The sequence below is a fragment of the Euleptes europaea genome, chromosome 9, assembly GCF_029931775.1.
Source record: "Euleptes europaea isolate rEulEur1 chromosome 9, rEulEur1.hap1, whole genome shotgun sequence".
Classification (NCBI taxonomy): domain Eukaryota; kingdom Metazoa; phylum Chordata; class Lepidosauria; order Squamata; family Sphaerodactylidae; genus Euleptes; species Euleptes europaea.
This window is the reverse complement of record NC_079320.1, coordinates 33,429,940-33,718,297: the sequence shown is the minus strand read 5'-3', so window position 1 is coordinate 33,718,297 and position 288,358 is coordinate 33,429,940. Positions and strand designations below refer to the sequence as shown.

Here is a 288,358-nt window from a genome sequence, read left to right as displayed (position 1 = left end):
ATTGTCAGTTGTAACTTTAAATTTTGCTCCATACAAATAGTCATGGAATTTTTCTGATATGGCCCATTTAAGAGCAAGAAACTCTAATTTATGGACTGGGTAATTTCTTTCACTTGCACTTAATCCACGGCTGGCATATGCAATCACCCTGAGTTCTCCTTCTTGTTCTTGGTATAAGGCTGCTCCTAATCCATTCAAGCTGGCATCTGTATGTAATATATATGAGAGTTTCCAGTTAGCAAAACCCAAGACAGGTGCAGATGTCAACAAATTTTTTATGGCATCAAAAGCTTCTTGACACTTTCCGCTCCACTCTTCTTCTAATTTCTGAGAATGCTTACCAGAACCACTTCTGTTTCCTTTTCTACTTGGTGTCCTGCCTGCCAGAAGTGAAGTCAAGGGCTTAGTGATAGTTGAATACTTCTTTACAAATCTCCTATAATATCCCGCAAACCCCAGGAAGGTTCTCAGTTCTTTTACAGTCTTTGGCCTTGGCCAGTCCTTTAAAGCAGACAATTTATCTGGATCAGGTTGTATACCTTCCTGTGAGATGACATGTCCCAAGTATTTCACTGATGTTTGGAAGAATTTACATTTGGAAACTGATAACTTTAATCCATGTTCTGTCAGCCGTTGTAGAACCTTCATCAACCTGGCTTCATGTTCTTCTAGGGTTGCAGAAAATATTATTAGATCATCCAGGAATGCAATTACTTCAGTGAGGTTGATGTCTTTCATGACACGTTCCATCATCCTTTGAAATGTTGCCGGAGCATTTGTTAGCCCTTGTGGCATCATACGGAACTGCCAATTTCCCATTGGTGTAGTAAATGCTGTTTTGGGTTTATCTTCTTTCTCCATTTCAATCTGGTAATATCCACTCTTCAAATCCAAGACAGTGAACCACTTTGATCCAGAAAGCAAAGCAAAAGTTTCTTCAATCCTTGGCAATGGATAGGCATCCTTTCTTGTTATGCTATTAAGACGTCTGTAATCCACCACCATCCTCAATGCACCAGTCTTTTTCCTAACTAAAACTACAGGAGAAGCATAAGGACTATCTGATTCTTCTATAATACCACTTGCCAGCAATTCATAAAGGTGATTTCTTAAGTCTTCAAAATCTGCTGGTGAGACAGGTCTTGTCCTCTCTTTGAAGGGCATATTATCTGAAAGATGAATAGCATGCTTCACTCCTTTAACATGGCCCACATCTAAGTCGTGACTGGAAAAAGCTGCTCCAGCTTCTTGAAGAATCATTTTCTCAAGGTACTGTTTGTAGTCCGGATTTATATGTGACTCTCCAAAATCCAATGACAAAGGAGTGGTATTGGCTTCATTCAAAACAGGCATAGGCTTCACCCAATCTACAATTTCTCCTTTTGCAACAACACATTTGGGGGGTACTGTAATCTCACGAGAACTTACATTCTGCAGCTGTACTGTTATCCTATTGCAAGACACAGAAGCTGTGGTAGCAAATTGAGTCTTTAGCACCAACCCTCCTGGAAAGCATTTATTTTCTGCATCTTCTAGTAGCATTTCAATTTGTCCCTCTCCTGAGATTTTCCTTACATTTCCAGTAATTTCCTTTACTTCACCTGGGGGTATTGTTACTGACTGGTTTGCTGCAGTTCTTATTATTCTTTTTGGGGTCTCCTTCTGCAAAAGATTTTTCATTTTGCACACTGCATATACTTTTGCCCATACCCTATCAATCCTGAGCTTCTTCAGAAAATGTGGTCCAGCCATTTGTTCACAGTCATTTTTAAATTTCCACAATATATTGGTACCCACAATAACTGGCACTTCTGCAGGAGGATTTTGATCAGGGCACACTAAAGCAAATACCACCTGACCCTTTTCAGTGCCACAATTTTGTTTGGGAAAATGAACAGAAACAACAACATATCCCAAATAAGGAACCTCTTGACCACCTGCTCCTATAATCTGAAGTGCTTCTTTAATTGGATGCAATTCCATATGTGACAACTGTTCTTCATAAAACCTTGCAGTTATGCAGGTCACTTGGGAACCTGTGTCTAGTAAACACTTACACGGTACTCCATCTATAAACATCTGAGTATGGCATGGCTCTCCCACTAATTCATTTGATGGTTTGTTCATCTTCTTATCTTTATATGTGGCTCCGTGGAGCTTAGCATCAACGTTACAATTCTCAGCAATTTTTAAAGATTTTGAAACACGACTCTGCCTAGAAATTAATTTCTCTTGCACTAAATCAGCATTGCGTACTTCTCTGCACTCAGTCCTAGAGTGACCTTCCATTCCACAGTTATAACAGAAAAACCAAGGTTTACTAAACCCAGACTTATCTTGTATTGGACTTTTAAAGACCTTTTGTTTTGCTCCATCCATCTGCTTCTGAATAACAGGCCGGTTCACCAGTTTGGAAACAGCCCCTTCAAGATGTTCTAGTCTGCTTTCCATTTTCCTTGGCTCTATGGCTATAGTACTGGTAGGGCTTCCTGAGTCCATAATATGACATGAACTGCTAGATTTATAAAGTGGTCTCCCTAACTGCTTACATCTCCTTTGCTTCTTCATTTCCTTTTCTTCTTCATATAATCTCACCTGGTATAGTAGTTGTGAATAAGATATTTTAGAAATGTTGGTAATATCCAAATAATCCCTAAGATGGAGTTGCATAATCAGGTACTCATCCCAGCATCCACGAATGAATTGATTTATTAGCTGCATTTCCTGATTTTCTAGCACATTGGCCTTCTTTTCAAGAACCTTCCTCCAGCAACTATTTAATCTTTTCAAATACTCTGAGGGTTTTTCTTCAGAATTTTGAAAGGTTTCCAGAAATTGGGCATAGAGTTCATCACTACTTGTAACTGAGATATATATAGTTTCCAGCTGTGCCAGGCATTCTTCAGCCGTGGAATTCCACCCTGCATTTAAGGCTTCATTCAAGGCTGGAGGAGACAAACTTTCAATTATTTTCCTCTTTTTCCCTTTTGGAGATATCTCTGGATCATCAAGTAGCTGTTGTACCTGCAGCCTCCAAGTATCAAAATCTACTTCACCAGGGAGTCTTAACGAAAGACCAGAAAAGCATTTAAGTTTAAAGGGTGTGTGATAATAAGCAGAAGTACCCTCATTAGTCTTTACTACATGCTCCACTACTACTTGATGAACCCCTTCAGGGATAGTGAAGATGGGTGTAGATTGTGCTTGATGAGCTGGAGTGGTAAATGAATTCTCCCTTGAAAACTGAGTAGGTAAAGTACTAGCTATTGGTTCAGTGGCCAGATTCCCTTCAGGTGATACAGTGTCATTAAAAGGTATTTTTCCTAAGCTGATAGGAAACACGTTCCATTTGCCATTTAATTTAAACTGTTTACATTCAGACCTTATCATTTTAGCTGCACACTTTTTACTGTATTCACACAATGCAATACCTAGTCTTGCACCCTGAATTCTTTTAAATTTGCTTACAGCACCATATTCATTCAAAGCATCCATTAACTCTCCATCAGTAACTTCAGGGTGAATCTCACTCAGCCTAACTGAGTATTCTGGATCAAACAGATCCATTGCCATCACAGAAATATATTTATACAAAATTTTAAAGCAACTTCACTAATTTTATACTTGCAATATCAATATGCCACAAGATGGCGCTGTCCCTGTTCGGGCGCCATTTTTTCCCCCTTTTGTGTAACCCTGTTGACACAAATCCCTACTAGAGGATAAGGGAGGGGTTCTGAATTCAATAAACTGACAGCACTACTTGTGGACAACTGTGAAGTTGCTTACAATAAAATAAAACATTTAATACAACAGCACAACATATAACTTCAAGTAACCAAACAATTACAAACACAAACACAATACACAAAATCTTCAGTGCCTTTCAGGAAGGACACGCTGTACATGGGTAAATAACATCAAGTGCAATAACAAGGAAGGAAAAGTCCACAACTTAAAGTTTAACTGCAGGGTTGTTGCTTCACGAATGCTGCTGCAGATGTTGAAGGCCTTCTTCTCTCTTCCCAGTCTGTAAAGGGAAATGATTAGTCCCCTCAGTTTAACTCTGGCTTCCCTATTCCTAGCCAGCCCAACCGACTCAGGGGTGTCAGTGTCTAAACTATCCCTTAAAATCATTTTATTAACATCACTCTTTCAGGGAATATTCTAGTGTGCCCCTTTCTTTCTAACAGGACCCACACATACCTGTAAAGGGAAATGATTAGTCCCCTCAGTTTAACTCTGGCTTCCCTATTCCTAGCCAGCCCAACCGACTGAGGGGTGTGGCAGTTGCAGTCAGTAACCTACCTAACTGCCCATGCTCAGTGAGCCCCCCCTGGGTCCTAAAGCCCATAATATTGGCAGGGTTACATACGCTCGCTCTCTCGCTTTCTCTCTCAATAGAAAAAAAGGTATACATTTCATCTCAGCCAGTTTTATAATGGTTTTTTTTTGTGTGTGTGTTATCAAAACTGGCAGATGTTAAACAGAACATTTTTCAGAATAATGGCTGTGGATGAAAGAAGGAGCATTTAGTCTCCCAGTAGTCCAGCCACCTGTGCAAACACCAACTCCAACTTCAGTCTCAGTTGCTGGATTATGAGTAGCAAATTATTTGAGGCATGGTGGAGAACTTACCGAAGAAAATGTTATCCAGACCTATGTGGATTTATTTTCTAAATGGGGCCTTCACAATGTTTGCCCAGCAAAGTCTCCCTTGCATTGTTTACATTTGTGGGAGCTGTTCGGCTATAACTTTGGTTTGTTTGCCACCACACTTACAAAGTCCCGCTTCTTTTACCATTCAAAATAAACTATGTTTTGCATTCTCTTGCCTCATAAGGGACCGAGGAATATCTTATCAGGAAATGTTACCGTTTCCTAAGTGGGACTGATAATGTGGGTTTTCAGCCATGCAATTTCCTTTTTTAAAAGATGCATATTTTGATATTTAGGAATGAATACATACTCAGACACCAGATCTAAAGGAAACTGTAGGCAAACAAGTTGTTACAATTTAGTAGGGCAGGAACATAATCACTGCTTGGAGCAAAGAAACCATACCTCCTCATTTCCTAAATGATTCTTGAGAGTAATGAGGAAGCTCTTGGCTACTGACCTTTATAAAAAAAAAATTAAACTCAAAGCAAACCACAGTGGAATAGCTTCCTAGAAGAAATATGTGGTGTGAGAGGAGTCGGCCATGGAGCTGATCAGACTTGACTGGATAGGAGGGCAAGGTTAACTGGTTGATCTAGAAAGCATATGTCCCTTATATGAAATAAAAGACAGGTCAACCAATATATTACTATGACTTGTTGGTTGTGGGGCATGGACCATACTTGATCAAGTTGAAAGTTAGTCCTGAACTGTTAGTGACATTCAGCTAAAGAACAACAAAGCAGAGAAGGCTATGATACTTGAATCTTACTACGAAACACCTTATTTAATGTACAGGAAAATGTAATAAACCTGTGAATTTTTAATGAAAAAGGATTAAAAGAAGATGCATGTCGGAAGAAGCATGTGTTTTTTCATGCATGTGCATGTTTGTGCATGTCTTTGTTTCTTTCTGTGTTCTATGACAGAAATAAAACGATACCCATGCCCCTGTTTCAACATTATGCGGTGCACTGGAAAGTGTATGAATCTATTCTATGTCCCTTTTCTGTGCACTGCATCAAACATATGCATTAAATACAATATTTATGAGTTCTTTTAAGCAAAAAAGCAAAAAACTGAACTGGCAATTTTGGAGAGGAAACCCAACCTGGAATGATGTGGTTGCCTAGCAACAGTCACTGAGGAAATCCATCTGTTAAAGCTACAGGCACTCCTTTTATCATTGTAGGGGTTTTTTTTTTAATCCCCCAATGTATTATTTTTAATTTCAGATTTTTTCTGCAAATCTGAGGCATTTCTCAGGTTTGTAGAAAGGTCTGACTTTCCTATTCGCAGCTCCAGCCACCAAGATCCTCAGATTTGGCCGACTATGCTATTAGAATATAAGATGTGTCGATCCAGCCCTACTGTTATATATTTGTCTCCACTTTATGTATATCTTTGTTTTCTTTTTAAACTTTATTTAATTGCTGGATTTAAAGGGTTTTTTCTGTTTTTTTTTCTTGAAAGAAATAACAACAACAACAGCTTTCTATACTACAGGGTGCACCTCAGCCAACCTCAAAGAGTGATTTTTCAGATATCTTTTCAGCCCAGGTAAACCCAAATGCACATCCCTACTTGAGCTAGTCCTAATAGTTTTAGGCATCAGGTCAAAACATGCCAGTGTGGTTTAGTGGTATAGTGGTTAAGAACAGTGGTTTGGAGCAGTGGAGTCTGATCTGGAGAACTGGGTTTGCTTCCCCACTCCTCTACATGAGCTTGTTGTAATTGTGATTTTTTTTCTTACAGTTATTTAATTTGTTTTTAATAATTATCTTGCCTTGTATTAGATTGTGTTATATTTTTATGGTTATGAGTTGGCTTGTGAGCCTGTGTAGATAAAAACTTTATGAATAAGTAAACCAAATAATCTGAAATGATCAAGATGGCATTTGCCTGTCCCCTCCTTGTGTCTGTCTGTGCATATCAGATGTCACACTTGAGACCTACTAGCATATAGTCCAATGCTTTTACCTGTAATTTGTACACGCCAGTTTTGTAGCGTACAGAATGCATTGCTCAGGCCTATGTACTGAGTTCTGTGTGCACAGGCCTCACTGGCAAACATGACATCTAGTGGGAGATTTTTAGGGCAGAGCCTGAGGAGGCGGGGTTTGGGGAAGGGAGGGACTTCAATGCCTTAGAGTTCAATTGCCAAAGCGGACATTTTCTCCAGGTGAACTGATCTCTATTGATTGGAGATCAGTTGTAATAGCAGGAGATCTCTAGCTACTACCTAGAGGTTGGCAACCCTAATGACATCCAATTTACAAATCGTAATAGGCTTGGATTCACTAGAGTAAGTAAAAGTGTGATTTCAATCCCTTCACCATGCATAGTCTTCAAAGGTTGGGAAACACTACATTTATTTGGAAAGACAGAGAAGTAGATAGAAGAAGGCATAAAATACCAGTCTGGACATTGCATTGATGCTTGGCATTTGTTCTGCAGTTGCCAATCATTTAAACTATATACCCTTTTCAGTCTGCTTTGCTCTGATTTCCCCAAAACTAGTCTTAACTGCCAAAACTGCTTGCTGCCAGATCCCACTTAATTCTCCAACAGAATATGTGTGTTAGAATATGCCTAGCATTCACTAGCTGAGTCCAGTCAGGCTTAGACTCTGTCATAAGAATGTCAAAGAATATGCAAACACTATCTTACAAAATGCATGTACACAGTATTTAATTTCATTTAAAAAGAGTCCGTCTCCAATTGACTCATATGCCTCCTCATAAAACATGAATGTTTATGTGGCTCCATATCAAACATTGCTATCAAGTTTGTTTGGTCCCTTTGTAATTTGTAAACCACGTCTTTGCTCTGTTTCCCTTTGCTTCTTGGTACTTAAGTGCCTTTTTATGTGTGGATATACACTATAAACCAAACAAAGTCTGGCAAATTTTTAATTCCATTTTCAAAACTGTATATGTTGAGCTTCGGAGGCTGCCAATGACATGAATGTCTTGTCACATAATACAGCTCTGAGAAGGCTTTCATCTTGTCTTCTCGCTGCCTTTGCAATTATGAACTAAGCATGACGGGTTTATGGCCAAGAAAGAAAGAAAACTTCCTGTCCTTATTCCTTCCAGCCAAAAGGTTGCTAGTCTCTTCTTAGAGCTATATCCTTCAAAGAAAAGGGGTCCTACCACTTGGCTCGCAACCTCATTATTCAGTCCAGTGAATATTGTGGGTGACAAACTTGCCTTTGCAAAAGAGTTAAGCACAAGGCATAAGTGATAGGGCCAATATGATGTCAATCAATCATCTTTGTGTGGGAAAGGATGGGAGAGTACACCTATCGAAGGCAATCTATCCCATTTATTCATGGCACCATTCTGTTGAGGAACTTGGAGGAAGAAGTAGGTATCGGGATGCATGCTAAACTGGTTCAAATCATTCCTCACAGATCCAATTCAAAGGGTTGCTATTGGAAACCAGTTTTCATCAGAGTGGAACCTATCCTACGGAGTTCTATGGGGTGCATTTAATTTCTAAGCAAGGATTTGAATTCAGGTCTCCCCAGTCAAACTGCAGCATTACCCACATTGGATGACGTTTCCTAGGTGTGCCTTCTGTCCCTTTGCTATTTTACAACTATTTTACAAGCAAAATCATCCAAGACTGTAGAATGTCTGCATTCTCTCAATGGCTATCACCTTGCACACTACCTTCCTATTGCCTCCTTCGAATTCTACTAGCTTCCCATGAAGCTCTGACATGTTATTTTGCTACCCTGGCTATTTTATTGCATATAAGTAATATTTATTTATGACAATATTCATTCTAATAATATTACTCATATTCCCAGATGTGGCAATGTCCTGAGACAGCTTCTTCCTCCTGACTTTACTGAATAGCAGTACACAAGCAGAAGAACAGCCAGCATTAAGCCTGGTAATAAAGATTAGTTACCTATAATGTTATTTTCTCCCATGAGAGGAAAAAAAAGGATGGAGAATGATAAAAGGAGCAATATTCTGGCAGCTAAACACAATTGTACTGTAATATTCAGAGAGGGAATTTTTAATTCATTGAAATATTTCATTGTCTCTTCTGTTAAAAATGGCTCCCTATCTATTGCCATAAGGGATCTGCTATAGTGACATTTTAAAAGGACTTTGTTATCAGTGACTATGATGTTTTATTTATTTCCAAAAGTATTTGATGAAAGGTGTTTTTTATTTTTTCCCTTGTGTTTTTACTTTGTTAATGGACGTATAATGTGTTGTGCCCTTATTACTTGTAGTTGCATTGTTAAGTCCAAGGAGATAAGGTGGGATGTAAATGTTTTAAATAAATAACTCTCCTGTTAAAGGATCTTGGATTAGGCTAGAGAGAGTTATCCCCTGGAGAAATTGGCTGCTTTGAAGTGTGGAGTGTCTGGCATTATACCCTATTGACCTCCCTCCTCTCCTCTCCTCTCCTCTCCTCTCCTCTCCTCTCCTCTCCTCTCCTCTCCTCTCCTCTCCCCTTCCCAAAGCCCACCCAGAAATTCCCCAGCCTGGAGTTTGCAATCCTAGTAAATACCTTTATGTGATTGAGGACATGGAGAAGCACAGTTAGACTAATGACCAGCTTCATATGATCATATAAAACTTTGTAAGAAACACTTCCTTCACTGTTCTTGAAGGCTGTTCACAATGTGATCCCTGACGTACGTATTTATCCAACAGTAATCCTATCTACCACCAATAGCTCTTCTATACTGATTGTTTGCCAATGTTCTGGGGTGAAATTCCATCCTGGGTTGCACTTTTTTGGCAGAATGAATAGGGGAAGTGGCACTACAACTTTTTTTCCCTTTTGGTACATTAATGCAACCATATTAGTGCGAGCAAGTGGGGGACCCACGAAGCTCATAAAGTGGGATCCCATCCTTTTTGCTCCCCATGCTCCCTCACTGGGGCACACACTCTCTGAGCTGCCCATTCACTGGACAGCCAGTCTGCCTGCAGCACCACTGACAATGGTTGCTTGGCATACATGGTGGGGGTGGTGGCATGGAGGGGGACCAGCTGCAATGCCTGCAATGCTACCACCTCTACCTGTTTGGCTCACATGGCATGGGGCAGCAGTGACTCCTGCTCACTTGCCCACTCTCTCTCTCTGTCCCTTCCACCCTTTGATGGCATGATGTCACTTCTAGCCTGGCTGTGTCAGGCTGTACTGAAGGAGGTTCACTGCTCTTTGTTGTCTGTGTAAGCACAGACCAAAAACTTTTGTTTAGGAGAATATAAGGCTCCCTCCTTTTTAAATTTTCACATTTTTGACAAACCTGGAAGGTTCCCCAAGTTCATCTGCCAGCACAAAGCCCCATACTCTAGATTTGAGGATCTGCAGCTGGAGTCATATACAAAATCAGATATGACATTTACAAAGTAAGGCACTTACCCTTTACAGTTTTCTTTCTGTAAACAATAAAAAACACTTGCAGCATAAAACAACCCAGAAAAATGAGTTGATCTGAGATTTTTATTTGCTCCAGGCTATGTAGTAGATATTGGATACTAGGCTAAATACTACCCCATGAACTTGCCCAGAAAATTCAGACCCAGGGAAGCATCACTCTGGAGAGATTTGGTCCTCCCTCATTTTAAAGAAAGATGCCCTGAGAGTATTGCACAAAAGTTCTGTGAGTTATTCATTATGGAATGGGGATGGGGGGGATAAACAACAAAAAAACATGCTTCATATGCAGGTGTCTATCAAAGGTATTTGAAACAAGAGCTGAGACTGCAAAACAAATTAACTTTGGCCATCCAAACCATATTTTTGTTGTTGTTCTGGGACATACTGGGCTTGGAATACTGTATGCCTAAATGCACCCTGCCAGGACATATCTGGGCTTCCCCTAGCCCCTTATAATGGGATCAGGGGATTACATGAAAGTCCTATAATTCCACATGGTGCACAGCTAACTCTCAGTGACAATGACATTGAACCAAAAAGCCCTTTCAGGCAAAACTAGACAAAGCAAAATGAAATAGACAGTTGCTTTAAACACATTTAGGGGAAGTCAGGGTCAAGAATACATCACTATACTGGTGGGAGTTTCTGTGATACAAAGAAAGTTTGAGTGTGACCTCTATTTTCTGATAACGACACCTATAAAGGAATGTTTTTCAGACTCTGAAACTACAGCTCTCTCAAATCACGTTACCCTATAATTTGTTCATGTACCTAAGCAGTTTACAACAGTTTGAAGTTAATTGAAACTGAGGAAAGCAATTATTAGTAGAATAAGGACTCTTCATCTTCATTCTGAGATAAGTTATCAGATAAACAATAGTAGACTTGCTACTTTGGGTGTGCAGAGTGAGTAAAACCCAGACTGATTTAGGAATAATCCAGACACTGAGTAATAGTGCAATGCTGTAACAACCAGATATTTTTCCTCCACTCATGTAGATGGATGTTATTGATTCAGGAAGCATTAGTAGGAATTGAGGTAAAGCTATCAGGGAAACAATGCTACACTTACAACAGAGATCCATTGCCATTAATCCAGATTAAGTTTTGTATGCTTCACCTTTCTCCAGTTTGTAAAATCAGGAAAATAACTTTGTTTGCCATTGCAGAATAGTGAGAGGACTCAAAGCCTGTTTCTCCCCCACTAGGGTGCGTTCAGACATTATGTGCAATTGTGGTTTGTAAAACAGGGTTGATCAATCCCCAGTTTGCAGCATCCAAATTCTGAGTCTCTAACAAACTGGGATTTCAAACGGGGGTCTCTAGCTAGTTTGTTCATCACAATTGATAATATGTTTGTACTAAATGTGGTTTGTTGTGACTTCTGAATTCACAAACCTCAATTTGTTGAATAACAACAGATTTCAGAGGATGTAAACCTTTTCTAGGAGCAGTGGTATATGAAGATATGTCTTCATGTACACATGAAAGAGCCATAACCCATCCCCTCGATTGTGATATCTGAATGCTGCCATTATGACATTCCTTAATATCTAATGGAACATTGGCAATGTCACGTGAGAATCAAAGACGTTTGGGGCCTTGCCTGAATCAGGTGATGCTGATCACCTGATCAGGTAAGAGGTTGACTAGAAAAAAAGCAAAGTTACTAGGATTTCTTAAAAAAACCAACAAATAATTTCAGTTTAGCCCTGAGAGACACAATGAAATTCATTAATGAAATCTTTGTCAGTTACCTTTTCTTGTTCTTTTTTGAGTTTACCTTGTTTAAGTATACCACTTAGAGAAGTAGTAAGATCTCCTCTGTCCAGTATTTTATGTAGATGAACAGAGACAATCATTTACCAAATTTCAACTTACTACAGAATGTATATAAGCATTTGGTAAACTTAAAACTAGGAGCCCCGTGGCGCAGAGTGGTAAGCTGCAGTACTTCAGTCCAAGCTCTGCTCACGACCTGAGTTCGATCCCAATAGAAGTTGGTTTCAGGTAGCTGGCTCAAGGTTGACTCAGCCTTCCATCGTTCCGAGGTCGGTAAAATGAGTACCCAGCTTGCTGAGGGTAAAGGGAAGATGACTGGGGAAGGCACTGGCAAACCACCCCATAAACAAAGTCTGCGTAGTAAACGTCAGGATGTGACGTTACCCCATGGGTCAGGAATGACCTGGTACTTGCACAGGGAACTACCTTTACCTTTAAACTTAAAACAGATTGACCTGTTCTGTTCTGGCAAGTACTGAAGAAAAAACATGCTTCAATACCTCATCAGAAACAGAGGGAAGTACTAAATCCCCTTTTACCATTTTGGTAGGACAATGAAGAGTTTACTAAATGGTTAGATGTACACCATGGTAAGCTACTGCTGAATTAACAGATGTGTATTCACCCTTTCTGGTTCCATTATTACAGTGTGGTTTGTGTTCATTTCTTCAGTAGCATTTGGTTTAATGCAAATTGCTTGCAGATGAGGGAACGGATTATTACAACATAAATCTGGAGACCAACCTACACAACTCTGGAAGCTGGTTCTTTCTCTATATATGTCTCAGTTTGTGCAAACATGTTTGAATTAAAAGCAGTTTTCCATGCAAACTGATGTCAGCACTAAACATGACAGAGGAAATTGGAGTGTATATATTAATCTTTCTTATTCACACATAAAGTAAAGGGTATCACTTTTTCAGTAAATGGGGTGTGCACGTTTGGGGAACTATCAGCCATATGCCTTTTCTACCAATGTGTTCTGTTGTTTTAAAGGCCTTTTCTCCCAGTATGGGTAGCTTCAGATATTAGAACTAGGTTGGGAGGCAAATACTTCAAAAACCAGAGTGCAGTAAGGTAAGGACTGGAGGGGGCCAGGCTGTAGTTCCCCTCACCCATGTGTTTCATTTTAGAAAACAGTAGATTTCCCTCCTGCCCTTCATTTGAATGGGTGACTGGTGAATAAATAAACACGGATCTTCTCTGTCTAGCTTGACCCTAAGAAGTGACATGTAGAACAGTCATTGCCCTGACCTGGATAGCTGAGGCCAGCCTGATCTTGTCAGATCCCAGAAGGTAAGCAGGGCTGACTCTGGCTAGTATTTGTATGGGAGACCTCCTAGGAATACCAGGGACATGACGTGGAGGCAAGCAATGGCAACCCACCTCCCAATATCTCTTGCCTTGAAAACCCAATGGGGTCACCATAAGTTAGCTGTGATTTGACGGCAAAAAGAAAAAGAAAGAAAAGAGTGGTCATTGGGTGATCTGTTTGCCATGGGCAGCGTTTGCCAGTGGCAATTTCTTTTAGAAAGCAGCTACCACAAGCAAAATTATGGTTTGATTATGTTTTTGCACATGGTTGTGAAATGTGTAAGACATAAGAATTAAGAACTGAGAGAAGCTATAAACACTAGGTAGGGCACTGGATAAATAACAAATTGAACTCTGAGGTTAGCCCACCAACTGACTTTGAGGTGCCATGGCCATATTTTTGTGTTCTTTCTGAGATTACAACTAATATGAAAAGTAAGGGAAACTGCCACTAATGATGTTCACAGACCTTCAGCTGCAGTTTGACAGTGCTAGGTATTCCATTTTAGAAGAACTGGGAGATTTGTTCTCAGAAAGTAGAACAGACCATTCTTTATGTGGCTAAAAGGCATACGGTGCATGCATTTTTCATTTTTACAATAATTGCTGCCGATTCAATTACATGGGCACTACCATATATTTACAGAGAAAATACATGGATATTATTGTTCCTTAAATCACAGTGCAGATTATATTGCACAATAATTATCCTTTGACTCTCAATATGGGGTTCCCAAGTTTGAGAGAACAAAAGTACTGTAAAGGACAGGTTTTCAAGGGAAGAACTGGTTGGGTAAACTGAGAGGAAAAGGAACAAAAGAACTTTTTTTTCACCCCTATTAACAGGATAGTTGCTTTCTAAGGCTTTTTGCTCTTAACATCAAACTCTTATAACCATTTAAAAATGAAAATTAGGCCATTAGGAAAGAATCATGGCCTTGAATCATATAGCAATCTGTGATCTACAACGCCAGATCACCAGAACCCCTTTCAGTGGTTATGTTTTGAAGCGTCTACCTCATTTGTTGGGAGAGGGCACAATGCTGTGATCATTCCAGCATTCACAGTTGCCATTTTGTGTGCATATTTAGAAGCCTATAGAAAACCTGGGGTTCCAATCACACATGTATTGAAGCTGAAAATGTGTATGTTGCCCTAGTCATACAAAATGGTGATTACATATAATGAGAATTGCTCGATTTAAGTCCAGTAGCACCTAAGAGCCTAACAAGATTTTTGGGTATGAGCCTTTACCTGGTAGACAACATGGGCATGCTCTGGTACTGCATGGGACCTCCCCTCATGTGTTTCTGTAGCTAGCTTTCTGTGACTGCCACCCTGTGGTTGGTTGGTTCTCCTATGTCCATCACCAACACACTGTTGTGCCCTTGGGATAGGGCTGTCAATTCAGTTCATCCCGAACCTAAAAACCGCTGAATTTCCCCCCGATTCGGCGGTTTCCAGTTCGGGAAGAACCGAATTCAAAATAGGTGGGAAACTGGGGGAACCGAATTCCCCGACTTCGGGGTGTTCGGGAAATAAATTCGGCAAATTTGGAGTTGGGCTCCCCCCCTCACGCGCCTTCACAGGGCTTTGCTGAAGCCGGGCAGGGGGCCCTTTAAACAGATCTGAGCCTCCCATCCGGTAGGCGCAAATCTGTTTCCCCCCCCGGCTTCAGGGGGCTTCCCTAAAGGCGGGCGGGAGGCCCTTTAAACAGATCTGAGCTTCCCTGAAGCTGGGCGGGAGGCCCTTTAAACAGATTTGAGCCTCCCGGCCGGGAGGCATACAGCACAGAGGGCCTTGACAACCCACCACCCGCCTTCCCGGGACTCCGCCTTCCTGGGATTCCCGGGAAGAGGGGCGGGGGGTCTTTAAACCCCTCTGCCCCCCCACGCCTTCAGGGGGCTTCCCTGAAGGCGCAGATCTGTTTAAAGAGCCCCCCGCATGCCTTCAGGGAAGGCCCGTGAAGGCCCGCGGGGGGGCTGAATTTCCCCCCGAACTCCGGGTCTCGCCCGAATTTCGGGGATCCAAAGTGGGGGAGTTGGACTTCGGCACGGCACAAATTTAAAAGGGCCGAATTTTTCCGAACTTTCCTGAATTTTTTTTTCCAACAGCCCTACCTTGGGACATGATGGAGAAGTTGCTGGGGACACCAGTGCTGTTGTAGCCCACACAGCCCCACTGCAGGGGCATTTTCCTGGTCCTCAGCTTGTGCAATATCCCTTTATGGAATAGTCCAGTGTCATTGATGCTGTGTTGGCAGACAGCCACCACTGCCACAGCTGCTCTCAGAATTGGGCTGTTCGTTGTGTTTGTCAGCTTTTGGATTTCATTTGAAAAACCTGGTAGTGGAGATTCTTAAATTGGATTAACTTGATAAGGTGAAGTCAACTTTGTTCTGTTGGTGAGGTCTGTCAGTGTGCCAATTCTCTCTGTGTGTCTTTCAACTGCCACCATGTTGCAAGATGTTAAGTTCCATGGTCACTGAGCTGGCCGCCATAGCCCTGTGCTGTGCAACTTAGTATTTGGCTGCCCATGCATGGCCTGGGGTTTATAGTGGCCGCTGGTGGCCAGCATTGGCCACAGAGGGGATTGTCTAGGCACCAATGGGTGCATACCATGCTCCTGTTTCTTCCTTCCAGCTTATTATTGCTACTGGACTTTCAAAAGCACAAATTTCAATCTTCTAAGAAAAAATTGGAATAATATCTCCTGCAAAAATGCAACGCCAAGCCACTGCCCCCCATTACCACAAATAGACACACACACTGTTCACTTATTTGACTGTGTATACAGTGATCATGTGAGGAGTGAAGTGGGATTGCATTTCTTGGCCATGACTATCACACATTTAGCAAACGTTCTATGCACGGATGTTTATGTGCAAAGAAGTGTTCATCCATAGGTTTTTCCATTTCCATCCTATCAAGAACACTGCAAAAAGCATTGCTCTCAATTATACTCATCCTATCCACATCCAGTTTGTTCATATATTCAGCTGAATGCACACATATTGGGGGTTGGGCCAACCAGATGAAATCCCATTCCCCCATGCAGATGAGACTGCTGCAGTCTGAAATGGTTCAGTACAGTTTGCTTTTCGGAAAGCTTAGGTACAGAGGTTCCTTCTTCACTGTCATTTTCTTTGAACTTGGCTCCATAGAAATATTGTGTTATTATTATTATATATGTCAGCCAGAAATTCCTGGCTTCCCAGAGGTCATTTTTCTCCTGGATATTTCATGTGTTTTTACCTTCCCCAGCAACTTTGAAATTCATTGCTGAATAATATTATATTTCCTACCTGCTTCCTACTTTAGGTTAAGTGACTGATACCTTGTGAACAGAGTAACAGTAAACATCAGGCTGGTTGGTGTTTTTTTCTTGTTGGTAGTTATTACATGGATTTTTGTTGCCATGAAATCTTTGTACCTCTGATCATGTCACACATAATAAATTGAATACCACACAATTACGCATGCAGAATTCTAACCTTGCTCTTCTGACAAGTCCAGTCTTTCAAACCTTTCCCCTTAAACTTAAAAACAAATGTAGGTTTATTTTTTAGTGTTTATTTTTACTACCCAGCACAGAGATGTTATATATACTAATACTAATAAAATGAATCCTTATCTAACAGTTTTTCACACAGTCCAACCCATACAAATACACAAAGGTTCAGCTTGTTTCCAGTTATCCAGAATGTTACACTAGTAGGGCTGTGTATATCGAAAAATAAGCCATGTTCATTGCAAAATTAGCAGCCTTTCTAGTTGTATATACACACACAGAAAACAGTGGGACTATTTCCAGAATAAATAGTTAAAATGTCAACTATTTTTCAGTTCACAACCTCGTTAGACAAAGTAAGCAATTGTATCAACTGAAAATTAAGAGTGCCAGTTTTATGCATTGTTTCTTATGTATGATCTACTCATGTTGAGTTCTCATATCATAAAAAGAATTTCATAGGCCATAACTTTGTTGAGAGAAAGGGGCATGCATACATCAGTCTAGTCCAATGTGCAGGAGCTGGCTGTAGCCTTTCCTATTGGGATTCACAAGGGAAAATGGCTTTGACAACCCAGCCAGATTAACTCCTAGTATCACACAGCTCTGATGAACAGTAATAAGATCACTTTGCTGGAGGCAAGTATTTGGTGAATTTCCCATTTGAGCAGCCTAGGGAAATTAACCAATTATACCCCACCAATGCACATTATTTAATAAAGACATTATAGCTAATCCCAATGTTAAGAAAATTGTTAATCCTTAGTATTCTTTATTACTACCATCTGGTTTCAATGAGAGTCATAGGAGAAGGAGTCGGTAACGCTTCAGTAGATGATTAAAGTGACAGGGGTACTTGGATATTAGTTTTTATTTCTGTGAAGTTCTCAGCATCCTTAAGTAACTCCTGCGCTATGTAGTTGCTTCTGGGAGCATTGTGACAAATGTTGCTGCTTAGCTGATGCTTATTCCTTGTGTGCATGCTACTTGGATATGTGCAGTTTACAAAGATGAAATAACAGAGTACAGAGTTGCATGTGTGTGTTGTACAAGTGTTTGTTTTCTAAAAGTCCTCTTACTCACTGCCTGACCACTGAAGCTTCTGCATCTACTTGGCCACTACCTGCCTTTCTTAGGATGCCAAACACTTCCTTGTGCCAGGTCTGCTGGTGAGAATTTGAATGGCTCAGAAAATTGGATCCTTTCCTCCTATCTGCCTGTTTAGCATGAAGGATGCCCTGAGTAAGGGTTAAGATGTCTGAGAATATGATTTCAGTCCAATGGGAAAGGGACATTGGCCATAAACGTGTTTTCCTTTTGTTGCATATAAATCTCATTTTCCAACGGACTTGGCTTTGGGAGATGTTTTTGTTTTCAATTATTCATTATTTGCCCTCCTCCTGTGTTTTAGTATCTTCAGTGTCACTGACTGCTGTGGTTTAATTTAATTGTTCATTTGGGTATTACATATTTTTATTTTGTTTTGAAATGGTTGTTAGTCTCTTTGGAAATTTTAAACATTGAACAATAGAGCATAAATACATTAATACTGGATTCTTTCATAACTTTGTGATTATCAGCATGGAAAGGCTGTAAAATTGTTATTGACATGGAGAAAATAATAATGTAAAGGAGCTTCTGGCTCAGTTCAGACATCATGTAAAACCATGGTTTAATTAAACTATCATTAATGTGATTGTATAAAATCAGACAACTCCACTAACTGTGGTTAGTTAGGCTCCATCAGACCAGGATGTGAAATTGGTTTATTAACCACAGTTAGTCTTAGCTGTGGTTTCACATGGTATCTGGATTATTTTATTCATTTTATATTCAAAATATATATCCCACCTTTCTACCTTCATTAGGGCCACCTATGCAACTAAGATTAAGAAACATAAATAATAAAAACTCATCCTAAAAACCATTGAAACCAAACAAAAACACATTATTAAAACAATTAAAGCCAAAGCCAAAATGCACATACAAAACATTAAAACAACAATTAAAATATAGGGCAGTAAGAAGGGGGTCACTGAGGGAATGCCAGACAAAACAAAAAGTCTTCACCTGCTGGCGAAGATGGCAACAGAAAGGGACATAGGGCTGTCAATTCGGTTTGTCGTGAACCGAAAAACCGCTGAATTTCCCCCAATTCGTCAGTTTCCGGATCAGGACGAACCAAATTCCAAAAAGGGCGGGAAACGGGGGAGCCGAATTCCCTGACTTTGGGGTGTTCAGCAAATAAATTCGGGGTTCGGCGCAGCAGCATAACCGTCAGGCTCCCCCCCCCACGCGCCTTCACGGGGCTTCCCTGAAGGCGTGCATGAGGGGGAAACAGATCTGCGCCTAACAGCTGTTAGGCACAGATCTGTTTAAAGGGCCCCCCGCATGCCTTCAGGGAAGCCCCGTGAAGGCACACGGGGGGGGGAGTTTTCCCCCGAACTCCGGATCTCACATCGAATTTTGTGGATCCGAAGCACGGGAGTTCGGACTTCGGCACGGCCCGAATTTAAAAGGGCCGAAGTTGGCTGAAGCCGAACTGTACTGAATTTTTTTTCAACAGCCCTAAGGGGACAGGTGAGTCTCTCTAGGAGAGAATTCTCAAATTTTGTTGCCCTAACCCTCCCTGGATCGCTACCTGCTTTACCTCAGAGGGCTTCCGGGGCACCTGAAGCCAGACCTTGGAAAATGACTGTAGAGGTCAGGTATGTTAATAGGAGAGTAGGGATTAATCAAACATCCTGGCTTAATCTTGGTTCTGATTCATTCTCTGGCGGTATCATCCCAGAGAACAGAGAGAAGGGGAAAAAAACAGAGGCAAACCAGAATTTGAATTATTACCTGTGAGCTGAATCATTTTTTCACAAACTAGCCATGGTTAAATAAAATGGTTTTATTTTATGTCTGAACCAAAGTATGGATGACTGTAAATTAGCCGGCTCCGGTTTGGAAAATATCTGGAGATTTTGGGGGTGGAGCCTGAAAAGGGTGTGGTTTGGGGAGTGGAAGGACTTCAATGGGGTATAAAGCCATTATACCTTCTAAAGGTATACCTTTGGAGTCTATCTTCCAAAGCAGCCATTTTCTCCCGGGGAACTAAACTCAGTTTCAATCCCAGGAGATCTCCAGCCACCACCTGGAAGCTGGCAACCCTAGATGACAGTCATCAAAGGTAATGGAACAGCCTTTCTCCCCGTACATAGACAATATCTAATGTATCATTTGAAATGCTGAGGATGAACTCATGTGTTTCTTCAATGGTCCATACGTTCTAGGAAAATACCAGCAATGCAACAGAAAATAGTATCCAAGGCAATTAAGACTTTTGCCTATAATTTCCAAGTATATAAAAACATTTAATTTTTATTTGCATTTGTATGTTCTTTTTACAGTTTGCAGTATTATGAATGACCTTTTGCAATTAACATTTCCTCCAACTTAATACCTTGTTAAATCAGATTTTCTTTCAACTTTAACCCAGTCAGCCATTAGGTATCAGGAAATGCCCTCCTTTTTAGCTATTAATCCCCTTACACGCTGGCATAGGGTAATTTTAAACACTGCATGAATACGCCAGTTGCCTTTTTGCTTCTTTTTGTTTCTTTTGCATAATTTCATTACAGGGCTATACCAAGCATTTCCATTATATAATCCAATTTCTTTCTAGGGTTAGCCATATGAAAGAAAAACACGGTCTTTTCAAAATTCAGTAAGAGGATTTCTACTTTTTTGACAGAGTGTAACGGAGAGAGCTGCAATGCTACATCTCCCTTTTTATATAAGGTGACTGGATCTGCCTTTGTCCCCTTTTCAATCAGTCCTAGTGTAGAGGAGGAGAGCTGAAGTGAGAAGTCACCAGTAGTGAGAAGGAGGAAATGAGTACTCCCAATCTTCTTATCCCAAGCAGAAAGAGACCATGATCTATGGAAGGAGATGGCAAGAATAGGTGGTGCCAGACCTTGCCATAAGAGGGCAGTGGTGCAGTGGGCAGAAGTACAGTGAACAACTTGGAGACTGGAGAATGTGAACTGTTTGGAGAAAGGGATAGGATGAAAACGTGAATGCAGCCCCAATCTGCATATATCAGATTGACACCGGCAGCAATTTTACATTTGGAAAGCTTGATTGTCCCTCAGTGGACATCAAGTATAACATTGCTCTGTTATAGAACTTCTGTACTACTGAAGTTAGGTTAGCACATTTGCTTAATGCAGCTTTAGCATTTTATGGTACTCTGTGTTGGGGAATAAATAGTTGTTTCACAAAGAAAATTAACTTAAGCTTATCAAATCCAACTCTAAAAACGTATTGCTGATACATTTCCAGGTGAAATCAATGACAAAACTCAAAATTTCCTTAAATAGGTCAGGAATTGTTCTTTGTGTGCTACAAAAACAACCCTGGAATGCAGATGTCTCTTAGGTTAGGGAACATATTAACCTAGACCCTAATAATGGGGGAGAATGTTGATACTGGAATTCACTTTTTAAGAAGAACCCAGGTCAACTATCACTTCTGACCATGATAGGAACATTCTGATGGCCATTACCAAACATGGTTTCAACCAAACCAGTACTATGCATTCTTTCAATATTTCAATCTTCTTATGCCAAACCATCTGTTTTATATTTTGCATTTGATTTTTTTAAAACCTATTGGTATATAGAACAGAAAAAAATCTAAATGAATGAATGGGAAGGAGGAGGCTCTCCAACACCAGCAAAATAGGCTCCGGAGTATGTACAGGACCAAGGGTATGTTCTAATGTTCTCCTGCAAGTTGACTTTTGTAAGCAGTCCCTTGGAAATTACAGCCACAAACCACTAAAAGGTTCTCCCACGCAACGCTCTTGTGGAACTCCCATTTCAATTAAGGTTTGTACAGAAGAGGCTCCTGCACATTGTTCCACTATCAGAAATAAGTTTAAACTTGGAATTTTAGAGTATATCTAAAATATTTCACATTTGAAATTGGGTCACTTGGGAACTAATCAGGAATGCATTATAGTTTCTTGAAGGAAATGATAATGGAAAAAAAAACATTCTCAAGTATGCAATCACAGCTTCCCAAAGTTGACTGTCAAGAGCATGAATGAACTTCTGCACTGAAATTATGCAGGTTCTTCTTCAGAGTTCAGCACTTCCTTGGTTGAGGGTAGAGGAGAATTTCTGTTTCAAATAAGTATCCTAAAGGGAAATGTCAGCGTTTCTAAACAGAAAAGTGCCAGAATTGAAGCCTGAATGAATTCAATACTATCAGGTCTATAAGTCCTGCCCCCATGATACCAAGTGTGAGAGAGACTGTAAGTGGTAAGCAATTTAGTCTTTGTACAATTTCATAGTAGTGTCCCCATTTTGGAGGCAACCGAAATTCTCCATTGCAGAGCAAACACAGGGAAGTGCGCATTGGCTTGTGAATTTCCCCTCATTTTTTGGCCTGCTGAATGGGTGCATCTTTTTATATTAAATACAGAGCATACAGGAGAAACAGCTAAGCCCCAAACCACCACCGGAACTACACCTGCGCCTTACCTCACTGAACTCCAGTGGTTTCAGTACTCTTCTCTCAACTCAGCTCTAATAATAGAAGTCAGCCAGGCTGGGTATAAAATGCTGAGAACATCAAGATGCAGGACAGGGAGGCAGATAGCAAATGTCCACATAGCAAATGTCCCTGGACACAGAGTCCCTAAAATTCTGTCACAATATCACAGACGTAAACTCATGAAACAATTTCCCCCTCATCAACTTTGGTATGTAATGGGTGAAAGTCCATTGCATTAATTAGAATCTGTTCGTTGAATTCAGTGGGTTTTGGCTCAACCCCAGTATAAATTATATCATCAGACAAATATTCTTGGGTCCCTTGTCATGGAAATAAATGAGCAATAACCAGTGGGCTGTAAATTAAATCCCAATGTCAGAAAAGTGTGATATAACACTGGCATAACATGTTATCCTCATACTTTTGAAATAACACTGGTAATAAACATTGTTTCAGCCAAGTGCTAATAAAGCCTTTAAATCACATTTTAAATCACATTGAATATGTAGAAGAAAAAGTTATTTGCAAGGTATATTTAAGTGTGTGTGTGTGTGTGTTTTATTATCCTATAACTGCTATCATAGCTTGGACCACTGTTGCAAGAGTCAGGAGAAATAAAATCCAAATATATATCTCAATCTCACTGATTTTAGAAATATGAAAATTACCAGTGTGAGTGTCAAGACTACTTTTTACCAGACCTACCAGGAAAATCCTTTCCTTTCCTCATTAGAAGCTTCATGGTTCATAAATCTTAAGTAGCATAATTCTAAATCTATTGTTTAGGGGATATAAGGACTGAGATAAATTTTGCCACTGCCAATGTAACTGTAGGATCACTGTCACTTAATAAACAGGGTATTAACTCAGACACAGAGATAGGGCTGTTGAATTAAAAAAAAAGGTATAGCTCAGATTCAGCCGAATTCAGCCCGTTTAGATTCGGGATATGCCGAAGTCCGAACTCCCCCACTTCGGATCCGTTCAATTCGGCGGGAATTCAAAGTTCGGAAAACAATTCGGCCGAATAAAGCCATTAAAAACACAATCGCGCCTTTCCGCGGCTCTGGGGGGGGCATTTTGGGGGTTAGAGGTCCCAAACTTTCGGCAGAGCTTCAAAGGACGTTTATTGAAAGACTCCCCAAGTTTTGTAAAGATTGGGTCAGGGGGGGCTGAGATATGGGCCCTGAAAGGGGTCCCCCCCACCCTTAATGTGCATCTCTCAGCAGAGCTTGCCGCCCACGCACAAAGCTCCCAGCCCCGACAACAGCTGAGAAATTTGCAAAGCAACTGCAAAACAACACAACCTTGTTAAACAACACCTTTGCAACACACAACTGAAACCTCCCCCCTCAAACCAGGGAGCGAGAGACTCGAGGGGGAACACACACCCCAGGCAGAACCGACGAAAGCCCCCTTTGGCTTCCCCCCCACCCACAGAAACTGCTCCCTCCCCACACACACACAGACTCTGCTTTCCCCCCCCCACACACACACATACACAGGAGAAAAATGATAGATTAAAGCCCCCAAAGGGGTCTTACTGTGGCTGTCTTCTGTTCCATCAAGAGGGACTGAAGAGGACTTGTAATCCAAGATGATTCCAATTAGGCACGGGAGGTTTTGCTCTGGAGAAGATGCACAGGATCGGCTGATCCATTCATCCCAATAGGGGAAAGGGGAAAGCCCATATCTTGGGACCCCCTGACCCAATGTTCACAAAACTTGGGGGGTATCTTAAGAACACTGGTCTGAAACTCCGCTCAAAGTTTGGGATCTGCATCCCCAAAAATGCGCCCCCTGCAGCCATGGAAAGAGAAAAGGGGGGAGGCGATATTTCTGCCCCCACTGAACCCATCTTTACAAAACTTGGGTAGTATCTTAAGAATAATTGTCTGAAGCTATGCTAAAAGTTTGGGGGCTATATCCTCAAAAAAGCACCCCCTGCAGCCACATAAATGGAAAAGGGGGGAGGGAAAAGGGGGAGAGCCCATATCTCGAGACCCCCTGACCCAATGTTTACAAAACTTGGGGGGTATCTTAAGAACACTGATCTGAAACTCCGCTCAAAGTTTGGGGTCTGTACCTTCAAAAATGCACCCCCTGCAGCCATGGAAAGAAAAAGGGGGGAGTCCATATCTCGGGACCCCCTGACCCAATGTTTACAAAACTTGGGGGGTATCTTAAGAAGCTTCATCTGAAGCTCCAGTGAAAGTTTTGTGTCTGTACCCCAAAAAATACGCCCCCTGCAGCCACAGAAAGGAGCGAATGTGCACAAGCACCCCCACACACACACACGAGCATTTCGCTCTCTCTCTCTCTCTCCCTGGCCGGGCCGCACATCAGCTGATTCCTCCAGTACTCAATCCTGACTGATTGGCCAGAAGAAGACCCAGCTTGGCCACCGATTGGCTGGGGGAGGAGAATGCTGCTTACTGACGGTTATGCTGCTTACTGACGGCCCCGAATTTGCCGAATTTATTCACGAACTCCCGAACTCGCTGAATTCGGCCCCCCCAGTTGCCCGCCAGTTTTGAGTTCGGTTCCTCCCGAACTAAAAACCACCGAATCAGGGGAAATTCGGCTGATTTTCAGTTCGGGCCGAACCGAATCAACAGCCCTACACAGAGATACTAGTCCAACCTGTTAGAAGAGGAATAATATAAGTTGATTTTAGATCCTCATAAAAATGACATTCTAGGAGCACATGTGCTAGAGAATCAATAGAACCAGAAGAACATGGGCAGGTCTTTTCCGAATATGGTAGGTTCATGTATATACCTTGCATAACCATAGAAGGGTTAGCATTTAGTCTAACCAGAAAAAAAGCTCTTAAGAAATGAAAAGTTGTCAAAGAAATAAGCATAAGCAGGCAAACTACGTGGGGGAGGAAGTCCAAAGAACTGAGACGAGCAAATGCAAGGAACACAAAATGACATGCTAACATAATCAACCGTTTTAAAAGGCTTTTTATTTCAGAAAAAGCCTCTGATTTCCCAAGATTTATCATATCCTATGATATGCCTATCAATGACAATTTCTCATCAATATTTTTTTCCATGAGGATCTATATGAATCAGGTTAAAAAAAACAACCTAGATATACCTCAGTGCTAAAAAAACCCAGCCTAAATTGTAGCTTAAAGGCAAACATGCCCTAGCTTCAACAGACATTTGGCCAAACTCAGAACAAAGGACACCAGCTAGGCACCAACTGGTACCTCCATAAAAACTGGAGCAGAAGATGATGTATAGATTCATTAACAGCAGTTATCCAAATAGCAGCACCAAAAAGAATATTTTCTGTGGAAGTTATTCATCTAAGCAGCAAGTGAAGAAAATAAGTCTGTGTGAGAGTTACTGGCCTGAGTGGCAAGTTAGGAAGTTAAGCTGTTGGCCTAAGGGGCAAGTGAGAAAGTAAGTCAGTGTGGCTAGGTCTGTCTAAGGAACCATTATACTCTTGTACCTGTTTGGGGAGGGGAGGGACTTCAATGCCATAGAGTTTAATTGGCAAAGCAGCCATTTTCTCCAGGAGAACTGATCTCTATCGGCTGGAGATCAGGTGTAAAATCAACCCTACCTATAAATAAATTCTATTCATGTTTAAGAAAAACAATTGTTTATTTCAGAACCATCCCCATGTGCTGACTGTTCTGTCAATCTACCATATATAGCTAAGCCATCCTGTTCTTTGGGTCTAAGAATTCTAAGGAGAGAGCCTTTGGTGGCAGAGAAAATAAGGAAGGCAAGGAGGCAACATAACACACATAATCTCAGAACACTACAGAGAGCTGCCTTTACAGAGGTTACACATAGAGGAGTCATGGAGAAAGAGCAAAAATGCTCAGATATGTGTTGAACTAGAAACACCAATATATTGTCTCTAAGCAAAAGGAAACGTCCCATAGCTGTTGCCTATGATAGTTGCAGGGTTTGCTAAAATCTCAAGCTCATTAGGGCTGTCAGAGATTCATTTCATCTTTGAACATGCTAAATAAAGGGGAAGATTTCAGTTTAGAAAGCAAAAAAAGATCCTGATGGAAACATCAGTTTTTAAATTAGGCATTAGCTACTTTGCAGCAAACACTGTAGAAATAAGCTAAAGAAAGGTCAAAAAGATTACTCAGTTCAATTCAATTACTTAAATGGATTGTCTTTTGCAGCCAACTTTTACCTCTAAATTACAGGTGGGAAGATTTATCCTGCAAGGATAACATTAGTAACCTCATTTTCCCTCATTCCTTGACATCTAATGTGAATTAATGGTCTTGAGTTAAACAACTAAGTGAGAACCTCCGAGTTTAGGATTCAAACAAGCCCTATCACATAATTAAGACAGAACTTGGATAAAGAATTAAAGACTCAGATTACAGCTGCTATTGAACAGTAACAACCAGCCAGGCCTGGGTAGAATTAGTTGCAGGAAGATGGTGCAATTGACCTTTTTACTTGCTCACTGAAAGCAATAGAAACATTTAACTTTGTATTTTGACCACCTGGACAATGGGCTATCAGAGTACCCCAGGCTTGAATGAACTCAGAGATATGCCATCCCAAGAAATAAGCTTGTTTCTGGGCTCTCCAACACAGTAAGAGCAAAGTTAGCCATAGTCATGGGTTTATGCTTCCTGCTTTCCATCCCTGATAAGATCTAATGGGCTCTCTAGCACTGAAGTGAATGACTGGACGCCTTGTGGCCTTGTGCTGGTACTACCTGCAGGTGAGGTGATATGGAGTCTTTTGGGCTTTACTTGACTATATTCTTGTGTTAAATAAATAAATCTGTTTGATTTGTGAACCTAACCAGTTGAGTGCATAGTTGGTATGAATCCTGAAAAGAACCTGGGGCACTGGGATCTATGTAGCGGAAGGGAACACTAGTGTAACGTGACACTCTGAGAACATTATGCTGGTTTTTGCAATTAAGGATTTACAAAGCTTGACATTGTTTTGAATATATATGCTTTGTATTACATATGTATTCCCTGCATCAGTGTTAATCAATATAAATAACACTTCTTTTTAATCCATATTTATGGTTATGTGACCTTGGCCCCATCACATACTCTCAGTGTAACCTATCTCATAGGGTTGTTGCAACGGTGGAGAATGATGTAAACCACTTTGAGTCCCCATTGGGAAGAAAGGAGAAATAAATACTATTTAATTATAATATTTAGCATTTATATATAACTTTTTGTTATAAGTACTTCATATATATTGCCACCATATGGGAGCAATCCGGAGTAGGTCTACTTGAAAGTAAGTCCCATTTAATTCAATAGGGCTTATTCTCTGGAATCTGTCTTTAGGATTGCAGCATTATCAGCATTATTCTTATAACAGCCCAATAGGTAGGCCAGTATTATTATTGTTGTTGTTGTTATTTATTTAGATGGGAGGACTGAATCTGATCATGTACTGCAGTAGTTCTCAACTAGTGGTATGTGTACCGCCAGCGGAACTCAGAAGTGGTCTAGGTGGGTCAAAGGGTTTTCATTATTAAGAATGTTCTCTCCCTCAGTCCCCAAGACCACCTGCAAGTATGACGTGCCATCTCCAGCTGATGTGTCTTGCCATAGATGATCCATCTGTGATCTTTTGGCATGCTAGTGGTAATAACAGAATGCCTGGCTGTAAATATGTAAATATCCTAATTGGAAAAAGTGGGCTTTTTGTTTCAATCATGGTGGAACCCAGGGCGTTTTATAGAGTGACTGGATATGAAATGCTGAGAACCAGTGATGAGGTGAGTTTACAGCTGAAAGGATTTCCTCCCAAACAAAAATTCACAACATGCCCTTTTCAGACCACCATAAGTTCATTGTGCTACACAATCGATAAAAGCAGTTGCTCTGTCATTCTTCAGTTATTTCTTCTTTGTCTTCTTTGCTTTAAATGCTGCCATTACCATCTTCTGGGTTGGTGACATGACTTATTTATTTAGCTATTTATACCCTGCTTTTCTCCCCAATGGCAACCCAATACAGCTTACAATACAATTCTCCCTTCCTCCATTTTATCCTTGCAGCGACCACCCTGTGAGGTAAGTTAGGTAATAACAGCTCAAGGTCACCCAGAGAGCTTCCTTGGCAGAGTAGGGATTCAAAATTGATCAAGTCAGACCTGAACATGGCTGGCATGAGTATTTGCCATTACATGATGTAAAGGGATTTTTTAATCCCCTCCCCTTTCTTGGCAGTTCAGAGGTTCCATATCCCATGAGTCATTGCTAACTTTCTAAGGGAAGTTGTAGAAGTTATCTATGAAGCCAATATTTTGCAGGAGAACTAGAGATACATAGACAATTTGGAATTGGAACACAATGGCCAGCAGATACTACAAGAATAATCCCCTGTAAGCATAATGCAAACATTCAAAATTCCATGGGCTAAAAAGATCCCATCAAATCATCACAGGTGGATTCCTGAGAGGACAAGCCAACAACTCAACATGTCAAATGCAAATGATAACTTTTACATGTTAGTCCACAGACAAGTTCCAAAACAAAAATCACATAATACCATTTTTTGGAAACAACCCTAAGTCATAAAACAATGTGAAAGCTTCCATTCTTTTTGGAACTCATCATGAGCCTAAATGTTCCAAACAACAGCAGCAACAAAAAGATGAGGGGAATAAATAAGTTTTTCCAAGGCATGGTGGCAAACTCCAGAGTCTGGAGTTGTAGCATTCAGGATAGTAAACAGGATGCACTACACAATAAATCGGATTGGTTTCCATGGAGCAGGGTACCAACCCTGATTTTTAAATTATCCCAGGTCTCTTGGGAAAGGAGAGAAAAACACTGCATCTCTCCAGCACCCTCTCTTTCCTTCTAAAAAAAATGTGATAGTTTTAGCAAAGCTGGATATTAATTTATATTGTTCTAGGTAAAGAATTGATGAAAGTTAAATTGGGTACTTCTTATCTAGTTTATCTTGTCCTACTTTATACATGGGGCATCTGTTCAACAATTTGTTGCTAATTTCGTTTCTAAGCTGTAGCTCTTCTGTTTTAAAAGACTTAGTTTAATGAATATGTGATAGAGTCCATACAGTCAGTGGCAAAGGAGTAGACAACAATGACTGCCTCTATCTGTTTTTTGTTTTTTGTTTTTTGTTTGTTTTTTGCCATTATCCCTTTTACTGGATGTGCAACATCACTCACAGTTGCACATAGGAATATTCCATTTCCATTTCCATTTATTTACTAGCTCCTTTGACCAAAGGTCTTGAGCTTAACCATAACAATAATACATAATACAACAACACATAATCAATTTACAACACCCAACGTATACTTAAGGTTAAAACACAGTAGAAAACAATTACTAAACATAGCATCACCAATACCATAATAATATATTTCCCCTGAACCAGTCTCATTGAAATCACAAAATCTGTTTCAACATTCAACTCGCAGTTTACATGCTTGTTTTGTTTTGACGTTTGAGCGACATCACCTCCGCCAAAAATCTTGCAACAGAACTAGTGATATCAGGATGAATATCTCCCATTATGTGGGATATCACCCAGGACTCCAAGGGAAGTTTGTATTTAGACAATATTGGGGTGATCCAACGCAACCGAGGAGCTGACCAGTGCTGACAAAACAATAAGAGATGGTGTAAAGTCCCAATATCTCCAGATTTACATTCACAAACTCAATCTGAGTATGGAGTTTTCGCAAAACGACCTGACATCTCTGCAGTTGGGTAAGCATTTAATCTGGCAAGCATAAAGGCACGTCTATGGCTTGGGATTGTCAGCAAGCTCACATAAGAGGGCACGAACTCAGGAGGGGGAATCCCCAGTGCAAGGGTAGAACATACGCGCCTAGCGCAGAATGTAGTGCTAACACACTCAAGATTTCTCACCCTTGACCTTACTAATTTAAATGCTTCAGAAAAGTTTGTTGTTAAGAACTAATGGTGGAAGGTCAAGCAGTACCAGTTTACTATCTATATGTCTTCCCCACGTCCCTCTGTAGTTATCTTCCTTTAATCTATGTAACAGGCCCCCTTGGATGTTAGGAGTTGAGTAGAGAACCTTCAGCCTTAATTTGAAGGCAGCAATCCAGGCCCTAGATTCAAAAGAACACTGTGCAAGTTCCATTCTAAGTGCCGTTCCCGCCACACACTTTGGAGAGCCTGTCAAACGCCGCAGAAAATGTATAAGTATATTGTCAACAGACTCCGTGATTTCATTAATCCAAATGGGAGCTCCAAATAGAAACTGAGGGATTATTTTGGCATTGAAAGCTGTAATAGCCATAGGAACATATTGGCCTCCCCTGGAATAAAAGAATCTTAACAAAGCGTTCGAATAGGAATATTCTTAAAAATATGTTGCATGCTATGTTTTTTTCCCCTTTATAGTTTTATGTGCCATAGAAGCCAGATCACATTCTGGCAAAAGGAAAATTCCAGTTTTTCATAGAAATAATCATCAACTGAATTCTGAAGAATTAATCTTCTGTGAAAACATGTCAGTTACCTACTGCCAGCTCATCACTTCCAAGTACACCTTGTGTCTTCTTTTCTGATTTCTAAAAGAAAAAAAAAACACTTATAACTCAAAGGTAATTCCTTCTATATCATTTTATGTTGACACTGCAGTTTTGCCAGAAACTATTCTCCTTTAAACCCTACAGAATATGTGCCTGTTTCCAATATGGCCTGTGGCTTTAGGGAAAACACTCTTCAGTTACACAGGCCTAGTTGTGCTGGCAGAAATTCAGAGCAGCTGCAAAAATTACTAACATAAACTAGGACATCACTTAGTGAGCTCTTGTCTCAAATTTAGGGATAAATAGAAGAATCTAGGAAGCACATAATTCAGAAGGTCTTTTCAAATGATATTTTCAACCGTTAAACTAACATAATCCCTCCTTTTAAACTGACGAGAGAAATTCTTCACCTTTAGACTGGACTGTGTGGAAGATTTATCCTGCCTAGCTGGCATGCTGAGGCTGTGAGATGTCACACAGCTCTCTCCCCCCTCCTGCTTATAATTCAATCTGTATTGTCACACCTCAAATCAGCTTACTATCAGTTGCCAGGAGTGGTACACGTGGAGTGTGTTTCACATGATGGACCAATCAGATGTGTGACATATCCTCAGTCCCCTGAACTCAGAATCTCAGCACAGCAAATTTGACTCCAGAAGTGACCCTCAATTATTTATATCCTGCCTCTCAGTGTGAATTTTCCAGAAATTGTTCTCCTTTGATAATAAAAATTCCACCAGAATCGGCCCTGAAAGCCAAAGTCATGGAGTTTGGAAGAAGGAAATGGTCTCACCCCTTTCATTGCCCTGGATTCTGCTGCCTGAAGAACATAAGAAAGTTCATGCTGAATCAGACCAAGGTCCATCAAGTCCAGCAGTCTGCTCACACAGTAGCCATCCAGGTGCCTCTAGAAAGCTCACAAACAACTGCAGCAGCATTATCCTGCCTGTGTTCCAAAGCACCTAATATAATAGGCATGCTTCTCTGATCCTGGAGAGCATAGATATGCATCAGGACTAGTATCCATTTTTAATAGTAGCCATGGATAGCCCTCTCTATGAAAATGTCCACTCTCCTCTTAAAGCCTTCCAAGTTGGCAGCCATCACCATATCCTGGGGCTGGGAGTTTCATAATTTAAGTTCCAAATTGCATTGCTTTATGGCAAGGGAGGCACGGGATTTAATTGCCATTCGGGTTGCCAACCTCCAGCTGGGGGCTGGAGATCTTCCAGAATGACAACTGATCTTCACACTACAGAGGCCAGCTCCCCTGGAGTTAAAAGCTGCTTGGTAGGGTGGACTCTATGGCCATAAACCCTGGTGAGATCCCTCCCCAAACCTTACCTTACCCAGTACTGACCAAGATAATCCAGCGTACTGTTGTTGCCAGGAAATATAGTACCTCAGTTGTGTAGGAACTTATACGTATCTATTGCTGTTGTTAAGCGCATAGCATTATGAAGCATCGCAGAATATTTCACTACAATTAGCAAATATGTTGTTAGGATGAGAATTTTGTTTAATGATTACCAACTTTAAAAAACCCTCTTTTTAAACACATGGATGCCTGTTGAAAACAAGAGTTGTTGTTGTTGTTTTTAATGGGCTGTATTCTTAAAATTGCTTAGTTTGAAAACAATACAACTTGGAAAGAATCATAACTATAATTTATTTTCCTGCCGACTGGATGGAATTACATGGTAATGTTTTCGTTCCAGACAGATGGCTCACATGTCCGACTGGTGTTAACTAACAGGTATTTAGTAACTTTTTGGTGATCCAAACAAACTGAAAGTCTGCCTTGCTGTCATAATGTTGGCCTAGAGGTGGTGGCAAAAAGATGGAAATGAAAGTAAATGGTAATGAAAGACAGCACAGAGGTTGCTAACATGCTTTGAAACGTATTTGAAAAGTGGATGAAGAGTATCTACTGAATAATTTCCCTGTGGGGAGAGTGAGGCTTCTGTCTTCTTGGTCCTGTGGCAGTTGCATTCTTAGCATGATCTCAAGTGAGGTTATCAATGTTTGACCTGTAAGTCATTAAATGTACCCCCCCCTAAAAAAAAACCCAGCTTGTGTATAACTCATCTGGTTTGGGAACTCATATGCCAACTGAAACCCAGTGTTGTGTGGTGGTTAGAATGATGGACTCGGGTCTTGGAGGCTCAGGTTCGGATGTCCACTCTGCCATGGAGGTTTGCTAGGTGACCTTGGGTCAGTCACACACTCTCATCCTAACTTACCTCACAAGGTTATTGTGAGGATAAAATTGAGAAGAGGAGAATGATGTCAACCACCTTGTGTCCCCACTTGGGAGAAAGGCGGGATATGAAGGAACAGATACATAAATAAACCAGAGCTTGGATGGAGGGTTCAGGAGCAACAGAATGCTGCACATGTGATTCCTTCTTGTGTGTGTTCTTTGTGCATGTCTCAACTTTTGGAGCTGAAGGCTCCAAACTAAGCAATTTGGAGCTGAAGGCTCCAAAAGAGGTCAAGGCTGATGACTAGGCCCTCTTTGTACAGCTGTGGATCTGAGAGACTCCCCACCCTGGCACGGTCAACTATGCCCACTCCCCAGTGAGCCGGCAGAGAGGGTGAGACAATGGCCATCAGCCAAGGCCCATGCATGCTCCTGTCACACTCTTCCCAAGTGTACTTGTTGCAATGGTGTGATGTTCTGTACTCACATTTGGGTGGTACCAATGTATCTTTATAATGTTGTTTGTCTTTACCTACCAGCCTATTGACTTTTATCCCACAGACTTTTATAATTCAATTCAATTTTAGGCAGAGCAGGAAGGATTTTGTAAACCTCGTATTGTGTATAGATGTACAGTGTTTGAAGTGGACATCCTAAAGAGTACTTGTGGGGGGCATCTCATACATACCATTTTAGGATTTTTAGGATTATATTATATTAATTTTAATCTGATGTTAATCTGATGTATGTATTTATATATTTATTGGATTTTAATCATATATGTTATATGCTGTTAGCCACCAAATCAAATAAAAATAAAATAAATTTTACCCTTCCCAATAAAATAAATTTTACCCTTCCCAACAATTTCCTCTTTTTCTTTTCTGAAAGCTCCTACAGCCTCTCTTCTTTTCCTTCTTTCTTCTCTGTCTATGCTTGCCAACCTCCAGGTGGGTCCTGGGATCTCCTGGGATCACAATGGGTCTCCCAACTAAAAAGTAGCTTAAAAAGTAGCTAAAAAGGCAAATGCAGTCTTGGGCTGCATCAACAGAAGTATAGTGTCCAGATTACGCAAAGTGATGGTATTGCTTTACTCCGCTCTGGTTAGACCTCAACTAGAGTACTGTGTTCAGTTTTGGGCACCACAATTTTAAAAAGATGTAGACAAGCTGGAACATGTCCAGAGGAGGGCAACAAAGATGGTGAGGGGTCTGGAGACCAATTCCTATGAGGAAAGGTTGAAGGAGCTGGGTATGTTTAGCCTGAAGAGGAGAAGACTGAGAAAGGATATGATAACCATGTTCAAGTACTTGAGGGGCTGTCATATTGAGGATGGTGCCGAGTTGTTTTCTGTTGCCCAAGAAGGTCAGACCAGAACCAACGGGTTGAAATTAAATCAAAAGAGTTTCCGTCTAGACATTAGGAAGAATTTTCTAACAGTTAGAGCGGTTCCTCAGTGGAATAGGCTTCCTCAGGAGGTGGTGAGCTCTCCTTCCCTGGAGGTTTTTAAGAAGAGGTTAGATGACCATCTGTCAGCAATGCTGATTCTGTGACCTTGGGCAGATGATGAGAGGGAGGGCATCTTGGCCATCCTCTGGTCACTAGGTGGGGGGGGAGGTAGTTGTGAATTTCCTGCATTGTGCAGGGGGTTGGACTTTATGGCCCTGGTGGTCCTTTCCAACACTGTGATTCTATGATTCTAACTAAAGAGATCAGTTCCCCCTTAGGGTTGCCAGCTTCAGGTCAGCAAATTCTTAGAGATTTAAGGGTGGAGCCTTGAGAGGGTGAGGTTTGAGGAGGGAAGTGACCTCAGTGGGGTATAATGCCATAGAGTCCACCTTTCAAAGCAGCTATTTTCTCCAAAGGAACTGATTTCTGTCATCTGGAGAGCAGTCGTAATTCTGGGTGATATCCAGCCCCCACATGAAGGTTGACAACCCTAATTCTCCTGCAGGAAATGGCTTCTTTGGAGGGTGGAGTCTATGGCATTATACCCCACCATCCCCTGGCTCCACCCCGTCCCCCAAATATCTTGGAATTTCCCAACCTGCAGTTGGCAACCCTATCTCTTTCCCACCCAGCTACCAACCTGGCTTCATCTGTCTTCAGCATTCCCTCTCCTGCCGCCAGCCTCTACCTAGGAAAACTGTGGCCCAGTTGTGTGGTGCTGGCCACTGCGCCAGGCCAGCTTGCAAGGTAGGAAATCCTCAAAGGCTTTTCCCTGTATCCACTTTCCCACACAATTTCCTCTTTCCCTCCCCCACATCCTCTCCCCTGTGCCTGTGTCATTCTCTCCTCAGCTATTCACCAACTTACCATTTATCTTCCTCCCATCTTCAGCTATATTAATGATTTATTTACTTCATTTATACCCCACCTTTCTCCACAGTGGGGACCAAAGCAGCTGATACATCTTCCTTTCATGGCAATTTGTAGTCATCCAGTTTGAGTCTAGGACAACTCACAAATATTATAGTACATATATATGCTTGGTTACAAGTTACATGTTCACAGTAGATTTCACCACAATCCTGAAGGTTCCAGAGCTGCAAAACCAGAGATCATTCCACATGCACACTAGACTTCACATAACCTATGCAGAGGGAAAATGAGATATAGCCAAGTTTTCACTGAACCAAAGGTCTAATAAAAAAGTCAAAATATATCCTTCTGTTTGTGCTGGTTTCTCTGGCCTAAGAGAACTCTTAGATAAAAAAGCTAAAATATTGAACCAGAAATGCTCAAGTAAGTTCTGTGTTCCCGACCAAGCACGAAATTACATGTTGTAAATTAAAATGCTATAGCTGGGCTTTCCCCTCAATCTATTTGTTCGTCTTTTCTGTTTTCATGATGTCCGGGAAAGTCTGCTTATGGATGACATGAGCTTTTGAGAGTACAGGAAAGGAGAGGAACCACTAAAACAAACAGACCGCCCCCCCCTCCCCAGCAAACTATAAATGTCTAAAGGGGGGGGGGACAGAGAGAGAGAGAGAGAGAATTTTCAGACCTCACACAGGCAACTTTCAACAATAGGGGGAAAAACCCTCAGGAATTCAGACCCAAAAGTAATGTAGAATAATGACTGTTGGCTCAACTACCACAGACTGACCTTGAATGTATGCTATGCAAGCAGTCATTACATCAGCCACTGCAACTGAGAACAGACAATAAAAACTGTCTATTTCTTTACAGCAGATTCCATCTTTACAGTTTTTCCCTCTTGCTTAACTAGCCATTATTTTCCTGTTTTATATAGATTATAATGTCACTAGATTCTAATGCTGGCTTTTCCTGTCTCTGTTATGTGTTAGTTCTCTGGATTTGTTAGTTAACTCCGTTAATTGTTTCTCTATGAAATTCTTCCCTTATGAATATATATCTAATTCCAAGTATCTTCGTCATGACATTATGCAGAATTGATGTAAGTTCTCAAAATTGGTGGAAGTCCACTACAGTTGCTTCACAAAAAAACAAAAACAAAACTTGATCAGCGGCACTTGAAGTTAAAATACACACTCAATTATAATTAATTTACTGGGACTCTTTTCACTGAACTTTGGCCAGTACTAATTTTTTTGGTCCAGTATGATCTCTGAAAAATGACACAGAAGAATATGGATTTTAAGAATCATGGAAAATACCTGCACAAAACAGACAATTTGTTTCCTGTTCAAGATTTTAAACATCCATGGAATCATTTTCCTTTGGGGGGGGGGCTGTCCTGTTTACTTTACCTCTAAGAAACCATCTTTGCCTTTTTTTTCCTGAGGTAGAAAACTTTGTTTTCCTTTTCAGAATGTTTTCAAGTTTACGAGAATTATTTTAAATTTGCCACAGTAGGCAGAACAAGATATACTTCCAAATATTGAAACTATTAAATCTTTTCCTTTATCTCTTTCTCATGAATATTACATGTCCTAACTAATTGGGCTGTGGAGCATAGTTCTTAACTCAGCATTTTCACAGCTAAAAAAGCCCCTCTAGATTTTTGTTAAAATGCTTGTGGCATTCTAGTAGGTTGCATGTATACTGGGGGGAAAAATAATCTAGAGACTGTAGCAGTTTTACTGATGTACTGCATCTTGGATATAAGTAGATCCAACCTATCTGTACCCTGATGGATGCTGATGGCTGGGTTGCCATGGAATGTAAATAAGTACTCAAATTGCTCAAGTAAATATATTAAAAAGTAGTTAGCAAGGTTAATAGCTATTGTGTCAATATTTTTCAGTTGACAGAAAATATTCCTCTCTGGTGTTATACCCCCCCCCCAAATCTCCAGGAATTTCCCCACACCAGAGTTGGCAATCCTAGAGAGAGTGGAATCTAGGAATTCTAAGAACAGAATGTGATACTCAAGGGAGCTGGCTGGAGGTAGATAGTGGCAAATGTAGCCTGCAATAAGGAAAACAAAGCCCCTGGACTGGGGGATAATACAAGACCTTGTTTGGGCCTAGGTGAAAGTAATATGTCCAGTCACAAGACATGGCTGTGACAATGGATGTTTTGGGGAGGGAACATTAAGGGTGATAATTACTATATTTAGTAGGGAGCATGACGAGCACTGTGGAGATTTTCCAACTTGTACAGGACTGAGCAAAAGAGAAGCTGTAATGAATTAACTGGGTTTCTAAAGTTTGAAACTGTTTAACTGCAGTGCAAGGTTAACAGGAGGCTTTGGAATTTTAAAGGAAATAGCAAGATAGTGTCTTCCCCTTAAATCTAATAATCAATTTTAGACTGCTAATATATATTGTACGCCCTGACCTGGATGGCCCAGGCTAGCCTGATCTCTTCACATCTCAGAAGCTAAGCAGGGTCAGCCCTGGTTAGTATTTGGATGGGAGACCACCAAGGAATACCAGGGTTGCTGTGCAGAGGAAGGCACTGGCAAACCACCTCTATTAGTCTCTTGCCATGAAAACCCCATAAGGGGTCGCTATGAGTCGGCTGCGAGTTGAAGGCACTTTACACACACACAATATCTATTGTTTTTGCAAGGGAAGAGAGTGGGTTTCTTAATAAGGTCCACTTCTCCATGAAATCTCAGCTGTGATATACTTTCCTTGCTGCCTTTGATTTTCTGTACACTTGAAACCACATTCAACGTGGTGTGTAGTCCCAAGAATTATTTTCCTAAGGACCATTCAGCCAAGGTGAATCATGTTGGTTTCGTTGGAAGGATAGATTTAACATTCCTATTGAAATCAACAAAATGCAAAGGTCTTGATTTGTCTGGATCATGTCCCTTTAAAATATATAAGCATATATAAGCATGTCATGAGATGATTCGCTCAGCCGAATGCTGATCTTGTAATAACATTTACCAGCTGGAAGCTTATAGTCAGTATTCTGACATCCCATACCCTGAGACAGACATTTTGGGAAATACATGGGTGATGAAAAATTTACTTTGCAGTTGAACACAAGGGATTGATTTGAGCTAGGGAACACCAGAGCTAATTGAAATGCTAGAACCAACCCCTTGGGACGTGTGAAGTAATGCCTGCAAGCATGTGTCGTGTGCTTTCTCCTTACCACAGAATAACCACAGCCAGCTCTAAAACATCTGGGCTTGGAGGAAGGCAGCCAGAAGCCATTATGTACAGGCAGTGATGGAGCCTTGGAAGCATGATCACTTGAACACTTCATCATGCAGAGATTATGATAGTACTTGAGCAGCACATCATAGCTAAATGTAGTTGCGTACATTGGAGTGACAGAAGTCTTGGCTGTTGGAAGAGAAGTCGAAGGAGAAGCAACCAAAGGCATAGCCAGAAGGATTAAAAGAAACAGAACAGAACATGGCTGAATGGGGATGGGAGAAGGTAGTTTAGAACCATGTGGGCTGTTAACACCATATGTGGACAAATTAATTCCCGCTTCAAAAATGCATTGCTGTCTGCATTTGTGTGAAAGAAGAAAAAGAAATAATAAAATGGTTGAGAAGCCCCTGGCATTTACTTGTGTTTCCAATGGAAACCTTGCTCAGCAAAGATTAAATAATGTGCTAGAAAAGATGGATGCCAAAGGGTGATGTCAAGTAGATGTCAATCCGCAGGGGCATCAGTCTCATGGCATTCACTGGAGTAATTTGAGGCTCCGTTAACCAATCATTATCTAGAGAAAGGCCATACAGACAAGGATCTTTTATTTTTTGCCTTATGGCAATACAAACCTCGCCCTTACAACCAAGAAGATGTTGCCAAATTACTACGCAGACATGAAATGAGATTTATCCATCTTTTTAAATCCATGACACCATTAGGTCTGAACAACGAATTTGAATTGTCTTGCTATCTTTAAATGAAGGCATCCAACCACGCCCACAGGTGTAGGCTATCTGGGAATAGGGATTTATTCTGTGCGGGTTTTGCACTCGGTACCAGCCAAGGCAAAGCCTGAGGAACTGTGAGAGACTGCTGGTCCAATGCTGGTAAGCTGAAACTCATGATCTTGTTCTTTTTGAACATTTGGGATGGTTTTTTATAGGCATGTTATAGCTCACTGTATGATGTTGTTTTCCAGAGGCCTTTGTGCCCTATAAATAAGCTTTTCGTTATCTATAAGGATTAAGGATTAAAAGTATCAAGGCAATATTAATCAACTGAAGAAGCAATTTCATATTTTGAAACCATCACCTATCCGGAGGTGCCGTTTTGGATTGGACCTGTTTTGGATTGGAAAGTCTCTGGACTTGGCAGTGAGGAAAGTCTTTGGACCTGGACCACAATTATATACTGGATTACAGTTTTGTATTTTTGTTGGAACCTTATGCCACTCACCTGATTGGCTTTGGACTTCTATGAACATCAGAAAAGAGTTTTGTTGGTGAAGTAACCGATTTGTGTTAATTTTATTACATGATTCATGTTTGTGTTGTGAAGGTAAATCATTCATTGTAAAGGTAAATCATTCTTTAGTACATATCCTTGAGCTGGTGCTGTTATTCTTCTAATCTCCAGGTACTAGCTGGAGATCTCCTGCTATTTCAACTGATCTCCAGCTGATAGAGATCAGTTTATCTGGAGAAAATGGCCACTTTGGCCATTGGACTCTATGGCATTGAAGTCCCTCCCCTCTCCAAACCCCACCCTCCTCAGGCTCAACCCCCAAAAAATCTCCAGGTATTTCCCAAACCACAGCCGGCAACCCTTAGGCAGATCATGAGAGGGAGGGCATCTTGGCCATCTTCTGGGCATGGAGTAGGGGTCACTGGGGGTGTGTGGGGGAATGTAGTTGTGAATTTCCTGCAGTGTGCAGGGAGTTGGACTAGATGACCCTGGTGGTCCCAACTCTATGATTCTATTCTAGGGTTGGTTCACTATGAAGGAGCACCCTTGGTGCTGAGCGGCATCTTTTGAACCTGATAGTAGCCTTACAGCACATTGGGTGAGAGGGAGGAAGCTGGTCACCTCTCTGCATGCAGGGATGTGCAGGTGGTGATATGCAAGGCTTGAGGTAAATGTCGGCTGAGTTTGGAGCCAGGGTGGATCTGTTCAGAAGGCAGTTCATGTGGAGCACAGCCTGCCCTCAAAATCATCATCTTATTGAAATAAGCAGATATGTAGATTAGCCGTTTACATATGATGAATCCAGTTAAATAAATAAACCAGTTGAACCCATGCCTGGTGTCTTGTCCTTTCAGGGGTGCTGCTGGGGCAAATGGTTATACCCTATCGCAGTTTCAGAACTTAATGTTCACATCCCAGCAAAATCTAACCAACCAACCAACCTGTAAATTAATGATGCTTTCCAAATATCCTAGCCGTAAATGAAGGGCTGGCTTAAAGTAGGTGACCTTGTGTTGGTTATACTGTAAAATAGTTATAAATGAATTATTGTGCAAAGCCCCAAGCTGAAGTTTTTATGTAAATACCCTGATCTTAATTTATAGTGTTCTTATTTGTGTAACATTCTAGCTATTGGCATTTGTCCTATGAATATATGGGTTTGGAAATTGTGCACTAAGGTTATAAAACATTCTTGTCCCAATTCACAGCTGTAAGAAACAGAGAAGAAAGAATCACTTCTTTTCAAAAGATTTGCCTGGTAAACTGTTTTAAGTTGAAGGACAGCATAAACGACATACATTTGACTGAAGCATAATCCCAGCAACTGGCAGGTTTAAAGTCAACAAAAGGATTTATTTTTTACACACTGAACAATTGACCTTTGGCAATCATTGTCTTGGAATCTGATGCTGGGAAACATTAAAAGTTTTTTTTTTTTTAAAGACCAGCAAAGTCAGGAGAATATTCACTTTATTTCTGTTTGTGTTAATGGATTCAGTAAGACTTACTTGTAAGTGTGCTTAGATTTGCCAAAGTGATGCCAGATCTTAACGGTGTTCATCTAAGTGTAAGTCCTCCTAAATTCAATAGTACTTAATGTTGATGGGCGTAGGATTGCAGCATTACAACCCATTCATGAGGTGGGGGGCTGAAAGGGGTCTGGAGGTGATGTGACCCTGCTGCCAGTGAAAGTGGCCTCTTATCACAGAATAAGATGTACTTGTGCTGGTGGCAAGGGCAGTTCCATTGGCACCTGGGTGCCGTGGAGCTTCACACCACTCCTCCAACATCGCAATCTCTCCAGAACCTAAATCCCAGAAGAGAAATGTGGACCTGGTGTGTGTGTGTGTGGGGGGGGTCCCGGGGCATTCTTGGGGGCAGAGCTGATGGTAGTCAGCTTCCAAAGCCCCTCCAGCCTAGGAACGCCCCCTCCACCAACAGTATTGCTGCGCCATTTTCTTTTTCAAGCTTTTAAAAAGTCTTTTTGAAGCCTTGCGGCAGCCTGGTAATTTCCAAGCTGGGAGTGATTATTAGGGAACAGAACAATACATTATTTCCCAGTCCCTTCTGAAATTAATATTATAAACATCCACAACCTTATTAAAGTAAAGTAATAGTTAGTGGCACCAAAGGAAGATAAGCAGTAAATTGCAGTAAGTCTTCTACACATAGAAGGTTTCTTGATCCTGATCAGATGAATGTCAAAGAAATCGACACAAGAAGATGATCAAGAGTCGCAATAAAAGATGGACAGGGCCAAATATAACAGAGTCACCAAGGAAGAGCACAGGTGGTGGAAGGAGGAGGAGGAGGTTTTTATATGCTGACTTTCTCTACCACTTAATGGAGAATCAAACCAGCTTACAATCACCTTCCCTTCCCCTCCCTACAACAGACACCCTGTAAGGTAGGTGGGGCTGAGAGAGCTCTTAATAGAACTGTAACTCGCCCAAGGTCACGCAGCTGGCTTCATGTGTAGGAGTGGGGAAACAAATCCAGTTCACCAGATTAGCATCCACCGCTCATGTGGAGGAGTGGGGAATCAAACCCGGTTCTTCAGATCAGACTCCACCGCTCCAAACCACCGTTCTTAACCACTATACCATGCTGGCTCTCAACATAAGAGAGAGAAGAATGCTCATTGGAAAATGATCAGGGAAGAAAATCAAAGAGGAAAAAAGGACTTTGGAAACAAGAACACAAGAAACACAAAAATAACAACACAAACAGCATGAACACTGGAATGTTGCCAGACACTAAATGGTGATGCTTGGAAGCCCTTTCGCAAATCAGAAATCACTTCTGAATCATATTTTTTCCATAGGAAAAGCAGCTATCTAGAAAGAAACCAGGCTCAAAGTTGCAGGTTCTTTGAAGGAAAATGTAACACCATGGGGACATAGTACTTTAATCTTTTAAAATAAATTCATGAGAACAAAAAGATTTGTTGATATTTGTCATTATTTTTCTGCAATGTCGCCTTTGTTCTAACTGCTATCTCAGGTTCTCATTTTACTTTTGTCCTATTGGATGATTTCTGTAGTTGGGGTGAACCTCTCTGCTTCTTGCTGCTATGTAATTAAAGTCTGCTGGGGTACTTTCCTGCCCAGAATAGCAGAAGGGTGCATTTCCCTTCCCTTCATATGTACTAAAAAGTCACAATAGATTATGTTGACTGAAAGAAGGGCTATAAAAGAATTTCTGGGGCATTTTTGTTGGTTCAATCCAGGTCTTTTGCATTGAACAATGAGCAGGATAGAGAATAGCCATACTTTGAGAACATTAGCCAGACTCTTTCCTCTATGATCTTCATCAACTTTCTTGTCTTTCTGTCTTCTGCTCTTTCTTATAATACTTCCTTACCTTTTGTATAGGGTTGCCAACCTCCAGGTACTAGCTGGAGAGCTCCTGCTATTACAACTGATCTCCAGCTGATAGAGATCAGTTCACCTGGAGAAAATAGCCACTTTGGCAATTGGACTCTAGGCATTGAAGTCCCTCCCCTCCCTAAACCTCACCCTCCTCAGGCTCTGCCCTCTGTGAAGAGGGACCTGGCAACCCTACTTTTGTAGGACACCAAATGCAATTTTCAGATATATTTCTACTGGTTTCAACTGGGGCATTCCTGGGGGAGGAGCTGCCGTTAGGCAGCTGCCTCTCCTCTTTCACCCTGAGAACACTCCCACGCACTGCAGTGGTGCTGTACCACCTTTTTGGGTGTCGCAGCCACATTGGAGGCAATGGGGGATTTTCCCTTTTTTGTGTTTTTTTTTTTTAAACTTCTATTTTTGCCTCCACGGTGGCCGGGAAGCCTTTGAGGCTGCCACGGATCTGCCCCCCTTTCAGGATTGGGCTGCCCGGCAGTGAGCTATTGAACATATATTAGAGCAATTTCAGATACATTTTGGCTAGGATTTAGAAAACTGTTAATATTGCCTTGGTTTATGAATGAATTTGCAGCCACATTTTGCCTCAATAGAAAACTCTCATTTGTTCTTTTCTTGGCCTAAAATGTACATATTTACCTGTACACTAAGCTTATAAAGATTATCCATCTCTTGCACTTGTCAAACTCTTATTTTCTCTGTGGGAACATCTGCGAAAGTGTGACATCTACTTCAGTTTTCCAACGCTATTGAGGTAATCCTTCTCTGGATCAATGCGGGTTTTTTATATCTAGTTTTCCGCCAATTTCTTTAAATGTTTTCAGCCAACTGTCACAAGGCATGAGTCCTCCTTTCTATAGCTTCGTAGCCTTTATTATTACTATCTATGAATGTGTATGCATGCCCATCTCTAGTCACATCCTGAGACTCCTGTCATGAAATGGTGTCTTTGGTGCAAATTGCATGTATTTCAGTTAGACTCGAACCAGTATATTGTTTTCAGGAATCTCAGTTTTGTTGAAAAACTGTAACGTTAACGTCTCTTCCTGAAACACTGACTTCAGCACTTTCCCACTCTTGCTATTCCCATCAGCTGTGATTGGAAATGCTGTGCCTTTGGATGCAACACATTTAATCTTGAGATGCCAAAACTCCTTTTCCAGTTGAAGCCCACTTTTGGACGATTTGGGAATAGGTGTGACACTCAGTACAGCTATGAAATCCTGGGAAAGAAACAGAAACAAAGTGCTTCTCTTGGTCAACTTATTAATCTCCCTCTCCCCCTCATAAACTGGCAAATTAGAAAAGAGAACTGAGATATTACACTATGTCAGCCATGATGTACAGTTGGGGGATGTTTAATTGCTCCACAGAGCAGACTCAAGGCTGGAACTTAGACAATTTCTGACAAATCTTTCTGCTCTTCTCACATCTCTTATGACTTCATGCAGTACTCATTTGCAGAAAACTGTTTTTAGTAGTTGAATCTCACCTTAACGTTTTCTGATGAAAACACGAAGCAATCGCCGCCTAATGAGGTAGTACATACAGCTTTATTTAACATCTGCTATCAAACCTTGTTCATCCAGCCTTAGGTCATCAAAGATAATGGACTGTCTTTGATGGTGGGTTACCTTAATTGGCTATGCCAGAAGCTATTTCTCAGTTCTACTTGCATTGCAGAATGTTCTCTTCTTATATGTATCTCATCTTTGCAGTACTGCCGTCTCTTCTTTTCCCAGTTGCAAAGGAATTAGTGTACATGATAACTAGATATCAGGAGGCATATCAGACGACCTAGCTCTTCAAGGTTCAGAAGGAGCTTGAAAGGTTTACAAACTTGACGCCATCGTTTATAGCAATTGAGAGTTCCAGTTTCCCAGGGTTTCACCAATAAAAACTGAAATATTTGGTGCAAGGAAATGTGCAACTCTTTTTTAAAATATATTTTTATTGCATTTTTTGGGATACAGAAAAGAAAATGGGAAAGGAGAGATAAAAGAGAAATAAACAATACATCTTGGTCCTTGTCCAAGGCAGCCCCCACCCCGTCTTGCCCTCAATAATACATTGACCCTTATTTTACTAATAATATTGGCAAAACTTGTATTTACCACTCTTTTACATTTTAATTCATGTTTGTCTCTTGTTAACTGTACTTTGTCTTCAAATGTGCATCTCTTAAGTCATCAGAATATTGAAGTTCCCATCTACACATTACAAAGCCCTTGCATTTCTTGAGAGGAGTTGGTCTCATACATGCCATGGGAGTTTTGGGCTTCCCATGGCACACACACAGAGGCAGCTGTAGCTTCCTCCCTGCTATTTTCGTGTCCTCAATTTGCTCCATGGCTCTGTTGTATAAATCACATGACTTACAACGGCTACATGTAAGTTTCACAATGAAGCCAATGGAAGGAAGAACACTGTTGCAAAGAGCTTTGGGGACCCAGTGGAGAGCAAATGAGGTATAATATCCAAATAAAATAAATATAGGTACTAATGCTGAAACTGTCAGGAATCCTTCATGAGCCCTACTGAAATTAGTTTCTGGGTTCTACTAAGATCTTGATGGAGTTGGACCATTGGATCTACATAACAAAAGAACTGCATGTACCAAAGTGCATATCTATGATGAAAATTCCTATGGATTCGTTTCAGGATTACATTCAGAATTTAGTTGACTGTAATCCAAACTGTCAAACATGAAAAGGAATCCAAATGGTGAGATACTGATTTGCACATTTTCCATCTATTATACGTATATTATATTACAGTTCTTGTGGTATGTGGGTCGGTGATATATATTCAGTCCGTAAGATCCAGATATATAGTCCTTGTTGTTTGTAGTGAAGTATGCCATGGCCTGCCTCATTTCACCCCAAATAAATGCAATGGGGATGTGAAAGCTATGAGAATTTTTTTTAAAAAAAATATTTGGGCTGTGCATTTAGGAGGATTTTAAAAAATGTACTTAAAGCAAGGCGGTTGATTTTTTTTCCTATTAAAAAAACCTCTATAACTTTCTTTGACATTGCCAAATAATACTCTTTGGACATTGTTCCAGTCTATAAATGTTAAAGGTTTTACTTTACAGTAATGTTAAGTTTCAAACACCAAATTCTAAATGGAAGAAAAACTTTTGAGGCTTTATCCATTCTGTAAATCCCAAGGAGCTGGTATCAGTACAAAGCACTGTTTTCATTTGTTACCAACCCCCTATTAGTTCTCTTATTAACTCTCAAAATCTCTCACAGGGCCTTTTAATTTTTTTTTCATATTTTCTGCCCCCCCCCCCAAAAAAAGAAGAGGTGGTTTTTGTACCCCACTTTTCTGTACCTTTAAGGAGTCTCAAAGAGGCTTACAATCACCTTCCCTTCCCCTCCCCACAACAGACACCTTGTGAGGTAGGTGAGGCTGAGAGAGTTCAGAGAGAACTGTTACTAGCCCAAGATCACCCAGCGGGCTTCATGTGGAAATTATCTCTATCATCTGGAAATCAACTGAAATTTCAGGAGATCTCCAGGCCCCACCTGAAGGTTGCAATCCTAATGCTGATCTAGGCAGGCGATATGGCAAGTTTCATTTTCTGAGATTGATCAGGTTTCTTCTGTCCTTGCTTTGACTGTGGCAGCAATGAAGGAGTAAACTTTATTGAAGGAGTAAACTTTATTGAAACTTTGATACTATGGCATTGTCAAAGGCTCCAGAGTCAAGATAGAGCATGGAAGGAGAGGAGCAAGATTCCTGCTGCAGAAGAAGCAGTCAGTCAGCTTTCTACGCCTCACAAACAAGAGCCTGCTGTCTGAAGGCCTACTTTTGAGCAAGGCAAGAGAATCTGGAATAGTGGTAATGAAAGAATAGGAACCAGCTCTTCAGCACTGGAAAAATGTCATCTCACTCAGTCCTTGTCACTGGAGATGTTAGGGATTGAACCAGTGGCTTTACACATGCCAAGCAAATTTTCTTCCATTGAGCCATGGAACACAGCTGGGGAAGCTGGGATGCATTCCATTCTTGTGTGGAATTTGACCAGGTCTCTGGTAACAGCACAGGCAGCCCTTAGGTATTAGCAGCCTGAACCTCTTGACACAAGGAAGGAAGATGCCCCCTCTCTTCCTCACTTGAAAAGAAGGAAAGGCAAGCCAGAGGAGCTGCAAAACGTCTTGAAGACCTCCTCACCCTGTCCTAGAACTAAAATGAGGATTACCAGAGTGTGAAAGAAAAGGGAAAAGAAGAAGAAGCACTTGTTCAGACCAAGAACAGCTTTAAGCCTAAAATGTCTTTTAAAGGAGAAGTGTTTCGTTACATGGAGGCAAACTTATTTAAAATGTACCCTGTTGGGGTTTCAAATGTACCCTGTAGGGGGAGAAGGCTGGACCCCTGGACCATGCAGCTGCCCTATTTGGATGTCCACGAGTTCTTTGCTCTTTTCTTTTCCTTCTCAAAACGAAATACAATCCGGCCACGAACGTTTTGCATGCAGAGGCTGGGAGGGAAAATTATAGGAAACTTTCAGGCGCTCAATTGTTTTCTATTTTTTTTTCAAACTTTCCTGCAAGAATGCATGTGTCTGGAACCCTTAGACCTGATCAGATTTGAGTCAAAATAGTATTTTAGCTGAAACAATTGCCAGAACTATACAAAGTGTATTTGGAGGCCAAGATTGCCAGCAATGAGTCCACAAGTCACTTTGACCTGACATTCCAAATCACTGGAGAATTATGCATGAGGGTGAGCGATTTGAGGGTGGAATATGTACTTAATCTGGGAAAAGCTTGGCTTTCTACTCAGGGCTCAGCTCCAGATAGGCCCATTGGCCAGTCTGCTTATCAACCACTGGCACATACCAGTGCATAGCTGTTGAAGCTTTAATGCATAATGTGTTTTCAAATCATAACTTCGCACTTTGATTTTCAGTGAAAAGAAATTGGAGAGTGGAGAAGTAGTGTTTGCCGCCTTTATGGAATAGTAGTCTAAATCTCATACATCTGGCCTTTTAACTGTTAAAAAACATAGAAAAGCTGGCCATAGGTACATTAGCCAAGCATCTGACTGCCAGTTGCTACATTCTTGTGTTTGTTTTATATGTGACTTGTTACTGCTGAAGGTACCCAAAATGTGATTAGATTAACATGGGTGGTTTCAAATAAACATAGCAAAATTAGCCTACACTTTATCCTTCTCTTATATTCTCCAAGCGATTAAAGTCCTTTCCTTACTCAGGCCAAAGTGTTTTTTTGTTTTTTTTTAAGTATCTGCTCTATGTGAAGAATTATTGAATAAACCTCAACCTTCACCAGCACTGAATACAGTAAAGAGCACCGACGGGACTGCAATATTAGAACAGTCGTGTGTTTCACTGAGACCCTGAATCCAGATGAAAACCTCTCTTTATGTGAAGTTTAGATATTTAGTTAAACCAGTGCATATGTACTTTACATTACCTATTACATATGGCAGAAAATATTTGTCTGATTTTAATTAGAGTAGCATTTCTCAAACATCACTGGGAAACCAGGATTAGGTCAGTCTCAGAAAGAGAGAGAGACAGATATTTTACATAACTCTGAAATGTGGTTCTGTTGTGAAAAACGGATGAACAGATTCTTCCATCGTAATTAAGATTTGTGCCATCTGAAGAAAATGGAACTTACTTCTGAGTAGACCTGCTTAGATTGCTCTCTATCTCTAGCAGTTTATCGCAAGGATATTTGATAGGAGTATCTAGACTAAGGCCAGAAAGCTCACTTCTTTGGATGCAATGAATGGATTTTCATGGTACAGTCTATAAAACGACTCCATAGTGAGGATCCCTATGTTGCATTTGATGAAGTTTGCTCTGATCTGTAAACATTTAGGATGTCAGAACAGTTTAGCTTGTTTTGGTTGCACCAGATTAAATGGTTAGCCCTCTGCAATCTTTATCATCAACAGCTTTGTTTTATAAACATAATAGACATCATAAAAGTTTGTCACAAACTGTCAGTATATTTTAGTTGCTATTAATTACTTTTAAAACCCCTTTGACATTAGACTTAGAAGGGAATAATTCTGCTTACAATAGCACTGTTAACTCCACAAGTTTAGGATATGATAAGAATTATGGAAGTTCAGGTATAATCTTAACAGCTGAAAAGAACTGGAAAGAAGCAAGATGAGGAAGCATGTAGGTCATACACTGACTGTAAGATGCGGGGAAAGAAGCAATGGGCAAAGAAAGAGTAAAGGTCATTAAAGGAATAGTTAAAATATGTGGTACCTGTCCATCTTGAAAGCATGGTAAAATATTTGTGGGTGTGAAAAAGAATTTGGTATGAAGTAGAGCAATCACACAAGTGAGTTACTGCATATGCCCAATTCACACCACCTAACCTTAATCAAAAGTTGGATGCATTGTCTGTGAATTTGCTGTGAAACCAAGTATCATAGGGTATCAATACAAATGTTTTATATGGGCATACTGTTTAATATCAGCCAAGACTAAGAGAAAGTAGAATTTAGGTGATAGGTCTAGATACCCTGGTTATCATCAAGTCACAGCTTCAGATTTTAAAACGCTTAGGGGGGAAAAACTTGGTCAAAGCATTTTGAGGGAACTAATGGCAGCCAGATGTTCCTTAATTAAAAAAAAGCAATGAATTCAGAAATCTAGTTTGCCAATTTTTACAGCACAGTTTGGCTGTCATTTATGCCAGAATACATTGTCCAATCATAAAGGATGTCATTTATGGTGAGCTATGATGCCAGAAACTAGATGTCATATCTAATAAGGCAGACAACTATTGTGCATCCAAGATAAAAAGTTAGATTCTGTCAAACAGATCTGCGTAGGCAAGGATTTTTCTTTTCATATTTCCCTCATCCTATGACAGTTTGAATGTTTTTTTTAAAATGAATGATATAGAAAAACCCACTGATTCCATTGAGCAGAGAACCAAATGCCTAATTCACAAACGGCTGTCATATTTTTGTATGTGTGTGTAAAGTGCCATCAAGTTGCAGCTGACTTATGGCAACCCCAGCAAGGGGCTTTCAAGGCAAGTGAGAAGCGGAGGTGGTTTGCCATTGCCTTCCTCTGCAAAGTCTCCCTTGGTAGTCTCCCTTCCAAGAACTGGCCCTGCTTAGTTTCCAAAACCTGACAGAATCAGGCTATACCATGCCGCCTTCCCTCCCCATCATATTTTTAACTACTAATAAAACATTGTCTTAATTATGCTTAATCCATTATCAAATGTGAGGTGACTGATTATTCTTACCTTTGAACCTTTGAACTTTTCCCATAAAGAATCACTAGAAAATAGAATTTCATTTGGGATACAATTGATATTCTTCTTGTCCACAGTTCTTCCTGGATTTTGGAGTTCCACATTACCTGGTCTTAGTTCGGAAGTGAAATTAATGCATTAGGAATTCTTCATTGTTTTATTTCTTATTAATCTGTGGATGTGCAGCCTGCTATCCTCAGATGTATTAACTGATAACACACTGCAGAATGCATTAGCAATCTTGATTTGATAGTAAATACAGTTGTACCAATAGTATTTTTGGTATTTTTAGTATTTTTGGTAAAATATTACATGATATGCAGGGCTGTAGAACATTCCATAAAAAGAGCATTACTGCGATTATAGATATAATCAGAACAGGGGGTCTTTTTGTTGATGTTAAATGTGTGTATTGGTAGAGGGGGGGAATACATATGAATATAAGGATTCAGCTACTGCAAATACTTCATGTAATCCAATATCAGCATTCATTTTATAGATACTTCAAGTTAAATCAATATTATGGAGGACTGGTATGTAGCTTATGGAGGATTTCTGGAAGAAGAGTGGAAAAGGGTGGTGAGGAAATGTCTTCATCACTAATTTCAATATGGAAGATTTTTAAAAAAATAAAATAAGTCAGACACACGTTAATGTTTTCAATTATTATACGCGCTGTTAGAATAGCAACTAAATGCCCCCCCAAAAAAACTTGGGAACCTTCTTCAATTAGATCACTACATAATAGGAACCTTTGAGTGGCTAACATCACTTTCCCGTTTTTTTTACCCCCATTATGTCCTTTCTCTTTTGCTCCCTTTTAAAAAGATCAAAGACCTTCCTGCTGAATAGATGCTAATGGTCCATGCGCTCCAAGCTCCTGGAATCTTCTCACAGGAGTTCCCCCCCCTCCCACATTTGCTAAAGAATCTAATAGAAAGTGTATCTGACACTATTAGCAGGAATTATTCCTGCCTCCCTTGCTAAACAGGCCCTCTTTACCATGTGTGAAGTAGCCGCTAAAGTATGAGTTGTATAAACTTTCATCTCCTTGAATAGAACAGGGACATTGAAGTCCAGAGCTGTAGGAGGGTTAATGAATCTCTTCCTCATACATATGTACTATCCCTCACATTGTTCACAGCAAATATATATATATTCACAAGCCTGTCAATCTTTGCCATATATTTACGGCAAAGATTGACAAGCTTGGGAAAACCCAGTCCCCTTTATTTATTTACAAAAATTCTATGCTTGCCTCTTCACAGAAAGGGCTCCAGAGAATAGATTAATTGGATTGAATTCTGTAATATTGATCACACTGTCTCATTTCATTCTGAGCACAATTGTTTAAAATTTAATAGGCACAGTGGTCTTGTAGAGTTCATTGCAACTGCCTTTCTACTTATAGTGAAATAGGTTTGTCTCCTATTCCCATAGGCATGACAATGGAGAGTTGCTCCAGCCAGCATAGGCATGGGAGTGTAGAGATGGCTATTAGTTTGGATTGTTTGAAAAGGTCATTATACAAACTCATAGAACTGTAAATAGGTTCTCCATGGTCAGAGGCAATATAGCACTAGATTCCCATTGTTGGGAGACCAAATTCAGCAGGAGGATTCAGCCTCTGTTTCCCTGCTTCTGAGCCTTCCAGTTGGCCACTGTAAGAAACAGGATGCTGGACTGACCCAGCAAGGTTCTTCTTGTGTGGCATGATAGGTTGAATTTCTATACTTGGTAGCTTGCAGTTGGCTTAGGACCATCTTTCTTTGGTATTCACCAGTTGCAATGCCATTCTAAAAAGCTAATGTTAAATATTAGTCCTGTAGTTCTTTACATTGGTGTAAAGTAGCTTCATAGTTACTGGAGGATCTTACATGCTACAGGAATTACTCCCCCCCCCTTTCCTCAACTCATTAAGCATTAGGGCAAGACCCTTCTGTACCTATGAGTGTGTTTACTGGGTTTTCACTTCTATCAGACAAGCCAAACAGTTTGCACATACAGTAGTCTCACTTATTCATTCATTTCATTCAAGAGTTAGAAGAAGAAACAGAAGAGTTGGTTTTTATACCCTGATTTTCTCTACCGAAAGGAGTCTCAAACCAGTTTACAATCTCCTTCCCTTCCTCTCCCAACAAAAGACATCCTGTGAGGTAGGTGGGGCTGAGAGAGTTCTGAGAGAACTGTGAGTAGCCCAAGGTCACCTAGCAGACTGCATGTGGAGAAGTAGGGAAACCAACCCAGTTCAGCAGATTAGAATCTGCCGCTCATGTGGAGGAACAGGGAATCAAACCCGGTTCTCCAGATTAGAGTCCATCACTCATAACCACTACACCACCATATTCAATAACATTTTCTGTTGCTTCAGCAGCTCAGCCAGTGACTATGGAGGGACTGGACATGGCAGCAGTTCAGCAGTGCCTGGGAAGACAAGATCATAGTGATAATAAGTTTTTACTGCAGTATGTAGATCAAACCTTAACAAATGGAAAAGTAAGGTAAGAGTTACCCGGTCTATTACTTTCTATACAGGTATAGAATTATGAGGTGCCCATCTTGTATCTAGGATAAATCCTTTGGGAATCAGAAGTACTAATTAATCTGACAGCCCTATTTTTTTCCACAGGTAGGTATAATATACAGAAGATTTATCTGTATTAGGCCATATTCTAGAAATTGCTAATATTCAAAGCAGCTGAATTATGCACACAAAGTGGCCTCACACAATGATGCTTTTGTTTTCCACAATAACTCATTTCAACACTGCAAGCTGCCTTTGGATTGGTGGGGTAGGCTTTATTGCTTGCTAAAGAACACTCCGCCTCTCCCCCTTTCTATACGGAGGTGGCTTTGCAGAGAAAGCAAATCTCAAAATCTTATGTTGTGTGCACTGTCTCCTAGTTGCATATGTACTTTCTGTCTCTGGATTGTGATGAATGAGTACAATAGCCTGAAAGGAAATCTCATACCTTGGTGGAAAGTTTTCCAAAGCAATACCCCTTAGGTTTCCATAAGAACAGAAGAAAATAGGTGCAATCTGAAGGCCAGAAAATGATGTTGATGAAAAGCACTACTGAAAAATCCATGCTACTAAAACTTGGCAGAGGAAAAACAAAAACTCCAATACATTCCATGTTAATAACTCGTAACCAACACGAGTCTTAGAAATAAGCCTATACATGGTCAAGAGGCATAAGCCTATACATGGTCCATAGAAGGTATATTGTAACGCTGGATAAATAATAGCAGCCATGCAGGTTTTCATTACTATCATAAACAATTGATCAGCAAGCTGTACTGAAGAGACCCTGTTTTTGTGCCCTAGGAGCTCCTCCTCCAAAACCCAGATTAGATCAGCTAATGGATTTTCCTTAACTTTCTGAAACAGACATTTTATATCTAGGCTTCTGGCTGATGTGTGCTAAGGCTCTAGAGTTTCATATGATACTGGCCACAGGACAGTGGTAATGTTATTTTGCTCATGAGGTACAGATCTGCAGGATAAAATAATGCCAGCCTTTTTAAGTACTACTTAGCAGCTTTAGAGTCCTATTCAGTTTTGTAGAATCAGACATGACAGCCAATCCACAAAATCTCAAACTGAGCTCATTTTTCAATCTATGTAGGTTTTATTTTCAGGTTTTTTTTCCGTGCTGACTGTGCAAGCAATGGCGTACCATTAATGTGAATGAGCCACCTTGACCACACATTGTTATCCTGTTATGAACTTGGTACAATAATTCCCGCAGCTCATCATGGGCATGCAGTAATTTGTGTTTGTCACATCCAGTCCCTGAAATCAGCTCATCATTTGAACATTCAATAATAGAGGACCCATAAATACAGTAAGCGGCGATATCATGAATTTAAAAGAAGCCCATTTATGGTCATGGAATGAGCTCATATTCATTCACATGTTGAACTTTTGTTCAAAGAGAAGTTGGCTTCATAGACATTTCAGTGGGATATCACAGGGCTAAATCCTGACCATTATGGGGGTATCGTGGGGAGCATGGCAGAGCCCACACTGCGCAAGGCATGTTGAAATTATTTATTTTCTCCAGTTTGAGTAATTGATCACAGCTTTTCCCCTCACAACATGGCTGAATTGATTCCTGTCACATTCATTTATTCTTGAATGTCCAAACAAAATTGTGCTGAAAACATGTAAATAGCACCTGACCTTGGCTATAGCACTGCTTATCTACCTATAATAGTAGTAGAGGTAGGACAGCTTTGAGCTTTTCTGAATCATTTCAAAAGTTAAAAAAAAGGCACATAGTAGATGGCTTACAAGATCGACAATCCAATTTTGAGTCTGGGAGATTTTAAAACTCAAATGTTGGCATGTTGATTTATCCTTGTAAAACAGATTGAATCTTTATAGAAAGGCTCTAAACTCAGTGTTAAAGCAAAAGAAAATATATATGCTGTAGCTGTTAGCCAGGAAAACAGCAGGGAACATTCTACATATTTATTTTGGGTGCGGTGGAACACAGGCAGGATGGTGCTGCTGCACTTGTCTTGTTAGTGGCTTCCTAGAGGCACCTGGTTGACCATTGTGTGAACAGACTGCTGGACTTTGGTCTGATCCAGCAGGGCCTTTCTTATGTTCTTATGTACCAAGATCTTGTTTTTAGACTTCATAACAATACATTAGCTGTCAAACCTTATACCAAACCCACTGATTCTGGTTCCAATCTTCATTTTTCCTCGTTCCATCCCCTACATCTGCGCTCCAATTTACCCTTCAGCCAGTTCCTGCACATTAAAAGGAACTCTTCTAGAGAACAGGATTTCGTTGCGGCTGCAGAGGCATTAACATCAAGGTTTCACAGAAGAGGCTACCCTCCTACAGTCGTTCAACGGTCTTTTGACAAGACCTTTCAAAAATCTCGTAGGCAACTTCTTGAAAAAGACTCTTCTGTCTCTCCCACTGGAACTCATCACTCTAGGGTGGTAGCCTCCTTCCAATTTTCACATTTAACTTATGATATAAAAAAGATCCTGTTGCGTCATTGGCATTTACTCCACAACATCCCTGATTGTAATCTGCTGCCATTATTGGGTATGAGGAAGACTGCCTCTATACGTGACATGCTTATTAAAACTGACGTGCTTCAAACCAAGGAAACACCTTCGATTACGGGTCATCATAAATGTGGGCATTGCTCCATGTGCCCCTACAGTTTACCTATTAAAGAAGTTCATTCCACTGCTTCTAAATTTTCTTACACCTTACGGCAGTTCAGTAATTGCGGCACACCCATGACCGTGTACGCGGTCCTCTGCCCGTGCCGTTTCATGTACGTTGGCTGCTCCTCTCGCCCCATCAGACTTAGGATCGGTGAGCATAGGGCGCGGATCAGGGCACGGAATCTTGAAGCCCCGCTCGTACAACATTATATCCAAGCACACCATTCTGACACGGATTTATTATTTTTTGTTTTCTGGCAGTTCAAATCCAAACCTTATTGTACACAGGATGCTAAGAAAATATTACTTCAACAAGAATCCCGCTTAATTTATGCTTTCCAAACCCTTATTCCTAAGGGTCTGAATAACGAGTTCGACCTGTCATGTTTCGTGTGAATGGTTACTTCATGACGTTGTTGGCTTCCTTGCTTCACTTCCTTCTATGTCATGTCTCTTTAAATGTTTCTCTACGTCAAGTCGTTTTTTAGATTTAAGCCCCACCCCACGCTTACCTTCACCGCAAATTCTAAGACAATGTGCTATTAGATTATTGTTCTTGGGTAAGCTCTACTTTCAAACCTATGCTTATGTATATATTGTGTATATATGAACTTTATTATTTAATCCTTCACTTCACAGCTGGCGGTCCTCGGGACAACTGGCTCACACCAAATCTTGGATTAAAAGCTATAGTTGCCTTATAACCTTTGGAGCTGAAGAAAGCCTTTGAAACGTGCACCAACGACTAGCCACACGTTCTCCTTTGTTTCTTTCCTTTGGATTTAATTTGTTACTACGGACTCTTAGAACTTGAGACCTGGACTTTGAAAACAGGAACTTCCCGTTCATTTTTGACTGTAACTGTGAACATTTGGAGCATTCTGCCCCGTTTGCGTTTTTGCTTCTTTGGTTCATGTTTATATCGAATGTTTATATTGAATGTCTGTGCTGAGCATGTTTCTTTTCTGTACTGTCTTTGCATGAGGTAATGCTGTTCAGCATAATATATGATTTCTGTTAAATTTCCAGTGTGGTTTTGTATTTGAGCCCTCGTGCCGCCATCAACCAACAGGTACTAGCTGGAGATCTTCTGCTATTACAACTGATCTCCAGCTGATAGAGATCAGTTCACCTGGAGAAAATGGACACTTTGGCAATTGGACTCTATGGCATTGAAGTCCCTCCCTTCCCCAAACCAAGCCCTCCTCAGGCTCCACCCCAAAAACCTCCCACCAGTGGCGAAGAGGGACCTGGCGACCCTATCTACAAGTTTCCTATACTGTTACAGTACATATATATGGGAATGAGATTAATGAGATCTCCATTTTATCCATCCTACTCAAAACCAGTAAAACTGTATCCTGAAAAAAGATCCAATTGCTACAATATTTCCATAGCCTCCTACTAACACAATTGACTCTGTAGTACAGACATGATTGAAGTCCTATACATATCAATTGGATTACTTTAGTTCACTTAGTCATAAATAGGTTCTGCATCTATTGCATCTTAAAATCCAGAGCTCTTGGGTATCAGGGCAATTCACATCTCCCACATAAATAGGGATTATCACATGGTTCATAAAATGTAGTTGTGAAGGGGGATGGGTCACAAATGTCTAATCCCTAGGAGGGAGATGAGAGGCTGACTCCCAGCTAATCAAAAGGATCAGCTGAGAGTCAACTTTTGAATCCAATATTTGCACTGTCTCAATCTTGCAGGGGCACATTAAGTTTTTCTTGAGTCAGAAGCTGACTCTCAGCTCATCAACCTTATTAGCTGAGAGTTGGTTTCCATTCTCCCTCCCCCAAAACTTTGATGTTTCCATGGAAGATGACTCTCCATCTCCGCTGATCCCCATGACCAGAAGAGCAACTTCTGCTTCTCCTCACCTAAATTTTCCCTGCAACCATACAGGATTGGCAGTCATGCTGTCATGAATGGGGTGAGAACAGCCAAACAGCCCATTGATATGTGGGCTGCCTGATCATGAATAATGAGTAGGGCATGGGTTGAATGGAAGCGTAATCAAGCTCACAACAGTTACTGCTGCAGTAAAGATGACTGCAGTAAAATGTGCTAAAATCAGTACATTTGAGAGATCTGATGATATAGTTTCTTCACTCTTTCTTGTACATGGATAGCAATCTGGAAAGAGATGATAAAATCCTACTAGGTTAAAAATGCTTTTCTTCAGTTATGTGTGTTTTGAGAGGGAAAGTGTTGATATCATTTTGAAAACTAAAAAGAGGGGAGTCTGGAAGAGGAGATAAAAAGTCATGAAACAAGCATTCAGCCACATGTAGTTTAACAGTTTGATTTACTGACACTTCACTTTGGAATCTGTGTGTGTATGCCTGCATGTGTGCATGTGGGTGGGTCAGTTCTTTCTCTTTCCCCCTGAGTTTGCCATATTAGCTTGCAAGCCTGGCAATTCTGAGAATGTTCTCCCTTTAATAAAATAAATTTGCTCAGTGAGCAATTTGCATCTTGCCCATGTCTAGTCATGAGATCATTATAATAAAGAAACGAAGTCTCCAGCAATCTAGGTCACTCAGAGGTATTTTTTTCCCTGTGACATGAATAAAAGAATGGAACAGCATCTTTTATTGCTGATTGCAGCTGTGGAAACATGGAGCCGGTTATTCTTTCACACTCTCAAGAGCTCAATAGCATCGCAAAGATGCACAAGTCTGATCTTTGAATTATTTGGTGGTCATGAAACCAATGCAGATTAATTGCCTTAAAGCCGTACCTTTTTAGCAGTAAACTTGATCAGGGAATCACGTTTGGAAACCCAACCAAGCTATTAAAACAATGGGAGACGTTGGCCCAAAGTTCCACTAAACTTTAAAAATAAACCATTGCTTTCAGTGGATCTTACAGAACCAGCCTGAGCAGCTCTGCTCAGAATTGTACTCAAGTCTATTCAATGGGGCTTAATCCCAGGAAAGTGTTTTTAGGATTGCCCTGCAAAAGCAGAAATGATGTGGGCTAAATGCACAGGGCATGGGTTTTTTCATGGCTTAGTACAAACTTTCAACAGTCCCCTCTACACATAAACACAAACCCCATGCCATACATACAATCTCATGAAGAAATGTCTATTTTATTGCTGAAATAAACACCATAGAACGAACCCTCATAGATTTCTGTCCCCTGGTAAAGTGTATCCCTGACCACATTAGAGCCTGAATATTCAACTGGATTCCATGATGGTTCAATTTCCCCTCATAAACAGCCATGGGCTAAATTAATGGAGTAAGTAACACTGAGGGAGGGTTTGTTTAACCTCCCACCCTTTCCTGCATCATTTTCCCATTCAAAGGCCCCTTTGCAAATTAAATTGCACTTTGCAAACAGAGAAAAAATTACTGGTACTTGTATGTTTTCCCTAACAGAGAAGATAGCAATTCCAAAGGCAAATCTAGACCCAAAAAATGGCATACCGAAAAGTGACAGGCATGCACTTCTTTCCACAGCACCACTTCCATGATCAAAGTCATAGCATCTACCTGTGGCTCCTTTTCAGTGAAAATTAACATGTTGGGAGATTTCCTGTCATGAATTTTCCACATCCCATCAGTTTTCACCCTGTTAAGTGCATTGGAGCCAAACCTGTGCAAATTTGCTTTTTCAGTTTGATGTAAAGCAGGGAACAAAATGGCACCAATGCAGAAAGAACTCTTATTTTTAAGTCTAGGTTCTAGAAGTACAAATAAAATGACATAGTACAATCATACAAGTATCCCAGAAAGTTAAAAAAATGAGTTAAATCTCCTGAGCACCAGAAAAGGGATCTTAATGTTTTAAATTAAGCCCAACTTTGGTTGGGAAAGAGTGGGGTAAAAATCAATCAATCAATGTTTTATTTAAAACATAAATAAATTGTATGGGGGTGGCTGTGGAAGAAGACTTGGTGATGAAAATAGTGTGTTTTCAGAAAAGGACAACTGGGTCTGCCATCATCCAGCTGGGGCCTGGAGATCTCATGGAATTACAACTGGTGTCCATATGACAGAGATCAGTTCCCCTGGAAAAAATTGCTGCTTTAGTGGGTGGACTCTATGGAATTATACTCCGCTGAGGTCTATTTCCTAACCCACCCTCCTCTGGCTCCATCCCCAAATCTCCAGGAATTTCCCGACCTGGAATTGGGAACCCTAAGGACAATGTATACCCTCTTGAGTGTTTTATATGATGTGCATGGTGTATTATGTTGTTGTTGCAAGAGTTGCAATACAGTACATCACACAAGAACTAGAAGCAAAACAAGATGGAAACATGACAACAAGGACTCTAAAAGGATGTGCAAGTAGTCCTTCACAGATGCTTTGAATCTATAAAGTAAAAAAATAAATCTTTGGCAGTTTCTGGTTCCCTGCTCCTTTCTGCAGAAAAACATGATGCCAGTGGAGACACCGAAAGAAATACCTGCTTGAACAGCTCGATAACATTTCTCACTTTGAGAAAATACCTGTATCATGACATGCAGTAGTATCTGAATTGCACATGGTTGCCTTTTGTACTACTGTCGAGCAGGTGAAGGTGCTGACGGTTTAAAGTAAATGTCCCCAGATGCCTTCTGAGAGCAAAGGAATTCAATTAGAAACATTGATAATGCCACAGCAAAATGGTTAACCGAATGGTGGGAAAATTCCACTGGGGAAAAAAGGAGAGAGAACATATAGAACATGCTGTACTATACAAATTAAACACTTAGATAAATGCACGTCCAATTATGTCATGGTTGGAAATAGAAAGATCTTGGCCTCTGTTGCTCTTGCCTGACTTTCTTTTCTTTGCAGTATTGCATGTCACATGAAAAACAACAAATTGCCTACTTTGTATCCTATTACAGCCATCCATGGAAATCATTAAATAAAAACAGAAGCAGTCAAAATCATGAGGCAAAGGGGACATCAATGGTGCTGGGAGTGCGGGGAGAGAAACTTGTCAGATTCACTTAATCAGGGCCTTGGCAATTGTTGGGAAGAGTTCATGTCACTGTAATCTTTGACGGGCATACGGAGGGGGTCTCTTTCTCATCCATGGGTCTCTTTCTCATCCACAGCAATCAGGGCCAGAAGAAACATTAAAAAGACACTGAGGGCAAATGATAAAAGAGGAAGCAGGTAGAGCAGTTTTATGGTGTGTGTTTTTTGTTGTTGTTGTTGTTTTAACGCATGATCCATCCCAAGCCAAACACACTGTAAGGTCTTTGGCTTTGTAGTGAACATCTGGTGATCAGAAGGCAAATGCATCCCAATGGTCCCACCACTCCACATTCCATTGTTGCAGTTTATTTAAGCAGCCTCAGATACCTTCACCCTGCACCTCCAATAAGAGTTTCTTATCTTAATTGCTGCTGCAGCAGTATCCATTGTGAACATGGCAAGAGATAAGGACTTGTGTAAAGGTCTACAAAACAGCATACGTTCCCCTGACCTTTTAAGGAAGGCTTACAGTTTCAAGGAGGGCACCACTAGCCCCATAGAAAGCCATCTTTCTATTAGTATTTACTTGCAGAATCTACTCCAGACCCAAGAGTGTGGTCTAGTGGTTAGATGGTTGGACTGGAGACTGTCTTGGAATAAGACCCTGTTTCCTGTTTGGGTCAAGACACTGAAATACTGGACAATTCTACCAACTATTTTGTCAGATTGCACAGAGAAGCCATTGAAATTCATAAACATCAGCACAACTTTAACAGAAGAGAGTTTAAGAATGAATAAGGCTTGGCATCCTGTCCTGAAAACCTCCAGATTAACAAAGATTACAGTCCACAATAGCCATGCGGATTAGCCTTGGATTCCACATGTTAACAGATCACTTCAGGATACAATGGTTCCACATTAACATACCACACCCTCATTAGCACATTATCTTGATACTTACAGGACAATGATTTGCACATTACCTTTAATACTTTGCAGGACAATGACTCAGCTCAAACCCAACCCCCTTCTGACTATATATTACTCTTCCTACACACTTGACACTGAGAGTCACTGTCCTTCAGTGTTACTCCTCTGAAGATGCCTGCCACAGCTGCGGGCTAAACGTCAGGAAAGAAAATACCAAGACCACGGTTACACAGCCCGGATAACCTACAAGAACCAATGAACTCTGACCGTGAAAGCCTTCGCCAAAATTAGAGCATCTTTGCAGATTACATAAAGCAGGACCAGCCCAAGGCAATATTGATACAGGCATAGCTTGCACATCTCTTCATGTGGCTTTCTTCAGGGACTATCAGCCTGATGCACAAGTACTTGTGACACTTTCCAGAACTTCGGCAGCCATTCCAATGTATTTTAAGTAAACTTGTTGGGAAGGGAAAAGCTCAGAGTCACTGTTGTACCTCCAGAACCATACAAATGAAAGGCTTCTAATGGGAGGGGGGGAGAGATCTGGGATGCTCATGACAGAACGACTGGAATAAAACCCAGCTGAGAATGTGCTGAAGCTGTGAAGCTGCAGCTTGATGTCAATACATTTTTTTCTGCTGCTATGAAAAAGTTGTTTAGTCTGGTTCAGTTTGTGATTTGAGCTCTTCTAAATCACCCTGTGATAAAACTAGATGCGCAAAACTCAAATGTGATGTTTCATCAAGCAATTACCAGTGTAGCATTAAACTGTTGCCCCCCACCCCCAGTTGTTGCTAGCTGTGTCTTATTCTGTTTGCAGCAATAAACTGAACGGTATTTGTTCAACATTTAAAAATAGTTGTGATTAATTTAGGATCAGAATAATTTTAATTTCAACACAACCTGGGTGCCATATATTCAGGTCTGGGATCATAGGATATTCATGGTCTCTTTAAATCTGCAGTCTGTTTCCTTCTTTGTGAACATTTGAACACTATGCACCACAACTTGTTAAACTGAAGTGAAACCCCCAAGTATACATGAGCTGAATTAAAAAGTTGTTTCAGCAGATGAAATCCCCCAAGTAAAGTTCTTATCGTTCCTTCCTTTCCCAATACTAAAAAGCCAGCCAATAGCCAATTCTAACTATGGACAGCTACCAGTGAAAGACTTTCTGAAGAAGGAAAACTTCCCAAGTCATCACAAAGTCTTCAGGAATCTTGTTAAACAAGAAGGGGACCTATGAGGACTTCTAGCAGGTGAAATCACACACCCCTTCAGTTCCCAATCAGTTCCCAGGACACATTAGAAACCACTGAACGCATGGTTTCCCAATCTCTGCTCTTGCTCTTTCCCTTCTCCACCTGTCATGATGTGTTAATTTCCTCCTGCTGTCCTTTGCCTCCTCTCATTCCATCTCTGATCTTCACCCCACTCGCTGTGTTCTTAACCCATGGTTTCTTTCTCTAATTTATCTTTTCTTCCTTGCCCTTTCATCTTCCCGCAGATACTGGAGTGTCTGGTTGTCTGCCCAGTTGCCTGTCTCTGCTTTCTTCTTGGCCCACCCAACACAAGGCTTTTGTCTTCTTAACATGGTGACCATCCCCACCACATTTTTACATGGTATATTGGGTTGCTACTGTAATCTAACTTGTAGCTGTCCCTTTTGTCTCTTTATATTCCCATTAATTTTTTAAAGCCTTTTGTATTTTTATGATTTTTTTCTTGGAGAAAGCTGCTGGGCAGGCCACGCATGGAGCCACCCATAGCTACTATAGAAGGGCCTCCCTAGGCATAGAATTCCACAGGGAGGACCACAGACCCCCCTCCCCCCCAACATAGGTCTCCTGCACACTGATGTCATCCAGCTCCTTTGCGTGTCAGAGGCCTGGAATCATGAATACAGAGTCATGCCAGATTTCTGTGCATACCTAGACCAGATTGTAGAATAATTCTGGATATGAAAGTCCCCAAATAACTTATGGTGCCCCTTTGAGCATTACAGATAATACAGCCAGCCTGCAGAGAGTGCAATCTAAATTCCTCAGAAAAATCTTTCAGGCTCCAAATAACATCTCAAATGCAACACTGAGGATAGAGTCTGGGATGACCACGGTCCAGGCCAGTCTCTGGATTATCACCTTCATATTCTAGCTAAAGTTGTTAAACCCCCCCAAAAAGGGGGATAACCCTGATATTAACAGACTCTTGTGTAGCACCCTGGCAGTTAGCGCTTAATAAAAAATTGGGCCACTATGAGCTCTCTCGTCAGCTCCTCTTATCAATGACTCATGATTCGGCCAAATAACTTATTAAGACTAGAGTTTTTGAGGTAGAGAGGCAGCACGATCTGAATAAGATTCAGAATCCCCTCTTTAGAAAGGACCTGCTTACTAGGAACACCACTATGCCTTAGCTGTCAGATATTACAAACCATGAATATCGTAGGGCTTTTATGCTCTTCCCGATAAGTTTCTCAAAGGGATATATAATAAAGGTCAATGGATGCACGGAAATGTATATGAAACCAGGACACATTAGAAACCACTGAACACGTCCTATTTGAGTGCACGTTGTATGATCATATACGATCAGGCCCTCTGATTCCCTTGTTAGTGGATTGTCCCAGACCTCTCACAAAACATCGTCTAGAGCTCCTTTTGTCAGACACAATACCAAATTTATCTGTTAGTATGGCTAGATTTGCCTGGCTGGCAACTAAAATAAGACAAAATGCACTTAAGGCTCTGGAATAACCAATCTATAATTAGAATCTCTACTGTTTTATGTATGCTTTGGAGGATTTTATCCCTTTATTCCAGTTTTTAATCTCCACTACATCTTTACCTTTTGTATTATCAGTTCATAACTATTTATGTATATATTTAATTACAATTTTTTGGGATATTTGATGGTCTATGACTACAAATAAAGTCTGATTCTGCTACAAAACTCACTTTGTCTTTCTTTCGTGCCCCTGAATTCAGTTGTTAAAGAACACACACACCCCCAATTAGAACTTGTAGGTAACTTGATATGTATGCTTTTACATGATTATTCTTTTATCATGAGAGTAGTGTGCTTGTGTGCTTAATGCACCTATTTGGTTAGTAAATCTAATCAGTTGTGTGTGTGGTTGGTCTTGCTCTCGTGAGAATGCTGAAAAAGCCTGGAGCACTGTGACCTACTCTTCATAGTCTAGAAGGTGAAATAGAGCACATTCATTCTGCTGCCCCCTGAAACTTTTTAGAGTGGAATTTAGTTGTTCTGTTCATCTCTAAATTGCTTTCATGTGGTTTGGAGGTAAAATATATGATGCCGGACCACTTCTGTCATTACTTGGTAAATGTTTAAAAATATGGAAATAAGAAAGCATAGGGAAAAACATTCAGAGCAGTTGTAAAGAGGAGAGTTTTCTACATTTCCACATCATTAGGTGCTAATGTCAAATGAATTGGTCAGACCAATTTTCCTTCAACTTCAATTAATCCCACACATACTTAAATTATGATTTTAAACTTTCATACCCTGCACCATTTTTGTTACATTGCTTCTAAACATTATTGCCCATATTATTATCAGTAAATATGTACCCATTCTCATATTATGATTAGGTTTTTTAGAAAACAAATCTGAGCTTTTGAAAGTATATCACGTGTGCAGTTTTGTACTTTCAATCTCTCTTTAGTGAGAGAGGCTTGAACTCAGGGAAAATAAGTTATGCAAATAGAGTCTGATGGAAATGTGATTGGTCATCTTAGTCCTTCTCCTTCCGTCTTCATCTGGTGATCAAACGCATATGATCTCAAAGCCATCAGTAATGGCTGGAATATATATTTTGATTAAGCACAGATTACATGGAAAAAAAGGAGCTTAGATTAATGTATCACAAATACAAAGACCAAAAACCACTTTAAAGGAATGTTGTCAATTCATTGTAAACCCACACTGTATATAATTTCGCTACAGCAACATAAATTGATTAAAAAAAAATTTCATTGGCATACTGAAAATGTCAAGATGCCTGGGGTTAATTTCAAAAGATTTTGTTCACTGATGCTTTCAACATTAGTTAAAAAAACCCACTATTTGACTTAGGTACAATCAGTATTAAAAGGATAATATTCAGACTGAAACAGACAGCTTTTAAACAGATGTTTAATTACATGAGTCCCAGTCAAATAGATCAGTGGTAGATGTCCTGTTGTTTCAGATGTATTTACTTAGATACAAACATATACTGTTCTGGCTCAGTATCTTCTGCGGAGCACTTTGTCATCAGACGTCAACTTGACAACAATATAATTTTAGCCAGAAGGCTGAATGCTAGTACAAAAAGCTGAAATGATCAAGACTGGCTACACATAAATCATAGCTAGAGTTCTTCCATGTACCTCTGCCTGTGTTGTTTGCATCCATTTTGGAAAGACTGAATATAAAAACCAGTAGACCATTAAAATGATGTAGTCTGCCATTATAATCTATAACTTTTCTGCTCACAATTACATAAATCATAGCACACATATAAATTATTTAAAATATAGTCCTTTTGTCAGATTTAGGATGCGGTCCTAAAGTCAGTCACTCAAAATAGCTTGGGTAAAATCACCACAAGACTGAGAGCCAGGCCCACAATAAAGTCCTTGTACTGAGAGTCTCATGCTTCCCAGGCACGTGGAGCCCCTATTCGAAGAAGAAGAGTTGGTTTTTATATGCCAACTTTCTCTACCTTTTAAGGAGAATCAAACCATCTTACAATCACCTTCCCTTTCTCTCCCCACAACAGACACCTTGTGAGGTAGGTGGGGCTGAGAGAGCTCAAAGAGAACTGTGACTAGCTTAAGGTCACCCAGCTGGCTTCATGTGTAGGAATGGGGAAACCAACCCAGTTCACCAGATTAGAGTCCGCCACTCATGTGGAAAAGTGGGGGAATCAAACCTGGTTCTCCAGATTAGAGTCCACCACTCTAAAGCACTACACCATGCTGCCTCTCTAGCTGGGACTGTAGCACACATGAAGAAGGGGGTTAACCTTCTTGTCCCACCATTTTCCTGGCTAGAGACAACCCTAATGAACCATACTTTGCATCACTGGGAAACTCACTTGTCATCATATTAAACTGCTGGCACTGAATAATTTTTACATGGGTTCTATGACAGTTTTCACAGAAGTTATTTTTAGTTAAGAACCAACCAGTGACTCTAACCTGCTTTATTTGCTCAGCTACAATTCTGAAGTGGATTTGGAGACTGGGATATATCTTAGTTGAGCTTCTGTGACAAATATACGCACTATACAATCTGAGGCATCATTGATATTATGTTTTGCTGGCTATAGCTGCAAACCTAAGAATGTTTTGCTGAGAGTAAGCCCAACTGAATAAAATCAGACTCACTTCTGCGTAGACCTATTTGATTGCTCTCTGCATCTTACTTGTGTGTCCCTGTTTAATAGTATTTTTATCACTAAGAACATATCTTCCGAATAAAAACAAACTGTCAAGGGAGACAGTATGTGTACCTTTCCTCTAAGCCCAGAAACTATGTTACTGGGTATAGTACCCGAAGAATTGAAGAAAAATTACAGAAAACTGTTCAGTTATATGATAACAGCAGCTAGAGGGGTTCTGGCCTCAATGTGGAAGCAAGAAGAAATCCCTGAGATAGAAAGGTGGAGAGAGAAAATGGCTGAATACACAGTGATGTCAAAGTTGGCATTTGGTAAACAGGAGACCTGAGGAGGAGTTCCAGAAAAAATGGAAACCATATTATGGCAATGTTATTAGTATTATGGTTACGGGGCATTAGATAATTTGAATGTTGATATCAGTAGTTTATAGAGAAAGCAATAATAATGAAGGGTAGATAATATAGATGGCTCATTAAAGCAGAAGTCAGTAAACAGTAACTTGATTAATTTTAAACTTAGTGTAAATAGTGTTAGCATAATAATCAAAGAAATTTAGGCAGCAATGTTAAGACCAAGTTAACAATGTTAGTTTTTGACTTGAAGCATCAAATCTATTTAATGTATTTTTTCAATAATGGTATGGTTTGGCTTGGCCGTGGTTAAGGCTTCGAATATTTGGTTTCCCTTGGAAGGCATTGTACGTATGGGTTTGTATGTATTTTATTCTTTCTTTAATAAAAAATTATGGGGGGGAAATGGCAACAATATGTGATAAAGCAGCCACAACATAAGGTTTACAGTGATGCACACTAGACATTTTAAATAAATATTTTAATTCTATTATTGGCATTTACACATAGAAAGCATACAGTATGTTACAGTTTTATCAAAATTTAAAAATATGAATGTTACATAAGTAACAAATGTAAAAAAAGAGAGTATTTTTCTTACTTTCCCTGAAAGTAAGAAAACTATTCAGTATAGGAAAGTATTGATACCAAAACATAGTTTAGCTAAAAAAAAAATTTTTTTAAAAATTAAGAATTGCTTTGTTTTTACACAGTACAATAGGATTTCAGAGCTGCATGGAAATGGGTTTTCTTCATAAACCAAATTTAAAATGAGGGGATTCAGAACTGTTGGCTACTGGAAATGAATCTAAGAGTGCCCCCCCCCCCCCGCAATCTCAGGGCAACTTGTGATACATTTTGCACTCTCACACAGATACAAAAAAATAAGGGCACCTGTATCATGTGATCAGAGCAAGCAAGTACTATCTGCCACTTTCCCCTTTAAAATGCTTATGAATGGAAGCCAGCTTGCATGTATTTTAAAGTGGGGAAAAGGAAAATTTGTCTGCATCTCTGCTATGGAGTGTTTCATACACAAGTGTCCGTACCTCAGTACAAAACATATTTTTAGAAGCATCCTTCCAGCAGCAATGATTTTTGTTTCTAAATAAATAATTATTTTTCAAATGCCTCCACCATAGAAAATTTTGTGCTGCAGCAAAAAGGTTACTCTGGGGTCTCATAGGCAAGGCAGTGCTAAAGATTAATGGTGATAATAATTATTATAATGCTATATGGCTTTTTAGCAGTTTTTAAAGGCAAGAAGTCCTTCCAATGGCCTCCTGTGAGGTAGCTTTGTACTTTTTTTAACACCTTCCTCCCAAGGAGATGAAATACAACAGAAACACATAAACAGAAAGATTTGCCTAGGCCATTCAGAGGCAGTGACCAAACAAAGATGATTTTTAGTTTACCTTGCACTTGCCCATGCTACTTATTTCACAGATTTTACTCTTTGTTTATTTTGATAATATCCACTTGTTTCCATGCTAGCTAGAAATACTGCCAGTTTCGGAAGGGGGAGGGGGTTAAGAATCCAACATTAAGAAGATCACACGCAACCTTGTCAAAAATAATAAAATCTTAAAGTGCTGATGAGCTTGAGCTCATTCTAGCACCCCTTGCATTGAGAAAGATAGCAGAACGATCACTCAAATGTATCATTCTTTAAAGTGTCCAGATCTGAACAACTGCAGAAATCGGATATAGGAAGAATGTTTTCCAAGAGGCCTTGAAAGCACAGCTCCTTCACTCAGCCTCTGTTTCTTTAAATGTCTCCCAAGAAAAAAATACTGCATATTCTTCTATTTCAGAACCACTTAATAAAACTGGATACAAACACACTCTGCACAATAAACAATTTTGTGTCCATTTTTAGAACAAATCACTATTAATTTAAAATTTCACAATCCAAACATGGTTACAGAAAATTCTTTCCAAATGCTGCATGCCAAATAATTTGTTTGGAAATAATAACACATGCAGGAGAAACAAATCCAACTGATCCCAATAAAATTAACAAAAAAATATTTGTCCATTTCAGCAGCATAATGGTGATTATTTTTTAATGCATCCTTCTAACCACTGACCCTGGGTTAAAAAAAGTGTGCCCTTTTCTTATCTACAACGATAGAATGGCTTGAGTGTTATGTGCTTTTTCAAAATGTCAGTGTGAATGCCTATACATACTGTTCCGCTTCCCCTTCTTTTGGTTGTGTTGTACCACTTTTGCTCTCTTCATTTACATTTACTCCTGTCTTTTCTGGAAGAGATGCTAAATCTTTAAAAACATCCACGTAATGCCCAAATCCTGGGCCCCAGTTCAAAAGATGGTCCCAGTTGAAGTTGCCTCCTTGTTGCCCGAGTTTTAAAGGTGATGTATTGTCATTAGTACTAGGTGCAGATGCTTGTGCACCTACAGGCCCGCCACCCTCTCCTCTGCGGCCAGGGTATCTCCTAGGCTTGAGCCTAGCACCAAAATTGTCTTCATCATCTGCATCTGATTCATTAACTTGCGATAATTTAGGCATCCTAGAAGTATACACCATAGGTTTGTCCCTATCATACTCCATCTCAGAACATGTAAAAGAATCATGGGAATCACTGTCAGATGATGATTCTGGAGCTGGAATACCATCAGCTGGATTCCTTGTTCTTGAAAGTGGCCTTCTGCAGTCCTCCTCAGAAGAAGACCTTCCATGGTCAGCACTGCAGATACTTGGATTTCTAGGACGTGGTGTGTTCAGCCTCTCCACCTCTTCAATGGAAAGTCCAACAGGAGGCCCACTCTCCAGAGGAAGCTGTCCTATGGGTTGCTTTAGGCGACTTCCTGGCCTGGAACTATGAGTTGCCATCATTTGAGGACTCTTGCTTCTTCTCCCTAGTCTAGTAGGATAGTTAAAAATGCCTGTTTGGCAGACATCATTGTGCATTTCCAAAGGGCTCCCTTCACGCATTGAAAGATGCATTTCCCTTGCTGGACTGTTTCTGTAGAAAGTTGATGATTTGGAAAATGGAGCTGGACTGTGACGAGAAAGATGGTTGGGTGTAGGGCATGCAGAATGGCTTAGGGAAGTTGTCCTTAGGCCTTGACTGTATGAAGGCTGATATGTCAAACTGCTTGCTCCCAGGGGCATAGGAGACTGCCTTGCAAATCCTAATGGACTGTGCCTCTGAATTGAGAATTTGGGAGTGTGGCTCCGGAATTGCTTATAGTGTTGAATAATGTCAGCATCTGAAGGAGCTATGCTGCTTGCATTGTCAATGTCATAGTGTTCTATCTCTGGTTCAGGGGAAGCCAGAGGGGCACTGGGTATTGTCTCTGTATTATGTGGTATGTCTGTTTCATCAAAGATGAGATAAGGGTTTTCTCTTTCAATTATATCAGGCTTAGGGTTTCCTTCAGGCTGTTTCCTGATTGTCATATCATCACCATAAGGAGGTATATTATCAGGGTCATCAAAGGCATCATTCTCACTGCCCTTCTTTTTCTTTGTTTTCTTCTCCTCTTTTGGCACTTTTGCTTTCTTTCCCTTGCACTGATTGCACAAGATCAGGCTAAGTACAAGCAAGGCCAGCACAGTAGCACAGCTCCCAACAATGGCAGGAACAGCCCATAGTGGTAAGGACAGCTCAGCTGGGTAAGGCTGCAGGACACATATATGGGCTCCATTCATTCCTCCCTTGCATACCTGTCCCTGGGCACAAAGAATACCAAGACAGGCCACTGCTGTATCACATGTTCTTCCAGTGTAAAATTCAGGGCAGCTGCATGTGAATCCAACTCTATCTTCAGGTTCACAGCTGCCGCCATTCTGACAAGGGTTGGAGGCACAGGCTCCTGGAGGCACACATTTATATGTATACCACTGGTTAATGCACATTAATTCCCCCCAACAGGGGTTGCTGGCACAGATGTTTGGTCCTCGGCAGCCAATCTTCACAGATGGATCTGTTCTGGAGATGGTAGCCAGGCTATGCTTGCCTGTGAAAGGAAGACTTTCTTCACCATACTTCAGGTAGGCAATGCAGCCATCAAAACCTAGGAAAAGAGAACAATAGTGACTTGCAGATTGTATGTATAAACAAAGATATTCTGATTTTTTCTTGGGATGGTTGGGGAATGAATCAATAACAACACTAGAAAAGCAAAAATAAATACTTGCCTAATGTGGGGCCTTTGAAGAAATTGGGTTACCTGTTACCTGTCATTACTGTCTATAACTGAATTTTATTTTCAGTGTCCTTAAACCAGTTATTTCTCCAGCTGTGAAAAAGTGTTATGATTGTATAATTTATGATACGCTAACTTTTGAAACAAAGATTGGATAAAATGTTATGGAGCAATCCATCTTAAATCTATACCAATCTAATTAATATTTTTTTGGTATCAAACATTTATTTAAAAACTATTTTTCCTATGTCAAAGAACATATTACCATGTTCTATTATTTCTCCCCTATTAATTATTTGGCCTTTAATTTCAATATGTATTGGATCACTAACCTAGAGGGCACAAATTTAGAAATCAAAATAAACACACTAAATTTCTGCACTACAGCCTTTCGGAACTGCATGTACATTTTAAAACCTCTGAAAAACAAAAGCCCCCTATAAATGGTTGAACCTACAAATGGTTGAAAGCATGTTTGCCTAAATATTTATATCTAAGATAAAATGGATATTAAAGCATGATCCAACCACAGTTAGATACTTTACAAAAAACTACATTCAATGGGAAAGATAAGCATGTGCTTAATAGCCAGATCCTGTGTATGTCAACGTGGAATTAAAGTGGGACCCTTGGTCATGACAACATTTTAGAGAAGAATATGGCCATTTTTAACAAGGTCAGACCCATGGACACCATAAAGTCTAGTCTCTTACTCTCTAGTCAACATGCATAAGATTGCTACCTTAATCTCTCCCAACTAAACTACAAAACACTGTCCTTGCTTTTATTTTTAATTGCTATATTACAAGTATATGACCCTGGTGGTCCCTTCCAATTCTATGATTCTATGATTCTAAGTCCCACTGATGTCAATTTAATTTCTAAGTAGGTATGTTTAGGATTATAAAATTAGTCTCAGTTTTGAAAACTTTCATTACATTTTATAACAAATGAAAGAGTTTGAAAACACTTTTCCTGCTCTGTCATTTGCCTTCAGCAGCTAGGATATAAAAAACGATGTAAAGAAAAACCCTTCAGGGTAAAAGGGGCACTTGCAAACAGGCACATTTCTGTCAACTAATGACCAGATTATATTTGAACTTCTGAAATTCAAGTGGAGATTTTTCTGACAGTCGCCTGAGTACATGAAGACACATAGTGACCCACCAACCAAGTGCTGAAATTTATTATTTTCATGACTTTTTTCCTTTGTCAATGTCAAGGTAGAATTGAAAAGAAAGGATGCCAAGATCACTGTTCACTATACTAAAAACTAAGAAATTGTGTTATCTGTTCACTTTACACAGTACCATAAGGTCTTAAACAAAGGAGATGATTGTACACTTTGGTCAGTCCATGAAATGAAAACTGCATACTCATGAAGCTTCAGTTTGCCATGGAGCCATGTTGGGAAGGACAAGCATAATCATTCAACCTCCACAGTATTTCACTATTCACATGGGCCCTCAGGGCACATTCCCTTCCCTAGATTTAACAGCCATTAGCTATTCATCTGCCATTTCACACTTTTAAAAAATTCTTTTCAATCTATGAATAAATGAAGACACAGTATAATCTCATGTTCTGGAGTTACTGTCGATAGCTCCATGGGCCAATATTGTTATCTAAAGAGGTCATTTCTCTGGTATCTTTTATTACAGAGTGCAGCCTTTGGATTGTGCGCTTTGGTCCATTATTTCCACAACTTTGGCATAGTTATCAATGCTTATTATGTTTTCTCTCCTTGTTTTTCACATACTGTTGAACATCTGAGTTCACAGAGAGTTTTATATCTCCCATTTGTAAATCTTTGGCATGTCTTATGTGCTGTAACTCAATATTAAGAAAATACTATATAAAAATGGCACACATATTCCTACTGCAGGGCAGACTCCAGTAATTTGTCAACTTCTACATCATTCATTATTTTTTTAAAAAATGTTCCCTGCTCCCCTCCCATAAGCAGTCTGTTCTTGCAACAAGTACAAATCTGGTGTGCTAACCTGGTCTACAAGCATTGATTGGGCCAGTATAGTGAATGCCTTCTGTGTGATTTCATTCACACCACATCTCATACCAACCGAGGTGATGCGGATTTCTTTGTTTTCATTGGAAACAGTAAAAAAAATGTGAAGTGTGAACTTACTACAGGCAAGGTTATTCTATCTGGTGATAATCCTTTAAGTTAGACAGATTCTTAGTATTAAAAGCTCTCTCTAAAATATCACTCCTTTCTACTTTGTTGTTGTTGTTGTTGTTGTTGTGTGTGTGTGTGTGTGTGTGTGTGTGTATATATATATATATATATAATTATATATATAATTATAAATATAAAAATCCTAGGTAAGAATACTAATGCCTAAACTGCTGATTTAATGCACAAATGGGACTAATCCTTTTAACAGTTCTTTATATACATGGTTCTGACCAAGCTGGTCTGAACAAGCTGCTTTAACTGTAGTAGCACACCAGTACCTTTCATCCTGATGGTAAAGTGGTAACTTTCCTGAGTAAACAGAAGAATGTTTACTAATTTACCATCTGCAGTGTCAAAAGAATTTATTACGGCAACCGAGAACATTTCAGCTTCCTAAGACATTCTACTGGTGATTTGAATGTCACTATTATTCAACAAAAGTACATTAAAGGGAGACCTCAGTATTACAAGCCAAATTGTATCAGGAAAGATAGAATCTCTTAGATTCTGTTGCCTTTTGATCACAGTACTTGCATTGTTTTGTCCATGGCCATGCATATGTATCTGCCAACTGAGAGCTTACTCTGTGAACAACACAGTATATTTTATAATGTATCCATTTCAACCACTAATTTAGACACTATTCCACTCACATCTACTCAGAAGTAAGTACTATGTTATGCCTTGGGGCTAACTCCCAGGAAAGTGTTGTTCAGACTATATATAGTCTTAGTCCCTCTACTTCCCAATAGTTATGTGTTGTTAATTGAGTGGTTCTTATCAGTGCAATCCTGTGTAGCATTATACCTTTCTAAATCAGGGGATTTGCACTGTCAGAAATTAAACACGTCCATGTATTCTGTATTGTACTCAATCACACATTCTTGTGTTATTTTGGTTGGTCTTCATAAAACTTCATACATGACTTTGGTTTGTTGACTTTACTATGAGCCTTCACAACTACCTATGTTGTCTGAATACTCATCTGTTTTATTTGTTACTGCCAGTGTGAATGACATACCTAGATCACTGCTTCTGAGGGCCTGGTTAGGTGGAATCCCACCGAGAGAAACTGTAACAACATTCAATCCTCCAAAATCTTGTGTGACATGTAGGATGTCTCGACTGTGGATCTGGTCAACTGCTACTACTGTGGAAGTCCCATTCTTTTCAATGAAGAAAGAATGCCAGTGACTGTCAGAAACGTAAACTTCAGGGATGCTTCTCTCTACCTTCCCACCAACTCCAGCATCAGAAATATAATGCATTTTGCCACCTTTTATCTGCAAAGAAGTTAAAAAGAAAGATAAAGAAAAAATAAATATTATAATGAAGTGGGTATTTTGTGCGCTTTGATTGCATAATACCGATTATAAACAGGGGGCCCACATGGAGTCATTTGAGGAGGGGGCATCCCCTTTCCCTTGATGGGCCCTTGGGCCCCTATTGTGATAAGCAGTGGCTTGGGCTAGAAAGTACTTATGGTGTACTCCACACCTCCACAGGCAATGAGGCGTAGGGCTTGGATACACTTTTACATTCCAATTCTCCCCCCCCCCAACACCACTGGCAGCCAGCTGACTGGGGACATGGGCCTGAAACACAAAACATGTCCATAATGCTTTTGCTACAAGCCCAGACCCCCGCCATTCTTGTGAAACAGTAATGCTTCCCTATGGTGATACGGTGGTATGCACAGTGTGACAATGGAGCACCTACACTCCAGTTTTCCCACCCTTTTTGTTGCCTCAGTCCTTTGCGGCTGCCACCCCCTCTACCCTCCGCATTAGCAGAGAGCTTTTTTGGATGTTTTAAAAAATAATAATCAACTGCTATATTGCTATAGCAGAATAACAGTCATACAGTCTATTGCTGTGCTCTGCTGATTCTACTGCATACTCATCTTTCATTTAAAAAATAAGCCTCCAATGTATTTGCTTTATTTATACACCACCTTTATCCCCAATGAGGACCCTAAACAGCTTTCATAGTTCTTCACATCTTCATCTATCCTCACAGCAATCCATGAGACAGGTTAGGCTGAAAGGGAGTGACTGCCCCCAAGGTCACCCAGCAAGCTTCCATGGTAGAAGGAGGACTCGAACCTGGGTCTCCCAGATCCTAGCCCAACACTTTAACCACTAGACCATGCTGGTTCTAGCCCTTCAATGAAAAGCCTGCAAATTTACTTGAAAGAAATAAACCGGGGAGTTCAGAGTATCTGACCATTGATCATATTAATATTATTTCACCATTGCAATTGTGCAATTGCTGATTATTTTTTTAAAAGGCTTGAAAAATCCTTCTGGTGGCACAGGGGAGAAATGGCAGGAGGCTTGAGGTGCTAATGTGGGTAGGACCTTCAAAAATACACACCTTCCCATCCACACAGCGAGGAAAGGTGCTTTGACTAAAATATTTCTGAAAAGATCTACTAAATCAGGTTTGGGAAAGTTGGCAATGAAGGAATGATGTTGGATGGATGCTCCCAAAAACCTGCTCCAGTGCAGATGCCAAATTGGAGCTGTCATTCAGGCATTTTATATGTGTTGTTCCTGTCAGATGCCTTTGGGATAAGCAGGGGTCTGAATTTCAGACCTCTTCTGTTTCTCCCTCCAGATAATTCTTAACTGTTTTGAACACCTCTGCACACTGTCAGAAAAATAGGCTCATGTTGAGAGGCATTCTCAGCCCAGAACTGTGGACCTCTTTTCCTTTCGAGATCTGCCAAGGCATAAGTCTGAACATCCCTTGGGATCACTGCACCTCTTTTTGCGGTCTGTTTTTTGATAAGCAGAACTAAATTTGTCGAGTTTCTTTTTAGCATGAGTTATATTACTATCTGCTTCAAAGCTTTGGGTATGTATAAAATAAAACCACATTTGAAAATAGAACATCACAAACGTTTGTGGACAGCTTGTCTGTGCAGCGATAGGATTGTCTAACAGCAACGCTGATGTCATCTGCAGAAAGGGATGTGGGGCAAGTGTGTCATATAGTTCCATTTTATAGAGCTTATTAAAGAGGCAAAGCTACACAGGCAGGCTATTTATTATACCTTAATATCTAAAGCTATAACCTCATGTGCACTTTCTTGGGAGTAAGTCCTACTGAAATCAGTAGGACTTCAGTAGGAATTCCAAGTAAATCTAGATCGGACTGTGCTGCAACCGTTTCTACAAATAATGCGGTCAGGACTCCTAGGCTGCAGCCACGCAGAGCAAAAACCATGCTGCTAATTGCTTAGCTGGAAGGCTCAGGGACTCTTGCATTGCAATGTTATAGCATTCTGAGTAGGAATGCATCTTGCGCAGCTATGAAATAGTGGGAGAGGAGTTCCCACTGTGGTTCAGGGGTAGAGCATCTGCTTGGCATGCAGAAGGTCCCAGGTTCAATCCCCGGCATCTCCAGTTAAAGGGACTAGGCAGATAGGTGATGTGAAAGACCTCTGCATGAGACCCTGGAGAGCCGCTGCCAGTCTGAATAGGCAATACTGACTTGGATGGACCAAGGGTCTGATTCAGTATAAGGCAACTTCACGTGTTTATGTGCCCATGCCTTGGATAGTTTTCACCTAATAAAAATGCATTAATATAACCAAATGTTACTAATGTTTTTAAAAATATATATAGAAGTAATTAAAAATTATGCAGTAAAGTCTCAGAATAGGCTAGTTAGAACTTTTGTTTCTGGGGAGGGGGGAACCCCTCAAAACCATGGACCTCTGAGAGAATGGGAAGCCAGATAAAACTGATAAATCACTGCTGGCTGAAGCATAGAACTGTGGTATTACGCTGGAGATTCATATAAGCTGGGGGGAAATGGAAACAATTAAAGTAGTCCAGAAAACTTGGATCTTTTACCTATCCAATAAAGGAGTTTGCCAGCATTACTGTTCTACTCATTTAGTGTTATGACTAAGTGGACTGAGTCATACAGAAAGACTGAGCCCAACTGGTTTGTCTTGTAAAAGGTACAGATGTTGGCTACACACTTTAAAATCCATTTGCACTATGTCATACTGATTCTTCAGACGAAGACGCATATATTCCATGTAGAACTCAGCTGTAACTGTGGTTGATACTCTATTGATAACAAGGAAACTAAGCTGGCTTAAATCAAGGACTTTGGCTCAGTCGGTTTGAGGACTGAATTTGTGTGATGATGCCTTTAAACAGAGCTTTAAATTTCACGGTGGTGGCCACGTTTTATAGGAGGTCTGAACAAGAAAAAGATTTCACTCTAACGTGCAATGTTTCATTAAGAACATATGCAACAAACAGCCTTCCGGCTGCCATTCAAATAGTCAGAACTTGGAGTCTAGACAAAGCTGATTAGAAACAAAATAATTCAGCCCTCTGATACTTGGAGCTGTGCCTAGCACTAGTCAGCACTCTGGTATTTATAAATAAAAGACTGGGGTGAATACAGAAAGGGCAAAGACCATTTCATAGCAAACAGCCCAATCAAATCAACTCAAGTCTTACCTTCACGGTAGTATAATTGCTGTTTTCCTGTATATGAATTAAAATGCCATTTTCACTTCTTGTCCTGAATTTGACTTCTATACTATTCATACTTTGGGGCTCCAAAATGGCATCTCCAATATTAAGTTTCATCATATATTCCCATTTTCTATTTTGGCGCATGTAGTAGTCAAGACGACCTTTGCCTTCTAATGACAAGGCTGTGTCAGCGGTAAGATCTAGAGCGAAGAAGAAAGCGTTCATGCTAAAAGTTGTTCATTTTTTGAATGAAATTTGGCAGGGAGGATCCATTTGGTTAGGGGTATAATCTCTAAAGAATCTCATCCAAATTTGTTGAGCGCCAAACAAACAGACAAAAAAAGTACAGGCATATAAGAATGGGTTTCTTGTTACACAAATGGAAATGAATGGGGAAAATAATCAAAACAAGCATACTGATTATAATAAAATATAGCGAATAGCATTATATTAATAAAAATGCACCAAATCTGAATAAAACTTCTGTGCATACTTGAATTCTTACGAGTGGAAACAGAAATTTATAGAAGCCATAAATAATGGTCAAATACGAAGAAGACAGAAAAGAAACACTCTATTTACATTTCTCACAGTTTTTCCCAGCTAGTCCTTCCTTGCAGTGGCATTGCTGCCAAGACCAGTAATCTATACATGTTCCACCATGTTGGCACGGGTTAACAGCACAAGCTCCTTCCAGCCTGGGACACCTCAACAAAGAAAGAAAATAGCAAGAGGTTTACAGAAGCATATCTATTTATTTTGTAGGATATTTAAATCATTGTGATATCCTTTGAGATTAATTCATTACACATGTGAAGCTATGTGCACATATAACATGGCTTTTGGGATAATATGCTGTTCCCTTTGACAAACTCTGAAAGGGGAAGACGTTTTCTCCCCCTGTTGAAGAAGGCAATAAGGCTGAGCAGTAACACAAGGTCTGAGAGGTAGGCTGGGTATCTAGGCTCTTGTGCGGTCTTGAATCAGAGTATAAGGCATGCCACATTCACTTCCTGGGAGCTGTGGGCAGTGGTGAACCATTCTGTGGGGGACTGTGAGAATTTTTATGCAAACTTCCTGACTGGCTACAGAAACCTGTAATTTCTGTGTGGTCCCCAGGACTTTGTTTTTGTCTATTTCTGACCACAGCATCATGATACTTCATCCTGTCCTCAGCAGAGCTGACATCTTTTCTCTTAAGTACAAATATTTGTTTGGATGATGAGGAGAGACTGTACTATATACACGATTCTGTTTCTTCGGTTCCTTTCACTCTTCATTCTTATTGTGTCAAATAGGAATTTAATTCTACAGTATTTTTGTGAGTTTCCTTTATGTTCTCTTTGGAAACAGGAAGGAGGGCAGAATGTTTTAACAAAATAAATAATCCAGTCATTATGAAAGAGACAGGAGATTTAAATTTACATATTGTATGCCAAAGAACACCAGTTAATTTTCCTCTTCGATACCTCTGCTCATTCTTGCTCCCTTCCCACTTTGGTTATAAGAAATTGTGGTACTGTCCTGCCAAGTTCTTCAAAAAACAAATTCTACTGAAATGAAGAAACACTGGTGTGATCCTACACTGGGTGATCCTTCTTTTTAAAAAAGCACCCCCACATCCAAAGTATTTTTTATTTAAAACAGAAGTACTCTTATTTGTTAAACCATTAAAGAATAAGTACACCATGCTCCTTAGCTATCAGAATATTTGAACCACTAGGCTTCAGTAAATTTAGTAAATTAGCACATTTTGAAAAAAAGAAAACCTCACTTTTGGGTAAAGATGTGAATGCTTATATTGTGAAATCTTATGTTTTATTTTTACAGATAGAACAAATGAAATTGAATTTTATGACTTTGCACTAAATGCTTTACACTAAATTTTATGACCTTACACTTGTGAACCTCTTTTCCCCCTCTATTGCTAAAAGAGTGAAACAAATTCCAGAAACATTTTTGCATAACTATATTGCATACATTCTGAATACATAAAATAGCAAGTAACCAGAGAGGAATAACTTGCACTATACATTAAATTAAGAGCAGAATTATTTTTTTAAAAAATGTTATTGTCTGCTAAGCAAATCTGAAAGGAAGCCTGAAACCACTTTTCACTCTGAAACTGTCCAAGACATTAAAGTAGGAATCCTGGTAGACAAGAGACCCACAAATTACAGACACTTCTATTTTTCACTGGTGATGTTCCAATGGTTGGCTGTCTATGAAAACATAATTGATGTTGATCTCTGTGCTGCAGAGCTTTTGGAAACCTTATGCTAGAAGCTGAGACTGCGAAAGGAGGAGGTATGAGATAATCATTCTGGACATTCTCTTATTCCAACTCTAGGTTCAAACAGCAGGATGGAAGAAACAACAGGTTCACCTAATCAATCATTTTGAAATGACATTCACAGGGGGAAACCAGGTATAAGGGAAGAGCACTGATACTTGAGAGGAACAGCGAGATAACAGACCTTGGGTCTGTAAAAAGGGCATTAAATGTACCGAATCAGATCAGGTGGAATAGGATTTGAAATTGCAAAAGGAATGCTGCTTATACTAGAAACTAGTATCACTGGAAGCAGTAGTATATATATTTCAGTGCAGTTTTTCTATTAGTTTTACATATGTGAAATCCTATTGACTTCACTGTGGTGAATGACAAGTTACAGAATTGCACTGTTAAACTCCAATGCAATATAGCCAAGTACAACAATGTGTATGAAACCACAGACAATACCAGAACGTACATTTCCATATGTGCATTGTAATACAGATGGTAATGTGTGCTGCCATTCACACTGTCTACTGCAAGCAAATTACTCTTCTCCATGACGATCTGTGTTTTAGATATGATCATGCAATTAGTGGTAGAGTTACAAATCCAGCAAGAAAATTAGCATGCTGATGCTCTTCATGCAGAGCTCACTTGCTGGAACAGAGAATTTATGTATAACATAGATGGTTTTACAGAAACCATCATGACTATTTAAATGTTCTCGTTCCCATTTTATTCTGATGGTTTGTTTGTTTCTTTGCTTGTTTATCAAAATTTGGATCTCACCTTTCCGCCCTTACAAGGGCTACCAAGCCGGCTAACAATTTAAAACATACATGATAAAATTACATTTTAAAACCAACCCCCCCCCCAAAAAACACACATAATTAAAGCAATTAAAAAAACAAAATTAAAATCCATACAAAATATTTTAAAAGCAATCAAAACCTTGGTTAGGAAAGAAGGAGTGTTCAGGGAAAGCCAAACAAAAAAGCCATCACCCACTGGTGGAAGATGGCAACAGAAGAGGACAGATGAACCTCCCTGGGGAGAGAGTTCCAGAGCTTTGGTGCCATGACTGAGAAGGCCCTCTCCTGGGTCTGCCACAATCTCAGATTTGTATAAATAGTATAAATGACATACTGATCTAAGATGCCTTCAGCTGCCAAAGCTTGGCTGGGTTCTAAGGGACGTCCATTGACTGCAAACTCCATTATGCAACCGACAAAATCATGACTTTCCACCTGTCCCTTCCTTTGAAGTATTGGCTCTATGGATCTGACACCTCCAATGGTGACTCTGTTTGGTTGTACATCTAATGTCCTGGGGAGGGGAATACAAAAAAAAATAGAACACTGACTTACAACAGCCAAAGCACGCACACACTATCTAGTTATAATTATAATAATTAAACATTAGCAATCACATCAGTGGCTAGAAAACTACTTAAGGAAAACTAATTTGTTGAGGATGTCATATGTAGATGTTACTCAGACAAATTATTTCGAAAGTTGAAGTTAGTTTTGAAAGAGAAGCGTGGGAAAACTCCATTCTTTTTTTAAATGCATTTGGCTACAGTTTTCACTTAATTAAAACCATTAGAGAACAATTGTTTATAATAACTGCATGTAATACAATAGCTTCTTCTAAAATGAAGTGAACACCAGTAAATACCTTACTTTGTTACAACTAGGGCTCAGTTTGATTGTACTGAGAGCTCCATATATAGTATGGCTTCGAAATCAAGCCCTGGAAGCGATTTACTCAGAAATTAACATGACGTGGGTTGTAACCTGAACATTTAAATATGACAACAGGGATCAGCCAGAGTCCATAGGGGTCAATTATTTCATTCACCAAGGAAGTACTATGTGTACATATGCTGGGAATGCTTCAGTAAATAGATCAGTTTATTACTAGCAATGGGCAAACTTCCCCTGGTTCAAATCATAAAACACCCAGCAACTTATTAGCAACATTGGAGAACTCCTGGGGGGGGGGGGAGCCTTATTTTTCTACAAGATGTGAAACTACTGATAACCCCTGCCATGTCCTCCCCATAATCCCTACATCCCTTCATCCTATCAGTTTTCAAACCCACTTTCCACCGGCCCCCTGAATCACCTTACATCAGCTGTTTCTCTGGTGGCAACATCACTTCCTCCCTTCCCCCACTCAGGGGCCTCAATAGCAGTGGCCATCATGAGGAGGAGAAAGGAAAAATGAGAAGGCAGTGTCTGTATGCCTCTGCCTGACATCCTGAGCAATGCCAACTGCAACACTCCTAGGAAGCCTGACAAAGGTAGCTTTCCCCCACCTGCCCCATGGGTGTCTTATGGCCAGAATACCACACTGGTGAAGTTGCCAGCGACTGAGATCTCCTTTCTACCATTCCTCCATCTATGCTGTAGACTGCTGGATTACATATGTATTCTAAGAGTATATTCTGTTCTTCAGGATGTTTTCATAACCCTGTTCAACCACTGGCTCCTGCTAATGGTGGCAGGAAAACACATATTGTAATGGCATCTGGACCTGGTGTTGAACTAGACAGTATGGAGGTGGTGGAAGAAATAAACACAGTTCTGCTATTCTTGGTGTCTTGAAGTTTATCTCTCTACATCTTATAATTACAATGCAAATAAGAGCAATGGTGAAAGTTTTATCATACCTTCATTAAAGTTTGGTAGGAGACAGTAAGAAGAGACAAAGTTTGATTTGTAGGCCACATTTGGCCTCCAGGCTTCCAGTAGGTTAACCCTGATACTGATTATTATTCATAATTTATAAAACTTCTGTCTTTGAAAATATATATTTTCCTTTGTTCTTAGATCAAAGTGTGCATCTGAAAGCTAGTGGGCTATATATAAATTTCAGCTGTTTTTGGATTAAAATATTTTTAAAATTAAATCTAATTGTGGTTGATTAAAATATGACAGCTTCCTATGTTCAGCACTGGCAGTTACAGGAACAAAACTGGTTTATGTTGCAAAGAGTATACAAAAGGATTATAGCATTAATAAAGAATGATGACAGATGGGTGACAAAAATGAGAATCACACATACTGGATGGGGGATACACTTCTAGGCAGCAGTGTATGTAAACAAAATCTTGAGGTATGGGTGGACTGTAAGCTAAATATGGGCAGTCAGTGTGACACAGTAGCAAAACTGGCTAATGTGGTCTTGGGGTTATCAACAAATAGAAAGAAGTCATAGTCCCATTCTATATCATATTGGTCAGGCCGCACCTGGAATATTGTGTGCAGTTCTGGACACTTCATTTCAAAAAGGATGTGGACAGAACTGAGTGGGTGCAGAGGAGAGCAATGAGGATGATTAGAGGTCTGGAGACCAAGCCATTTGAAAAAAGGCTGAGGAACATGGGAAAGTTCAGTCTGGAAAAGAGGAGGTTGGGGGGGCATGAGTGCTCTCTTTAGGCTGTCTCTTAGAGCTGTTGACAGTATGGATCATGAAAAGCTATGGCTGGTTTAAAAATAAATGGGTGTGCCACAACATCTGATTGTTTTCATGTGCAACCTGTACTCTGGACAAGACTATGGATAAACAGATTGGTTTACAATTGGCAAAGGTGCCAGACAAGGATGTATTTTATCTCCAATCTGTATGCAGAACATATTATAAGGAAATATTTAGATGAAGTCAGAGTGAAAATTGGTGGAAAGAACATTAACTATTTGAGATATGCAGACAACACCACATTACTGGCAGAAAATGCTAAAGACTTGAAATGACTACTGATGAAGCTTAAAGCAGAAAGTGCCAAAGCAGGATTACAGCTGAACATCAAGAAGAAAAAAGTACTGACTATGGCAGAATAACACAACTTTAAGGTTGATGATGAAGAAATTGAAGTGTTCAAGATTTTCTATTCCTTGGATCCATTATCAACCAAAAGGAAGACTGCAACCGAGAAATCAGAAGGATATTGAGACTGGGAAAGGCTAGAAGGAGCTAGAAAAGATTCTTAAGTGAATGTATATGTAACGGGTGACCAAGCTCAAGATAATTTATGCCAAAGTATTCCCCATTAATATGTATGGGTGTGAAAGTTGGACAATGAAGAAAGCTGACAGGAAGAAAGTCAATTCATTTGAAATGTTGTGTTTGAGGAGACTTTTACAGATACTATGAACTGCCAAAATGTCAAATAAGTGCATTCTCGAGCAAATGAAACCCGAACTCTTCCTAGAAGCCAAAATGAGTAAACTGAGGCTATTGTACTTTGGTCACATTAGAGCAGTCAAGACTCACTGGAAAAGACAACAAAGCTAGGAAAAGTTTAAGGCAGCAGGAAAAGAGGAAGACCCAACATGAGATGGATAGACTCAATAAAGGAAGCTATGGCCCTCAGTTTGCAAGACCTGAGCAAGGCTGTTAACGATAGGATGTTTTGGAGGTCATAAATGGAACCAACTTGACAGCACATAACATACACACAGTTCTTTATGTAAAGTCATAGTGGTGCAATGTAAATAGTGCTCCCCAGTGAATGCTAGAACTTTACCACCTTGAAGATGCTATGGGGGAAATGGAAGTTAACATAAAGAGGAATATTGCACAATTTCATGTCTTCAGTTTTATAAAAAGAAGAATAAGAGCAGGGTGGCCAACTAAAAACCAGCAGGTGATCATTTCACATACAACGTGTAAATATTAATATTTATAAGCAAGATTGGAAGCAGATGTGCAGATATAGAGCACAGAAGACAAGGCAAGTCTGTCCTCAGCACCCAAATATTACCCCAAAAAAATCCTACTATTTTAGCCTGTTTTTCAAATAGTTATGCTTGCCAAACTGACACTTCCTGGGTTCAGAAATACAAGCTTGGGAAACTCATAATGCACACCTTCAATTCAAGGGAGATATTACAACTCCCAAATTTTTCTCTGCCTGAGATTGTATATCTGTGACAGATTACTCTCCTGCCCATCAACTACCACGTTTACCATGGTGGCTGCTGCTATTACACACCAAGTTGGAAATGAAGGCCCCTATCTCCATCTCTACTATGCCAGACCTCTAAAGACTACATTTCCCAGGCGTACCAAGGCACAGTATTGCAGAAGTGACCGACACAGCATGAGTTACATCATCCAATAGAAGGTCATTAATGCACTTAACACAAAGACAATGAACAAAATAAAACATGATTTACCAATCACTAGAGACTGCCACATTGCTAATAGTGCAGTAGCCTGGTTCCAGTTCCTCTGAGCAGGAGTCCACAGTCAATGAGGCTGCCTGCAAAAATTACATCAAGAGTGGATTACCCCTTTAGGCATTTATCATAAAGCCCCAAATAGGTATTGGTTTAATTTATTACTAAATGTAGAAAGTGGGAGGGTTGAAACTAACATTTGTGGATTAATTTTCCATTTTTTAAATACATTAAGAAAGAAAACCCATATGTAAACTCTTACCATCTTCTTTCAATTCTGGCAGTAACTTTCGTATTGTTGTAGTCATTATAAGTACCCTTTTGTCTCCAATCCCCCCTTACCCCCTCAAAAGGCATTTGGAAGACAGGAAAAACAAGTTTATATTTGTAACATTAATATCTTTTTCAATATTACAGATAGGTGATGTAAAAGACATTCTCAGATGTAAAAAAAGGCTGCCCAGAGAAGTGTGAGGGGCATTAACACTTAGGCCGTCACTAATTATATGGAGAATATAGATGTAATATACCAGCAAGACTCATAGCATATTCACAGTACTCTGAATCCTACAACTGAACTGACAGTAGAAGATACCGTGCTATCAATATTGTTCCGGCCCACTCTCTGCCCACCACCTTCTCCTTCTCCTCCAGCTGGGTAAGTTAACTAAGTACCCTGCACTATGTGCCTGACACAGCAAGTTTCCAAATAGACATGGTGGAGATGATCCATCTTGATCCATCCATAAAATACAAATTGTAGAAGACAAGTCTTTTCTCCTTTAAAATGGTAAACAGCAGAACAGGAAAGCAGGTTTCAAATACTAAAACCTAATGGAGATTGAAGGGTTAAAGCCCCTCTCCCTTCCTGGCATGGTCCCAAGGCAAGTTGAGACTGCAATTTGCATTTTATTGAGGGACAGATGCATTAATGGAATGTTAAAATGTCAGGCCATGTTTATGTTAGCCAAATACAAGATACAAAAACATGGAAGAATCTGAGTTTGTCACTACTAAGTAAAAAGTGCTCTAATGTCACTACTATGTCAAATGTGCTCTAATGTATATATTATTCAAGTTTTTTGTTAAATAGGGACATTCCATGTCTAAGCACAGAATAGGCATGCTATATAAAAATAGACTTTCTATCAGCCAATTCCTTACAAGTAATTTATATCAATTTATATTGCCATGCATTCTTGAAAACAGACAAAGAATAACATGCAAGAAAAGTTTTGAAACTGTATTTTACTCTGATCCGATTTCAGGGCATTCAGTTACTAATGATATTCAAATGGTCGTACTTCTTACTTCAGCAGTTACTTTGCTACTGTTACTTCTTCAGTTATGAGAATTTCTACCTTGTCATTTTGCTATATCTCAAATTTGACAAGTTAATGATTTTACCATTTTCCTACATCCCTGTAGGAAATGAAGGATTTTAAATCCGGTAGAGCTACTATATACACTTTTGACACTAGGATATTTTATTTCTACGGTAGGGATGTTTTAGATAAAGATGGTTGTTCATTTCACATCTTATATCTGTAAACAACTCACACAGAGATAAGACAAAAAAAATCAAACATATAAACTATTGTAGTTGCATGATATATGTTGAGGAGAAAGGTGGGCTTATAAATATTTTAAACAAATAAATAAATGTTTCCTTCTCGGTTGTAGTTTACACTAAAGTGTTTTGTATTTGAGTTTGTACTGAGATTGTATTGGGAGTATATAAACACCTTGGGGTTGAACTATACAATATTAGAGATATATGGATGGTGCTGAAAATGGCAGTCTCATATTTCTTCCTCTTTTCTCCCCATTTCCCTATTATGTGTTGTTTAAAAAAATGTGTATCATAATACTATCATACTCCCACTTTACTTCCCTGGCTGAAGAACAGATAAAGCAGGGAAGCGTGGAGTGTTTGAGGAGGGCACCCCTGCCCCCATCATTAAAAAAGTAAAGGTCCCCTGTGCAAGCACCGGGTCATTCCTGACCCATGGAGTGACGTCACATCCCGACGTTTCCTAGGTAGACTTTGTTTACAGGGTGGTTTGCCAGTGCCTTCCCCAGACATCTTCCCTTTACCCCCAGCAAGCTGGGTACTCATTTGACCGACCTCGCAAGGATGGAAGGCTGAGTCAACCTTGAGCCGGCTACCTGAAACCCCCATCATTAGTCATCTCTATACCAGTCTTTACTTGCCAAAACAACTCCAACTGAAGAGTCAGCATGATACAGGGTGCTTTCACTCAAGTGGAATCCACTTTCAACGCACTTTAGCAAATCCAGTTGCAAAGTGAGTTGAAAGTGGACTGAAAGTGCATTATTCATTGCATGTGAAAGCATGGGCAGTGATCAGAGTTATGAACTAGGATCTTGGAGACCCACATTGAAATCCTCCCCTCTGCCATGGAAGTTTGTTTGGAGGCCTTGGGCTAGTCACCCATAGCATAACATAAATCATGGGGTTGTGGTGAAGATAAAATTATAGAGAGGAGAAAAATGTAAGGTGCTTTTGACCCCTCATGGGGAGAGAGGTGGGGTATAAATGAAACAAACAAATAAATAAATGACATCACATCTGATGTTCTCAATGGAAAAAGAGAAAGGAGAAGAAATCCTGCGGCTGCTGTTTTCTGTGGCAGTCAGGTGTGTCTCATGATAAGGACTTCGTGTCAAAGAAAATGATTTGCTATATTTTAAAATAGAATATATTAATGTAGCATTTGCAATAGCTACACCATAAACACGGAAGTTATTGCCTAACTATCTGAACTCATGAAGATATAATGGAGGTGAGAGACTGCCAGTGTATTCCAATGCAAAGTTATTCCAGTCTACTCAAATCAGTGGGCTTAGAGTGGAGAAGTATTGCATAAGATTGCAATGTGTAAGAGTTACTATATTTCACCTACAGTGAAACACCCACCCTGTTATTGACAAGTACTACCAGTACGTAAGGAAACTGTATACCTGGGCACAGTACCATTCACAGCTAAATATGCAGTTCTAAAAAAAATCAGCTTTCACGGGAAAAAATATTTTATCTTTAGAGAACTGTATTTCTCATTGTGCAAGAATCTGTCTGTTCCTCAGTCAACTCATTTGGGAAATGTCATAATTTTTTAAAATATAAATCATTGTGGGGAGTGGGAGATGCAATAAAAACAAAACAAAGATTGCTTTAATGTGCACAATGCTTTGTGTGAATAGTCTAAGTGAGGAGGGGAGAAGAATAGAAACTTGTGCAGCAGAAAATTATCTGCTAAAAAAAATGTACATAGCAATAATATAGTCTTCCGTTCCAAAGCCTGTATTCTTGCATTATCCCAAGCATCAAATCAGACTTTTAATTAGCCTTTGCTAATTATTCCTACCATAGTCTTTACCAATTAATTAGACCAGGACAGTCATTTACCTTCCTTTTAAAATAATATTCATTTAAGACATTTTCATGCTTCAGGATAATATTTGATGTAACTAGTACAATTCTGCTTTTATCACATGCATTTTGTATTAATTTGAAAAAAAAACGGAACTGGAATTGAATTAGCTTTATTTAATTAATTTCAAGTTGAAGAACGCTTACCATTCCAGCCCTCCGGGCAATAACAGTGTGAAACTGCCCATCAGACACTTTCTTTGTTGTGGTAAGTTTGTATGTGCCACTGCCAAGGTTGTACGAGAATCTTAGCCTTTCTTCTGTTATTTCCAGGGCTAGGAATTCTGCTCGATCTCCAGTCTGGTTGTCATAGTTATACAACATTAGAGCATTACTTTGGATAGTTGCAAACTTTATGTAAATATAATTGTTGTTTGGATCCATACTGGGAAATTCCATATAAGATAGTTCTTCAAATCCATAGCTATTTACTTCACAATGCTTTCCAAAAACACCTATATAAATAAAAAGCATACCAATTATCTGTCAGTGCTTAATCACATTTGAAATGTATTCCATTTGTTGAAGAGGCTGTCAAAAGTAAAGATACTGGGCGTGGTCCAGTGAAGTTAAAACCCACTTATTCTAATAAGGGTGTTTGTCTTCCAATGGGATATAAAATATTTATAATAAAAAAATTAAAGTTTGTTTCATTATGACAGTTCTCGAGAGAACAAAATTGAAATATGCACCAGGAGCATTTTTTAACTCATTTGCTATGCATTCTAAAGCAAAATGTTGCTCTGCTTAGCAACATTTTAATTGGATTTAAATATTAATACGACATTTTCATTCATACTGTGCCAAATGCTAAGTTATTTGGGTATCTCAGAGTTAGGAACTGGATTTGCTAACTGGATTTGCTATCTTAAGAAATACATAATCACATTTAGATAAATGATATTATACAGTTTTGAACCCTGATCTACATGCACATTTTTCTACTCTGCATTCCCCATTTCAGAGGACTTTTCACATATTCATGTTCAGTGAAAGTATGGAAGATGGGGATAGGATGGCACCTGCTGCCCCCACCTCTGATCTCAGATAAAGATCTAAATGTACAGCTGAAGCCCAAGCCCCCTGACTTCACAAATACACCTTCTGCACATACAATTTAAATATGGGTAGTTCTTAACTGTAGGAGCCCCGCGGTGCAGAATGGTAAGCTGCAGTACTGCAGTCAAAACTCAATCCCGACAGCAGTCAGTTTCAGTTAGCCAGCTCAAGGTTGACTCAGCCTTCCATCCTTTCAAGTCGGTAAAATGAGCACCCAGCTTGCTGGGGGTAAAGCGTAGATGACTGGGGAAGGCAATGGCATACCATCCCATAAACACCGTCTGCCTAGTAAATGTTGTGATGTGACATCACTCCATGGGTCCGTAATGACCCAGTGCTTGCACAGGGGACTACCTTTACCATTATCTTTAGTTCTTAACTGATCATATCTAGGGTTGCCAGGTCCCTCCTGGACAGTAGTGAAGGCTGGGGGATAGGGTTGCCAGCTCTAAGTTTGGAAACTCCTAGAGATTTGGGGGTGGGGCTTGTGGAGAACAGGGACCTCAGTGGGGTACATCCAAAGCAGCCATTTTCTCCAGGGAAACTCATCTTTGTAGTCTAGAGATGAACTGTAAAGACAGCGGATCCCCAGGTCCCAACTGGAGGCTGACATCCCTAATCATACCATCAAATGAACCCATAAAGATCATGAGTAGAGGCAGCGGGTACAATTCTGGAGCTTGCTCTACACGTTCCGTTAATGTATGAAAGGGTTCATTTCCTTTCAAAAATAATAATTTACAGAATACCAATCAATGCATTCTCTCATTCTCCTATTGTATTAATCTGCATATGCTGCTTTTGTTTCCCGTATTTTAAGGGTTTTTGTTACTTCAGAATTAAGACAAAACTCTTTTGCTTTCAACATTTGCTTGCTATGTCAAATAATATGGAACAAAAATGGGAGCCAAAAATGAAACCACTGGCAGTTATTCCTTTGATTTAGCAGTTCACCGTCTATTATTCTTTAGATCTCAAGTCAACATATAAGGTATTTCACAGAGTGCTTGTGGTATTTTTTTTTTTTTACTATGAACTGGCTTGAAACCTATGGACCCTATACATTGCCTGTATTCATATTTTGGTTCAAATAGGAATTCCTTTATAAATAATATTTTTAAAAATCTTTTAAAACACCTGTTAACATTTTAAGTGTTTAAGATACAGAACAGACTCCCTAATTTCTGAATTGGAAAGCAGAATGTAGCCAAGAATGAAAAATACATAGGGAGAAGAAAGACTTGGACCAGAAGTTAGTCTGTGGGAGAGTGGGATTTGGGGTAAACAAAAGAAAAAAGAGGGAGGGGGGTCTGGGTTAGGAAGAAAGGGGAAAGTGGTATGGGGATATGGAAACTGAGATAACTGAGATTTGGGATCAGGAGGAGAAGAATGGGATCTGAAAATAGGATAGAGAAAAGAGGGACGGGTTTAGAAGCAAGGAGGAAAGACAGCATTTACATTTACAATCTGATGACTGGTTTAGACGTGTAATGGAATTCAGTGATAAGGAGGTGACAGAGTGGCAAGGTGGTAGAATGAATAGTACCACTTCAGGGGAAGGATTGGATCTTTCACAGGTACCCTACATCAATAATGTAAAATGGGAAACTAGCACAGGATATGAAGGGCTAATGTGCTATTTTTTTTTAATTTGTAGGAAGCTTTTCAACATGAAAACATTGGAAATGTGACTCTCCTCACCTGCTGTCTGAAGTAGTACAGCCCATGCTGCCACTTCAGAATTCTGCCCCTCTTTCTGTTTGTACAGCAGAGGCCTGAGGAGAAGTGGGATCTACCATTAGAAGAGTGTTGCCAACCGCCAGGTGGGGCCTGTAGACCTTCCAGAATTACAACTCATCTCCGGACTACAGAGGTCAGTTTCCCTGCAGGGAATGGCTGCTTCGGAGGATGGACTCTATGACATCGCATCACTTGCTAAACTCTCTTCCCAAACTTCAACTCCTCAAACTCTGTCCCCACAAATCTCCAGGAATTTCCCAACCTGTATTTGTCAACCCTATATTAAGAAGGTGGAAGATTGGGATTAGAGGATGGATTTGAGGCTGGGATAAGACTAGCAATGACGGGTTACACCCCCCCCCAAGAGGTCTCAGTTCCTTCACTGACTAAGCTGTCTCTACACTGAACCTTCGTTAAAGCTAATAAAGTTATTAAACTGACTGAACAGGAAGGCACCTTTTGGAAGCAAGAATCCCTGCAATGGGGAAGTTAAGTTTAGCGCTCTTTGTTCCTCCATTTGTTCAGGAGGTTGAGTCAACTAAAGATACAAGAGATATAAAGATGCTGTTTTTATGTCTCTGTATGTATTTTCTCTCTGGTTTTAATTGTTTTAATGTTTTTTTATGGTTTTAATGGTTTTAAGATGTGATTCTATTATGTATGTTTTTAATTTGTTAGCTGCCTTTGTGCCCTGTGATGGCAGAAAGGCAGGGTATAAATTTTGTAAAATAAATAAATAACATAATTTCCCACTTACCAAATGGACAATGGCAGTAATATCCTTCCACTCCATTTTGACAGGTTCCGCCATTGAAACAAGGGTTGCATTCACAGTAATTGACAGTGGAGTCACACATTTTCCCTGTGACAGAATCAAGTGTTGCAAGATTAGAGATTTGTAGTAAAATGCATTTGGACAATTCACCTTACCAATAAACTGGGACTTTTTTTATTTTTTTTATTTATTTTTTTAGGAAATAATAATCCAAATCAGGGCACAGAAGGAATTTGGTAATTTATTTCAAAGTGAACGGAATAGAGTTTATTTTGTCAATCTGAGTTGGTTTCCTGGGGTAGTCTTTTTTAATGGAGAGAAAAGAAATATCACTACAGAGTAGCAGTATCCTGTAATACATCCATGGTACCTTACAGATGTGTCATAACATGCTGAAAGTGAGGTGCAAGACCAGGCAATTTAAGCAGAGCAGGCCTCAGAAGCTGGAATATATGGGTCTTAGTTTTCCAGAAGGACCTTTCAATGACTTGAGACTGCTGCTGCTTCTTTTCATGGCTACACCTACTGGAGAAGTGATGGCAACCATGAAAGCAAGGAATTGGAGGAGAAGCCACTACCTGCTTGCTTGTTCACTGGCTGGGTGAGGAGCAAATGGCACCAAAGACAGGCCCTACTGAAAGGCAGCTCACGAGTCAATAGTCACCACTAAAACCTGGAGTCAGCCCTAAATTCAGCCACCAAGACTAATGTTACATTACATTACTCTTGTAAGGAAAATGTATAAGAATTGGACTTTGTTCAGGGCATGGCTGTCAACTTCTTGTTAATATGAATGATGTAAACAGTCTTAATTTAACTTTCCTCAAACTTTCCTATTTATTCATTACAGAACTACTTGAATATGAAGTTGTTTATCACTGCAAGGAATTCTCAGCATGGTGCAAATTGCACCATTTTATTGCCTTTGTAGAGATTCCTCCACAGAATTTAATTAAAATTTCAAGCCTGAAGAGGGGTTGATTTTTTAAAATACATTCCTCGGGCTATTTTTTCCTCAAAAAAAAAAAACCATTTCACAGCTCTCTAATTAATTGCATATGTTTCAAATAATAATGTTTTCATGAGTGAAAACAATGAATTGCTTGGGTAAATCATTCCCCTGAAGTTAAACAAATTACCAAATGACTAGCTTTGTAAACTTTCAAGGGCTGAGAGTGGCTCATCTCCAAGTTTCAATTTCAAGGATTTTGATCTCTTTGCCCATTCCAAACACACTGGTCAAGGACTAATTCTGATGTGACGGGGGAGATAACACTTGTACCGTAAGTGCATACTCAAAAGTATCAAAATTCATTAGGACGAAAATTATGAAGATGCTTTCAACATCTATATGCACCCCCTCGCCCAGTTGGTTTGGAGTTTCAGGCTTGGGTGCCATCAGTATGCTGATGACACCCAGCTACATCTGTTGATGGGCGGCCAGGTGTCTGGAGGCCATGGTGAAATGGTTAAGACAGAATGACCTGAAATTGAACCCACTGAAGACGGAGGTCCTGTGGCTGGGTCGGGGAGTCATTGCTCTTTTTGTGATCAGAGAGTGATGGAAGTTTGGAGTTTTAATATTTAACCAGTTTTCTTTGGGATGCAACATTATATAAACCCAGTATTAAAGCTTGTAAAAATGCCTTCCACAGAATTATATGGTTTGGGGGCAAGCATAGGATGTTGTAAACTTTGATATTTGACAGTTTTTTCCTCTCTCACTTTCCTTCATGATACCATATAATATAATAAGTGCATTTCAAACAGATGCAGGATGGAAAGAAATAGAGTAGAGATGGAAAGGAATACTACTAATAGCCTTCCATTATTATTATTATTATTATTATTATTATTATTATTATTATTATTATTAGTGGTCCAGTGTCGTGTAGTGGTTAAGAGTGTTGGACTAATATCTGGGAGACCTGGGTTCGAATCCCCACTTGTGCCATGGAAGCTTGCTGGGTGACCTTGGCCCAGTCACACACTCTCAGCCTAACCTGCCTCACAGGGTTGTTGTGAAGAGAAAATGGAGGAGAGGAGAATGATGTAAGCTGCCTTGGGCCCCCATTTGGGAGAAAGGTGGGGTACAAAGGAAGCAAAAATAATTTAAAAAGTTTGCTGGTGACAATATTGAAAATTATTTGCTACATCAAATTTTCATATGTGATATTGCAGTTCAAAACTACAGGGGAAAGAAGCATTTTAAAGGATCACCTTTTTGATACTCTTTCCCATCAGCTTCTTTTAAAAACATTTGAAAACATTTAACAAAAATATCATTCATTCCTTATACCTAAGGACCCAAAATGGAAAAAACAAAAATTCACAGAAAGAGCAGGTGATATGCTACTGTATATCACAAGTTACATTCCATCTTGCAGCTGATACTTTCCAAAACTAAGCATGATAATCATTAGTAGACATAATTATAACAGATTGCTTCAACCTTGATGTTACACTGAGGTAATCTTTCATTACAGCTGTGCTCATTGGAACCAACTTAATTTGCCTCTATAGAGAGATGAGGTGCGATGCAGCTGGCTAAACATAATAAATCAGTGAAAATCTCTCTACCTTCCCTGTCTTGAACTCAGCCGTTCTAGTGCTCTATAACTTAGAAATTTGAATCCTCAGGGAAGAGAAAGCTTAAATTAGGAGGTATCTGTCATTATAGACAAGAAGCACAGTCTCCTGACTCAACTACACAACCACACAGACATAGACACACACAACCAACAGGATGGTAATTAACTGGCAAATGCATTCTGGGAGATCCATGCACACTGGTCTGAGTGTTTTGGAGGGTGTGATGGAAAAAGATGCCCTAAATAAAAGCATTCACATTTCTGTTGTAGTTATTTTTGGTCAAATACGGCATTGCATTATTTTGGGAGGGAAGAAAACACAACCTTTCTCACAAACTGGTCACCCTCAAAATAATGTATAGGAAAACACTACAAACTCCCTTTGTGTCTCAGTTTTCAAGCAGACTGGGAAAATCAATGTGTTAAGATGTGGGGAAATGTCACATGTGCCAGGCATCAGATAGGCCATTCAAACCAGCAGATCACTGGAGTTTCATTAACCCCAATTGTAAACAACAAGGGGTGATGTAACTCCATTTTGCTGTTGCTACAATGAATGTTCTGCTGGCCTGTCCCAGTGAGCATATGCTTATTTAACCTCCAGTGCTAATGACTTAAAGAGTTACTCACAATTGTGCCATGGAATTATTCTGCTATGCTGCTGGCCAAATAATTTGATGCGCTGATTCATTGTGAAATATAATCTCAGATCATTAAATTAATTAGAACAGCCATTCGGATACAAATAATTACTTGTGACCTGAGGCTCAGCAGGCTCTACTGATGGTGTACATAGAAAAATCCGATCAGTGGCTTTTATGCCAAGAAAGCTTTCTCAGAAAACATATGTTGTTTGCCACAGATGTTCTTGAAAAGCAAGCATGACGTTGACAGCTCTTGGTTTTTTTTTCTATACAAAGCAGCATCTTTTGTATTTAACTGATCAATTTAATAGACTCAAAATATTGATGCTTATACAATGTTCTCTGTGGCAGGAGGATGGAACGGAGGTGTGCATGCTTAAATGCTGGCTTGTTTCTGACAAGTGCAAAATCAAGGTTTTGTGAAATTCTCATGCTTCATTCTCATGCTTAATATCCAGGTTCAATTTAAATGTGATGCTGGTGAAGCAACAGCATTTTCCAGGGGTTGGTGGGGGGTGGGTGGCTTTGCACTACTAGCACAGCACCTTTTTCAAAAGAGGTCTCTATGCAGCACAAGTAACTGCTTTGCCCAGGTAGCAGACAAGTTTAAATGAGATGTGCGAGCACAAAGCCCCACTGGTACTTGCTTCTTTGCCCCGACATCATATTTAAATCTGGCCTTACAAAGAGAAGGTGTGTTGGTACACTTCTGTTTATACTGCATCATGGCTTGGATCCAGACTAGATGTCCTCTCTCCTCCAGGAACAGGATATTAGGGGGCATTTTGGGCAGCCACAGGAGGGGCAGAAGCAGAAAAAACTCTGCTCTACATACACAAGTCCTTGCACCTATAGAAACATTAGCCTGGACACAACTCCATGTCAGATTGCATGTGGGGCTCACATGACTGAATGCTCTTCTATGATGAAAAATCATGGTGCATTGCAACTATGTATCAGAAAGAAAGACACGACCGTTTTCTAGGAGTTGGAATAATTTGTTTGTTTTTTGTAGAAAAGTATCCATCATATGAGCTTTGCCTACGGTCGGAATTGGCACACCAGGACACTCATCTGCCATCTTATTTGCTTTTTCTGAGCGCTGGACTTTATATAGACTTGCCACGAAAACATTTATTTTTCTGGAGGTGAGACTGATAAGAAAATAATGTTGCTAGCATTTAACTTTGATTTACTTAATCATGGTATTATGCACTGTGAATGAAGAGACTATGAATGGAGGCTTACTACGTGGCCACCAGTGTACATCAGTCTAAACTTGCTTTACAGGAGTGATGTGAATATCAAATAGGAGAGGAATGCATATGCTACTCTAAACCCCTTGGGGAAAGCATAGGATACAAATCTAGTAAGTAAAGATTATTTCTAGGCTGTCTTTTCAACCAGAATTTATATTCTCAACAACAATCCAACAACAACACATCCTTAAGATACTGTTAGTTAACTTCTCTTGTATCTATAATAACTGCACACAGGAAAACAGTTTTTGTACATTCTTACCTGTATAGCCAGTTTTACAAACACAGTTGAAGTTTCCTGGGAAGTTCTGGCAGAGAGCACCATTTTTACAGGGACTTGACAGGCACTCATTAATATCTCTTTCACAAGCCATTCCTGTGAAACCAATGGAACAACTGCAAGAGAATCCTCCCACCAGGTTCTGGCAAGTCCCACCGTTGTGGCAAGGGGATGGAAGACATTCATCTATGTCTACTTCACACAATGTTCCGTCATATCCTGCCATACACCTGCATGTAAAAGGCTGGAGTGGCTCGTTTGACACAATGATAACTGGCACACTCTCATAGCTGATAAACTTAGGGCTGACACTTAATTTTCTCAAACAGCTACCACCATTCCGACAAGGATTTTCTAAACATGAATCATGGTCCACAGATTCTATTCGAACTCCACTTTGGCGGAAGAGGATTTCTTTGATGCTTTCAAAGAAAGTAGTCACACCACCAGGATTCACATACTGATAGTTGTTCCGCTTCACAGCCACCATCAAGAACGTCCGGTTATTCCTCCCATAAACCCCAAAGAGTTGCACAGTTGTTCCTAATCCTGTTAACTGGGAATTAGCAATTCTCAGAAAATGGAGGTAATGATTGGTCAGAAATTCTTTCAGAGATTGTACATTAAGACGAAGAAGGATGCTGTTATCAATAGTGGCATTATTGAATCCTGAAAAGAAAACTCGAACGCTGCTAGTAACTGAGCTGTGCAGTCCATCGTTGCTTAGGACTGTCAGATCAAATGTCCCATCAGTGGACCTTGCCACAGAACAAAGATCACAGGTGCCTGCTGGAACATTGAAGAGGGTTGTCACTCCTGAAGTAAGAGAGCACTGGAAGCTGTCTAAAACATCTGGATCCTGAGGTTTTACATTGCCCAATATTCCACCAGGGAACAGGCTGCCATAATAACTGACAAATATTTCTACTGATCTAGGCTGTGATGGGTTATCATTTTGGTCTATTACTTTTATACGCACAGTTCCCGTGGAAGACATCTGAGGAGTGCCTGAGTCTCTGGTAACCACTGACAAATAGAAGTCACTGATCTGTTCTCTGTCAATTTCTCTTGTTGTAGTCAAAACTCCAGCAGTGCTGAGACTAAAATAACTGGTTGCTGTGCCAGTGCTAAGTAAGTAATAAGAAAAGGGGCCTTGGTTCAGAGGAAGATCAGGATCTGATGATTGAAGTGTCATCACAAGTGTTCCTGCACGGTTGTTTTCCATGATTTTTCCTTCCATGGTGGAAAGAGTGGGTCCATTATCATTGATATCTTCTAAAGTTACCAACAGAGAGGCACTTCCAGTAGCTGAAGGTGCTCCTGAGTCAATTGCTAATACAGTTAAATTGTACACTGGTATGTTTTCTCGATCCAATTCTGCAGTCACTGTAACTTGTCCTGTCTGGGGGTTAATGGAAAAGGCACCATTGTAGTTCCCATTGCCAATAAAATAGGAGAATCGATTCCAGCTAGGGAGAGAGTCAGAGTCAAAGGCACTTACAAATGTGACGTGGGTCCCAGGAGGAACACCTTCACTAATCTGTACATTATACATTTTCAAACTGAAAACAGGGGGATCATTGGCATCTAGTATAGTGATATTCACAACTACTTCATCTATATCTGCACCACGAATGCTTCCAGCATTTTTTGCAAGTACCTTCAGAGAGATTCTTTCTTCCTTTTCCCTGTCAAGCAGCCCTGTGACATAAATCTGCCCGCTACTGTCGTCAATCTGGAAACCCTTTTTTCTGCTGTTGCCAAAGATAAGGTAGTGAACTTCTCCATCAGTTCCCATATCACGGTCGCTTGCAAACACTTCTCCTACAGTGGTGCCATTAGAAGCTGCTTCAGAAACCTCAAAATAATAAAGCTTTGACACAAATCGTGGCACATACTCATTTGTTCCTTCTAAATGGATGTTGACGCTAGCAAAGCTGCATCTCTCTTCATCTGGAACATTAAAGGCTTTTATAGTGAGGTGATAGCTTTGTTTGGTTTCATAATCCAAAAAACCTTGTGTAGTGATAGTTCCAGTATTGGGATCAATAACAAACAGGTCACTGTCCGAAGACTGAACTGCATAGGCAATCACAGCATTAGGTCCAGAGTCAATATCAGTTGCGTTGAGACGGATAACAGTTGTGCCACTAGGAGCGTTTTCTAAAACACTTGGAAAGTAATCTTCTGGGCTGAAAGTTGGAGAATTGTCATTCACATCAATAACATTGACTGTGATGCTGCAGTATCCAGTTCTAGCAACCCATCCTCCATCTACAGCACTAACAGTCATCTCGTGCTTTTGGCATAACTCATAATCAAGGGGCTTGGCAAGCCTTAATGCACCGGTAGTTGTGTTAATTGCAAAGTTTCCAAGCTTGTTTCCAGAAGAAATGTTGTATTTGATTAGACCATTCATAGCGGCATCTTTGTCCCTTGCTGATACAGTCCTGAGAATAGCCCCGACAGCATGACTCTCAGGAACTGTTATGGTTGAATGGTTTGGGGAGAACTCTGGTGTATGATAATTTTCCTCGGTTACTATTATCTGCACAGTTGTCTCTGATGAGAGAGGAGGGTTCCCTTTATCTTTTGCTTTAACTTTTATTAGAAAGTTTTGATTCATATAATTCATTAGTGAAGATGCTACTGAAATCCAGCCTGTGTTACTGTCCAGATTAAATTTCTCTGTTAGGCTGTCATTTGAAATGATGTATTCCACTTCTGAATTCAGACCAAAATCTTTAGCATCAACAGCAGTAACTTTAATCAGCTTTGTACCAACAGCTACATTTTTAGTGACAGGTGTAAAATATTGGCTAGATGTGAACTGTGGTGCATTGTCATTACTGTCCACTATGTTGATTGTAACTGTTGTTTCACTCAGCAAAGGAGGGCTGCCTCGATCTGAGGAGGTAACTATGAAACTGTGTCTGTTAAGATTGGAGCCACTGGAGTTCTGGAACTTTAAAGATTGCTTGTTAAAAATCTCCCCTGTAGAAGCATTAATTCGGAAAAACTCTGACTGGGATTTTATGAAATAGAAGACCTGTCCATTGGAGCCTTCATCTGGATCTGTTGCAGATATCTGGGTAATCTTTGACCCAACTTCGTTAAATTCAGGACAATCCAAGTAATATGATGGCTTTGTAAATCGCGGGGAATTGTCATTGACGTCTGTCACAAATATGGTTACATCTGTGCTTACTGTCCAACCGGAGTCATGTGCTGAAACTCTGATTCTGTAGCGATCTGTATCTTCACGATTCAGAAGCCTGCTGATTGTTATATCTCCTGTATTGGGATTTATGACAAATGGTATATTTGTATCCCTTATTGAATATCTGCTGATAGCATTCATGCCAATGTCTTCATCTGAAGTTGTGACTCGTGTAACAGTGTAACCCAAAGGTGCATTTTCAGGCACTAGAGCACTGAATATCTGAGAAAATTTAGGTGCATTATCATTTTCATCTAAAACATTAATAACTACTTGGACAGTTGAACTCTGAACAGAGGTACCTCTGTCTGTTGCCTTTATAGTTAGCGTATATTGGGCCACATGCTCTCTGTCTAAAGGTCTGACACTTCTTATTTCACCATTAGCATGATGGATACTGAAACTGTTCTCCTTATTGCCACTGATTATTTCATAATTTAACTGTCCATTCGCACCACTGTCCTTGTCCACAGCAGTGACAGTAATTATTTTACTTGGTGAAAGGTTCTCCAGTACTTCAACAATTAATGGGTCTTGTTCAAAAACTGGTGCATTATCATTTATGTCTATCACCATAATTTCTAGCTTTACATAGGAAGAAAATGGGGGAAAGCCCGTATCCCTTGCCTCAATCCACACAACATACTTTTGTATTGTTTCATAATCCAAAGGTTGGTTGATGGAAAACTGCCCTGTTAGTTGGTCAATTTGAAAGGTGTTGCCAAAATTACCACTGGCAATGTAGTACGACAAAGAACCACCTCTGGATGACAGTCCAGAAACAGAAGTGACTAAGGTGCCAACTGCTTGATTTTCAGGAAACATGAAAGTGTGCTGTTCGGCTTGAACCCGAGGAAAATCTTCTCTTTTCACAAATCTTACAGTCACAGTTGTAGAATCTGTCTTTGGGTGTAAGCCTCCATCTTTCACATTAACAGAGAAGGTCACTTCAGAAGTCCCAGAGAGTCTGTCAGCAGCCATAATCGCCCCTCGCTTTGGATCAATGTGAAATTTTTCAGAATTCTTTCCCGAAAGAGAATAATGAAGCTCAGAGTTAGGTCCGGCATCGGCATCTGTAACTGTGACTGCAAATACAAATGTACCTACAAAAGAAGATGAAAAGAAAATAATTAATTATCCGAAATGAATGTTTGTGTCTACACTGATAATTAGGCCCACAAGCAGATTTAATATTCATGCTCTGGGATATGTTTCCTTCTTTTCATAGTAATAACATTAATTAGAGAGGACAGAGTTTTAGGAGCTGGAAGCACTCAACAGTATCAAAGTATGCAACATTTATCCTGAACATCAGGTGGTGACAATCTCACAAGAGTTCACAAAGTTGTTATCTCTATGGAAAAATATATAAGATGCTTTTGAGCGTATTTAGTCAATGTAAGTTGTATCATCTTCAATAACACCTTACATTCAAGCAAATGAGTTTAGGATTTTGTTGTTAGAGTAGCAATGAAGATGTTGACATATGCATTTATGCTATCCTGCTTTTCTTCCCAATGAGAACGCAAAACAACTCAGGCCATAGTTTTCCTCTCTGCCATTTTTTCACTTCAACCCTGTGAGGTAGGTTAGGCTGAGAGAGTGCGCCTGTCCCTAAATCACCCAGCGAGCTTCCATGGTAGAGTGTGGATTCAAACCCAGGCCTCCCAGTTTCCTAGTTCGTCACTGTATCCACTAAACCACTCTGCCTCCATCTCTATTATAAATTCTACTGATCAATATTTATTATTACAGTACAAAACTGGATTGTCAAGACTGTAGGTTTATCTACTTTTTTATTCTTACACATGACACATATACATGTAGGTGTCCATTTAAATAGCATGATTTCCATTTGCAAATTAAACATGTATGGATGCAGTAGACTGGAAATATACCCAAAACTGTAGTTTTACAGCTTGATACTATCCCTATTTACTCAGAGGTAAGCATCATTGGATTCAATATGCTTACTCACAAGTAAACACAGGATTGGTTTCTAATTATGAAATCCCAAGCAGTTGTACACCCTTGAAATCAATGAGCTTAGACTAGTATAACTCTGTTTAGGACTGCACTGTTTATCTAAATGAGATCTGTACTGAAACAGAAAGCTGAGTTTTATGAACTTTGTTGCCCCTCCCTTTTGTATGACTGTTTGCAAGGAGAAAAACGATACTGTTCAATTGTCAAGGAAACTAGACTAATGCAACTAGATTCAAGTCCATAGTACCTTAGAGAACAAGAAGATTTTTAGGGTATAAGCTTCCAAGAATCAAAGCTCTCTTTGTCAGATAGGCTAAGGTATTCTGTCATGCTGTGGAGGGCTGCCAAGCAATGAAGCCACAAGTGCAGCTTGGCAAGAATAAGTCGCTTGATCCAATTGGATGCATATCTGTACAACGATGGAGAGAGGGATGCACACCCAGATTTATTCCAGATATGTAACAGATTTATTATGCTTTCTGACTCAATATGTGATGCTTACTTAGCTGTATTGGGCACTGTCTTGCAATGCTTCATTGGTGACTTCATTGCCAGTTTCTCTCCTCCATTCAGAATGAGGTCAATGCAAGGGCAGAAATAATTTGATTGGTTATGTGATCCATTAGCTATGATCAGGTATCCAGAGATACAACTATTGTTGAAAAATTGGTATCAAATCAGTTGTAAGGAAAGGTAATGAACACAGCCGTACACACTCATAACAAGGAATGCTGCTGTCAAGCGTCTTTAGAAAATATCTCGAGCCCTCTAAAATCATTTTGTACTAAAAATGATACAACCACATAGAGATGTTACTTCATCAAATCAATTTAAAGGATGTGCTATATTAAATAAATCAAAGGGCCCATTGTGACTTATGAGAGAGTTTAACAGATATAAAAAACCCAAAAACAAATACATAAATTAAAACTATATTAACTAGTAATTAAAATGGAACAACAATAAAATATTAATGTCCCTTCATCAATCCTTGTTTTGATCTTTGCTTGTGCAAAGCCCAAGTAAATAAGTCTGACGCTATCTTTAAAAGACTTGGACTGTGGCAAGTCTCTAAGGAAAGGCTGATCCACAGACGTGCAGCAACCACAAAAGTCTACTATTCACAAGAATTATAAGACCATGATATATAGAAAGTATAGCCAAGAAAGTTTTTTAGTTATTTCAGTGTATTCCAAATGTTTTACTGAATAATCCTTATGATCAGAATGATGTACAGAAGCCAAGGCTTAGAAATTGGGTTGGTCCACAACTAGGGAGGCATTTTCTTATGGCAGTGCTAGGTCCCTTGGCCACAAGAAGCTGGTCTGTTAGTCTGCTGTCTCATTGTAATATTATCTTCTTCTTAAAATCTCAGTGATCATTGCAGTTACATGGCTTATTATCTTGGGTTGTCATTATACCGTTGAAACTGCCAGGATACCATTATGATGAATTGTTGAGCTTACCTGAACTTGTAGGTGACGGAATATGAGTGACATAAGGGTGATGTTGAAATTTGGGAGGGTTATCATTGATGTCAGCAAGAGTGACAAGAACACTTGTGGAGCTGGAAAGAGACCTCGGGGAGCCACCATCTTTGGCCATGATGATCAAAGTGTAATTCTCCTTAGTTTCTCGGTCCAGCAAAGCACTTGTGATTATTTGACCAGTTGAAGGGTTGATTGTGAACTGAGCATTTCCACCACTAAGGCTGTAGCTGTACAAAAATAAGAAAAGATATAATATTTATCTCAGTGTGAAATATATTGGTTTACGGTTTACTATTGGACAAATTTTACATCCTAAAAATAAGGAACGGTTGTAGTCCATCCATACACTGTTACCAAGGAAATATAAATATGAATAAACAAATAAATGAAGCTGCCACCCTGATACCACTCATTTCTGTTCATAACTAAGGGTATGACTTCAGCCTAAATGAATATACTGAGATATATTGGTTTAAAACCAGTGGTGATTTCTGATACTATTTAGTTCATTTTCTCCCTCCAGTCATCTGTATATCTAATTCCCACATGTGCCCTGTGAGTGCAGATACTTAAATCAGCACACAAGGGGCACACTTCCCCCAACAGATTTTTCTGCAGACTTGGGGGACCCCCGGAGTCTGCAGAAAAATCTAAAAAATTTTTTTAATGGGGGAGTTAAATCCCCCAATCTAAATACAGCATTGTCTGAGCATGTGCAGACAACACACTTATCCCCTAGAGCCCGGTGGTGGTTGCGGTGGCAGAGGAGCCTGGGATCCATGGTGGCTGGCATCGGGATCCATGCTGGGCTCGGCTATCAAGGCCAGGCACCGCATGGATCCACGGTGAAGCCTGGGAGAGAGCAGTGGAGCCCATCTGGGGCAAAGCCCTTCTGCGGAGGCAGCAGAACCCATCCGAGGCAGGGGAGCCTGGGAGCCCCTATAAGTCTTTCCCACCTCTCTCAACCCCATCTACCTCACAGGGTGTGTGTTGTAGGGAGGGGAAGGGAAGGTGATTGTAAGACGGTTTGATTCTTCCTTAAGTGGTAGAGAAAGTCAGCATATAAAAGCCAACTTGTCTTTGTCGGCATATAAAAACCAACTCTTCTTCTCCTCTTTCTCCTCCTCCTTCTTCTCCTTCTCCTCCTCCTCCTCCCTGGGCTAGTGGTTCAGCCCTCTGATGACTCTTGCCCTAAACAATAAGGAAGCTGCTTGCCCTCACAGTACCTACTTCATTTCCCAGCAGCAGTGTCCTGTGCTGGGTCTTCAGGTGGCTGAGCATGCTACCATTGGAGAGGTGGCTCAAATCCTGTCCACGCTTGAGCAGCATGTTACAGTGCATGCACTCAGCCATCCCAGCATCTGTTGCACACTGGCAAAAATGCTTCCAGATTATTGACTTCTTGGGAGCTCCAGTTTTTGACTGCATGCTCCTAACAGGGATTTCTGCTAACTTATCATCACTACTAGCTCCAGCAACTGGTAAAGAAAGTACAGCTGGAGGGGCATGGGTGATTTCAGCGTCACATGCTTCTGAAACAGTGCCCACCTGAGTCCCCTCAGTCCCCTCTTCCCCCACATCATATGTGCACTTGCAGGAGAGTTCCCCCCAACCACAATGCTGCTTTGCATAGGAGGGATATGCGGGGAATGGGGGCTGGGGATAAACCCTTCCTTGATTGCATCTGATATGATGGAGCTGCATGGTATGGAAGGCAATGTCTGGTTCTCTTCATAAATCTCTCGCCCAACCACAAAAGCAGCAGCACTGCTGCTGCCCAAGCTGACAGTGTCAGTCTGAGTGTGGATGCCATTGTTGTCCTTCCCTGGCATTTCAGCTCTTTGGGAGAAAAGTGCCTTCTTCACTATCTTTTTTGGCCCCTTGCCCCGGCTGTCATGGCTGGATGGCACAAAATGTGTCACTGGAACATGTCTGAAGTTCACTCATATCTCTCTTACCTTGAACCAGAGGCATCTCTTCCACCTCACTGGCAGACACACTCTCTCTACTGCTGCCTGCTGCTCTTTGATAGTGCCAGTGCTGAACAAGGCAGCTGGGTGACAGATTTTGGGTGGGAGGTCATAGTAGCAGTTGGCTGTCTTTTCCTTCTCCCACTCCTCTCAGTAGAAGCTGCTGCAGTGGGGGCAGGAAGCATTCCTGCAACCTTCCCAAAGAGCCTACTTCTCCTACCACACCCATGTTTCATACTGCCTGCAGACTATCCAAAGAAGAACAGTATCTGATTCTGCTACAGCAGAACACAGCCCTTCCCAATGAAAATCACACACAGAGACAATAAATCTATTAACTAAACCTAATTTTAAACTGCCTCTATGTATAACAAAATCTTATTCTCCTGCCTGATATACCCCAAAGGGGCTTAAACCTAATATAAAATTTCCCTGTTTATAATGTATTAATATATGAATCTACTCATCTAAATCTTATTCCTAACTATATTAAGTAAATAAGATACAACGAGATGTAGAGAATGTAATGTAAGTTGAGGTGTTCAGAAAAGGACACAGAGAAAACTGCTGTAGGCTTGTACAAGACAGAACATATCCCAATGGCAAGGGCTCAGGATATTTATAAGCAGCTATACCCACTTTTCAATTGGAAATAACCAATGCAAAAATACCTTCTGGTGTTTGTGCCTGCTTCTAGATTTCATTGGTGCAGAACAGGCTTTGCTCTCACCCCCTCCCCCTCCCTTGGGAAATCCATGGCCACACCAATCAGGGGCCACTGAGTTCTCTGCCCACACAACCCTTGCAGCCAGTGTCTGAGGAATTTTAAGGTTCAAGCAATGCTTGAGAAATAGGTTTCACTTTCTACCACTGAACCATGGCCCTCTCCCCCATAATGTTCGGCTACTGTATTTCTGTTGTCACCAATGTTATACTTGCAGAAAATACAAGACAGGTTACATCATCCTCATTTGTCCTTTGTACATATTTGTTATTCATGAAGGACACATAGGGGTAAAAACAGGTCCTAGAGTATGGCATTAATAGTACCACAAGCAAAGATCATACCTGATAATAGCATTCACTGATGCATCAGCATCTGAAGAATTTACAAGTAAAACATCTGTCCCTGTGGGCGCATCCTCTGCAATGGTTTTGGAATACATATTAAAGGCAAATTTAGGGACATTATCGTTGACATCATCTACTTTGACAGCAATAGTCCCGGTGCCAGTAAGGGCAGGACTTCCTAGGGAAAAGAAGAGATTTAAAATGCTAGAGGCTACACACATGACAATACTATTACTGGATATGCCACTCTTCATTTATTATCTCACACTTGAACATGCCACAGTTCACAGAGCTGGAAAGCCAAATCCCTGCCATGAACAATATTACCTTTGTTTGTAAAGACAGTCATCTGAACTCAAAGTATCACAAACTGTCACAAGACAATTTTGACCCTCATATCAGCAAGTAAAGTGATTGACCTAAATTTCCTGTTTACAAAAGAAATTTAACAAAAAGCAAAAACCTTCACTGTAAGAACAGCTAAGCTGATCGCTACAATAGGTCTACTGTAAGTAAGGGTAGAACTAAACATTACATGCAAACACATATAAAAAATCTGCACAGCAGCTTTTCACTCAACGTATTTTAAGTTGCCACACAGTGAGAAGGACAAGATAATGATTAAGAGGAGACAGGATAGAGGAATATATAATTTTCCATGGTTTGGAGAGAGTGGATAGGAAGAAGCTTCCTCTCCCATAATATTAGAACCTGGAGTCACCCACTGATGCTAAAGGGTGGGAGATTCAGGATAGGCAAAATAAAATATTTCCTCACGTAGCACATAGTTAAATTGTGGAACTTGTTGCCACAGGATGTGGGGGGATGGTTGCCAACTTGAAGCCTTTAAAGGGGGAGTAGATTAATTCATGGAGGACAGGGTTATCAATGGCTACTAGTCAATGGCTGTCTACTCCCTGCAGTACCGGAGGTTGGACAATCTCATTCATTGGCTTATATATCCACACTAAAATAACCAAACTGCCAACAGAAAAAGATTTCTTGATGCAGCATATATCTTGATGCAGCATAATCATCCTAAACAACTTAGGGATCCAGCTTGCTCTACTCATACCTGATTCAGAGTACCATAGAATAAACACAAAGATATTCAGTGACTTTTAGGGCTGTTGATTCGGTTCGTCCCGAACCGAAAAACAGCCGAATTTCCCCTGATTCTGCGGTTTTTAGTTCGGATGGAACCGAACTCAAAAAACGCGGGAAAATGGGGAGCCGAATTCAGCGGGTTCGGGGTGTTCGGTGAATAAATTCAGAAAATTCAGGGTTCAACGCAGCAGCATAAGTTAGTAAGCAGCATTCTCCCCCGGCCAATCGGTGGCGAAGCTGGGTCTTCTTCTGGCCAATCAGTCATGATTGAGTGCATGAGCCCAGCTGCTGCGCGGCCCGGCTGGGGAGAGAAAGAGAGAGTATCTGTTTGTGTGAGAGAGAAATACCCGTGGGGAGGTGCTTGTGCACATTCGTTCCTTTCCGTGGCTGCAGGGGGTGCATTTTGGGGGTACAGTTCCAAACTTTCAGCGTAGCTTCAGAGGAGCCTTCTTGCAAGAATCCCCAAGTTTTGTAAAGATTGGATCAGCGGGGGCTGAGATATGGGCCCCGAAAGGGGTCCCCCCTTAATGTGCATTTTTATTCCATTTACAGCACACATTCGCTCCTTTCCGTGGCTGCAGGGGGCGCATTTTTGGGGGTACAGCCCCCAAACTTTCAGCGTAGCTTCAGAAAAGCCTTCTTGAAAGAATCCCCAAGTTTTGTAAAAATTGGATCAGCGGGGGCTGAGATATGGCCCCCCTTTTCCCCATTGGGATGAACGGGATCAGCCGATCCTGTGCGCATCTCGAAAGCGGCAAATCCAAGGCAAAACCTCCCGTGCTTAAATGGAACCATATTGGATTACCCAGTCCTCCAAGTAGGGCTGTCAATTCGGTTCGGTCCGAACTGAAAATCAACCGGGCTGCCCTTTAAACTGACCTGCGCCTCCCGGTCGGGAGGCGCAGATCAGTTTAAAGGACAGCCCGCCCCCCTTCAGGGGAGCCCGCTGAAGGGGGGCGGGCTGTCCTTTAAACTGATCTGCGCCTCCCGGCTGGGAGGCGCAAATCAGTTTAAAGGGCAGCCCGCGCCTCTCCAGCGGAGCCCGCTGAAAGGTGCGGGCTGCCCTTTAAACTGACCTGCGCCTCCCAGCTGGGAGGCTCAGATCAGTTTAAAGGGCCCCCGCGCGCCTTCAGGGAATCCCTCTGAAGGCGCGTGGGGGCCGAATTTTCCCCCGAACTCCAGATCCCCCCGAATTACCGGGGATCCGAAGCGGGGGAGTTCGGACTTCGGCACGTACCGAACCCACAAGGGTCAAATTCGGCCGAATCCGAACTGTACCGAATTTTTTTTTTTTTGACAGCCCTACCTCCAAGTCCCTCCTGATGGAACAGAAGACATCCACAGTAAGACCCCTTTTGGGGCTTTAATCTATAATTTTTCTCCTCTGTGTGTGTGTGTGTGTGTGTGTGGGGAAGCAGAGTCTGTGTGTGTGTTGGGAGGGAGCAGTTTCTGTGGGTGGGGGGGGAAGCCAAAGGGGGCTTTTTCCCGTTCTGTCTGGGGTGTGTGTGCCCCCTCAAGTCTCTCTCTCCCTGGTTTGAGGTGGGGGCTTCAGTTGTGTGTCCTCAGGTTTTCCCTCATTCACAAGATCGGTTAGGTCTATTTTGGTGCTTGCTCAAAAATTGTTTTCAAATTGTGACTTAAAGAATGCATTTGCCTGGTCCCGAGTCCGATGCAAAAGGGGAAATCCCACCCCCTCCTGCTCCTTATGCTTAGGTAGCATGCCTCTGTCCCTTTCCATGGTTTGTAAACTCCCAGGCGTCAGGTGTTGCTTTGCATGGTTGCAAACGTGTTGCTTTGCATGGTTGTGTTGCTTTGCATGGTTTGCAAACTTCTTCTGTACCTTTCCATGGTTTGCAAACTCCCAGGCGTCAGGTGTTGCTTTGCATGGTTGCAAACGTGTTGCTTTGCATGGTTGTGTTGCTTTGCATGGTTTGCAAACTTCTTCTGTACCTTTCCATGGTTTGCAAACTCCCAGGCGTCAGGTGTTGCTTTGCATGGTTGCAAACGTGATGGTTTGCATGGTTGTGTTGCTTTACATGGTTTGCAAACTTCTTCGCACCTGCCCCGCCCTTGCTCCCCGCAGCTCAGCTGTTTGTTGGGGCTGGGAGCTTTGAGTGGGCGGCAAGCTCTGCTAATTGCAAATGCACATTAAGGAGGGGGGACCCCTTTCGGGGCCCATATCTCAGCCCCTGCTGATCCAATCTTTACAAAACTTGGGGGTCCTTTGAAGGGTCCTTTGAAGCAAGAAGGGTCCTTTGAAGCTACGCTGAAAGTTTGGGACCTCTACCCCAAAAAATGCCCCCCTGGAGCCACGGAAAGGTGCGGTTGTGATTTTAATGGCTTTATTCGGCCGAATTTTCCCCCAAACTCCGGACCTCATGCCGAATTGCACGGACCCGAAGTGGGGGAGTTCAGACTTCGGCATTTCCCGAATAAAAACAGGCTGAATTTTGCCGAATCTGAATTTTACCAAATTTATTTTCAACAGCCCTAGTGACTTTAATAAAAGCTCGTAAACAGGCTTTCACACAAGGATAAATATGGGTGGTGCATAGGTTCAGCAGCATTATCAATTTCCCTCTATGCCTCTGGCTACTGTACACAGAAAGTACCTGTTTATACAGACTGCTGGTGATCTGGAGTAAAAAGCTGAAAATGAATATTTGTGAATGCTACAACTATATCTTCATCTTCAGGATGGATCCAGCAAGCATTTTCACTTAATCTCATCCAATTCTCCTTGCTACATCTCCCACCCCATGATAACCTTTTTTGGTGGTCAAAAGGGACCCAACTTTTCACCTTTTCACCAGCAGTTGGATCTAGCCCTACGTCTGGGTGAATTCCTTAACAGACAGAAATGGATGGCAAGAATGTGTTTTTAATTTCTGCTGAATTTATTACTGAATCAATGGGATGAAGTAACAGTATTTGAAATTATGAAAGTATTACTTCTTTCAGAACAAGAGGTAAAAACAGGTAGCAGCAGAGAAAGGTTAAAATGAAACGTGAGCAAATTAGTGGCAGACTATAAACTTTGCAGAGATTTGCTACAAGGAAAGCAAATAAACAGATGAAAAATGTAAAATGAATAATTAAAATGTATTACTTAAACTGCCAATGAACTCTAATTTATGCCCCCCCCTGTAAATTAAATATGTCATTATCCTGGCACACCGTAGCAATTTAAAATGGGTGGAATTTTTGCTCAATTGAAATCTGTTGCTTTGCAACAGAGCTGTAGTCAAACAGCAACTGAATGGAGCCTCAGAGTGGCAGTTATGTGCTATTACAAAGGTTGAACTTTTCCTTGGAATAATCAAGGCTTTTCAGGTAACAGGCGAATCTTTCAAACTGTACTACAAGTCAGATGAAGTCAGATTTGAATTTCTGTGATTACAAATTTGTTAAAAGAATATCAGTGATTTCTTTAAAACTCTTCAGCCTAATTGCAATGCATACAACAGCAAAGTACACCATGGTTTAACATCACAGCAACCCCACACACAATCTGTTTTCCTCTAAAATACAAATTAAAATCGCCACCCTATACCCAGATACTGGGTATACAAATCCCAATGAGATCAGTAGGAAACAGAATGAAGCACTAATGTATAAGTAAATTCCCATAATCCTAAAATACAGTATAGAATGAAATAAACACATGCTAGTCAGTGTCGCACAGTTTCAGTCAGTGTATGGGCACTTTTAAAACTTGTGTTTTATATGTAGAGTTCATGCAAACTGTAAAAATGGCAGCACCTTAAAACATTTTTCACTGAAATCCTGAGTTCAGGCTGCTAATGAATAAAAACACTGATGAGAAAAATTCTTATTTTATTACAGATTATTTGGATCCCAATCCTGCTTCATAAACACACTTCAGTGCTGGTCCCCCCCCCTCCATGTGCACAGAAATCAGCCCACAGCATGGATCCAATGTTATGAGGCTGTGCCCGTCACTGTGACATGTCTTTGCTAAAGGCTAAGGGCCACATGGTGGTTTGATTGCACAACACACAATTCAGGTATTTGCAGTAACACAAACCCTACTAAACCAAGGGAACAATCCTAAACCGATCAATTCAGAAGTCCAATTTTATTCAATGGGGCAGACTCCTAGGAAAGTGTTTTTAGTATTGCGACCTAAAATATCTTATAGTTCACTGTCAAGCATGATAAGCTCAAGGAATGGGAATGACTTCTACCAACCTAATAACATTTTGGTCAGAAAACTATCCAGGCCTTAAACTTTGAAACCAAATAGTATCTGGTTAATCCAAATCCTTGGAAAGTTGGAAGGGTTCTGCAATTCAGAATGAAATTCTTGCTAGGAACAGGGCATATGCCACATCATCTCTTTCTGCAGCAAAGCTGTCATTCGAATGTATGAAGTGATAACTACCTATAAATTGTTGTTGATATGACCCATATTGTACAGTGCCTGGCTACAGCCATATGATTTTTATTTTTGATGTTATATCTCTTTCAAAATCTGAAGTCAAATTAATATAAGCTTTGAAGTGAAACTAAAAATATGTCTCAGTGCATTTAGAGGGTCAAGCACAGACTATAATTCACTTCATAGGCATAGGAATGAGAAACCTACAGGGACTGTGTCAGTTTCATGCAGATTTTTGATTTGCCATGCCCTTAAATACTTCTGTGATCTGTGGATCTTTACGTGATGTATGGTATTCTCTTATAGGTCTTCAAGAACATTGTTTCTACACAGCAAGCAAAAAAAATAGGAAAGAAAACGGTTTATATCTTTTAAAAATCACTTACTCTTTGGAAACGTATTGTTGTCACAAGAAAATGCCAGGAAATCTGGTTCACTGAGGATCATTAAGGCAGTCTTACCTCTTAATGACTTCAGCATAACCCACAGTAAGCTGCCTTTAGTTTGTTATTTAATTATATTTTTTAAACACTCTGCTCGACTCTTGGAGATTAACCTACAGGATAAGCATTCTTTGCCATATGGCCATGTTTTACGGGCCTTATCCTAGCAGTTAAGCTTTCCAGATTTGTAGTCTTGGAGCTGAAGAAGTAACTAGCAGTATTTCAGTTCGTAAGTTGTAGAATGCTGTTTAATCAGTGGTCTCAATGGGAAATTTTAGCCAGTATTTGTGATTACAGTTAATGTACCTCAATGACAATGTTCCATAAGGTCATAATCATACTACTGCATCAAGCAATATTGCACAATGTTGAATTTAATTTGTTTAGCAATTTGATAATCTGAACTATTTTACTGCAGCAATAAAGGTAATACAATAAAATTAAAGCGGACAATATGGGCAATAATATGTCCAAAATAAACTAGCTGTGTAAATTAATAAAGGTAATAACAAGAAGAACATCTATACCACATTTCTGCCTGAATATGCCATTTGAGCATCTTAATACATTCATAAAAGCAACACTAAGCGTGCACTCCTGTGCACACTTATATTACTTCTGTGTAAACTTGCATAGGATTTGCATATAAATCAGTATTAAATGAACAGCAACAAACCAATTAAAACTAGAACCAAAAAAACCCAGCAGCAAAGTAAGAACGAAATCCCAGACTGTAGCACCAAATATACGGTACATGTACACCCAGAATAAACGCAAAGAAGAGAAAATTACACATCAAAAGCTCAGACAAAAAGAGACAGTATGACCAGAACTTAAAAGGATGAAAAAATTCCTATAAATGGACCTCAAGCACATACCCTAACTATGGTAGCTCTCTATGATGGATGTTCTTTTGTTTTATTTAATTTTCTACACCAACCACCTCTATTACTCCAGAAACACATGAACTGTCTCTTGTTGTTTTCTTGTCCCACACTTGAGATCATGAGGAATCCACCAAAACTTTATTTATATAAGTCAGAATATGGCACAAGAGAGGCTTAATGAAATAAAGCTCAAAACTGTTTTTTCCTTCTTTTGGGGAACTGGTAAAGTCAGGTTTTCAGGGAGGTTTCAGAAAATAAACAGGTAACACAACAACAGGAATGAGGAAACTTAGGATATTTATAAACATTAGATATTTTGTATTCAGGATGTAGCTGATGTATTTTACAGACAGGTGTTGATATTTTTGAGACAGAGAACACTTGGCAGTCACTGCTTAGTTAAATAGACATAACCTTCTTGAAACAATATTTCTAAAGTTGGTAGAGACAGGAACAAAACACACAATACTGCAGTTTTCTTCCTTAAAACTGATTAGGGATCACCCCATTTTCTTTGGAGCTATTTCCCTTAGGGAAATCTCTTCCCTCACACAGGATCTTTCTTGATCCTCCACGACTGTGTTGCTCTCACTCCGGCTGCCAGCCTCTAATTGCTTACTTCTGTCAGTTTTCTAACTATCACTCTCAATATTCAGCTGTCCATCACACTCTCCAATGGCATTCCTTTGATAATTATCTCAATTCATGGGCAGGTTTGCATGAGAGAAGGCAGTCCTTCAGATTTCCTGGTTACAGACTGTTTCCCAGAGTGGAAATGCACAATAGTCAAAGATACAGTTTGTTAGTTACATACAGCCAGACTCTAGACCAGAAGAGAGATCCTAGGCTCTGACAGATTTAACCTAAATACAAAACGTGATCAGTAATGGTGTTCTGCCACTTGAGTTAGAGCATTTCAGAAAGGAAGAACTGGATGAGTATGGGTGATGTTGCCAGATAACACCCTCCATTTTCTGAGGCCTCTCCCACAATGAAGTGTTCTGACTCCTTTCATCTGATCTTATTAGTCAGCGTTATTTAATTGCAATGGAGGAAACTACATTATTTCTACTTGATTACTGTCAGGCAGCATAGGGCAAAGCTATAGCAAGAAACAAGGACCCCCTCACACACAAAACAAGATTGCAGGATTTTCAGCATAAGTTAGAAAAGGTTATCTTTAGTATGTAAGGGATATGAAAGGAATATAAGTACTCTTTTTTGCTCTACTCACAGAAGTTACAAAAGTAATGGATATTGTTTAATAGTGATACTATTAGAATAGGCAGAAGATATAGAATCCTGCAGTGGTGCAGGATAAACGATATGCAGACATTTGAGTTTACACAGAACTCTTTAAAAGGCAGTAAGTAGCTTGAAGACCACAGCTTGGAATGCAACGAAGAAAAAATAGAATAGTTTTTTGAAATATGTAATTTGCCAAACCACTTACGGCAACATAGCTGAAGTATGACAAAAGAAGCATAACAAATCAAGATTCTGAAACTGCTGGCTTTTAGTTTATTTAAGCCTATAAAGCCATGCCAGTAAAGCAGACTGGCTACAGATGTAATTCTTCTCCAGAGAATGAAAAATCTAAGCACATTTTTAAAATGCAAAACTGCAGGTAGAAATATCAAACAGTAAGTAAATACATGATACAGATTCTACTTCAGAAGTATTTATCTAATCTGGCTAGGAGTTTCATTAAAATCAGTCAAACAACTAAAAAACTTTGAGGTTAGGAGCACAGCTTTTGGCTGTAGCAATGCTTCAGGTAACAGGTCATTCTGCTCCGCACATGGAGCAGTGTGGGGAGAAAACATAATCTACTCAGTCAGTAGGCCTAAGCAGCTAGTAAGGATCCAGATGTGATTCTCTATAGTCAGGCAATTAATAAAACAAAGGACAGAAGCCAATATTTTTGCAGGAAAATGTTCAAAAGACAAAGATAAAAGCTGCTGCTTTAGCTGACAGCACACTGCCATTTGCTCATCTCTGAGCTTCAACATGTGGATTTTTTTTTAAAAAAAGGAAAATCACTGCTTTGTTTTTCCCTTTAAAAAATGGAGTGCTAGCCAAATAATTTATGCTTTAGGAGACTCATAATATCATTTTCAAATGATCAAAATGACACTTTTCTGGACTGAGTACAAGTCTGGGGCTTGGGATACCAATCTAGATACTATCATATAATTTTGAAGTTAATAATTTTGCTTGTCATCATTTTCCTCATTTATTAACCACATCTCTTCTTTGTGGTCTGTAGTAAAAGAAGTACTCTCTACTTCAGGAACAAAAAAGAGAGAGATGTTGTTCTTAATCATATTCACGCTGATTTTGAACTATCAGAATGGCTTGGGCTGAGGTTCCAATCCCATGTTTTTCATTGCATGTTTGCATTGTAATGCATGATAGGTAGGGTTGCCAAATTCCAGGTATTACAACTGATCTCCAGTTGACAGAGATCAGTTTCCCTGGAGAAAATGGATGCATTGGCAATTGGACTCTATGGCATTGAAGTCCCTCCCTTCCTCAAACCCCACCCTCCTCAGGCTCTGCCCCAAAAACCTCCACTGGTGGTGAAGAGGGACCCGGCAACCCTAGTGATAGGGTCTCTGGTTTTAATCACCACCTCAGCCACTTGCAGCATTGTGGGGAGGGGGGACAAGCCATGTCAACTTGTGGCCATGTCAACCTGTTGCAAAGCAGTACTTACAAACTTCTGTCCTGAACAGATTCTGCTCTGATTTAGCTTCTCCTACAATACTATGAAGCACACCAAATTTAGAATGGTGTATGAAAAGAGCAATACGAGCTGAATCTTGCATATTTTGGTGGTGACTCATAACCATCTCAGAACAACACTGATGTGGCTAAAAGTCACAGCCTTTTCCCAACAGATGCAAAAGCTGAGTCCCCAATGGGAATTGAACATTAAGATAAAGAGCTTTTTAAAGAAAAGAATGCTGATACATGAAAAGAGGATGGTGAAGTGTTACCTACAGAACGGGTAGAGCGGCCATTTTGCTCCCTTCCACTCCTTACTGTAGTGGCCCATGCTACATGGTTTTTTTAAAAAGATGGGTCCCCCAACTTCAAGCCTTGTCATCTTAGGACTGACAAGAGGTCACTGGCAGAAGGGAAAAGTGGGGGAAATCTGCCTTACCCTAGTAATGGTGGTTTCTTCAAGAACCACCACCCACAACCACACCTGCCTGAGGTGTCCATCATTACTCATAATTACTATTTCATAATGCTCATAATTACTGTTTATTTATTTACTTTATACCCCACCTTCCTCTCCAATGTGGACACAAAGTGGCTTATATTATTCTCCTCTTTTCCATTTTATCCTCACAGCAGCCCTGTGAGGCAGGTTAGGCTGAGAGTGTGTGACTGGCCCAAGGTTACCCAGTAAGCTTTCAAGGCACAGTGGCGAACTGAATCTGGATCTCCTAGGTCCTAGTCTGACACTCTAACAGTATACCACACAAAGTATGATCAAATGGTGACTATGTTTGGAAGGCTCATGAAAAGGAAATCTCAGTCAAGGTCAACAGTAAGTTCTAGCCAGTGAACATCATACATGCAAGACTACTGTATACCATTTACTATATTTGCCTCTTATTTGCCACTACACCACATATTATTGAAATCCTAGTTAAGGAGTATTAACAACTTTTAAATGGAGTCAATATGAGATGTTTAGCTCCATTTCCTATATTGATTATGAGCAACATAATGCATTACAGCTGCAGTAAAGGGGACAAAATGTTCAAGCAATTAAAATATTACCCTTTACATGGAGTTCTATTTGTATATAATTTCATGTCAAGTTAAAAATTTAGACCATATCTAAGTAAATGCAATGTGTGAAATTACAGTTGCTTTGTCAACAATAATCAAAAGCAATCCCCCCACTGGCAATAAAAGCCAAACCAACATCCCCAAAGTAATACCTGTTGTTTTATTTATGATCAGCGAGCATATGGATGAATAATTTTTTGACAGGCTGCTTTTTTCAAGATTTTGACATGCACAACTTTGTATTGGATAAACTCTTCCACAATGCCCTAATTGGAAACACTGAAAACAGACAGAATGCCTTGTAGGCATTAAATAAATATATTTAAACAAGGTAGAGGTACTATGTACTATAAAGAATGATCAGGATCATACTTAGGAAGCAGTCCTCAGCTGGTTACTTAAAGGTAATATCTAGAGGTGTGCATCCAGCTAAAGCTGAACTGGGGGGAAAAAACCCAAAATACCATTTTGGTATTTTTCAGGGTTTTTTTTAATCAGTAAAAAATGGCAGCAATTAAAAGGAGCCAAAAAGCGGATCATGAATAATGCCACATTTATTCAGCATTATTTGGGTCCACTTTGGCCCTGGCACCATTATTCTCCCCCCCGCCCTCATTTACCTACTGTCTGAGTCCTCGCTGCCAACACCGCTTCCAAAGTCCATGTGGACTTTGGAGGTGGCAGCAGACTGAATGCTGGACTCGAGCCCAGCATTCAGTTCCCTGCTGCCTCCAAAGTTGACTTCGGAGGCGGCAGCCAGCGACAACCTGCAGGCGCAGAACTGCCACATATAGCTCTATGTGTGTGTAAAGTGCCTTCAAGTCGCAGCCGACTTATGGCATGTTCAGAATATTTTGGGGGTTTATTAAACCCAAGATTTTTCGAGTTTTTTTTAAAAAAGCTGATCTCAGTATTCCGCTCTTTCAAACATTTCTGGGTTTATTAAACCCAAACCCCAAAACTACCAAAAAACGGTGCACAGCCCTAGTAATATCTATGTTTCCAACTTGAACACTAGTTGGAGACTGTGGCCAAACGATTGCAAATACTGATGCTAGCATTGCTTTATTTTTATTTTATTTTTAATGTTTATTTTAGATTGAGACTGCAGGTGGCCTCATTGGTCTAAAACAAAATCCAAAAACAAAATCCACATAATACCTTCAGTTAGGACAGTCAAAATGACTCAAGAACAGTGTGCAAGCTTGCAAGTCCTCCACTAAGCTTTGTCAGGCTAGATTAAAAAAAAAAAGATTTCTTGGTTGGGGGGGAAGGCCATGATTTTAAGGCTTTGTCTTGTAAACATCCTGTGTGGAATACAGTTCTTTACACAGTTTTATTGCCACAACATATGAGAAGTGGGTCTGTTATCTATGCTAGAAAGCTTAACACTGGCTATATTTTCTTGCCCACTGGAAAGCAGCCACTATTTATTGTCTCTATGGTTGTTCTACAAAATGAATAGTTAGAATGCATATGGTTATAAGGAATTGCTATAATGTCTCGACTGCTGTTTCTCTGCTACTGCTGATTATTCCTCACTTTTCCTTTCATCTCAGTGTGAGTGGCAATATGCCTTAATTGTTATTCCCTGTAGCGCACAACAGAAATCCATAACTTTCATAACTCAGACTCTGATGCTGTTGCCAGTCTCCCTAATAGTATTCTCTAACAACACTGTTCAAAGAATTTCTCCTTAAAAAGCCGAGAAATGCAAATTATTATGGTTGTCAGTGCAACACACAACAATTTTCAAACTGTTAAGATGACTGCAGACTACCAAGAAAGACTGGGGTTGCTATGAAGAGAAAGGAAGAAAATAAAGTAGGCAGAAAATAAGGCCACACTGGTAGGTAGGAGGGCGGGGGGAAAGTACAAGGTACAAGGTAGAGCAGTTTCTTAGACCTTTTAGATCCCACTGTGTTTTGATATAAGTTTCTAATAAAAAGTTAAACTAGATATAATTATATTAATATCATGCTAATTAAAATGAGTGTACAGAATAATACTGAAGAAATATTTTTTTAAAAAAATTAAGATTACTTTACAATTATTTTTAAAAAATACTTTAAGACACACTCTGAGTATGGTATAGAAAACCTAACAATATTATCTAGCGTGATAAAAAAACAACTGGAAGTTTATAACCTGAAATCTTTTTGTATAAACTGAAAAAGGTAAAAGAACTGGGAGAAAACATTAAAACAGGGTCCATAACAGAAAGGGAGACAATGTGGCATATCTCACACAGAAACTTCTCTGGCTCCCACCATGGACAAATGGATAGGTTGGGTAGAGCTTAGTATATTTTATAACCAGGTATGATGCAAGAAACTAGGGTTGCCAGGTCCCCCCTCCCGATCGGCGGGAGGTTTTAGGAGGCGGTGCTGAAGTGGCCGCGCATGTGCGTGCACACACAACAACAGCACTTCCAGTTTTACTTCCGGAAGTGCCGCATTGCACAGCTGATTTAATACCCAAACTCCCAAATTTTGGGGGGTTGAGTGCAAAAGCAGCTGCGGCAATGCGGCGCTTCCAGAAGTAAAACTGGAAGTGCCGTTATCGTGTGCGCGTGCACGCACACAGCCACACGCATGCACACAGCCGCAGCCCCAGAGAGTGGGTGGAGAAACGATGGTCAGTGTCTGTACCAGCTGAAACACTACTAAGTGCTGATGACAGGGATAACAAGTCAAAATAGAGAGGAAATGGAAAATGCTTGCAAAATGGAGACATATATAAGGCTCTGGTTAACGACAAACTTTTAAAACCGGGAGTAAAAACTTAGATATTTCCTTGTCTGACACAGTCTTCAGTGGAAGTAGGATTGCACCTCAAGAGTACATGGATATACATGATTCACCTTCGGAACACAAAGGAATATATGCCATGAACTTTTACACAAAACAATATGTCTCCAGGAAACTGAACTAGGGCTCTTCAACCTGGATAAAACGCTGGTTTTGTTTACCTGAATCTGTTGCTGTGATCAACATGACATACTGTTCTTTTTTTTCTCGGTCCAGACTCTGAACAATGCGGAGCTCCCCAGTGGCTGAGAGTGTAAAGACGCCATCTTCATTTCCACTCACAAGGAGATAGGTCAACTTGCTATTCAGACCTTGGTCATCATCTCTTGCTACAACCTAAAGAAGGAATGCAATATAACATAGAAGTAAACAGTGTGAGTTTCTGTTGTTGTTGTTGTTGTTCTCACGGTCCTTAGACCAAGCATAAAATGTTTGCAGTATGTGCCTTTCTGTCTAGTTTCCACATAGTTGTTTCTTAAGTAAGCAGGCAGAAGCAACCTGACAGAACCTAACCACCCCCCCCAAAAAAAACCCAATAAAAACAAAATCCAAACAACAAATGAATGCAATACACAGCTAACTCACTCTTCAAAAAGGTCAGTTAGATTTGTTTTCAGTAAGCTGCTGATGTCAGTGCGATACTGAATGCAGCTTCCGTAATTTGGCAAACAGACATGCATCCACATAAAACAATTCAATGACACTTCATTAAATTAGCAACTGTCAGCAAAAAGATGAAAAATAAAGGGGGGGAAATGAGAGGATTTACAAAAATCAAGATTAAAATGTCTGTCTAGTGTACACACAATGAACTGGCAAGGGCTAAAAGGTGTTAGAGAGTGACACATCTCAAGCCATTATATGTGTCATTTAATTGTACAGAAGTTTCAGGTATTTAGTTAAAGTTAACAGAACTTTGTATTTATTACTTTAAATGCACCAACCTGAAGAATGGCCTTCGGCAACATTTCCAAGTTTTCTGGGACATTTACAGAATAGGGAGAAAGCTCAAATGTAGGAACATAATCATTAACATCCTTCAGAATAATACTGACTGTAGTGGTATCAATCCGTGGGCTGCTTCCACGATCAGCTGACTGGACAGTTAATGAATAGGAAGACTTTTTTTCACGGTCCAAAGGTTTAGCTACTGTTATTACCCCAGTGACAGAGTCAATCCGAAACTCATTATTATTATTTCCACTGATGATGGCATAGCGAACTTGTCCATTGGAACCCTCATCCCCATCTTCCGCAAATACCTGTACCACATCTGTCCCTGTTAGAGTATTTTCCACAATCTCAATGTTGTATAATTTTTGAGCAAAGACGGGGTTATTATCATTAATGTCAAGGACTATCACAATTACATCAGTAGATGAAGAAAGAGATGGCTGTCCTTTGTCTGTAGCAATTACGGTCAAGGTATAATTAGAAACGGTTTCTCTGTCAAGTTCTCCAGTGAGTCTTACTTCTCCATCAATAGTACCAATGGTGAATTTGTTTTCCAAATGATTTAGGAGATTGTACTCAATGTAGCTATTTGGACCACTGTCTGGGTCAGTTGCTTGGGCTTTGAATACAATGGTGTCAATAGGTGTATTCTCCGGGATATAGGTTAGCTTAGGAGAAATAAAGCTTGGAGGGTTATCATTCACATCAAGAAGAATAATAGATACTTGGGCTGTGCTTGTGTATCTGGAGGCTGGAAGAGCAGCCATATCATGAACTTGAACAACAAGGCTGTAGAAAGACTGGCTTTCACGGTCCAGGGGCTTCTTGATGCTTAAAACTCCACTGCTGTCAATATTAAATTGGCCCAGGCTATCTCCAGAAGTAATACTGTACGACAATTGTGAATTAGAACCTGAAAAACAAATGCCAAAAAAGAGAGATTTAATCAGTCTAATCCTAATGATTCACTGAAAAAGACAGTCATGCTAGGAAAAGTTGAGGGCAGCAGGAAAAGAGGAAGTCCCAGCAGGAGATGCATTGACTCAATAAGGGAAGCCACAGCCTTCAATTTGCAAGATCTGAGCAGGGCTGTCAAAGATAAGACATTTTGGAGGACTTTCATTCATGGGGTCGCCATGAGTCAGAAGCAACTTGACGGCACTTAACACACACACACAATCCTAATGAACATGCCAGGTTATCTGAACGTTATCTGAATGTTAAACAAATGGAGAGAAACGTGTTAAGAAAAATTCTCCGTGTTTCCAGGTTGCACAAACAAAAAAAGTTTTATTTTAAAAAAGTATTTTTTAAAATAAAAATATATAACGTATTTTACTGATTTTTCAGATCATAATATACCTTTATACAAAAGAAAGAAAGGTTGAAGGACGTATAAAAATGAGGGAAGCAGAGTACTAAAGCTGTTAGGTTGTAAGCTCCCCTCCCCCCCCCAAAAAAACACTTCATGAGATACTAAGCATATCCCACCAGCTCTATCACATTGGGGATTCACTCTATTTCATTCCTGGGATTTTGTGCCATCAGTGTTCCATCAAATTTTATGCAACTTTGAGGATCAGAACTCAAGGAATAAGGAAAGAACTTCATCGGCCCAGTGTCCACAGATCACTTGGGGGAGAGGAGCACCAAAAACACAGACTTCCATCAGAATGCACACTGGAATTCTCATAAACAGGGTTCATTCCAATGAGCACTCAGGCCATGGTGGTGAACCATGATTTGAACACAAAATGCACCATAATGAGATTTCATAATTGCAGCACAGACTAAAATTAGAAAAGAAACAATCAATTCTGTAGATTCTAACAAAAGTTTAAATTGTCTAACTCCACATAATGCTGCAGTAAAGTAGCACCCTCAACAAACACGTTTCAAGAAAAATACGTACAGAGTATTTAAAACCCAGAGATGCATTGTATTTGTGTTATCCATTGTAAAGGCAAGCCAACGTTTATTCTTTCTCATACCAATAGATTAATGGCTGAGACCTTAGACTCTGCACACTAAATAAGTAATGTGGAAATTTTATCTACCTAACTGACATAAAAGATGAGGTTTGCTTTACTGGATTTCTATTTTCTATCATGCCCTTCCCAAACATTCTCTTTTTCATTTTGTGTAAGATGATGCTAGCTATTAATACAATTAAACATTTTGTTCTTTGTGCCGGTGTGCCTCAGTAACATTCTGTAATATGCAGTGGATTAATGACTGCTATTTATCGTTCTAAAATGAGAGGCTATATAATTTTAGTGTCGATATGACCAAAGATGAAAAATGATTCTACATATATTCCTGCCACACACATGCATTAGTGTATAGTTTCTGTGCTGTAAATGTATTCACTTCACATTTAATATGGTTAAGTTTTCAGAAAAAAATGCCAGGATATGTTACAGAAGTGAAGCCACATACAAGTACTGGCTAGTATCCTGACATATTAATCAACAAAGTTTGAAGCCTTCATCCAGCCTAACAGTGCTTTCCTGAGCCTCTGGTCATTAAAGGACCTGAGGGTCGGCGGGCAAACATGCTCGTGCACGTGCATACGGCGCGTGGCACTTCCGGTTTAAAACCGGAAGTTCTTCCACACAAGGGGCCTTTACCTCTTCGTTTGAGTGGTAAAGGGTCGCTTTACCACTCAAACTAAGAGGTAAAGGCCCCTTGCGAGGCGGCACTTCCAGTTCTAAACATGAAGTGCTTCACGTGTGCCAACGCACGCGCGCACACACAATTACAGAGAAAAGCCTCCCGCTGAAGGAGGCACCTGGCAAGCCTATCATGCAGGCAGGAAGGCCGCTGATGCTTTGCATGCTCATTTATTGGCCCTGGAGACTACAGCAATGGGACAAGGGGCTTTGTGACAAACAGGAGAGAACAGGACATCTCTGCCATAGTTGACAACTGGGAGATTATGCGTTCAGTGATGGTTATGAGTGTAACCATCTTTGTGATGAAGAGAATGAATCCAAATATAAGCCATTTTTCATACAGGCAAATTTATAACTGCAATGTATGGTCCTTTTGAAACACGTTACACTGTTTAGACATGCTTAGAAGTGCACATTACTGACGAAGACCATGATAGCAGATATCACCCTCTCAGACAGCTTTTCGCCCCATAGAGAACATATTAAAAGTTTTATTTGTGCACAGAAATGTGGAAATTATATGGATTTTAATGGGAATGCGAATTGATGCCAGACAGACCACCCTCAGAGGTGGGATAGCCAACAGATGGCTGCCTGACAAATGGAGTTGGTGTACAGCAGGGTTGGGGAATGTCAGGCCCGGGGGCCGTATAAGGCCCGCGAAATAATTTGGTCTGGCCCTTCATGAGTCCTGGCAGATTTCTAGCTCAGAAGGATCTAAGACTGGTGATCTGCCCCCTCCCGTGGACAGGAATAGCCTGTATTCAAGGCGGATGTGAGTTTGTTTTGCTGAGAAAAGGAATCCTTTTCCCCCATGCAGAAGAGTCGTTAGCTATGGAGCTGCTAGGACCACCCAAGAAACTGTGTTAACCATTTCCCTCCCGGGCCGTGGAGAAAGGTATTTCCTCTGTACTACAAGAGGGCTGGGGGCGGAAGTGGCGACAATGGAGGGGTTAAAGGGGGCAGGGCCAGAATGCGCGGCCCGCAAATGATGTTATAAATATCCAAATGGCCCTTGGCAGAAAAAAGGTTCCCCACCCCTGGTGTACAGGGTCACATTGAAGGAGATAGTCCTTCAAATAGGGATGATAATGAGAAATTCCTGCATACACAAGTCTCTTTAAGGCAGCCTTTGTATTTAAAGTGAGATGGGGGGAAGCGCTGAAAATGGTAATAGTTGCACTATTATCTGTTACTATGAATAGCAAATGAGAAAAGAGAAAATGTTGTTTTCCTTTAGTTATTGTGAAATCAAGTTTCATAGCTGGCTGATATTATTTTTCCTGCAACCATTTCCCTATATTAGGGCAATTGTTCCAGGTCCAAATCTTTGCTTAAAATTTGCATATTAAAAATCATGTGAGGAATGCGAGCTTTTTAATGACACCATGGTTTTAAACTTTAAAGCAGACACAAACTCTATTGGATATGATTTGCTTGTTTGTTCAGGGGTTGAAAGCTATAGTTAATTCTCTCTGATGGCCAAACATAATGCCAGTTTGTATATAAAGAATCCCAAACTGACGTTAATACCATTGTTTTCAGGAGGCATGTTTAACAGGAACATGACAATAGATACGAAGTTTCTGAACTCTCATTCTATCTTCATCATTGTTAATACTAAAATAACAGGAAATCAACCCAAATACAAGCAATCTGTTACTTCTAGATTTAGTCCTGGAACTTGAACAATTGTATTCTATCCTAAAGACATGTCTGAAAATGCAGTGAGATTATTTTACTTGCTTTTGATCAGTAAGTGGGAAAACATATAGGCGTTATGGCAGACAAAATAAGTTACAATAAAGTTCTAGTGAAATCGATGAAAAAAATTAGTCCTGAATAAGCTGTCTCAATTTCAATGAGATGGATCCTCAGATTCATTCATTGACAGACTTCCTTCATCACAGGAAACCTACTTTTGGGGAAAAAAAATATCTGACTTAGGTGAATGGAATCTTTGGATCCAGCCCAAAGGGAAGGGCCCATAGCTCTGTCATAGTGCTTCTGCTTCCCATGCAGAAGGTCCAAGGTTCAATCCCCAGCATTTCCAGATGCTGCAAAAGTAGTAGATGCAGTGGGTGATGTGAAAGACTGCTACAGATACTGCCAATTAGAACAGACAGTACTGGCCTTAGTATAATGCAGATTCATGCGTGTTTATGTGATTTCCATATAAATAGGACTAAAATGCATATTATGCATATGTACTTGGAAGTAAAATCTATTAAACACAATTGAGCATTTCAAAGTGTACATATATAGGAAAGTGCTGTAACATACTTCAGGTTTTGATAGGTGCCTTGTACTATATTAACATATCAAAGTTCTAACATAGAATAATATCAGATACGTTGTCTACTGAAACTTGACTTTTCTAATAAGCCATTGTAATCTATACATCTAAAAGCAACATATGGCCCCCATCTGTGGATACCTAAATCAACAGATCAGGACCACACTAACGTAAAACATATTTTTCTGCAAGCTTGGTTTGCAGAAAAATCTGTAAAGTTAAAAAAATACTGTGGGGGTTTAAATCCCCCCCAAATTAAAAACGTTATCTGTGCACATATAGTGTCCAAATCATGTGAAGTGATGGTATCGCTTTACTCTGCTCTGGTTAGACCCCACCTAGAGTATTGTGTTCAGTTTTGGTCACCACAATTTAAGAAAGATGTAGATAAGCTGGAACGTGTCCAGAGGAGGGCAACAAAGATGGTGAGGGATCTGGAGACCAAGTCCTATGAGGAAAGGTTGAAGGAGCTGGGTGTGTTTAGCCTGAAGAGGAGAAGACTGAGAGGGGATATGATAACCATCTTCAAGTACTTGAAGAGCTGTCATATAGAGGATGGTGCCAAGTTGTTTTCTGTTGCCCCAGAGGGTTGGACCAGAACCAACAGGTTGAAATTAAATCAGAAGAGTTTCCATCTAGACATTAGGAAGAACTTTCTAACAGTTAGAGTGGTTCCTCAGTGAAACAGGCTTCCTCGGGAGGTGGTAAGTGCTCCTTCCCTGGAGGTTTTTAAGAAGAGGATAGATGGCCATCTGTCAGCAATGCTGATTCTATGACCTTAGGCAGTTCATGAGAGGGAGGGCATCTTGGCCATCTTCTGGGCATGGAGTAGGGGTCACTGGGGGTGTGTGGGGGGAGGTAGCTGTGAAATTCCTGCATTGTGCAGGGGGTTGGACTAGATGACCCTGGTGGTCCCTTCCAACTCTATGATTCTATGTGCAGGCAACACATTTACCAGTTGAACTTATGGCAGCCATCACCACAGTGATCCAGTCCAGGCCAGTCTGCCATGGCTGAGGATGCTGGGAACTGCTCTGGGCCTGGCGGCTGTGGCAGTGGATGCCAGGAATGGATCTGGGACCAGCTGCCATGGTGGAGCACTCTGGGAGCCACTCCAGGCCCAGCTGCTGCAGCGGAGCACTCTGGGGGGGCTCCAAGTCCAGATGTGGCAGCAGAGGACGCCAGGAGCGGCACTGGGTTCAGAGCAGCTCTCAGGCACTGTTGCTGTCACTGGCAGGCTTAAGGTGGGTGGTGGAGCCTGGAGCTGTGATGGGGGGTAGAGATGGGATTATCCCCCTCCATGAGTCTCGCGGGCCTCCCACTTGTATTATGGTACCAACAGATGTGAGCAAAAATGTAAGTTCACAAATCTACTACCATATAAACATATACTATACAAATATAGTATAGAAATAAAATGCACTGAGTCATTTGCAGTGCAATCTGATGCAGAGTTACTACAATATATGTACATTAATTTTAATGGGCTCAGAATAATTCTGCATAGGATTGTGATATTGGAGTGGAAAGTGATCAATCTAGTTTTTAAAAATGCATGAGAATAGGATCACACACTCCTGAATATTTCTTACAACTATATTCTGTATTCTTAAGGCCGATATTTATTATGAAACGTATTATGTATTTTATGCATATTTGATAATAATTACTATTTGCTTCCCCAAATATGGAAATTTGCCATGCTAATGCTATTTTCTCATGCCATGCTAATAAAGGTATAAATACACAAATATAGTCCACCATTCACATATTAAAAGATAAGTGCATACCATCGTCTGTATCAGTAACGTTGAAAATAAGGATGGTAGAACCTGGAGGCAGGTTTTCCATCAGAGATGTGCTGTATGAAGCCATGTTGAATACTGGTGGATTATCATTTACATCTAGTATGTTGAAATAAACCCTGTCAGATGTGAATTGTCCACCTCCATCTTCTGCCCGAACTGTAAGTATGTAATACTGCTGCACTTCATAGTCCAACATACAAGTCAGGTTGAAAACTCCAGTGACTGGATTCAGGAAAAATGTTCCATCTCCATCGTCTTCACTCACAGTGTAAGTGATTTCTCCATTCACACCTGAATCTTCATCAGTTGCTAAGATGGCTGCCACTAAAGAACCTAGAGTGTAATTAAGAAAATCATTCAGAAAGCAATATAAATTTTCTCATGGAACAGTTCCAGGATCAAACGAGTCACTTCCTTTATTGTACAATGCAGGTATTTACAATACCTACTTGTATAAAACTACTTATAATTCAGCCTTACATTTCATAGAAATACACATAAATAAATTGAAGCCCCATTAATTTGAATGGGAGACATCATAATCTCCCCCAAAATAGAAATAAGACTTAAATGTAGTCAATTTCCATAGACAATTAGTGCCCTGGACTGTTTCTTAACCATGTTCATGAATGTGTACTGTTATCCATTTATGAGGAGACTTAATGAAATAGTGAAGGAGCCCCGTGGCGCAGAGTGGTAAGCCGAGGTATTGCAGTCCAAGCTCTGCTCACGACCTGAATTCGATCCCAACGGAAGTTGGTTTCAGGTAGCCAGCTCAAGGTTGACTCAACCTTCCATCCTTCTGAGGTCGGTAAAATGAGTACCCAGCTTGCTGGGGGTAAAGGGAAGATGACTGGAGAAGGCACTGGCAAACCACCCCATAAACAAAGTCTGCCTAGAAAACGTCGGGATGTGATGTCACCCCATGGGTCAGGAATGACCCGGTGGTTGCACAGGGGACCTTTACCTTTACCTTAATGAAATAGTGAAGCTAAATTTCAATTGAGTACTGATTTACACACACACACACACACACACACACACATCACTTAATTTAGCACTTATAATGGGGTCCCCAACCTTTTTGAGCCAGCGTGCACCTTTGGAATTCGGACAGTGTGGTGGGTCCAGCCACAAAGCTGCTGCACAGATGGCTGCCAAAGGAGGCTGCTCCAGCTTACCTTCCTCGAGTTGTAATGGCACCCATCCATCACCCATCCTCGAGTTGTAATGGCAGCTGCTGCCAAAGCAACATTTTTACAAATCTGCACAGTCAATCAGATCTTCAATGGCCAATCAGAAGCCTTGTTGGGTAAAAGCCCCACCTAGCCCCGCCCACTCGGCAGATGCCAGGATAAGTGTTGGCAGGCACCATGTTGCCCACAGGTACCATGTTGGGAACCCCGACTTATCCTGCTCCCTGTCCCACTCCCCAAAGGAAAGCAGTGAATCAAGAAGAAAAAGAATAGTAATCAGTATATTTGCATCCTTTCTTAGAGCTTTTCCACAGGGATTATTTTAGTTGGTTGTGGCCCCATACTGCTTCAGTTTATCCCCTGATTTCTGCATGCATTTTTGTGTCTTTAGTTTTCACTTCATTTTGTTTTTTTTGTTTTTTTTTCCCCAGGGCTTTTTCTGTTTCTTTTGAGACCACGTTTACCCTGATCTTCTTCTGAAAGCTGATGTTGAACTGCCTTTTCCTCATGCATAATATTTCTGTTGGTGTTCTTGGTCCCACCCACTCCCAACCACCTCCAACCCATTTTTTGATGATTGGACTGTGGTGGTCAAACCACTTCCTCCCCTACCCCCAAAAGATGAGTGGTTTCTTTTTCTTTTTTTAATATCAATACATTACTAGAGTATTGTAACCATACTCTTAGGCCATTTGTGCATGGGAGGTTTCGCCATGGAGTTGCTGCTCTATAAAGGCACATTTTCCCCATCTGAATTCTCAAAATTAAAAAAATAAGTCCCATGCAGAGTTTTGAGAATTTGGATGGGGGAAATGTGCATTTAGATAGCAGCAAATCCAAGGCAAAACCACCCATGCATAAATGACCTTAGTAGATTCTCTGAATTCCCAGCTTCCATTAAAAATCTAAGAGAACACTCCTAAGCAGGTCTACTCTGAATCCTATTCAAGTCTATGGGGCTTACTCCCAGGAAAGTGTTCTTAGGATGGCACTGTTAATGTATGCAAGCCAAAAAACCTGACATGGTATAAGACCACAAGCCCATCCAGATCATTTTATCCTATGGTCTACCACATGGCAGCAGGGTTTTGTGATAAAATCCATTTAGCAGGATGATATTGATGGCTAGCTTATTCTACAGGAACAGATCTCATTTCAGGATTGCTTGGTCATCTGCGTAGGCTTCAAGCAGAACATCACTGAAGCAGTTGAACACAGGCTTCAAGTATTCAGCCTGTCATTGTGTAAGATGAAGTGGTCCAAACCTTTGGAAAACTAAAACTCTTCTAGCATATTCATATTCAAAAGTATAGAAAAGAGGAAAGCCCAGGGGAGGGAAACAAAATATAAACTGAATCCCAAATTTCCACTCTGCTTCAGTTTCACTGAAATTGAACGTCTTCACCTCTTAAATCTCATATGAATTTCAGTGAAAGACCTTTGAGGCACTTGCAGGTTTCCAAACAGCCCCCTACCTCATTGTCTCATAGATCTTAAACTCCATAATTCTAAATGTGTGTATTTTTTTTAAGAGGAGGACATGACCTCCCTTCATAACTGCTACAGACAACTATAAAATACTTCTGAAAGGCAGGAAGAACTTTTAGGAACTCATTATCTATCAACTCCACTTGCTGATTTCAAATTTCTTTTTATACTTGAAACAAAAGATTATGTATCAGAGACATTCCCAGCTGTTTTCACTCACTCTGTTTTTATGCCAATCAAAGAAAGGTTTTGACAGCTTTGCTTCCCTCTTTTCCACTTGCACAAAAAGCTTGGAAAAGAGAGTTTTGGACTAGCTATCCCAGATGTCCCATTGAAGAGTTGGACAACAATTCGCAGGGCAGGTTCCAGGTTGTAGAGAGGGTTGGCAAAAAGTTGCCCCGCAAGCCCCTTCCCAATCACAGCCCTGAAACAGATACAGAGGGCCTACAAGCAGCAAATGGTGGCTGGCTGCTTCTCTTAGTTAGCTTTGCTGTTCACTCACCAGCTTGGGGGAATGAGCAGTTACAACCACAGCCGCTACTTGCTCACCTGCCTCTCTCTTGTTTAGGGTTGCCAACCTCCAGGTACTGGCTGGAGATATCCTACTATTACAGCTGATCTCCAGGTGATAGGAATCAGTTCACCTGGAGAAAATGGCCACTTTGGCAATTGGACTCTATGGCAGTGATGGCGAACCTTTTAGAGACCGAGTGCCCAAACTGCAACCCAAAACCCACTTATTTATCGCAAAGTGCCAACACAGCTAGAAGTCCACATGGGGCTAGGGGTTGCCAGGTCCCTCTTTGCCACCTGCGGGAGGTTTTTGGGGCGGAGCCTGAGGATGGTGGGGTTTGGGGAGGGACTTCAATGCCATAGAGTCCAATTGCCAAAGCAGCCATTTTCTCCAGGGGAACTGAAATAGCAGATCTCCTGCTACTACCTGGATGTTTTCAATTATGTATTCGGCAACCCTGCATGGGAGGCCGAGCGGGGAAAGGAAAGCAGCTGGAGCATATCCCCCACCCCTTCAGTTTGGTTCTTTTTCCAACAGTTATCTTCATACGAATTTAAAAAGACTGTTATGCAGGGGGGCTGATGGTGGGGACAGCCCTCTGCACTTTCGGTTGCATGAACGAGCAGAGTGGAAACCCGAGCTAAGCGAAGGGCTTGGCTCCAGCACAAACACCAGGCGGGCCCCCGTTCGGCCCTCACCACCAACCTCCTGCACTGCAGTCACCAACCAGCCCGCCGCAGACGGCCGCCCAGGCAAGCCACTCTCGGTTCAGCCCCGTCCTGGCTCTGCCTCTTCCAGTCCTCGGCAGAAGGCTCGTCACTGTCTTCACTTCCGGAGTGCGCAGCCGGCGACTGCGGAGAAGGCACTGGGAAGGAGCCCGGTGCTTCCAGGAGGAGAAGCTGGTCCCCAGCCTCCTCAGCTGGGGGAACGAACTCAGGCAAACTCTGTGCTGGGGTGAGGGCTCGCGTGCCCACAGAGAGGGCTCTGAGTGCCAACTCTGGCACGTGTGCCATAGGTTCGCCACCACTGCTCTATGGTGTTAAAGTCCCTCCTCTCCCCAAACTCCCCCCTCCTCAGGCTCTTTCCTCAAAATCTCCAGCTATTTCCCAACCCAGAGCTGGCAACCCTACTCTTGTTGGTAGCAGTTCCTATTGCTTTCAACAGGCATCAGTGCTCAGGCAGAGAGGTGGATACAGGCATGCAGCATTCCCTACTGCCTGCCTTCTCAAGGGAGATGCCATTTCTTCAAGCTGAGGGGAGGGAACAGGGGCGGGTCCACTTCCACCACCCACAGAAAAGGCAGGCTGTTATTGCTACTGGTACGCAGTCGAAGGTACATAGTGTAGGGTCTCTCAACACCTTTAAGCCTTGGCCAGTAACGGCTCTCCTTGATGCCAACCTGGTAATCTCTGGTAATCTTCTGAAAACGGTTGCTGCTACCACTTCTTACTCCCACTAGTTTAATACACAAATTAGGGTACTGCTAATTAATTTATTATTTTTAATATGCCAGTTTGTAAGTAAGTGCCACTGACATTAATTTGTCTTGCTTCTGAGTAAACCTGGTTACGATCAGGCTGTTAAACCAATTGAAGGATCATTACTTGAATGATCATTTACTTAAATTGGATAAAATCCAAAATTTTAAAAGTGTTCAGATTAATAAAAAATGCATTGAAAATATCATAAATTGTCACAATGGTTAAAGGTCCATCAGATTAGGCATTTAAAGTAAAACAAAGTATTGATTCCTGTTTACCTGGAGTAGTATCCTCTGGTATGTCAAAAGAATACCAAGGTTTGGAGAAAGTGGGTATATGATCATTAACATCACTAATGGTAATGTTGATTCTCATATCTGAAGACTGTAAGCCATCATCAGCACGAACCAGCAGAGAATATTTGGAACGACGTTCCCTGTCCAAACGCTTGGTGGCTATCAACTCTCCTGATTCGGGATCGATATGGAAGCTGTCGTCTGCCCCACTGATGATAGTATAAGTGACTAGTGCATTTGCACCCTGAACAAGTAAAGGATAAAATGATATCAACATGTCATTCTGCCTATTCCCAAAGGCTGGTTACATGTCTAAATCAAACCTTAAATTATAAATAAAAAAGCAAGCATTTGTAAATGATCATTTTTAACATATTAAAAGAGACCAAAGTAAGTTATAGAATGTAAAGAGCTAAGATTGTTATATTTCACTCAAGCCCCAGTACTGATTGCTAAGAAGTACTTCTATAAAAGCATTGATTTATGGTGTTTTAGTTACTGCTGAATTTAACTGATAAGTACTAATGAAAGATCCATTAGTTCTGGTCTGTTATTATTTCACAACTCCAGTGTGAATAGAGCAGTTAGAGTGCAGCATTAGGACCAGGGATTCAAATCTCCACTCTGCCATGAAACTCACTGAAACTACTGAAATCTTTTATTGTAACTTACATCATAGGGTTGTTGTGAGGATTTGGGGGGGATGTCAGGAGGTGGAGGCAATGTAGTGTAGGTAGAATAATCTTTCAAACCAAAAACAGTTCATGGGCAGTCCATTAAAATACATGGAGCCCAGCAACAGGGAACTGAGAAGACAGGAATCTAAACCTCAATTTAGCAAGAAGAACAATATGCTAGGATGTTACTTAAAAAACCAAGAGTAATCCTAACTCACCCCGCCCATAAATTTCTAATGTGTTTTGGTTCATCCAACCATTTCTCAAGGATAATTAAAAGCTGCAAAGCACACAGTAAAATTACATAAGCATTCATGTCAACTAAAAATTTATGCATGTCAGAGATTTATAGCTACCCTCTAAAGCACATCCTCCTCTTGGGTCTGCAAGGGTTCCTGGCAGAGAGTGTAAATAAATATTACAACTGCTTTGGGCAAGGGAATGCAAGGAAGGAAGACTGCTCCTGAATCTCCCTATTGCCATTCTATTACTTAGGGCCCTCTTACACCATTTTTTTTTGCCAAATTTCATAGCCTTCCCCTTGCAGTATAAAAAGAAGCACATTCTTGGGCAAAACTCCTCTTTTCCTCAGTGAGAGTAGAAATCTAAACCTAACAATATTATTCCAACATTTGTGTAAAGGCGCTCCTACCTCATCAGCATCCATGGCTGTCAGCTGCATTATTTTAGATCCATCTCCTACATTTTCTTCTACAGTCAAATCAAGCATATCTGTAGGAAACACTGGTGGGTTGTCATTCACATCTTGAAGAGTTATTTCCACCTATGGGCAGAAGGGAAACAATGCCATGACACATTGATTAAACAAGAGTGCTACAAATGACCTAGCTTTACATTAAGATAGGTAAACGGTGCATAAACTCATGTTCAAGAACTTTCCCAAACAAGAACTACAAGCACGAATAAATTCCTGGGGCTGTTGAAAAATCTTCATTGTTGCAAAAAACCCCAAGAAAAGTATCTAACCTAAATAATTTGACTTGTTGATAGTAACTGATTTTAAATGGACTTCAGCTAGTTTACATTGGACATGGTCCACTGATTGACTGTCATTGTAATCCCCCAAAATTGGCCCCTGGAGGATAACTGCCAAGACCTGGGGCACACACTCATTCAACCATTAAATGCTGCCTGACAGAAAGATGAGGTGGTGTAAAATTCTTCCTGAAATGTTTACATATTGACATGTTTTTCAAAAAAGAATTAATTTTTAGCACAAAAATGGGTTCCAATTATCATTTTGGAGAAAAGAGTTTGTGATTTGTAAAAATCAATATTATATTATTGCAATGTCCCTTTCTACCTGGACTACTCACATCTAAACTCAAACACATTTTATTTTTCTTAAATTCTGTTTGTATATTTAACCATCATTTGTAATCTGAAATACTTTCCAGAGTTGTTTACTCATGTTTCTGTGTAAGCAAGATTGTTTAGATCTCACAAGCATAGGTTAGCTAAGGTTTCAATTGTTAGGTGGACATACACTAATAATGGCCTAATAAAAAAGGAAAGACAACAGCTGGTTTATATCCACTCTGAAAGCAAGGGATTCCCATAGGGCACAAAGTAACAAGTTGACACCAAAACATGAAGACCACCAAGGAGATAATGGTACAGTCTCCTTTCAACAAACACAGAAAAGACAGACTGTTTAGTAAAACTAAAGAAAAGAAACAGAACTTAAAAATCAAGGAAGATAAGTAGGTTGACAGGCAGAAACTCAGTGGTACTCCAGCATTTTCTCAACAGTCTTTACCAGCTGATTTTTCTAACTCTGGTTTTAAAAGCTTACAGTCTTTCATTTATTCTCTGCTCTTTATGACCACAGTCATAAGAGAGTAATAATGATAATTACAATAAACACACTTTATAACAACTAGGGCATCAGGTTGCCCAGATCTAACTAACTATTAGATTTGATTTCATGGGGGGGGGGGGGACTTGTCAGCTGCCAGTAAAGCATTATGATCGCTTCCAGCCAAAGGGGTCTGTAGCTTACAATGGACTGGAAAGCTACCCAGATCCTTTAGAAAGAGAGAAAGGAACATGGAGGAGGGGCTGTGAGTTTGTAGAGCATCTGCTTGCCAAGCAGAAGGTCCCAGGTTCAATCCCCGGCATCTCCAGTTAAAAGGACAAGGCGAGTGAGTGATGTGAAAGACCTCTACCTGAGACCCTGGAGAGCCGCTGCTGGTCTGAGTAGACAATACTGACTTTGATGGACCTTATACTGATTCAGTATAAGGCAGCTTCATGTGTTCCTGGTTCTATGCCTATGAAAGTTTGGACAGTCCAATAGACAATGGAACAAGTTATCAAGGCTTCCTGTGTCACAGCAAATGAAATCCTCCCAAAGCAGCCAAAAAAGTTCTGCCATTGGGATTGAATCAAGGTGAGCCATCATAAAGGCTCACTGGTATTTGGGAACCATCAAGATAGGCTGGGCTGGAGTTTGGATGTAGTATAAAAAACCATACCAATATTGTTAAGAGATAAGAACAATGCAGACTAGGGTTTCTAACCTCCAGGTGGAGCCTGGAGATCAGCTGGAATTAGAGCTGATACCCATATGAGAGAGATCAGTTCCTCTGGAGAAAAAGGCTGCTTTATGATGTTATACCTCCCTGAAGTCTCTCCCTTCAAACCCCACCCTTCCCGAATGTCACCCCTAAATCTCCAGGAATTGTCCAACCTTGAGTTTGCAACCCTCATGCAGATCAATATTGGTTTTAATTTATCAGCAACGCAAAGATCTGCATATCATTTTCATGCTTTGAAATGAAAATAATATCCTAATGGAGAGAGAGATCAAGGGAAAGAGAACAGTTCATACACTGCCCAATCCCAAAACATGAGTGTTCTCAAGGTAGTGGAGGGATAGTTTTGGGGTGCAAATGAACTTAAAACATCAGGCTAAAACTGGGTTCATTTATGAGCCAAATGCGTACTCCTTTTATCCAATTACAGGAACAAGGTTTTCACATCATCTGACTTATTCTGAGTGAGATGCAAACAAGATATTAGATGAAGTTATGTTACTGGTTTAGAACCTGGTTCATTTACTAGACAGGACTCTGAATTCCCACCACAATTTTCAGTTTGATCCAATCTGTAGTCTTACCTATAACATTAGCTTTATACACTCCAGGAGTGCAGGGGATGCTGGGGGTAACAATTGGAAGTGCCTTGCATACCAATTCTGCCACCTACCCAGGTACTTGTGTACATATTAAGACCGTTTATAAGATGGTCTAGGTGCATGGAAGTGGATATACAACTGTACTCCACTATATATGGACTTTAAAAAAAAGGTAAAGGTCCCCTGTGCAAGCACCGGGTCATCCCTGACCCATGGGGTGACGTCACATCCCGACGTTTCATAGGCAGACTAGGTTTACAGGGTGGTTTGCCAGTGCCTTCCCCAGTCATCTACCCTTTACCCCCAGCAAGCTGGGTACTCATTTTACCAACCTTGGAAGGATGGAAGGCTGAGTCAACCTTGAGCCGGCTACCTGAAACCAATGTCCGTTGGGATCGAACTCAGGTCGTGAGCAGAGCTTGGACTGCAGTACTGCAGCCTACCACTCTGCGCCAAGGGGCTTAACTTTCAGTTATATATGAGCAAGAATCACTTACAGACAGATCTGTCAGAAAGAAAGTACCATTGCTCAGTGGTTTGCATGCTTTGCATGCAGAAGGTACCAGGGTCAATCCCCAGCATTTCCAGCTAGCAGAACATTTCACTACTGGAGGCCCTGAAGGATTGCTGCCAGTCAGCGTAGACAATGCTGAGCTAGATTGATCAATAGTCTGACTCAGTAGAAGGCAATTTTGCATGTCCATATATGCTAGCAGCTCAGTCACAGCTCTCCCTGTTGTTTTTTAATGACACTAGTTCACCTCCATCCCACTCACTCACCCAGACACAAAACATAGCTTTTCATAAGCTAGCTCAGCCAAGGAACTTTAAAGATATCGGCATGCTGTTGAACTAATCAGCTTTGGAAGTAGCACTGAAAGGCCCATTATTTGGAAGCAAATTAATCAAAGAACTGAACATGAATTAATTACATTAGATATAAATAATGACCTCCTTGAGTCTGGCTTTCATATGTCAAATTTACACCTGGGGATTTTAATATACAACCATAAACCTGCGAATGTAAGAATTAGCATAGACATTGCTGATACAGCAATAAATACAATGTCCCAAGCTAAGCTTCTAGAATTAAATCATTTTGGGATTTCGTTTTTTAGGAAATTACATTGCCTGAGAGGTTCATTAATAAAAAAAATAAGCACTGCAAAATTGTGACTATTAATTTCAACTAACAACAACAAACTAAAGAACATTAGAAAAAAATGCCAAGTTATGTGATATGTTATTGCTGACAATCAAGTCTGGACTCTTAAGTGAACACAGCTACAGAGAGCTCTACCAGACCTATTAAATTTCACCAGATCCAGTTTCAAGGTACAGCAGCTGCAAAGCTTTGCAGTTTACTTATTAATACCATATAGATCAGGAACGGCTACGGTTTCATCCACAAGTTGATGTTTTGCCTCCAAAGCCAGATTTCACTCCGTACTATTGTCCTTTGTAGCTATATATGTAAGCAACTGCATTTTTTAAAGTATCACCTGGTTAACTTTGCACTTCCAAGCTTTCTTGTTTTAAGGTAGCTATAGCCTCCACGAAGTGCTACGTTATGAGGCTGAATGGCAACATTCATGAGGCACACAGAGCGTATTAACTGAAAGAAAGACTGACACTGAATGATTGGAAAGTAAGAAAAGGGGAAAAAATAGATGATCACAGAATTATCCTGAACATTTACAGCCCATTCCTGAGGTTGGGGGCCAAATGGGCTTAGAAGGCACTGTGACCCCTATGCCAGCATCTGTGCCACTTGTGCTATCTAAACTGACACGGACACTGGTGTTGGGGCACTTACGCCGTGGACTGCGCAGCCCTCGGATGTCAGCTGAGCTTCCCGCTAGTGTCCAGCCAGCGCAAGTTCTCGCACTGTCGTCCGGGGAGGAGTTCAGAGGGGCACAGCTGCCGTTAGGCAGCTTCCTAACCCCTTTCAGAACGGAAATGCCCTGAAGCAATGGCGGTTTTGCACCACCTTTTTGTTGGCGTATCATCGCTGTTTTCAATGGTGCTTTCCCCCTCTTTTCCAAGTTTTTATTTTAAAAAAGCCCTTCCCCGCCCCCACTGCAGAGGCAAAATCTCTTTGGAGGCGCTGCGGCGCCTCCAGGGCCACACCATCCCCGGCCTCTGCAGCTCTCAGGAATGGGCTGTGAGTATCCTTCATAATATAGAGCAGTAATACATAAAATTGAAGTCCCATTAAATCTAGTGATCCTGGCAAGTTGGTTTGAAAAGAAAAACAACAACCAACTAAAGACAGAAAAGGCTGCCTTTCTGGCATGTTTGCTACATAAGTTTTAACATAAATTATTTACCATTAAGGCACAGTATGTATAGCTAATAAATGTTTAGGAACTTCTAACTGGCTCTTCTTTAAGGCAACACAAATAAGGGAAATTTATAATACGGACAAGAAGCCTACACTGCAAATTACAAAGAGTCTGGCGCCTGATAAATATGATGTTACTGAAATGTTTTGAAATTGTATAATAATTCACATTTCCACCTGAAAACATACATCTTCATTAACATTTTTCACAAGGATCAACAATTAAAACAATTACAGGTTTCCCCCTTCTTTTTTTAATTTGAAGAAGCAGAATTAGATTTATGCTCCTGTTTATAGCAGTTTTTAAATGCAATCAGCCGGGAGCCAGGCAAATCATCTGTTTATATACATACATATTAGAGGGGAAACCATAAATTCAGCAGGTTTTTGTTTTGCTTCCCTGAGTTTCTCATTTAGGGATCTTACAAGACTCCTTCCTCACATTCTAAGGAATACAGAATTCCACATTTGCACTGGAGAATGTATTGTTTCAGTCTGGTCTCTGTGAGAATTAAAGGCCAGTTATATGGAAATGTGTATATGTGTGTGTGTGGGGGGGGAATCCCACAGATAGCCCAACTGCATGTGTTACCTCAGATGTAAACTTCTGAAACTTCATGCTTGGATTCCTGTAATGTGCTAGCTGATGGGAATATAACGTACATATCTTAAAATGGTTATGTTAGCTGTCAGTTTGTTTTCACATCCAACTCAAGGTGCTAGTTGTGTTAAAGCCCTTCACAGTCTAGGGTTGCCAGGTCCCTCTTAACTACTGGCGGGAGGTTTTGGGGGCGGAGCCTGAGGAGGGCAGGGTTTGGGGAGAGGAGGGACTTCAATGCCTTAGAGCCCAATTGCCAAAGCCATTTTCTCCAGGTGATCTCTATTGGCTGGAGATTCGTTATAATAGCAGGAGATCTCCAGCTAGTACCTGGAGGCTGGCAACCCTATCACAGCCTCACATATCTAAAGGGCCTCCAATGTGTCTCCAATATGCCAGCTTTGGTCCTCAGGCTTCCACTTATTAGCTGTTCCCATACATAAGGTAACCAGCCTAGAATCAGACAGAGCCCATGCCTTTTCCATTGTAACTCTCACTTTGTGGAACAGCCTTGACACAAAGTATTCCCGGCCTTTTGGTTAAGATCAAGCGTTATGTTTTAAAATAAATGGGCTGCAATCCATGGAAGATTTCTCCAAGCACCACAGTCCTTGCACAAGTAGAAACACTAAAACTACTCCTCTCTGTCTGTTAGTCAAAACAGGGAAGATATCTTCTGCATATGAAGTAGAAACTATACTTTTCTTTTCTTTTCACCTAAAACTTTTCAACTGTCCAATGAATGCAAGGAAACAGAGCAGCCAGAAAAATGCTGAGTCAGCTCCCACGAGGCAAGAACAGTTTGCATTGGCAAGACAAAAACACATTCAACAATCCCTTTCCTCATACCACTGAACATGTGTTTCATCAGTGCGCCACAGATGGAATATGATCTAAGAAGAAAGGGACCGCCATGTCTTATTACGTAGCTGACATGTATTTGCACCCTACTACTATTTTGTTTAAAAATAATACATGGAAAATCCTAGTTGGATCAAGGGCAACTGGTTTTTGGTTTTCTTTCCCCCCTCTTTTATGCTGTTGTGGCCCCTTTTTCATCTATATGCTTCTTTTCAAAGAGCTAAGGGCAGCTTCACCATCTGTCCATTTTACTTTCATTTGCTGCAGTGATATTATCCAGAAGTATTGTGAAATATCTCATATCAATGCAGTATATCTTGCCTTGACATAAAAGATAAAAAAACAATACTTGCTTATGAGATTATGTTTACACTTTTATTCAATAAGGTAACCAAATGAAATTTTCTTTTCCTCTTAAGGAGGTCAAGCCCAGGTTGACCAGCATAAATAAGTATATCTATACAGATAGAAAGGAAAGGCACATTACACTCTTTTCCATTTATACTGGTGTCTGCAAGTGCATGGGCTGATGCTTTTGTATTTTGGGTGCAAAGAAGTAATGTTTACAATCTGATACATACTAATACAATGAACAGCAGTTCATATGTCTCATAAGGAATTCCTACAAAATGTAAATTAAAATCAGAGGACAATCAACCTAATCAAACATTTCTGTATTACTGGTTACACTCAGGAAATGAAATCTAAGAACATAAGAAAAGCTATGCTGGATCAGACCAAGGCCCATCAAGTCCAGCAGTCACACAGTGGCCTATCAGGTGCCTCTAGGAAGTCCACAAACTAGACAACTGCAGCAGCACCATCCTGCCTATGTTCCATCGCACCCAATATAATAGGAATGCTCTGCTGATCCTGGAGAGAATAGGTATGCATCATGAGTAGTATCCATTTTTGCTAGTAGCTATGAATAGCCCTATCCTGCATGAACATGTCCACTCCCCTCTTAAAGCCTTCCAAGTTGGCAGCCATCACCACATCCTGGGGCAGGGAGTTCCACTATTTAACTATGAGTTGTCTGAAGAAATACTTCCTTTTATCTGTTTTGAATCTTCACTCTCCAACTTCAGCAGATGACCCCATGTTATAGTATTATGAGAGAGGGAGAAAAGTTTCTCCCTGTCCACTCTCTCGATACCATGCATAATTTTATAGACCTCTATCATGTCTCCCCTTAACTGCCTTCTTTCCAATCTCTCATGGCTACTAGTTAAAATGGATACTAGTCATGATGCATACCTATTCTCTCCATGGTCAGAGGAGCATGCCGAATATATTAGGTGCTGTGAAACACAGGCAGGATGGTGCTGCTGCAGTTGTCTTGTTTGTGGGCTTCCTAGAGGTACCTGGTTGGGCACTGTGTGAACAGACTGCTGGACTTGATGGGCCTTGGTCTGATCCAGCATGGCTTTTCTTATGTTCTCATCAATTCATGCGGCTTTCATCCATATAGTCTGGGGGGTGGCATTTAACAATACTAACACAGGGTACAAATGCCGATACTTTGACTTGCAAAAATCTGTTTTGTTAGAATAGCAAATAGAGAAGTAGCAGGTAAGTTCCCACATCTGATACCTACACAAACAGGTACAAAGAGTTGGGAGGCATTCTAACTGTTATGCTGCTACAATGTACAGTAGCATAAATGCAGCCACAATGTCACTACTGAAAAAGACAGGCCAATTCCTGTTTACTGTGTTATTAAATTAACATTATAATTAAAAATATTGTCAAAGGCTTTCACGGTCAGAGTTCATTGGTTCTTGTGGGTTATCCGGGCTGTGTAACCGTGGTCTTGGTATTTTCTTTCCTGACGTTTTGCCAGCAGCTGTGGCAGGCATCTTCAGAGGAGTAACACTGAAGGACAGTGTCTCTCAGTGTCAAGTGTGTAGGAAGAGTAATATATAGTCAGAAAGGGGTTGGGTTGAGCTGAATCATTGTCCTGCAAAAAGTATCAAAGGTAATATGCTAATCATTGTCCTGTAAGTATCAAGATAATGTGCTAATGATACTTTTTGCAGGACAATGATTCAGCTCAACCCAACCCCTTTCTGACTATATATTACTCTTCCTACACACTTGACACTGAGAGACACTGTCCTTCAGTGTTACTCCTCTGAAGATGCCTGCCACAGCTGCTGGCAAAACGTCAGGAAAGAAAATACCAAGACCACGGTTACACAGCCCGGATAACCCACAAGAACCAATAACATTATAATTATTTTGTAAATTCAAACTGAGAAAGGAAAGAACTAGGATAAGAAAAAATGCCAGTACTAGGCTTTCTTGAAGGAAAACACACACACACACACACAATTTTTTTTCCAGGCTACAATGATTCTAACTCAATTTTTCTAACTCAAGCAGACAATTTAATCGATCCGCTAAGTTACATCTCCCATGAACCAGACAAACTTAGTTAAATTCCTACATGCAATAAATCAAATCACTGGCTATTCCCTTGTCATTGTAGGAGCGATCCTGTATATTTGTGCTTTGAAATCATATGTTTGAAATGCTCATAATAACGATCATATCCACTTTTTAAAAAGCAATGTGGCACTTTCCTTCACGGAGAAAGTTATACAGCCTAGGATTTGGAGTAAATGTTTCACTGCATCCACAAGACTTCATCATGCATCATAGCCAAAATTTACTCTGTGACTCACCGTTCAGAAATACATTCATTCAGTGCTATGGCACAGGAAACCAAATTATTAGTGAATGAAGGTATCTATGTGCCTGATTAATGTTATCCCTTTCAAATTGTATCGAAACAATTGAGTAAACATTATCATATATACACAGTCACCCAGATGCCCTTATTTGTACCCCTGAATCTTAACACACTAGCCGTACATTAACAGATACACAGTCTAATGAAATTAACCCCAATTCCAGGGATTGGCCCAAACTCCTTGGTTCCAGTGTACATTTCCTGCCTTGGAATTTAAAACAAAGATACACTTTGTGTTTCCCAGCCTTGCTTCCCTGATTGAAACAAACTCATTTATAAGTCTAAATATTCTGCCAAACTAGTTTTCCCAAAGATTTATTGTGGTGTTTGGGTTAAGCCTCTCTAGGGCATGTGGGAGGGAACGGTGAAACATAAATCTATTCAGACAGCCTCTCAGTTTCAGACAGAGTATGGCTCCTCAATGGGGCAGGCATTGCTTTTATTTCTCATATTAAGATGATTATTTCTATTAATCACTAAGTATCACCTATCAACCATTGCCATGTGTTCTCCATACAAGAGTATTCCTTATCAAAGGTGGGGAGGGGAAGAAAAAGGATAAATGACAAACTGGGCAATCAGCCAAAAATGCCCAGATCACCCCCACAGTGTGGACTAGAATGGGATAGCTCTACTCTTGACACCAAAAAGCTTTTGAAAGCCCACTGAGTGTGCAGTGAAATAATAAAGCAGTTGAGCTTTTGTTAGTAGACCACGTTGCTTGAAAAGCTGAGACTGAATGTGCTGCCCTCCCCACGAGAATCAAAGAAAATTACACTGCCCTTTTTAGCTTTCTGGAAATTAATACAGTTTCAGTAATTGTTTAAGTCATTCACTGACCTCTTAGGCAAAGTGCTGCCTCTCCTGTAACTGACGGCCTGATTGTCGAAATGCTTTTTGGCCATCAAGAACACTAGCGAAGTCAAAAGAGCTCTTGCAGTCAACAGTGTTTTGAGGAATGAAAGTAAAAGCAGTTCAAATGTGTGTGAACACTGGAAAGCATTGGAAAGTTATGGTGTAAGGGTTTCAAAGCATACATCTGCATATGCAGAATGGTATTATCAACCCTAGCAGTAACCCCATTAGAGTCAATAAAAGAAACATTTTAAATTGTTATTAGAATAAAATATTGAACACAAAATTGTGTATAATGATGTTATATGTACAGGTCGGTTTCTTCCTAGATGAGTACAGAATGGAGCAGGGGAGGTGGCTTCTCATGCATATTTTACGTTTTGCACCTGAATAACCTGGATCTCAAAACTCAGTCTTACAGACAGTGTGTCATTCCTTTTAGTAAAGTCTGGTGATTTTCTTTTAAGCCTACATTAAGCTTACCGCAGCTAGCATTACCTTTAGTCATTAAAATCTGCTTTAGCCATCTGCCAAACTGATACAAATGCTTAGCAAGCACGTTTACCTAGGATACTTTAAGAGTAAAATACTGGAATCTTACACATTTGGGAATCATATAGTTTACAATTTTATGTTTAACTTAATGAGATGTATCACTGTTTAATAACATGGATTTCAGAGGTATGTGTGTTACCATTCTTGCAGGGAAAATGAGCCTGCAGTTCCAGAGTACAAATGTCACCAACAGTAAATTAATAAATGAGCAATTAGGTATACAGGTGTAATATCATACTACTTGTACGTTAACAGTGTCTGGTAGACTTGAGGCCATAAATGAATTACTCTCATCAGGCTATATGGGGATTGAATTCAGTGGGAAAACTCTTTTCCCATTTCTGTACTGGAGATGTATGACTATATCATCCATAATTTCTTTTTCTTAATGTATGCTATCATTGTAAATGGTTTTGGTCCACCCATTTTCATTGCTCATACAAAAGATTTGTTTGGGAGGGTTGTATTGATTTTACTGTATCTGGTACAATACATATAAGATACACATAACTGTTATGTATAATGCACAAATAATGTACAACGGAAATTTATTTACATGCACATTTAAAAGGAAAAATAGGGAAACAGAAAATGTCATTACAATAATGCTAATGGGTTCAATTTGTTTAAAAGGTATCTAAACAGAGATACTGGAACCAAACCAGCAAATTTGGGTAATTTGATAGAATCCCTAAAGTATATCAACTGGATCACTTTATAAGTCATGCAGTATACAGAGAAGCAGATGTAAAAGAAGATGCACATGTATCTTCCAAGAGTTCTAATACAGGTAAGTCAGGAGCCCTGGTAGAAGCCAGATACCACATCAAGATTTAAAATGACTAAAGGTAGGTCTGAGTGCCCAAACTACATATTTGCAGAGTTATTTTGGTATTTTCTTCCCAACTAAAATAGTTTCATAGGGTAGCCACGTTGGCCTTCAGTAGGAGAGCTAGATTCAAGTCCAGCAGCACCTTACGAGACCAACAAAGGAATCTGAATCTTTAATTCTCGAAAGCTTATACCCCAAGACTCTTGTAGGTCTTTGAGGTGCTACTAGACTCCAATCTAGCTCTACAACTAAAATACTGTATGTAAAATACTAAAATGGCAACAATTATCTGATTTAAACCTCTGGTGGATTAAATAGTGAATATAACAACAACAACAACAACAACAACAACAAGCTTTTGTTTATACCCTGCCCTCCCCTGGCCAGGTCAGGCTCAGGGCAGCTACCAACCCAATCAAACATAAATAGCACTTTCTTAAAATATATAAAACCATCTAGCACATAATAACCCGTAGCACACTGTAATTCCATTAGTCCAACTTCGGCACCCAGTTTCCCAATTAGGGAGCTATGATGGTATGCCCATATTACAAATCTCCTACATGTTAATATATGTACAGTCTGAGCCCCATAGAATCAAACAGATAATGATCCAGAGCTACTTTAACTGTTATCCTCTTATGTGTACACTCAAATCTGAGCTTTGGCCTATCTCCATTTGTTGTCTTATGGTTCAGACAACATCAGCTTCTCCAAGAGCAGAGCAATTGATTTTGTTTTCCATTGTATACACATATGTTACAGTTATGTTGTAGGGTAGCCAATTTCCTGGTGGGACCCAGAGATATCCCACAATTACAACCAATCTCCAGACTAGAGAGACCAGGTCTTATGGAGAAAATGGCTGCTCTGGAGGGTAGACTCTATGGCACTATAGCTGCTGAGGTCCCACAATCAAACCCCGCCCTCCTCAGACTCCATTCTCAAATCTCCAGGAATTTCCCAACCTGGAGCTGGCAGCTCTAGATGTCACACATATAACTTGTTAGATTTTGTTAGATTTTTGTTAGATTTTTTTCATGATCAGAAGCTCAAGGTGAACAATAAGAAAATAAAATTCAGGAAAAGATCAGTGGCTGGGCAGGACCCTTCAGGTTCTAAAAAGAAACATGGCAAGGATTTTGGTTCAGGGACTCAAGTAATTAACAGCTTCTTCTAAGGAGGAGGGAAGGGACAAAGGAAATGCTCCTTTAACACCATTACTTGCTCAGAGAAACTTCCCTTAGGAGAACCAGTAGGAGAATGGGGGGAGGGGAGAGGGCAAGGACATAGGGGGGTAGTGGGTAATGATGTGATGTCACTTCTAGGAAAAATTGGAAATGTCATACCTCTCTAGGAATTGGCTGATTGGATTCCTAGAGAGGACTGACATTACTTCCAGGGAACCCGGAAGTTCTCTCTAGGAATCTCCAAAAACTCTGTGGTTTTACCATATGTTACAGTTATGTTGTAGGTTTTACCATACAGTTTTGACCCATTCCTAGAGAGGTGTGACATCATTTCCTGGTTTTCCCAGAAGTGATGTCATGCCATCGGCTGACAGCCACTTTTTAATTTTATTTTTCTTGCTGCTGCTCAGAGTGGTGGTGGGAAACATCATCTGGGAGCAAGGGATCTCCCGCCTCCAGTGGGTGGCTACCAACCCTAACTTTCCTGCACCTCAGCCTGTACAACATGCTAACAAGATAATTCCCTCCAGTATTTAATTAATGATAACAGAGACGTTATAATACCCCTTTTCCTCATATTAAGGATTACTGCCCAAGTTCTCCCCATTACATACTGCTGAAGGCTCCAATCAACTTGCATTCATTTACTCTTCAACAGCCTGCTGTACCCATTTTAAAAACCAAGAGAATGTTTGTCCTCATGTTAGATAACTAGACAAACATTGTTGTCTCATGTTAGATAACTAGAAAACCATCATTAAGCATTCAACCCACACTCAGCAGCTACAATGTATGAAATGGCAGGCTGTGCATTGTGTTACACTTAAGTGTTCATATGCATGCATTTACAGGCACGTGACCAAATGCATCCATCCCTACTCAACCCATACTCAGAGATTTAACTTCCACAGACCCTAAGGAACAAGACGAATCCCAAATAATTATTTCCAGGTACTCACATTAACACCGTTTTTAATAAAGTAACCAAAACGTTGTCAAATAGCCAAAAACAGGAGCAGAAGTTTATTGAGGAAGGTACTGGAATAAAGATAATATCCTTAACATACAGAAAGTACAGGCAAGATGTCTGTAATTCTGCAACATGTAAAATGGATAAAAGGCAAAGAGGTATGTGGCTGCAGTTCACTAAATTCTCTACAGTAAAGCAGTTAAAATTATTAAAAAGATATGCTTAGCATTTGAGAGAATTTATTGAACTTTCTTTATATTCCCATCAAAATATCCAATCTTCAGCATTACTTAATCACTCTGGAGACCATGGTATAACAGTAAAACTGCTTAGTACTCTTTTTTGCATACCATTCAGTTCCAGAGCAAACTTATTATGTAAAAAATGACATCCTAGCAGTGAAATAGAATAGCCACTAATGATTTTTGCAGATAGCATTGTAGAGCAGTAACAAATTTCATCAGTGTCAACCTATGAAAGAAAGCAAAGATTGTAATGAAAATAGAATGATGAGAAATTAATTGTCTGAGCTACATGATGTATTCGGTTTCCACTACTGTTTAGCATTCTATTTGTTTGTGAGCCATATCAGAATGGTGCTTACACTCAACCACACAAGTAGATGTCAAGTTTGAATACCAACTCAATTCCTACACTATATTTCAAAAGGGAGAGGAAAATGCATAACACATCACAATGTGACATTATCTCCCTTGAAGACTGATACAACAGAATGGAAATCCATGTGCATGCTCAAGACGGCATTCCCCCATACCCATCCAACCCATGGTTGCCCATGCCATTTTACAGAAGAATTTGGCCATTTAAAAATGCTGCATGGATCCAACTGGGCCCACAGCACAGCTGGGCCAGCTGGTCTTTTCTTTTCCCCCTCCCCTCACCCCTCAAGTACTGAAACTGTCATGGGAGAACTGTTTTAGCATGTAAAAAGGCATGCAGGGGAAACAAGGTCACCTGGTCCTGCTCTGCTACAGGCCTCACAGCATTTTTAAATGGCCAAATTCATCTCTAAAATGGCATCACCAGTTATGGGTCAGACCCATGGCTGCTGTAATGTCTAGTTTGGCTCTCATCCCACACACAGAAGCATTGGATCCAACCCACTGGAATGAAATCTGGTGTACACGTTCAGGATGTCATTCCTTGTTTCAGGTATGGACCCCAGAACAACATCGGCACCCATTTTCCAGAGGGCTAGGGAGTAGGGATGCCAGCCTCCAGGTGGAACCTGGGGATCATCCGGAATTACAGCTCATCTCCAGACTACAGAGATCAGTTCCCCTGGACAAAATTTATGCTTTGGAGGATGTACTCTATTACATTGTTCCTCACTGAAGTCCCTGCCCTCCCTAGACCCCATTCTCAGATCTCCAGGAGTTTCCCAACCTGGATCTGAAAACCCTACCCCCCATCCCCTACCAGTAGCCGAGGAGGGCCTGGCAACCCTAGGCTAGGGGCAAGCAATGTCTACTAGTACAGGTAGAGTACAAAAATTATAATTTGTCTGTTCATTATTCAGCAGAGGGGAGGGTGTTGATGATATAGGTCTACCTGCTGACACAGTACCACCTGAATTCCTCTGTTTGGTGACAACAACAAACAATACTTATTGGGTAGCCTATCCATAAATAAAGTAGTAGCCTTTTTTTTTTGTCCAGAGAATGAATAAATTTATGGTAAGATCAAGAGGGGGAAAAAGGGAGAAATGTGTTATTCAGTAATTACCTCAAATAATGTCAATCTGATAACATCACTAAAGCCTATGTAAGATATTTTGAAATATTTTACTAAAAAAGAAAACAAAATTGCATTTTCTCCATTTTTATGAAGGAAATTAAGTTTTACAGAGTCAGGAAATGAATTCCCTCAAGAAATCAATTAGAGTTTGAATAAAAGCTACGTTATAGCTAATCATAGCTAAACGAAACCATTCAGTTGAATATAACAGCCTCTCGTTGCCTAAACAAGATCTATTATTTGGCTATATATAAAACGACTGATTAGTAAAGACTGGCCTGAATACACAATCCTGATTATTAGAAAATGGTACCTTTTTTAACTACACCATGAAACTTATTGTTTACTCTTAAGTGAATTTTCTTACTAGAAATACACATACACCATTCTTCATAGAGATTTAGCTCTTTAAATCTTATTATAAGATTGGCATTGACTAATCTCAACACCCTTACTACATAGATTCACAGTAGGGTTTCCTTGCCTCGTTAGTGGAACCAGACAAGCCGAAAGAATAAAAAGTGTGAATGAAGCCATTTCTATCTTCAAAAGACTTTAAGGGTAAAAACAGCAGAACACCTGCTGATTTTTTTTTGTCCTGAAGCATGCTTCACTAAAGCCTAAACTCATAACTCATAACACTTTCTGACCCGTAACATTCACAGTGGCAATTAAGAACCTTGTGAATTCCTCGCAAATTCAAAAATAACATCTTTGGAACCACATCCTAGGTGCCTCCGGAAGCAGAATGCACTGACTATGAATTCAAGAATAAAGAATGACAAGCAAAAATGTGACCAGAAGGGAGAAAGCTCACAAAACAAACAAACAAAACCCTAATGCATATTTATTCCTATTCTTCTCTTTTATGATGGGTTATGTAGGATTATATAACAAAAATATGGGGGAAATCCTTCTAATTTATATTGACTTCATTTAGAAGTATCTAAGTCACTGGTTGAAAACAAATCCTAGAAAGAACTTCAACACCCCAAGAACTGTGTAGTCACAGATATTGTGTTGGAACCAGACTAAATTTTACTATGGCAGAATGGCACTTTCCTGCCTGTTTCCTCCTGCTAGAGCCCATTGATCTTCATGAAATGCTGCTCCTGGAAGATAGTGGATCCGGAGAGGGGTCTGTAGTGTGAAGGGGGATTTAGTGGTAATTCCCAATTTTATTTGGATCCAAGGCAAGACCCACTGCCTGGAGGTCAACATACAAACTGTCTGAGATCTGTGATCAGATCTCCTGATGAAGTTTTTTAGTCATAAAAAGTGAATGCAAGAGAGCCTGATTCAGCCTTTCCCGCTGAATGTTATTTCAGCCTCCCATCAGCCTGCTCTTTGCACTTATACACTTATACTGGGTAATCTCCCTTCAGACCTCCAATGTAACTCATACTTACATACATAGTGAGAGAGAGATGGGGACAGAGAAATAGTATACAAGAGTATACTCATATTTTGAGAGTATTATTTGTGACTACATTTTATACACCATAAGTAACTACAGCAATCTCCCTTGTTCACTGGGGAGCTATGGCAATTAACCAGAAGGGATAACGGCTAGAGTGTCGCTGGCAGAAAATTCAGAACAAGATTGACAGGACATAGCATAGAGCCCACATTAGACCTGAAGGGGGAATGGAACCATACACTGAGTAAGAAAGCCTGGATACTTACTGCTCCTTTGATCCCTGGGGATGCCAACCTCCAGGTGGTGGATGGAGATCTCCTGCTATTACAACTGATCTTCAGCTGATAGAGATCAGTTCCCCTGGAGAAAATGGCCGCTTTGGCAATTGGACTCTATGGCATTGAAGTCCCTCCCCTCTCCAAACCCTGCCCTCCTCGGGCTCCACCGCAAAAATCTCCCAGGTATATACCGACCTGGAGCTGGCAACCCCGTTGATCCTCCAGTGGCTGTGGTTGCTACTACAGCCATGGAAATTTCGTTCATTTTATTGAGGGCAGCCAGTAACAAGTCCTGCCTTATGGTGGCCCCACCCACTTTCTGAAAAGCTCAGCAGACACCAGGGGAAGAAGTGATACCCACGAGTGCGATGCTTGGTAACCTTGCTCCAGAGGAAGGTAATGCACCGATATAGATGTTCCTGAAAAATTAAAAAAAATGACGAGAGGTGGAGAGATAATGCTACCCCACGCTCTCCCTTAACGACACGTCTGAATGGATACAATGGTTCCGGTTTTTTAACTACAGGCTATACCTGGAAACAACCAAAATCAGCCTTGCAAAGTAGTGTGTTCAGCATTTTAGTGGTTCAACAACAACTTAGGGACACGGACTGAATATTGCATCTCCAGATACGATCAGCAGATGCAAGAAAAGAAAAAAGTTTACATGTTATCAGTGTGGAGGCACTGTACGTTACACCACTGTAAATTCTGAGTGAATCAAATTGTGTCAGTGACCTGCTGTTCACGTTACACAAATTACCTTGCCAGTTCACTTTTGTTGAGCAAGACCTCTGCAGAAAAAAAAGAGCTAATCTAAACATGCTAGTACAAAAATGCAAACTACTCAGATCTGTCAAATTTAATGAGGATGGCAAGAAGGAAACAATGCAGTGCTCCTTTCTAGACTGCCAGAAACTACACAGTTTGAGTCATGTTAATAAGTACTGTAGAAAACCCATGTCATTCCCTCACTTGTAGTATTTTTTATTTTATTTTATAGTCTATGCTTTTTAATGCAAGAGGGAATACTCTATTAAACAATGGAATTTGCTGCTATGTTAATGGTCTTAGTATGCATTATTCTGGACATGGTAACATTCTAAACATGCCCACAGCCTTCCACAGAAAGTGTAATCAAAATCTTAATAAGGTTTTTTTAAAAAAATATATAGGACAAAACATTAATAAAGGGAAGGTATTGATTGATTTCAAATATTTGCATCCTGCTTTTTAAACCATGTGTGCTCACAAATCGGCTTACAACCAACTTAAAACAGAACACACACAAAAATCCAAAACAAAACTAATAATAGACATAAACCCCAGAAAGCTATAAAAGGTCAAAACAAAAGTCTAACTCAACCCTAACCAATATAAAGGGGGGAAACTACAAAATATAAATGCAGCCCACAGCAAACAATATTGAGCAGCTGATACCAAATGTGTTGTGAAATAACAGTTTTAGTTTGCCAATCAAAAACAAAAATGGGCAGAAACAGAAAATCATGCTAGAAAGAAAAATTCAAACCATCAGTGCAACCTCTGAAAAGACCCTATTTTGCATCATCATCTTCACTACCTCTGATGAAAGTGGAGCCTCTGCAGATGAACATAGTGAGAATGGGTAAGTTTAGGTGGAAAAAAGTGCTTGTTGAGGTAGGGCTGCCAAGTCCCTGATGGGTAAATGCAAACAAGTACCTATGCTGTAATAGAACATTTCCCACCACCTCTCTGACTAGTGGTGAGAGGTAAATAAACAAAAAATGGCTGTTACTCTGTTGTTGTGACATCACTTCCAGGAAAACTTAGAAGTGATGTCAGTCCTCTCTAGGAACTTCTGGAAACGCTATGGTTTTACCATAGAGTTTTTGGTGCTTCCTAGAGAGCGCTGATGTTACTGTTTGTGCCCCCATCTCCTGCTGGTTGAACAGATGAATCTCTCTGGGAGGGAATTCCACTGTTTGGGTGCCAAGAACAAAAAGGCCCTTTCTTAGGTTGCTACCCGCCTTACCTCATATGATGGGAATGCCCCGAAGACTACCATAGCAGTTGGGTAAATTCATATGGAAGTCGGTGATTAAAGTAGGCTGTTTTATTGACCACCCATCCCCCTGAACCTAAGGAGTAAAGTGGTGTGATTGTCCTGCTAGTCTGGAGTGGATTTACAATGACCAATTGCTTGCATTTGTATCTACTATTTCATTAAAGGAGTATGATTGTATGCATATTATAAATAGTGTAATATAGTAGTCTTCTGCCAATTCACTGCTTTCTTTGTTCAGATTGTCAGTTTTGAACATTTTCCAGACACAGCCATGCGCAATACAAATTATGCTGTGTTTCAGTATTATTTCCATGGAACAATGCAAGTAATCAAGGAAGAGACTTTAGAATTACAGCTGAAACAAAACAGTCACAATTCTTCAGGGTACAAAAGTTGAATTCAGGAACTCAGGTATATACCCAAGTGACCAAATTCAGTTCAAAAGACAATTATATGAATTTTAATTATTCAAAGTGTTATTATGTAAATTCATGTTGTAGTGCTGAGTTGATATGTCACAGAAAATATCACATTAATATTCTGATTAATCTGGGAAAAGGTAACTGTATTCAAACTGCACTACTTAGAATAATTGTTTAAAAGGCAGGGCACTAACTTGTATAATAAATAAGGCTTTCTTCACTTTTTGTATGCACGGAAGATGCAAATGCATCAGTGGACACAAATGTGTTCCTGGGGTTTCCTGAAGCACTCACATAACACTGCTTACATGTGTTGAGGACTTGACTCCTGACACACGTACTTTCTGCTCCTACATCCACCTTTTCGTAGCTCTGAGCACACAAAACCCGCATTCAACATAACTTGAATGCATTGGTGTATGTGCAACCCTGAACCACATACACCAATGCATATCAGCCTTAGCCTAACACTGTGAGACCCTCTAGGCCAGTGGTTCTCAATCTGGGGGTCGGGACCCCCAAGTGGGTCGCGAAGTGTTTTCTGGGGGGTCGCTGCCATTGTCCTGGGACAGCCCCCATCCCAGGCTGTCCAGGACTAACCCAGACGCCCTGTAACCCTGATCCGTCCACGAGGGCAGGGAAAACCCCAAGCAGAGAGGCGAGGAACTGGCCGGCCGACAGCCGGAAGGAGCCGGGCTGCAGAGATGCGGAAGCGTGCCGCCGCACACCAGCTGTAGCCCCGCCGCCCAGCTGAGAGGCGGGCGGGCCAGCCCTGAGCGCGGTCGCACCTGCGCCAGGAGGATGACGTGGCAGGATGTGTGGGAGGCTGAGGAAGCTTCCCTGGCTCGGCCAGTTCAGGTCTCGGAGGAGAAGAGGGCGGTCCCCCTTGAGGCCGCTACAGCCACGTTTTTACTTTTAGCCGCACTCAGGTGGGGCGGGAGCTTCAGCCTGGAATCCAAGTGCGCATGTCTGTAGTGTGGCTTCGCTTTTCTGCCCCGACTCATCAGTTCCGCTCTGCCCTGAGTCATCAGTTCTGCTCTGGCAAGGCCAAGGGGGAGAGAGTCGAGGTGCATGCACAGTTCAGGATTTCCCCCTCGAGTACGCAGGTTCGGTGAGGCGCAGATGGAGCGGTGACTGGCGGAGGGGAGAAAAAGGCACGAAAAGTCTGAGCGGGATAAGCGGCCCTCGGCTCTTTCCTGGCCCTTTGCTCTCGTGAGGTGATTAAACGGAGCTCCGCTTTGAGGGATAACTGCAGTTCTGTGCACAAGCAGTGTCCCAGTCACGAGAGGGGGTTTCCTCGCGAGAGCCCCGGCCTGCTTGGAAGAGTTGTTGGGGAGAGAGGGGAGGACAAGGAACGCAGTGCATGCTCAGAGGCACTCTTTCCTCCGTGCCAGGAAAGGTTGCCTCACCACACAGTCACAGCCGCTGCGCAACAGGTGGTAGTACCGTTTGCTTGTTTGTTTTAAACTTTTAAATTTGAAGTAATTATATATATGGATACCCTGGACTGCCCAAAAAAAAGTGTTTTCTTTATCCTCTTGAAAATGTCATTTATGCAAATTTATGCAAATGTGACGAGGGTCGCAGGTTACTTGGCAATTGTAAAAGGGGGTCGCGACTCGAAAAAGGTTGAGAACCACTGCTCTAGGCCCTCTTGCATCATCCTTAGTCCTGTAAACCTAATCTCATGCAAACATGCAGGTTGCACATGGTAAGATCACATAGAAGTTCTAGCTGGGTTTTAATTAAAAAGAAGAAGAAGAAGTTCTAGCTGGAGCAAGCTTGTAGCAGCAGGAGAAATCATGCTGGGAAGCATATTCAAACAGTCTGCAAAGTTCCTATCATATCCCCTGTTTTTACCAGGCCTTCCCTTGCCTACCTTTCCACTTTCCGTAGATCCTCTTTTCGCTATGCTGAAAAGTAATGCATAAAGACATGGAGATATTTACTAATATCATATTTGGAGGTGTGCCCAAATTTGCTTTAGTGAACTACTCCATGCCTGTGTCACATACACTAATTAATAAATACCTTATATAAGCCACTTGAGATAAAATTTTAATTGATTCAATGCTCTAGACAATTTGGTATGTGGTTAATATATCAGTTAAGCATACCAAGAAGTTTGAAAACACTGTCCAATCTGTTATGGTATTGTAAGTATATCTCCAGTTAGTCAGTATTAGGAATACTTTTTAGAAATTCCTGGCACAATCTACTGGAATGAGAATGAGGAAATAAAACATTGAGAACACTGAAAAGCATATGATTTCTATTACACTCTGTGGTTAAACTGTTTTGACCCTTTCTGTGTTATTCTTGCAACACAGATTTCATGGTATTCACTGAAGCCAGTCCAATCCCTGAAGGACTTTTTTATGCGCACCTTCCAAATTACATACTCTTAGCAGGGAACCCTCAGTTTCCCAATAAATTCCTTAAAAGTAAGTTCTATATAATTGCATTATGCTGGAGAGTGTTGAAAAACTGTTAGTACTCTGACCTAGCCAATATATATGTATTTCTGCGAGGACATATATGTTAGGTATTGCTCATTTTGGGAAGTTCAAAATTTGAACTACAGTACCATCACCCATATTTGTACCTTGAAGAACAGGGAAGGATCTGATACCAGCAGATTTGCTTCTCATTCTCTTTCACAAAGGGTCAAATCTCAAGTAGACACAGCTTAGCTAACAATTTTGTCCACAGTAGACAATAAATCTTGGTCAAGATTTGTTCAAAGCTTTGTTCTTTCCAGCAGCTATTGGTAGAGCTACAGCATATTGAGTGGGGCTGTGCCCTCAGCCATTTCATGTGACACATATTTGTTGGCTGGATGGTGTGCATCTGAGAGTGCTCAAAGAACTTTCTAGAAAGCTTGCAGAGCCTTTGACCATCATCTTCAAGACCTCTTGGAGGATAGGAAATATGCCGCCAGACTGGAGGAGGGCAAATGTTATCCCAATCTTCAAAAAAGGGAGGAAGGATGACCCAGGAAACTGACTAGTCAGACTGGCCTCTGTCCCAGAGAAGACGCTGGAATTGATTTTAAAGGGAATTGGGAGAGCATCTGAAGGACAATTTGGTGATCTGGGGAATCAGTGCAGATTTCTCCCAACAAGTCCTGCCAGATGAAACATCATTTCCTTCTTTGATCAAATTACGGGCTTACTGGATCATGAGAAAGCCATGGGCGTAGTTTACCTGTATTTCAATAAAGCTTTTGACAGGGTTCCCCATGACGTTCTGATGGGTAAAATGGAGCACTGCAGACTAGACTCCAGGATAGTTAGGTGGATAGGGAACTGTTTGGAGAACTGCACCCAATGAGTAGCTGCCAATGGCATTTCATCTGATTAGAGGGTCCAGTGGGGTGCCACAGGGTTCGGTTCTGGGCCCAGTAGTTTTGAAAATGATCTGGTGAGGGGGTGGAGGGACAACTCATTAAATTTGCAGATGACACCAAATTGGGAGTAGTAGTGAACACCCCAGAAGATAGAGACAGAATTCAAGTAGATCTGAACGCACTGGAAAAGTGGGCAGATATGAACAAGCTATACATTCAATCTCATATTTTATCGTTTGGGAACTACTTTCTTTCTGGACTGGTAACATTATAGATGGATGAAGCAGCATAAGGCCAATATACATGGCTGTATACTGTCACAGCATTATAACTTTCTACATTTGATAACTGATCCTCTATTACATGCATCCAAGGTGGTGAGGGATTTACTTTTGTAATGTTACTCAAAGGTCAGCACATCTTTTGAAACAGAATCTGTATTTACACCACTAAAAATTCTCAGTGTTCTAATCCAATTGCAAGACTTCTGACATACTACCTTAAATACTACACAACAAAAATGGTGGTTTAACTCAGTGATACTCAGTTGCTTGGGAGCCACATGGGGCTCCTTGACACACCACCTATGGCTCTTCTAAGCATTGTTCTGGGACCCACCCCATGTTCCACTAAGTGAGTAAGGCCATTGCCTGGTAGGGTTTGTTCCTTGAAACAGTCACCTCTAGAGGAACTGGAGGATGGGTAAGATGACAACTTTCCTGAGCTGAGAGACTTGTGCCAGGAATGAAAGGGAAGAGCCCTCCACTCCAACAGTATCACCCCACTCTTCTTTGCAGCCTCTGAACTCTTATCCTAACCAAAACTTGGCTGCTGGAAGGAGAGCAAGCTGGCTACAGAGAAAACACACACACACAACCAACATCCTTGGCTGCCACACAGAGAAACCGCAGTGGAATGGTGAAGGTTTTACTCCCCTATCTCCGCAATCAGCTTGCTCTCTGGGCAGCTTAGCAATCTCACCCAACCTGATACACTTCGTACTGAGTAGAGAGCAAGAAAGCAGAGTGGGACTTACTCCCCTTACTCCCTGCAGAAGGACTGGCTAAGGTTAACCACTGGTAGGAAAAGACATCCCAACACGAACAGAGACTCTCTGGGAAATAAAAATGTGATAGCTATACATTTAATATCTATAGTAATATCTTATTTTATCGTATGTGTGCATGTTGCTGAAGAGGGCACACAGCCGTCGTTGTAGCTCTTTTGATTGTTATGTTAATGTAGCTGTCCGTGAGTAGCACTGGTTTAACTAAATGGCTATATAACTTGTCATCTGCAGAAAATGAAGCATCCGCCCTTGGTCTGAGACAATCTTTTTGTACAGATATGCAGAAGAAGACATTAAGATTCCAAACCCTTTCTTAACACACCATATAATATTGAAAGTAGAGTTCTCCAACAGAGTACCTCATAAAAACCCAAGCAGTTATCTAAGATTGTATGACAACATACATATCCATTCACATGGGGAGGGGGGAGCAGGTGGAGATCCACATAAGCAGTTCAGATTAGAATCATCCAACATCATAACATGTATTTGTGAAGATACAGAATCTCTGTGTCTGAAGATACAGGATCTCTGAAGATACAGGACCTGTTTTGGAAAGCAGCAGAATCCTTTGGAAATGTGCACACACAGAGCAGCTGTTCAACACACACAAGGATCCTACCAGATGTCCAAAGCAAGTGCAGGATCAATAAGGCCAAGGATAGTCATGTATAAACAGTTTATAGCACACGCCTTCCTTTATCCCCTTTTCACACAGTCAATGTCACCTTGAGTACCATATCACTAATAAATGTCAAAGTCTTCTTGCAAAAACATCTGTATTGGATTTGTTCTTCCTGCTGTTGAGCATACCACCACCACAATCACAACCAGACGGATTTGGCTGGACACACTGCCCTTTTATTACTTTATTATGCTTCACTGCCAATCCTTATGACAATATAATATGCAAAGTCATGGACTCATTTTTTATTAAAAAAAATAGTACTGAGCTCCGTTCAGGAAGATTCCATCTGCTTGTAGATATTGTAGTAATTTCCTGGAATTGTTTTTACTCTAATTTCCTTTTATATTCAATATAATAACCCGAAATGTGAGCCTGCAACAACATTACACTTAAAACAAATATACCAACAGTTTAAAAAAAGAATACGTACAAGTTATTTCCTTGTATGGGCAAGCACATTCTGCAATATTAATGTCTAGTGTTCTGTAATTGTGATTAATTTTGAAAGTGTAAAATTTAGACTGCTTCATTTAAATCCACATGAAAGAGAGCATTTAAAAATTGCTCTTCAACAAATTAAAATTGTTATGTTGCAGAAAGGAATAAAAAAGTTTAAATGATTTTTTTACAGATTCTTGGAATGATTTCAGTTTGAATTTCTAAAGGTTTTGGAGACCCAGCTAGCTAAACAAAAAAATGGGAAAACAGGAAGCAAAACACGAAGAAAACAATTTATCTACTTCTACTGCATATAAATTGTAAGTGGCTTTCATAAAATTACAGTACTGCCTTCAGTACAAACTCATGATAATCCTGTCTCTGGAGGACATCAGTCATCATAGTGACAGATTAAATAAGAGTGCATTGGATATAAGAAGCCAGGCCCTTAGACAAAGCTTCTTATCAAGAGAGACAAAAGCTCAATGGAGATTCTTTAAAAACCTAAAACAACAGAATCACTATAGATTTGGTTTATACTGGGATAATTTCCACAGCAGAAGAAAAACAAACAAAGAATACGAGACAATTTATGCTGAGCCCCATTCTGCGCTGGAACAGTAATAATATAACTGCACTGTGAAAAGGATTCAAACAAAATTAAATGCATTTTTTTTTCTTTTGCAACTTTTGTTTTCTTTAATCACAAATGAGGTTTATATCCTAATGGTAAGATTTGTTTACCATAAGTACTTGGGCTGGAGCATCTATATATCTAATTCCCAACTGTGCCCCCTATCTGTGGATACTTAAATTTGCAGATAAAGGGCACAATTACCCTCAAACAGATGTTTCTTCAAACTTGGGGTACTCCCCAAGTTTGCAGAAAAAATCTAAAAAATAAAAATAAACATATTCCCTCAAAATAATCTTTTGCGGCTGGTTCCGTCCTCCACTGGCCCAGCTAGGCGTAGAAGCGCCTCCATCCCCCGCCAGCCCAGCCAGGCACAGAGAGTCTGACTTGGACCCCCGCTGGCCTGGCTGGGCATAGAGTGGCTGTCTCCAACCCCCACTGGCCCAGCGGGACCCAAAGCGGCTGCCTCTGACCCTTGCCGGCCCATGCAGGGTGTGCAGGGTGTGCAGCCGCTGCACTGCTATGGCGGTGGAGACCAGAAGCTGCTCTAGGCCTATCCATGGCGGTGGCAGAGGCCATAAGCTACTGGCAAGCTTCTGAGTAGCAGCGCCCGGGAGTTGCTCTGGGCCCCTCCGCGGCAGGGGCAGAGCCCTGTGCAGCTGGGCTGGAAGGTTAGGGGAGAGGGGGAGATGGGATACCCCCAAGTTTCACAGGCCCCCCACTTGTCTTAACTAATGTGCATGCAAAATATCACTGAACATGGTAACATAGCATTGAAAGTACCATCCATACTATGGACCTGAAGGCAGAGATGCTAATAGAAATATTTGGGAACAAACAGAGCATGTATATAACAGCTCATATTAAAAAAAAAATCAACATATGAATCCTGTAAACAGGTAAATCTAATTTACCTTACTATTTATTCCCTAGAAGACTTTATATTATCAGAATTTTATCACATCATACATTAATGTCATAAAACTGAATTTAAACAATTTTTATTACTTTACTGTAGCCAGCCCTTCTATGCTTGTATCTGCAATATGTTTATTTTATTTTATTTTCCAACTGAGAATTATTTTCCATTCACCTGAAGCTGTTTCATTTAGGGATATTCGAACATGCCTTTTTTGGTTTCTTTTTGTTTCCATTATGATGCTGTTGTGAGCCTTTTCATTTTGCCAGATTTCATACCTGATGTTTCCAATTGTTTATTTCATGCAATATTTATGGCATTTTAATGTCATTTTTATACTAGTTATATGCAATTTACACAAAAAGAAGATCGTAGATTGACCATGAGACAATGGAACATGACACAAAAGTAATAATGCCTTACATATTTAACATGCACAAGGGAAAAGTTAAACTGAAACAAGGATTTCTGAATCAGAAACAGCAGAGATGAGAAATTCAAAATCATTCCTAATTTAATTGTAAATTACAGTAGGTAAAAGCTGCCTTCTACACATAGCTAGTACAAGAGCCCTGGGTAATATGCCCTTTGAATAAACTATTTAGTAGCTATACATACTGATGCAAATACGTGTATAAAAAGCATCATTCTGCATACTTACTTTTAGACTAGTTCTTCAGTGAGAATGTTTGATAGGACTCCTTAAGGCCTTTTATGCATGGCTGTTTCCCTTGTGGTCATCCCTCCATCGACTTTGGGTCATTGTTTTGATTATATATGCCTTGATTATACGATTATACATTATTATATTCAGACTGTCAGAGGTCGCCTTGCTCTCCCCTTGCATTTCTCCACATTTTGCCCGCATTTTCAAATTTGCAATTAAACAGATCTCTGAAAACACAGGCGAAACCCAGGGAAACGCAGGGGGAGAGCGAGGTGACCTCTGACAGTCGGAAACGGCATGCACAATCAAAAGACCCGAAGTTGTCAGAGGAGTGATGGCGAGGGAAGCAGCCATGCATAAAAGGCCTAAAATGCACAAAACTGGTCTTTCTTAATCCTTTCTTTTATTCCCTGCTCTTATGACAACAGTCTTGAGTACAAACAGTTCCACAGCTCTAAAAATAGTTGTCCCAGACACACACACCCCATGACGACATGAGACAGCAGCATTGGGTCCAACTAGTTTATTTAATTAACTACGCAGATCTACATCATATCGTTAAATATGCTAAGATATTTAAATGTGTGGGCTGTGCCAAGCAGCCTGCCTTTGTTGGGCAGACCCACCCTGACTCCAACTTCAGCCTGCATCTTCCACTGGCCTTATCATCGCCTGAATGCAATGTGTCAAGAGGTGCCATGTCCCAGCCCCTTCTCCTGATGTGCCACATGGCCACCACCAGGTTCAGAAGGATGTTGCTCAGCACCCTGCTGCACAGACAGTGACTGCTGCACAGACATGCGCTCCATCAGTGCGGATGCCTCAGGTACGTGCCTGTCATCCCTACCTATCATGATCAGCCTGCCCTATCACTGCCAAAACTTGTTATGGCCTAAACAGTACAAAGACCAGGCCTAATTAATCACCTCTACCCTCACATCATGAAGCAGGTGGGGGGGGGGAGACTCCCTCATAGGGTTGCCAACCTCCAGGTAATACCTGGAGATCTCCTGCTATTACAATTAATCTCCAGCTGATAGAGATCAGTTCACCTGCAGAAAATGGCTGATTTGACAATTGGACTCTATGATATTGAAGTCCTTCCCCTCCCCAAACCCCGCCCTCCTCAGGCTCCGCCCCAAAAACCTCCCACCAGTGGTGAAGAGGGACCTGGCAACCCTACTCCCTCAACAGCCAATCAAAGGAAACCCCGAAAATTGCTGCTTGGCCCCCAAAGGCAACCAGGTAGTCTTGTGATGCTAAAGGGAGGGTCAGCAGCAAGAAGAAAAGCCTGCACAAAAGAGACACCGCAACAATATGAATGGCAAATTCCTGCTTTGAATGTGGCCATCCAGTTAAACCTTTCTTGTCTCTAACAGGGACCAAGAAAATGCCAGAAATTTCACTTTTCACATATGATTACTTATTAGGTTTTCTTTTCCGTGAAGCTAACTTTTTATATGTGGTAGTCAACATTTAAGCATTTTGACAAACTAAGGAAGCTCTTGGGGAACAGTGTAGTTTAGGCATTCTACCATCTATAAACAATTCAGAGCCTGCTACCTAGCCCATCTTTCATCTTCATCATATCAAAAGTAGCCAGGTTCTCATAGCTGAAAATTGAACCCAAACAGCTTTTTCCACTTTTTGCAAGGCAAAGCACTAGCACTAGAATGCTGGTCTAAGAGTATGTTTGTCCTCCCGGACACCATAACAGCCCATTCCTGAGCTGAGGCATATGGGGACGGCAGGGAAGAGGCACAGTGGCGCCTCTTCCTAAGCCGCTCCTTGTACCCAGTTAAACCAAAAAAAGCAGTTTCGTGGATTTTTTTTTTTTAACCGGGGCCTTTCACCCCATAGAGAATAGAGAGGCTGCACCTGCTAAAAAGCAGGTGCAGCACTGCTATTCCCGGCGCTGGTGGAAGTGGCCGAAAGGGGATAGGGAGCCACCTAACCGGGGGCTCCTCCCTCCGGCCCACCCCTGGAACACCCCCCTGCGCCGGCGTGGCCTCTCCACACCGTTGCTGGCGCCACAGAGAGGTCGCGCTGGTGGAGGGGGGGGCGCAGTCCCGCGGTGCTCAGCCACCGCTGGGGCTGGCCTCGCCGCTGGCGTGAATGCGTGTAAACACATGATTACACGCATTTACGTCGGCGGCGACGTCACGCCGCCTCCTAAAAACTTTCGGCCCCGTTCTTAGGAATGGGCTGCAAGTGTGTTAATGCTATACTAACAAATAAGTTCTATACATAGGTCTAAACTTGCCGCAATTTCTCCCAATGTATTTTGATTTTCTAACAATCCCACGATACAGATGATTATTTATGTTGGCTAGACTAAATGCCATTCCATCTAAGGAGTTAATGGGTCGTTTAAATAAGGTACCATACTGTGAGAGAGCATGTCAGTGTGGTTCTGGCCAAATAGACACTCTTCAGCATTCCTTGTTTAGCTGCGACCTGCTCAACGAAGCTAGAGACAGATGGAGAAAACCTTTTATCTGGGAATCTGCTTGTGAATTGGATAATTTGAGGGTTCTTTTAGCAGGGATGGATTTTAATATTACATTGGCAGTTGCCAAGTTTTTATCTCAGTCATTCAAGATAAAAACTACTAATTTCCTTATTATTTATCTAGATATCTGTGTCTGTCTGTCTGTCTGTCTATCTATCTATCTAGTTCCTTTTTAATTTTGATTTTAGTGCAACATTGTTCAGGGCCGAATTGGCCATATGAACAGTATCATTAAAGTAACAAATAAGTGGGAAATGATACATGCTCACAGTTGTGTGAGAATCCTGCCGTATCTAGCACTGCATAATGATTCTTGCATTAACAGAACAAAAACCACTTACTTGGAGCTGTATTCTGCTGACATTCAGTAAAATTCTAAGGGGAAATTAACATCAACAAAAACAGACTGATACTGCTTAGAGAGCAGTATTACGTAGGGTTGCCAACTCTAGGCTGGAAAGTTCCTGGAGATTTCGGGAGTGGAGCCTGGGGAGGGCAGGGTTTGTGGAGGGCAGGGACCTCAGTGGGATATAATGCCATAGAGTCCATCCTCCAAAGCAGCCATTTTCTTCAGGGGGACTGATCTCTATAGGCTGGAGCTCAACTGTAATTCCAGGTGATCTTAGGGTTGCCAGGTCCCTCTTCACTACTGGCAAGAGGTTTTTTGGGTGGAGCCTGAGGAGGACGGGGTTTGGGGAGGGACTTCAATACCATAGAGTCTGATTGCCAAAGTGGCCATTTTTTCCAGGTGAACTGATTTCTATTGCCTGGAGATCTCTAATAGCAGGAGATCCCCAGCTAGTACCTGGAGGTTGGCCATCCTAGGTGATCTCCAGGCCTCATCTGGAGGTTGGCAAATGTAAGAAGTGAAAGTAAGTTAACAGAGTATTGAGGTGGCAGAACAGACTCTACCATTTTGAGGAATGTCATTTTGTATTCTGCCATATGGGGGGGGGGGCTCCTGTACACTTACACTGAAACAGGACTGGTTTCGAATTTCTTCCTGGTGTGTTGGTCTTCTATTCTCTGGGGAAGTTTATTTTTTAATATAAGAGAACATTTAAAAATTGGTATTTCCCACTTACAGTCTGTAATTTGTCTATTCTCAGCTTCAGCATTCTACTATTTGATTCTGCTGCAGATGTAAACCCTGTGATGGAGGAGAAAGAGGCATGAGTAGCTGGAGGTGAGGAGAAAAGTAAAGAGGTAGATGTACTTAAACAGTAATCAATCGCTAGGTTCAGTTTCTTATACACGAGTGAGTGACCTACCATAAGTAGTCAAGTCTTGTTTGAACTGAACTTAAATCTTGTGCAGTTTCATATTTATTCTATGGAAAGAATGTAATACAATCAGCCATTAATTTTATATTGATTTACTTAACTGAATTCAGCTTTACCCAGATCTCAAATGTTTCTCTTCTCATGATTACATAGTTTTAAGGAATCACAGCGGCATATTCAGAAGGTACTATTATTTATTTATTCATCCACCTGTGGCCCTTGTAAGTGATATGCATACCTTCCCTCAGGTTACTGCTGTGCTACATTACTATTTAGTTGTCTTCATTGTGTAAGATTTTTGTCTTCAGAGGTTACCACAAAAGCTTTTACAAGACTGGGCCCATTGTTCTGCAGAACTGTTTGCTGACCTAGCGCTTATGGGGAGCACCTGAAGTACACTACCCAACCAGCCACCCTGTCCACTGGAGCGTGGCATGCAACTTCCTTCCCCCTGTTCCCCCACTGATGATACTGGCATAATATTAACACAGAGGACTTAGTTGGATGAAAAAGGCCACAACTTTTATTGGTTATAGCATCAGGCATTGGCATGGCATAGGGGCGTGATCCTTTCCATTGGCCAACCCATTTTTCAGCTGATATGCTCCTACCCCAGTCCACCTGCTGGGGTCCATGAGATGGAAACATGAGGAACCACTCAGACGGGAGCCAGCTGTGTGGTCCCCTGCTTTTTGGAGGGAGGCCAACCTGACAGCCCCCAAGCTGGGCATGTCCCCAACTGCCCCCGAACTGGGCGAGTCCCTGACAGCCCCCGATCTGGGCATGTCCCATCCAGGCCTCCCCCAAAATCCCTTATTGGGATCCTCATAAATGGGGGAAAGGGGCACGTAGGCCAGCTTTCCCCCCAAACAGGATCCGGCCCCATGCTAGACTGCCACAAGAGATGGCCGGGGGACCAGTCAGGGCCCAGCCGACTCCAGCCAAAGCCTAACGCTGTAACTATACCTTCAGGCCATGACATATGTCATGGAGCTACACATCCATCCCCCATGATGACAAATGAACGCCGCCTGGGCAAAACAGCGCTTGCAAATGGCCAAAAATGCCCAGGTTGCAAATCACTAGGCCACTGAGGGCCAGTGCCACCTTGCCCTGGGGCCAATGTTGCTCTTGCCTGGCCCTGTCCACTCCTCTCAGGCGGGCCATACAGCAACATGACTGCCTCTCCGGAAGGCCAGACCCCAAAACAGCTGTGCGCCCAGGACCTTCGCACAAAGGGCTGAAGATCTGCACCGCTGCCTCACGTGAATCCTTGCCTTTCCACAAGGCCAAGTCATTTTGCCCAGTGACATTGGGCAACCCCTGACTGCTGATGTGGCACTACCCCCCAGGCCACCTGCTGGAAGGGGCCATGTTAGCCCAACCCCCCCAGGCTGCCCGCTGGGGGGCGCGTGGAGTGGCAAAACCCTGGATCCATGAGACAATGCACAGTTTCCCCGCCACCTTGTGTTGAACATCAACCAGTAGCCCCTAAGCAGGCATGCCCCGAATGGTTCCTCTCTTCAGACCCAGGGGGGAAGGCACATGTTCCGCCTTCCCCCAAATGGATCCATTGAGGTGCCCAACTGTTGGCTAAGCTGTTTGACCCTCTGGTGACCCCTGCTCTATGCCCAGAGGAAGGCAATAAACCTCCCAGACCCCTGGCCAATCTGGCCTGGAAGAAAATCCTTTCCTGACCCCAAAGAGTCGATCGGCACTACCCTGGGCATGTAAGTCAGGGCCACAATACAATCCATCTGGCACCCAGAGCCCACCCAAGCCAGAAAACGGGGGGGGGGAATGTGCATCCACTCCTGCCAAAGCATGCTTCCGTACCTGCAGGTCCAGGCCCATCTCTGAACCCAGCAGAAATTGGGAATGCAGAACTGAGCTCAGAGGAGCAGACGTTTGGGGAGGGGGAGGGAAGGGAGGGATTTCAATGCCATAGAGTTCAATTGCCAAAGTGGCCATTTTCTCCAGGTGAACTGATCTCTAACAGCTGGAGATCAGTGGTAACAGCAGGAGATCTCCAGCTAGTACCTGGAGGTTGGCAATCCTACATTATACTCTGCTGAAGGTCCCTCCCCTCGCCCCCAAAATCTCCAGCTATTTCCCAACCCAGAGCTGGCAGCCCTACCTTAGGAGCATACTTAATAGGAAATAATGTGTGGTGTTTTGCTTTAAAAATTGAGAACAAAGAAGCACTCAGTGTAACTGTTATTGATTCATATATAAGGCATTCGACACTATTATTTTAAAACCAAAATAGGTTGTTCCTGCTTGTGTTTTTAAAAGAGCTGCAGAATTCTGATACATAGCAATATAACTGCTTTTCAATAATGCTCACTTTATACAATAAGTGTTCAGCAATGACAAGATGCAGTTTGCTTTAGGTATCTGAGGTAAATTCCTAACGCTTTCATTTTCACTTAGGACAAACACATCTGTGTCTCATTTGGGCCTTTGCTGTCAAGGAACATCAACTAACCCTTGGCCACAGCCATTCTAATCCTATGGTCAACCAACGGCATGCCCTGAGCTTAAAACATCCCACCTTACAACTAGGTCTCTGGGTCACTGTACTTTTAACATTATCCTTCCTATTTGTTCACAGTCACTGGTCACAAATACAACTCAAATGCCCGGCTGGGAGTAAGAGGAGGCGCAGAGAACTCGGGTCGGCTGTTCTAATTTAGGACGGCTGCACAAGAATAAGAGACAGAAGGATCCCACTTAAACGGGGTTTGTTGTTACTGACACTGCCATACAGAATGAAGGTGCCAACTTGGATTGGCCAGCCCTGCTGCCAAAGCTATTTCTAGCCAATCAGTCTAGTTTCCCAAGAGTTTAAATAGCCTTGGTGGCCCCTGTTAGCAACTGCTGAAATGAACTCTCTCCTTCCTGAAGCAATGTTGTACTAGCTGGTCAATATTCAGGGTCAAGAAGGAACATTTTCAGTCTCTCTCAAATTGGCCATGAGATTTTTCCTTCCCCCCCCCCTCCTTCACACTGCTCTTGTTGGCAAGGTATTTATTGAAACTGGCCTGATCTCGTCTTAGCTAGACCCAGTATGATGTAGTGGTAAAGAACGGCAGACTCTAATCTGGAGAACTGGGTTTGTTTCCCTGCTCCTCCACGTGAAGCCTGCTGGGTGGCCTTGGGCCAGTCACACTTCTCTCAGAACTCTCTCAGCCCACACAGAAACAGGCAATGGCAAACCACCTCCAAACATCTCTTGCCTTGAAAACACTATGGGGTTGCCAGCGAAGGCTGAAGGCTAGGAATCCTGCAACCTAATTCGATGATTGATTTATGGATTACTTTGCCTCACTTAACTGATGGATGGTGACAGAATCCTGCGTCTTCTGCAGATCACCATATGTTTTGGATTTCTGTCCACCTTGGTTATTGAAATCAATCAAAGAGAACTTTAGGGAGCCTTTGTTACTCATTATTAATGGCTGTTTGCACCACAGGATCTTCCCTTGCTCTTTGACATAGGCAGTATTTATCTGATGCTGAAAAACCATTACTTGAGAAGAGTGATGAGGTAAATAATTGCCTAATGTCTAATTAGCCTTTTGGGGGGGGGGGCTCAGTGATTGAGAAATGGTGACCAAACAACTCTAGGTTTCTCTGTCCTGATCCTTTTCAATCTGGCTTTAGGCCTAGCTACAGGAGAGGAACTGCACTAGTAACTCTGGCGGACAATCTCCAATTGACTGTTGATAATGGCTGTGCATCATTACTGCTGCTATTGTATTTGTTAGCAGCCCCTGAGAATTTGCTGGGTCAGAGGCAAAAATCAGTATTAAAAGATTGTGTTGAGGTGGTTTAGATCTTTTCTCATCTATCATATACAGAACATTGTTGGTGTTGGAAATTCAGCTGCTATTCCCCTGCTGGGGGGCAGCGAATGCCCGTCCCCAGTGGGTGCTTCCCCACTGCTGTTCAGCTGGCCAAAAGGGAGAAAATGATGGGAAATAGAGGGGGACACTGGCAAAATCTCGACATACCCAGAAGTGACATCAACACATCACTGGGGGATGCCAGGGATACTCTGGAATTTGGACAAAATTCTACAGTTTCAATGCCAGAGCATCCCCATAACCAGATCACCATAAAAAATGATTGTGTGAATGCTTGGCTTTTTGATAAATTTTCCTCATATGCCACTGCTCATATTAGCATTTTCTTCTGTGACGATTTCACTTCAAAATGTATGAACCTTTCCTGTTTCCTATAATAACTAATAACTCGGGCAAAGAATTCTTTATTTTGTCACCCTGAAAGCAACTACAAAACTCATATTTAAAATACTTTTTAAAATTCTAACTAAAGCATTGGTAACGTTGATACCACTCATGAGAAGGAGCCCATTACAAAAACTTAAAACTGTGACATCATTTGTCATTTCTGTAAGCTCAGTGTTTGAAAGAGTTTTATACACTGAAACAAAGTTAGTGCTTTTCATCCACTGGTGAGATGACAAAATGTCTGATTACAGACACTAGAGTTCCTTGTTTTGTATCTGGCACCATGTTTCAGAATGGCTTACAACTGGTTGAACCCTACAGTCATTAAGCAATAACAAAGAACTTTCTCTTATTCCTTTCTCAAGCTGGCAAAAAATTCCAGCTATTCAGGGCTAACTCATAATGATGGTTGGAGAGATGCTGGCAGTAATAGTAGTATCTGCTGACCCAACGTGACTTGCAAAAAAATGTGGGTTGATATCAGTTATTCCATACCCTTAAATCTAAAGTTAAAACTGGGTTTCGTTCAGTTGTGGAAACCAATAATATTTTTTCTTTATATCCCATCCTTCTTAGATGAGGAAAAAATCATTTTTCAATTCTGTACTGAGATTATATCTGATATAATTTTGCACAGTCCAACTTTTACCTGCTTCCCCTGCTTCTTGAACCCTTTTGTTGCTTTTCTAACCTATGCCACAGAAAATCTGTTTTAACTAATGCACTGCAACCAGCCAGCATATTCACCCAATCATGGCCAATTCCCTTCCTTATTGCAGCATGTGTCCCATATGGTTTTGTCCATACAGGTTCCATTCTTCCCAGCATAGCCTTGTTGGTGGTCAAAGATAACCCCTTCCTCACTTTTTCCTTAGTGGAAAAGCTAGTTGGATCCAAGCCAACAGTGAAATCCAGAAGCTCCCCTTTAATGGCTTTCTGAAGCAAATAGAGAAAGTTGCTGAAAACTAGAAAAAGATGCTGAAGATCACAAGCAGAAAATCAACTCAGAATACAAACCTATGAATGGGGTATTCACAAAGGAAACAAGACTGGAAAACTTGAGTCTGCCCACTAAGAGTTCTGTTTGGTTGTTGTTCTGGCAGGATTTTTATTTCCAAATTTTGCATTGATTTTTGAATTAGTTTAGTTTGGCTGCTTGTTTCTCTATTTCAATATGATTTTAGCAGAAGATCCACGAGAGGCCTTCAACCACTTTTTTTTCGGCTGTAGGGAGGAGTTTAATAAGTTTCTTAGTACAGGCATTGGTAGCTCTGGCTATGAGAGCTGTAGTGGTATTTGCTTGGATGGCCAAGGCCGAGGCCTCATGAACCTTAGTGGAGAGGAAATCCATTTTTCTGTCTAACATATCTTTGATAAATCCTACCCCGTCTTCCGCAAAGAAATCAGAAGATTGTAAGGCTGTAACTGGTGTGTCCACCACGGGACACTCAAGCATGCCCATGGCATCAGGAGCCATCTCATACAGTCTCTTGGCATTACTGGAGAACTGTTTTGTTGTGAAGTGGCTTATCCCATTCAGCTCTTATTAGATTCTTGAAGTGTTCTGGTAAGGGAACTTTAATAACATGGGAATCCCCCTGAGGGAAGTAGTCTTTAGATCCCTTGCATTTAGCTTTAGGCTTAGGCTCCTCATTAGCTTCTGGCTCACTTAACAAGTCCAAGGCAAATAGTGCCTTGGCCAGGAGAGATTGAAAATCACCAGTTTTAAACAGCCTGAGCTGTTGTTCCTGTATTACAGGGAGTTCTTTGTCTGACACAAATTCTCCCTCCTCCACTTCCTTGGCCATTGACCCTCTGCTGACTGAAGAGCAGTCATCACCCATAGCCAATTCATTACTGTCAGGGACAGATTTCATGGCCGCCTTGGTGAGCCATTGCCTGTTAGAGATGGTCTGGCTGCAACAGGGATCCTCCTGTAGGGAATCCGAGCAAGCCGAGGACAGGGGTGATGAGGCTGAACTATGTGCATTCCCATGCACGAAAGGCATGCCATGCCCCGGATTCTGTGCTGATAACACCAATGCCTGAAGCTTTTGGAAGTGTGGCTCAAAGGTGTTCTCAATTAAGGAATGCACCTTTTCTTGAGTTAAGGTACTAGAACCTGAGGACAGGGCTACTTTACCCTTGGAGGTCTTGATCAGCTGTTTGGCGGCCTTTCGGCTAGAGGAACCGGCAGGGACCTTAACGGTCGAGGCGGCACTCTGTTTGGAATGGCGCTTGCAGCTTGACTTCTTCCCGCTCTTTTGCCCCCCGTTCGCGCTTGATTTCTCCGCCGCTTGTTTTGCGATCGCGGCAGAGGAAGGGGAAGTTTTCTCGACCTCCTTCACTGAAAGTCCACCGGAGCGGCTAATAGGAGGGGCCGGCTTGGACTTGCTAAACGCGGCGTCGTGGTCTGTGTCCGAGAGGAGTTCGACTTCCTCCAACATTGCAGCCGCGGCGGCCATTTTCTAAGCCGCGTCTTTTCCTCCACCCGAAAGTCTGCTATGCAGCAGCAAATTCAGGCAACACTTAACGCACAAACGGGAAACAATAAGGAGGAAGGGAGGGAAGAGAAGGAGAAAAAACAAAGGGAAGAAATTCCTCAAACTACCTAACCTTCCTAGCTCTAAGTCCCAGCTATGGCTGGATCGTGCGCTCCCCACAAGGCAGGAGAAAAAACTGGAAGTACGGGCGCTTCTCGCCCAGGATACAGGAAGTTCGTTTTTTAGTCCTGCCTCTCCAAGCAGTGGGCGATAAGCACCCAAAGCTCAAGATGACCTTCCTTCAGAGTGGGAACAGGCATAATCTTTAATTCTGTGTCACTATCCTCACAGACATGCTGACATACTTCTCATGGAGTGAACACTTATAAAGGATGGAGTAAATGCTCAGACTAAGAACTAACAAGTGATGCTTGCGCATGGATTTTAGAATAAGCTGCTATCTACATTCTTACAGTAAATCCCCAGCTAATGAAGTTAAATGGCCATAGCTGCACATCTTTGCACAAACGTTCCTTCCAAATGAAATAAATTATTTATAATCCAATAAATTAATTATTGAAAATGGTTACATCTTTAATAATTTATATTTTATTTTAATAAAAATATATGAAATTTCATTGGGAATATTTACCCTGTTGTTATTTTTCTGATGTTAGTCAATATATAACTTATATTTTAAGAATCATTGAATGAGGAGTGGAGAGATGCAAAGTTTGTAAGGGAATACAAAGCTTCTCACCTTAAGGTCAACATTTCAAAACCTGCTCAGGTCATTACTCACATAAAACTGTTATAATCTGACAACAGAAGACACATGATCCAGACAACTGGTGGTCTCACCCATGCTGTTTATAAAAACATGAGTTCAACTGAATAAAGACTATATATAACTAAACCACCAGCAAATCTTCCTTCAATGCCTGAAGCAAATATCAAAAGAGAGAGAGAAATGTAATCTGTTAAGAGAAAATCAGAAATAGTACAGATACTCTGCCTACAGCACCAAAAGCAACAGTAATATATTGGCTTTGAGATAACCAGAGCAATGGACAAAGAGTAATGATTGTCGACCAATGACCTTTCATCCCAAATCTTTCCCTTACTTTGGCATGGGGAGGGGGAGTTGCTGCTGCTGCTGCTGTTTTTTAACTATTTCAAAGCTTACATAAGGGCATGAAAACATATTCAGGATTTTTTACTATGAGGGAGAAGGAGCTTCATTATTATTTGATATGTAATTTAGCACATACAATAAAAGTATAATTTTATTTACCCAGCTAACATTAACACGCCATGAAGTTCTCCCCACCGGCATGTTGAGCAGAAAGGGGACAGGAAGCTGCCTACTGGCAACTCCGGCCCTGGCACACCTGAGGACCCAGAGACCCGCCTTCCGCCGGCGTCCCTGGGTGGTGCTGCCTCGGTAGTGCCAGGAGACCAGCGTCTGGGCCTCCCTGCCAGCGTTGGGGCTACTCTGTGCGGCGTAAGTAGCCCGGCCGCTGGTGCAGGGGGGCCCAACACCGGCGCTGCACCTTTTTGGCCTCCTAAGGACTTTCATCCTTGTAGGTCAGGAATGGGTTGCCCATTTCATATTAAGTGCCTTTATGACTGCAGCAAAAAGCTCAATTTAATAAAATCATGAACCACAACAAAAATCTAAGATTGGTCTCAGGTAGGGTTGCCAGCTGCAGGTTGGGAAACACTTGGAGGTTTTGGGGATGGAGCCTGAGGAAGGCAGAGTTTGGGGAGGGTCTTCAGTGGAGTATAATGCCATAGAGTCCACCTTCCAAAGTGGCCATTTTCTCCAAGTGAACTGATCTCGATCGCCTGGAGATTAGTTGTAATCCTAGCAGATCTCCAGCCACTACTTGGAGGTTGGCAACCATAGTTTTTGGTGACATCTTCCTTACTGTTGTTTAGGGCCATTTCTGTGTTGAGCAATTTCTGGATATCAGGGGATGTGGCGCCTGGGCAGGGGAGAGTTTGGGGAGAGGATGGACCTCAGTGAAGTATAATGCCATAGAGTACCCACCAAAGCAGCCATTTTCTCCAGACAACTGATCTCTGTTGCCTGGAGATCAGCTGTAATTCCAGGAGATCGCTAGACTCCATATGAAAGTTGACAACCCTACTGTGGTTGGTTGTACAATTTCACACTGAACAAAAAGTGCAGTAAGTAATTAATGTCCCAAAATAGGGGGTGCACCATTGTACAGGGCTTTATTTAGTAATTTATGCATAATTTCCAGATATCTATGTTTCCAAGACTAATCTTCCATGTGATCTGAACTAATGGAGGACAGCTCTATCACTATTTGGCTAGTGTTTTCAATCATCATCTGAAGAACATTCTTCACCAGAAAGCATCTTAGAGTGCAATGCAACCCCAACTGAACTTGACATCAGCCATTCTTGACACATAGTTCCTCTCATGTGCAACTCATTAAGTCTATTATGAAGAAACAGGATGAGAATGATCATCATCTTACTGGATTCATTTAAAGCCAGCATGAAGGGAAAGCTATATCAAAAAGGTTTGAAATTTAACAGCTACATACTGTGAACATAAATACCTTGCTAAAGTAAAAATTAATTAAACTATATTAAAGGTTTTGCTACTTCCTATAAATCTTTCCAGATCTTATTTCCATTGGAATTTGTACTATTAATAAAAAGACTGAAGTATGAAAAATATAAGTACAATGGCAAAGCCCCACAGGAACAAAATACCTTTTTAAACCATGTTTCAAGCATCTCCCTTAAGCACAAAACCCACAATATGAAATAATTTAGATGCTACTGAACAATTTTTAAGGGACGATTGCAAAATCCAAGACAAATGTTTTGTTTTCCTTAAGACTAGATTCAGACAACTAGGGATTGAATGTATTTTTACAGCATTAGCCAGAACATCTCAGCCATGTTACGACAACTAGGGATTCCTCTTTTCTTCCATCTCCATCACTCAATGACTTCTTTCGTCACAGTATGGGAAGATCCCTGTATAACCAGGTTATCTGAAATAAGTACAACATCTGATCAAATTCATGTTGTAACATACCACACCCTCATTAGCACATTATCTTGATACTTACAGGACAATGATTAGCACATTACTTTTGCAGGACAATACTCAGATCAAACCCAACCCCTTTCTGACTATATATTACTCTTCCTATACCCTTGACACTGAGAGACACTGTCCTTCAGTGTTACTACTCTGAAGATGCCTGCCACAATTGCTGGCGAAACGTCAGGAAAGAAAATTCCAAGACCACGGTTACACAGCCCGGATAACCTACAAGAACCAAATTCATGTTGCTTTGGTAGACCACTGAGTCCCAGATACCCTGACAAACTACAGTTCCTAGGGGGTTTGCCATGGGAATTTTCTTTTGGAAAAGAAGTTTCCAGAAACAGCCCTCTTGCATGTAAGCACGAGGTGAGTGCTTATCACTACTAGAGAAAAATGGGGAGAAAGGAAGTGCTCAGATTATTTTAAAAAAAATTAAAGGCTTAGATTGTTAAAAAACACGTTATTTCTGAATTTGAAGGATTATATTACAAATCAGCCCAATTCCAAAAGCTAGCAGGTCTACTCAGAATCCTATCCAGCTCTGTTCAATGTGACTTATTCCCAGGAAAGTGTACTTTAAATTGCACTGTCACTGTTGGATTATTTCCTTAACCTAAAGACTACCTGCTTACAGAAAATTATCAGGTCAAGGACTAATTTTCTAATCTAGCCTTGTCCTCGACATGCTGGTGGTTCACGTTCTATGTGAAAGGGTTTTTTTGTTGTTTTTGTTTTAATGGAAGGAGCTTTCATTCATTTGATCCTACCCAGTTTACATCTTTTGAAGTGGTAAAGTCCTACGAAGGATGGACTGTGTGGTTTTCCTGTGAGTGTTGTTTGGTACTAATTACATCAATTACTCATATTAATATTATGAAGTGGTGACTGAAAATCCAACATTCTCCTAAACCTAGCTGTTCCTAGAAGTATTTTTTTAAATCAGAACACATTACCGGTAATATCAGTGAAACCTAAACACTATTGATATCAAGGGCTTTTAAGAACAAGGTTGGTCCACTCGTCAACTCTTGCATGACTTTAATTAGTACATTCACACAAGAAACAAAAGAAAGATGCAATTTACCTTCATCTTGAGGCAATGGCTTTGTACAGTCTAAGAAACAGAGACGAGTGGGATTATGCCTGGCTTCCTTTTTTTGTTTTTTGTTTTTTTACCAAAAATACCTCAAAATGATGGTGTTGAAAAAATACACGTTGCTTCCAGTGTAGCAATATTAGGTGCTCAATCTTAAAAGGGCTATAAAGAGCCATTAAAACATTCAACATCTTTTGCAATAATTGCCAGATAAAAGAGATGGCGGTCGAACGAAATAATGACATGCACCACTTTGCTGGAAACAAATTATTAGGTTGCACAAAATGAGGCCACCCTAGCTGTCCATGTGAGGAATAAGGCAGCTGCCACTTGGCCCTTTGAAATGATTCAAAGGGAGTTACAACGACATGCAGCTTTTACCAGCTCTACACTTGGTCCCAGTGAAGAAAACACTGCTGATATACTGCTGACAAAAAACCAAAACATGGTAAAAACAGCAGGACTACTACTTTGAGGGTATTAGTGTGTCAATCAGGGGATGCAGCTGTAATACAGGCAGCTTTTTAACATGCCACAGCTACTTAGGTATGCAAATCTTTGACAAAGTTACCTTTAGCTAGAGCTTGCTAGGAAACCTCTTCAGGTTTTAGGAATTATATTTGTTCATTTGTAGACGAAAGCAAATATAGCAAACAAACATGTGTGCTTTACATATGATCTACTCTAATGAGACTCATCTATTTTTATTTAAAATATTCATCGCCCATTTTTAATTCATATTTACAAATCTAGTGCAGGAACTTAGTATAGTTTGGTGAATAGGTGCACTTTCAGTGTCAACGGTGCTTTGCATGTTAAAATACATAAAAGTGCGATAAATTGTGTTAGCATTGGTTGTAATGCTGATCGTTCTCCAGGATTACCACAACCTCCATATCCTGTCTTTTGGACTGGCTTCTGACCAAAAGCTCTAACCTGCGTGAAGTACAACTTAATCCTGTGTTTAAACTATGTTGTCTTAATTAGTTAATAGGCTTAAACATGTCTGTCTTCCCATAGGAAGGCTGCAATCCTACACCCTCATAGACTTGGAGAAATTGAATTGACTCGCCCTGACCTGGATAGCCCAGGCTAGTCCGATCTTGTCAGATCTCAGAAGTTAAGCAGGGTCAGCTCTGGTTAGTATTCAGATGGGAAACTACCAAGAAAGTCTAGCGCTGCTCTGCAGAGGCAGGCAATGACAAACCGCCTCTGAACGTCTCTTGCCTTAAAACCCTTATGAGGTCGCCATAAATTGGCTGCGACTCGATGGCATAAAAACAGAGCAGGACCTATGTACCCTTTGTGTCTGGAAGCTATGAAGAAAAAATAAAACCAAAGAGTAGATGAATAGCCACAATGAGTATGTCACAAAAAACAAATAGCTGTACCATGAGTCTTCTGTATGCATATCTTCATTTTTGGAGTCAAACACAACATGCAACACTGGTTTTTATGACAGGTTATTATGAGACAACCTCAGAATTCATTGACAGCAGCAAAAGTTTGTTACCTGGCACCTCAATAACTCAGAAAGCAAGTATTTCTGGTACCAGTAAGGAATTATGTGCCTCTAAAGAGTGTCATTTTTTTCAGCCACTCTTTTCATACCTACACAGGGGCCTCAGAATGTTGCATTACATACATCTGTTCGAATGAAGAGGGCCCTTTGTGTACTAGATATACTTCTCAGGAAAAAAAGAATAATTGCAGACGGCATTAGTCTTTTTTAGGCTGTACAAAGTGTCACCCTGCAAGTCAGATAAAGAGTGATAGTCTCCCAAACTAAGCATTGAGATTACTGATCACTAATTCCATTTTGCAGTGCTTTGAGGTGACAAATTAGTTCAGACATTTGAGATCTGAGATAATTGCGCTGGTTGATCTAAATGCACTGTGCAGATGTATTAGGGTTGCCAGCTCTGGGCTGGGAAGTACCTGGAGATTTTGGGAGTGGAACCTGAGGAGGGCAGGGTTTGGGCAAGGGAGGGACTTCAGTGGCATATAATGCCATGGAATCTACCTTCCAAAGCTGCCATTTTCTCCAGATGAACTGATCTCTGTAGCCTAGAAATCAGTTGTAATCCTAGGAGATCTCTAGCCACCACCCTAAAATGTATAGCTTATTCTTGTTCTGTAATTGTTATTGCTATTAAAGTGTCATGTAAAGTAGGGAAAAAGTTGTGGCACCAAAGAAGAAACAGAAAAGGGAACAGATGCCAACATGACTGTTTTTACCCATAGGAATTTAGTCACAAGTTACTTACATGGATAGTATCACAATGTAAAAGAGACACACTTACCTACTAAAAAGAGATAAATATATCATCTAGTATTTGCTGTATGAGTATGTCTAAACTGTGAAACATCATATGTAGAGTGTATTCGATCATTATTATTTTTCCTCACAGGTACAACAGCCAGGTGCACTCACTTTAGTGGAAGTGATAAATGTCCAAAGTGGCCCTAACTGTACAACAGATGAGAAGCCACCATCAGTGAGAATCTAGGTTGGTTAGAACAATCTATAGATATCAACTTTACAAATATAAAAGAAAAAATAAACTTTATTCAGCAATATTAAAGAGGGATGCTTGTAAGGAAATCCAGATATTTTTATTTTGTTAGTTAATTACCGAGCATTCCTGAGCCACGCTGGCAGCCAGGACAAAAGTCTTCAGGAGGCCGGCGAAGGACTCCGCCGGCGGCCCACAGTGCCGGCGTCTGGGCAGCACACGGCAGCGTTTGTGGCCCCAGTGCCGGTGTGCAGGGCCGGATGCAGCAGCGCTCGGCCTGGAAACCAACAGAGCCTGCCGCCGGCGTCTGGACGCTGGCAAAGGCCACAGCGGTGTCCCAGGAGGCGTTCCTGGGGCATAACAGCATCCCGGGAGGGGTTAACATACGAACATAAGAACATACAAAAGGCCCTGCTGGATCAGACCAAGGCCCATCAAGTCCAGCAGTCTGTTCACACAGTGGCCAATCAAGTGTCTCTCGGAAGCCCACAAACAAGACGAATGCAGCAGCACCACCCTGCCTGTGTTCCACCACACCCAAAATAATAGGCATGCTCCTCTGATACTAGAGAGAATAGGTATGTAGCATCACTCGTATCCATTCTAACTAATAACCATGAATACCCCTCTCCTCCATGAATATGTCCACTCCCCTCTTAAAGCCCTCCAAGCTGGCAGCCATCACCACATCCTGGGGCAGGGAGTTCCACAATTTAACTATGCGTTGTGTGAAAAAATACTTCCTTTTATCTGTTTTGAATCTCTCACCCTCCAGCTTCAGCAGATGACTCGGGGTATTATGGTGCTTGCCAGGGGATGGGGCTGCCGCTAGGCGGCCTCCTAAACAGTTATGGCTTGGAAATGCCCCCTTTTATTTTTGCAGAGATACGGCACCTTTTAGGTGGTGTGTCTCCCGTGCAACCCTATGTGGGTTGCACGGATTTTTGGCGCCGGGCGGCGCCGGGCGCTTAGGAGGCAGTGCCGCTGCGTTGCCTCCTAAGCCCGGTGCAGGCATTCTGCTCAGGAATGAACTGTTAGTTAGTTAGTTAGTTATAGAAAAGAATGTAGCTACCACTGTGTATTTTATTCTGTAACCAGGCAGTGTTCTTGATAGTTAAGTGTGTGAGAAGACATAAAATGAAAGCACAAATCTAAGGTATATGTTCAACAGCTGTTTTGTAAACAAACACCTACACTACTGCCATTTGTCTTCTGTCCACATCTTGGGGTTGGGGTGAGCACCTCTGCCTTCTTCTTCTTTTTTTTTTAAACTGTGCATACTGAGAGGCTTTTGTGCTTTTCCTGCCATTTAACTAAGTGGTACCTCTCACTAAATGATAAATATTTCTCCTGTCATTATGCTAAAGCAGCAGTTTTATCAGCCTCTAATAAGAAGCAGCCCATCAGCTCCAGGACACTAGAACTACTGTTCCCTTTCAGAGCTTTCTTTTAAATCTTGCTCTTTTTTCTCTCAGTGAACCAGTACACAATGATGCTGCAGGCCCCCCTCCCCAAACCACAGCTGTCAATATCAGGTTGTTTAGCCTCTGAGTATGCGAGCAGTCCAGAGTCAGGCTTCCCATGAAAATCAAGTCAATGACCTGCATCCCTTGCTCCTGTGAACCAAGAGATGGCTATAATTTTTCTTCCCCCCAGTTTTCACATGTTGTAAATGTTCACTCAAGTCATTAGCCAATACAAAAATGCATTAATTCCTGCAAAGTTAAGTTCTCTTTGAATGGTTTCATTGTGCCTGATTAGGCACAGTTTTCTTCTTTGTCAAATTAAAAAATAGAGAGAATTTAAAAAAAGGAGAGAAATAAAGGGGCGAAATCAGGGAATGTTAAGGTATTTTTTTAGCCGCAGACTGTTTGCCTTGCTATCTAATCAAGCGGAAACAGCCTTTATCTGCCATGTTCCATTGTAGAAAAGTGCAGCAATAAACAGTCTAAAGATTTTCCCAAACTTTTGTCATCCTAAAAGGCCCAAGTTTAGTCAATTACTGTCACATTAAAAATAAAAAGATATAAAGGAATTACTTGGAAAGAAAAAAAAACATCTGCATTTGTAGTTGTATAAAAATGCAGACAATGAAGAACCATATACCCTCAAGAATCCTTTTACTTTGCAAAGACTTGTACTCTAAAAAAAGACTGTACAGGGGCTTGAATGAGGGTTGCCTCTTGGTGACCATAGAAACGTTAGAAATGGTGGAAGATGCAGTCCACTGAACTTCAAATGACTTTATTAAAGCATCACTAATCAGAATCCAAAGTGTTCTAGTGTTATAACCAAAAGAGTGAATAGCTCTTAAAATTCTAATGACCTACTAAGAGCATTGCTTAAAAAATCCTTTGTAGACAGCAAGTTAAATATTATTTTGTAAAAAATCACATTCCTTTCACAACAATTAATCTTCAGTAGATCACAAATCTCCAAATCAACCATGACTGTCATGATTTTATAGAAGTCATGGCCTGAGATCATATAAGGAGAGGTAGTGAGACGGGGATAGAAAGAGTATTTAACATTGCTATCCATTAAGTAAATTAACCATGTCACAATCTCTAGTGCATTAAAATCAGAACACAATGCAAGAACAATCCCATGAGATATTTTAGGTCCCACTCATTTCAATGGAGGAGTACATACTTAATTCTCCCACCAAAATCAAAGGACCGTAAATCTGATCACAATTGGCTAACTAAATTGTATGTTCCCTATCTATCGAAAACATTTACGGTACCTCTTAAGATGATATTTGTAAGTGAACAGCTGAATAAAATACTAATGGAGTCTAACACTGTTCATGAAATTGTCTGCTCCTAGTTTCAAGAAATAAAGAGTTTTTACATATAGGAATAATTTATGAAAAGAAACAGTATTGGCTAAGAACTGCATGAACACTCTGGAAGACCTAGGTCCGTCACTGGGTTTTAAATACAATGTTTATACCTAAAGATGAAAATGAGATGCTTCAAAAATTATGGAGTAATTCTAGGGTTGCCAACCTCCAGGTACTAGCTGGACATCTCCTGCTATTACAACTGATCTCCAGCTGACAGAGATCAGTTCACCTGGAGAAAATGGCCGCTTTGGCAATTGGACTCTATAGCATTGAAGTCCCTCCCCTCCTCAGGCTCCACCCCAAAAACCTCCTGCCAGAGGCAAAGAGGGACCTGGCAACCCTACTGATAACTTCCCTGAGAAGTTATTTTGTCTTCTCAGTCGAACCCATTTTCAGATAGGTGTTATAGACAACATTACATTGCAAAATCTTTTGTGAGCTAATAGTATGATTAACACTATTGGTTCTAGTTCTCATATTACGATAAACTATAATGGTTTAAACAGTAATTAAATAAGACACAGCTGTATACAAAGCAGAAGTCATCTTTATAATGTACCCATTAAGTTCAGAAGCTTCTACTAAAGTCTAGAAGGAACAGCTCTGGAAGGCAGGTCTGAGGACAATAACAGTAGCCAGCTACACTCATTTTCTTTTCTTGTTTTAATGACATTTTTGTCTTAGAAAGGCTACATGCACTTCTAGCCTAGTTACTTTAAAATCTAAACAGTACAATTTAAGTGCACCATATAATAGGATAACGGCTAATACACATAATCCGCTAGAAACAGCCAAAGAGAGATTTCTGTTTAGTAACCCCAGGGATGCCTCTGAGCATCCCAACCACGAGTATCTCTGAGCATTCAGTGGACTCCAGTAAAATCTATTTGTTGCTGTTGCTGCTGTTGATGGTAGACAGAGATGTTTGTTTCTGTACCACTTCAGTAGTAAACTCAAAATTAAAAAAAAAAGAATATTCATTGGTTTAAAATACCCATGTTTCAATGCCACAAAGCTTATGTCTGACAAAACATAACTACGCATAATGGTTATCCAAATAGAAAAACCTAGCGAGATATACGCATATTAATTACTTATGGTTGCCAGGTCCCTCTTTGGGCGAAAATGCATGGTCTCTTTATCCTCCATTAATTCCTGTTTCAGCCAGGATTCAACCAGGATCGAATGATTGTGTTTCGCCTAATGTGCATTCGATCCTAGATAAATCAGGGATTAAAGGAGGATAAAGCGACCATGCATTTTTGCCCTTTGTCACTGGTGGAAAATTTTTGGGGTGGAGCCTGAGGAAGGCAGGGTTTGGGGAGGGGAGGGACTTCAGTGCCATAGAGTCCAATTGCCAAAGCGACCATTTTTTCCAGGTGAACTGATCTCTACCGGCTGGAGATCAGTTGTAATAGCAGGAGATCTCCAGCCACCACCTGGATACTGGCAACCCTAGAATTACTCCATTATAACTGTGTAGAATTCAGAATATCCACTGCTGCACTAGAATAAGGGAGACTGCATTTCCTGTTAAAACTGCTTGCATTAAAAAAAAAATTGAACATAATACATGGTCTGGAAACCACTGAACGGCAATACACGCGGAATCCCACAATGCTGCTCTTAGAAAATGAATTTGCAACACGTGCTACCAATTATTAGCAACCAAAATTTTTAAATTAAAACCAAGTCAACATACTGCAGTCCATGTTGCAACTTTCACACCCAACCATATAAAATGAACATCTGCTGCCCCTTCTCCAAGTGCTTAACCATAATAGGCAGAAAGCATCAATGAGTTGTACATCTCTGGAGCAAGAGAAACTGAAATTCCAAATGAACGTGGAAACAAAAGGACAAAACTTTTATGCCTTGAGATCTGAATTGTATTCTGAATTTTCTATACCTAGCAGATTTACCTGAGGTCAAGTCTTCAGATTTGTTCGTTCTCAGGGCGGATGACTAAGGTTTATATAAAATGCACAATTTCAGGCTGCAGTTGAGAAATTAAAATGTTTGAATGTTCTGCTGAAACCAAAAAAGGCGTCTCAAAAAATTAGTATGACACATGCGGTAAATTGGGTTGGATCCAATGAAGCACTGTAGGCAGAAGGATTTGCGCCCACAGAGCAGGACTTTCTCCTTCCCCTCCCTCCTGATGCAGCCCCAAATGCCTCTTGAAATGCTGGTCTTTGGGGCCAATCCAGGCAAAGAATTATTGCCTGGTTCTGTTGATTCTGTAAAATGACCCTGTGCTTTCACCATATCAGAAACAAGAGTTGACAACTCTGGGTTCGGAAATACTTAGAGGTTTGAGGGTGGAGCATGGGAGAGTGGGGTTTAGGGAGGGCAGGGACCTTGCTAGGGTATAAAGTCATGCAGTGCACCTTCCAAAGCAGCCATTTTCTCCAGGAGAAGTAAAATAAATGTTTTCAATAAGTACATAAGCGATTTATGTAGTCTGGAGATCAGTTGTAATTCCAGGAGATCTCCAGTCCCCCACCTGGAGGCTTACAACCCTAACAAAATCCTCTTCCAAGGAGAAGAGCTTGGTATTTTAGGATCAGCTCATATGGGAACCAACGTATACACGGCATATAGCAGGGGTGTCGAACTCATTTATGAGGGCCGGATATGACATAAATGTCACTTGGTTGGGCCGGGCCATGTGTACCGTAAAATTTAATGCCAGGTACCGGAGAGATAAACTTTATAGAAGACACAAGCAAAGCCAATTAATTTTATTATTGTTTACTTAAAATACAAACATGCTTAAAACAATAACACTGTTAATAAAAGAAAATACGGTAAGAGTGTTATTGTTTTAAACATGTTTGTATTTTAAGTAACAAATAATGTAAAAATTAATATCATTAATTGGCTCTGCTTTCGTCTTCTATAAAGTTTGTATCTCTCGTCCCTGGCATTAATTTTTTTTAGTATTTTAAACTGGGGTGGGGGGGCTGCCTTGGATGGCGAGCACGCAGCGGACTCGCCAGCCCAGATCTGGACCAGGAGCTCCTTTATGCATGGGTACTTTCACTCACGACCACTCCTGTTCTGACTCGGTTGTTCCTTGGAGTTATGCATGAGTTTTCCATCCATTAGAGATGACCTCATGCCCAGCCCTCACAAATCATGATGCTGTTTAATCCTGATTTTTTGATATCCCAAGATCAGCCCAGGGTCAAATCATCCTCATCTCCGTGCATAATCAAAGCATGCGACAGGAGAGCTGAGGGGGGTGGGTGAGGTTTTTCTCACAGTAAGCACTACAGCCAATTACAAAGCAGTGTTTAAAGGGGTGGGGACACAAATGCTTCCTGATTTTTGTCTTCAGCCAGAGTTCTAAAAAGGGGTTTAAAACAATGCTGGGGTTTCTCCCCCCACCCACACCCTATTCCTTTTAAAGAGCTCAGGTTTTTTAATGGTATGTAAAATGGCACTTGAGTTTCCACCTGGGGGAGAGGGGAACTGGACGTTTTTCTCACAGTAAGCACTACAGCCAATTACAAAGCAGCGTTTTCAAGGGGTGGGACGGGGGAGGGTGGCTGGCAGAGGCCGCTGTGGGCCCACTTTGCCCCGAATGGGATGGGGGAAGCCCAGAAAGGGAGGGGGAGCAGGGGCTGACTGCCTTGGCTCCACAGGCTGGAGAAAAGCCCTCCGCAGGCTGCATGTTTGTCACCCCTGGCATGTACAGTACTTAAATCAACTATTTCCCATTACTTTGAAAGGTCAGAAAATATTAAAGTAAGTATGTTAGCAATAATCACACCTTAAAATGTTATAGTCCCTTGACCAACTTTATATAGAAATACATGAATAGGCAGTCGCCTGAAAGGAATATGAAACCTGCTTGCCCAATACTAGCAGCCTTCCTGCTGTTAGGACAGCCTTTTTACTTTTTAACTAATGCCGGCATAAGTAGAATGCAATTCCCTTGAAGTCTCTCAAATAATAGAAAATTGGCAGCTTTATTGTCTTCTTAAAATGATATCTCAAAAGCTGAAAAACAAGAGAGCTGGAACAAAATGCCTATTTATTTTCAAAGAGATTACAATAAACTCTGCTTTATACAGAATCTAATTGACTTCCCAACTGAGGCTTCTATAGAATTGTTCTCCATTAAGTTACACAGTTGTCGTCCTAGCACTTGAATTTATCACTAGCCTTATTCAAAGAAGTACATCGTTAACACCACTGTCTTGCAATTAATGAATTCTACTCATGTAAACTGTCTAATTATAGAGTAGTACCTTCCACTTTTAAAAAACATTTATTTGGCAGGAGATAAATGTTGTTCAAGAATCAGTGTTGTCCTGTATTTTATCTTTGTGTCATGGCCCAAGCAACACAATTCTTTAGACTACATCTATTTATTTATTTCATTACATTTCTACCCTGCCCTCCCCAGCTAAATTGATTATATCCAGAGATTTTATGTTTAAGTTGTTTTTCTTGTCTACCTTTCCATCTTGATTACATGTGTGAACAAACAGATGTGATGATAACCTAACTGCATTTCTCAAGAGTAGCAACACCACACATAACATATATACCGCCCACAAATGTACAGACTGAAATTGTAGGGTAATGATTCCAGTTAGCGCCTGCGTGCAAGTAAATAGACATGCTGGCAAGGATTACGACTCAGTGGCGCTATGCTCTTGCTTGTACCCAACTTCTACGCATTCGAAGTCCCATCGCAACTGGGGCCCCAGTTTACACCCTAATGAATTAAGGTCCCAAAAACATGTTCCATACGCTGTAAAGATGGAGGATACAGACTGCATGAACATCCCCTGTGCAGACAGAAGTTCAAGCACATAAAGGTCAGTTATGTTGTGTTTTCATATTGATTTTGGTCTATGTTTATTGATACTTATTCTTATTCATAAGGAAACCAGCTTTTTTTTGCAAATGCATTTGACAAAACATCTAAGCAAAGAAACGTTCCAGCAGGCACTAATCAACTGTGCAGCATAATAGGGACTGGAGAGGTGATTTTATGCCATTCTTCTAGCACAATTATATTGCTAAAAAAGTGAGAGGATGTTAAGGGAACACATAAACTACTTAAAGGCTGGGCATTGCAGAAATATTTGCAGTGTTCTCATAATATATTTATTATGGAAAACATCACTCTGTAATGGTTTGCAAGACCAAGTATACTTTTGGTACACCCATCAGCAAGAAAAATAGCAGGCAAACCTGCAACATAGCTCTCTTCTCATGCACAGTTGCATTGGTAAATTTACTTACTTGAAGTAGTACTGAAACCCGGTATACATGCAAAGCCAAAACTGGTGATCTTGGACCAACGTGGGGACTTCTTGCCTTTACACTCAGATTGCAGCCTTATTTATTTGCTTAATTTATTCCCTGCCTTTCTCCCCCCAAAAGAACCCAAAGCAGCTTCCATAATTCTCCTTTCATTTATCTTCACAGCAACCCTGCAAAGTAGGTTAGGCTGAGAGTATGTGACTGACTCAAGGCCGCCCAGCGTACTTCCATGGCAGAGCAGAAATTCAAACCCGAGTCTCCCAGACCCTAATCCAACACTCTAACCACTACACCACACCAGCTCTCTCACATGGCAAAGACTCGCCTTTTTGTAAATGCTGAGGTGAATGCAAAGGCATTTACAATGGCAACAGAGCATCCACACAGGAGATCAGCTGCCATTTTCCCACTGTGCCAGCAGAGGCTTTTTTGAAAGCATCTTTTAATTGGTAACTGCTACAGCGCTACAATAGGGTTGCCAACTCTGGGTTGGGAAATGCCTAATGATTTGGGGGATGGATCCTGGGGAGGGAGCTCAGTGGGGAATAATGCCATATAGTCCACCCTCTAAAGCAGCCATCTTCTCCAGGGGAACTGATCTCTGTTGTTTGGAGATCAGTTGTAATTCAAGAAGATCTCCAGGACCCACCTGGAGCTCAGCAACCCTAACACTACATCAAGTTCCGATTCATTTTTAAAACTCTCCACAATCCTGGAGAAGAGTTGGTTTTTATACCCCACTTTTCTCTACCTTTAAGGAGTCTCAAAGTGGCTTATAATCACCTTCCCTTCCCCTCCCAACAACACCTTGTGAGGTAGGCGCGGCTGAGTTTGGAAAGAGCTGTGACTAGCCCAAGGTCATCCAGCAGGCTTCATGTGGAGGAGTGGGGAATCAAACTACCATTCCATTGCAAATGTTTAGGCACCCTATGTGGGTGAAAAGATGGCACAGAAATGTTGTAAATAAATAAATTAAAATAAACACTACAACAATGGCAGGGAAGACAGCATGGTATAGTCTAATCTCGTCAGATCTTGGAAGCTAAGCAGGGTCAGCCCTGGTTAGTATTTTGATAGGAGACCACCAAGGAATACCAGGGTAGCTATGCCAAGGAAGGCAATGGCAAACTACCTCTGTTATAGTCTCTTGCCTTGAAAACCCCATAAGGGGTCACCATAAATTGGCTGCGACTTGACAGCACTTTACAAACACACAGAAATATGACAGCTACTGTAGTGAACTATTCTCACTTGCTTTACATCAGTATCTATCACTTTTCAAGAAGAAAGAACTACTGCACTAAGAAGTAATACAAACACTACATTTTCTACATTTCTGTAGGAAGATATTTAGACAACAATAATTAATAGTCATAAAAATAAATGATTGTTTTCATATAATTTTAATAAGGCATTCATAATGCAATTTTACTTTCCCCTCATGTTTTGTTTCAAGAACCCATAATAGTATTATAATTGTTGTTATTATTATTAGAGGTTGAAAAACCTGTGGACATGTTGAGACAGTAAGAAATGTTCAGCTGTTTAAACAATCATGGTTTCTTCAGAATACAACAAATAAAAAATGAGTTTGAGAAAAGAAAGCCATTATGAATTATTTCTCTGAAAGCAAGCTTTGAAAATTGATTTATGATATTAATAACTCCCTCTGGGGAAAGCCTGTTTAACTGCAGCATATCATTCTAGGGAGCCTACAGTACAATCCTAAACAGAGTTATACCCTTCTAATTCCACTGAAATCAACGGGCTTACAGGGGTGTAACTCTGCTTAGTATTGCACTAAGCAGGCCCACCTTCTTTTGGCTTTTCTGGAAAAACAAAGATTTTTTTCATGCATTGCTGCTCATTTATAATATTCACTATGTGCACTTTTGATAAATTACTTTTCTTGCTGGAATGGTGAGGACAAAACAAAGTAAACATTATATCAGCTCAATGAAATAAATGGAAAAAGCTCAGATTTAATGGCCAGCACCCAAACAGCTACTTTAGATGCACACATATTTGCCTATTAATTGACTTTGCCTGTGTCTTCTATTAAGTTCCTGTCTCTGGTACCCGGCATTACATTTTATGGTATTTATTTGATTGATTGATTTGGCACACATGGCCCGGCCTGACCAAGTGACATTTATGTCATATCCGGCCCTCATAACATATGAGTTCGACACCCCTGGGCTAGACAAAAAAAAAAAAAATTCACACCACTTCAATTGTAAGCACTTCATTAAGGATTCCCAGAGACTCCTTTGAGAAATCTAATTTTCGAATCCTGTTTTATAGTTTACATGAGGTGGAATGATAGGTAGTGCTTCCCCAAACATCACTACTCCAGTTGCAAAGCAGAAGCTTCCAAACCGCTTGCTGATTTCAGGTTTCATTACTAGTACATATAGACTGAAAAACTCTGAGTTCTGCTCACAACCTGAGTTCGATCCCGACGGAAGTCCGTTTCAGGTAGCCAGCTCAAGGTTGACTCAGCTTTCCATCCTTTTGAGGTTGGTAAAATTAGTACCCAGCTTGCTAGGGGTAAAGGGAAGATGACTGGGGAAGGCACTGGCAAACCACCCAGTAAACAAAGTCTGCCTAGTAAACGTCGGGATGTGACATCACCTCATGTGTCAGGAATGACCTGGTGCTTGCGCAGGGGACTACCTTTACCTTTACTGTTTATTTCCCACATGTCGTGGGTATGGTTTCCAGGTCCCCCCTGGCCACCAATGGGGGCTGGTGGGGAATGGTTGCCAGATCCAGGCTTGGAAACTCCTGGAGATTTGGAGATGGAGCCTGGAGAGGACAGCGACCTGAGTGGGGTACAATGCCACAGAGTCTACCCTCCAAAGCAGCTATTTTCTCCAGGGGACTGATCTCTAGTTTGGAGATGAGTTGTAATTCTAGGGGATCCCCAGGTCCCACCCGGAGGCTGGCATGCCTAGTTGTAGGGTTGCCAACCCTAGGCTGGGATATTCCTGAATATCTGGTGGTGGAACCTGCGAAGGGCAGGGTTTGAGGAGGGGAGAGACCTCAGTGCGGTACAATGCGGTATAATCCACCCTCCAAAGGATCCATTTCCTCCAGGGGGATTGGTCCCTGTAGTTTGGAGATCAGTTGGGATTCCAGGGAATCTCCAGGCTCCATCTGCATGTTGGCAACCCTACCATATGGGGTTACTATACAAAGGAAACCATCTTTGTTCTGTGTTGTTCCTTAAAGTTGTCTTGCAGTACCATGACTGAATGAAGGCACAGAAGTGTATAGTTTTTATCCTTCGTTGTATTTATCTGCTGGTCTTGATACTTTTTTTTCCACACAGATACACAAATGTTTGTGTGTGCATGTGTGTGTGTGTGTGTGTGTGTGTGCATGGACACGTGCATGTCCTAAGCAGAATGCTGATCAGGAAAAAATAACAATAATAGACACATTTATCAGTAACAGCCATCTGTGCTCCTTCAGTCTGAGCCAACTTTTTTGGCAGGCATTTATATTTCCCTCTCCTATCCAATAGGATCTAGCCTTGCAAAGAAAGTGTTTTACTCCCAGTTCCTTTATTCTCTAACATTACAAAGGTCAAGTAGTGTTCTAAATCTGTCAAGGACTGGATGTAAAATAATACGGTATCACGGGCTACGTTTAATTAGGTGCAAGGTAAAGGATGACTGAAACTGGGGTTTCCCCCCCCAAACTACACACATACACATTATACACACACACATATATATTCCACTCCTCCCTCCAACAGCTTTTTTCTTTACAGAAAAGAAACTTCAGAGGTTGCAAAAGAGAGGTAGAGTGGTTATGTTAGTTCAAAATTGTGTCTACATTCAGATGTGATGACAAACCCTATTTGTCTGTGACAAGTGCTAACGCAGCTTGTTTCTTCTGATATGGGAGTCCTACTGTGAAAGACTTCATAGGTAAACACAAGCACCTTAAATTGAACATGGACTCAAATAAGCATTTAGTGCAGATGTTATGATACAAAGCAGACAGCTCCCAACAGAAGACAAGCAGCTCCATTCTGCACTGATTGAAGTTTCCAGGTTGTCTTCAAGGGCAGTCCCACATCTAACATTTCACACTAGATCAGAATAGCTCAAGTAGGGGGGCAAATAAAAAGCTGAAAGAAGACACTTCCAGCAACTTCACCAACCTCTTTATCCGACACTTCCAGCAACTTCACCAACCTCTTTATCCGACACTTCCAGCAACTTCACCAACCTCTTTATCCGACAGCTTCCCAGTTTGGGAAACTTTCAATCAAACTCCAGTTTCCCATAATGTCTGATTGTAAACATCTGAACAAAATTATATATTCTAATATTGGGATTAAACAGTGGTTTAGAATCGGAGTTTGAGAGAAGGAAACAAACTCTGCCTAGGTGTCTACATTCACATGTCATGACAGGTTGGAATTTTATGGAGGGAAGGGAGGAAGACTGGAAGGAGACCGTGAACATGGTAACAAATTGTGTTATTGTTATTATAAAAAGAGGTTTGTTGTGACATCTGAATGTATCTTATGTTTACTACAGTCCACAGCAATCCTCTCATTGACTTCTGCTCTAAAAGAGCAAATCCACAACCCAATAAAATAAACCTAATCAATGACAAACCAAAATTCAGATCTCCAAACTACAAATACAGAAGTTAAATCAATCTCTTCCAATGACAATATTTCTTTATCCTTTAGACAGCACAAGGTTTCATGATGGATTACAAACAAACAGTGCAACAGTGCAGGAAGTGAAAATTGGGAGGGAGAAAAACACCAGGGAGTCTGAATGTTATATGAAAACTCCAAGAAAAACATCCATCTTTATTTGCACAGTGGAATTTTCTGATACAGGCATCTTAATAACCCTTCTAATGTATTCCTGTGGAAACCTTTTGACATTTCAACCTACCCAACAGAAACACAGCATTAGTTTTATAAACCTAGTTTACAAATTTTTGTATATGAAGAAGCCATACAGTTCTTCATCTAGGCTCCTTGTTTACAACTACATTTGCAGAGACTGGAGAACAGAAACCCATATCTATTGTCCCATTTAAGTTCCATTTAAATAAATGGTTTTTATATTACATAACTGAGCAGGACTGCAGTCTGTACTTAAACAGGCCACATATACTATACTGTTTAAAAGGACAGTATGCTATGATATAAGGCAAAGTTTTTTTGTCATTAAGTTATTTTGTCATTACATTACTATTTTTGTAATTCAATTTTAAAAACCATTTAAATAGGTCTTCAGCAAAGCAATACACGACTGTATAGTTATTCTAAAGCACCATTTTTATATAACAAGCCACGGTGAATCTCAGACATTGACAGGAGATGATCAGGTTAACTGTCAGGTGATGCAAATCAGTGAGGACATCCTGGAAGATCAGTTTTGTCCCAACACTGCTTATGTTTCAATGAGCCAGCAATGGCTACAGCATATAAGATGAAAGCGGCAAGGCAGGGAATGGGCTTCCCTCCTCTTTAAATTTTTTTTACCTGAAATCTGTATCAAAGCAATTGCTGCTGCACAATCTTGTTGAGATGTAGGCAGTCTGGAGCAAAGACAGGCCCAGTGCTTCATCTCACTGACTGCACAAGTGGCTTCAAAACTGGAGGGAAGGCTAAGAGCTATTGCTTTATGTATTTACTACATTTATAGTCCATATTCTTCTTCCTGGCACTCAAAGCAACATACACAGAGAAGCTAAGTCTCTCATCCAAGCACTTACCAGACCCATAACTGCTTAGTATTAGGTTGCTCACTATCCCATCAAACGATAGCCTCCTCACCAAGTAACCCTTCACTGAAACAACTACTAGTACTGTTTTGCCAGAACTGCGGGTAGGGTTGCCAACTCCAGGTTGGGAAATTCCTGGAAGTTTGAGGGTGAAGCCTAGAGACAGAAGAGACCTCAGTGGCGTATAATGCCAAGGAGTCCAACCTCGAAAGCTGCCTTTTTCCCCAGAGGCCCTAACCTCTGGAGATCAGCTGTAATTCTGGGAGATCTCCAGTTCCTACCTGGAGGCTGGCAACCCTAATTACAGGATCTAGCATTTTCACATGTTCAGAGAAATTTCTGTCCTAAGGGGTGACAGAAACACCAGACTGCTGGGAGATTCCATCGGATTTTCAAAACATTTGGGCTTCAATGCATATCACAAAAATGGTGCAGGTGAGGGAGAGGTTTAACCCTTCTTGTCCCTTATACAATTTTACTGATATGCTCCCATCACCCCTGGACTTTAATTAGCCTTTGAAGGCTCTTTGCTGTCATTTTTGCTTCCCCAAGCTAATAACAGCTTGGGGACAGTTTTAATCTGTAAAATCACATAGGGAGACAGGCTTAAACTAACTCTCTCCTTAGCAGTGACCCTAATCCAAACTGGGACTTGTACAGCTGTTATTTCCATTTTAAAAAAAACAACAACAACACTAGAAATATCTGTTTCCATACTCCTCTGCACTGTCTGGTTTGGCCCCAAGTCCTAGCATTGAAAACAGTACTGAGAGACTCATATGCTTTCACAGCATTAAAATCACCACTAGTTACCAGGATGTATTGGTAAGGTGGTCATCTTTTTTTCCATCATGACCTTTCCCTTCAGTGCATCTACATGCTGACATAAACTGTAGAAATCTCTGACAAGCAAATAGCAGTTAAAGGCGTAAAACTACTATAATACCTAGGAACCAAAGAGGCAGGAATAATTTTACTTCATTTTTAAAATATTTGTTTGGATATAGAAGAAAATGTGTATTCCTTCATAACAGCAACATTCCTAGGAGGATCTAATAGCCAAAAAAGACATTTAAGGTAAAGAAGAAGAATTTAAAACCACTCTCTGGGTTGATGTGTGCACTTTTTGAGGACATTTGTGAGAATATTTTGCAGGTATATATATGAAAGGGAACGCACACTATCCAAAGTGCTTATTCAAAATCTTGTAGATGTAACACAATTGCAGAATCATCTACATTGTTCTATTTTTACTAAACATGACAAACTCCTGCCTTAGAAGGCAATCCTATGCAGAATTACCCTTAGAGTGGAGTAACTTAACTAAGAGTGGAGTAACCTTACGAAGGTTGCCAACCTCCACCTAAGGCCTGGAGACTTCCAGGAATTACAACTGATCTCCAGACTACAGAGACCAGTTCACCCAAAGACAATGACTGCTTTGCAGGTGGATTGTAGGGCATTATACCCTGCTGAGGTCTCTCCCCTCTCCAACCCCAACTCTCCCCAAATCTCCAGGAATTTCCCACTCCAGAGCTGGCAGTTCTAAACTTTACACAGCAGCGCAGTATTAGAAACTTAAATTGATAAGCAGAAGGGAACTATATTTTTGTAGTTTTAAAAAAAATGGCCACCTCAAAGAAAAAAAACACATTGAGAAGCTATTGGATGGAAAGTACATAACAGGATGTACAGTGCAATCCTATGCAAGTCTACTCAGAACCAAGTCCCAAGAGGTTCAATGGGATTTACTTCCAAGCAAATGAGACCTCAGATCCATTTGAATCACAATCAATAGTAATATGACCACTAAATATTCTATTGTGATGTATATACATTTGATTATTGTCTATTCAGGGAGGGAAGGTGGCATGGTATAGCCCGATCTTGTCAGATCTCAGAAGCTAAGCAGGGTCAGTACTTGGAAAGGAGACCACCAAGGAAGGCTCTGCAGAGGAAGGCAATGGCAAGCCACCTCTGCTTCTTACTTGCCTTGAAAGCCCCTTGCCTGGGATCGTCATAAATCAGCTGTGACTTAACAGCACTTTACACAGACACATCTTATATTCAGTGCTCCAAATGATAGCATTTCCTGGTAGTACATTAAAATATGCAAAACCTCTTGCTGGACCTTTCTTACACAATCATATTGTTTTTCCTCACTGATCCAAATGCTGGTACCCAAAGTTTTGATGTTCACTAGAAATGAGGGTTTGCCAGTCTTTCATAATCAGAGACCACCCCAGTAAGATAGAAAACCTATATTGACATTCTCATCCATAACTGGTTAAAATGAAATATGAAAATCATTTTTCTTTGGTTTACCTGGGTTGACCTTGTAGGTGAAGCTGAAAACCTATCTATGGCACTATTTATGATTTTATACCAATACAGCATAGATGTTTTCAAATACAAGCAGTGTGCATACATATAAAATCATTATTCCAACTTGACCTGAATCATGTGCCAGAACTTACTAAACAATAGTTTGATTAATGTCAAAAGGCATCAGAGTAAACTAAGTGCCAGCACAATGTACTGCTAAAACAAGAGATTTGGGAGTCTTGGAATTCCTTATAAAGAACCATACAAAAATCTGTTTTAAATAATACCAAGAGCTATGAGAATAATAGCAAATAATTAGATATACACAAGGAGAGACATAATTTTGGTTTAAAATCAAAATGCATCAATTGTACAGCCCTGTCCAGAGTCCATTCTCAGAAGTAAGTCTAAGCATGCATATTCCAAGCCTGTCCACGTTTACTTGGTCTATTCCATACATAGTCACGAACACATCCCACTGATATCAAAAGGATTTGAGTCCAAGTAAATGTGCATAAGATTGCAGCCTGAGTGTATCAGTACTCGACAGCAATTCCTGGAACATGTTCAGTTTCAGAGCTAAAGATCGTAGACCACAAGGGAAATGTCTGAATCAATGTACACTTCCGGCATCCCCTGCTGGTTGCCTATGAAACAGATTTTGTTCCAACGTTCCAGAGAGCAAAAGCACAATGTCTCAGGGTACAGAGAGGGAGTCAGGACATGAACAGTATCAGAAGGAGAAAGAAATGACCCACCTTAACTGACCTAGCAGATTCCAAATTTATTTCTGAAGGACAATAGCCAGAGTACGTTTCTAGCCACACAAAAGATAATATAGCTAAATATGCTGACTGCAGAATTCCTTCAGTAAAACAACAACTTGGCATATCATTCTGATACCATAACTATTGTTTTGGAATCCTCTCTCTCTGAAGCATGAGTTAGACTAATAAGAGAGCTATCTTAACATTCATGATTTGGCTTCAATAGCAGTCTAAGGATATCAGCAGAACATTGAACTCAGTTCTGAATAACAGAGAAACCAAAGCCAGAGGAACTAAAACTGTGTTGAGAGGTGACGTAAAATGCACTTGGAAGAAAAAGCTAAGTTTGCCTGGGCCTCATCCAAACACTCTAGTATTGTACAATAAGTAGTAAGAAGTCCTAAGACAAGATCACTTCGTATAGTGAATTTTTTCCAATACAGAGCAAGGATCATGCATGAAGCAACTTAAATAGATGGAGTCAATTTCTAGTCTAGAATCACAGAGCTGGAAGGGACCACCAGGGTCATCTAGTCCAACCCCCTGCACAATGCAGGAAATTAACAACTACCTCCCCCCCCACATCCCCAGTGACCCCAACCCTCCCCCCGCAATGCAGGATCCCACAATCAAAGCACTCCTGACAGATGGCCATCCAGCCTCTGCTTAAAGACCTCCCAAGACGGGGACTCCACCACCCTCCGAGGCAGCGCATTCCACCATCGAACAGCCCTCACTGTCAGAAAGTTCTTCCTAATGTTTAGGTGGAATCACTTTTTTATTAGTTTAAATCCATTACTCCGTGTCCTATGTAACTGGAGGCCCCCCCAATCAGTTATGCATCATGATAATCAGTTAATTGATCTCGGGGAAATTGCATGTTTTATTCTAATATAATTTCTTTGGCAGATCCTCCTAATGAAAAAAGTTGCTTGCAAGCTGGCTCAAAAGTTGTTTTTATGCAGTTAACAAGACATTATGACAATGTAACACAACATGGCACCTATACAATGACTCACACCTGTCAAATTAAAGGGAATTTAGCTGACAGGAGGGAGGGAGGAAAGTTATAAGCTTTTTACTGGGGGGGGGGGGAATAGAATAGTAAAAAAGTTATACCTCAGCTCTCTGGGTTCGTGGCAAAGAAGCAGATTTTTCCGTGGCGTAAACGTCCACCAGGTACAAGCGTGCTCCCTGCTCCCTGTCCAAAATAGCAGCAGTCTGGATCACACCAGTATGGCGCCCAATGGTAAAAAGTCGACCAAACATTTTGTCCTCGCAACGCACTGAGACTATGAAATACTCCACAAGAGCTTCAGTCCCCCGAGGACTGGCTGCCACTATGGATATCACATCTGTCCCAATAGGTTCGCCTTCTTTTAAAATAGTAATATATTTTGGCTGAGTAAAAACAGGTCCATCAAGTCCCTGGAGAATCACAGTCATTTCGGTAGTCGATTTTCTTCTCTCAGGGCCCAGATCCGTGGCTGCAACTATAAAGCTATACATAAGCTGAGAAGGTACTAAGGCCGATGTCACTCTCAGATCTCCACTGTAGCGATCCACAATAAAGGTGTCCGTGTCCCCATTAATTATTTCATATTCAACCTCCCCATTAGCTCCTTCATCAGGATCAGCAGCGACAATAGTAGTCAGGACTGTACCAATCACTGCCGAGGGGTCTGCTGCAAGAGCATTTTGTGATACAAAAGTTGGAACATTGTCATTCTGGTCAGTTACCAGAATGGTCACATTCTTCAAAGCAAATCTTCGGGACTCTACAGGGACAGCCTGATCAGTGGCTTTCACTGTTAACTCAAAGAGATTCGCAAATTCACGGTCTATTTCAGCATTAGTATATATTGTTCCTTTGATTTCATCTATATGGAAATGGTTCCCTCTTGGCATCTGCTGAATGATTGTGTATGTTAACTGCCCGTTGATATCTGCATCTGGATCATGAGCAGTTACAGAAATGACAGAGCTCCCAACAGGAATGTTTTCAACAATCGATTTAAAAATGTCCCCAGGTGGAAATGTAGGAGGGTTGTCATTATAATCCCTAACATATATTACAATTGACATAGTAGACGACTGTGGGGGCCTTCCTTTGTCTTTTGCTGTTATGTTTAGTTTATATATGGACTGTGTTTCAAAATCTAACTTTTTTGCAAGGAAAATACTGCCAGTGTTAGGACTGATGCTAAACGTTCCATGATTATTTGTTCCAGTGATACTGTAATGAAGATCAGCATTGTCACCTGCATCCGAATCAGTGGCAGTGACAGAAGAGACAAGTTCCCCAATTCTCATGTTTTCCAAGACATCAACAAACAGGGTTGATTTAGGGAAGGAAGGACTGTTGTCATTTTCATCCAGTACATTAATGTTCAATGTACAAACTGAGCTTAGGGAAACTGCCCCAGCATCTACTGCTTGGATAAGAAGAGAGTAGGATGCAGTAGCCTCATGGTCCAGTTTGCCTATCAAAGTCACCTGTCCAGTGTCACTGTCTATTGTAAACTGGTTTTCTTCATTTCCCTTCATTACAGAATAATGGATCAATCCGTTATTTCCTTCATCAACATCCGAGGCAGAAACTCTTAAAACCTGTGTCAAGTTTGCAGCCAGTTCTGATATAGTAGCTTGATAAAGTTCTTTTAAAAACTTTGGCACGTTGTCATTTATATCCTTCAAGTAAACTTGCACAGTCGCCTGATCCCTTAAAGGCTTTGGCAAACCCTGATCCATTGCAATAACTGTAAACGTAAACACCGCCGCTCCCCTCTGCCTCATAAGGGATTCCCTGTCCAGCTGATGAGTACTTTTTATTTCCCCACTTATTGCATCCAACTCAAAATCAGGCTGCATGTGTTCAAATGAGTATCTGACTTCACCGTTAGAGCCCGAGTCTTTGTCAACAGCGCATATTTTACCGACAAATGATCCCCCACTCTGCTCCTCCTCATAATAGAAAACATAATTGGTACTATTAAACAAGGGCCTGTTATCATTTACATCTTCTAGAATTACAGTGACATTCACTGTGGCACTGAGCGGTTCTACTGCTCTGTCAGAAGCCGCAACCAGTAGTGTGAATCTTTCCTGAAGTTCACGGTCCAGCTCACTCTTTATATACAGCTGACCATCTGGGAAAATGCCAAAGGCATCCCCAGCATTTCCTTCAATTATGGCATAAGCTATTTCCCCGTTTGTGCCTGAATCTTTGTCAGAAGCATGTACATAAAAAAATCGGGAATTCACAGGCTCCAGTTCGGAAATTGTGACTTCATAGGAAAGCTGGTCAAACACTGGTGGATTGTCATTTACATCATGAACAGACACCGTTAAAATGAAACCAGAGGAGCGCTGTGGCACTCCCAAATCAGAGGCCAAAACCTCCACTTGGTAAGACCCAGCATTTATGTCGAGCGGCCCAGTTAAACATATGGCACCGCTTTCCTCACTAATATGAAACAGGTCCTTTGGATTGTGCTTCAGGCTGTAATGGACCATCCCATTGATCCCTTCATCAGGGTCAACAGCTTTGGCTTGGAATATGGTGTGCCCAGTGCTCCAGTTCTCAACCACATTTACACTTTCCACTGCATGAAGGAAGTGGGGGGAATTGTCATTTAAATCCCTGACATGTATGTTGACCAAAGCATCCCCAGTTATGGCTCCAGCACTGGCCACTACTTTTAGCTGGTAAAAGTCTTGCTCTTCCCTATCAATAATACTAGCTGTGGCGATCAGACCAGTCATTTTGTTAATTTGAAAAACACCCCTTTGATCCCCTGTTGTGATAAGGTATGTGATGTCAGTATCGAGATCCATAGTGGAAGCAGAAACGCTACCTACATGATAACCAGGGGCAACATTTTCAAAGACCACAAAGCTGTATGTAGCCTGGCTAAATACTGGGGGATTATCCTGAGTGTCCAAGACAGTGACAGTGACTATTGCTTGGTTTTGGGACTGAAGGTTGCCACCATCACTGGCCACTACTTGGAGCTGGTAAGCAGTCTTCTCCTCTCTATCAAGGACAGTTTTGGTGGTGATAACTCCTTTCTGACTATGGATTTGAAACCTGGAGATGTCTCCTGCTGAGATGCTGTATTTCACTGTCCCATTGACCCCAAGATCTGGGTCACTGGCAGACACAGTGGCAACATAACTACCTGCAGGTTCATTTTCTTGGATTTGGGCAAAGTATTGAACAGGATAGAATACGGGGCTGTTATCGTTCACATCGAGTAGGCTCACATTGACATGAGCCACTGAGGAGAGGGGAGGAGAGCCCAGGTCAGTGGCCAGGACCTGTAACAAGTAGTGATCCTGCTCTTCCCTGTCTAACTGTGAGATTGTACTAAGTCGGCCTGATACAGGATCCAAGCGAAACACTTTCCAAGGGGCTACCAAAGGACCAGCTCCCAACTTCCCTGGCTCTGTTTCTTGCAAGGAGAAGCGCACAGTCCCATTGTCTCCTAAATCTCCATCATCAGCAGTGAGAACTAACAGCTCAGTTCCTGAAGGGGAATTCTCTGCCACAGATACATGGTAGCCATCTGGCTGGCTAAACTGGGGCCTCTCATCATTAACATCCAGGATATTCACTATTAGCTGGGCGTAGGAAATCTTGGGTTGCACACCTTGGTCACGGGCACTGATGTTCAGCACCACCTGTGAAGCTAGTTCCCTGTCCAGCCCTCCAGATGCTGCCATGATGGTGCTAGAAACACCAAGGGGAGGTCTAGCCACAATAGTATTGGGGGTCGTGGTGGTGACCAGGCCACTGTGCTCACTAATACAGAACCAGCCAAGCTCGTTCCCAGAAACTATGTTGTACTTGAGGTTGGCATTGAGACCAGAGTCACGATCAGTAGCACTCAGGCCTTGTACATAGCTGCCAGGTGGCACCTCTTCACTGATATTCACTTGGTACACTGACTGCCCAAAGACAGGTGGGTGGTCATTGATGTCATTCACAAAGATCACCAGACTAGCCACAGAGGAGCGGCTCACTGGGACAGCAGTGGCTCCTTCAGGGCTCAGGGAAGAAGGGGGTGACGGTAACGGTGGAGGGGCCCCAGAGTTGTCAGTCACAGCCACAGTGAGGTTGTAGGTGGGTATGCGTTCCCGGTCAAGAGCAGCAGCCACTTTGATAAGGCTAAGGTTGGGGACTTTGCTGCTCTGCACCTCAAAGTGACGCTGCTCATTCCCACCCAAGATGGATACTGAGATATTCCCATTGGCAGCTGGTGAGTCAGCATCGCTCACAGTCAGCAGCGCCACAACGGTGCCAGGTGCCGCGTTCTCATCTACTGAGGCAAAGCGGGAGGTGGCTGGGAAATAGCGAAATTTCACCCGGGGCTCGTTGTCGTTCACATCAAGCAGGCGGATCAGAGCCTCGGCACGACCACTCAAAGCTGGCACTCCCCGGTCCGTAGCCTGAACGGTCAGGGAGTACTGCCGCCGCGACTCATAGTCCAGCGCTTCCCGGATGCGGATGACCCCACTCTCCGGGTCCACCTCAAAGGGAAGCACCCCGGCTCCGTCCCCACCAGCACCCTCCACCCCTTCCAAGCGGTAGCGGATGTCAGCATTGGTGCCCTCGTCGGCATCCGCGGCCGTCACCTGTAGGACGCTGGCTCCGACAGGTGCATCCTCAGGTACGCGAGCTTGGTAGAGGGTTTGGCTGAAGACCGGCGGGTTGTCGTTGATATCCTGCACGGTGACATTGACTTGTAAGTATCCACGCCGCCGCGGCTCCCCTTTATCTTCCACCTGCACCAGCAGCTGGTAGGCGGGGGTGGCCTCTCTGTCCAGCCCACCCCGAGAGACCAAGTGCAGGAAAGCGCCTTCCCCGCTAGGGTTGAGAGTGATGTTGAGTCGGAAGCGGCCCTCGTCGTTGCCGCCCACGATGCGATAGGAGCCGTGGTCCACGCCGTTGGTGCCGCTGTCCGCGTCCGTCGCCGTGTCCAGGATGAGCTGCCGGCCGCTCCCGGTGTCCTCCTTGAAAGTCACCCCGACGGAGGGCTCTGGGAAGACGGGCGCGTTGTCGTTCAGGTCCCGCACCACCACGCGCACCTCGCTGGGGTAGGTCGGCTGGCTGGAGAGCACCACCAGGTCCACCACGGCGCTGGCCAAGCCCTCCCGGTCGATGGGGGCGCGGGTGCGCACGTCCCCCGAGGTGGCGTTGAGGGAGAAGAGCGCGTGGAGCTCGCTCAAGCGGTACGTGAAGCCCGGCCGGGTGGCGACGGTGCCCACCCAGGTGCCGGCCGGCTGCTCCTCCAGCACCTGGAAGACCTGCCGGGGCTCGGCGGAGGCCGGCAGCGGCCGCAGCAGGCACAGGGCGAAGCGGACGAGCCAGGCGCGCCCAGGCCCCACGAGGCCCATGGCGAACGGGGGCAAGCGGGGGACGGGTGCCTACCTACAGGGCGGCCGACGCTCCGTCGGGAACCGACGCCGAGCCGGGCAGAGCCGAAAGCCGCATCACCGGGGCAGGGCGCCGGCGGGCGGCGGCGGCGGGGCGGCGGGCATCCCCGCCCCCGCGGTCCCGGAGCCGGCGGGCGGGACGCCGCAGCTCCGCGCTCCCACTCCCCGCCAGAGGCTGCAAAAGCCCCGCTGCAAAAGTCCGCCGGCCCCCGCTGCAAAGCGCCCGCCGAGGGTCGGTCCTCCCCGCTGGTCCCTTCTCGCCGCCGCTCGCGGGTCCCTCGGGCCGGCCGGGGCTCCTCTGCGGCCGAAGAGGTGGAGGGCGAGAAGTCCGGGTCTCCGGCCGCGCGCTGCTCCCCACGCTGCCTCGCGCTTCTCCCTGGACGGCCGGACCCCGCAGGCGAGCAGCGGCGCGCGCACCGCCCCGTCGCGAGCCGGGAGGGAACTTCGCTCGCGACCCATCGGGCGCGCCGCTCTTGACTCCCAGGCGCGGCTCCCCCGCCCCTCCCCCTCCCCCTCCCCGCCTCCCATTGGCCGGCCGTCCCCCCCCCGCCCCGCCCACGCGCCTCCTGGCCGAGACGCCGCGCGGCGGTCCCCGCCCTCCCAGAAGAGCGCCGCTCCCCGCTCCGGGGTCCCAGTGGCTCCTCCCCGGGTCCGTCGGAGCGCGGCCGCGGCCGGGGTCGTGTTCCTGCAGCGAGCGGTCGAGAGTCGTTGGGAAAGGCAGCCGGGCTAGGAAAAGTGGGGGGGGGGGGAAGAGGCAGACCCAACTAGAGATGGACGGACTCAATGGAGGAAGCCACAGTCCTCGATTTGCAAGATCTGAGCAAGGCTGTCAAAGATAGGACACTTTGGAGGACTTTCATTCATTCATTTGGAGGACTTTCATTCATAGGGTCGCCGTGAGTCGGGAGCGACTTGACGGCACTTCACACACACACACACACACACACACACACAACGAGCTGTCGGGTCGGCGGCCGAGCGCGCCGAGGGGAGCGGCTGCCCAGAGACGGGAGCCGGTCCAGCCAAAGAGGGGGCGGCCTTGGGTTGCCGCCACAAACCAGGAGCCCAAAAGGGATTCAGGGACGCCTGTCTGGGAAGGCGCGACGCGGACTGCACGTTAACTCTTTCGTGTCCTTGGGAAGCGGCCGACGGTGCGCGCTCCCGCTGCATCTCCTTGTAGTTCCGAAACCAGCCCGCGTCACTTCACGGGTTCCTGTTTCAGACGATCCGGACACCCGAGCCCTATCCCGCTCCTTTTGGTATCACAAACATCTGGGTTTCTATTTTTTTTAATATTTTTTTGTTATTTTCTTGATTTAAAATATCCACATGTAATACACTTATCCAATGTTAAAAAAAAGTTGTTTCTAAATAGCAAAGCACGGAGGGGGGGGGATCAAATGTAGGCGGCTTTGCCTTGGCTTTGCCGCTCTCTAGATGCACATCTTCCCCATCTGATTGCCCCAAACTCAAAAATAAGCCCCCCTGCAGAGAGGCAAATCCAAGGCAAAACCTCCCATGCATAAGTGGCCATAGAGAACTTGGTAGTAGGACACAGGGACTCATCAAGGGGGGGGGTGTACAAAAACGAATGCCCACTAGAAAGAATGGGAGAGGCAGGACAGCCCATTGAGGAGAATGGGAGCCAGGATTGCCAATTGACTTGCATGGGCTCCTTTGAAATACATTAAAGCACAAAAAGGGTTGCAGAGAAAAAGTGGAACGGGTTTTCCATTAAGGTATCTGGGCGCAGACACACTACTCTGAGACTGGAATGACAGCCCTCACAGTGGGATGCCAGTCCCTGAGACTAGCAGAAGTGTTCTGGGACTGGAATGACAGACCCTGGGACTGGTAGAAGTACTGTCATGAGATATTGACTTCTCTGTAAATCGTCCTGACCCTCCACCCCCGCCCCACTCCATTCTTGTCGCTGAGGATCTCTCGGGTATCAGTTCAGCCACCTCCGCCAGCTTTCTCAGGCAGTTCCAATTCATTTAGCCTCGATTCCTTATCTGTAAAATGGGATAACAATGATTCATCTCTGTGTGTTACATTTTGAAATACGAGGTGGCTGGATCAAAATCTACCTGAAAAATACACTCTCTTTAAAGATGTTCCCCTTAACTTTAGGGTGCAGTTTGGAGCTTGCCCTGGTCCTTCTGTCTACTTCCTTCCTTCCATTTATCCATCCACTCATCCTGGCAGAGAAATGGTATGTGAAGGATAATTATCTATTTTCCAGCCTATCACTTTTGTGGTCCAAATCATTTGAACTCCCAGTTTTGCTGCCATAGGGCACATTAACTTTCACGGGGGTGGAAAGAGGGAGCACTGTTACTTCATGAGGACACAAAGCCACTCTGCATATGGTCGGAGAAGGGCACAATCCAGTCAAATCAACCTACTTTTTAGTCCTACTGACTAGTTAGGAGTGTGGTGTAGTGGTTTGGAGCAGTGGACTCTAATCTGGAGATTTGATTCCTAAATCCTCCACATGAGCAGCGAACTCTAATCTGGTGAACTGCATTGGTTTCCCCACTCTTACACATGAAGCCTGCTGGGTGACCTTGGGTTAGTCACTGTTCTCTGAACTCTCTCAGCCTCACCTACCTCACAAGGTGTCTGTTGTGGTGAAAGGAAGGGAAGGCGATCGTAAGCTGGTTTGATTCTCCTTAAAAAGGTAGTGAAAGTTGGTATATAAAAACCAACTCTTCTTTTCCTTCTTCTTTAATGAGAGAGCTATGTTTACCTCTTTGAAACCAAATGGGCAGAAACATATTTTGGATAAATTACATTCACATTCTCCTCTTTATAGCTAGTGTATATATTCTAGGAATGCACCACCAAACTGAGAGCTGGTACCAGGGTTGATCCTGGAGCCCACTGGATCACATTAAGGTCTTCTTATTTTATAAATTTGTTATAAGGACAGTGTAAGGACTGGCTGAAGAGTGAAAAGTTTAACTATCAGACTTTAAATGCTTGTACTGGCAGTAGATATTTGAGTGCCAATTATGTGATTTTGAACGCCGTTGCTATTATATGTTGATTGCATTTTTTACAAATATAACAGCAGAGTTTATTCTTCTAAGTAGTACTGTAGAACATTCCTTTTCTCCGTTTAGTGCAAAGTTTTACAAACACAATAGGAATTGCTACTTCGAATAGAAAACAATACTGACAGTTATTCAGTAACCTTTCTTCTATGCTAGATTGTAAAGGTAGGGAAACAGCCCGGATAACCTACAAGAATATCAATTTATATATTGATATTTAAATATAGCACAATAATTATAAAATGCACCCATTGGACAGGATCTATAAAATCATTCATGATAAGCCATACAATAGTCCATTCCTCTATCCATGATAATTTGTAAACTTGTCAAAACAGTATAAGATTATTCAGAAGTTGGTTTCATTTTAATATTGAAGGGCTGCCGTAGCCCTTTAAATAATACAGATTGTTGGCTTTCCCTCTCCAGTGCTGAAATGTACATGTTCGCATGTTATCAAACATGTTTACACCTGAGATCCTTTTTTCAGGAATTCTATCCCGGCTACAGAAATATAGCATTCATTCCAGGGGGATGGGAAATTGTGTTGCTAGCAGCTACAGAGATGAACATAAATGAAGTAGAGTCTGCTTTTTAATGTCTGGAAAGTCCCTTTGTCTATAATATTAAAGCATGAATTAATAATAATAAATTTGTTGCAGTCATAGATCAGAAGATATCAAGGTACAGATTCCATGCTACAGATCTAACAGCCTAAATAAAGCATGAATTAGCAACTGTAATGCAGATATCAAATGTGTACCTTTCAATTTACTAACGCCTGTTCAGTGTCATTTGTAAATGTGGAACAACTCAATCGCAGGTCAAGACCGCCCTCTAGTGTTCATGTGCTATTAAACTTGTTTTCACTTGGCTGCTCTGTTTAATTTTATTAGTAGAATAGAAGTCTCTTATTACAAAGCTATTTCCTCTTTATTGCTTTGGGATAGTAGCAGGGGCGAAAAGATTTGCAGGAATCTCTGAATTGCACCTTTTGGGAGAAAGTATAATTTCTATTCTACAATAACTTCAGATTGTATCCAACCACTAGTTATTTCCTGAAGAAGAAACTTCCTGGCAATCCTGAATCTCAAACTGCCAAAAATGAAATAGTATGTTATGGAAATCAGGGAATAGGAGAACACCAAGCATTTAAGAAAAATGTAAAAGAGATATTTGTAATGTGTTTGGTACTTTATGTCTGTTTCACGTACTCCACAGCAAAGGTAAAACTTCCCAGATCCAGTATGACCGCTATATGAGCTCAAGGAAGGAATTTCAGGTCAGTCTTTCTGAACTCACCTCAAACTCCACAGCCAGCATTGCTCGCTATTATTCATTTTGATCCAGTTCTCAGGGGGAAAAGATTTCTGAGTTCAGTATATATAATATGCTCCACTTCCTAGCTTTGGCTGTGAAAGTAGACTTATAGTCACTCTGTGACCGCTTGTACCTTTCTTTTGATCTATCCAACAGTGTGTGTGTTCCATCTGCCCCACGAAATCAACAGTGAAATCAGCAGCTCTGCTGGTTTTCTGGAATAGTTTTTCTGAGGAAATATCTTGTTATAATTCCTTGTTATCGTCCCTTGTTATCATACCTTGCTATCATGCCCCGGACATAACCTAGCTATCTCAAGTTTCCCCTACATAGTGTCGATGGATGTCTGTCAAGTCACCCTTGAGCACATTTTCTGACACCCACCAAGTGTTTAAGAAAGTGGCTGGGGCCAGGTGGGGCTTTTTTGATGTTTATGGTATAATACAGAAGGTGCTTTATGTAAAGTACCTAACCTGTGCAATAAGCGAAGCGATATTCTAAAAGCAGAGTGGGACTCAAGTTGGGCTGCACTGCTAAAATGCTCAATGCCACTAAAACCTCTATTGAGGTTATGAGATATTCCCAGTTTTAATGTATTTTTGTACTTCAGGTGGAAGTTGATAATAACCACTACATCAAATTGTTGTGCACTTTTCCAATAACACTTTCTATCAAAGTCTGGCCAGAATCTCTTGCTTACTGTGCTTATATGCAAGAAGCTCTCACTAGCCCATCAGCATCAACAGTCATAATGCAGGTTAAAAATGGGCTCATGAGAGCAGGGCTGGTGTGAAGGGGATAGCCAGGAGAAAATGCATTCCCTCCCTCTTTTCCTTTTGCATAAATACATTGGATACCGGCAAAATGAAGACAGATACTGCCAGATGCAGGTTTCTTAGCTATATCAATATATGTACAAAATGTTTTGAAACAGTATGTTAATTTTAAAAGACATTCTGTTACAGAGCTTTTGCCTGAAATTTTGAAGACTTATCAGAGTTATGCGTAACCTCACTCTCTGACATTCTGTGGTTGGCTCCGCCTTCCGTGGCAGCTATTTTGTGGTTGGGTCTGTCTTCCATGGCAACCATTTTGTGGTTATATCCTCCACCCTGTTTCAGGAGGTCTCACATTTCTCTGATTAGTGTTGCTTAATTTATTGGGTGGGTGTCTGAACTTTTTATCTTTGTGTTTAATCAGAATGTCTTCCTTGGTTTTTTAATATTGTGATTGTACTCTGACTTTGAAAAAAGCATACCATCAATTAAAAAAACTTTGAATGTTACATTAAATGTAATATTCAAGGATGCTCAGGCTCTGGTCCTCCGAGATTCAAAGCAAGGAACTTTCAGTTTCCTGAATGGGTTTTCAGTGCTGGGTGTTCTAGCAATATGTTTTAAAAACATTAGTTTGTATTCACCCAGATTGTATCTTTGGGCTTTGCATTCCCCATCACAAGCAAACCTGAGCCTGAAAAGTAGAGTACAGGATCTCATAGCCAGATTCCCACCCTAGGTAGGACTCCAACATTACCACATAGTGTCAAACCCTGCCAAGCCAATTTGCACAGAAGAGGAAACAGTAATATTATCACTCAGGGAATCCAGGCTATAAGTAACCCAAAGTTGGCCATGCCTACCTGACGTTACTCCTAATCCCCTCATACACATTATTTTCACTGCCTCTCCATAATCTCAGCCATATTTACATAGGGATTTTTAAAAACATATTTGTTACAATATGCGATGCCTGACCTCCAGCCCTGGTCATGGCAAGAGACTCACTATACTGCCTGAGTAGCAAAGCTAGCTGCTTTGGCAGGCTCTCCCTCGCTTCATGCAAGCCAGGCTGTCCAAGACAAGAGACCGGGTCGCCCCTGCAGAACCAGCAAAAGGGAAACCACGATCCTGAGTGTCTTCTGATCCAAAGGGACTCCATAACAGCAAAGCGAGAGCATCACGTAGCCTTCTCCTCCTGCATCTCCCCCCCTCGTATCCTGTGAAAATAACATCCGCTGCAATCTGCATTCCGTATCTCCTGGAGCATAGAAGATTTACACCTTCATAAATCAAAGAGAAGATCCCAGTCGAGCCATCCCAAGGATGTGTAAATCATTGGTGCCAGCCTAGTCTACAAATTATCACTTTATCCGATCTCTGTAGCCAAGTGTTTGATCCCTATTGTTTTGGGAAAGGAGCCATCTGGGGAATCTCATTCCCCCCCACCCCCAGAGAAGGGTATATTTTGCCCTCCCCGACAAGGTAGCCAGGTTCAGATCTTCCCCTTAACTCTGTCCTGCCTCTCTCGTGTGTTGAGTTCCCGGATCTCCACACACACCCCTCCTCCTCCAGTGACTTGGCTGGTTCAAGGCTCCGAGGAGCCCTCTCCCAGCTCCCGTTGTGTTTTGCTTTGTATCTATAAGCCACGAATTTTGGACATCTCCACACCTAGATCGGTAACGTATTACCTAATCAAAACCTCCCCAAACGTCTCTAGTACTATCTCCTTTTATTCTTAGTCTCTTGTATGTATGTATTTGCAACACTGAATGAATGAATACATAAACACCTTTTTAATCTGGAAATCTTTGGTCTGTCTTTATTCTGAGGTCGTTGAAAACAACCCTTGTAGACACTGGGTGATCCCGCTATATAAATATTGGTGCCACTGCTCATGCTAATTTCCCCAATTAAAGAGCAGTTTTGGTAAGATATTTCTCAAAGCTTTTTCTCCAACTGAAAATATTTCATAAGTTAAGTCTGTTATTCGAAAAGATGGTGATCAGGAAAAAAAATCCAGATGAAGTGGTGTACCTATTGGCCCCTTCTGGCTACAGCTCTAGCAGGAAAACATGTACTTGCCTAAACAATTCAAGTAGAAAAATTTCTGCATCAATCAGAATCAAACACTCATTTAATATATATAGATATTGACCCTACTCAAACCTTGTTAGCCTATCTAGTAGGATAGAGCTGGTGGCAACTGAGCAGCCAAAAGGAGGGGGGGGGCAATTCATGACAGCCAAATTAGGTTAGTTTGGGGTTTTATTTTCCTTCCATCACACTGGACTGAAAGGGATGCACTAGAAACAAATCCCATATTCTTTTATTTCTTTACAAAATATATTTCCAGTGCCCAAGTCACTGACATGGTTTGGCAGTGATGTTACCCAAACTGGACCCAGAGAAGGGGAAATTAGCTTTAAAGGGTTCCAGAAAAGAATAACACAAAACCTTGTAGCCTATGTATATCAAGGTGGATCTTGGTGGGGACCCCCCAAAATAAAATTGCAAAGAAAGGAGTAAGAGAGAGTGTAATTGTAAACACAAATATATAACTTTATTGTATAATAAAAATAAAAATGCATAGAAGCTACACTAAGCACCCGAGAACTGATTCTCTAAGCAATCACACATGCATTCACACCAACAAGAGGATGCACTTATAAAAGGTAGAAGGGAGGAAATTGGGACGTTTTAAGGAAAAGACATACAACCTTACATCTGGGGCTTGAAGCCTGGACATCACAAACCTAAGCATCACGAACCTAAACATCAGCAGGCGAAAAAAGGCTCCCCCAACTGCCAATCCAGAAAAGCCCCCCCCCATTTTGCTTGGCTCCTAACAGTGACTGGCTAATCCCATGATATTCCAGGGAGGGTTGGTGGGTCAGCAGCAAGTGGCAAAAACTGAGCCATGAGGCTGAGGCAACAAACTATAATCTCTCCCTTCCGCCTTCCCATTGGATGCTGCCTTCTTGCTTGCAGCCAATCTGGCCTTGAGCTTCATTTGAAGAGGGACTGGGGCAAATCAGTCCTTGGCTCAGCAGCTGGGAATGCCTCTTGTTGGTTTCTTTCACTTCCCTCCCACATTCTGCTGAGGGACAACCCCGCCCTGTGCTGTCTTTCCCTCTGCCTTTGTAATATGAAATGACCCCTTGCATTGGCAAATTTTCAAGTATTGCTTTAAAAAAAAAACTTTGTAGTTTAGTGAATGAAAGCTATCAAAATATTATCTTATTTACAAAGAATCAGATCAGCCAATAAACTCTTTCACCCTTTTCCTGTTAAGCACCAGGGCTCAATATTTCTTTGAGTGAAGGAAAAATTAATGGCAGAAGACTGATGAAGAATGGCAGGAGCAGAATGTTAACAAAGCAACTTCCAAAGAATCCACAGCTCCCTGCTTGCCATGAGGATGGAGTGCCAGAGACTTGTTTCTTGTGGTGTTTTCCCCAGGGATGTTATGAAAGAGAGAGAGAGATCAGATCTAAACATTACGTGGGACCTTGGCTGGTGTTCATTACCAAAGTATTGTTTGGGCTGATTTTTGGGAGACTTTGCTCTCTAAAACAAAGAGCTATCACAGGTCATTAATTCTTGCGAGTCTCCTGTTCTTTTATATGAGCAATTTGGCATCTGGCATAAAGATGGGAGAACAGCATATATTTGGCGATGGCCTTTACAGATTAGAATCTTTTGGAATCAGAGAGAGATGCATATAGGCAGTGAAGGAGGAAGGCTTCGATGTGAAATTGATTATCGCACGTAGTTGTGTCCTGTTGTCTGGCTACTGATTCCATCTGCTCCTTTGGGTTATGAGTTGCTTGCACACAATGAGGGGCATCCTGTAATGCAGCTGTTTGCTGCAAGCAAGGCAAAAGCTTTTTTTTTCAGGGAAGGGAAAGGAAAGTAAGAGATGGAGAATATAATACCATTTGAGAGTGCGGTGTAGCGCAGTGCAGTTGTATGCAGAATTACTCCGTTTAAGTCCAGCGGTTTTAGTAGAATTGCAGTGCAATCGTATGCAGAGCAACTCTTGTCTACGCCCACTGATTTCTGAGGGCTTAAACTTTGTTTTATTTTTTAATTATTTAAAACATTTATATGCCACCTTTCCACCCAAATAGGGTCTCCAAGGATCCTAACCGTGCATTCCTGAGGGGGGGGGGGGTAAATCCTTTCAGGAGGCACCGTGACCTCAACGCCAGCGTAAGTGCGCCTTATCACAGGACAAGACACACTTATGCTGGTGGTGAGGGCATTACCGACGGTGCCCGAGCGCCGTGGAGCTGCGCCTCGCCCCACCGCCGGCTCGGCCTCTCCATGGAGCAGGCCGCAGCGGAGAATTGCCGTGCCAGGGGGGGGGCGTTCCTGGGGCAGGCCGGGGGAAGGAGCCTCCAGTAGGCAGCTTCCTGTCCCAGTTTGCCCCATTACGCCGGCTCTGGGAACAGCGTTGCTGCGCCTGCTTTTTAGCAGGTGCAGCCCCGCTGTTCTCTGTGGGGTGAAAGGTCCCGTTTAACCCAAAAAAAAAGAAGCTGCGAAACGGCTTCTTTTGTTTTTCAGCATACGGGATACGGCCTTAGGAGGCGGCTCCCCGCCATTTTTGTACTCTGAATCTTGGGAATGAATGGCTAGTCTGCATAGGTTTGCTCTGTAGTAGCTCTTAATTTAACAACGTTCAGTGGGCGTTTCTTAAGCTATTCGGCACAAACATTAACGCATATTGCTTATTCCCCCCTCATTCTCTTTTCTTTTTTTTTCTTTCCCCCCTTCTTTCTTATTTCTTGTTTTGTGTATTTGTTCATAGTTTGATTGGAAGTTTAACGTAAAACAGGAGGATAGTGGGTGGCAAAAGGACAAACCTGAGGGAAATAGAAATGTTATCTTGTTAAAAGTCCATCAATATAGATAGATTCACTGTATCCTTTTTAAAAGAATGTCAGGATCCAATTTCACTTTTTACATTTATAACTGCCCTCTTTCTTTAAGGAAATACTAAAGAACTTTCTGTCAAGCATGCTAGTAGTCACTTAATTGACCCTCTTAAACATTATCTAAAGGCACTATGTAGACTAAAAAGAATAGGTTTTTCATGGGCATAAGGATTCATAGGGTGAAGATGCATAGTTCACTGTCTGAGCTTTGCTTTGCAGTTGGGGCCTAATTGTTTTGTCCCCAGAAAAGATTGGATAATCTAAATATATCTGCAGGTTGTGCCTACTGTGCATATTAGAATCTAGGTGGCATGAATGTGAATGATGCTTGTGTTAATCAGTACTGAAAACTTTTAAGAGTCAGGTCATTTTCTGGGAGCAAACTTGGAGTGACGGATAAAATCTGGGTGTACAAGGGTGAGGAGAGCTCCTATTTTGTTCTGAATGATTTGGATGTTAGGCTATGAATTTTCTTTCCTTAGGGAAGGAGACTGGGCCACATGCATTTCCAGTAACAGTACAGTACAGTTCTGTGATTGGAAGTGATTTCCGGCCCCACCTATTGGGAAGTTTAAGCAACTTTTAAGAGCATTATGAACGGTTTCTGTTTTAATTGGCTTTTTGTGGTTGGAAGTATGCTATTTGAATATAATGCTCTAAGAAATGTTATAATGGTGATAAAGATCAGCAATGACAGGCTGAGATGCCCTGATGTCACAGAAGGGTCTCTGATGGCTGCTAAGTGAACTCCTCTGATGTTTGAATCCCTGTGACTAATTGCTCGGATGCTAGAAAGGAATGAGACAGGCAGAAAAATGTAAGAAGAGTTTGCTGGATCAAATTGAGGGTCCATCTAATCTAGCATTCTGTTATCCAAAAGTGATCAACTGGATGTAGGGTTGCCAACTCTGGGTTGGGAAATTCCTGGAGATTTGGGGGTGAAACTTGAGGGAGGATGAGTTTGGGGGAGGGAGGGAATTTCACGGGTATAATGCCACCGAGTCGACCTTCCAAAGGATACTTTTTTACTTCTCTCTAGACTGGATATCAGTTAATTCCGGGAGATATCCAGCCTCTGCCTGGTGGTTGGCAACCCTAGCTGGATAACGTCATGAACCCCAAAAGTTTTAAAGTATGGCATTTGTCAGTGAACTACCTCTGAACACAGAGTTTCTATAAATTTATTTCCAAACTTTCAAAAAAACTAGTGGCTGTTACCATATCTTCTGAGCCTAGAAGGTAGAAGTATACAATACAACAGGTCAAACCTAGGGAGGGCCTGGGAGGCATAGGAAGAGGAAATGTGAACAGATGTGATGAAAGAAAGACAAATTGGAAATAATAATAGGCATGAAATATTTGCATATGGTCAGAAGGGAGAAAGTAGACGGAGATGCAGCTAAACCAGACATATCACTGACTGTGGACCTCTGATTTGTGTAGTTGCTGCTTAATCCAAACTTTTGTGATAGACCAAGATTGTAATAAACCAAAGTGAAGAAATTAATAATAAATGAGAGCCACCATGGTATAGTAGTTAAAGAGTTGGACTCGGATCTGGGTAAACCCAGGTTCAAATCTCCACTCTGCCATGGATACTCACTGGGTGACTATGGGCCAGTCACACACTCTCACAGCGTTGTTGAGAGGATAAAAGGAAGGAGAGGAAAACAATGTATGCCACTTAGTGCGCCATTAGGGGGAAAGGCGGGCTATAAATGTGTGTGTGTGTAAAGTGCCTTCAAGTCACAGCCGACTTATGGCAACCCCTTTTGGGGTTTTCATGGCAAGAGACTAACAGAGATGGTTTGCCAGTGCCTTCCTCTGCATAGCAACCCTGGTCTTCCTTGGTGGTCTCCCATCCAAATACAACCAGGGCTGACCCTGCTTAGCTTCTGAGATCTGACGAGGTCAGGCTAGCCTGGGCCATCCAGGCCAGGGCGGGTTATAAATAAACAAATATAAATAGATAAAAATACACAAATGAAATAGTTTGGTGATTTTGGGCCCTTTGAAAGAAGTACTCTCTAAAATGTAAAATATACACATTTATCACAATTACATTTTTAGAATCTGTTTCTTCAGGGGTGTTAAAATATCTGTATAACTGTAAATCTGATTAATTATTTTAATTATTTTTTCCTTCACAACAGACTCCAGTTTCTAAAGAAGTGCATTTAGGTTTGATCCTACATATAGAATTTACCTTTTCAAGAGAATATATAATATCCTGACTTGATGTTTTCTGAGTCTTTTGGGGTGGAAGAATTGTGATTTAATTTACATATTTTCTAAAACAAGGCAAATGAAAACCTGAAGCTGCTATTTTCTAGAATACCACCAGGTGGTACAATTCACTTACATAGAGTCACCATTCCTTAGTTACTGAATATGAGCAAGTAAAATAGGAACACTTAAAAATAATAGCCATATTTCTTGTTAAAAAAGAGAATTTTATTGTAATTCAACACATTATATCAATTGCTAATGTATATTATCTGCCGATCATTAATTCTTGTTGATATATGGTTGTAAACAAAGCAAAATACCATTATTTTGTACATTATTTACAAGTTAACTGCCTAGATTTGTATTTTGGACTTAGGGTTGCCAGGTCCCTCTTCACCACCGGTGGGAGGTTTTTGGGGCGGAGCCTGAGGACGGCAGGGTTTGAGGAGGAGAGGGACTTCAAAGCCATTGAGTCCAATGGCCAAAGTGGCCATTTTCTCCAGGTGAACTGATCTCTATCGGCTGGAGATCAGTTGTAATAGCAGGAGACCTCCAGCTAGTACCTGGAGGTTGGCAACCCCATTTGGAGTACTAATTCAGACCTCATAGATCTTCTGCATGGAATTATGGTCCATGTTGGTCTTTGCTTTGAATAGTTCTGAACACATAGTATCCTGTTTCACATAACAACCAATCAGTTACTCTGGACTGGAGGATCAACAAACGAGATAAAGGCCAAGGCCTCCCTCACTGTTGCCTCCTAACACTAGTTTGCAGATGAGGGGTAGCATATAAATTTTCTACATAATAAACTACACATTATTTGGTAGAATGGAAGGGGGCTGGATCAGGTCATGGTACTGTATCGATGGAGAATTAAACCTTTTTCTCATTACCATAGATATATCTATCCTCCACTGGTAGAGCTAGTAGGGGGGGGATACATAATGTTCCTGGTTGGTTTGTTTTTACCTATGAAGGTGGTAAACAGCAGCTGAAGATCCCTGATTTATTTATTTATTTAGAACAGTTATATTCCACCTCTCCAGAGACCTGCTTAAGGTGGCTTACACTGGGAAAACGCCAGTCCTACTCATCCTTTCCCCTCCACAGCTGACATTAAGGTTAGGCTTGCCAGTTCTGGGTTGGGAAATATCTGAAGATATTGGGGTAGAGTCTGAGGAGGAGATTTTGGGGTTTGGGGAAGAGAGGGACTTTAGTGGGGTATAATGCTATAGGGTTAACCTTCCAAAGCAGCCATTTTCTCCAGGTGAACTGATCTCTGTCACCTGGAGATCAGTTGTAATAGCAAGAGATCTCCAGCCACTACCTGGAGGCTGGAAGCCCTAATTAAGGTATATAAATGTTGGATCTGATCTCAGTAGTCTGACTGTCATTTTGTCTGCTTTCAGCTGATATATTCTCTTGCCTTCTCTTCTGGACATATTCTCTTGTCAGATTCTTAAAAGTAAGTGGGTTTGGCATAGATTACACCTCTACATTCTGTTGGATTCTGTTCTAATATTAAAGGTGAATGAAATTATATCTTAATTATATCTAGAATGTTGGACAGTCAGTTCAGATGTTTACTGAACAACACAAAGCCACTCCCGAACTGTCTAGGCATTACTGAAGAATGGCAAATCTGGTAATATCTTGTGGATTTCCAATATTTGGCCATATTAAACTTATTGTAACAGGATGCTAGGATGACCATCTTAAAAATGGCTTTAAGGATTAGATAATTTCAACAAACAAGACCAGCCACAAATCAGCCAGGCTCAACCTTAACAAAACCATATAACAAAAACCTTAACTACTAAAGTATGAACAAAACTGTTTCTTCATATGCCTTGTTCGTCTCTGCGTGGACAATACAGTGTTCTTTAAAAAAAAAAAAAAAGGCCTAGATCACATATTAAGTGAAGTGGTAAACCTGAGTAGGGTCTGCAGGGGGTGAGTCACATTACAGAATGCTCCATTCAAAAAGAAAAATTACCTCTACACTGAAAACTAGATGTCAGGGAGAGAGTTAAAGTTTAGCCTTCTCCTCTGACCGGATTGATCATTTGTTTTTTCCTGTGGGGGGGTCTTTTTACTACCTCAGGGAATGGGTCAAGCCAAAGTTAATTATATTTAAACAAACAACTTGTCAGGTTTCACTAATGCTGCCATCTTCACATGTAGGGTTGCCAACTCTGGGCTGGAAAATACCTGAAGATTTTGGGGGTGGAGCCGGAGAAGGGAGCAGTTTGGGGTGGGGAGGGACTACAAGGGGGTTTAATGACAGACTCCTCCTTCCAAAGTGGCCATTTTCTCCAGGTGAACTGATCTCTGTCACCTTAGGGTTGCTTCCTCCAGGTTGGGAAATACCTGGAGATTTGGGGGTGGATTCTGAGAAGGGTGGGAGTTGGAGAAGGGGTGGGGACTTCAATACCATAGAGTCCAATTACCAAAGCAGCCATTTTCTCCAGGGGAACTGATTTCTAGCAGCGGGCGATCAGTAGTTATAGCGGGAGATCTTCAGCCACCACCTAGAAGTTGGCAGCTGTATGTCACCGGGCGATCAGTTGTAAATCCAGGAGATCTCCAGCCACCCTTGGAGATTGGCAGCAGTATTCACATGGCGTTAGCTCCATGTGTGTGTGTGTTAAGTGCTGTCAAGTTGCTTCCAACTCATGGCGACTCTATGAATGAAAGTCCTCCAAAATGTCCTATGTTTGTCAGCCTTGCTCAGATCTTGCAAATTGAGGGCTGTGGCTTCCTTTACTGAGTCCATCCATCTCTTGGTGGGTCTTCCTCTTTTCCTGCTGCCCTCAACCTTTCCTAGCATGACTGTCTTTTTCAGTGACTCTTGTCGTCTCATGATGTGACTAAAATACGATAGCTTCAGTTTAGTCATTTTAGCTTCTAGGGTCAGTTCAGGCTTGATTTGATCTATAACCCACTGAGTGGGATTTAATTCTGAATAAGCAGGAATGGGATGAGTTGTACAAGCCAAAAGGGAAAAAATCAGAAAGGTAGGATTCTTAGCCAGTTTTGTCAACAAACCCCATATTCTCCTACCACCTTTGAAAGAGGTAGTAAAGTTGAGTACACTTCATCTCTAGAGAATAGGGTTGCCAGGACCCTCTTCGCCACCGGTGGGAGGTTTTTGGGGCAGAGCCTAAGGAGGGCGGGGGTTGGAGATGGGAGGGACTTCAGTGCCATAGAGTCCAATGGCCAAACGGCCATTTTCTCCAGGTGAACTGATCTCTATCGGCTGGAGATCAGTTGTAATAGCAGGAGATCTCCAGCTAGTACCAGGAGATTGGCAACCCTAGTAAGGAAGTGTGTGGTATAGGGAGGAAGGCCCATTTCTGCAGGTAGCCTTTGGTTATTGCTGAGCCCTCAGGAAAGGCTGAATACCTTCCCCTGCTTTCTTGCAGCCTCTTTAGAATCCACATTAATTTTTTTCTTAATTAGCCTTTACTTTATCTTTGGTGAATCATATGGAAAGCTGAGCTGAGCACAATATTGGATTTGTCTAAATATTTATGCAAAGAAGCAAAGTTTTTAATTGCTTATTTTTGTCCCTCCAGGCTTTGGATCACATTTCTGGAACATTTTTATTATATGTGTTAACACTAGAGGCTGCTATTGCCATTTAGATATCAAGTTCTGTAAACCACCGGCAAATATTTTACAAACGACCATTTGATCTAAGTGAGTATTTTTTTAAAATCATCATTTAAGGGGAGAAGATATTTTGCATATTCATCTCTATGCCACTGTGATGTTTTTATACATCGTTTGAAGCCTGACCCCTGGCATGCTTAGGATTGCTTTCAAGTTTAAATAATATTATTAATTAGTAATTTCAGTTTCAAAAATAAAAAAATAGAGCCATCAAAGTAAAGATAGCCTGTCTGTTCTGGAGCCAAATACCATGATCATCATCAGCTCACAAAGTTTTATCAGATATTTGTTTTAAAATTATTTAGCACGATTTACTTTTTACTCAATTTCCTGAATATATGTGGTTCCATTCTCTAATATTTAGTAGTAGACTGGCTAGCAGATGCAAACAATGATTCTGGGAAAAGTAGGAACCAAATTGTTTAAATGTTTGGTCTGGTATAAGATATTTAATTCTGATCATATGTAATGTAGCCTCAACTATCTGAATATCATTTGTCCCAGATTGCTTCCTTTCTAAAACAGAGTCATCCCAGAAGGCCATTAGGCTGAAAATTGCCTCCATTATCCAAAGCTTCAATTATGCAAATATATTCAGTGTTTCTCATGACACTGGAATAATCAAGGTTGTACTCTGCAGACAATAGCTCCCCAACTATCTCCTCATGCCTCAGGCTGAGCATTCTTTACTCCATCTGCTGCCTTCCACCCCCCCACCCCCAACAAACATGCAGAGGCCCATACAAAAGCCAGCTTTCTGGGTTAAAACCCCTTAATATAAGTGAACTGGTGCCTAGACAGCGTGATCCTAAGAATCCTTTCCTGGGACTAAGCACTAATGAATAGGCCTGAGCAGGACTCTGAGAAGACCAGCTTAGGATCACTTTTTGAATAGCAAACAGCTGATAGGAGCCATGTGAAAGAAGAGTGTACGAGGAAAGAAAGAATATGCATATCATTTTCTGTCTTTGTGGAGCAGTGATACATATTAACCTGTTACTGGGTCAGTGGTGGCACCCATATTAAGAAACACCTACACATGTTGTGTGGTTACCATAATTGTATAATAAGGAGCAATATTCCTGTGGGAAGGAACAGTTGGAACCCTCAGAGGTCTGAACAAATCTGATTCATATATGACACATTTTTTGTACCATTGCATCTTATAACGGACAGCTGAAGAAGATTATCGAAACGCAGGAGAATATCTAGAATCTGCGTCCGTCCTTTTTTGGAAGGGATCCGCGTTGCGGACCTGGGTCTTGTTCTGTTGAACTTTGCACCCACATGTTACTTCGGGGCTGTTGTTACCAGCTGGATATTTCCAGCATGTTTATGCAATTTATGTATGTATTATTTGTGTTTGTATGTTGAGTATGGGTTGTAGAGTATATATGTTTGTATTACTCCACCTTCACTTTTGTATATGTTATATAAAGGATTTGATTGTGTGTTTAATATAAGTGTTTAGATAGAGCTTGCGTGCTGCCTTATTTTTGTTGTTAGCTTGGCTGATGCAGCATAGTTTCTTCAGTTGGAACCTCCAGGTTCTAGCTGGAGATCTCCTGCTATTATAACTGATCTCCAGGTTATAGAGATCAGTTCACCTGCAGAAAATGGCCGCTTTAGCAATTGGACTCTATGGCATTGAAGCCCCTCCCATTCCCAAACACCACCCTTCTCAGGCTCCACCCCAAAAACCTTCCACTGGTGGCAAAGAGGGACCTGGCAACCTTAAATACATGAGTTCAGTTAGGGCCCTCCCTGTTTAATAGTCAGACATGTTATGGGTTGTCCTCATTTCCCATATGCATTTGAATTGGGACCGTGGAATGCTTTGAAAAGGGACTTCAGCATATATACATGAACCACCATACTAATGTACCCTCCTTTTGCAGTGGCCAGATGGTATGACTGGGACTGAGGAGTCACACAAACCATTCTATATGCAGGACAGGCCATGAACTGGTCCATATAAAGCTCAGGTTTGCCATACTTCTGGAGATTGTGGACAAGTTCCAGGCCCCACTGGACCTCTTTGCTTTAGTGACAGCAAGGGCAAGGGTGGGGATCAGCATCACACAATAATGCACAACGTCACTTCCAGTTTGTACCGGGAAATGACATCATAGTGCTCTAGGAATTCACACAAAGATGAGTGAATTCCTAGACCATCATGACATTGTTTCTAGGTACAAACAGGAAGTGATATTACAACATTGTGTGCCACTGTACAATGTCACTCCTCCTCCACTGGTTGCAATCTTCTGGCAACCCTAATAGAGCATGTGCAGCATAAATCAACTGTTGTATACTTATTAGAAATTAATTTATAGGCCTCCAATATTGATGTTGGTGGAGTTTGCTTGTGCTGGTTAGTTCATTTATTTCAGTGTCAGTTTTCAAATAAACTTTCAGACATCAAGGTTACACTCAAGCATACAAGCTTTGGAACTGAAAACATACAGAAACTACTCTTGGTGCATTTTGTTCCTAACACACAATGATTTTGCCAAGCATCAGCTACGTCTTTGTGTACATATCGCTAGTCTTTTCCTAAGAAAATAAAATGGCTGCCAAAAGCCATCCTGTCTAATAAAAACTAATGAAGTCTGGGACTGTATAAATATATATTTTTGCATGCTTTGCTATGCATGTGTTCACAAATGTCAGAATAAATCATCGCTGACTGACGTCGTATCAGAACATTGCTCCTTTGATATATGCAAGTAGTGTTTGTGTTTTTAAAGAAATTCTTAGAAAGTCACTGCCCCATCTTATGACTTGTTTCCTTGACTGAATTCTGTGGGACATTCTCAAGTATGTGCCCAGAGGACTTCATGCAGTAACCCTCAACTTATTTACTAGGAAATAAGTGCTATCTAACTCACTGAGCTGTGTTTTCAAAACACATGTTTACTATCAGGCTGATAGGGATTCAGTAGAATTAGGGCTGAATTCTGTGGGACATTCTGTGGGACATTCTCAAGTATGTGCCCAAAGGACTTACTGCGCATTCCTGAGAATCGGCGTACGGGAATGGCGTGGAGAAGGCGCAGGCGAGCTGTCTCCTAAGGCCATTCCCCATATGCCAATAAACCAATAACGGGGCCTTTCACTCCATTGAAGTGATGGTATTGATTGGGGGTTGTGGCACTGGGGAAGGGGAGGATTCAGTCCTCCTCCTATGCCATTTCCATGATCAGAAATCTCTCACACTACTTTCAGGCCCCTAGAAGGAAACAAGACAGGCACAATAGAGGTACCTGTCTTCTTCCCACCTGGGGCTTAATGTAGCCCAGGAGGCCATTTCCAGTCTTGGAAATGCCAAAGGTGGAAGCATTAACTCCACCCTTTCCCCAGTTCCAGAGTCTCAAGCCAGAGAAAGGGCTCTCTTGACTGATTTTTTGCACATCAGAGGAACTGGTCATGGATTCCCAGCATTGTGTACTGTTTATCCCTTATTGTTAATACGTATCAGAATCAAATCTAGCTCAAGAATACAATGGTTTACTGACTTGTTTTGAGGAAAAGAATAAATGTTCTGTGATGACGATAACAGAAATTAATCATCTAACTGTACTACATCCACAGCAATGCCATTTAATTAGTAGCTTCTGTACAAGGTGCCCTGCTAACTGCACCATTAAGTACTGGAGGAATGTATGGTAGATCGATACAATTTTTTGTCTTCAAGTCTGTTTTGGAATTGGTCTCTGTGTAGAGACTACAAAACAAAGACCCTAATGAGAGATCAATACTGCACAGTACTGAATTGTAAACTGTGACCCGAAGGTCAGGCACACTGTATCGCACCATCACATTAATATGGGATTTGTTGCTTTAGATTAAACCAGAGGTCCATCATACTTTCTTGACAAATTTTCAGTCTCCATTTCTAAACATAAGGGAGTACCCAGTAAAGGGGGGGGGGTACTTTTCTCTGACAGTAGGATTTCTCTGACACCAGTGTGGTGTGAGAGCCAGTGTGGTATAGTGGTTAAGAATGGTGGTTTGGAGCAGTGGAGTCTGATCTGGAGAACTTGGTTTGATTCTCCCACTCCTCCACATTAGCGGCGGAGGCTAATCTGGTGAACTGGATTTGTTTCCCACTCCTACATGAAGCCAGCTGGGTGACCTTGGGCAAATTACAGCTGTTAGAGCTCTTTCAGCCCCACCTACCCTACAGGGTGTCTGTTGTGGGGAGGGGAAGGGAAGGTGATTGTAAGCCAGTTTGAGTCTCCCTTAACTGGTAGAGAAAGTCAGCATACAAAGACCAACTCTTCTTTTCTACACATAACCAAAGGGCTAGTAAAATATCTTAGAAATATCTGAGAAATATCTTAGAAAAATATTTTGAATTGCACAGCTTATGGAGCTGTTTTTGAATTGCATCGTGTGGAGCCTCCAGTCCAGCTGAACCTGACTAAAGGTCACATGATTAGATAAAATGGAGACCGTGGATCTCAGTTTGCCTTTAAAAGCTAGAGAGGCCGAGTCTCCAGCTGGTGCTGTCTGCTGCTGCACACCTGGGTGGTAGGGGACAAGGATTGAAATTAGGGAGTGATGGATGTCACATCAATGCCATCACAACAGTTTAGGTGCAACCTGGAAGTGATGTCATCTTGCTGGGTGACACTTTAGCAATTTGTCCCTATGTGATGATGTCACTTCTGGGTTATTCTGGAAGTGACATCACAGAGTTGATAGCTCTGGGTAATTCTCCCACCAGTTGCCAGCCACAGATAATAACCCTGGCACTGCAACATTGTAACTGAGCTTTTAAAAAATGAGTCAATCTATGACTTAATTTGCTAAAACACATTGTTTCATTTTAAGGCCCAAAACTTGTTAAAGCCCACAAAAAAAGCAATAAGATTCATTTATAACTATTTTAAATTTTATGTTCACATAGAGATCACCTGGCTGCTTTGGCAATTGGACTCTATGGCATTGAAGTCCCTCCCCTCCCCAAACCCTGCCCTCCTCAGGCTCTGCCCCAAAAACCTCCCACCAGTGGCGAAGAGGGACCTGGCAACCCTACTGCTAGGGTCTTCCTATTATCTGTTCTTAGGAATGACATACACAACATTTGGGGGAGGGGCTTAAAACCTCCTAGCCCTACAGAATGTCCCAAAGTTTATTTGTTATTATGGGACACAAGGATTTGCCTGTCTGCCTGGTGTGTGCGCGCACACATGCATACAAGCCCATGCTCAAGTGATGTGATACTTTACATTACAGTCCAGACCCAAATTCCTTTCTTTAAAAAATTTGGAGGGGGAACAGTAGAGCATTATATGTTCAGGATCGTGACATACGACACTCTGATTCGGAGTCAGCAGAAGAGAGCAGCTGCTGCTCCAGCCTCGCATCTGAGTTGCCTCCTCCTTTTCTCCACCTCAGCGCACCAGAGCCCAGGGATTCCTTTCAAGAAAAGCCAACACCATCCCTGGAGTCTTTTGCAAATGTGGCCAGGGAGGAAGCAGGGCCACATGGTCTGCGCTGGCAACCCGAGGCTAAAACAAAAGGCAGCTTCTCATCTTTCCGAAGGCCGCTAGACTGAAGCAACCTCGCGCGGCCTTTGTTTGTTCACCACCCTCACTAGAACCATTAGAAGAACACACCATTTCCTGTTCCATTTCTTTGGATTAATTGCGCACAGATTCTTCCCTTTGCAACATGTTATTATTGATGCTCTGTATAATAGGATGGGGGCTGAGGTTCTTTAGAGCAGTAAAAGAAAATACAGGCTTGCTGTAATTATTTGACACCAGGTGGGGGGATTTCTCTCTCTCTCATTTTCTTTATCTGCTTATGTAAACATACCATAATCTCCAAGAGCCCCTGCATTTGAAAAATCACTTGATCATATAGCTTAGGGACTCTTCCAAACTCAGTCTTGCTGCAAAAGTTTACACGTTGTGTCTCAGGGAGATCAAGTTCCCAGTGAAAGCTCCCCCACCAAACCTGATACTGCAGGGTCAAGTTAATGGCAGAACTGTCCCAGCCATGAGACAGACGAGGCATGTGGCTCTGGTTGTGGCTACCTAAGCCTAGTCCTGAACATCCCTTTTTTTGTTGAATGTCTGAAGTTATAACACTTCATTTTATTGAACTCTTGTGTTTAGACCTTTCTTGGGCACGAAGGTTTGGCCTAAGGTCAATCTAGTTTACATTACTGTAATTAGCAGTGGGATAAGTAGGGTTGCCAGCTTCAGGTTGGGAAATACCTGGAGATTTGGGGGATGGAGACTGAGGAGGGCGGAGTTTGGAGAGGGGAGGGACTTCAATGCCATAGAGTCCAATTGCCAAAGTGTCCATTTTTTCCTGGATTTCTGTCTCCTGGAGATCAGTTGTAATAGTGGGAAATCTCCAGCCACCACTTGGAGGTTGGCAAGCCTAGGGATCAGGATTCATGGGAACATGTCTGCCAGCTGAATAGAATCTGGCCTGGTCTCTTTCCCTTCCTGTTAAAGGTATTTAAGGATGTGGCTAGAGGCATGAACCTTTTGGCTCCAGGCTAGGGTTGCTGGAATACCTCCAGGTAGTAGCTGGAAATCTCCCAGGATTACAACTAATCTCTACGCAACAGAGATCAGTTCACCTGGATAAACTGGCGGCCTTGGAAGGTGTACTATATGGCATTGTACCCCATTGAAGTCCCTAAATCCCACCCTCCTCAGACTCCACCCCCAAAATATCCAGGTCTTTCCCAACCTGAAGCTGGCAACCCTACTCCAGGCTCTTGGCTATTGGCCAGTGGCTCTCAGCTAGTGATCCTAAATAAGTGGATTCAGGATGTGGTGTACTACACTTTTTAATCCCCCCCATTTGTTTATTGAATTGTATTTTGTAAGCCACTTTGGGTTCCCACTAGAAAGAAAAGTGGGGTAAAAATACTTAAATAAATAATCTCTATATACCCTACCACTGAAGATGGTTCAGAAAGTTCAGTTAGTACAAAAAGCAGCAGCCAGAATGCCGGCTTCTGCTTCATATGAAGAAGATATCCCACCAGTGTTTTAAAAAATGTACTGGCGATCTGTTTGCTTCAAGTTCAGATTCAGTGGGTCAGTCGTTCTCTTTAAAGACCTAGATGACTTTTAACCAGGATACTTTTAAAACTGCTCTCTGAAGCGGCTCCTCAGTTAAGATATTTGGCCATCATATTTTGGGGCTGGGAGAGAAGTTATAAGGACCAGGCCTTTTTTGGTTTATAGTGTTCTGGGTCTGGAATGCTCTCCTTCCAGTTGCCCAGTACTCATTTTGGCAGCAGGACGACACATAACCTTTCCACAAGCTGTGGGGTTGCCAGGTCCCTTTTTGCCACTGGCAGGAGGTTTTGGGGGCGGAGCCTGAGGAGGGCGGGGTTTGGGGAGGGGAGAGACTTCAATGCCATAAAGTCCAATGGCCAAACCGGCCATTTTCTCCAGGGAAACTGATCCCTATCGGCTGGAGATCAGTTGTAATAGCAGGAGATCTCCAGCCATTACCTGGAGGTTGGCAACCCTAGGCTGAATATGTGCCAATATTGTTATTATGATTTTCATTTATAGTACGCCAACCTCACTGGGACCCAAGGCAGATTACAAACATGATAAAAATTTCATTCAATCAGTAAATGGTTTACAAAATATGACAACATCCAGCAATCGGTGAGTAGATTACAAGATATGATTACAATTGAATCTAACAGCAAAGATTCCTGTTAAGACAAAATAATGCAGTTGGTATGGGATTGTTGCACTGCGGGGGGCAGAACAATGTATATAATATCTGTTTAAGGCAACAACACAAACAGTGTAAGTTTTAAATATCTCACAGAAGTATTTGTTTGTTTGTTTATGGAATTTCATGCATATTTTTATTAAGCCAAGTTGGGAGCCAAATTAGCTGAAGGGCATGGAAAAGAAAGATAATGTGTGTGAAAGAGAGAAAGAGAGAGAGGTGCTCTCAGAATATCTGAAAGACTGGAAGAGGAAATCCAAATGGTGCTCCTGGCAAGATATCTGTGTACAGCAAGAGATTGTTCTACGCTAAAGAGTCCTTCTAAAAGCAACATGACTGTATTACAGTGACAGTCACTTCTGGCCTTCCCTTACCCTTAATATTTATGTAGGCACAGTGGTTTCTTGAAAGCTGCAACCAACTCTGTGGTTGCTACCAAAGACTTCACTTTAATGCTTTCCTTATGCATTGAGGACTGCTTTAGAAACCAATGCAATGGCATATGCATCTCTTTGGGGATTTATGCATAATATGTTTCTTTGCTTGTCAAAGACATTTTTATCTCAAATTAGGGATGTCAGTGCAATTCCAAATCTTTCCTTGGATCTATCAACCTAATCTGATACATCTGTGTATCACACAGTGCCAATAAGCTTACATTGACAATTAACTGATTCTTGTTGGAAGCCCTGTGTTTTGGCTGGTTCATGATTTTTTTTTAACTCTGTGCATAAATCAGTAGCAATAGGCTGGATTTTCTTTGTATACAAGGAGTTAATAAGCAGTTCTGGTTACTAGTGGATGTCGATTTACAAGTGTAATTTATTGCTACTATTAATTGATTCGCAGCAAGAATTGTTTCATATTGCCAAGCGCTTTAAAAAAAAAAAAAAACAGCAAACATACACATACACTATGTGACAGCCAATGCTGCCTCAGTCTTGTTTGCAGAAAACAATGCTACCTCAATCTTGTTTGCAGAAAACACAAAGTTTTACATATGTAAATATCAGCTGGGATCCTGGCCAATAATATGCAGGAATCATTTGTAAGGGATGCGATCCAATTGTCAGTGCATTTGTGCACAAAAAAAATTCATGCCAGGCATAAATGTACAACAGACAGACGTCTGAGCCAGACAAAATACGAAACCATGGTTTAATTAAACTAACTGTGGTTAGTGTGACTATAGACCATTATACCAGCAATAGTTAGTTAGGATCCATCAAACAAGGATCTGAAACCATGGGTTAAAGCTGGTTTATTAACCAGCAAGATCAGTCTTTCATGTAACATATGAATGTAGACATTCCGGATTAGCCCTAGCTTGCTCTCTAGGGCCATGTTTGCACACTCCTGCTGGCCAGAGTGAAGGGTGCTTTCCACACAGTATTAGAATAGTTATACTGACCAACAGAGGGAGTGGCATAGGGTTGACAGCCCAGAGGTGGCAACAGGTGAGAGGTTTAGGGGGCAGGGACATGCAAAAAGGCATGGCACTGATGCTATAGCATCACTGCTGGCATGAACCCAAAAGTGATGTCATTGAATCGCCGAGATGTTCTAGGGTTTGTGGAAATTCTAGAGTGCCTAGACTTGATGGCATCAATACCAAGTTTGCTCTAGAAGCGATGTTGCAACATGGAATTTATGCAGTGCCTATCTGCCTCCCCCCATTTTCCCTCACCATAGCAGGAGAGCTGCATCAATGACTGTATCTAGTCAGTAAGAAACTGGAAATGCAGTGACTGGCATTTCATCTGAATGGAGAAGGGTGTCCAATGGGATGCCCCAGTGTTCGGTTCTGAGTCTGGTACTTTTCAGTATGTTTATAAATGATCTGGATGAGGGTGTGGAGGGACTACTCATTAAATGTGCAGATGACACCAAATTGGGAGAAGCAGTCAACACACCAGAAGACAGAGATAGAATTCAATGAAATCTGAACACACTGGAAAAGTGGGCAGGTGTGAACAGGATGCAATTCAACAAGGATAAGTTCTACATCTGGGTAACAGAAATGAGGGTCATATATACTGGATGGGGGATACACTTCTGGGCAGCAGTGTGTATGAACAAGATCTTGGGGTACGGGTGGACTATAAGTTAAATATGAGCAGCCAGTGTGGTGCAGCGACAAAAAAAGCTAATGCAATCTTGGGGTGCATCAACAGAGGCATAACATCCAGATTTCAAGATGTTATAGTTTTGCTGTACACTGTATTGGTCAGGCCACACCTGGAGTATTGTGTGCAGTTCTGGAGGCCTCACTTCAAAAGGATGTGGACAGAATGGAGCGGGTGCAGAGAAGAGCGACGAGGATGATCAGGGGCCTGGAGACCAAGCCCTATGAGGAAAGGCTGAGGAACATGGAAATGTTTAGTCTGGAGAAGAGGAGGTTGAGGGGGGACAGGATTGCTCTCTTTAAGTATCTGAAGGGCTGTCACCGCAAATTCACGAGAATTGGCATACGGGAACGACGGGGAGAAGGTGCAGGCGAGCCGTCTCCTAACGCCGTTCCCCGTGCAGGATGGGACAGAAAAATTTTCACCAACGAAAGTCAAATTGAAACTTTATGATTGCAATATCCTCACACCACTAGGTCAATGTGTACTGAATACCAAGGGGGGGGGAGACAGTAAATGGAATTCCAGGCTGTCACAGTTCTTTTTGAGCTCTCTCAGCCTCACCTACCTCACACGGTGTCTGTTGTGGGAAGAGGAAGGGAAAGAGATTGTAAACCAGTTTGATTCTCAAGCTTATACCTCGAAAATCTTGTTGCTCTCTAAGGTGCTACTGGACTTGGATCTAGTCCAACGTGGCTACCGCCTGAAAGAATCTTGGTGTAGTTCTTCTGCAAAATGAACATCCTGTTCTATTTGCATCATGGTCTATCACAGACAGAATGGCAGTATGGCCAAACTGAGAAGGAATGTTTAGCAACAGTATTTACCTGTGAAAATTTGATCAGTACATACCAAGTCAGAAATACATCCAGGTTGACAGTGATCATGAACCGCAGGACATCATTTTCAAGAAACCACCAAAACAGGAAATTGGCAGGGAGAAGGAAACTGGACAATGGGGAAGAAACTGGAGGGTAAGGCAGAGGAAGAGAGGAGGGAGCGGTGATGTGAAAGACCTCTGCCTGAGACCCTGGAGAGCCGCTGCCGGTCTGAGTAGACAATACTGACTTTGATGGACCAAGGGTCTGATTCGGTATAAGGCAGCTTCATGTGTGTCCTGTGCGTGAAAATCTCATTTCATGGGCACAAGAGCTTGTGTCCTCAGAAACGCTAGTGTGGATCCAAGGGAATGTTTTTGCCACTTTCAAATGCTTGTGTTTCCATGGGCACAAGACATTGTACCCATGAAAACACTAGCATCTGGAAATGACTAAAACCTCAGGTCTCTGATAGGGGCTTCAGCATCTTCTACAGTAAACCTAATTTCCGTTCCTCCAAATTGCAAAGAATGGAAAAATCCCATACAATATGTACATTTCAAATAAAGCACATCAAAATTATGATTTATCCTCACAATATTAATATTGTTCCAAACCAGCTGCAATGATCTTGTTAGGTTTATTGTTGCAGAGTAAATGTATCAAGCCATTAAATGCACAATTGGCATTGTTTAATGTCATACACAATAGAAATAATGCCCCATTGTATAGCAACCCAATGGGTAGCAAAATCTTATGCCATCATCAATAAACATTCGCAGTAATAAAGAACAAAAATTATAAGCCAGTCAAACTCCATGGATTTGAATATAATCTTATCCTATATTTACAGAAGCTTATCTAATCTTTTCTCAAGATACTGTTCACAGGGTTGCAATTGTAATTCCATTTGCACTGGCAAACCCCTATTCAAATCTTAAATAGGTCTGCAGGTGCAAATAAGTGTGATTGCAGCTTCTAGAGCTCTGCTGGCAAAATTATATACAACAGATTTTTTTCTTTTACCCTTTCTGAGCAGAAGAAAACTGGTGAGCCTGTAGCTAATGAAGGAATAGCAGTAAGAAGATAGACCTCAGATTCTGCCCAGGAGATGTAACTGGTCTCTCATGCACACACCAAAAAAGTACTATGTGAATAAGAACTGGATACCATCTGCTGTTCAGCCTGCTTCCATTGATCTATACATCTACACTTTGCCATGCAGGAGGTTGGATTCTGTCTAAAATTGACATGCATGCAAAGGGGCAATATGTGCTGATTCCCCCCTTCTGCGGCAGACTCTCCCAAGCCCATCTCCCAGAAGCAGCTTGGGGAGGGCAATTGGGGCTGCAGTAGGAGGGGGAGGGGAAGTCACCCTTCCACATAAATTTTAGGCCAGATCGAAGCCAGAGTGGACATATAACCTTCTCCTTTGGAGGAAATCTATGCGAGCATCCACTTGCATGCTCAAAGAGACAGCCTCCTCCTGTACATACCTGCTACACAGATAAGGTCTTCCTTCACCTGAGATCTTGTTGCCTTCTGATATGGAAGGACGAACATTAGGAAAAGGGATTTCCCCCCAGTCCTACATAGAATTTGGAATGCCCTCCCTATGCTGTCTGCCTGGCATTAAGCTTCCCGATTGTTAGGATGCATGAAAAACCAAGACTGTTGTTCATTTTTTGTTGCTGTTGATTTTTCTCATGGAATTGTTTATGGTGTCCATTAATCATTTGTCTTGCCTTGCCCTACCTTGCATAAACTGCTGTATGGTTTCATTATATCCATATTATTGCATCATTGTCAAGTTTAATAGATTGTCTCTTTTATTGTGGCTTACAGCTTCTTAGTTTACTATAGTTTCCTGTATTTTATTAGTGCAGGCTTAATTTTTTTTTTTAAATGTGGTTTTATTGATTTTAAGAATATGCTATCCATTTTTAATCAGTGTTTAATCTATTTGTTTTAATATGTTGTTGCTTGCTGTATGCTGTAACTATTTGCCCACATAGCTCTGTGTAGGGTTGCCAGGTCCCTCTTCACCACCAGCAGAAGATTTTTGGGGCGGAGCTTGAGGAGGGCGGGGTTTGGGGAGGGGAGGGACTTCAATGCCATAGCGTTCAATTGCCAAAGCAGCCATTTTTCTCCAGGTGACCTGATCTCTATCGGCTGGAGATCAGCTGAATTAGCAGGAGATCTCCTGCTACTACTCGGCAGTTGGCAACCCTAGCTTTGTGAGAAATTCTGTTCCTACCTACTTGCCTAGCCCCTTTAACTGGAGATGCAGGGGATTGAACCTGGGACCTTCTGCATGCCAAGCAGATGCTCTACCACTTCCTGCGTCCTCCTTACTGCAGCAGTTGGAAATGCCCAACTACCCTCCAAATCCCATTTCTGGGAGAAAGGAAACCCCCAGAAACAGGATTCAAGGGGGCATTTCAGGCTGCCACCAGAGTGTAGAGACTGGAAAATCTCATTTCAAGGGTGCAAGAGCTTGTGCCCTCAGAAACACCAGTGAGGACCCAAGGGAATGTTTGTTCTTCCTGACTCAGGTATATATCTGCGGCGTAGCCATGAGGCACAAGTCCTTGGCCATGATCCTAAGGATAAGAGTCAAAGGGCTCTTCACCCTTGGTTCTTACCCTGTGGCTCATGTCCTGTGGCCTGGATAACTGGCCTGTTGGATTCTAGAGTGGCCCCAAGATACATTTTGTTCTTATCATTTCTTTTTATATATTCAAATTGTATTTTTTAAATTATGTCTGATTGTATTTTTATTTTCTGTAGCCAGTTTGGGCCCCATTAAAGAGAAAAGTGGCCAATATAAATACTCACTGACAAACTATTCGCTTATTTACTTTACTTACAGTCCACCTATCTCGCTGAGACGAAAGGTGAAACATAAAATGTACTGATGCAATAGGAACAGTATAAGACATATATTAAACATTGTAAGAAACACTGTAATTGCCAACACAGGAGTCCTGAGTCAAATGAGCAAGGCAGGGTGGCTGTCCAGCAGCAGCCAGCATTTGGTATGAGGATTCAGATCCGTAGATGCACACTTTACTAACTCCACTTCATACATATGGACTGTTAACAGATGCAGTCGGGGAATTTGGGTATGAATGACATAACATATAACTGAAAAGATTCAGTGTCATTAACATAGCTGTTGAGTTTTAGGGTTTTGTTTTTTAAATCAGTCCTCTTCAAGAAAGATCTCAGCCTCCAGGGGCAACCCTATCCCAATATTCCTTGTATTTAGAAGTATACATACTTTCTTTCCAGGTGCCGGCCAATTGTATTAATTAATCAACTGACGTAACCTGTTTTATATTTTGCCATGAATTTCAAAGAACAAGATTCAAGGAAATAAATTTGCTTCTGCTTCAGAGCCAAACATACATGCTGGAATCCAGCCAGTCTGACAACAGGAAGACCGCATTGTTTAAAAGAAATGAGACATATGACAATCATTGCAATGAGGCAAGATAATTGCATAATTTGCAGCCATGTGGGATGAAAATTTCCAAACAGGTTCAGCTCTAATTCTCCCCCTGCCCACATCTGTATGGTAAAGCAGAATTGAAATTGTCTCATTTTAGTGCATTTAATCCATTTAATGAATCAAAGTTCCCAGTCTTTTTTTTTTTTCTATTAATGCTTTCTTTCAGTTCTTACATGTGGGCTCCTGTTCAACTCTTACCCCAATTCCTTTACCTTTTATTTTCTATGCCATTTACTTAATAAAAACCAATGTGTTGTAATTTGCAGGCTTGTTAAATGCATTTTCCACTCCTTGGAACATTATGCAGTGTCCCTTCCAGTAGAAAAAAAGCAGATGGAAATCAAATATACATAATAAAAGCAGCTCAAGCTTCTATGGAATTATAAAATGTTGGTTTTCAGTTATAGAAAAAGAAGTATTTACATGGGACAAGCAATAGAACAAACAGATATGTACCAGCTGCATAAAGAGGCATGTGGCTTGATTTAAAAACCCTTCACTTACAGACAAAAGAGCCAGCTCCCCAAAGCACTTAGGTAATTTATCATTCAGTACTAGTGTAATGGGCAGCGCAATCCTAAGGGGGGGTATTTGGGGTGTGGCTGGGGTCAGGGCAGCCATGGTGTAGCAACACAACCTCCTGAGTGGTTTGCTGCACCACGGCATCAAGTAAAAACTCACCGCTCCCCCAACCCCCATGAAATTGCTCCATTGAGTTCCATGGGACTGCTCCACCATTTGTGCTGGCATAAGTTCACACCAGAAAAAGGGGTCATTCCTGGGGCGAAAGGGTTCAACCTGGCTCCCTTGAATGCCTCCTTTGGCGCTGGTGTGAGCTCCTGCACTAGAGGGCTACTGCTGCTGCAGCTGTGCCAGTACCCATCTGTAGCACTGCTGCATCACTCCCTGGTGCCAGTGTAAGTGGCCCTGCACTGGCGTAAATGCCAATTAGCCAATGCAGGGGGCATTTATACTGTGCCGGGGTCAAGCTGCCTCCTAAGGGCTTTCGGGACACCCCCCCCTTAAGATTGCACTGTTAGTGGCTAGTGTTGGACTAGGATTGGGGAGTCTTGGGTTCAAATCCATAGTCATGAGCTCTTCAAGCCTAAGCTACCATATGGGATTTTTATTTGTTTGTTTGTTTGTTTTAGTTAGGCACTGAAACATTGACGTCCCACCTTTCACCCTGGCTCAAGATGTTGTAAGAGATAAAAGGGAAAGGAGAGATAAAGATACAATAGACAGAGAAGTAGATCATGTCTTTGCAGGAGTGATGGGTTGGATGTGGTCTGGGAGTGAAAGAATGTGAAAGAATGGACTAAGAAGAACCCAAAAATCTAGCACAGAAGACTGAATGGCTCTATATAGACATGGAAAAGAAAGTACTTACATGATTATTTTCTGTTTAATAATCTCCATAGAGACAATTTTTTCTTCTATATTTTTATAACAGACTTATGGTGACCCCAGAGGGTTTTTCAAGGCAAAAGGTATACAAAGATTCACAGGTGGTTTGCCATTGCCTGCCACCATGTAACAACCCTGGTCTTCCTTGGTGGTCTACCATCCAACCAGGGCTGACCCTGCTTAGCTTCCAAGATTTGACGAGATCAGACTAGGCGGTTTCTTCTTCTTCTTCCTCTTCTTCTTCTTCCCCAGCAAGTATACAGATACTGATCTTGCACTGGTCATGTTGATACAAATAGTTCATACACTCTGCATTTTGTTTCAGAGATGTGTAATGAAGATGGTTCATGATGGAAAGGACTGGGTGTTGTTGATGCCAACAGGAATTAAATGAAAAAAGTGAACACATTTCAAAAGATCTCCAGTGATATGTAAACATAGTTAATGATTGTCCTGTGCTACCTGATAATAATGATGCCAAAAATTGGCATATAATTAATTAGGAAAAAAGTCTAAGCTGAATAGTTAATTATTAACAACATAAGCTGACAGACCTAAGAATATCACACTTTCACAGTTAATAAGCTATATCACAGTCTGAATTAAAATTCCATTCTAAATAAGCCAAGACAACTTGATAGAGCCAGAAGCCCCCACAGTACCCATGTTTAGTTTATTTAATTTATTTCCTTTGGTGACTAATCTGTCACCAGCCTGAGAACAAGGATTAGCTCATTAATTAAACACCTTGCTTTGTTTTCGACATTTTAATAGTACAGTGAAACGTTGAAAACCATAGTAATAGCAATATAGTAATGGTAAAGCTCTCTCACTGAACACAATGTTTACTTTAACAGGAGACTTAAAACAAAGAAACTCAAATCCTATTCATTCTTTATGACAATAGCAAAGTATTGTAGCTTCTGCAAAATAAAGATACAACTGAATGGTGGATAAAACAGGCCTCAAATAGGCAATTCCCTTCACAAGAATCTGTCAAAAGGTGTGTTGTTATAGAACACATTATAAGCACTACTTCCAAAAGAGGCAAAGTTGGATTTTGTGTTCTTTTAGCCTCACAGTCTGCATGAGCCAATCGACAACATAATAAAGAGTTTCCCTTGGCTGCTGTACCATCTTCAAGCAATATTCTTGACAACATAATGAAACCGATACCTGAAACACATCAAAAGAGTGTTCATTGCCGTGTCTCTGGGGGTCAATTCTTCTTCCATGCTTCTCAGGCTAAATATACTTTTTAAAGACAGATAAGCTGCCATTCCTGCCTACTCTGGAGTAATTACTTTTTAATTAGTAGATTTTCTCCAAGCATTAGTAATTTGAGAACTGTTTGATACAGCAGCACCAGACTTCACTGATTTGTTCCAATGATTCCATGTGGCCACAAAGCTTCCCTGCTTTTAATTTTTATATATAGGGTTGCCAGCTCTGAGTTGGGAAATTCCTTGAGATTTGGGGGTGTAGTCTTGGGAGGACAGCATTTGGGAAGGGGAGGAACCTCAGTGGGTTAAAACGCCATAGACTCTACCTTCCAACCACCAGGGGAACTGATCTGTGTCACCTGAAGATTAATTGTAATTCCGGAAGATCTCCAGCCCCCAACTAGAGGTTAGCAACCCTATAGGGTTTCCACTGTCATTTCAGTGGAGTTATGGAGCTGTGCCCTCCTATGAAGTGAACAGGGAAGGGAGTTTGTATAAAAAATATGTGGTGTTATTGAGACGTAGCAATCCAACATTAGGCCATGAACTTAGCTTATTGTGCATGACTTAAGCTTATTCTGCTTCCAGGCATACCTTGTTCCTCTACACCCCCTCTTCTCACTTGGGGAATCTAAATGAGAAACTAATTCTAGAAACTATCATATTTATCTGAAAGTAAGGTTCTGAAATTATGATGACTGCTTGCTAAAGAAAGTTATATAGCAATTTTACTGTACCTGCCAGTAAGAAATTAAGACCCTATTTATCTTGACAACACTCCAGGGAAGAAACCTAGTCTTCCTTTCAGGTAAATAGTGTAGCTGATGAATAAATATAGTTGTGCAGATTAACTGCACTTAGTTTCCCCCTCCAAATCAGGATTCTAAGCATGGGTGAAAGCTTACTCTAGAATCCCAGTTCATAGTGGTGTGTATGTGTGTGTAGAGGGGTTATCTGTTCACTTACATTTTAATGTTACGGTTTTCAGTGTTAGTTTGTAACTGGAATTCTTCATCATGTTCCAAAGGAAGGATGGGCAAGGCACAAACATGAGCCTGACAACAAGCTATGTTCATGATGCAACATTATGTGATGACTGCAACATTAACAGCCTATTCCTGAAAATGCGGCGTGTGGAGTTGGCAGGGAAGAGGAACAGTTTCACGGCTTTTTTTTGTTTTACTGGGGCCTTTCGCCCCATAGGGAACAGCGAGGCTGCGCCTGCTAAAAAGCAGGCTCAGCACCACTGTTCCCAGCACAGGCGGCGAGGGCCGAAACGGGATAGGAAGCTGCCTACCCGGCGGCTCCTCCCCCCGGAGCACCCCCGGAAAGCCCCCCTGCACTGGTGCGGCCTCTTGACGCCGTGGCGTGCGCCACGGAGAGGCGCGGTCCCACGGCACTCTGCCACCGGCCGGACTGGCCTTGCCACCAGCATGAGTGCATTTAAACACATGATTACACGCACTTACACTGGCGGCGAGGTCACGCCGCCTCCTGAAGACTTTCGGCCAAATTTTCAGGAATGGGCTGTAAGTGAGGATTCCATATGTGAATGATTTGTCACAGATCTAACACTATAGATAAAAGTTTCATTATGTCATGGCACCAGAATCCAGAACTGGGGAATTTAGAAAATGACTTCCTCAGTTTGGATAATAATGAACCATAATTAGACAATTAGCCATAATTAGACAATCCCATCCCCTGTAAAGTTGAGTCCTGTGTCCTAATGGCTTATCCTAATGCCACTATTCCCTACCACTAGACAATGTCTGCCACTAGCTCTCGCTCTCCCCCTTGCGTTTTGCCCGCATTTTCAAATTTGAGATAAAACAGGTTCCTAAAAATGCAGGCAAAATGTGGGGAAATGCAGGGGAAGAGTGAGGCGACCTCTGACGGTTGCAAATGGCATGCATAATAATAAAAAAAAGACCCAAAGTCATCGGAGGGATGACAGTGAGGGAAACAGCCCTGCATAAAGGGCCAAACGCTTAGCAGTGCCCATTCTTCCAGGATGCTTGAAAAATAGATGTATTAAGCTGAGAAGCATTGGGATCTCAGTTTCTAAGGCTCCCCAGTACCAACGGCCATATCTGAGCAATATCTATTGCCAGTGAAGCACCTTAGGTCTCCATGCCCTACAGATCAAAGTGCTAAGAAGAGATGTGTTGGAAACTTTGTTTCTCAGGCTATCACATGTCTGAGAATTTTCTTAATACTCCAGAAGCATAACCTAATGCCATTTCCTTCCTTGCATTACTTGCAGTGCAGTCCTAAACAGAGTTATACCCTTCTAAGTCAATTGAAGTTAATGGGTTTAGAAGAGTACAACTGTTTAGGATTGCACTGCAAGGAAGGAAATGGCAGCAGGCTTCGAGAAACTAAAGGGATGCATACAGTTGAGTACTAACCTGTATGTTGCTTGGTAAAAAGTTCAATAAGTTTGATAAATGGAATGTTATTTTGACTACCACGGCAAAGTGAATCCAATAACCGCTACCTGCGTTTATAGAACTGGAGATGAATTTGTAAAGCTTTGTACTCAGCTCCTCTTTTACGGAATCATTTCGAAAGGAAATGGCAGCAGGCTTATGATGTTGGATTTCCTCACTTGCAGTTCAGTCCAAAGCGCTCTTCTAATTCCACTGATGGCACTGATAATGTCCACGATATCTTGAGGAAGCATCTAGCCTCTCATCAGAGGAGTCAGTTCATTTTAAACTGTGTCAAATCCACCCCTGAGACTGCCAATCCGAGCATCCTCCCATGAGTGAAGTACTATTGCTCAGAATGTCAATAGCCACAACGGCCATTTTAGTTAAATAGACAGACATCGCTGGTGGAAATGACTGTGACCTTGGATTTTCTGACAGGCTGGTATTTGGTGTTTTTCTCTGCCATTCTGGGTTTTCTGGAATGTGAACTTTTGTTACCAGTGGTAAAGACTGTCTTCAACACTGATGTTTGCCTTCTTTCCCAAAGCTGAATTTAGTGAGCAGATATTAAAATGGCAACAAACAATGAGAGCATGCAGAAACGATGGCGGGACAATTCCAGGAACATGGAGAAAACAGACATTGGGGGGGGGGGGGAGCCGAATTCCTCCTTGTTCCAAAATAATATCTAAGTGTATTTTCAGAAGGAGAAAGAAGCCAGCAATATACAAAGAATTTCCATTGATGTAAAGAAATTGTACCAGTAACTTTCTTTTCAGCAGATGGTCTCCTCTGTACATCTTCTCAGTGTGAATTCTTCCTTCATCATGGGAGTGTAAAATGCAGCCTTGCAAATGAGGCCTCCCTAGTTAACCCCTCCTCCACCATTAAGCTGTTTGTAAGAAGAAGCCAGAGCCCTGGATGGACATGTGCCATTCTCTCATCTCTGTCAAGCAGCTAATAATTGGTGAGAGCCAGCATGGAGTAGTGGTAAAAGAATAACAGTAGGATTTGAGAGACCCAGGTTTGAATCCCTGTTCTGCCATGGAGGCTTGCTGGGTGACCTTGCGCCAGGCACTCTCTCTCAACCTAACCTACCTCACAGGGTCATAGGGATAAAATGGAAGGGGAAAGGGTTGTATGATGCTTTTGGTCCCACTGGGGGGGGGGAGTGGGGTATAAAGAGCTAAATAAATAAACAAACTCTGTATTATTGCATTTACACACACACACAAGCTTCATGCACCCAACAATTGCATAGCGGGGACGAGAGGTGTGCAGAGCCAAACCAAACTCCCCTCCCCTGAAAAATGCCTTATTGGTATTTTTTGGGTTTTTTCCTCCTGAAAAATTGGGGGTGATTTAAAGGAAGCTGTGACGGATACAGGGTTAAAAGTACCGTATATACCCGTGTATAAGCCGACCCGCGTATAAGCCGAGGTGCCTAATTTCTCCCCAAAAATGGGGAAAAATTAGGCACCCGTGTATAAGCTGAGGGTCGGCTTATAACCCCTCCTCCCCCGCAGGCTTACCTGGCGGCGGGCTCCTGGCAGCGGGAAGCAGCGGATCCGGTGGGGGCGGCCTTCCTGCAGCTGCAGGAGGCCCCCCCTGGCTGCTCCTGGCGGCGAGAAGTGGCGCGGGCCCGGCCGCAGGAGGCCTCTAAAGGCCGCTCCCGGCTGGGAGAAGGCGGCGGGGGCGGCTGGGCGGCCTGCCTGCGGCCGCAGGGGGCCTCTGAAGGCCGCTCCCGGCCGGGAGAAGGCAGCGGCGGTGGTAAGTTCCCCCCTCTCTCCCCCCTCCTCTCTCCCCCCTCCCCTCCCCTACAGTATTGACCCGCGTATAAGCCGAGGCCGGCTTTTTCAGCCCTTTTTTGGGGCTGAAAAACTCAGCTTATACGCGAGTATATACGGTAAACTCTGAGACTGAGGAACTCTGTCAGCCAATGCCTGCAGGCAGTGGGCAGAGTCTGGGGAGCTGGCAGGAGTCTTCTTGGAGGAAGGGGGAAGTTCTTGATCTTTCAGCTCTGAGCTCCTGAACTGTGCAGTTATGATGAGAGACTCTTAGAATCTGTGTGTTCAAATATTGCCTAGCTTGTATAAGCCAAACCTGAGTGGTGACAAGGGGAAGATTGTGGTAGAGAGAGAAAACCCTTTCTTCAGTCACTAAGTGGGAGGTGGCTCCTGAAACAGGGAGCCTCTGATTCAGTGTTTTTGGGGAGAAAGATTTGTTTTCCACTGGAGGTGGGCAAATCTGAGGAGTGGGAAAGGTTGTGGATAAACCTCTGGTATTCTTTGTGCTAGGGTAAACTGAGTCCACACTGAGTATATTGAGTGTAATGAATATATTGACCAAAGTCTGAATATATTTACTGAATAGCCTGAAGAGACTGTACTGAGAACTAAGTACTGTGCCTGCAACCATTTAAGATTTGAACCGTTCCTAACCAATTCAGCTTTGTGCCTCGATTGAAGAAAAGCAATCAATCTATCTACCTCTCTGTAAAGAATAAACTTCAATTTATATTCATAATTATAAAATCAGCTACAGCCTCTCAGTTTAGGGTTGCCAGCCTCCAGGCTGTAGCTGGAAATCTCCTGCTATTACAACTGATCTCCAGCTAGAGATCAGTTCACCTGGAGAAAATGGCTGCTTTGGCAATTGAACTCTATGGCATTGAAGTCCCGCCCCTCCCCAAACCCCACCCCTTTTAGGCTCCACCACAAAAACCTCCCGCAGGTGGCAAAGAGGGACCTGGCAACCCTATCTCAGTTTCATCTGGGGGGAGGAAAGGGAAGCTTTCTCCTCACACAAACAAAGGTGACAAGGTATGGGGTTTAAGCAATATTAAAAACCCCTCATAGTTATTGGTAACAGAAGAAAAATTTGTGAGGGTTCAAAAGGGAAGAAAGACCCTCACAGGAGCCAAAAAACGGATCCCAAATCATGCAGAATCTTTTCGACATTTTCCAGGCCACTTTGACCCCCACCACCATTTAAATTTGGGTTTGCCTCTCCATAAGGTGCAAAATAGTCATGAAATACAGCCTCAGTAATACTATATATTTATAAATACTAAATTAGTTTTAATTTATTTGAGATTCCTTCATTTAATATTGGGGGAAGAAAAGTAGTGTCATGTTACTCTGCAAGTAGGTCCCATTTAAGTTTGACTTCTTGAATAAACAGTTCCCATTACTCAAGTATTAACTTTTAGTGTGATTTTAAAAGGCTCCTATTTTTGTTCCTTTATAGTTTGGCTCTGCTTGGGCTTGTCATTCTGTCATCAAAATAAATACAACAGACAGGATAATCTCTTCAGATGAGAAGGAACAAAGGATGAAGGATTTGAAATCTCCAAGAATGAATAGTGGTTTTTAATATCCCTATGTTGCTTCTTTGCAAAAACAGAGGTTAGGGTTTAGAAACAGGATGTTGGTTAATCTGAGCTCTGGGAAACCACACAGCTGATTTTTCCCAGTCCCTACCAGCAGGTGTTGGCTTTACTGCAGGAATACACAGAAGATGGCAGTTGAGGAATTTCGGGGGTATAAGATCTAATGACTTCAATATGCCTCAATAACAACAGAAGCAGCAAAATGCAAATGTGACAAAAATGCATATCATATGCAAATAGCAGAGTCCCCTCACATTTGTATTCCAGAAGATGGTTTCCTGATGCAAATAGCTGTGAATGCAATGATGATATAATCCCTGATGTTTAGACAATCCTGCAAACCTATTATGGTTATGCATATTTATACACTTCAGACCATACATATTTATATATATATTTATGTAGATGTGTATATATTTGTATCAGACATACTGTGGCTGATATTGACTGGACTCCTAGCATAAAACAAGAATCAAGAAGATGATCAAACATGCTTCACTCTTGGAAATGTATACAATGACTCATTTCCTTATGATGCTTTTAAAAAAATCCAAATCTATGTGGGGTAATCAGTAATGATTGACATGTCTTTGGTGGGGAGAAAGGCAGATCTTCGACCTACTCTGAACTTTGAGAAGGAAACCGAAAATGGCTTAATGGATCAAACTCAGGTTAAATACCACATGGAGGAAATAATAAGTATAGTTCAGGTAAGCAGATAGCGGACTCAGAAGTGGACTTACATACTTACATCTAGGTAAATACATGCTGTGTTTGGAGTTAGCTCCGTCTCTTCACTCTAATATCTCCTATAGCATTGAATGCGAATGAGAAGGTTACCATGAGAAGAGGTTCAAATGGCACTTTCCTTTGGACCACAAATCAATCACAGGACTTGTATCTTCTGAGGGTCAGGATCCCAAGCACTTGTGATGGCTATTAAGAAATCTATCTATCTATCTATCTATCTATCTATCTATCTATCTATCTATCTATCTATCTATCTATCTATCTATCTATCCATCTATCTCTATGTACTATTTGTATGGATTTTTAAATGGGCATTGCTAGTGCTTTATCATGTGTATACACTTATATTCTTAAATGGGAACTAAATATTCACTACCAGTGTAAAACCTTCTTGCTAATGGTGCAAGTGCACCTGACTATAATAAATGCTTCAGAAGTTTATTATGAAATACCACTTGGTTTTAAAAAGTTTGGACTGGACTAGAAAGTCATTCAAAGGGACAAAAGTCTTCTACAAAGCATGTTCTGCTCCAGGGTGAGGTCCAGGAGTCAAGCGAGGAGGTGGAGACAACAGTGGACTATATGTAACACGAGAGGCCATGTGCTCACTGAGGCCTTAAGTATTCTTTCAAGGAGTAGAAAAGAGCAAGAGTCCAGTAGCACCTTAAAGACTAACAAAAATATTTTCTGGCTGGGTATGAGCTTTCTGAAGAAGTGAGCTGTGCCAGAAAATATTTTTGTTAGTCTTTAAGGTGCTACTGGACTCTTGCTCTTTTCTACTGCTGCAGACAGACTAACACGGCTACCCACTGTGAATTATCTTTCAAGGAGGTGGAACTACATGCCCTTACCCTCCAGGAGTAGGCTTCTAGTTAAAGGTGCCATTGCCTAGTTACGGTGATAAGTACTGTGCTGGGGCTGAGGTGGTTCAGGGCTTTGAGATACTTGATGGGTTGGTTGCAGGAAGTCTTCAGATGCAGAAAGCAAGCTCCAGGTTGGAGGGTTCATGGTCCATGTCTGAGTCTAAAGGCAGGGCTATTTCCCAGGATAAACACACTGATTTGGGCTCCTGGAGATCTCCCATCTGCCTCCTTCTGTGGTGGTGTTTAGGTGCCCAGCTCCCTGCTCCTCTGAGTCTTTGGCCTCTTCATCTGATGAGAAAGAGTCTGTATGCTGGCCCATGGCAAGGCAATGCCATCCATCTACTGAGCTGCCACAAATCAACCTAAATTAATCCAGCCACAGTGTCAAAAGTCAAATATACCACAGAAATATGGTTGCCAGGTCCCTCTTCACTATCGGCGGGAGGTTTTGGGGACAGAACCTGAAGAGGGCGGGGTTTGGAGAGGGGAGGGACTTCAATGCCATAAAGCCCAATTGCCAAAGCAGCCATTTTCTCTGGTGAACTGATCTCTATCGGCTGGAGATCAGTTGTAATAGCAGGAGATCTCCAGCTAGTACCTGGAGATTAGCAAAAATAAACAGCAATTGCTCAAAGGCAATTCTATATTGTACAAAGTTAATAGAATACAAACAAGTGATCAAGTGTGAACACCCTTAAATGTGAACTAAACAAATCATCAATGACAAAACACAAACAGACAATATTTACAAGCATATACACAATGTTCTTATTACAAGCAATACAGCTGCAATATGCTAATCAAAGTTCGTAAACTAAGTGATGTATTGTATTGATGGCCACGATACACCCACAATACAAAAAACCTAAGATCGTCTTCTTGATGTCTTTTTTTCTAAAAAATGGCTCACCAGCGGAGCTTTGATGACTCGTGCGCGAATGTGGGAGCGATGTTCCCCTATTCTTAATTTGACAGGTCTGGTGGTCTTAGGTTTTTTGTATTGTGGGTGTATCATGGCCATCAATACAATACATCACTTAGTTTATGAACTTTGATTAGCATATTGCAGCTGTATTGCTTGTAATAAGAACGTTGTGTATATGCTTGTAAATATTGTCTTATAATGTTTTGTCATTGCTAATTTGTTTAGTTCACATTTAAGGGTGTTCACACTTGATCACTTGTTTGTATTCTATTAACTTTGTACAATATAGAATTGCCTTTGAACAGTATCGAGCTCTTGCTGTTTATTTTTGCTAGGTATATATTTTACAGCATAGGCGTTACCTTTTTGCCAGTACCTGGAGGTTGGCAACAGACTGGTGGCAGTGCAGGAGGAGGCAACTGGTGAGCTGACTGATTAACATAGCTGCTGAGTTAAGTGACCTCTGAGTTGCTGGGGCCTGGCTTTTCTTGCTTTTCTGCCAGCAGCCTTTCAGGGCTTGGTACACCAAGAAATTTTTCTTGCTTACTGACAACCAGTGACTAAGTAATCTTACCCACATTCATATATAACTATTTGGTTACCGTATATACCCGTGTATAAGCCGACCCGCGTATAAGCCGAGGTGCCTAATTTCTCCCCCAAAATGGGGAAAAATTAGGCACCCGCGTATAAGCCGAGGATCGGCTTATAACTCCTCCCCCCCCCGCAGGCTTACCTGACCGGCTCCTGGCGGCGAAAAGCGGCGCGGGCCCGGTGGGGGCGGCTTTCCTGCAGCTGCTGGAGGCCGCCCCCAGGCCGCTCTGGGCGGCGGAAAGCGGCACGGGCCCGGCAGCCTCCCAGGCAGGCCCCGCTGGCCGCTCCCAGGCCGCTCCCAGGCCGCTCCCAGGCGAGCGGGCCGCCGCTGGCGGCGGTGGGGGGGGCGGCGGGGGCGGCAGCGAGGCCTGCCTGCTCCCAGGCAGGCCCCGCTGGCCGCTCCCAGGCCGCTCCCAGGCGAGTGGGGAGGGGGCAGAGGCGGCGGGGGCGGCAGCGAGGCCTGCCTGGGAGCAGGCAGGCCCCGCTGGCCGCTCCCAGGCCGCTCCCAGGCGAGCGGGCCGGCGGTGGCGGCGGGGGGGCGGCGGGGGCGGCAGCGAGGCCTGCCTGCTCCCAGGCAGGCCCCGCTGGCCGCTCCCAGGCCGCTCCCAGGCCGCTCCCAGGCGAGCGGGCCGGCGGGGGCGGGGGCGGTGGAGGGTGTGGGGGGGCGGCCACGAGGCCTGCCTGCTCCCAGGCAGGCCCCGCTGGTCACTCCCAGGCCGCGGGAAGGCGAGCGGGCCGGCAGCGAAGGATGGCGGCAGTGGTAAGTTTCCCTCTTCCCTCCTCCCTCCTCCCCCTCCCCTACCCTACCGTATTGACCAGCGTATTTTGGGCTGAAAAACTCGGCTTATACGCGAGTATATACGGTAGCTGGTTGTCTGAGCCTGTGCAGATGGCTGAGCCACTTGCATCTTGCCAAGTATTGAGTACAACTTTACCATATGCTGAATGATTTGTGCAGTAGTACATGTAATAAAATGCCCCTTGTATCTACCCTGAGTTTTAACAATGGGAATTTTATTGGAGAGCTTCTTTTTCGTCCATCATCCTCTCCTAATTGTGGCAGTTCCAGCAGAAGGGGAAGGGGTGGTGGTGACTTGGATGTATACTTTTTCTGGCCCTGTTTCAATGCTGTGAATCAAATACTCTTCATTACTCATGACAACACATCTTACTTGTGTCTTCTTGGTAGCATGAAATGGTATTCTAACAGTTATTACTCTCTCCTTTCAAAAACAATGAAATAAGCAGAGCTTTATTCTGCAGATTTATACTTCCCGTTCTCTAATTATTATGTAAAGTGAGTCACTTTTTCTTCTTTCCTTGTATATTTTTTTAAGTAGGAACAGGAAAGAAGCAGGATAGACTTGACCAAAGAAACATGGACGTTATATTCATAATGAAACAAAAACAATCAAGTATCAGATTGCATTACTGGAAGAAAAAGTGCCAGTAATATTATCTCTAATGAGAAAAGCTTTGGAAGTGTATTCAATGGAAACAACATTAGTAACGGATTTTATTGCATAGACTTTAATTATTGCCATTGCGCGAAATGTTTCAGAGCTTATAAATGTTACACATATTACTTTTTTAAAAAAATTAGCCATATGACTTGACACTTTAATTTTTATAACAAACCCCCACAGAGACAGAGACAGAGAGAGAGAGAGAGAGAGAGAGAGAGAGAGAGAGAGAGAGAGAGAGAGAGAGAGAGAGAGAGAGAGAGGAAGAAGAAGAAGAAAATAGTAAATGAATGAAGCATAAAAATGCTCATATTTACTGCATCTCCCAGTTTTGCTTTGTTTAAATGCTTTCAGTGTGCATAACTGTCATAGTCTTGGTTTGGCAGGAAAAGAGCTCTGGGCAGGTGTCAAGGAAGCTTGGAAAGGGTCAGAAGGAGGAAGGCCAGGAAAGGAAATGAGTTCAATCTGGGAAGGAGATTAGAAAAAAGGCACCCCAGAGCAACAGGGACCAAAGCAAAGCTGACCTAGAAAACAATCATCATTAGAAACATACAAAGAATGCAGCACAGGGATTGTTAAGGACAGGGGAGAGAGAAGGGGATGCACAGACATACAGATGTAGACTCCATAGGAAGCATTAGAGGAAGGACAGGAGCCAACATTAAGTTCCTGGGCACAATCCAGCGGGACCTTTTCTTATGCAAGCCCTGTTAAATGGAACACGAACTGTGTGGAAAACTCACCATCCGTTGACCCTGAAATGTGCAATTGGTTGTTTATAATTTTTTAAAAATGGGTTTAATTGCACAGAACTTCTCCCCAGGTTGCATCTTCTGTATCATTTTGTATGAAAGACATGAGACAGCCCAGGTCACAGCTGTGCAGCACCCCCCTCCCAAAGACCTCCCTCCAGGCTGATGAAGTGCTATTGATGAGCTCTCTTTCACTATGGTTCTCTAACTAGCGGCGATTCCACCTGAAATCATCTTGTCTACATTTAATCACTTTGCATACCGTGTTAGATGTTGCAGCTAGAAACTGCCTATGTATATATCATAATGCAGTTCCTTTTCAGATTGATCCCAGGGTTTAGTAAGTGCTGCTTATATTCATTCTTTGTTGCTGGTTCTGGTGTTTATTGCAGCATTAATCCTTAAATAGTATAGAAAATAAATGTAATGGCACTCTCAGGCAGCTCTCACTGTGGGGGCTGGCAGTGCTCTTTTATTGCTTCTGTTACAGTGAAGAACTCTAGGGTGCTTCATTCCACTGATCCTTCCTGATTCATATAGTTAATAGGGGCTACAGCTTAGCTAATATCTGACAAAGCTTAGCGGGTATCTGACGAAGAGAGCTTTGACTCTCAAGAGCTCATACCCTGAAAATCTTGTTGGTCTCTGAGGTGCTACTGGACTCGAATCTAACTGTTCTATTGCAGACCAACATGACTACCCTATGAAATCATCCTAACGGAAGGCACCATATTCAGCCACATGGAGTGGAAATCCATCAGCCTCATGAAAAAGCTTGCACAGATACAAATTGACATTATCTTTCTGGGTTGATGCCCCTGGGACCTCCCTTCATGGGGACCCAGTTTTTTGATCCCTGTACAAATTAAGCTGTTACCCAAATTGCGGCTCACATGAAGGGCCTGGAATGAGCAAAGGTGTCCCTCTGCTGACATAGTGCAGAAACATGGTTTTCAGGGTATTTAATATCAAGGCCATTAACCCTCTATATACCAAGGTTGAGATTCAGAGCAACGCTCAAAAAGAGTGAAGGGAATAAGCTTTCTGACAAAGGGAGCGTTGACTCTCAAAAATGCATACCCTGAAAATCTTGTTGGTCTCTAAAGTGCTACTGGACTCTAATCTAGGTCCCAGGGTCTAGTCTTGGTATATTCAATTAAACAGATTCAAGGGCAGAACTAGACTTCTTAAAAGAAACGGGATTGTACCAGAAAACATCTTGTTGCAATATCTTCCCCTTCTTTCAGTAATGGATGGTAATACTTGTCTTGAGTCTTGAAGTTATTTGGTTGTGCATTTCTCTGCAACACCTCAATATCATTGATTACTACTGGAAGGGTGGGGAAATATGCCAACGATATTTCCCATATACGTTTTACGGCATATTGCAGTGGAAGAAAGTGGGAGGACACAGGGATACCATTATCAGTGGCAGACCCATGGTTTTCATAATATCTAGTCCCACCCTCAAGTAATGGAACTGAGAAGAACCTCTTTGTGAAATACTGGATAGCCACTAAAGCACACTGGCTAGATGGACCAATAACCTATGACAATATTTGGTAATTTCATATATTCATGTTCTGTGCATCACACACAGCAGGGCTCCCACAGTGAGTATGTAGATATTCTGGGGGCAACGTTGTTAAACAGTAACTTAACAGTACAGTCCTAAGCAGAGTTACACTCTTGTAAATCCATTGAAACCAATGGAATTAGAGCTCTGCTTAGGACAGCACTGTAAGAGTACTAGATAGAACTACACTTAGGCCATTTGTGCTTGGTAATTAGCAGTGTGTTCCAGGCTGAAGTGTCCCTCATATTTTTTTTGAGTTTTTAACACTGAACCATCATTCAGGAAGTGACTGCGAAGCCGGCGCATACCTGCTTCGCATTTCTTAAGAGCCCCTTTAATGCGACCTTTTGTATTTGTTCTGCCCCCGCACTGAAGCATTTACTGAAAAAACCATGAAAAATCACAAACATGGCTTAGCTATGCAAAGGACCATTGCCAATGGCTAGGCAAATGAAGGAGCGAAGGAGCAGGCGAATGGGGTGGTGGTGGAATTTCTCGGGACAGTGAATAGGCATTTTAAAGGTCGCATTTAAAAAAATAGCTTTGAGCGAGCATCAAAATTGACCCTGTATAAATGGCCTTAGATAAGCTGTGAGCCTTTACTGTATAGAGTCTCCATGCTTTTAAGAGCTGTCTGAGAACAAAATAATAACCAGGTAAAGTTTTTCACAGCACAGGCACACAATGCTGATGGGAAACTACAGCTGTTGATTTTCAGCCACTGTTGAATACATACAGCTTCTGTCTATAAACCAGTCTACATCAATTAAAGCTGGAGTGCAGTTTTGTGACAGCTCATATATTGACTATAGCACAAATATAGCCCATGGGCCAAAAGACACAAAAGCTTATTGTGCAGGCTGAGATAAATGAAGTCAGCACTCAGAAGTAACACTGGCCAAGTTTGGAGCCAGGGTGGAGTTACCCAAAACATCAGTTGCAATAGGCTGTTTGTTAGATAGCAACCCACAGTGAAAGTGTGGGCAGTGTTTTGATGATGCAGATCAGCTATTTTTCAAGCCCGGTTTAACCCAGACGTTTGGTGTCATGTCTTTTTCTGTGTGATGTTACAAAAGGTGGCAACGTTTCAATAACCAAAATTCTTCTGAGAAATTGCACTGGTCTTACTGAAATCCTTTGTACTTCTTTCAGAATATTAAACAGACCTTTCTCCTAGTCAGAACCTTTCAGATTGAGCTCAAAAGTTACACAAAAAGTTTTCAAGTCTATCTTTTATACTTTTATACCAGCTTTCCTCCAAGGAAGTAACTGTTTTCTGTCCTTTTTTTTACTGTCCCCAGCCCTGTGAGACATGTTACAGTGTGTGAGACAATGGTACAAGATCACCTAGCAAATTGGATGGCAGGCTGGGAACTTTAATCTAGGCCTCCTAGATCCTACACTCCAACAACTATATCACTTTGCGCCACAAACTTTCATTGATTTGGTATTGCTTGCATGAGAGGAAAAGGCTTTATCCGTCAGAGCTGACAATTTTAAGACACCTCAGAATTACCAGATTGTTGCAGAATAGTTGTTACAAGTGTTGGACCCTCAAGGACTTGCATGTACATCTCCTTTCTTCCTCTCCTACAATTTCCTCTTTCCATTCCCTGAAAGCCTTATAGCCTTTCCCTTTCCCCTGCTTCCTTCCCTTTCCCTCACCCACCAGCCAACCAATCTTTATCTGCCCCCCTGCTTTCAGCTTTCCCTCCCCACTGGCAGGCTTTTCCTGGGAAAACTCCGCATAGTTCTGGCCGCAGGTCTGGGTCAGGCCCAGTTGTGTGGTGCCAATTTCACAGGGCCAGTTGCTGGGCCGAGCCCAGTTGCGTCATGGCAGTTTCTGGGCTATGCCCAATTGCACAGTGCTGGCCACCAGGGGAAACCCATAAGGACTTGGTGGGAGCAGCTCACTTTCCTTTGTACCCCCTTCTACACACTGGGTGAAAACGCATGGTCACTTTATCCTCCTTTATTCCCTATTTCAGCCAGGATTCAGCCAGGATCGAATGCATGCGTTTCGCCGAACGTGTGTTCGATCCTGGCTGAATCCTGGCTGAAACAGGGAATAAAGGAGGCTAAAACAGCCATGTGTTTTTGCCCACTATTTCCTCTTTTTCTCCTCCTGGCAGCCCCCATACCCTTGCCTTTCTCTGCCTCCTTTTCTTCTCACCATTCACCAACCAACCAACCAACCAACCAATTTTAAAGTGGCCAAATTTGGATGGCAAGCTATGAGGACTAGGCGTGCATGGATTGAACTCAATGGTTGAGTGATTTTAGACTTATATTTATTTTGATTCCAATTATGTATTATATTTTAAAATCATGCTCTCAACGGCTTTTTATGAGTGACAAGTATTTATTGGGGTATATACTTGCTATCCTTTTTATGTATGTATATGTATATTTGTGTAATGTGTATATCTTTTATTTGCTGGTCTTGGACCGTATTAAACTTATTACCAACCTATTATCTGCACCATATCTTCAGCTATATTTATTATTTATTTACTTCATTTAAACTTCTCCTTTCTCCACACAGGGGACCCCAAGCACTTTATATATATTTTATCCTTACAATAACCCTGTGAGATAGGTTAGACTGAAAATGTGTAACTAGCCTGATGTTACCCAGTAAGCCTCCATAGCAGAGTGGGGAGTTGAACCTGGATCTTCCAGATCCTAGCCTGAATCTTTAACCACTACACCACACTGGCTTTCATGAGGTGGCTGTTGTTGAACAGTAGCAAGCAGTTGGCCCTGGGTGAGTCATGCAAGTTAGGTGGTTACAAGTTGCCCAGGTTGCTGGTTGATCTGCCCTGATAAGTTTTGCCTCAAAAGCCAAACCAGCCCTGAGCTCTTCACCCTCCACCTGTGTTTCACTGACAGAAACCAAGGCTTGAAGAGTGGCAATACTGTTGTGGTTGCCTAGCAACTCCTACAATGGTCACTGAGAGAGTTTTTGCTTCTTAAACCTACAGGTGGTGCTTCTATTATTTTAGAGTTTTTAAACGCCCTGATGTGGTGGGGTTTTTTTTAGATTTCAGATTTTTCTGCAACATTGGGTGTTTTTTTCTTCTTCCAGATTTATAGAAAGATTTGTCTTGTCTGTTCATGGCTCCAGTGTCTAGATTTAAGTATCCACAGATTTTGCCATGTTGAAAATTAGATATATTGATGATCATCACTGGAAAAATTGAGTGAAAAGAATCAAATTATATATCACAGTGCAAGTAAACATTTTCTGTCACAAGTCCAATCTTTGTCCAAACTTTCATACACAAACAGTATATCAGGAAACTAAGCCATATATTTTATCAGTCCTGATAGGGTTTAGTGTGCAAATATTTTTATTCACATCATAGTGTAAGTAGTGTTGCATTGAACAGAGAGCTACAGTCTAGCACATTAATGTTATCAGACTACCTTTTGTAGATTAGGTCTCAAATGATAGTGTAATATACAAGTGGTAAGTTTCCCCCAAACAAAGCTACCGTTGTTCTGAAAGAGATCACATAGGAAGTATCAAGAGATGACTATCTTGTACATAAAGCTATTATGACAGGTTATCAGATCAACTAGATATATCCACACAATACCTTTAAATCTCTATTTCAAAGGCTATATATAACTATGGACCATGCGTCTGATAAAGTGGGTTCTAGTCCACGGAGGTTTATGTCTTAGTAAATTGGTTAAATACTGAGGTTCCATAAAACTTCCTTTTTTTGTTTGCTTTTGGATCGTCTGGGTTGCTTAGCTCCTTGGTCTAATTGGAGCATTTTGTTGTGCTGACATTTTGTCTGTATACTCCAGGAATGTAACCAGCCATTTAAACATGCTGAGCATGGATGAATCCTTTGTGCAGGGTTCTCCAGAGGAATCATTATAGCTTTCCAAGGTTCTCAGATCAGGGAGGTTTTTTGAGCCAGATGGCCACATTTTATTTTTATAGTATGAACATCTTTTTCATGTTGTCACATAGTAAGCCATGACTGAGTAGCACATTGCATTCTGTTTATGGTGGCTTTTTAAATCACATTTTATCCATTTATACAGTAGCTGTTCTTCTCAGTTTTCAGAAATAGTCCAGTATAGTAATGTTTACAAAGACACATGCTTCCTGGATATATTATCATGTTTTACCATGTTTAGATTTTTTTTTCTGAATAGAAACAAGCTAACCCCCAAATGATGTACCAGACAAGTAAACTCAAATTATAGGCACAGACATACTGATAATAGAAAATCTGCGGTCCTTTTTGGCTTTCAACCACAAGAAGAAGTGCTCTTTTAAAATTTGAATTGCAGACATTTAAATGCAATTGCTCTTATTCTAGGAAAAATATTTGGAGCCGTAGGAGGGCTTTGGTAGCACATGTGGCCAGCAGATCAGTCTTGCTGTGCTTCATGGAAACAGCAGCCTTTGGGACAATTTTTGAATTGGCTTTTTAGAGTGAGAGTCATGAATATTTGATATATACCATTAGAGATGTCACTATCTAAATTAATTCAATTATGAACGAGGAGAACTGGACAAATGACAGAGCTCAGTAATGCTGATATACATGTACGTACACACCTAGCAATTGCTCTCCATTCATAGCTAGCTACAACTGAAGACTTCTTTGAAAGATGTCAAAGAGGTCTTCGAATGCATGATCCTACATTTACAGAACCAATAACAGTAATCTCTGTGGTTGTCAGTTGTTGAGTACAATAGACATTCTGTGTGAGCAATACCCTAGTGTTGTTTTAGGAATGAAATTACAGTACACCTTTTCCCTTTTCAATTACAGAGGAAATACAGATATTTAAAGTCAGAATGTGATTAGGCAGGTTGGAACTGGGCCAAGCCACAAGGATTCCAACCCATCACTTTGGGGAAAGTTTGCTTAACTCCTAATAGCACAGCTTTAGAGCTATAATGATAGTAATATATCTTTCTACAGATTAAGGCATTCATGACTATGTATTGTACAAGCTGAGGACCCACAATAGGATTGCCAGGTCCCTCTTCGCCACCAGCAGGAGGTTTTATTGACAGAGCTAGAGGAGGATGGGGTTTGGGGTGGGGACTTTAATGCCATAGAGTCCAATGGCCAAAGCAGCCGTTTTCTCCAGGTGAACTGATCTCTATCGGCTGGAGATCAGTTGTAATAGCAGGAGATCTCCAGCTAGTACCTGGAGGGTGGCAATCCTAACCCACAGACACTTGCAGGAGGCATCTCATTTCCCCCTCCCCCACTATGTCCTTTTCCCCATTCATGAAAGCCCCCATAGCCTCTTCCCTTTTACTGTTTCCTTCTCTCCTTTCCACCTAACAGCCAACATACATCTATCCATCCCTCTGTCTTCAGATTTCCCTTTTTCAAAAATTGCTCTTTCAAAAATGGGGAGGGAGGAGATTTAAACCCCAATTTTTTTCAAATTTAAGATCCCCTGAGTCTGCAGAAAAGCCTGTTGGGGGTGAGTGTGCCTCCTATCTGCAGATTTAAGTATCTGCAGTCAGGGGGCACACTTCAGAGTTAGATATATAGATGATTGATCAATATGGGTTTTCTATATTTTCTTCATTCTTTATTTTTATTATTCAATATATTGGCTGGTTTTTATATTGTGCATGATCTGAAGTGCTCTTGATCTGCACAGCAACTTATAAATTATATGAAAATAGCTCCAGAGTTGTATGTTGTAATGGCCATTGCACACATCCAATCCGATATGACTCTTGAGAGGAGGCATATAAATGTTCCAAAATAAATAAATACAGTGCAGGATTCTGGCAAAATATCTTATCTCATTAAATTCATTTGTTACAAACAAAAATAAACTGGCTCTGAGACAGCCCGTTAGCGATGCCAAGTTGCGGTCCAAAATACACAACCCTTTTGAAATCAGTGAGATGCTTTCTCAGTCATTAATGAGTGGGCATTCAAGTTCACATTAATATGAAAGGAGGAGTGCTTTTATTGGTTCTCATGCACTTGTGAAAAGACTAGTGCCATTATGACTAGATTGGGACAGGGCAAGCACATTCTTATATTGACTCATTAACTGCAGAATTTAAAAGGATTTAAATGAGATCTCCAATGAGGAGGGTTCAGAAATCTAAACAATAAATAACATAAATTTAACACAGTATATCCCTTTAATTCAGTAATGTGCCCTGATGGTTGGTTTTTTTTTTAAAGACACAACCACTGATTGGTTGTTTTCTTTACTTAAGAGCAACAGTTATCTTCATGAAATCGTCTCCGAATATCTCTTCTGTGGTGTTATTGTCATATTTATTTTAATTAGCTAATGACAGATTTAAAAGAAGGGAGCAAAACAACAAAATAAATCCTTGGGGAATCCCAGACTATGGTGATTTTGATGTGATGTACTCAATACAGACAGTCCACTGGGAATCATACCCAGAATAACTGTATGATGAAGAAGTTCCTTACACTTTCTGTACAGAGAAACATAGGCTCCTTGCCAGCACTTAGCAGCTGGATATGAAGAGGAGGAAATCCAGTGTTGTGCAAATTAAATGCCTGGGAAGACGTGCTGTGGTGTTGCAGAGGTAACAGCTGCTATTTCAGCATACAGAGCCTAAAAGAACAAACAAAAAACAGCACCATGGAAGGCACCCATTCCATGGCAAATATTCTATAAAACATGGAGCGGAAATTCCAGGTAGCAACTTCTTCTTTTTTGTGTGGGTTATAACAGCAGCACTAGCATATTAGGTGTGGATGAATGGAGAAAGGACAGAAGGCATCAGCAATTGAATTAATGCTTAGTCTGAGCAAAAGCACAACAAAAACTATGCGCAGGGACATCAGAATGGGCCTTGAAAACTTAAGCCACCATATTGGAAGCATCCACCACTCTATGACAGGCTTTGGAAATCTTTGTAACTGTACTCACTCTGCTAATATATGAGCGGTGACTCCATCCCAAGGGAGAGAATATCAAAAAGAGGATAGGAGTCTGGAGGGCATGCTTATTAATTAATTTAAATGAGCAAAACAAATAATGTATTCTATTATAACAAACTAAAAAATATATTATAGTAATCTTAACGAGTTAGCTACATACATAAACTTTTATTGGCATAATAACAGCATTTTAACATGCCATAATGTAAACACCAAAGGAAAATCATATTCTATCATGAGCTATCCAACTGCTTCAATAAAATTGCTAAATGTCTCCTCCTCATAGAACAGGCAGATAATGCCATCCAAACCCTTTAATGTCAAATACAGTGGTACATATCTATAGTCACAGTTCTTATCCTATACCACCATTCTCTCTCTCTCTCTCTCTCTCTCTCTCTCTCTCTCTCTCTCTATCTATCTATCTATCTATCTATCTATCTATCTATCTATCTATCTATCTATCTTTATAACAATAGCAAGATACTCAGCAACATGCTCAGTAACATTTGGGATTCTAGCCAGCAGCAAAAACCTAGTACTCATGTCTGCTGAGTTTGTCTGGACCTGTAGATGAGGACAAATCAGTTGCAAGCACTGTTGGGCAAAGAGTGGGCAGCGCAAGAGGATATGAAGGACTGAGTTCGGTTCTTTAAGATGGCAACTACAGAGCCTTTTCTCACGGGGTATTTTCTTGTATCTGCCACTAACCATTGCTGATGGAAATATATTCAGCCTAGCTAACATAAAGGCTCTGCGATGCTGGGGGAGAACTAAATTTGAGAAATACTGGGCCATGGCCATCTGTGAATAGGCGAGGCCAAAGAAACATGGTGAGCAGATCTTGTTCACTGCAGCAATTATTATTTGTTGTTCTACATCCCAGATCCTCCTTTGAATCACCCAGAAAATGTATACTTCTCCAGAGTTGGCCATAGCCTCCATATCGATGCCTAAAGAGTGAATTTTCTGTGATATCAAAAGCGACCATAGAGGTATAAGGGTCAGCAAGTAGACTAGCTATAAGGCTATTTGATGGAGTTCGAAAGTGGAGGTGCAACCAAAATCTAATGGCTGAAACCCATGCTCTAGATTCCAAGAGATGGAGTCCCAACTTGGCACATAATGTAATATATCCAACTGAGTTAGGGATACCAAGTATACGGCGTAAGAAAACTGAATTAAACCATTCAACCTCCTTATTGAAAGCCTGAATCCACACAGGGATTCCATACAGTAGATGGAGGATTACAGTGGCCTGAAAGATCCTTAAAGCAGCTGGAACAAATTTCCAAATTTCCATTTTGATTTCCATTTTGAGGAAAAACGAACTATGGCAGACTCTTTACTTTTAGCTGATACAAGAGAGCATTCTCAGTGGATAGATCAGTTTAAATTATGGGGGAAGAGCACCCCCAGGTACCTGAAGGTTTTAACCTGTTCGATTTCTCTCCCACCAACTCGCCAATCCAGCCATTTCCATGATCTAGAAAAGACCAGTATTTTGGTCTTTTCAAAATTGATAGATAAAAGGTTCTGCTCACAGTAAGACACAAATGCTGCTAGGGAGTGCTTTAGGCTGACTTTTGAAAAGGCAAGAGTCACTGCGTCGTCTGCATATAAACGAATTAGCTGATGTTTTATGGTTTAAAATATTACCGGCTCTGAGCCTGGCCTAGCTGGGAATGAGGGCAGGGTATAAATGTAATAAATGAATAAATAAATAATATTTGGATCTCCTTATTATGCTGGCACTTTGCTGACTGTGGTAGCATCCATGAAGGTCAGAGGAAAAGGGGAAGGAAGAGACAAGAGATAATGTAACTGTCCTGCAAACTTTCCTTCTCTACCATCCTAGTAGCAGTGCTAAATCAGACTGGTGCTGTTGTTGAGGCCCCTGAACTAACAGGGGACTAGCATGGGGCATCAGACATCTTCTTTGTCCCATCATCCCTGTTCTGGTGATATTTTTTTCTGACATGCCCAAAACACTATACCTTGGCATCCTGAGACTACTTTTCCCAGGATGCACTAAAATGCAGCTCCTCAGAGGCATTATAAAGAACAGGGCTGCTCGCTTCCCTTCATTGTGAAAAGTATTCATTTATTTCTACTCTCTGCTTCCTTCCATTTAACCAACTTTTAATCCATGAGAGGACCAGTCTTCTTATCCCATGATATAGAGAGCTTTGGAGAGGCACCTTAGAAGTCCAGGAATATGAGATCTATTGGATTGCCCTTATCTACCTGTATATTAACCTCCTGAAAGAACTCCAAGAGGTTAATGAGGCAGGACTTCCCTTTGCAGAAGCAATGTGGATTTCCCTCAGCCTACTTTGTTCCTCAACGTGCTTAATAATTTTCACTCTAATAACAGTTTCAACTACTTTCCTTGGAAAATTCAGTGGAGTCAGTTCCTATTTTGTGCTCTCTGTCCCCGTTGAATCACTGTTGGTAATTTTTGCCCATTTTTCTCTTTTGTGGATGCCTTGGTAAATTTTTGCTACTTTAAGTTGCTAGTATTGTCATCACTCAGAGTTCAGCTCCCTTCCCAGAAGTTAAAATCTAAAAATTACATTTCTGAGTAGGTAGGTGGATGCATTTTGTCTCTAATGAACTTGGAGCAAAATACCTGAACTCTAATGTATCAAGCAGCGCCCAACCTGCATTTTATATACTGCAGCTGCTCAGGTATGCTTTGAACTGTTAAGAATGTACTGTAAGATAATTATATGTTTCTAATGTTTATTTAACTTCAATAACAAACACCTTCGTAGCTTTTGAATTAATGAAAAGTAAAAGAATACAGCATAAATAGGGTTGCCACTTAGTGGGTTTCCTGCTTTTGCTGTGGCTCTCCTGTAGCTTTCCTCTGAGCAGCAGGAGGCAAAGAGGAGAACAGTGTCACATGTGTTATGACATCACTTTCTGCAAAAACCTACAAGTGAAGTCATAGGTACACCATAATGGTCTAGGAATGCCCCAGATCTCTATGGTAAAGACCATTTTAAGAATTCCTAGAGCATTGCAATGTAGCCACTTTGGGGCTTTCACAGGAAGTAACATCACAACACTGTTATTCAAGGAGAGCCAGCATGGTGAATTAGGTAAGAACGGCAGACTCTGATCTGGAGAACCGATCCCTGCTCCTCCGCATGAATGGTGGACTCTAATCTGGAGAACCAGTTTTGATTCCCCACTCCTCCACATGAAGCCTATTGGGTGACCTTGGGCTAGTCACAGTTCTCTGAGAACTCTTTCAGCCTCACCTACCTCACAAGGTGCCTGTTGTGAGGGGAGAAGGGAAGGCGATTGTAAGCTGCCTTGAGAGTCTTTATGGTAGAGAAAAAGCGGGGTATAAGAACCAACTATTCTTCTTCTATCCCACCCTGAAAGCTCCTGTTCTATGCAGGAGCTGGGCTGGCAACTGTAAGCATACTGTTGAACCTTCAGCTCTTAATGCTTAGGGCTGTTTAACTTAGAAAAAATGAGGGTAAGTCTATAACATAATGCATGGTGTGTAGGGCTGTCTATTCAGTTCCATCCGACATGGAAAACAGCTGAATTTCCCCCGATTCGGCGGTTTCCAGTTCGGATAGAGCCAAAGTCAAAAAAGGCGGGAAAACAACGAGCCGAACTCGGTGAGTTCAGGCGGACGCCGGATAAATTTGTACAACTTCGGCGCCCCTGAATCATCATTCTCCCGCGTCCAATGGTGGCCCAAGCTGGGTCTTCTTCTGGCCAATCAGAGCAGGGATTCTCCTTTTTGAATGGGCCAGGAGAAGAGTATAAAAACTCCTGAGTCCCTCCCGTCCCCTCCCAAGTTCATTTCCTTCCATTTTGGTGGTGCTGCTCCTGAGAGATCCTGAGCTGAGCTGCTTACTGAAATAGGATTGGATTTACTTCTCCTCCCTGCTCCTGCTGGAAGACATCCACACAGTTTGATTTTTTGGGGTTTTCTCTATACTTTTTCTCCTATGTGTGTGTGGGGGGGAAGCAGATTCTCTGTGGGTATGGGGAAGCAGTTTCTGTGGTTGGGGGGGAAGCCAAAGGGGGGCTGTTGCCTGTTCTGCCAGGGTGTGTGTGCCCGCTTGCCTCTGTGGGACTGTGTGTTCTGCCTTTTTCTGCCCGTTGCCACCCTCACCTGGAGTTGAGTCAGTGGGGCTGTGCGGCATGAGTCCCCCTCCGCTCAGCACCCGAGCCTCCTCCTCTTCCTTGGATCGTTTGTTTGGGCTTGAGCCGAGAGCCGTACTGGTTTGAGGGGGGGGGCTTTGCCTGTTCTGATGGGGGGGCCCGCTCGCCTCTGTGGGAGTGTGCGTTCTGCCTTTTTTTGCCTGTTGCCACCCTCACCTGGAGTTGAGTCGGTGCAGCAGTGCAGCGTGAGTCTCCCTCCGCTCGGCACCCGCTCCTCTTCCTTGGTTCGTTTGTTTGGGGTTGAGCTGAGCCGTACTGGTTTGAGGGGGTGTTGTTCTGCTGGGGGGGGGGCTTGATTGCCTCTGTGGAGTGTGATTTGGGGGGGTTACCTGTTCTGGTGGAGTGATTGCCTCTTTGCGAGTGCAATCTATCAATCCTGAAGATACGGAATTTGTGCAGGTTGCACTTACGCTAGTAGCGTTATAAGATGCACTTTGGCTGTGTTGAAATGAAAAGATACGTTACCCATGCTAGTTATGCTGTATACTTATGCTTTGTATACTTTCAGCGTAGTTCCATTGGCTCTTAGAAGCCACAGACTCGCTTCTACTGTGTGTGTGTGGGGGGGAGTCAAAGGGGTGTGATCTGTCCTGGTAGGGGGACAGCTTGATCTCTTTGTGAGCGTGATTGTTGCTGTTTTCACTGTTTGCCACCTTCACCTGGAGGTCAGTGTGGGTCAGTGAGTCTCTCTCTGGCTGCCCAGAAACAATGGGAGGTTTTGCCTTGGATTTGACACTCTCTGACGCACATTAAGGATTGCCGGCTCCTCTTCATTCCAATGGGCGGAGGGGGGAACCCCTTCCAGACCCCATAACTTGGGACCCCCTGACCCAATCTGCACCAAACTTGGGGGTCCTTGCAAGAAGGGTCCCCCAAGCTACACTGAAAGTTTGGAACCTCTAACTCCAAAAATGCCCCCTTGAGCTGTAGAAAGCCAGCATAAGTAGCCTTTTATTATGGAACAAGAGGCGCTTATGCCAGCGGTGGGGGCAGTTCCGTCAGTGTCTGGGCACCTCAGAGCAGCACACCGCTTCTCTGACGCCGCACTCTCTAGGACCCCAGAACAGAAATGTTCATTCAGACAGTTTAGGACAAAGTAATGTAAGGATGGGTGATAATATGCAACCCTCAAGTGAGGGATGCTCTTATTTAATGGCTCATTTAAACACTGAAGAAAAAAAGCGACAGGACTGAGAGTTGAGGAACTCCGCGGCTTAATTTCTGGGCTGCTGACTCCACCTTTCCAATGCAATATGTCCAACAAGAAAAGTAAAACCAAAACTACCTAATCTCCCAAAGCCCTTCTACAGGTCATTTGATAAGATGAAGTGATTGGCTACATCAAAAGCAGTAAACAACCCCAGAAGAATTAACAGAGATTAATTACCCTAATCCTTTTCGAGCTGTAGACCATTCACCAGAGCTGCTAAAGCTGACTCTATTCCATAACCGTTGGAAAGCAGATGGAAAGAATTCAAAAGGTTTCTTTCGCCAGTCCTCCCTTAAAGGTTCTCACGATGAAAAGCATCCTAAGTAAGGGGTGAGAATCCAAGTACAGCTTGAGCCATCTCCCCCTTCTCCACCCCTGCTACAGGCTAGATTTCCCCAGGACCACCACCCACTATACAGCTTTGATGAAAAAGTTCAGAAACAAAAACTCGGCTGTCCTGAAAGCAGCAAAATCATTTCACCTGCAAATGGTATGTAGTTTCTCCCTACATTTTGCTGCATTAGGGATTCTAATATACAGCAGAAATACTGTATGCATTTCATTTTGAAAACAAAGTACAGTGCACAGGCATTCCACAGGAGTTTTGCTACCCTCAACGTCAGAATTGGTTGTCTCAACTACAGTACTATTGAAAATCATTAGCGGAAATACCAAGGGAATGGGCCATTGCTTCTTGTAATTGAAATGGATTGGTTATTAACATTTGAAACGCAGCAACTGCATATATAGAATCATTTTTAACATCTTTAAACCATATATTAAGCTGTATTGGCTGTCCCCTGGGGTGCACAGAGTAAGTTAAAGACCTGTGACTCCCAAGTGTAAGCTCAAATAATCATAATGACTCATTAGAGAGCCTCATTTCCCAATCACTCATCAATGAATTTACTTCTGTTAGATGGATGGGACATAAAGATGCTTTGTAGCGATTTTGGTAATGCTAATGTTAGGAACATTGAATTATTTATGTTCAACTTCAGCATGTTTGGAACCTTAGCTGAAAAAGTCCAACTGTTACTGCAAAGTAGCCCATCATTATGAAAGGTGGTGGAGGCTGAAGGCACATATTTTCAGGAACTCTTGGGAATGTCCAATATTTTTACCTCCCCAGCTACCTTCCTGAATGGAACAGGGTAGTATCCCTTATACATCCCTGACGCCATTGGCGTATATGGGAGAAAAAACAGCTATCTGTATTCCCATCCTAAACAGTGGCCACTCTACCATGAATGGTTTTGGCCAGGTTTTCCTCCCACCAGGGTTGCTCAGATATGAAGGTAGCTTAATTAGTACCTAGAATTTAGTGGCAGCCGTTAAGTACCAAGCCTTTGTCTAAATAGCCCCACCTCTTTATCTGCACAACCCCACTATTATACTGAATGTTGGACTTACTAAAGTGTGACAAAGAGACATGAGGGCTCAGAACTGATTTCAGCTGAATGGATAGGGTTCCCAGCTCTGGGTTGGGAAAAGCCTGGAGATTTTGGGGGTAGAACCTGAGGAGAGCAGGATTTGGGGAGGGGAGGGACTTAAATGGGGTATAATTAGGGTTGCCAGGTCCCTCTTTGCCACCAGTGGGAGGTTTTGGGGTGGAGCCTGAGGAGGGGAGGGTTTGGGGAGGGGAGAGAGTTCAATGCCATAGAGTCCAATTGCCAAAGCGGCCATTTGCTCCAGGTGAACTGATCTCTATAGGCTGGAGATTAGTTGTAATAGAAGGAGATCTCCATCTAGTACCTGGAGGTTGGCAACCCTAGGTATAATGCCATAGTGTCCACCTTCCAAAGCAGTCATTTTCTCCAGGTGAACTGATCTCCTTTACCTGGAGATTATTTGTAATCCTTGGAGATCTCCAGCCACCACTTGGAGATTGGCAAGTTTACGAATGGATCAAATTGAATGTCACCATTTGATTTTGTTTGACCCTTATGAGAATAAAACTTGTAATTCTTTATTTCTGCACCAGTTTAACTTTCTGTGTACTGAAGAAATATTCTTTTTACATCATGTATAAATGGCAGGAAAGTATGATATGTTAGTGAAAGACTGAGTAAAAATGGCATAAATATGGTATAAAGAAACAAAAGAATCATCAGTGACAACAGTGAAAGTGAGGCGAACTGAAGACAAAGAAAATTTGCCCATATTGGCTCATCCTTTGGTCTTATAGTTATGATGATGGGATAAAGGGCTGCCCTTGAAGACTTTCCAGAATTCTGCAGCCATATTGAGGATGGGAGTGGGTCATCAGGACCCTATCACCCCAGTCTTGTTCCATCTACACTGGCTCTCAATTTGCTTCCGAGCACAAATCAAGGTGCTGGTATTAACCTTTATTTCTTGGGGTCAACTTACCTGAAGGGCTACCTTTTCCTATTTCCTATTTCAATCTATTTCAATCTATTCATCCAGTTCAGTAATCTTCCGAGGCCCAGCTTTGGGTCCTCCCATTATCTGAGGCCAATGGCAACCTCGGAAAGGGTCTTCTTAGTCATGGTGCCAAAACGTTGGAACTCCCTCTTGAGGAAGATTCATTTCCCTCCATCACCTTCTTTCAGTGGCTGATGAATTTTGTTTTGTTTGGCATGTCCCCAATAGCTATTACTGTCTCTTCTTCCTGGTTTTGTTTTGTGTTTTGTCTTTGTATCATTTTATCTAACTGCTTAAACATTTGGTATATCCTGTATTTTAAATGCTGTTTTAATGTCTTAAATGTTTTAATGCTGAAATGCTTTAATGTTGTGATGTTCGCCACCTTGGGGACAGTATTTGGGTGGAAAGATGGGATAGAAATGTTTTACATAAATAAAGAGAAAAATAGAGTTTCAACAATTTAGCCACAAAACATTTGACATGGATGAGTAAGCCAGTCCAATCCTATTTTCAAACTGACATATTGAGTGGGAAAATTAGGGAAAGGGGAGGAGAGGTGCCTGAAACACCACAGTCGCCAATATGATCTTCCAGTCCAGATCCCTCTGTCCAAGGATCCTGACTTGGGGCATATGGAAAGTGCACCGCAGTGCTGATGGTTCTGCACTGCATTGGTTCCACTAAAAGGCATCTCTAAGTGCTCACTGCACTGAGAGCAGTCTGAAGTGAGGTGTATATGGGTACCGAAAAGAAATTTATATAGGTAGCTGAAAGCAACGGCTATTAGAACAAGCATTTGGACTCACATCTGAGCCCACATTCCATTAAAAATATTGGACTGTGAACCGTGTACCCACAACTGAAAGCACACAGAGATGCACCCCCTTCACAAACCACAACATTTTTGTGGGTCTACACTTGTTCTTACTTAATTGTACTGTATGCAGGGATGTGTGAGGGGGAAATGATTTATTTTTTCCATTTGTTTTCACTTTAAAAGTTCCCCATCCATTTAGGTTTTTCCCCATTTATTTTAATTGCATTCATTTTTCATCAGGCAATTTGTTTTTATATTTTGCCATTCAGTTTTGTTTCCCGTTGATTTCAATGGGAAACCTAGCCAGAGCAGATCTGCTTATAACTTTGGCATTTGCATCCAAGTGGCCTGAACATTTCAAGCATTTTGCAACTTGCTCATGCTATCAGATCCAGCAAATTTCAGATACAGGGGCCCATTTCAGAGACAACAAAGGTGTACGGCCTGCTTCCTTTCTGCTATTTCATGCAGTGTTTCTAATGCACAACTTCTCCACTGAAATGGCAATATAAAGCAATGGGAGAATTGATGTAGAATGAGAGGATGAGATTAGGGTCATTTATGCATGGGTATTTTCACTCATGTTTGCCCCTGGCCTGTCTCGATTGTTCCTTGGAGTTGTGCATGAGTTTTCCGTCCATTAGAGAATACCTCGCTGTCGGTCCTCACAAATCCTGGGACTTTTTGTTCCTCTGTTAATCCTATTCTTCCCTCTCCCCTGAGCTCGGTCCGGGTGAAATCCCCGTGCATAAGGCAAAGCGCAGGACATGCATGTTTGGTTTCTCTCACAGCCAATTACAAAGCAGCATGTAAAGAGGCAGGGATTCAGATGCTTCCTTGGAGCTCTTTCTGAGCAGAAGAAAGGCTTTTTAAAACCAAGGCTTAGATTTCTTTCCCCCCCACTTTCAGAATGCTCAGTTTTGTGTGTGTGTGTTTTTTTGTTTGTTTTTTTGTTTTTGTGTTCTTAAGATGCTTTTTTATGCAGCAATTGGGTTTGGGGGGATTTTCTCTTACAGTAAGCTCTACAAAGTAAGCCAATTATTGATTATACACTACTAACTATAAGTCAGCTATCACCGTGAAGTGGGCTCTCATTTCCAGTGCATTCTGAATTCTAAAGTAGAACACTGCAGCAGATGAGAAATAATAACCACTCACGGATTCCGTGGTGCTCATTTTTATAGCTTCTTTGGGATGTAGCTCCTGACCTGTGGAGACCAAAGATCAAGGTAGACTTTGCCACTTGCATATTATGGCAGGTTTTCCTTCCCTATCCTCTTACTATTATAATTAATTTAATTAGATGCTTCTCTGTCTGTATAAGTCAGAACGGTTCTGGCGGGTTTGTGTTCACTGCCTTTTTTGCTATTCACCTTGGTTTGCCGCCAGCTGTTGATGAATGAAAGTAATTTACCTGCTGTAGATTCCATTTCAATATGTCAGGAATTAAGGATAGATTTTTAATCTTAATGGTATGTTCACATAAGAATTAATGGATTTTTGTCTCCTTTTGCCCCCTACAAAAAAAAAAAAAAATTAAACTGCCATCTCATATTTCTCCTACTTGTAATTTGAAAGAGATTTAAAACTAATCTCCACTACTTGACTCCTTTGAGATTTCTTTAATTTTTGATTTTGCTAGGTAGATTTTACAGGCCGTAGCTCTCTTTTTAGCAATATTGGATATTTTGCTAGAGGGATTAAAGCTCCCTCTTACTTTTTATTATGTTAATTAAACCATTCCACTCCTTCCCATGTAATATATAGTAGAATGAATGGCACCACAAGCCCTGTTTAATCTATGAAACGCGTCTTTCTGATAGCATCAGTGTCCATATATAATGTAGACCCAAGATTAATTGCAGTACAACAGTGATTTTCACCATCTCAAAAGCTGCACTTTAAATCTACTTAATAATGACACACAAAATGTCGTGTTTTATCATTTGAATAGGAAAGAGATTCTCTTATGTTCTCTTCAAGACAAGTTTGATTTCCATCAAGAACATAAGCATTTAGCAAAGGTATGAACCAGCTGCTGGAAGACACCATCTTCAACAGCTTCCTCACACCCAGTTGGACTACTGGTTCATCATCCTCATCATCATCATCATCATCATCATCCTCATCATTTAGATTTATGACCCACTCTCTCTCAGCTGAGGCTGGGCTCAGAGTGGCTAACAACCCATAATAAAAATATCATTGTTACATAAATTTGAGTTAACATAATATAATTAAAAACCAATGAAACCAATAAAACTCATTGGACTAGTTGGTGCACATTGATACACACTGGAGCCATAATGGGCCAGGGGCGGGGAAAAGCAATCCAGCCCCACCAGTGTTGATGGAATAACATAGGCACCAAGAAGGTGGGCAGGGAGGCCAGTTATGATATAATATATATTCCATTGCTGTCCTTAACCATATTGCTTTTTGTCTTTCATTTAAGCCCAAGTTTTCTTTTGATTTATATTCCTTTAAAATATTCAAGTTGCAGTGATGTATGATAAGCACTATATTTGTAATTAGAGTTTCCTTTTCTTCAAAAACAACATTCTGCTACCTGGGTAGGGTCAAAGAATGGAGACCATCAGATCAAAGGATAGAACGTGGCAGGTTCAGGGATGGCATCCAAAGGGTCATGGTTAGGCTGACAGTCTGTGACTGGCCCTTCTGATCACTCATCAAGCTTCCATGACAAAGTGGGGATTGAACCTGGCTCTATCTGATCCTAGTCCAAATCCTACACCACACTGGCTCTCTAAAATATCTGATGAAGTGAGCTTTGACTCACAAAGGGTTATACGCTGGAAATTTTTGTTGGTTTGAAGGTGCTACTGGATTTGAATTTTGTTCTACTGCTGCAGACTAACATGGCTACCCACCTAAATGTACATATGTGAGTGCTGTCAAGGTGCAACCAATTTATGGCAACTCCAGCAATGGGTTTTCAAAGAAAGCGAGAAGCAGAGGTGGTTTGCCATTGCCTTCCTCTGAGGACTCTTTCTTGGTGTTCCCCCATCCAACTACCAACCCTGCTTAGCTTCCAATATCTGATGGGACTGGGATATACCATGTCACCTTCCCTCCCATGTCACCTGAAATTATCTCCAAAATAGTCAAGAACCATGCTGTAATTTTGGATATCAGTGTTGAGGTAAAATGTTGAGAGAAGGCCATAGATGGCAACTGATTGGAAGTTGACTGATAGTTGTTCAAGACAACCATTAGAGCATAGAACCTCAAAATGCTATCTTTGATTCAAGACAGATTATGAGTGGAATTGAAAGCATTCAGGATTTGAATTGATATAAAAGAACCACATGAGTGCCAAAAATCCCTTCAGCTGAAGGGCCACTTTATTTTAATTTCCTTATATGTGAAAACCACACTATGTGCAATTTTGGTACTTCTCCTTTATAGTACACATGAGCAGTAGGATCTGATATAGTTCAAAAGGAGAATAGCAAATATATATGTATGTGTGTATGTACTTCACATAATTATGAGAAGACAAGTGTCACTGGAAAAGACAGTAATGCTAGGAAAAACTGAAGGCAGCAGGAAAAGAGAAAGACCCAACATGAGATGGATTGACTCTATAAAGGAAGCCACGGCCCTCAGTCCGCAAGATCTGAGCAAGGCTGTTAATGATAGGACCATTTGGAGGTCATTAATTCATAGAGTCGCCATGAGTTGGAAGCAACTTGAAGACACTTAACACACACATACTTTACATCTGGTGCTATGCATACATATTTAATGGTTGAACATTTAACCATGAACATACCTTCTTTTAAGCAGCCTTAAATTTCTTATTAGTGTTACAGTTCTTCTTCTTTTCCTTCTCCCAACCAAACCAACTGGTGCATGGCTTCACCAATGGCACATTATAAAAAAGATGCTAGAGATACTTTAAAGGCAGAGATAGTTAAAAGCATCAGCTTTTTACCCCAAAAAGAAACATAGCTGCTTTCTATTTATAACCTTGCAAGTAAGTCCTATTGATTTCAGTAGCTTTCGTGTCTGATTGAAGTCTTTAGGATTTCAGCCTCAGACATGACCTGAAAAGCTACATCAAAGAAAATGACTGTTTCTTCAGCGAGTTCCACTAATCGCTAAATTCCTCAATTTACAGCTCATTCGTCTTCATCTCTTTCTTTTGATGTCTTGGTTTTCGCAAGCAGGTGCAACACATGGAGCAGTGAAAATGATATAAAATTACTTATAATACAACCTAATGTTCTGGATACAGAGTGTTTTTTCAGGTAGGGATTATGGGGATTTATGCATCCTGAGGCCTACCGACCTCTCCGAACAAAATGTTTTAAGACTAGCACATCAAACCCTGCCCAGATCTGTTTCATTTCTCAGGGTAAGATTATGTTCCATAGACTAAGGAGTAGGAAGGAGGAGAGAATCTGACTTGAATATAATTCAGGAGCTTGTATGGGATTTTTTTCACTCCACTTTTCCTCCATTGGTGCTCCTGGTACAATGAAATTTTATATTGAGAGCTAGGCTTTGGACGATGGGGTAGGGTGGGTAGGGCTGTTTGCTTCAAGAGCTAGAGCTGTTCTTATTAGATGAAAAGCCTCAAGCTTCCTATTCAAATGACATCTTAAAGGCTTTTACTTCTTAACATGCCAAATTCTATTCAGGAGCTATCCCCAAACGTCACCATTTATCTTCTCCTTCTCTATGATCTGGCAAATCCACTTCAGGAAGTTCATATTCTTTGTTGAGCATCATTCATTACTTATTTCCCTCTTCATCTAATCAGAGTCTGACTAAAAATATATCAATGATATTTATTTTAAAGCAACCAAAGAAACTCCATTCCTCAGATTAGGAAGGAAGTCTATATATTTCACACTGATAATTGCTTCTCCTTCTTCTCCCGCTTTAAATTCTTTATGGTGGGTAGCAAAGGGATTTATTTGTATAGCAGTCAGTGGATTGCTGCTGTTGAGGTCGAAGAATTCCATTTGATTTGACTAGTGCCACAGTTAATATATATTTCCAATTAGATTTGTGCTAAAATTAATAACACCAAGGTTTAGAATTTCAGCAGAGCACAAATAGCATGACTGACCAAGAGTCAGGCAAAATTTAATTGCATGGACCAATTTAGGGATCGGGAATTATTTATGCAAACATTTCTGGAATGTATGACTTATATAAGCCATTTCCAGGGATATTCTTACATGTAAAATGGTATGCAGCTCTATTAACACATCTGCTGCTCCATATTACTGTCAGTTAATGTAGCCCTACTGAAACCAGGGTAAGCATTAACATCAGCAGTGATGGCTAATTATGACAGGTGCTATACCCTATTATTTATTCTATGGCTTACAACTATTTATTCCCTTCCCCTTAGCCCAGTGCTCCTGAAGTTGTTTCCAAAACAAAATTAACAACAAACTACCTGTATAATATTATGCACTCAAGCTGTGATCCATAAATATCTCAAGCCAGTGAGGGAGATCTAAAATGCAACAGCGGCATCAGCAATTGCTTCTTCTGAAGGCCCTTTTCTAGAATATTTAAATGAAATTGCCTCATTTTCCCCCCAGCTCCCTATTTTTCATAGTAGGCCTTTCCTTGTAGAATACCCCTATTCCAATTTCAGCATCTCTCTCAGCACCTTCACTTCTTACGGTTTTTATGCCTCCCCCCACTTTTCTTTGGAATGAGTTTTAAATCACACAGTGCCTGAGACTGAAAGCCATCAGCTGTGCAAATTGCAATAGGATCAAGTGGTAGCAGGAGGCTACAGCATGACGTTACTTAGCAACATGGTTATTCCCACCCCTCTCCTCCATTATCTAGGATTATACTCTTCCTCACATAGGCAGCCAAGCAAAGATAGAAGCACGGTTTTATGGCAATAAGGCAAATAAATGGGTGGGCTCTTCGTTTGAGGGCCTGAAATGACTGTCTTCCCCCCACCCCCAAGATGTTCTCCTTATGTTTGTTTAGGAGTGGATATGAACATTCTTACATTGTTTTTTAAATTGCTTAAGAGGAAAAATCCCCCTGAAAACTTTTACTTTCTGTGTTAGAAAGAGAAAGAAGGAGCATTCACACACCAAGTATATTCTCTTTTTGCTAATAAACAGAAATTGTCTGACTTTCTGTAAGGGGGTGGGGCTGTGGCTAAGTGTAAGAGCATGTGGTTTGCATGCTGAAGGTCCCAGGTTGAATCCCCAGCATCACCACATAAAAGGATCAGACAGTAGGTGATATGAAATACCCCTATCTGAAATCCTGGAGCTGATGCTAGTCTGAATAGACAACATCGACCCTGACGGACCAGTGGTCTGACTCAGTAGAAGGCATCTTCGTGTCTTCTGTTGTGCACAATCATAAGTAACCTCAAGAGGATGATTGACAACCCACTCTTTATGACCATGATGAAGTGGATTTATGAGAGGAGTTCTGTATGATCATATCACAAATTACCTTTTCATGATATATGCTAGATGAGAAACATTGTCCAGGACATTAGAAATGAAGAATATAGACCTACTGCAAAAGGGTTAAAAGCTGTGTTTTAGATAATCACTTCTGATTCTGAATCCTGATATTAAAATTTTGATGTGTAATCAAATGTGTAATGATGTCTCTGCTTATGAATTGTTCTTGTATGAACAACTATTATATGTTCTTGTAGTTGTGTTGCTGTTGCTAGGATCCATCTACTATTGAGAAACTGCAGGTCACAGTGGTGGCTCAACCAGCCTGAGGCCACCAGCCTGTGCTCCTTGCTGGTGTTGCCACCTCTTCCCCAGCTCCAAGAGTTGCCAGGTCCCCCTTTGCTACTGGTGGGAGGTTTTTGGGGCGGAGCCTGAGGAGGGCAGGATTTGGGGAGGGGAGGGATGTCAATGCCATAGAGTCCAATTGCCAAAGCAGCCATTTTCTCCAGGTGATTTGATCTCTATCGGCTGGTGATCAGTTGTAATAGCAGGAAATCTCCAACTAGTACCTGGAGGTTGGCAACCCTACCAGCTCCTCAATGTCCTAATTCACCTAGGTTTGCCAGGTTTCTCGTTGCCACCAAGGTTGCCAGGTCTCTCTTTGCCACCGGAGGGAGGTTTTGAGAGCGGAACCTGAGGAGGGCAGGGGAGGAACTTCAATGCCATAGTCCAATTGCCAAAGCGGCCATTTTCTCCAGGTGAACTGATCTCTATCGGCTGGAGATCCGTTGTAATAGCAGGAGATCTCCAGCTAGTACCTGGAGGCTGACAACCCTACTCACCACCTCTGCCTCTGACTGTTTCTAGCACTGCCCAGGAATTAAGAGTATTTAATATTCCTTTCCTAAGGGTTCCTAAATATAGTAGAGCAAACTGAACATATCCAGTGGCATTCCTGAGATTTCACTTGTATGTGGGCGGATGATTGCCAGCCTCCAGGTGGGTCCTGGAGATCTCCCAGAATTACAATTGATCTCCATATGACAGAGATCAGTTCCCTTGGAGAAAATGGCCTCTTTTGAAGGGTGGGCTCTATTGTTCACTGCTAAGGTCCCTCCCCACCCCAAATCCCAGCCTCCCTGGGATCTACCCCCAAAATCTCCAGGTGTTTCCCAACTCTAGCTAAGAGAATGGAGGTAGGGACAGGCGTGGAGGCAAGATGAGACACTGGGGAGGCAGCCACCACCCCAATCCAACACCTGAGGCCCCTGCCTCTCCTCCATTATAGAACAAGCCATGTCTCTCCTATTTTGCATGAACTGGCCATACCACTTTAAAGATGGACAAATAGAAAAGCAGATGCAAATGTTTCTACATTCTGTTTCTCTTTGCCTCTCTTTTAAAGAGGGCTTATTTCCGTAGCTATTTTATGACTTTATTGCTTGTTATCGCTTACTGTAGATTTCTAGGAAGGATGTATTGTGTGAAGAGCATTTGAATCTTCCTTTGTGATTTCCCCCCAACTGTAGCCACAGCAAAACTGTCCGTCTCAGAAATCAGACAAAGCCAGGGGGAATGTTCTGCTAATAGAATGTGAAGAAGAGAGTGAAAACAGAAACAGCTTTGGAAAATTTCATTTTTCTGCCTAATTCAAAACTCGCCGTCACTATTCCCACTGTAACACCACACTGGCATGATGGGCAGATGGTTCACATATTTTAAATTTAATTACTACATTCATGATAGGGCTCCACCAGAACTTCAATGAGTTCTTGGCATGTTCATGATTATGCTAATATTTTATTGAACAAATGTGGCTTTAATACAGGCATCCTCACTCTCGTAATTAAACTTTTTAAAATTCTGTGCATATTATGGGCCAGAAGAGAACACAACTTGTATGGCTAGACAGATATTTATTTTGCACAACAGGGCTTTGTTTCCAATTTAGCTATGTGAGAAGCTATTGCATTTCTGCAAGGACATTTTCTCCAGTGATGCAAATTGCGATTCTTATGCTAGGAATTGTCATTTGTAAAGGTTCTCGGTGTGCTACAGGAAAAAGGAAATATACATTTTTAAAATTAACTGTATATTCTAGTCGGTGTGATTTTAGCTTTCATTCTGCATGCCTGGGGAATGCAAAACACAGCTGAAGCTTCTCTTGGGAATGTTACTGAGACTGAAAAGGCAGTTGGAGAGCTTTAAAAGGATATCCAAGCAAAGCTAAAGAGATTTTTTGTTTTTGCATGGCATTCTGGAATGACCTTCTGGAGTTTGTATGGGGCACATTGCAACGCCAAGTTGACCTAATCACATTCGGTGGAGGATATGCACAGAGGACCTAAGAGTGTGCAAACCATTGTGCTCTCCTCCTATGACTCCTGCTTCTTCAGGGTTCCCAGTTATGCAGAGAGATCCCTGTGTATGCTCATTTGTGTAGGACTTCAGCACATTGTCCAATAAATGTGCATATATCAGAATGGAGCCTGCTACTGCAATCAATCAATCAATCAATCAATCAATCAGTCTTTAATTTACAGTCGTTTGACCAAATCAAAATAACATATGATCACCATAAAACAATATTAATTGCTCAACAAATCCACGTACAAAAATTATCGACACAATCCCAATAAAACCCATTTCTGAAATGGACCATATTGTAACTTCTAAAAGGTTTATCTAATAGCATTTACTATTTATGACTTACATCTTTCCGTGCCTTATATATAGCGGCACAAAGTTCAGCCACACATCTCAAGATTAATGGGTTACTATCTTCCAAAAGTCGTTGAGTACGAATTTCATCAGACAGACCCATATTGTTTTTTTTAAATTTCCTGGATAGTCTATATATATATATATAGTTTTTCATTTAATATAATATCATGTAAATGAGCAGATAGTACTGAAATTAGTATAAAACAGTTAAAACATGTAACATTGTTAATAATAACAAAAAAGAAAAAAAAATATAAAAATTGACTTCCCCCTCTTTGTCTTCTATCTTAAAATAAATTGTGTATACCTTTGCTAACAATACTAATCCACCTTATTTTTAAATTAACAGATACTTATATTGTCTAATCTTACCATTTTCATTCAATACCTTAATTTTATCATATTAAAATATATTTATAAGGGATTAAATCAATGAATATCCTTTAAAAGGTCCCATCAAAAACTGATTTTCACAGTAAATTCTCCACGCCTCCCATCGCCACCTCCGTCAATTCCAGCATCTTACTTATCCAGTCTTTTTTAGTTGGTATCTCATCAGTCTTCCAGTTAGCTGCATATATTAAAAATTTCCTGGATAGTCTTGACTCTTATCTCATGATGGAGAGGACAATACAGTAAGGCATGCTCACGGGTACCTGCTACTGCAGTCCTTACCTTACCCACATGTGTCTGCTCTCCCCACGATGTCATGTGAAAGGGGCCTTTTTCATTACTTCCTAACCTGAATATTTCTCTTCATCTATTTTCACTGCTTTATGTGTACATTTATTTAGAAAATCTATATGCTACCTCTCCAGAGACCTATTCAAGTGGGTTGAGGGTTGTCCTGTTGTTGTCCCAATGTCTGCAGTCCTCCTGCTTGACGAAAGGAGAAGCCACAAGCTGGAGTCGAATGCACAGCTGTGGGACTACTTGGGGTATATTAACTGCAAGGCTCCTCCTGTGTGTCATTCCTCCCTGTCTGCTCTTGCCCCAGAGGTGGCGTGTTATCAGAGGGGGTGGGGGGTGTTTGGTTGTACTTTTGTATGCCACTAACAAGACATCAGAAGGGCACTACTTCATTACTGCTGGGTGCTGCTAGGATTACTAGGGGATCTGGCATTCTCACTATGTGGTCTGGACCTTGTGGAGGAGTGCTTTTTTCCTCCTCTTTGGAAGGTCATAAGATGGTGACTTGAGGTGACTGTGCTGTGGCGCAGCTCTGCCAGTGTAGCTACACTGTGGCCAGCGTGCTCTCCACTGTCTCTGTGTCTACACATACCACTGACCTGAATTTCCACGTGGTTTCAGACAGGACTCAGAAATTACATATGGCCAGCTTTCTACATAGTTAAATGGTTGTTGGAAGCCGCCCTGAGCCTGGCCTGACCAGGGGAGGGTGGGGCATAAATGGAAATAAATAAATAAATACATGCCACAAAATTTTTAGGGTGTGGCATGCTGGCACTTTTGCTTATAACTGCCTTCTTGAAAAGGTCGTCCAGTGGAGATCTTCATTGAGGGATAACTATAGAACAATGGAGGGGTTTTCGTGACAAGGAAGCCCGCAACACAAGGTATGTAACAGCCAACTCCAGTGTCTGCAAAGAAATTAGCTTTGTAACTGGGAGAATGATAATGAGATGTCTGTTGTGTGGATGTTCCCATAGATCTTTTTACACATATATATCAGTCCTGGGACCAATATGCAGGAAATAGGAAAGAGGAGGCTAAAGGTTAAAGAGGACAGAGTAAAGGGACTGTTTTTAGTCATGAATGCATTTACTGTCTGGAATTATGCCGTAACTCAAATTAAAGCATTTGGGATCTCTCAAGAGGAAAAAAAAAAAAGAAGCTTTATAGCGTCAGAGTATTCACTGACAATGTTCAAAGAAAAAATAATTTCGAGTAATTGCTTACTAAATATAAAGGGACTATACAGGAAAATGCTTTTCAAAAATGGTGGGGTTCAAGACTGGCATTCCTTACCATGTATTCTAAATATAAATTCAGACAAAAATGATGCTGTCAGACTAGAACAATGCAAAGAATACGCACATGAAGATCTATGCACCTCTTGAATTCCAAAGACACTTGATCTTCTGTTCTTACAATTTTTCAGATGCACATTCCTTCTAACTTATGCAAAAATATTGTATTGATTTAGCAATGGTTCTTCTTCTGTCTTACAAAGTTGCTCCTTCCTTTATACCACATTGCAGTCTAATGCCGATCCCTAGGGCTTTGTGTGCGCACCATTATAGGTGGCACTGCAGCACAGAAATCTTCTTATCCATGGTTCATGAGGAGGGCAGATGGCGGATGGCGATAGAGACTAGGGAAACAGTTGAAAGGCGGCAAGGAGTAGGTTTGAATGTCATCGATTTAAGCTTCTAAAAGGGTATTGGAAAGAAGAGTCCCTGAAGCAGTGGAAAGAAGAGGAACGTAGAAAGGAAAAAATGAAAGAAGAAAGCACAAGGAACAGGTGTGGAGGAAATATATAGAGGGAAGGAGGGACTGTGGAAAGAGATGGGAAAGTAGGCAATTTGTGCTGCTTCCTTCCAGTCATCTCTACCCCATGATGTCGACTGAACATCTTGGGAAATGGTTTGAAGATTCAACAATGTCATGTCTCTAATGTTACTACTACAATTCAGGCTGGTGGAATAATAATCAGTTAGCATTTATAGCATCTTCATATTATATCATGCATCATTTGGGGGTGGAGGAAGTGTTCCTCCACTACTTAATAGAAGGGGACTCTAGGGTCCTACCCACTATAATCTTTAAAATAATCCAGTAACATCAGTTGATGTTATGATCCCCATATCACAGAGGAAAGGCTGGGGAGATGGCTCACTGGAATAGCTTGCGTAGTGCCTTTATGGCACAGCTGAACATGCAACAAAACATCATGATATGCCACACTGCACCAGATCACGTCACAGAGAACAGCACCCTTAATACTTTAGAGTGTATTGTTTGCCAGACTATTTTTCTAAGTTGCACTCTCATTATACTGCTGTTAATATCTTCTAAATATTGTCAACAAGCTACTCATGCCTTTGCTTGTTAATAAGAAATAGCTGCCATGAAGTATAATTGTATTTGTGGGGGAAATGTATTGTCTGCTTTTGTAAGAGCAGACCATTAAGAGGATCTACACTCATAATCTTGAACGTGTGAAACTAATATACAATGTGAATATTGGTAGATACTATATTAGACACAGGAGAGGAGTCTGACTTGATGAACTAGAATGCAACCTGTTTGGAAGATGAATGGCTGATAGGACAATTTAGCAAACAGTGTTACTTCCCAGGCCAATTGTTGTCTGAGCAACTTGTGCAGGTTCCCTTAGTGAGGTTTTATTATATCATTCACACATCATAAAGTTGCCCAGGAAACTCTAATTAACATTATCGGATGAATCAGCTAGGATGGACTTTAAATCCATTCTTCCAAAGTGAATACTTGAACAATGGCACATCTGTGTGACATTAGGATAATAAGCACTGCTGAGAATGTAGCAACAAAGAAAGAAGAACCAAATGAAGGATCTCTTTTTGAGGAAAGTTACATGTTACACAAAAACATCTGGTTTAAGGAAACAGGGAAATTTGGAGAAGCAGCATAGGAATAGGAGGTTCTTGGCCCCAATCTCTGCCAGCTGTTTTGCCACCTTCTATGGCCTTCCAGGCATACCTTTGTGTCGGCCAGCACTTGACTGGAACCCTGGGAGGTGAAAAGAAAGTGGATATAATAGTTATAGCGGGAATGTGGCAGGTGGCAAAAGGATTAAGCACCTCCTCAACACTTTCCTGCTATAAATTGTCCCCTCTCAAAACTGCTGTTCCCTAACAGAAATGACAACTGGTTGCTTGTTGCACTCACGGGTATGAAACACGGGGTTCTGCCCTGAAATATCTTTCCCAGCATGCAAGAGAAGAACTTGATCATTGTGCTAAATTGTCTTTCCCCCATCGCAGTTGCTCCACAGCGCTAATTTGTGCTTAATGTATGGATTATCAACAATGTGCAAAGTCACTCTTGCTCTATGCTTCACTATACTTACCAAGGAGCAGTACACTATAATCCCCCACAAAGCTGGTGATGCTTAAGTAGGCATACTGAGAACTTTGCATTAAACATGATTGCCAGGTGGTTAACCACCATGCCCTTAAATTCTGTTGCTGTGGGAACTGCTTGATACAATTATACAGATCCCCCTGAAGAAGTGTAGATGAAATGCGTAGGAGCAGTATAACTGAATAAAACCATTCTTTCCCCAACTGCCCTCCATGCATATTGGTAACATCACCGGCTGTCCACTCACATACATATTCTGTGGTGGCTCCTACCTTGCAGAACAGCCTGCTTGAGAAGTCCAGGAAGGCTCCCACAGTAGATTGTCAATTGTACTAGGTAAGAGCTCTTGACAAAATTAACACGGCCAAACATTATCACAAAGGCTGGGCATTAAAAAAATACATCTGGGATAGTTCTGTTGTAGCACTGGCATGACTGGACATTAGGAGGTTATACCAGATCAGTTTATAAAAGAATCCTGATAACCTGGTCTTCCCCGCCCCCCTGTTTATTTCTAGTTGAATTTAACAAAGGCTTTTTATCATAATTTACAGACTTTGTTACATTTCAAGGGGGTAAACTTACCCATGTTATGAGCTGAAGTTCAGAGTGGGTCCCTGAGACACAAAGTAGAAACATGAGGAGTCTGACACAGGGAAGATAAGATTTAGACTTCTGCATGAACCACTGAATTGCATGGAAATCAGAAAAGATTATGTACCATATATACTCGCGTATAAGCCACGTTTTTCAGCCCCCCAAAAGGGTTGAAACATCCCAACTCGGCTTATACGCGGGTCAATACGGTAGGTGGAGGGAGGGGGGGAACTTACCGCCGCCGCTGCCGCCACCTCCAGCGTGCGTCTCCAGGCCAGGAGTGGCCTGCGCAGCCTCCTGCGCGCCGGGGGGGGGGGTCACTGCCGCCGCCTCCAGCGCACTTCCCCAGGCCAGGAGTGGCCTGCAGAAGCGGCCTGCGCACCGGGGGGCCGCCGCCGCCGCCTCCAGCATGCTTCCCCCGGGCCAGGAGCGGCCTGCGTGGCCTCCTGCGCACCGGGGGGGGGGCACCTCCACCAGCTGATCGCCGCCTCTCCCGGTAAGTAGGGGGTTCAGGGGCTCTTCCCCCCTCCCCCCCAGGGGTGGGTCTAGAGGGCCTGGGAGGCCGGGTGGGAGGGCAACCCGGGGGTTGTATAAGCTGACCCTCGGCTTATACGCGGGTGCCTAATTTCCCCCCATTTTGGGGGTGAAATTAGGCACCTCGGCTTATACGCGGGTCGGCTTATACACGAGTATATATGGTAGTAAAATCATTAACAGAGCCTTTTCATTTACCATCTGAAGCCAACACAGAATTACTGCACTTAAACTGATATCCTTTTTTTTTTTTTTTAAGGCTGGGCCTCATCAGCTCTGAACCCCTCACTATTCCTGTCACTTGAGACAAGATAATGTGTGAGCTGCAGCACTCTGATAGAACTATGTTGGAACTTGGTAACTGTTGACCTCTCTTCACTTTTGCATAGGAAGGGGAGCCGATGTGAACGGAAGATTAAAATTCTAGCAGCTGCTGATTTTCAAGAGTTCCCAGAATTCCTGTTAAGCCTTGACCTGTATCAAGAGCAGTAGCATTAGTAAGTTAGTCCAGTTGTGACTACAAGATATGCTGAGCCTCTCTTTTCTGTATCATGATTTAAAAAGTCACTGTCTGTAGTCATTGACTGAGTCCTTCTGTGCTTTGGTTGCTGAAAGCATCTAACAAAATAATGCATTAAAATGGCTTCCTTGCACCAATGTAGAATATACATAACAAGAAAATAGTACAAACACCTGTAAACTAACACAAAATCCCCACTCTTGTCATGACTATGGGTCCATATGGTTCTTCTATTGACAGAACTGTCAATTTGTTCCTACTGTCTGTTTCCTGTCATTTAACCAATTTTTAATCCATAAGAGGACCCAGCCTCTTATCCCATGATGCTAAGCTTAAAAGTCTTTTGTCATGTTCTTGGTGTGCAACAATCAGCCATGGTCCTTAAGACCTTAATTTTTATAATTCTGCTGTCTCCCTCTACATTGTATGACTTTTTGAATTATGGTCTTATATTTGAGACTCCACTGAATCCTTTTGTTGAGAATGGAGGAGCGGCTGAATGTAAAGGAAAACAAACATTTGGATGTACAACTGTAATAGGTATAGGATGAAAAGCTTTGATGGATTTGAAATGATGATATTTTTTAGTAATAAAAGGGGAAAATAAGCTTACCATATCCCACTATGTTCCTTTAATGTGCAATTTTGTCATTTTTATTTTCTTGCTATTCTTTACATTGTTTTTCCAGTCCCATTTCTCAGTACGGTAGCTGAGTTTCAAGTAATTATAGCTATTGGCTTATTTAAGTACTATTTCAGCTGCAAAAGATAGTTTGCACAATGAGCAAGAATTACCACCATTTGCCAGAATCAATTTCAGAGAAAATGAAGAAAGCATACTGTCTGGTGTTTAATATGAATCTTCCTTTCTTGCTGACAAAGAATGTGGTTCATAATGTTGAGCGAAATTTCTCCTCTTCAAGAACAAATATATCTAATAGTTATTTTAAAATCCTCAGTGAATGTGCTCAGTTACTGATTTTTTCGCTTACCTGCAACAGAGATATCTGTTAATATTCAGAATTCATGACATCTCAAGTAAACTATACAGTTTCTGTAGAATGTGTTTTTGTGTTGAACAAACTCTTTGTACTCATAGTGTTTGCATAAAAAGGTTATTGTAGGTTGAGGACCTTGTTTCTCTTTACATTACTTAGGCTGAAATTCTAAGTATACTTATTAGGGTGTCCCACTGAACTCAATGGGGTTTACTTCTGAGGATACATACTTAGGATTGGATTGCAAGAGGCTTAAGTCAGTTTCCCATCCTGGGGGATGGGACGGGACCCAAAAGTGTGTTGCAAAACCTCTGGAAGTGGGGTTGTGGGCCAGCCCTCTCCAATGGGCACCCCTGCTCTTTCCACTCCTCCCTTTTGTTTCCTGGAAGCCAGGAAATATGATCCTGGAAATAGTATACTGGAAAGCATATGTCCGAGTGATACATTAGTTGGTATTTTTTCTTCAGTGAATATACATGTTGATCAAGTAATTTTATTTACTTTATTCATATCCCACCTTTCTCCCCAATGGGGACCCAAAGGAGCCTACATAGTTATCCTCTCCTACTTTTTATCCTCACAACAACCCTGTGAGGTAGGTTAGGCTGAGAGTGTGTGCCTAGTCTAAGATCACCCAGCAAGCTTCCATGGCAGAGTGGGGATTTGAACCGGGGTTTCCCAGATCCTAGTCCAATACTTGAACCACTACACCATGCTGACTCTCATGGGTAAAATGTGAATGCAAAATGTGTCCTGATGGTCACTATAGTGAGTGAGAATCTTAGGGGGGACTAGAGGGAGTACTAGAGAAGGAGAGGGTGGTGAAAGGTTGGAATGTAACCTCCATATGCAAAGGCTGTGTATGTTGGAATGACATTCTCTTGGGCTTCATAATGGGGGCAGCTGCACCCTTCGTGTGATGTTTGTGGGTTTCTTAAACATCTGGTTAGTCACTGTAGAAAATGGAATGCTGAAATAGATGGGTGCCAAGGTCATAATTTGCCTAGGACACCAAGAAACATTGGGCTTGGATGGGTCACCAAACCAAGTAAATCTGGACTTGTGGGTCACCATATTGAAAAGGTTGGGAACCGCTGGCTTAAGTCACTTGCAGGGCCAACCTAAGTGCAATTGCACCTTTCTAAATCCATGTGTTTTGTTATCATACTTTTGTGATTAAATTACATGCATTGTTAACTCAAAACACACACTTCGTTATTAGCATGCTTGGTGCTTACTTTAGAAGATGCTGCAATGCAAAATTAGCGTTCTAACTGTCAGGCTCACTAACTCTAATAACGACTGAGAGCAAGAACAACATTAATGACCTTTTTATTTTTAAAAGATCAACCTTTTTATTACACTGCAGCAGAATTTGTAGATGGAGGCTAGCTTGGATTTTCGAAATGCACAGTGCTTGCTTTGCCAATCAAATAATAAGCAGGCCTCCTCCCCACCCCATACCTCCTACCCAAACAATCCTGTGAATAGCAAAATGTGTTTATGCTCTGATATCCCTACACCACAAACCTGGGAACTTGAACTTTTTAGTGACTGGAATAAAAAATGTGAATGAAGAGCCAAGCAGTATTTCTCTTAGCTCCATGGAAACTTACCACTAGGGCCAACAAATCTACAAATACCAGCTTGCTAGGATGTAGAAAGAGTACCTGAAAGTAATCTTTCAATTTTTTACCAGTCACCCAATTTTATAGTCACCCACAATGGAAATATTCATTTGGAATTTCTCAAGGAAGTTACTGACTGGGCTACAGCATATCATTCTTGCCGTGAGGATGCTGCTGATAATGTCATCAATGTGGCAAATTCTCTCTGTTTGCACCGTAACTACCATTTATTCCATGTGGTGCTGCTCTTAAATTGTAAGTTCATACACCAAATTCTTGGCTGTTATTGGTGAAGGGATGGAGACCCTCATTGTGATGGCAGCCTCAATGTCATAAGTGGAGAACTTGCTGGTTTGGGCAGCTTCCCTGTGGCAAACATAATAGAATTATCACCTTTCTGGTTTTCAATTATTTGTGTTTCCTTTGCAACAAAGTTTATTTTACTATTTACTTGTAACATTTGTGTGCCACTCTTTCGCCAAAGCTTTCAAAGTTTCCCTTCCCTTGATAACTATCTTATGATTTAGGTGATTGATTGATTGATTGATTGAGAGAAAGAGAGAGAGAGAGAAGCATGTGAGTTCATGGCTGAGTAGAGATTTGAACCTGGGTTTCCTTAATCTTAGTCTGATGCTTTAACCTCTGTATCACACTGGTGGTTCATGCATAACACCAACAGTGCAGCAGGCTTGGTAGAATCTCTTTCTATGGACATTTTCAGCAAAGGGTGAGTGGGAATCTCCACGGCTCAGGAAATGATTTAAGTACAGAACACTAGAGAAATGGTTTCCACCAGAAAACCTGCAGAATTCCTTACAGTTCTGCAACTGAACAGAACTATATAGTCTGAAAGGGTCAAATGACTACTTGGTTCCACCTTTTGCTCCAAGATAGGACCACCCATCAGCCCCCTTTAGAAATTCTAAAAAAATCCTTAGCTCCACTGACACTTCTGGCTATTAATATATGAGAAGGCAGGAAATGGGAGCCAGATGGTTCTTTAATATTCTTCCCAAGTGGCAGAAGTTATGTAACAATAGAGTTTCTTAGAAATGTGGGATGCTATACTGATATAGCAGTAGCATTTCCCTATTGACTACCATAACAAAAAATTCTAATTCCATCCTTAATAAAAACGAATGAGGAAAGTCAATTGCGTAATTTGTCCAACCTAAAACTGGTACTCTAAGTTTAATGATGCATGGGGGTGAAATATTTTCCTGAAATTCCAGACATGTCCAGTTTCTTCACTGAATAAAAATCAATTAGCTCTTGAAGTGACAGTAGGAAGCAAGCGAGTAATGAAATGCTTAGGAGACAAACCCAATCTGTGTGTCATTTGTTGCCTAATCAGTGCAGCTTAGTTTTCTAGCGGTCTTGGCCAGATGGCTCAAACTCAAGTTATACACTAGGACTTTCATGGATAAATACAGAACAGTAGCAATGGAGAAGAGAAACACATTATTATTATTTTTTACTCAAAGAGATAGTTATCCATCCACTTCTTAAAAAAAACACCCCTATAGAAAAATGATGTGGACAGTTACTAGCCAGTCTCTAACCTGCCCTTCCTGGGAAAAGTGGTTGAGAAAGCAGTTGTGGACTAAATCCAGGTTTTCTTGGTTAAATCATCTCCTCTGGACTCTTTTCAGTTTGGTTTCAGGCTGGGGTATGAGATAGCCCTGGAGACTTTAGTTGATGGCCTCTATCTGAAGGTAGACAAAAGCCAGGCTTGTTTATTGTTCCTACTATTGGGGAATCGGGGCCCCAGTTCCTGTAAAGGGAACCCCGATATTTAATTTATCTGCTACCAAATCAGAGGGATTGGATCGTTCCTCTTGAACTATGAGAATTGAGATCACACACACGCACAAAAGAGGCAAGACGCATTTGTCTTGAAGTAAAACAATCTTTACTCTAACTCAGGGTAGGGAAAAAGTCACTGGGATACAAAACAAATAATATCTGTCTACATTCTGTTTCCTATACTTGCCAAAAGCCTTTGGCAAGGCACTAAGCTTACTTACGAGTAGGCACCCTTAGCAAAAGGAGAGCCTCTCTCCATCCTGCCTGTTCAGCAGTCAAGCAAGAAGAAAGTGAGTGGTGGTCAACTGCTTTCAGTTCTAACAAAGAAATCGAAAGCAGTTGAACATGCAAAATAGTTGTATACGTGACCCTCGGGCACGACTGCAATGGCCACTACACTGACCATTAGGTTAGTTACAATATTAACCCCTTAACTGTCTGGCATGTAACAAAGCTCGCTCTCTAATACCCAACAATCCCCTTTTCGAGGTTTAGTTACATTCAGACATATAAGCACAATGCATCACGCAAGTATTCAAACTGTTGTCTGGGCAGTGGCTTCGTCAGGATATCGGCCACCATCTCTTTACTTTCACAGTACTTCACTACTACGAGACCTCTTTCTTGTTTGTCCTTTACTGAGTCCATTTTGAGTCGAAGAAGTTTCTTCCCTTTCTTAGAGTTCTCGCCATTCAGTAGTGCTATACACGATTGATTGTCCTCAAACATTGTAGCAGGTGTCAGTTCATCTAATCCAAAGTCGCGTAGCAGTTCAATTATCTCTTCCAGCTCTGTACATGTGCACTTGGCTGCTATGCATTCTGCTTCAGTTGAAGATGTTGACACAACTTGCTGTTTCTGGCTGGTCCAGGAGATTAGGTTTTCTCCAAAGTAGAACAGATATCCACTTGTAGATTTGCTGTCTGTTCTAGTACCACCTAGACTAGCATCCATGTATCCTATCAGTTTCAGCTCAGTATTTGGAGTTATCTTCAACTTCAAATCAATAGTTTTCTTTAAGTATTGTGTGAGGTGTTTAATTGCATTCCAATCATGTTCTGCAGGTGTGCTGGTCCTTCTACTTAGGATTCCAACTGCTGCACTTATATCCGGTCTACTAACGTTGCTCAAGTATAGAAGTTTTCCAATAGCTTCTCTGTATTTGTGATTGTTAGGCAATAGTTCACCTCCGTCTAGATCCATATATGAAGGGTCAAGTGGAGTGTTCTTGGTCTTGCACTCCTTCATATTCATGAATTGTAGAAATTCCAGTATCTTGTTCCTTTGATTGATTGAAAATCCATTGTCTTGGTTTCTTTCAATCTCCATTCCAAGATAGTTCTTTACTTCTCCAAGTAGTTTCACTTCTACTGATTCATTCAGTTTGTTTGCAATTTCTTTTGCAGCTTCTTCAGTGTCAGAACAAATCAGAAGATCGTCTACAAAGGCCAAAATAAAGTCCCATCCATCATCTTTCTTCCTTCTGAATAAGCATTTCTCTATATTTCCTTGTTCAAAGCCTTGAGCTTTCAATAATGAGGTTAGTTTGTGGTTCCATGCTCTTGCTGACTGTTTGAGCCCATATAAAGTCTTTTCAAGTTTACAAACTTGATTTTTAGTATCACAGTCCTTTAATACTGGTGGAAGTTCCATGTATATTTCTTCTGATAATTCGCCATTCAGGAAAGCTGTTTTGACGTCGAGTTGCAGTACCACTTTATTCCTGGAGGTGGCTATACTCAGCAAAGTCCTTATAGCCGTGTGACTAATCACAGGTGCGTAGGTTTCTGTGTAGTCAGTTCCATATTTCTGGGTAAATCCTTTTGCAACTAGTCTTGCTTTGTACTTGTCAACAGTTCCATCCGAATTTTTCTTGACCTTGAACACCCATTTACATCCCACAGTCTTCTTGTTTGGTGGGAGTTTGGTTAGTTTCCAGGTATTATTCTTCTGCAGTGAGTCTAATTCTTCTTGAATTGCCTTCAGCCATCTTGACCGCTCCCCATCGGGCAACTTTTGCAGTTCGTCCCAACTTGAGGGTTCCACGTGGCTGTCAATTCTAGTGAAAAGACTCAGTTTCTCTGCTGGTATTCCTTTTGTAGTCCTTGTAGATCTCCTTAAGGTCTGAGAGGGTTCCGCTGTTCCATCAGCACCGGGATCAACCCCTTTTGAATCTGCAGTCTCTTGCTGTTCCGCAGGAGCAGGTGGATTGCAATCCCATGCTGTAAATGGAATCTCTATGGTTTCCTCTTCACAAACCTCTGGATCATCAAAGTTATTAATTTGTTGATTATTAATAACATTTCTTTCATCTATATATACTGCATTCAATATTTGTAAATTGTAAGTCTTAATGTCCATTACCCTGTACCCTTTTGAGAAAGGATGGTATCCCACAAGAATTCCAAGTTCTGTAGTAGGATCCATTTTTCCCCTTTTCTCCTTTGGGATGTATGCAAACACACGAGATCCAAATGCTTTCAAGTGTTTCAGACTAGGCTTCCTGCCATTCCATCTTTCATATGGAGTCATGTTGATAGCACTTGAAATTGTCCTGTTGTAAAGGTAAGCTGCTGTATTTACACATTCTCCCCAGCAGGGGTAAGGCAAGCCTGCCTGTAGCATTAAACATCTTGCACTTTCCATCAGAGTTCTGTTAAACCTTTCTGACAACCCATTGTTCCTAGGGGTATATGCAACTGAGGTTGCATGCTCTATTCCTTCAGATTCAAGAATTTCTTTCATTTCTTTATTAAGGTACTCAGTCCCTCTGTCAGTGTACAATAACTTTATTCCTCTGTCATGTTTATTCTTCATCAAGGCAACATAAGCTTTAAATTTTTCAGCTACTTCAGTCTTTGATTTCAACAAATACACATATGCAAATCTTGAAGCGCTGTCTATGAAATGCAGAACATATTTTGCCCCTCCTGCTGAAGGCTTGAGTGGGCCAATCAAGTCTGAGTGCACTTCTTCCAAAATCTCTGCCTTAACACTGCTTGGCCTCTGCACGTGCTTAGGCGCTGTTCCCTTTCCTCTGAGACACACTTCACAACGTTCTTTGTCCTTAAAGCATTCCTTAACTGGCATTCCACAATCAATCAGCAGTTGCTTCACTGACTTAAAGTTTTTATGAGCTAGTTTCACATGCCATTGGTACAAACAGTCCTTGTGGTTACAATCTGCAGCCTTCTGCTCTGTCAATCCTTTATTAAAAGCAACTAGGCACTTTGATTCTTCCTCAACATTATCCTCATTTCCATCAAAATCACTTTCATCAGAATCAACATTGCTCTCAAAATCACTACAAGCATATTCCTCCAATTGACTTGCAACATTCTCCAGGCAATAGTGCGAGCCTACTGATAGCACTGGGTATTCTCTTCCTTTAGAATCAAATAAGCGACATTTGTCTTTTTTTATAGACACTTCAAAGTCTGCATCCACTAATTTATTCACGGACAATAAATTTTCATCTGAATTAGGCATTAGGAATACGTCTTGTAAGGTTAAATGCATTACATTTCCACAATAGCTTTGAATTGCAATAGAAACTTCTCCTTTCTGAGTGCATAGAAATCTTTCTCCACAAGCCATAACTAATGTTTCATCACAAGGCTCTAGAAAGTCAAAAGCTGATCTCAAGCCAGACACATGTACATCTGCACCGCTGTCCAGAACAAATGTATTTACACGCTTTAAATAATCTTTGGTTGAGGCTTTATTCGAGACTAGATAAGCCTTTGGCTGGTGGGGCCATCTGGGCTTCCCTTGGCTTGGACTCCCTCTTGTGGATGATTGGGGCTGTTGCCTCCCATTTCCATCCCTCTCCCTTTGTGAGGATTTGGCGGGCTTTTCTTCCCGGCGAGAGGGGGGGGGAATTTCTCCCTTTGTTTCACGTTTCTCACATTGAAACGACCGGTGACCATGCCTTCCACACGAGAAGCATCTGATTGTGGATTTGTCATTTACACGCAGTACAGACACTCCACGAGATAATTCCCTCTCTTGGCTCCTGTCTGCTTCAAACTGTTTAAGTGCAGTCACCAGCTTAGTAAGGGTTAAGTCCTCTCTACCCAAAAGATTCCTTTTTTCAGCGTTATATTTAGAATGCAAACTTCCCAGAAATAGTACGAGAAACTCCTCTTCACCGATTTCCCCTCCTACAGCCTTCAACTCTGATTCCATATCTTGCATTTTCTTAAGGTGTTGCAAGAGGGTCATATCTCCAGACATTCTATTTGCATACAGTCTAGTTTTTAAAATCATTTTCTGGGTTTTGGACACAGTTCCAAATTTCTCATTGAGTGCATTTAGCATTTTCCTGGCGCTATCATTATTCAAAATTATCGCAGTTTCTTCCGGATTAATTGCATTGGCAATCAAATTCATTGCCTGGGCATCTGCAATCTTAAATTTCTTAAGGGCTTCTCTATCTGTGTCAGCTGGCGGGTCTTCATTCAAAACGTGATTCACCCCAATTGCTGTTAAAGCATTTTCCACCATTCTCTTCCATACTGGAAAGGAGGCTTGGGTGATATGGGGGACAGAAACGGATTGGGGCCCTTTTGAATTCATACTTTCCTTATCGTTGCTCATTCCAGCGGCTCAGGGCTGCTTTCTTCCTCACAGGATTCAAGCGCGGGGTTGTGTTTCCTGCCGTCCTTTGCAGACCAGGCTGCTGGCTCCGTCACAGGAAAAATTCCCTCTGGGCGTTTGTAAATCCTTTCGTCTCCAGTGAAGATCCCAAAAGCAAAAAAAAAGTGCGGTGTGATCCTATCTCAATAGCCAAAATAAAAACCAACCATCCTCTGCTACCACTTATTGGGGAATCGGGGCCCCAGTTCCTGTAAAGGGAACCCCGATATTTAATTTATCTGCTACCAAATCAGAGGGATTGGATCGTTCCTCTTGAACTATGAGAATTGAGATCACACACACGCACAAAAGAGGCAAGACGCATTTGTCTTGAAGTAAAACAATCTTTACTCTAACTCAGGGTAGGGAAAAAGTCACTGGGATACAAAACAAATAATATCTGTCTACATTCTGTTTCCTATACTTGCCAAAAGCCTTTGGCAAGGCACTAAGCTTACTTACGAGTAGGCACCCTTAGCAAAAGGAGAGCCTCTCTCCATCCTGCCTGTTCAGCAGTCAAGCAAGAAGAAAGTGAGTGGTGGTCAACTGCTTTCAGTTCTAACAAAGAAATCGAAAGCAGTTGAACATGCAAAATAGTTGTATACGTGACCCTCGGGCACGACTGCAATGGCCACTACACTGACCATTAGGTTAGTTACAATATTAACCCCTTAACTGTCTGGCATGTAACAAAGCTCGCTCTCTAATACCCAACACCTACTGGATTTATCTTCAGCTTTTGATACAGTAGTTCATGCCATCCTGATGATGCATTTTGAGGCAGAAGTAGATACCAGGGGAGGTACCTTGGGTTGCTTTAAATCATTCCTCACAGATCAGATTCAAAGGGTTGCCAT

At 41.5% G+C, this 288,358-nt stretch overlaps 1 protein-coding gene across 1 annotated transcript; it reads right to left on the bottom strand.

Moving 5' to 3' along the window:
- Positions 1-69,155: 69,155 nt before the first annotated feature.
- FAT4 (FAT atypical cadherin 4) lies at positions 69,156-202,386 on the bottom strand. Its single transcript, XM_056855939.1, has 17 exons — positions 197,107-202,386; positions 134,596-134,727; positions 133,249-133,510; positions 128,274-128,624; positions 121,503-122,425; positions 120,720-120,894; positions 107,097-107,277; positions 104,035-104,285; positions 97,345-101,685; positions 92,571-92,675; positions 89,162-89,469; positions 85,558-85,643; positions 81,521-81,700; positions 78,679-78,803; positions 78,079-78,296; positions 74,613-74,874; positions 69,156-71,262 (listed from the first exon to the last, which is right to left on the bottom strand). The coding sequence occupies exons 1-17, from the start codon at positions 202,384-202,386 to the stop codon at positions 69,401-69,403; spliced, it is 15,042 nt and encodes a 5,013-aa protein (XP_056711917.1). The 3' UTR covers positions 69,156-69,400.
- Positions 202,387-288,358: the final 85,972 nt, after the last annotated feature.

Excerpts from the sequence above, each read along its gene's own strand:
- FAT4 (XM_056855939.1), bottom strand. The coding sequence starts at position 202,386 with ATGGGCCTCGTGGGGCCTGGGCGCGCCTGGCTCGTCCGCTTCGCCCTG. Across the intron at positions 122,426-128,273 it reads CGTTACTGATACAGACGATG|GTTCTAATTCACAATTGTCG; the intron begins GTATGCACTTAT and ends TTTGTTTTTCAG. Across the intron at positions 107,278-120,719 it reads GATCACAGCAACAGATTCAG|GAAGTCCTGCCCTTACTGGC; the intron begins GTAAACAAAACC and ends TCTTTTCCCTAG.